Source organism: Ammodytes marinus (assembly GCF_949987685.1).
Source record: "Ammodytes marinus genome assembly, chromosome: 18".
NCBI classification, from domain to species: Eukaryota; Metazoa; Chordata; class Actinopteri; order Uranoscopiformes; family Ammodytidae; genus Ammodytes; species Ammodytes marinus.
In genome coordinates this window covers 26,605,073-26,893,430 of record NC_137222.1, presented here as the reverse complement: position 1 = coordinate 26,893,430, position 288,358 = coordinate 26,605,073, and the positions used below count along the sequence as shown (strand labels likewise).

Sequence of the window (288,358 nt, the reverse complement as noted above, 5' to 3'; positions counted from 1 at the left end):
TTAAAGTGTTTACTCGTCTTTGTGTTGTGTTCTGCTTCTAATCGGTTGTAGCATGTGTGACTCTCCTGCGAATATGTTTCTAATAGGCCTTCAAAATAAAACTAGAAAACGAACTGCATCCGCAACAAGGACGCTACTTCCGACTCGGAGCTGTCCGGCTTCAGTCAGGCATTTTCGTCACTCCCCCGACTGCACTCGGCTACTCTCGTCTACTTTCCAGACGAGCTGAAAGTTAGGTCGAACGAGCCTAATGTCTTCTTACGAGGAAACGAAAAGAAAGCGTTCATTTTTACCGTCCTGGAAGACTGCTTTTCCTTGGCTTGCAAATGGCGACCACGGCATGTTTTGCCAAATTTGCAGACAGTTTCCTGCGAAAGCGGATCGGGGGGGTGTGTTTTTTAAAGGGAATGAGAACTACAGAAAGCAGACCATAGAAGCGCACGATAAAAGCAGGAGCCACATAAACTGTCTAATCGCTAAGCGGGTTGCTGACAACCCTTCTTCCGGCCCGCTAAATATGTGGGCGAGACGAGCGACAAGTGAAAACAACGGCAGGTTAGAGAAGCTCATAAACACGGCTTACCAGATAGCCAAAACGGAGGCGCTCATGAAGAAGAACGGGATGGCTTTGTTGGCAGTGTGTGGGTTTGTGTGTGTGTGTGTGTGTGTGTTTGTGTGAGTGTGTGTGAGTGAGTGAGTGAGTGAGAGAGAGAGAGAGAGATTCGTGTTATTTCTATTGAACCAACTGCAAGTAGTATTAGTAATAGCGAGGGTAGTGCCAGTAGGCTACTAGTACCAGCAGAATAGAGCAATTAAATAATGCTTGTTATGGTATTATATTTATTGACAGTTATTATTCATTTTCTGTACTGCGTTGGTTAGATTGATTAGCTGTGTGTGTGTGTGTGTGTGTGTGTGTGTGTGTGTGTGTGTGTGTGTGTGTGTGTGTGTGTGTGTGTGTGTGTGTGTGTGTGTGTGTGTGTGTGTGTGTGAAAATCACACACTAAAAAAGTTAATACATTTTTTACTGCCAGGACCAGTGAAAAAATACAAGGGGCCAGTAAAACTTTGATCCACTGGCCCGCCGGGCCAGTAGGAAAAAAAAGTTATGTTGAACCCTGAAAGACATGGCTTCGTATTAAGGTTAAACATAATCTTTGGTAAAGGTAAGTGTGCAGTCAGCTCTTTGAGCCAAAAGGATACACCTAGGGGCTCCTCACTCCAGCGAATGGCTATACATTTGTAGCCGCAATTAACAAAGCCAATATTGATAGGTAAAACTGAGCAATACTAGCAGTGTCAGCCTCTGGTTGGTTGGGATCTCCATCCCAACAATGTTTTTAATTATGTCCAGAACATGTAGCCAGTATTTCTCCAGGGACCTACATGTCGAAAAACATGTGCATCAGAGATCTTTTTTCGACTTTACACCAAGACAGTGTTCTAGGTACTACCACTTATCTTATCTCAGGTGTCTAATAACCCCTGTTTACAAGATTAAACTGCAATAGCTTGTTTTGACTATTATAAGAGTGAACGACTGAAAGATATCACACATCTGCTTACAACAAGGGTCCTCAAAAGCCTCACCAATGTCTGTTTCCCATTTAACCCTTGCACTGAGAACTTTATTTTCTTGAAGGGACATGAATCTCCTATAGGCAAAAGACAGAAAACCTTCAGAATAGTTTTTTTCTTGGATCATGATGTCTATTTGAAAATCCTCCGAAGGGATAAGTTTCCCTCCCTGCTGCACTTTAATATAGTCCCTAGCCCCTTTTACACAGCCAGTGAAAGCCGGGAATATGCCGGAATTTCGGCCCTCCGCCCTGCTGTATAAATGCGACCGTTGCGGAACTGGGGAAGAAAGTATTGTATTTGATGTATTTGCATTGAATATTTTGTATGTATTGTTGTTTTGAATTTGTTTTGAACTCGACGTCATTGAAAATGAGGGTCACCCCTCAATTGGTCTCTCGAGGATAAATAAAAGTTAAATGAAAAATGAAATGAAATGAAAGGTGCGAGAGATTGTTCCGGGAATTTTACTACCTCGGGGGGTAGTAAGATTGCCGACACAATCAGTTCCGCCTCTCTGTATAAATGCGGCCAGCTTGTTGTTGCGGAACAGGGGGGCGTTTGACGTTCCATAGCCTACGTTCTAAACATGTGACCATGTTAGCAGTTGAAGGACATGTGTTTAACATTAACCACGGCGGCCTGATGTCCCGTAAAAATCACAAAATAAAAGGAACGGCGTATAATCTAGCTGGTCATAAAGTCCGCTGCTCAATCCAAACCCCCACGCTTTATTTTGCAGAGTTTATGAGTCTATTTCTGCCCGGGGGAAGTTGTACAATGGGAAAGCTAGGCTAGGCTAAGCTAGGCTGCGACCGGATCGCCGCCGCTATTATTATCCTAAGTCTGAGCCACACACTTTATTTCTGTCTACAGTAACGTGACTTCACACACTGTGTGTATGTGTATGTGTATGTCTGATTGGCAGACCGCTGCCCTCACAGTCTCAAAGAGACTCGCTCACAGCCAACCTGTCACACAAACACACACAGACAGCAGAGTGATTTTGTCAGTTTGGTTAACAGTCCCAGTGATGTTGGACTCAGCGCGTAGAGAGATCAACCGGCACATCGTGGGGACAGTAAAATACGGCCCTCTTACTGCAAGCTCCAGCACTTCTGCTCTCAATTCACCGGCCAGTGTTGTTGTTGTAAAGCAGCTGACCGGCGCGGCGCTAAATGTTTACGTCACACCTGACGCTGTTTACAAGCACCTCTTTCATTCCAGAACACTGTGTCAAAGGGGCTACTGATGCGCCAGCAGGCCGGCGTTGCTTGGTTCTGTGTAAATGTAGCGATTATAGGTGGTTCAGATTAATCCTGCAATTAGAAATTAATTAACTGAAGATTAATAATACATTTAATAATTTATTAAAGTTCAAAGGGGCACCACCATTCATTTAAGAAATGGAAAAATAATAGCAAATTGTCTCGTTTAATCAATGATTTATTCTCAAATGTTGATTAGTTTAATGTTCAGTTAAATAAATCAATATTAATAAATCCTAGTCTCAATGATCATTTCCATAAAATAATGTATTCAAATAATTACTATTATAAATTTGGTAATATGATCTTAACACTGAAGGCTACAGAATCCTTGTACTTGTTGGTTGCGGACTTCCCAATCATATTCACACAAATGAATGACAGAAACTTCTAGTTACAAAAGAAAATGCATCTAATTTATTAACATAAAGTAAATAAAATCCAACACATTTAAAAACCACTAAACTAAAGCACACAGTGTGTGTGTGTGTGTGTGTGTGTGTGTGAGTGTGGGGGTGCAGGTCTGTGGATGCAAATTGAGTGTGTGGGTGTGTGTGTGTGAGTGTGGGGGTGTGAAAAACCTTTGTCGGTGGGGGAGAGCTTGAGGCTTCAGTGTGTCCCCCTAAGGTTAAGATCTCAAAGTATGTAAACCCGATTACCAAAACGACAATGAATAGTTCAAATCAGTACACATACATTTCCAAGTTAATAGTCTTTTAAGCCATGTGTTCTTGCTAAGCTAAGCTAACTGCCCAGTAGTTCATACGATACCCAATAGCCCCTTTTACACAGAGATTGCTGCATATTGATGGAACAACATCACTCCAATATGCCGGCTTTGCTTGCTTCTGTGTTATTTACACAGAACCAAGCAACGCCGGCCTGCTGGCGCATCAGTAGTCCCTTTTACACAGCGCTCCGGAATGAAAGAGGTGCTTGTAAACAGCGTCAGGTGTGACGTAAACATTTAGCGCCGCGCCGGTCAGCTGCTTTACAACAACAACAATGGCCGGTGAATTGAGAGCAGAAGTGCTGGAGCTTGCAGTAAGAGGGCCGTATTTTACTGTCCCCACGATGTGCCAGTTGATCTCGCTACGCGCTGAGTCCAACATCACTGGGACTGTCCCAGGTTAACCAAACTGACTAAATCAATCCGACCGCTTCACCTCTGTGTGTGTGTGTGTGTGTGACAGGTTGGTTGTGAGCGAGTCTCTTTGTGAGGGCAGCGATCTGCCAATCAGACATACACATACACACAGTGTGTGAAGTCACGTTACTGTAGACAGAAATAAAGTGTGGATATACGCTCAGACTTAGGATATAATAGCGGCGGCGGAATGTGTTAGCAAAACAGTAGCTCTGTGGCTAACAGCTGAGCCGGAGCCTTCAGTCAGCTGAAGCAGACAGTCTAGCGGGGCGAGCAGACTATTCCCCCGTTACTAGGTCGACCTTCAAGCTGAACAAGAGCACTCCGCTGCGCGTCGGGCTCCTGCTTCAGCTTGTCGGTCTTTATTTCTAGCAAGTGACCCGTTCGCTATACTTTATCCCTTACTTAGCCTAGCCTAGCTTTCCATTGTACAACTTCTCCTGGGCAGAAATAGACTCATACACTCTGCAAAATGAAGCGCGGGGGTTTGGATTGAGCAACGGACCTTATGATCAGCTAGATTATACACCGTTCCTTTTATTTGGTGATTTTTACGGGACATCAGGCCGCCGTGGTTAATGTTAAACACACGTCCTTCAACTGCTAACATGGTCGCATGTTTAGAACGTAGACTATGGAACGTCAAACGCCCCCCTGTTCCGCAACAACAAGCTGGAGCATTTAAACAGAGAGGCGGAACTGATCGTGTCGGGAATCTTACTACCCCCCGAGGTAGTAAAATTCCCGGAACGATCACTCGCACCTTTCTTCCCTCGTTCCGCAACTGTCGCATTTACACAGCTGGGGGGAGGGCCGAAAGGCCGGCATATTCCCGGCTTTCACTGGCTGTGTAAAAGGGGCTATAGTTGGTACACAGCGTTCGTTGCAGTGTTGGAGACTGATCGTTATGGCCTGGGACAGGGCTTTTGCTTTGTCCAGTCCTGTTGCAGTTCGGATGAACTGGTCCTTTGGTTCTTCAGTAGCGGCGTGCTACCTGGCGTTGTTGCCTCTGGGCTACGGTTGTAGCTCTTAGCTTGATTCTTAGCATCTTCATCTTAAGGGTCTGGCCTTGGTGGGAGCTTGGTTCGTTCCCTGGTTCTTCCGGTTCCTCTTTAGTTGCTTGGAGCAACAGGGTGGATCCTTGTTCCTCTTTGGTTGAGAGGGGCTTCACGGCTGTTTGGACAGGCCATGCTGTAGAGCCTGGATCAGGGAGACCAGAGCTTGTCTGGGTCCAGAAGGTTGAGCTACTCCCGGTCTGGGATGGTTAGCAAGGCAGGAGAGAGCACCGAGCACCTCGGATGGTGCTTGAAGAAGAGGCTGAGCTGTATCAGCTCACTAGCTGTTATAAGAAACAGCATAAAACTACTTGACCAATGGCAGAAGAGACAGGGGGGGACATACTGGCTTGGGCTGGCTAGGACAGAGGAACTGATAGGTGTGAATTTACAAACAAAAGCCTGCCTTCAAGCAGAGGAATGTTGGGGGTTTTGACACCAACATTTTGCTGTAGAGTCAGAAACAAAGTAATTCACTTTAGAGTCAAAAGTCTTAATGAATGAATGAACCCATGTACATATTCACTACATAAATAACACAGAAGCAAGCAAGGCCGGCATATTGGAGTGATGCTGTTCCGTCAATATGCCGCAATCTCTGTGTAAAAGGGGCTCCTGACTTGCAGGAACTTAGTTAGTTAGTAAAAATTATTTGACGGAAGCCCAAAAGAGAATTTAAGTTGTTTAAAGGACTTCAGATGATGTTGTTCAAATAAGTGTCAAATGGTAAATATTTCTTTGTTAAACCACTCCTTTGTAATTCCATCTCATGACCCAGGTAGAGCAGGATTCTAATGGAATGAAGTGGATCAATATACAGTCCCCTCTAAAAGTATTGGAACATTGAGGCCAATTCCTTTATTTTTGCTGTAGACTAAAAACATTTTGGTTTGACACCAAAAGATGAATATGAGACAAGAGATCAACATTTCAGCTTTAATTTCCAGGTATTTACATCTGGATTTGATACACAGCTTAGAAGTCAATATTTGTAAAGGAACACCACATTTTTAGGTGAGCAAAAGTATTTGAACATATGTACTTCAAATAAAGTGATGGAGGATCTTCCAATCAGTTTGGTTGCATATTTCTATAAATTGTCAGACAAAATGTTACTGTAGACTTCTGAGTTCATTTTGCTGTTGTCCTCTTGTGTTACATCATCAATGAAGATTAATGAGCCTGTCCCAGAAGAAGCCATGCAAGCCCAAGCCATGACATTGCCTCCACCGTGTTTCACAGATGAGCTTGTAGGTTTGGGATCATGAGCAGATCCTTTCTTTTTTTTTTTCTCTTTTTTTATGAATTTTTTTGGGCATTTTTATGCTTTTTATTGATAGTGTAGAGACAGAGTTGAAATGGGGCAGAGAGGGGAGTGACATGCAGAGAATGACCGCGGGCAGGAATCGAACCCGGGTCCGCTGCTGGCCGAGGCCCATTGGGGGGGACGCCCTACCAACTGAGCTAAGGGCGCCCCCTGCAGATCCTTTCTTTCTCCAAACGTTAGCCTTTCCATCACTTTGGTAAAGGTTCATCTTGACAAAAACACAGTAACACATGATGGCAACAGAAATATTAATTTAGAAGTCTACAGAAACATTTTGTCTGCCGATTTAAAGAAAGATGCAACCAAACTGATTGGAAGATAATGACCCAAATAAACTGCAAAAACAACAAAGGACTTCATCAGGGGCAAGAAGTGGAAGGTTTCAGACTGGCCATGTCAATATCCAGACTTAAACCCTATAGAGCATGCATTTCACCTGCTGAGGAGAGGAGACTGAAGAGAGTATCCCCCAAAAACTGTCTTCTCAGTTGTGTATCAGATCCAGAAGTAAATACCTGGAAATGAAAGCTGAAACGTTGATCTTTTGTCTCATATTAATCATTTGGTGTCAAACCCAAATATTTCCAGTCTACAGCACAAATAAAGGAATTGGCCACACCGTTCCAATACTTTTGGAGGGGACTGCATTTTCCAGAAACGTTGAAACTTTATTCTATTATCATGCCATATTTTGGTTGTATTTTTTAAAATTGGATCTCTTGAAATAAATGGTCAACTTGACAGCAAATGAGTTGTCTAAGATTCAATGTAATTGGTTGGGTATTTGCACACCAAGGTAGCATATCAGTGATTCTTGAGAAGTGGGACAAGACAGGGTACAATGTTGAAAAAATACAAACCCTATGTTTAGGTAAATTAAATTACATGTATGTATCCAACACATACTAAGCTACTGAGCTAAGCTTTGACACAACCTCCAAGCTTTTGTTTTTTTACCGTCATTGGCCTATCACCACCGTCAGATGTCAACTCCGTCAGATTTCCTGTCTGACGGTGTTGACATATTTAACGTTTCTTAAACAGAACAAATGTATCTAGTAGCCATTTGGTTTTTCTGTTGATGTTAGGTGCTAATATGAACTACTTAAGAAAAATAAAATTATCAAAAAAATTTAAATAACTTCTTCAAAAATTATAAGTCGGTGTTGACATATTATGGTTGTGACGCAGGACTTTCAAGATTTGGAATGTAAAATATTCTAAAACTACAACACTTATCAGAGCCTGTCTGACTCTAATGTACTCTGCAGAGGTAGAATGTGACAAGAGGTCCTTCAAAGTGACAGCTGCCCCTTATTTCGCCTGATTTTATTACATTGTAATGGATTGTCTGACGGTGTTGACAAAAAGTGTCCCACCACTTAGAAACCTTATAAAACATGAATGTGTTGTAGAAAAACAGTTTTCATTGATTATTTAGTGTTGCTTCTGATGGAAAAAGCACTTTTTAATCATTAAAGTACATTTTTAATAGGTTTTATTGCATATGAAGGATTGAAACCTTCTCTGTGGACACACTGTTTTGGACGTCGTGAGAAGATAACAAGTGTCATATATTTGACATACTATTGATAAAATTAAATTTAAGGGGATAATTGTGCTCCAGACATTATATTCTTAATCCCTAATAACATTTACAATTTTAAATATTTTTATTTTTAAAGATAACAGCAGTTACATATGGAAGACGGCCTTTTGTCCCACTTCTCAAGAATCACTGATATACAATGAGGTTCCCACCAAAATGAGACGGTACCTCTTGGTAGTTGTAGTAACATGATTTTGTGTAATGTGAATAACAACTTCTTACTTTGTGGTCACATGATCACTTAAAAAAAAATCTTACGTAGATACAGGAGGTGGCTCATCTTACCCACTGACTCCATCCTCCACGTTCCCCCCTACCAGCAAATATTCCTTTAGGTTTAACGTTGGGTCTCGTATGTGTTACGGTAAAGTTCTGGACCCAAGAGCAGACAGAGGCAGTTGTGGATATAATAAAAAAAGGTTTATTTCAACGAGGTGGGGAAGCAGGTGGTGAGTGGGGAAGCCGGGGCGGAGAAGCAGGTAGGTAAGCTGGAGGTTGTGGTCCGGGTAACACTGTAGTGCATGGTACGAACTGGCAACGACAGCAGGGAAGCCAGAGGTGATATAGTCGCGATGATTGCTGATGCAGACCAGGTGTGCCACAGAACAGAGGGAGTGGGAGTGGCAAAAGGAGGAGGAGCGCACAGCAGCCAGCTGTGATCACCACAGTACCTCCCCCTCAACGGACGCCTCCAGGCGGCCTAAGCTTCTCCGGATGAGCCTGATGAAACTCACGGACGAGAGAAGGGTCGAGGATGAGGCCCCGCGAGATCCAGGTTCTCTCCTCCGGCCCGTAACCTTCCCAGTCGGCGAGGTACTGAAAACCCCTGCCCCGCCGCCGTATGTCCAGCAGCCGCCGGACAGTAAAGGCCGGATGATCGTCAATCAACCGGGGAGGAGGGGGGGGGGGGCATCCGGGGGAGAGAGAGGACTGGTGGAGACTGGCTTCAACTTGGACACATGGAAGGTGGGGTGAACGCGCATAGACGGGGGAAGCTTGAGCTTCACAGCAGAGGGATTAATAATGTCAACAATCGGGAAGGGACCAACAAAACGAGGGGTACGTTTTTTAGAGCCCGTCTGCAGCGGAAGATCCTTCGAGGAAAGCCACACCAGTTGCCCCACCCGATAGGCAGGAGCGGGAGCCCGGTGGCGATCCGCGATGCGGCGGTTCTGTTCCGCAGAGCGTAACAGAGCGGAGCGAGTCCCCTTCCAAACCCTGCGGCAACGGCGGAGATGGTGCTGGACGGAGGGGACGGAGATGTCGTCCTCTTGAGCGGGGAACAAAGGTGGCTGGTAACCAAGGGAACACTCAAATGGGGACATGCCGGTGGCTGCGCAGGACATCGAGTTGTGGGCATATTCGATCCATGAGAGGTGGTCACTCCACGCCGTGGGGTTGCGTGCTGCCACACAGCGCAGAGCGGTTCCCAGGTCCTGATTAGCCCTTTCAGCCTGCCCATTGGTCTGAGGGTGGTATCCAGACGACAGGCTGACAGAGGCCCCCAGCGCACGGCAGAAGGACTTCCACACCTGGGAGATGAATTGGGGGCCCCGGTCGGAGACGAGGTCCGCGGGAATCCCATGGAGGCGGAACACATGCTGCACCAGCAGCTGGGCAGTCTCGGTGGCAGAGGGGAGTTTAGGGAGGGCAATGAAATGAACAGCCTTAGAGAATCTGTCCACGACTGTGAGAATGACTGTGTGGCCATTAGAGGGGGGAAGACCAGTCACAAAATCCAGGCCAATGTGAGACCAGGGCCGGCCAGGAACAGGAAGGGGGCGTAGCAGACCAGCAGGGGGTTGGTGGGAGGACTTGGCCCGAGCACAGACCGTGCAGGCCAGCACAAATGCCCGGGTGTCAGCGTCCATTGCTGGCCACCAAAAATGCCTCTTCAGTAGGGAAAGGGTGCGACCCACGCCAGGGTGACAGGCGAAGCGCGATGTGTGGCCCCACACCAGAACTTGAGACCGCACCGAACTGGGGACAAAAAGGCGGTTAGGAGGGCCGTTGCCCGGTTCTGGTTCGGTGACCTGGGCCTCCCGGATGAAGGACTCTATCTCCCAGGTAACAGCAGCCACGTTGAGACAGGAAGGAGAGAGGATAGTGTCGGGGGGGGGGCCGGTGTGTTCACAGTGCCAAACTGACGAGATAGGGCGTCAGGCTTGACGTTACGGGACCCGGGCCCGTAGGTGAGGGTGAAATTGAACCGCCCAAAGAAAAGGGACCACCGGGCTTGGCGGGAATTTAATCGCTTAGCTGTCTGGATGTAAGACAAATTCTTGTGGTCGGTCCAAACCACGAACGGCTGTTCTGACCCCTCAAGCCAGTGCCGCCATTCCTCCAACGCCAGTTTCACAGCCAGCAGCTCTCTGTTACCCACATCATAGTTCCGCTCAGCAGGAACCAGCCGGCGAGAGAAAAAGGCGCAGGGGTGAATCTTCTCATCAGTGGCAGAGCGCTGGGACAGGACCGCCCCCACCCCAGTGTCAGATGCATCAACCTCCACAACGAACTGCCTGGAGGGGTCCGGTTGGATGAGAATGGGGGCAGATGAGAAAAGCCTTTTAAGCCCAGAGAAGGCAGCGTCCGCCTCCGGCGTCCAGGCAAACGGGAGGGCAGGAGAGGTGAGACGGGTGAGAGGGGCTGCAACCCTGCTGTAATCCCGGATAAATCTCCGGTAAAAATTGGCAAACCCCAGAAACTGCTGCAGTTTCTTGCGGGAATCGGGGATGGGCCAGTCTGTCACGGCAATGACCTTCTCGGGGCAGGTCCTCACTTGCTCGCTCTCAATGATGAACCCCAGGAAGGATACAGAGGTGACACTGAACTCACACTTCTCGGCCTTCACATATAGTTTGTTCTCCAACAGCCGTTGAAGAACTTGACGGACATGCTGAATGTGTTCCTCCTGGTTGCGGGAAAAAATCAGGATGTCGTCCAAATAGACAAAAACTGAGCGGTTGAGAAAGTCCCGGAGGACGTCGTTAACCAGGTTCTGGAACACAGCAGGGGCATTAGTTAGGCCGAAAGGCATGACGAGATACTCAAAATGGCCGAGGGGGGTGTTAAAGGCCGTCTTCCACTCATCGCCTTCACGGATGCGCACCAGATGATAGGCATTACGTAGGTCCAATTTGGAGAAGACTGTGGCGCCCTGCAGTGGCTCGAATGCGGAACTGATGAGGGGCAACGCATACTTGTTCTTCACTGTAATGTTATTAAGACCCCTGAAATCAATGCACGGGCGAAGTGACTTGTCCTTTTTGGCCACAAAAAAGAAACCTGCACCAACAGGAGAAGAGGAGGGTCTCATGAGGCCAGCCGAAAGAGAATCCTTAATGTACTTCTCCATGGCCTCCCTCTCAGGACGGGACAAGTTATAAAGGCGACTACTGGGCAAAGGGGCGCCGGGGAGGAGATCAATGGCACAGTCGTAGGGGCGATGAGGAGGCAGGGTGAGCGCACGACACTTACTAAATACCTCTCCCAGGTCATGATAGATTTGGGGAACCAAGGAGAGGTCGGGAGGTTCCTTGGGCAAGGGAACATCTCCCACTGCCGGAGACAGGGCAGATTGTAAGCAGGTGGAATGACAAAAAGTGCTCCAACTCACCACCTTGCCAGAAGACCAGTCAAATTGGGGATTGTGCCGTTTGAGCCAGGGGTGCCCCAGCACCAGGGGAGTGAGGGGAGACAGGATGACATGAAACTGCAGTATCTCGTGGTGATTACCGGAAACAATTAACTCAAGGGGCTTAGTACGGTGAGTAATAAGGGCCAGGTGACGGCCGTCTAAGGCGTTAGCATTTAAGGGAGTGGGTAATTGTTCCAATTTAATGCCAACCTGAGACGCGAAGCCGGCGTCAATGAAGTTCTCATCCGCTCCAGAATCCACCAGGGCTGACACAGGAAAGGAATGCCCGAGGGACAGGAGAGTGGCATCCAGCAGTGAGCGAGAACAGTGAGAATCGGGGACGGAGGGGGCGTGGCTCAGCAGGGCCCCGAGCCTCACTGCCGAGCCCTGTCTTTTGGCAGTGACGGACAGGTGGAGATGAGATGCCCGGGCAGCGCACAGTACAGACACACTCCGGTCTTAATCCGATGAAGCCGCTCTGCCTGGGTGAGACGTGTGCGGCCCAGCTGCATGGGCTCCTCTTCAGTGACACCATGCGTCACGGGGGCAGAGAGGGTAGTCTTAGGGAAGAGTGGGGAACAGGAAGCAGCGAAAACCGGAGGCACGGAGCTGCCCGCCTTCTCCCTACGCCGCTCGCGTAGACGATTATCCAGCCGGATAGAGAGGGAAATCAATTCATCGAGAGTGTCAGCTTCCTCCCTAGTAGCCAGCTCATCTTTGATCGATTCACCGAGACCGGAAAGAAAAAGCCCACGTAGTGACTTGTCGTTCCAGCCCGACCTGGCGGCATAGGTCCTGAACTCAACAGAGAACTCAGCTACACTGCGGGAGCCCTGACGTAAAGAAATAAGCCGCTTGGCGGCGTCCCCTCCCTCTACTGGGTGATCAAAAACTTTCCTCATCTCCGCTACAAAAAGGTCAAAATTGTCATTAACTGGAGAACTACTGTCCCATAATGCTGAAGCCCACGCTAGTGCATTACCCTTAAGTGACCCCATAATGTAAGCGATCTTAGATCTTTCAGTGGGGTAAGTGAGGGGCTGCTGACTGAAAACTAGGGAACATTGGATCAGAAAGGCTCTACACGTACCCATGTCCCCAGCATAGCGCTCAGGCGCAGGAATGAAGGGCTCACGGGCTCGTGGCAGGTGTAACGGAGGAGCCGCTTGCAGTAGAGGCACTGTGGTGAGGGGAACCAGTAAGTCCAATTGCTGCCCCATTTGAGTGACACGGGTAGCGAGATTCTCAAAAGCCTCCATAGCGTCCCGGAGGGCTTGGCTGTGCTCAGCCACCTGAGTGCCTTGGGCGGCGAGAGCTCCACGGATCTTGCCAAATTCCGCTGGGTCCATTTTGGCCAGTTCGTTCTGTTACGGTAAAGTTCTGGACCCAAGAGCAGACAGAGGCAGTTGTGGATATAATAAAAAAAGGTTTATTTCAACGAGGTGGGGAAGCAGGTGGTGAGTGGGGAAGCCGGGGCGGAGAAGCAGGTAGGTAAGCTGGAGGTTGTGGTCCGGGTAACACTGTAGTGCATGGTACGAACTGGCAACGACAGCAGGGAAGCCAGAGGTGATATAGTCGCGATGATTGCTGATGCAGACCAGGTGTGCCACAGAACAGAGGGAGTGGGAGTGGCAAAAGGAGGAGGAGCGCACAGCAGCCAGCTGTGATCACCACAGTATGACTTTTGAATGGTTGAATGTTTGGAATATTAGGGGTTGCTTGTGCTTTGACGTAGAGATATAACATATAAAATATAATGTTTTGGTTATTAGGTTGACTTTGTTGACTCTACTGTTAAGTAATCCCTTCACCACTTCAATATCTCCATCATGAGCCGCTTTTGTTGTTTGGCCATGTAAGAGCCCGGAATGTAACAAGTTCAACAACCCGAAATGTAGTTAAAAAGAAAAGTAACAAAACCCAAAATGAAATAACTTGTCAATAATGTAAAAATAAATGCTGAGCCCAAAATGTAATAACCTTTTGCCCATAATGTCACAACTTATTACATTTTTGGTCAGTTTATTACTTTATGAAGCAAGCAAAATATTTTTCTCCTAATAGGTTTAATAATTGTATTACATTATATAGTGAGTCAATCATAAATGGACTACAGTTTTTGCCTAATGCTTAAACACTAAAAATGTTTGCTATGCCCAAAGCATCACAGCCTCTAACTTTGGTGACCATGCCCTAAACACAAGCACCAACCCTACAAACACAATATTTGCTTTGCACTGTTTTAAATTCTCCAACACACTTCACATAAGACATTATTCAAAAAGGAAATCTGCTATCATTAGGAAAACACATCTATTTAAAATACAAAACACAACTAAAATTGGAAAAACACACAGACTCACACACATGAAAAATAAAAAATAATACTAATTGAATACCAATCAGTGTGAGCCTTAGCATTACGAATAGACCTCATGTGAGCACAGCTCCTTGGTGAGACAATAAAGCTGGGAACACACTGCATTGGCCGCCTGCGGCGGTTGGCCGCGTGAATGCAGGAGGCTCGCCGCTTGATCATATTGGGCCATATATTCCTGACGCCGACGCCGAGATCAGACCCGTCACACTTACGGTGCAACAACAACAATAACATGGTCCAGCTGTGCCAAAAAATACAGATGTAGGTTCACTGTGTAACCAGCGGCAGTCTTGTCACAAATATCATTAAAACAGCCTGAACACGCACCCCGATCGCAAATACACACACATTAACAGCAATTCAGCAACATACTAAACACATTAACAACAGCAGTGTGTGCTCAGCAGCACAAATAAAGGCAGACATCAGCCTACCTGAAAGTGAAAGTGTGCCGGCTGACGGAGGACAACACCGGTTCTTCGCTGCACTATATTGGAATTCCACACGGACACCGCCGTCAAGTTTGGGTATATTATCCTCAGGAACAGCACACAGCTGGGTGAGTTTCACTATGCTAACCGGCGCTACCTTGGCTAAAGTACAACCAACAGCTAAACAGATGCAAAATACACATATTTGCAGAATGTATTGGAAGCCCGATGTCCTCACTCCACACGCCCACCTCGTCTTGCAGACCACCGCCACCGGGCAATCTCAACGCTGATTGGCTGTGGAGGCGCGGTGCCCGGCGGCGCTGCAGAAAAAGATGAAAAATTTCATCTTTTTCTGCGGCGCCGTGCTCGCCGCACAAGCCTTCGATTCACGCTCCTTCGATGACACAATTTCTATGCGCCGCTAATGGCCGCGCTCCCGGGCGCGGCCACGCGCCGCGCAAGCCCCCGCCGCCGGCCGCTGGACGCCGATTATTGGGTGGACGCGCGGCCACGCGCTAGTACATTGACTTTGTATGTAATCTCGCCGCGCGGCCAGTGCGGTGTGTTCCCAGCTTAAGAGTCAGGGAAAGAGGACAAGAGAGAGAGGCAGGAGGACTAGGACAAAGAAGGCAACAGACGGAGACACATAGATCAGGGCCACTGTGGAGCATGTTATAGATCATGGCCTAACAATATGGGAGCCTGGTCTGAGAGTCCAGCCCAAATACACAGTAGCTCCATAATGAAGACATTTAGACTGGATATCAGGATAATTTTCGCTGTTGCTTCTTATAGGATGACATTGCATGTGATGTCGATAAGACGATGTGGCCTGACACAAACAGATTGGCGGTAACTATAAAAGGATTCATAATCCAACCACCCCATTCCTAACAAAACTTTTTTTTCTTTCTGTAATTGTTTCAGAGATTATAGTGACACACTGAATAGCTTGTTGAACTGCGATATTACCTATTCGTTGTGTTTTTTTTGGGCCAAAACCATGAAATTGCATTATAAACTTTTTTTTTTCAGAAGCTTTTCTATTTTTGTTTTCATGTGTCTAGATGAAATTTAGTGGATCAATCTTTCAAAAAATTCTGCAAGAGATTTTTAAAGTCAAAAACCATTTCAAAAACCATTTCTAAAAAAACTAGCGTGTTTTGCATAAAGCACATCCGTGTGCTGTTGCTGTTTACATTAATGCACTGCGGTCTTCAAGCAGCGAGTTATCTAGCATCATCTCAGATCCAAAAGTGTGATAAAACATGATAAAAACCATCAAAACAGACATTGGGAAGGATTTTTACTTGCTCCGCCATTGTAGGCGCATAAACATTCACCCATCTGTTGCTCTGGCGTGCACCGGCAGTGAGACCATGAGTGAGACAGGTGTCGGTTTGTAGCGTTCTCTCTTGTGATTGGATAAAAATTTCGGGATCCTCCAATAAGTTTATTTGCCGATTACATGCAGAGCAGCTGACTGAGAGATCGGCTTTATGAAACGTGCACATTATGTAAGTGATCACTGTATGAATAAAGAGCAATTTAACACTTATATTAACATAAATAAACCGCTTACTTCACCTTTAAGTAGTTTTAATGTAACTCAAGACTCAAAAATGTATCTAAAACCAAATCAAGTGTAACCTACAGTCAGGTTGGTCAACTGAACATGCAAACGTGAACATTCAGTTCAGTTTAGGAAAAAGAAGTTTCCAATAATAAATGCACACTGCATGCATATTGGCTTGAATTTAAATAAAGCAGTTATTTAAAGGGAATTTGTCTTAAAATCCACAATTACTGTTAGTCAACAAAACTCAAATCATTATTTCCAAATTTGTCTGGATTTCAATGCTGGAACGAGCAAAAAGAAAACCTTTTAAGAATAAAAAATACATTTAAAAAAAGACTGGAATTAGACAACCTCTGGATTTTCTATAAACAGTATCTAGTTCTAATGTATTTGGAAACTGACCTGTGACTTTTTTGTCCTCCACCAGAGAAACTGGCCCAAGCCAAAGAAGAGAACCTGGACATGCACCAGACGTTAGACCAAACCCTTGTGGAGCTCAACAATCTATAGACATCTTCTGAGCTGGCTGATGCACAGACCCAAGGATAAAGCAAGACCAAAAAAATGTTTCATCTTCCTCCAAAAGCTTCTGGCATACACACTCAGATGTCACATCCACAGATACTGTAAAAATAAGAAAGAACAAAATGACTGTCAATGTACGGAGCCCCTGAAGTTACATAAGTTAAGTCTTTATTTGTCAATTTATAAGCAAGGAAGTGTCTTTTTTAAACTGAATTCTATTTAGTGTGCTGTTGTGGGTTATCATTCAGAAATGAACTTAACAATAAAAAAATTCCCTGTGTGCACTACAAAGTCACTGCTGTGCATAGTTATCTTCATATTTTCTCATAAAGAGTATTTTTTCTGTAAGAAAATGTTCTATTGGTTTGGTTAGTGGTGGAAATGTATTTTCTGATGGGTTTCTTAAACATAACTTTGTACCAATTATACAGTTTGGGGCCCTGAACATTCCCAGATAATGAGCCATTGCACAATTTAATCATGGCGGCCGTGGTGACCATTTTACTTTCGCCCATAGCCTAATTATGAATTTTTCATCATAACTCCTGAACCAAAAAAGATATCAGTGATTCTTGAGAAGCGGGACAAAGGGCCGTCTTCCATATGTAACTGGTGTTGTCTTTAAAAATTAAAATATTTAAAATTGTAGATGTTATTAGGGATTAAGAATAGAATGTCTGGAGCACAATTATCCCCTTAAATTTAATTTGATCATTATTATGTCAAATATATGACACTGGTTATCTTCTCACGACGTCCAAAACAGTGTGTCCACAGAGAGGGTTTCAATCTTTCATTATGCAATAAAACCTATTAAAAATTTACTTTATTGATGAAAAAGTGCTTTATTCATCAAAAGCAACACTAAAAAAATCTCTCATATCAATAAAAACTGCTTTTTCTTCAACACATTCATGTTTTATAAGGTTTCAAAGTGGTGGGACACTTTTTGTCACCACCGTCAGACAATCCATTAAAATGCAAGAAAATCAGCCGAAATAAGGCGCATTCTACCTCTGCAGAGTACATTAGAGTCAGACAGGCTCTGATAAATGTGTAGAACTAAAGTGTTTCTATAAGTCTGTTATGGAATGGTGGGACGACTCAAAAAATAGATTTAAAGTGTTTATAGTGGATTTCTGTAAGAAGAAATCCAAGGATCAATTCAAATCCTTTTATGGATTACAAAAAGAAATCCAAACCATATTTATACTAAACTATACTTTCGGAACTAAAATAGACAGAGATAATTTGATAACTTTACAAAAAAAGCAACAGGAAATTTTTGAGCAGAGGGCCCAGGTTTATGCTTTCAAATTGCAGAGGGAAAAGCATGAGGAGGATGAGAAATGCTCTGCTTATTTCTTTTAAAAGGTGCGGGCACGTGCCAAAAAAAGGTCGATACAGGCGCTAAAAAGGAAAATGGGGAAGTATGCGAAGAGCAAGAAAAATTGTGTAGAGAGCAATATAGTGGACTTTTTCAGGCTGAAGAAATAAATTTAGACTTAGGTAATAAATTTTTAGATAACTTAGATAGAAGGGTACCTTTAGATATTAACCAGGAACTAGACAAAAAACTAAATTTAGAAGAATTGCGCACAGCTTTAAAATCAATGAAGGACAATAAAGTACCAGGGAAAGATGGACTCACAAAAGAGTTCTATCTCACATTTTGGCATTTATTTGGACCCCACTTATTGGAAATTTGTAACGAAATATATAAAACTGGGATAATGTGTAAAAGTATGCGGGAGGGGGTAATATCTTTACTTTTTAAAAAGAACGACCCATTAGTTTTAGATAATTATAGGCCTTTGACCTTGCTGTGTGTAGACTATAAGATAATTAGCAAAGTAATAATTGGAGGGCTTAGCCTCTGCCAAGGGCCGATGGATGTTTTGGGAGTTTCTTTCGGTCATCTTGAAGGTGACAGTTTATTTAATTGGTCACACAAATGAAACTTAGTTAGAAGGAAGATTGGTCTTTGGAAAATTAGAAATTTGACTTATATAGGGAAAGTTATGGTGCTCAATGCAGATATCTTACCTACTGTAGGGGCCAAAATTGTTTATTTTGAAAAGTTATACACTTCCGTTTTGATTGACACGTGTGGGTGTGGTTTATATACCGGGGCACTTGTGGCGGGCGAGGGTTAGGATACAAAGGGGGTTAGTGGCGCACCTGTTTTATTTTCTGTTTACCGTCAACTTATCGTCAACAACGTCAAATAACCTTCAATTACAGCAGTATATATTTTATTTGTTTATTTTCAACACCATCTACATGTTCTCATTCATCCGTTGTAATTCTGCCTTTCATTTATTAAACTCTTTAAACTATACCCATCACCGGAGTTGGAGATTTGTTTGGACGCGTAACTGCCTGGAGCCCATTAAGCCTCTTAGCGGCCTTTATTGGAGAGCAGTCGCTACAATTAGTAAACAGAAAATACAATCCAAAAACACCACGGCATGGACGGGATTCAACGTTGCTCTTACCGCTTGGATCTCGATGTTTTGGAGTGAACGAACTAAGCAACATTGGACTCTTTTCCACGGACGCCTTGGATCAGAGACACAATTGACAGTTGCAGCAGCGGTGTAACGCGCGAGTGACAGCAGTGCATCACAGCCATCAGAAACGGTATGTTTGTTGATCCTTCTGTGTATTTGTTTGAAGTTGAACACAGTTTGGAAGGCTGCCGTTTTGTCCATTGGGGACTGTTTGTTTTGGCTTGTGTTGCGCGTGCTTGGTTGTCGCGATCGGCAATTGTTTGGGCTGATTTGACCGCGTGGTGAGCTGAGGCCGCCGCTGTGCTGTGCTGTGCTGTTGTGTGGAAATCGCATATTGGCTGAATCAATGTCATTGCGGATTGCATTGTGTCTGTTGCTCTGTGCTTTGATGAATTGTGAAAATTGAAAGTTCGCATAATGAGTGACGCAAATGAAATGGAAAATACGGAGAAGAGAACGGTCAAGCTTACAGCCAAAGCGCTGGCTTGCAAAATGGAAACTCTTCAAAAGCAACGTCAATCTAATGTGACAAAAATGAAAGAGCTCTCACTTGAAATGAAAGGGCTCATGAAATGTGATGAAAATGCAAAGAAAGTGCAATTCAAACTGGAGGAACTCAAACAACTGCATGAAAATGCAAATGCAACACATGAGTCAGTGATGGTTTTACTTCCCAAAGAGGAAAAGGTAACACAAAATGAATGGTTTGGACGCATAATAAAACACAACACAGACTTCACTGATGATGTCCAAACATGGCTCTCTGAGATTGAAGGACCCTGTCAGCAAGCAAGAAATGTGACTACAGATGTGTTAACTGCACAATCAGTCATCTTTCCCATTCCAACTGAAGAGGAGGCACCTGTTGAATTAAAGGGAAATATACCACACTCTGATGTTCAACCTGCCATTCCTTCCCAACAGAATAAAGCGATATCTGACATGCAGGATGAAATAAATCCAAGTGACAGTGTGTCAAATATTACAAACCGGAGTCACAAATCACATTCTTCATGCTCAAGATTGTCCACCACCTCATCTGCATGCATCAAGGCTAAGGCTGAAATGGCTGCTCTTATTGTGCAACAACAAATGCTTAAAGATAAACATGCCATAGAAGCACAGGAAGAGCAGCTTAGGAAGCAGGAAGAGCAGCTAAGGAGGAAAAAAGAGCAACTGGAACTGGATGGAAACCTTGCTGCTACAATGGCAAAAATGAAAATTCTCAGAGCCTCAAGTAGATCTGGTGTGCGTAGCCACAGATCAAGAGCGTCAGATGGTATGAACTCATATATGGTGAAGAAACAACATGAAAATAGAACACAAATGATTGCCACTGCTGACGGAGACATTACGCAAACCCAATCTCTCCCCACAGTGCCAGTGACAGTACAGTCAAATACATTGACTATGGATGCACATGTTACAGTACCTACAACATTGCCTGCTCCAAGCAATGGTGAACAGAGTAATATGATTCATATCATGGAAAAGCAAAATGACATCACTGCATTAATGGTCCAGCAACAGTGTCTCTCTTTAATGCCCAAGAAAGAGATTCGTCGTTTTGATGGTGACCCACTTCAATTTCAAACATTCATAAAATCCTTTGAACACAATATTGAAAGCAAGAACCCAAACCCCACAGATTGTCTTTATTATCTCGAACAGTATACAGAAGCACAACCTAGAGAAATGGTGAGGAGCTGCCTTCATATGACAGCAGAAAGAGGATTCAGGAAGGCAAAGTCCTTACTGCAGGAGCACTTTGGCAACGAGCATAAAATCGCTACAGCCTACATGGAGAAGGCTCTTTCATGGTCGTCAATAAAACCAGATGACACAAAAACATTACAAGCATACACTCTGTTTCTAAGAGGATGTTGCAATGCCATGGAAGATGTCAACAACATGCAGGAGCTCAACATGTCTGCTAATCTGCTAATTATCATAAAGAAGCTGCCATATCGACTGAGGGATAAATGGAGATCTGTGGCATGTGATTTTCAGGAAAGGTACAAACAAAGAGCTACCTTCAGGGATCTGGTTAATTACCTGGAAAAACAAGTGAGGATTGCAACTGATCCAGTGTTTGGAGACATCAGAGACACTCCAACACCAAGCAAGGATGGAAGGAGTTTTATGTCAAAACCACAGCATCCAAGAATCAAAGGAAGTGCATTTGCTACCACTGTGACAGTTGCACATGAGAAACATGGAAATGGACCTAGGAAAATGGAGAGTTGGCCGGCTGTAAAAAGGTGTATGTTCTGTGGAGGTGGACATGCTTTGGAGGTGTGTTTCCTATTGGAAAAGAAAGCACATCATGAGAAAATCACTTTCTTAAAAGAAAATGGAGCCTGCTTTGGTTGTCTGCAGAAGGGACACATGAGTAAGGACTGCAGGAAGCGACTCAGCTGCAACATATGCAATTTGAAGCATCCTCGGATGCTGCATATCCACCAAAGAAGGAACGAAATGGACAAACATCAATCTCCAACAAAAGAAGAAGCCGACATCGGAGCCATAGCCTCGGTACAGACAAGTGGTCTTACTGGGGCCGGTGAAGACAACTGCAAACTCTCAATAGTGCCTGTGAAAGTAAAGGCAAAGAAGGGGAACACAACAGTGCATACATATGCATTTCTTGACCCGGGAAGCACTGCGTCATTTTGCACATTGGGGCTAATGACTAAACTCAATCTCCAGGGAAGAAAATCAAATATTCTTCTGAGAACAATGGGTCAAAGGAAGGTCGTGGAAACCAGCATTGTTTCAGGCCTAGAGGTAACAGGACTGAATGGCACTGAGTTCTGTGATCTCCCATGTGTGTACACACAGAAGACAATGCCTGTGCACAAAGGAAACATCCCACATCAAAATGACATCAAACAGTGGTCTCATTTGAAGAATATTCACTTACCTGAACTGGACTGTGAGATTGAGTTGCTGATTGGTTCTGATGTACCAAAGGCTCTTGAACCACTTCAAGTCATTAGAAGTGTGGGAGATGGACCGTATGCCGTTAAAACATTGCTCGGCTGGACAGTTAATGGACCTCTGGGAGGAAAAGATGATTATGCTCAGGAGCAGTCAGACATCAGTGTTAACAGGATATCAGTTGTTACACTTGATGAGCAGTGGGAGCAGCAGTACAAGATTGACTTTCCTGAGTGTGTCAAAGATGACCAAGAACCTTCAAAAGAAGATCAGCAGTTCTTGGAGTTGGTTTCAGCATCTGCAAAGCTGGTAAATGGACATTACTGCTTTGGCTTACCATTGAAGGACAGGAAAATCTGCTTGCCTGACAATAAGAACTGCGCTGAACAGAGGACACTAAACTTAAAAAGGCGTTTCCAGAGAGATCCATGCTATCACTTGGAGTACACCAACTTCATGTCTGACATGATATCCAAGGGTTATGCAGAGAAAGTACCAGAAGGGATCTTGGAACGTAGTGATGGCAGAAAATGGTATCTACCACACCATGGAGTTTTGCATCCACAAAAGAAAAAACTTCGAGTAGTCTTCGACTGTGGAGCTACATATCGGGGAGTTTCACTGAACTCTCAGCTCTTACAGGGGCCAGACCTCACCAGCACCTTGATTGGAGTCATAGCTAGATTCCGTAAAGAACCTGTTGTCATTGCTGCGGATATCGAAGCGATGTTCCTCCAAGTGCAAGTACCAAAGGAAGATCGGGACCTGCTACGGTTCGTCTGGTGGCCTGATGGAGATTACAGTCAGAACATGGTGGAATACAGAATGACGGTGCATTTATTTGGAGCAACATCATCTCCAAGTTGTGCAAATTTTGCCCTGAGGAAATGTGCTGAAGACAACACTGGCCAGTTCAGCCCACAAACTATCAACACCATCTTGAACAACTTTTTTGTGGATGACTGCCTCGCTTCAGCAGTTTCAGAAGAGGACGCAATAGCTCTTTATCACGAGTTAAGAGCCATTTGCTCCAAGGGAGGCTTTGTACTCACCAAGTGGATAAGCAATAGTCGTCATGTATTGGCTGCCATACCTGAAACGGAAAGAGCAAAAGAAATGAAGGATCTGGATTTGGACCATGACAAATTACCTGTGGAGAGGATGTTAGGTGTACAATGGTGTGTTCAGTCTGACGTCTTCAAGTTCAAAATCATCCTCAAAAACAGACCACTGACAAGACGAGGGATTTTGTCGACTGTCAGCTCTGTATATGATCCCCTTGGAATGTTGGCACCAGTAGTCCTGACTGCAAAAAGGATCCTACAGGAATTGTGTCGGGAAAAGACTGGTTGGGATGATGTGATACCAGACTCTTTTGTGCAGGAATGGATGAGCTGGATTCAGGAACTCCATAACTTGGAAGACTTTAAAGTCAATAGATGCTTCAAACCTACAAACTTCGGAACGGTAACATCTGCTCAGCTACACCATTTTGCTGATGCATGTCAGGATGGTTATGGAACTGTGAGTTATTTGTTACTGCATGACAACCATGGCCAAACACATTGTGCATTTGTGATGGGAAAGGCCAGAGTGGCTCCTTTGAAGCCAGTCACCATCCCTCGCATGGAGTTGACTGCTGCTACCATGGCAAGCAGAATGGACACAATATTGAGGAAAGAGCTGCAGATGGAACTAGCAGACTCTACATTTTGGACTGACAGCACCTCTGTGCTCAAGTACATAAAGAACAGGACCACACGATTTCGAACATTCGTGGCTAACAGAGTGACTGAAATTGCCAAAGCCTCAGATGAACATCAGGAGGTATGTCAACACAAATGACAATCCCGCAGACATGGCTTCCAGAGGTGTGAAAGTTAAAGCTTTCCTAAAGAAGGAAATGTGGGTGTACGGACCTCCGTTTCTTCTTGGTCCTCAGGAAGAGTGGCCTCAGAACCCTGATGGATTGGATGCAATTTCACCAAAGGACTCTGAAGTCAAGAGCATAACCGTAAATGCCGCTCAAATAACACTTGAAGTAGTGGATCCAACAACCAACTTCATCCATTACTTCTCATCCTGGAATCAGTTGAAAAGGGCAGTAGCATGGATGCTCAGAATTAAAGGACTGCTTCTGCACCGAATCAGGAAGAGGAAAACGGCAAGTGGGGTTCTCTCTTTGCAAGGAAATCTTGACACTCAGGTAATCCGTCTCACAATCAGTGAACTGGAGAATGCAGAGATTGAGGTAATCCGCTTCTGCCAAAAGAAGAGATTTGGAGATGAAATCTTGAATCTCAAGAAAGGAATGAATGTTAAAAAGACAAGCCACATTCATAAACTCAACCCCATTCTGGACAAAGATGTGTTAAGAGTTGGTGGTCGCCTAAGCAGAGCAGCAATGCCAGAAGAAATTAAACATCCTGTAATTCTGGCCAAAGACTTTCACATTGCTGACCTCATTCTACGACATATTCATGGAGAGGTGGGACATGGTGGTCGCAACCATATGCTATCCAGACTGCGTCAGAAATATTGGATTCCTGGTGCCACAGCATTAATCAGAAAAATCCTGTCTAAATGTGTTGTCTGTCGGCGTATAAATGCTACTCCTGGACAACAGCAGATGGCTGATCTACCCCTGGATAGAGTCTCTCCAGATGACCCACCATTCACAAACGTTGGAGTCGATTACTTTGGACCCTTTGGAGTGAAGCGTGGCAGAAGTGTTGTGAAGCGATACGGTGTTATTTTCACCTGTTTGGCTACAAGAGCAATTCACCTTGAAATGGCCTCATCGCTGGACACAGACTCTTTCATCCATGCCCTTCGGCGCTTCATAGCCAGACGAGGCCAAGTAAAAGAACTACGATCAGATAATGGAACCAATTTTGTGGGAGCACAGCGCGAGTTGAAGGAAGCTATTGAAGGATGGAATCAAGGTCAGATCCATAACACACTGCTTCAAAAGGGAATAAACTGGATATTCAATCCCCCTGCTGGCTCACACCATAGAGGTGTGTGGGAAAGACTAATCAGATCAGTGCGGAAGGTTCTCAACTCAACACTAAATGTGCAAAGTCTGGATGAGGAGGGACTTCATACAGTCTTATGTGAAGCCGAAGCTATCCTCAACAGTCGTCCAATCACGAAGGCTTCTACAGATCCCAACGACCTTGAAGCACTCACACCAAATCACCTTCTGCTTCTCAAAACTGTGCCATCACTGTCCCCAGGACAGTTTCAGAAGGAAGACCTATATGCTCGCCGCAGGTGGAGGCAAGTTCAATATATGGCTGATTTATTTTGGAAAAGGTGGATTAAGGAATATCTTCCCCAACTACAAGAACGACAGAAATGGTCCAACATAAGACGCAACTTCACCCCAGGGGACATCGTCGTCATTGTGGATGATTCAGCACCTCGCAACTCCTGGTTGACTGGAAGGATTGTGGAGACCATGATGGACAAAAAGGGACTTGTACGTCAGCTTCGGATCAAGTCTAAGACTGGATTTCTGACCAGGCCCATCAACAAAGTCTGCCTACTACTGGAGGCAGAGGATCATTGACTGACCCAAACAAACTTTTGACCTCTTGACTTTGTTCCTGGAGACATGACTTTGACTAATCACTCTTTCTTTGGATTACAAATAATGAAGAAAGAAGATCAAGAAAATATATTTACTGTGTTGATTGTCATGTCAAATGTGTAATTATTATTTGAATTTGAAACATAATAATTAGGGGCCGGAATTGTAGGGGCCAAAATTGTTTATTTTGAAAAGTTATACACTTCCGTTTTGATTGACACATGTGGGTGTGGGTGTGGTTTATATACCGGGGCACTTGTGGCGGGCGAGGGTTAGGATACAAAGGGGGTTAGTGGCGCACCTGTTTTATTTTCTGTTTACCGTCAACTTATCGTCAACAACGTCAAATAACCTTCAATTACAGCAGTATATATTTTATTTGTTTATTTTCAACACCATCTACATGTTCTCATTCATCCGTTGTAATTCTGCCTTTCATTTATTAAACTCTTTAAACTATACCCATCACCGGAGTTGGAGATTTGTTTGGACGCGTAACTGCCTGGAGCCCATTAAGCCTCTTAGCGGCCTTTATTGGAGAGCAGTCGCTACACCTACTTTACTGCACCTGGCGTACGTATTTCCAATGCATCCTTCTGTTAGGAAACCTATTGATAGAAGTGTTTTTAGTTTCTTTTGGGGGGGATATGAGTACATAAAAAGAGACACGCTTTATCAGAGTATTGAAGATGGTGGGAGACACCTCCCTAATATTCCCCTTAAATTAGATGTTCGGTAACACTTTACAATAAGGTACACAAAAAAAGAGTAGTTACCCTTTACTTGAAAAGGTTAGTTACTCTTTTGAAAAGGTTAGTTACCCTTTTCAAAAAGGTTAGTTACCCTTTTGAAAAAGGTTAGTTACCCTTTTGAAAAAGAGTAGTTACCCTTTTGAAAAAGAGTAGTTACCCTTTTCAAAAGGTTAGTTACCCTTTTCAAAAGGTTAGTTACCCTTTTCAAAAAGGTTAGTTACCCTTTTGAAAAAGGTTAGTTACCTTTTTCAAAAAGAGTAGTTACCCTTTTGAAAAAGAGTAGTTACCCTTTTGAAAAGGTTAGTTACCCTTTTGAAAAGGTTAGTTACCCTTTTCAAAAAGGTTAGTTACCCTTTTCAAAAAGAGTAGTTACCCTTTTGAAAAGGTTAGTTACCCTTTTCAAAAAGGTTAGTTACCCTTTTCAAAAAGAGTAGTTACCCTTTTGAAAAGGTTAGTTACCCTTTTGAAAAGGTTAGTTACCCTTTTCAAAAAGGTTAGTTACCCTTTTCAAAAAGAGTAGTTACCCTTTTCAAAAAGAGTAGTTACCCTTTTCAAAAGGTTAGTTACCCTTTTCAAAAGGTTAGTTACCCTTTTCAAAAGGTTAGTTACCCTTTTCAAAAAGGTTAGTTACCCTTTTCAAAAAGAGTAGTTACCCTTTTCAAAAAGAGTAGTTACCCTTTTGAAAAGGTTAGTTACCCTTTTGAAAAGGTTAGTTACCCTTTTCAAAAAGGTTAGTTACCCTTTTCAAAAAGGTTAGTTACCCTTTTGAAAAGGTTAGTTTCCCTTTTGAAAAGGTTAGTTTACCTTTTGAAAAGGTAAGTTTTTGAATTTTCTCCATCCACTTAGAATGGGGCTGTGGAGTCATTTTTGGAAAATAACATTTCAGATCCACATACATATTTTCATATATTTTCATATTTTTGGGGTCCTGGGGCCCATTCCAGAGGAGGTAATTTCAAACTCCTGAAAAAAGTTGAACATTTTGAAAGTTATTAGAGGAAAAGCAGGGTAACTAACCTTTTCAAAAGGGTAACTAACCTTTTCAAAAGGGTAACTACTCTTTTTGAAAAGGGTAACTACTCTTTTTGAAAAGGGTAACTAACCTTTTCAAAAGGGTAACTACTCTTTTTCAAAAGGGTAACTACTCTTTTTGAAAAGGGTAACTAACCTTTTCAAAAGGGTAACTACTCTTTTCGAAAAGGGTAAATACTCTTTTTGAAAAGGGTAACTAACCTTTTTGAAAAGGGTAACTAACCTTTTTGAAAAGGGTAACTAACCTTTTCAAAAGGGTAACTACTCTTTTTCAAAAGGGTAACTACTCTTTTTGAAAAGGGTAACTACTCTTTTTGAAAAGGGTAACTAACCTTTTCAAAAGGGTAACTAACCTTTTCAAAAGGGTAACTACTCTTTTCAAAAAGGGTAACTACTCTTTTCGAAAAGGGTAAATACTCTTTTTGAAAAGGGTAACTAACCTTTTTGAAAAGGGTAACTAACCTTTTTGAAAAGGGTAACTAACCTTTTCAAAAGGGTAACTACTCTTTTTGAAAAGGGTAACTAACCTTTTTGAAAAGGGTAACTAACCTTTTCAAAAGGGTAACTACTCTTTTTTTGTGTACCTTATTGTAAAGTGTTACCATTTCTGGCTCCGTCCCTCTCAGACTGTTTGTAATTTGGAGTAATAACACACCAAAATCAGAAACAATGCCTAAGCATTTTAAAGAAATTGTAGTATGGTCTAAAAAGCACCCTGAATGCCAAAACAAAGAGTTAGTTAGGAAACATAGAGATTTATATTGTAATTTAGTCGCAAATGTATGTAAAAATTAAATTCAGACAATTACCCCCACAGTTTGGAAAACGGCACAATTAAAATGACTGGGGAACCAAATGAAGGATTTTAATTGGCTAGTCTTACATAAAAAACTTCCGGTACGCTCAACATTATATAGGCACAAATTGACCATTAACAAATTTTGCCCCAGACTAAATTGTTTTGGGGAGGAGACTATTCTCCATGTTTTGTGGGAGTGTGGTTTTGCTGTTGGGGTGTGGAAAAAAATTTGAGAGCGTTTTGTTTTGTTGAAAAACATTGATTTTGAGTGTATTTTATATTGTAAAGTGGAGGGTTTGAATAGGAAACACCTTTTGCCAGCGGTCATATTGATTTCTCTGGTCAAATGTGGTTTGTGGAATGCCAGACAGTCTGCATGTGGTGCTTCGGATAGATGGACGGTTTCTGGATTAGTGAACTGGGTTATAATACAAATTAATAGGTGTAATGGGCAGGAAATGTAATGTAAATGTAAATTTTCGCAATATAAAAAACATCAACCCTGCCATCATGCACTCTGACCTCCAACTGCTGGCCTCAGTCAACCTTCCATCAGTTAACAAATTGGTCGAACACTACAACCATTCTCTTCACTGCCTCCTGGATATAAACAAAGAGGCCGGAGTTGGCGTCTCTTGCAGGAACTGTGGTGAGAGGAGAGTAGTCTTTATGAAGGAATAATAAACAATTAAAGCATTGTGCTACAAGTTGGTTAATACGGGTTTGTTAGGACATAACTAATAACCTTTTGATACTAGCTTTTCATTTAGATTAGACTTTTATAGTCGAAATCGTAATAGTCCTCCAGACCCAACCGTTACAAGGTCGTCACAGTTCAATGCAGCAGCATTAGTAGTAGTGTACTTCTTCTTCTTCTTCTTGTAATATTCCGGCACTGTTTAGCGTATTACTGCCCTCTACAGGTCAAATATTAGCCTAGTCCCACCTGTTTTTTTACATGTAGAAACGCCACTGCATATTTGCCATGTTTTTTTTGATTATTCAGTTTTAATTCAATCTAACATGATAACCAATTAATGTACATAGCTATATTGATATCTCTTTATTCTAGCCAAATCAATGCTTGTTATTGTACATATTAGGCATGTTGGCAACCAATAAATGTCAATAAGTTACATTCATCTTGGTAGCCGTCTCCTTCATTTTGCATTTTCATTAATGTTTGTTATCAAGTTTTGATCACTTTATAACTTTCACTTTTAGTTAGGTATTGCACCACAGGTGCATAATATCACAACAGTTAAGACTGACGTTTTATGAACATATCAGCATAATAAAATTGTAAGGATAATAAAACATAAAAAAGACGATTGGCTGAATAAAAACATGCCAACATGTATCCTAGAGATATTAAAACAGTAGACCTACATAAATCCATCTTTACTAATATCTCAATTTCATGTAGTTAATATTATACATGCACACAGACTTAAACCTTACTACCTTATGGAATCCCTTGCTGGCTTTCAAGGGCTCACAGCTTCCAGCAGGTGCATCTTTATGCCATTAGGTGGCACTGTTACCTCATTTAGCATAAATTAATTTTATTTTAACTATCTTAAAACTACATCTATGAGCTATATACACATACAATCATTTAATTATATTATATTTCAATATCATGTTATTACTGCCTCCCTTTATAATCCTTCAGATTTATCTGCAACAAAAGAGGAAACGGTTCAAATTTACTTTTATTTATTTATTATATTTTTTATTTTTTTTGTTATGGCCTCTAAAAGTGCCAGCAGCCTTTCCTCCCTTGCTATCCCTTCCCTGTCCCTCTGCTCTCTCTCTCTTCTTTCCTCCCTCTGCCTTGCGTCCATCCAATCTCTCCACTCTCTTTCTCTCCTTCGGTCTTCCTCTCTCTTTTCTCCCTCCTTCCTCTCTTCTCGCTCCAGTTCCTCTCTCTCTTTCAGTTCCTCTCTCTCTCTTCTGCTCTTTTTTCCTTTTCCTTGTCTTTCTCCTGCGTCTTTCTAACAAAGGAGAGCCACTCCGGCTCCCTCTTTCGTTTGGAGGAGCACGGAGTGGCCTCCTCTACCTCCTGAGGAGAGGCCACTGCAGCACAGTTTGTGCCCATGGCTGAGGAGATGGGGTTTGGTGGGGTGATGGCTGGGCGGTGCCCCATCACCTCATCCATAAGCACAAACCACTTCCAGCTTGCTGCAGTGGCCTCTCCTCCCTCGGTGCTAACACCCGTTCTTGGGGCTTTAAGTTCCTAAAAAAAAGAAACATCTGCTAACTATGATTTAATTTTCACCATTGGTATCATATTGTACTCTGATTAAATTACAGCAGGGACGAGATCCTCCCAGTGGCATCGGCAGGTCTGTTGCAAGTCCGTGGCATCTGCGGCATTTCCGGTGGGATCTGTGGCAGTTCTCCTTTAACTAGCTGCCAATAAGGGCGGGACACATTTCCTGGGAAAACCCCCTGTAAACGACAGCCTTGTTTGCGTCTTGCTGTATTTTTGCTGTGCGCTCAGCAAGACGCACGTCATAATTGCGCAGGTCTGAGCCAGACGGCTCCCACTCAAACGAGGCTACTGTGTGTGTGTGTGTGTGAGAAATGTGTCCCCGCCCTTATTGGCAACGAGTCAATGCCACAGATGCCGATGCCACTGGGAGGATCTCTCTGTCTCTCTTGAATTGTGGTACCTGGGAAAACAATACTCTATCACATAGTAAAAGCATTTGCCTTCATTGTTTTACGATATTGTAATTCCTACCGCTTAGCCTGTTTAAAAGGAAAGGAAACAATCATTATCATCACATTATCATTGTGCCTAGCGGAGAGCTGTTCTACAAGCGAGGTCTGTTGAGTCTAAAGCCAGGGTTTTCCATATCATGAAAGGTGTCTCTTTTTTATCTGGCTAGATCACCGTGTTAACAGAAGTTTAAAGGCAAACCTGCTCCAACCAGGTTTTGCTCCAGAGTTTGAGATTAAAATAGGTTCTTAAAAAAAAAGAGGACATTCTCTATGATACATGCCTAGATTCACAGGTTACAACGTTGGTTCGCTGTGGGCTTTTTTTTATTCATCAGTTGTGTATGTCGTTTACTATGATATAATGCACTATACAAGCCTCCAGATTTTCTTTTGAAGAGATATACGAATAAACAGTTTTGCTTTCAGGAGCATTTTTTTTAACTAAGCTAAAGTAAAAGAAAACAAGTCTCTGTTGAACAGTACAGCACTCTTCTTTGATACCTGGACTCACCTTATACTTCTGCTTAAGATTTTCCCATTTTTTTTTGGCCCAGAGGGCCTCGACCTTCCCCTCCAGGTCCATGTCACTGATGTAGGTCCTTCACAAATAACATTTGTCAAATTAGCATAAACGTATGACAGGGGCAACAAAACTAACTCGTCACATCCAATATGTGTACAAATACACTTCTTAGGAGAGCACAAAGGTAACTCAACCCTTTGATATATTTTCGTACCCATATATATGAAACATAAGATGAAATAACACAATTGAAAAGTGAGTTTCTTACTGAAATCCGGACAGGGAGGCATTGCGCCTCCCGGTGAAAAAAACATCATTGGCCCCTCTCCATTTGATCAGGGCCTCCGTGTCTTCATCAGTCCCTTGAACGATCAATGAACGATCAATAACACACACTTTTATCGATGGTAGCAGGGGGATAGAAACGCAGCTGGTGACGTTAATCAATTACAACTACGGTGATATCTTATATCTTATCTTTAGTGAGAGAAGTGCGTGCGCACGCGCATGCGTGTGTGTGTGTGTGCGCGCGTCCAGAGGCGAACTTTACCATTGAGCAAAGGGGTCTCATAATCATCTAATAAATGTTTGTTTTACTCTTCATTCATTAATCACCGATTACGTGCGGACGTCAGCATCGCACTGGGAACTGAGGGACACATCCTACATTATTGATAATGTTGTTGATACTCGTGATCAGCTGAGGCATGAGCCCCAGTGCAGACAGCTGCATAGTGTAGTGATCAGAGAGTGAGCCACAGGGTGGTTGTTAATTAGGATGATGCGATGCAGCTGAAGGAGTGGGTTTGGGATCAATCAAGGAGGTTAGAAAAAGGGCAGACAGATGACAATCAGGTTGTTGGGGAGCGGACTGAATGTTACCGGGCTTGTGCCCAACTAAGATCCATTCTAAAGCCGAATGCACTCGGGCCTGGGGGGTGGGGCCGTTCGCATGCCGCTAGGGGTGCCGGCGGTGAAGATAGCAATAGAGCAAAGGGACAGGTTCCAGTATTGAGGGCGAGTTACTGATAGGGTGGGGATCATTTAGGAGTGCTCAAGCCGCTCTCCAATTTGTGTAGAGGCTCTCCTGCTGTTTGTGGAGCTGCCTCGCTGCGTTGGACCGGAGCCGTGCACGTCAGCCAATCCGGGCCAGCGCCAAAGCCCAGACCCCGAGGGGGGGGTCTCAACTCCTGGGAGAGTTAAGTAGCTTTTAGATATAGATATATATTTTTGTATTGTGTGTTTTATAGCTTTGTTAATTAACTGTATTTTAATTAGACACGGCAGTACAGGGGACCGAGTGGGGAAAGTAGTAGGAGAAGACCGCTCGTCCAGTGTGCTACAGGGGGGCTCTGACGCCACGGGTTGCTGTGTAGTGGGTTGCAGTGCAAGGTTGAAGTGCAGTGCCCTAAGGGGTTGGTGTGGCTGCATAGCAGCATTTGTGTGCCGTGCCCTGTTGCTGGGGGTTGTGTGGGTGGCTAATTAATGCCCTTAATGCCCGAGAAGAAGTGTCACTAAAAGAGGGTCTAACCGAAAGATTCATTCACCTGTGTTCCTGTCCCGTTGTCTCCCAACTAATAATGTTGTCAAATAAAGATAATTGATTGTGATTCTGCAGTCCTCCTCGTTTTGTTTCCTTACACAATTGTTAAGGTGCTCTCTATCTCCTCTAACCCAGAGGCAAGGTTTATTACACTGGTGGCAGCGGTGGGATCTTGTATCTCTCATATTAAAATCTTGGTAGAGTTAGCCCTAAAAATGTCGGAGGAAGAATCCAATCAGTTGCTACAGGCGCAGAACAGTAATGATCATTCCCCATCTACTAGTAGTGGTCATCCAGCGGCTCACATGCATTCAGTTGGTCGTCCAGCCCGCCCTGTGTTTATGCCTGAGACATTTACAGGACTGGGTCGTGAGTGGTATGATTGGTCCGAGCAGTTTGATTTGGCCGCAGAAGTGAATCAGTGGGATGAGACCCTCAAGCTTAAATTCATGTCTCTGTTGTTAGCCGGCCGTGCCAGGGACATGTATAGTGGTTTGTCAAGGGAGGTTAAAAATAATTATGTCCTTTTAAAAACAGCTATGACGAGATGTTTCGAACCATGTGATAGCGATGACTGGAGTAGGGCTACTTTTACTGCCCGGCGGCGGCGGCCAAATGAGACGGCAAGGGAATTTGGTAATGCCTTGAGAAGGTTGGCCACTAGAGCATACCCCACAGCTGATGACCATACCAGAGATATGCTGGCAAGAGATCAGTTCATGTTACATTTTACTTCAGGCGATTTTCGGGTTAGCCTGCGTAGTGCCAATCCCAAAAGCTTAGAAGAATCTATCGATATTGCTGCTGAAATGGAACTAGTGAGAAACCTAGAGAAGACCAGCTTGTCACCAGATGCCAAAGTAATGGGCGTGACAGTTAAGTCAGACAGTGAGGAACAGATGGGAGTAATGCTGGGGGTGGTGGAGGAGTTAAGACAGGAAGTACGTTCCCTTCAATCCACAGTTAAAACTATGCAGACAACTCCACAAACACCATATATATCCAAATCTGTCCACAATGCAGAGGGGGGTCACCAAGAGAGGGTGGCACCAAACAGGCCCAGCCGTGGATCCAGAGAGGGTGATGGAGGATGTTGGGAATGTGGCTGTAACCGACACCTTAGACGCGATTGCCCCTATCTGCAGGGAAACTTAGAGGGGGCAGGTAAAGCAGGCCAACTGCCTGCCCCCAAGTACAATGGTACGACGGTGGCCTTTGCAAGTAAGCATGGGGGTTCAGGGTATATTGCAGCTAAAGTAGGGGGAGTAGATTCCCTTGTGTTGGTGGATAGCGGCGCAACAATATCAGTGATCCCTAAACAGGTCTGGTTAGAAATAACTAAGGGTGGGGTTGAGTTACTAGACCATCAAGGGGATGTGTCTGCTGCTAATGGGGGGAGGATGGGAATCCTGGGAAAGTGGCACACTGTGTGTCAGTTTGATTCGCTAGCATTGATGGCAGAGTTTTTAGTTGCTGATGTGCCATCCCAAGAAATTCTATTGGGCTTCGACTTTCTACAGAAATACGGGGTGATGGTAGACTTTGGGAAGAAAGAATGCAGAATAATGGGTAAACTATTCCCCCTTGTGGTCCCAGCAGATATAGATAAGCCACAGGCTGTTACACTTCCCTCAGACACAGTAATTCCCCCTCGCAGTGAAGCCATCGTCACTGGTAGAATAGAAAATTCTGTTGGTCCTGTCAGGGAGGGAATGTTGGAGCCGTCTGATTCAGTTTCTTCTCATTGTAATGTCATGGTTGCCCATGTAGTCTGTCAGGTAGATCACGGAGCTGTGCCCATCCGGGTCATTAATGTTACTGATGAGGCTCTCACACTCAAGGCAGGGATGAAAGTAGGCACGTTGCATACTGACATTGAAGTGGGCAGTAGGGCAGAACATATGGGGGCGGTAGAAAGCGGGAGTTTGTCACATGTACCTTGGACAACTGATGGGTTGATAGAAAAACTGGGTTTAAATCAGAGAGGTTTTGAGAGAACTCAAATGCCAGCCATCCGTGATTTGCTTTACCGTAATTTGTCAATTTTTAGCACAGGAGAAAATGATTTGGGGAGAACCCACCTCACTTTGCACCAGATTGACACAGGTGATTCTAGACCGGTAAAGTTGCCCCCCCGACGTGTACCCCTTCATTTGCAGCATGAGGTTGCGGATCATCTCAAAAAGATGCTAGAAAATGACATTGTCCAGCCCTCAAATAGCCCCTGGGCAGCGCCAGTTGTGCTGGTCCGTAAGCGAGATGGAAGTCTGCGTTTCTGTGTAGACTATCGAAAACTAAATGACCTTACCCGAAAAGACGCCTATCCGCTCCCACGCATTGATGATGCACTCGACAGTTTGAGTAATGCTTGTTGGTTTTCAACTCTTGACTTAGCCAGTGGCTACTGGCAGGTCGAGGTCGACGCTAAAGATAAATCCAAAACTGCTTTCATCACAAAACAAGGTCTCTTTGAGTTCAATGTTCTAAGTTTCGGCCTGTGCAATAGCCCAAGCACCTTCCAAAGGTTGATGGATCTGGTGTTGGCAGACCTACAGTGGACAACGTGCTTAGTGTACTTAGACGATATCATTGTGTTTGGGAGGACTTTCCAGGAACATTTATCACGACTGGATGAGGTGCTCACAAAGTTGCGTCAGGCTAATCTAAAAGTCAAGCCAGCCAAGTGCAATTTGTTTGCCACTCAGGTGCAGTATTTGGGCCACATCATTTCAGCAAGTGGGGTAGAAGCTGACCCGGCCAAGGTAGAGGCAGTACGACAGTGGCCAGTTCCGAAGAACCAGACTGAAGTCAGAAGTTTTGTTGGTCTGGCCTCCTACTATAGGAAGTTTGTTAAAGGCTTTGCAGATTTTGCACGCCCCTTGCACCAGCTCACAGAGAAGGGTAGGCGTTTCAAATGGACAGAGGAATGTCAGTCAGCCTTCGAAAAACTAAAGCTGGGCTTAATGTCGGCCCCCATTCTGGCGTACCCTGATCCCCACAAAACATTTATCTTAGACACAGATGCTAGTGATGTAGGAATTGGGGCAGTCTTGTCGCAGGAAGAGGGTGGGCAGGAGCAAGTCATAGCTTATGCTAGCAGGGCCTTGACTAAACAGGAGAGGAAATATGCTACAACCAAAAAGGAGTTACTTGGTATGGTGACATTTACAAAGTATTTCAAGCACTACTTGCTGGGGAAGGAGTTTGTGCTGAGAACAGACCATAATTCTCTAAGATGGCTGCACAATTTCCAGGGTGTAGAGGGTCAGCTAGCTAGGTGGTTGGAGCAGTTGGCCAGTTTCCAGTATAAAATTGTCCACCGCCCTGGACGTGTACACACTAATGCTGATGCCCTTTCCAGGTTACCTGCATTCCAGACAGATAGCCCACCCACCATGACTGAATACAGGGGAGACGAGTTACCTGTTTTTGAGGCTCCATGTGCTGTCAAACATGTTAGGGCCTCGGCTCCCGCAGAGCCAGAAGTAATAGATGAGCTGGTAAAAGCTCAGAGAGATGATGTGGAGCTGCAACAGGTGATATCTCTTCTGGGAGGAGAGAATGTAGGCCTTCAGCCCCCTAAGGAGTTGCAGAGATTTGCACCAGTGTGGGCTCAGCTACAGATTCAGGGGGATAGGCTAGTGAGGTTACCACCCATTAACTCAGATGCAGCTATGCAGGTTCAGGTTGTACTTCCAAAATCCCTTGTGCCAAAAGTTTTGGATCAGTTGCATAATTCTGTCACCGGGGGGCACTTGGGCATCCAGAAGTTGCAGGCCAAAGTAAAGGACCGTTTCTACTGGCTGGGTTGGTTTGGGGACGTCAAGCGTTGGTGTAGGGAGTGTATAGACTGTGGGTCCAGAAAGACAAGCGGACAGCAGCCGTGTGCCCCCCTTCAGTCTATTGTAGCCTCAAGGCCCTACGAGCGTGTTGCATTAGACATCTTGGGGCCTCTCCCAGAAACATCTGGTCGAAACAGGTACATCTTGGTAATTGGAGACTACTTTTCTAAATGGACTGAGGCGTTCCCCCTCCCCAACCAAGAGGCTCAGACAGTGGCAAAAGTTCTGGTAGAACAGTGGGTCTGTCGCTTAGGGGCCCCACGCACCATTCACTCAGATCAAGGACGAAATTTTGAGTCAAATTTGTTCAAAGAAGTGTGCCAGCTGCTAAACATTAATAAGACACGCACATCTCCTTATCACCCCCAGTCAGACGGGATGGTGGAAAGGTTTAATAGGACATTGCTGTCTATGCTGTCTTTGTTTGTGGAGGAGAACCAATCCAACTGGGATGCGCTGTTGCCTTATGTAATGTTGGCGTATAGAAGTAGTGTGCATTCGAGCACAGGATTCACACCCTTTAAAGTTTTGTTTGGACAAGAGATGGTTCTACCAGTGGATATCATGTTGGGTCTGGGGGAACGAGAGAAGTTCTCTGCAGTTACAGAGTATGTCTCAAGGTTGTGTGACACCTTGTCCACGGTAGTGGAGGCGGTAAAAGGGCACCAGGCTAGGGCCTCGGGTAGACAGAAAGAAGCTTTCGATGTAAGGGTCAAGTGGCAGTACTACTCAGAGGGAGAGTTGGTTTGGGTTCGAACACAGGCTAGAAAAAAAGGTGTCTGTCCCAAGTTGCAAAGAAAATTTAGGGGTCCCTACAAGGTCATAGAGAGGGTGACAGATGTACTATATAGGATAGTGCTAGTGGAGGGTGGCCCAGAGATGATTGTGCATTTCAACCGACTTAAACCTTTCCTCTCCCCTGTATCAGAGACAAGGAACCAGGGCGGCTCACCAAGGCGGCAGACCAGATCCCCAGAAACAAATGGCAGCACAGGCTGGGTCTGTTGGAAGGCAGGAGGTGCCGGGGGGAGGGCCGAAAATGAGAGGCCTGGTCGACCAGCACAGCAGGAGAGCGCGGCCCACTCGAGCGACCTTTTGGTGGGGGAAGAGAGGCAGACAGGAGGACCGATGCCAAGTATTCAGCCACCAGCCAATCGGGAGCCAAACATCAGTCAGACGGCTAGACTTATCCCGCAGGAGAGCGCGACAGCCAGTCTGACATTGAGTCGGGCATCACCAGAAGGAGAGACACAGAACAGACAAGAGACGTTACAAGAGACGCGCCAAACAAGGCAGAGGAGGCCGCCCGTGTGGTCCCGGGACTATGAGATGCCTTGACTCGGGGTCGAGTCACATTTAAAGGAGGGAGGAGTGTAGTGATCAGAGAGTGAGCCACAGGGTGGTTGTTAATTAGGATGATGCGATGCAGCTGAAGGAGTGGGTTTGGGATCAATCAAGGAGGTTAGAAAAAGGGCAGACAGATGACAATCAGGTTGTTGGGGAGCGGACTGAATGTTACCGGGCTTGTGCCCAACTAAGATCCATTCTAAAGCCGAATGCACTCGGGCCTGGGGGGTGGGGCCGTTCGCATGCCGCTAGGGGTGCCGGCGGTGAAGATAGCAATAGAGCAAAGGGACAGGTTCCAGTATTGAGGGCGAGTTACTGATAGGGTGGGGATCATTTAGGAGTGCTCAAGCCGCTCTCCAATTTGTGTAGAGGCTCTCCTGCTGTTTGTGGAGCTGCCTCGCTGCGTTGGACCGGAGCCGTGCACGTCAGCCAATCCGGGCCAGCGCCAAAGCCCAGACCCCGAGGGGGGGGTCTCAACTCCTGGGAGAGTTAAGTAGCTTTTAGATATAGATATATATTTTTGTATTGTGTGTTTTATAGCTTTGTTAATTAACTGTATTTTAATTAGACACGGCAGTACAGGGGACCGAGTGGGGAAAGTAGTAGGAGAAGACCGCTCGTCCAGTGTGCTACAGGGGGGCTCTGACGCCACGGGTTGCTGTGTAGTGGGTTGCAGTGCAAGGTTGAAGTGCAGTGCCCTAAGGGGTTGGTGTGGCTGCATAGCAGCATTTGTGTGCCGTGCCCTGTTGCTGGGGGTTGTGTGGGTGGCTAATTAATGCCCTTAATGCCCGAGAAGAAGTGTCACTAAAAGAGGGTCTAACCGAAAGATTCATTCACCTGTGTTCCTGTCCCGTTGTCTCCCAACTAATAATGTTGTCAAATAAAGATAATTGATTGTGATTCTGCAGTCCTCCTCGTTTTGTTTCCTTACACAATTGTTAAGGTGCTCTCTATCTCCTCTAACCCAGAGGCAAGGTTTATTACAATATGAAAACATTTTTATTGGTTGGGTCCACGAGTGAAAATTGCGTCTGAGACGATCGTCGTCTCTGTCTCTCTTTTCTCCCTGTCTTCACTTCACTTGGCGAGTCAAAGTGGGCAATCGCCCAGTTTAAGGGGGCGTGTGTGTGTGTGTGTCGAGCAAAGAAGAAACTTGTCTAGGCTATATTTTGTCCACGTTTAGGCTATAGGCTATCTGAATTGAGCTTTTTGTAAAATAAGGCTCTTGATGGTAGCCTATGACAGACAATGACATAGCAGCCTTTGGCAGCCAGACAAAATATGTTTCCCCTCTCAATAAAGATTAAACATTTGGTGGTTTGTCCCGTTTTGATCTGGATCAACAGCTGGATGTCTGTCGCTGTTTAGATCATGCCTCGTTTCCTCTGAGCAGCACAGTTCGGTTCGGCGCGGTTCGGCAGGGTTATCCTTCTAGATCTGCCATGCGTTTCCACTACCGACAAGAGGCTTTAGCCTAGGCCTACTTAAAAGACGGAGATAGCCACGGTCAGAAAACAGTCTATGGGTCAGAGCCATCACGGCGCTGGCCATGCATAGCTCGTGGCATTGTGGCAGCGGGACACAGTTTAACCCGCTGATTAATATAAATTATATGGAACTTCAAAAATGAAAATGCACATTTTTTACATTTTCTGTTTGTCTCCTTTCCAATTTTTGTATGTAAAGGGCGACATGGAAAATAAAAAATGGCAATCAATTCATGTTTTACAGGCAAATTATGAATAAAACAATCCGTTTTTTATTTATTTTTAAATGAAACAAATAATTAAAAAATGAAAAACAGTTTTTCGTTTTTCGCTTTCCAAACGGATATGGATTGAACGGAAGGTACACAGATTATGACGAATCCGTGTACCTTCCGTTCAATCCATATCCGTTTGGAAATCAAAACACGAAAAACTAAAAGTGACCTGTTTGTTACGGTGTGTGGCAGGCAGGCAGGCAAGCAGGACCCAAATGCAGACGTACAGCAAAAGAACATTTATTTCTGCTCAAAAACAGGCATCAATACAAAAACTCCGGAATGGCAAAACGGCCACAAGGCAAAAAAGGCAGAGACGTAGAGACACGGGCAACTCAGGCAACACAGGCAACACAGGCAACACAGGAGAACAAGACTCACCAGACACCACAGGACAAACCAAAAATGAACGGACAAGGAACACAAAGAGTATATATACAAGACATAACGAGACACAGGTGAAACACATCAGGGAAGGGAACAGCAATCAACAAGAGGGAAGCTAGACAGGACATGGGGAGGAAACAAGACAGACATACCAAAATAAAACAGGAAATCACAAAAAACAAGACAGACCATGACAGTACCCCCCCCCCCCTAAAGGTCGACTACCAGGCGACCAAAAAAACCGAAAAAAAAAAAAAAAAGGCCCGGGGTAGAGCACGGGGTGACCGGCTAGTCAGGGAACTGGAGTGGAGCAGAATGGAGGGGTGTCACGCGGGCGGCCAGAAACATGCCCCAGGGCATACACAGGAGCCTCAGGCGGACGGCCTGGGGGGCAAGCAGAGGCACGGCAGGGAGCCTCAGGCGGACGGCCTAGACAATGAGGGCTCCGTCCCTCTGGAGGCCTGCAGCGGCGAAGACGAGGAACCCTTTCTGGAGGCCGGCATTGGCGAAGGCCCACAGGTAACCGGCAATGGCGAGGACGGACCTCCGCAAGCGACCGGCGAAGGCAGAACCACTCAGGCGGCCAGCCACGGCGAAGGCCAGCCCCCGGAGGAAGGCAGGGCAGAGAGCGGTCCCCCTCAGGCAGGAGCGAAGGGCGGTCCCCCGACCCCTCAGGCAGGAGCGAAAGGCGGTCCCCCTCAGGCAGGAGCGAAGGGCGGTCCCCCTCAGGCAGGAGCGAAGGGCGGTCCCCCTCGTGCAGGGGGCGAGACCCCTCAAACAGGAACAGGAGGCTGGGCCCCTCGAGCAGGGTGCGAGACCCCTCGGGAGGCAACAGGGGACTCTCGGGAGGCAACAGGGGACTGGACCTCTCGGGAGGCAACAGGGAACTGAACCCCTCGGGAGGCAACGGAGGAGGAGATCCCTCGGGAGGAGGAGACCCCTCGGACAGGAACGGAGGACGGTCCTCCTCGGGCAGGAGCGGAGGGCGGTCCCCCTCAACGACAGTACCCTCCCCCCCTAAAGTTCGACTACCAGGCGACTCAAGGTAATAGGAAGGGAAAAAAAATTCAAACCCAAACGGGGTGGGTGGGGGGGAGCCAGGAGGACAGTGTTCTTGTGGTTGTTTAAGTTCCTTCAGGAGCTGGTTGCTAGCATGCTGGGGCAGGTGGCTAGCATGCTGGTTGCTGGAGCCCGGTACCTGAAGCTTGTTGCTGGAAGCCTGGGGCTGGAGCTTGCTACTGGAGGCCGGAGTCAACTCGGGAGCTGGAGTGCATTGTGGAAACTGCTGGTAATCCAAACTCACCACCCCCACTCTGATAGTCCTTAAAGCAGGTGGAGGCTGGTAGCTGGGACCCAGGGGCTGTGGCTGGAAGCAGGGAACCGGGGTCAGAGGCTTGAAGCTGGAGACCGAGGGCAGAGGCTTGGGATTGTGCTGGTAGCTGGGAGGCCTAACCTTGGATGGGTATAAAAAGTTCTTTGCCCACTCCGGTAGGAACTCCCAGAGCCGAGGCTGTAATACCACAACTCAACTCTGCCTTTTTTGCCTTTTTGCCTTGTGGCCGTTTTGCCATTCCGGAGTTTTTGTATTGATGCCTGTTTTTTTTTGGCATTTTTATGCTTTATTGACAGTGCAGAGAGACAGAGGTGAAATGGGGCAGAGAGGGGAGTGACATGCAGAGAACGACCGCGGGTGGGAATCGAACCCGGGTCTGCTGCTGGGCCCGGCCCAGGAGGGGGACGCCTTACCAACTGAGCTAAAGGCGCCCCCTTTTGATGCCTGTTTTTGAGCAGAAATAAATGTTCTTTTGCTGTACGTCTGCATTTGGGTCCTGCTTGTCTGCCTGCCTGCCACACACCGTAACAGAATGAACGTACCCGAAATGGACCCAGCAGATAGCTCTTTTGAGGTGGACCTTGAGGAGGGAATTTTTACTATTTCTTGCCTGGGAGAAGGGCCCCACACTCGATCACCGAGAGGCAGCCTTGACAACACGGGAGAACAAGACTCACCAGACACCACACGACAAACCAAAAATTAACGGACAAGGAACAAAGGAACACAAAGAGTATATATACAAGACATAACGAGACACAGGTGAAACACATCAGGGAAGGGAACAGCAATCAACAAGAAGGAAGCTAGACAGGACATGGGGAGGAAACAAGACAGACATACCAAAATAAAACAGGAAACCACAAAAAACAAGACAGGACAAGACAGACCATGACACTGTTTTTTTAATAATCATCCTCTCATCTACATTATATATTATACTAAAACACGTTTTTATCCATTTTTAATCACAATTCATGACCAGGAAATCAAACATGAGAATAATGGCCTAAATGTTGATTTTGAAAAATACATGTTTCAATTTAGCGCGCGCGCCCAGAGGCGAACTTAACCATTGCGCAAAGGTAGGCAATTGCCTTGGGTCTCATAGCCTAATCATCTAATAAATGTTTGTTTTACTCTTCATTCATTAATCACCGATTACATGCGGACGTCAGCATCGCACTGGGAACTGAGGGACACACCCTACATTATTGATAATGTTATTGATACTCGTGATCAGCTGAGGCATGAGCCCCAGTGCAGACAGCTGCATATGAAAGCATTTGTATTGGTTAGGTCCACGAGTGAAAATTGCGTCTGAGACGATCGTCGTCTCTGTCTCTCTTTTTTCCCTGTCTTCACTTCACTTGCCGAGTCAAAGTGTGTGTGTGTGTGTGTGTGTGTGTGTGTGTGTGTGTGTGTGTGTGTGTGTGTGTGTGTGTGTGTGTGTGTGTGTGTGTGTGTGTGTGTGTGTGTGTGTGTGTGTGTGTGTGTGTGTGTGTGTGTGTGTGTGTGTGTGTGTGTGTGTGTGTGTGTGTGTGTGTGTGTGTGTGTGTGTGTGTGTGTGTGTGTGTGTGTGTGTGTGTGTGTGTGTGTGTGTGTGTCGAGGCTCTTGATGGTAGCCTATGACAGACTTGGCTGCCAGCCAAAATATGTTTCCCCTCTCAATAAAGATTAAACATTTGGTGGTTTGTCTCGTTTTGATCTGGATCAACAGCTGTATGTCTGTCGCTGTTTAGATCATGCCTCGTTTCCTCGGAGCAGCACAGTTCGGTTCGGCACGGTTCGGCAGGGTTATCCTTCTAGATCTGCCATGCATTTCCACTACCGACAAGAGGCTACTTAAAAGACGGAGATAGCCACGGTCAGAAAACAGTCTATGGGTCAGAGCCATCACGGTTCTGGCCGCGCATAGCTCGTGGCATTGTGGCAGCGGGACACAGTTTAACCCGCTGATTAATATAAATTATTATTTGGAACTTCAAATATTAAAATGCACATTTTCTACATTTTCTGTTTGTCTCCTTTCCCATTTTCGTATGTAAAGGGCGACATGGAAAATAAAAAATAAGAAATGGCAATCAATTCATGTTTTACAGGCATATTTTGAATAAAACAGTCCGTTTTTTATTTTTTTTAAATGAAACAAATAATTAAAAAATTAAATCAAACAGTTTTTTTCGTTTTTCGTGTTTTGATTTCCAAACGGATATGGATTGAACGGAAGGTACACGGATTATGACGGTCACCCCTCAACTGATCTTTCGAGTATAAATAAAGGTTAAATTAAATACATATGTGCTGCTTCAAATAACAGTGATAGGGCCAGGTTAAACTAATGTTTAGTCACAAGAGAGTGATCATTATTTTGTTTTGTCTTTAGTCCATAACTACAAATTGAACTGTTATGTTCTTTGTGTATTTTATTTTTGTTTATGTTGCAACAATGATATACTCTTCAAGGAAGAGAGTAGAAAATACATATATTTTACATTTACCTGTTAAACCTAACTGCTGAGTCAGTGTGTTTCACCATTGCTGTTAGTGATCCATTTCCTCCTGTTTGTTCCTTTCAGAGAAAATCATTAAACTGGATATAATTTGTTGAAGACACTATTTTGCAGTTCTTTGATGGTATTCATGTCAAATGTGAGAGCCATGTTTCCAAATAAAACTAAAGATTCTAAATAAAATAAAATGTTCTTTCTTTTTTAAATTGTGACTGAATTGTGTTGATAACAGATTATTGTCATGAATTGATTTCCAGTTGGGAATATTTTAGTATGTTTAATATTGTTATCATAGAGAATTTACACAGGTCACAAAGAGCATTGTTGATTGATGGATTGTATTTAGGTAATCCTTATTTAGCACTATTTTGCATTTATTAAGTGTAACAAGTGATAAATGGTTCCCACTTTACAATAAGGGGCACAAATAACATTAGGAAATGGTTAATTATGCTTAAGTGATGCTTAATCAGCACTAGTATGCCTTTATAAAGTGTTAATTCATGAGAAATGGTTCCCACTTTACAATAAGGGTCACAAAGTCCATTACTAAATAGTTAATTACACTTAAGAAATGCCTATTATGGTTAATTATGCTTCAGTAATGCCTATTCAGCACTGGTGTGCATTTATTAAGTGTTACTTAATGGATAAATTGTTACCACTTTACAATAAGGGTCACAAAGAGCATTAATATATGGTTAATTATGCTTAAGTAATTTTACAAAAATTACATTTGTTAACAGTTAATTAATGCTTATTATTATATTAATCAACGTTTGGTTCATGCTTAATTAATGTAAGGTTAATATAGGATATTTATAAACATTAAATAATGTAGTAATTAATACCTTAGTTAACATGAACACCATTAGTAAATGCTTACTAGACACATTAGTTAACAGTTAACTAATGGTTAGTTAAGTCTTATTAAGCATTAACTAACCATTAATTAATGTACCCTTATTGTAAAGTGTTACCCTTTTGTCTTTAATAGTTTTTTTTGTGGCGTTTGCGGATGGGATTTAGCCATTTCTCTGACAGCCTCTGGACGTGAAGACGTTCCATCAAACTATTCCCCCCCCCCCCCCGGCACTATTTTGCACGGACACCGCTGCTGCTTCCCGGGCTCTGCCCCGCCCTACATGATTGTGAATGGTTTAAACCTGCAGTGTGTAGAATTTTGGGTTTTATTTCCTAGCAGATTTTGTAGAAAGTAATTATAATATCCATAAGTACATTTAATTTAGTGCATAATAGCTGAACATTTTTTTTTTAATTATTTATTTTTTCCCTTAGAAAGGATCTCATATACAGGTCCTTCTCATATAATTAGCATATTGTGATAAAGTTGATTATTTTCCATAATGTAATGATAATAACTGAACTTTCATATATTTTAGATTCATTGCACACCAACTGAAATATTTCAGGTCTTTTGTTGTTTTAATACTGATGATTTTGGCATACAGCTCATGAAAACCCCAAATTCCTATCTCAAAAAATTAGCATATCATGAAAAGGTACTCTAAAGGAGCTCTTAACCTAATCATCTGAATCAACTAATTAACTCTAAACACCTGCAAAAGATTCCTGAGGCTTTTAAAAACTCCCAGCCTGGTTCATTACTCAAAACCGCAATCATGGGTAAGACTGCCGACCTGACTGCTGTCCAGCAGGCCATCATTGACACCCTCAAGCAAGAGGGTAAGACACAGAAAGAAATTTCTGAGCGAATAGGCTGTTCCCAGAGTGCTGTATCAAGGCACCTCAGTGGGAAGTCTGTGGGAAGGAAAAAGTGTGGCAGAAAACGCTGCACAACCAGAAGAGGTGACCGGACCCTGAGGAGGATTGTGGAGAAGGGCCGATTCCAGACCTTGGGGGACCTGCGGAAGCAGTGGACTGAGTCTGGAGTAGAAACATCCAGAGCCACCGTGCACAGGCGTGTGCAGGAAATGGGCTACAGGTGCCGCATTCCCCAGGTCAAGCCACTTTTGAACCAGAAACAGCGGCAGAAGCGCCTGACCTGGGCTACAGAGAAGCAGCACTGGACTGTTGCTCAGTGGTCCAAAGTACTTTTTTCGGATGAAAGCAAATTTTGCATGTCATTCGGAAATCAAGGTGCCAGAGTCTGGAGGAAGACTGGGGAGAAGGAAATGACTAAATGCCTGAAGTCCAGTGTCAAGTACCCACAGTCAGTGATGGTCTGGGGTGCCATGTCAGCTGCTGGTGTTGGTCCACTGTGTTTTATCAAAGGCAGGGTCAATGCAGCTAGCTATCAGGAGATTTTGGAGCACTTCATGCTTCCATCTGCTGAAAAGCTTTATGGAGATGAAGATTTAATTTTTCAACAAGACCTGGCACCTGCTCACAGTGCCAAAACCACTGGTAAATGGTTTACTGACCATGGTATTACTGTGCTCAATTGGCCTGCCAACTCTCCTGACCTGAACCCCATAAGAATCTGTGGGATATTGTGAAGAGGAAGTTGAGAGACACCAGACCCAACACTGTGGATGAGCTTAAGGCCGCTATCGAAGCATCCTGGGCCTCCATAACACCTCAGCAGTGCCACAGGCTGATTGCCTCCATGCCACGCCGCATTGAAGCAGTCATTTCTGCGAAAGGATTCCCGACCAAGTATTGAGTGCATAACTGAACATAATTATTTGAAGGTTGACTTTTTTTGTATTAAAAACACTTTTCTTTTATTGGTCGGATGAAATATGCTAATTTTTTGAGATAGGGATTTTTGGTTTTTCTTTACTTTTTTGCCAAAATCATCAATATTAAAACAATAAAAGGCTTGAACTACTTCAGTTGTGTGTAATGAATCTAAAATATATGAAAGTCTAATGTTTATCAGTACATTACAGAAAATATTGAACTTTATCACAATATGCTAATTATATGAGAAGGACCTGTATGTCCATATTTCTGCATATCTTGGACCAAGGCCTAGTGCCGCCATCTTGAAAGTGTCATAGTTGGAATGTCATCAGGTGCATTGTTTAAAATTTAGAATTGTTCTTGTCCATGAAGGCCACTGTAGCTTCTGTTATTATTCAAAAGGGGTGGGGTTACCCAGGGAGTGTTGCATTCTAGAACTTTGTAGAACTTTCTTGATGATGTCATATTACACACTGCACCTTTAAAGAAATAAAAAAGGCCATCCCAGTTTCCCCCCAGATAGACGGCTCTAAATGGCGTGATTCCAGACCATACTAGGCCTACTTGTTGTAGTTTTGGTCTGGTTTTGCGAGACTAGAGACTAATAGACACAGTTTTTACTGTTACTGCAAAGAGCCACATCGTACACATGGGTATACATGAACATCCCCCTATCCCCTCCACTCTCACAACAAACAAACACACACACACACACACACACACACACACACACACACACACACACACACACACACACACACACACACACACACACACACACACACACACACACACACACACACACAGAGACCTCTGCTCAGCCAGATTTACTGTAAATGTCACACAACCACCATGATAATTACAGAAAGGGAATTTTTTTAATTTTTAAACAAACAAACGATCACAACCCCCACCCACCCCACACCTCACACAATCCTTGGAAAAAACATTTTAAAAAAAAGGTACAAGATAACAAATACACACATTATTAACAATCGGGGCGTGACTAAGCTCATTGAAATGGGAAATAAAGGGGCGCCACCTACAGTCAAATTTGTTCAAAGAACCTCTCAAAGAGTTTTTAATTTTTTCAAGTTTGACAAAGAACATAACATCACTCAACCAGGAAGATGATAGGGGAGGCTTGGGAGACTTCTACTCAAAAAGTATTCTTCTCCGGGCTAGGACAGATGAGAATGCGATAACATGTTGATGTGATAGACCTTTTATATTGGTAGCTTTTTAGTGGTTATCCCCTCCCTGAGTATAGGCTACTACTGTAATGGAGGCGAGACACTGCAGGTGAATAGGGTAAAACATTTAACTTATAGATATCATCATGAAACATTGCCAGTTGAGTACTTACAATTACAATATTTTCAGAAATGTTTGAATAAATAAGCAAATTTGGCAATATCTAACACATTATGTGTTCATTTAAACCCCCAAACTAGGTGGAAATAGCCAGAGTTAAAATCATTAACTAATTTTTACAAGTTGTATATGTCCACAGTTTTTACAAAACAAAATATGGATAGGCTACACCCTATTTTTCATTTTCTGTTTGTCTCATTTTCCCATTTCCCAAAATTAAAAATAAGAAATGCCAATCAATTAATGTCTTACAGGCATATTTTGAATACATTTTTTTTTTTTTTTTTACGAAAAAAACATTTTAAACATGAAATCAAACTTCTTTTTTTCGACGGACCTGTTTTGTTTAGGAAAGTATGCTAAGAAGTTCACGAACCTTTACAGCACAGGCACGGGGGTGGGTGGGATGGGGCGGATACATACTGGAAAACAACAGCGGAGGACGCACAAACTCGTGACGTCAACACCGAACACCTCCGATTGGTCACAAGTGTTTGAAAGACAGGCGCTCGGACAAACCACCAAGCAGTATTTCTCCAATGAGCATTTAATCAGATCTGCAAAGCATCAGCGGTAGGGGAAATGCTCAACTGGGGTCCATTAGTATGCTGTCAGATCGTGAACATATTGCGCAGCACCGCAAACTATTGTGACACAAGTGTTTCTTGACGGGAAGTGGGTGTTCCTACCACAGAATCTACGAAACAGACGTAACAAATGATAGCTCAACTTTATCTACCGTGTTTTGGGGATTGTAAGGTAGCCATAAAGGAAGATGCTATTGATTTAGCAAAAAATTATACAGCGACCACATAAGACGCCAGTAAAGTAAGTAACAACATCTTGCTGTTCATTGCGGAAACAATATTGCGTGAGTAGGTATAGCATTGTGAGCTAACCGAAATATTAAATTAGCTACTGTGCACATCCTTAGCTATACGCTACAATGAACCTTTCGTGCGCTGTTCGTGTTATGTTACTTACTATGACCTTACTTCATAATACATTCTCATCAGGTGTGCCTCAGCAACTTTTCAGTTAATGTTGACGTTATGCCATATAATGCGTAACGGAGACAATACAATTTAATAGTTGTAAATTATGTTAGGTGATTTTGACATAACTGATACACCTTTTCCAGTGTGATATTCTGTTGTTTTCTTGTGTTTGTAGCTAGACTTCATCATGCCGACTGCGACTGCGCTCCAGCTGTTGCTCGTAACTTGCTTCAGTGCCTTACCTGTTAGAGCTGGTAAGTTTCATTACATTCAACCGCTGGCCTGTTAACTGAAACACAAAACTTTCTCGTGATACCGCCACTTACATGAAAGAACTAAGAATCACAGATAGATAAGTGATCAATTGCTGAAAACAACTGTTCTTGCAAAAAATTACTTTTATTGTACAACAATTGGAAAATGCAGTTAAGCTTAGTAATATCCCGTTTTATTTATTCATTCAACTCTATTTAGTTTTGACTAATTATTCACTATTAAAACTCATCATTATCTCTGTGTTTCAAATGTAATGCATGTTCATGTTTAAATATATAAACAATAATGAATATGAGAGAAACAAATATTAAATAAGCAACTCAATCTCTCTCTAAATATGACATACACTTGAATATACAAACACAACTTGTAGTTTGTCAGCCTTTCATAACCACCACCAGGGATCCCAACAATATGTTATAGTTCCAGTGTCTGCATTTGGTTTGTATTACAGAATGTTCCTATAGATTATTTAATGTATGCCTCTGTCCAGCAAATCTGTTCAGAATGTATGCCTGGAGGAATATCAAGTAACAAAGGAAACAGATGAGTTTTTGCTCAAATAATCTATCCACTAGATTCTTTCTTGGGTAACCCATAGACTAGTTTATAAAAGATGGACGTAGCCACCATGATCCATGTTCGCACTGGATTATGGGTCAGAATCGCCAAAATAGAATGCTGTTTTCAACACTAAAAATCTTGGTAAGATGTAAACATCCGGGTCTTTCTAACCATCCTAAATCACAAGAGCCACAAGAATCGGGACATACTAAGTCTTTTTCTACCAAACTAAATAGTAGAAAGTATGCGATTCGGAACGCAGGGTAAAAATTAAGCCTACCCATTCAGGCCATCGCCAACCCTAACCCTACCCATGTCTGACTGCCTTTTTCCGGCAGAGAGGTGACGTTTGGGGGACGAAACACCCCAAACTAGCTGACTTATATGAAACTAGCACGTATGCTAAGGAGCTATGCTAAGGGCTATGCTAACAAACTAGCGAAGCTTCACCATCAATGGCTTCCGAGGAGCAGCGATAGTTTGAGCTGGCGTCTGGTCTTTTGGAGAAAAGAGATAGCAGACGTGTGCAGTGGGTTCACACTAGGGGTGCCATGGTACACAAAAGTCACGGTTCGGAACATACCTCGTTTTAAATTGACCGTGTGGTATGGTACAGTTCTCAGTTAAGAGGAAAAATGTGAGCAAAAGAAACTGCGTGCAGCATTAACTGCATTTCCAGCTTATAGGTCTTAAAAAGTAAACTATGCTGAAAACAAGGTCTCCAATAAATAAAATACTTCTCAAATAAAAGTGCAAGTTCCACACCACAATCAAAACAAGCCTGGTCATTTGGCATATTTATGTAATCTTAAAGACCAAGAAATGCAAGACAGTCTTTCTTCTCTGACATCATCACCAAAAACAGCAACAATGCACATGCCCTGTTTGCTGCTGTTGACAGGCTAACAAACCCTCCTGTGTCAGTAGCGTCTGAGCATCTTTCCACGAGGGCCTGCAATGAATTTGCCTCCTTCTTTACTGAGAAAATTCATAAAATAAGACAAGCTGTCACTGCATCAATACCAGGTTCAAGATCTGTTTTATCTCTGTACCCATTTAAAACAAATTCAGATGCCATGACAGAGTTTTTTCTGATAAACAAGAAAAACCTGGATGACATTATACAACACCTGAACTCCTCCTCCTGTTGCCTTGACATTCTGCCCACAGGCTTCTTTAAAACTGTTTTTAGCTGTATGGCCTCAGATGTCCTAGAAATTGTCAATATGTCCCTTCGCACTGGTGTATTCCCACAGGCCCTGAAAACAGCTGTCATCAAGCCACTCCTAAAAAAGAAAAATCTAGATACATCACTCATGAACAATTATAGGCCGATATCCAACCTACCATTTTTAAGCAAGATCATTGAAAAAGCTGTTCATCATCAGCTAAATAACTACTTAGCAATGAATAACTGCTTTGATGTCTTTCAGTCAGGTTTTCGACAACACCACAGCACTGAGACTGCTCTGGTTAAGGTCCTCAATGACATCCACTTAAACACAGACAGTGGCAAAAGCTCTGTATTAGTTTTATTGGATCTCAGTGCTGCGTTCGACACAGTTGACCACAGCATATTGCTAGATCGACTTGCAAACTGGGTTGGACTTTCTGGAACTGTGCTAAACTGGTTTGAATCATACTTAAAGGAAAGAGACTACTATGTGTCAATAGGCAATTTCACATCCGAGCGAACAAATATTACATGCGGGGTCCCCCAAGGTTCCATTCTTGGGCCTCTTCTGTTTAACATATACATGCTACCGCTAGCTCAGATTATGAACAAAAACAAATTATGCTACCATAATTATGCAGACGACACACAAATTTACATAACCATATCACCAGGAGACTATGGTCCGATTCAAGCACTAAGTAAATGCATTGAACAAATCAATGACTGGATGTGCCAAAACTTTCTTCAATTAAACAGCGACAAAACTGAAGTAATTGTCTTTGGTGCCAGGGATGAACAATCAAAAGTCAGCGCACAGCTTAAATCTGTTATGTTAGAAAGCACACACCAAGCTAGAAATCTTGGAGTAGTGATAGATTCCGACTTGAATTTCAAAAAACACATTAAATCAATTACTAAGTCAGCCTACTACCACCTTAAAAATATATCGAGAATTAAAGGGCTAATATCTCAGCAGGACTTAGAAAAACTTGTCCATGCATTTATTTTTAGTAGACTTGACTACTGTAATAGTGTCTTTGCAGGCCTTCCTAAAAAATCAATCAGACAGCTTCAGCTAATTCAGAACGCTGCTGCTCGAGTCCTCACTAGGACCAAAAAAGTAGATCACATTACCCCAGTTCTTAGGTCTTTACACTGGCTTCCTGTCACTCAAAGAATTGATTTTAAAATATCGATGATGGTCTACAAAGCCTTAAATGGTTTAGGGCCAAAATACATTACTGATCTGCTGATACGTTATGAGCCGCCCAGAGCCCTTAGGTCGTCTGGGACAGGTCTTTTAAAAGTCCCCAGAGCTAGGACTAAACAGGGAGAGGCGGCATTCAGCGTTTATGCGCCCAATGTCTGGAACGGACTGCCAGAGAGTCTGAGGTCCGCTGAGACTCTCAGCTCTTTTAAATCGGGTCTCAAAACGTTCTTGTTTCCCTTTTAACCTGTAATTTTTTTTTTTTTTTTTTTTTTTTTTGGTAAAATGTTTTAATTCTTTTATTTAAATGTTGTATTTTTATCCATGTTTTAAATTTGTTCCTTTTTTTTTTTTTTTTTTTTTTTGTATTTGTATTCTTTATTTGATTTTAACCCTGTGAAGCACCTTGAGTGGCCCTGTGCCTGAAATGTGCTCTATAAATAAAATTGCCTTGCCTTGCCTAAAGCTATTTACGCAATCAGTACGTATTGCTATACAGTACAGTTTGGTACGCTATGGCCTGTGTTGTGACGGTTCGGTACAAATACATTTATTATTACACCCCTAGTTCATACACATGAACAAGAAAAACAACCATTCTTCTCAAGTTCTGGTGGATTGGTCTTGTGTTCAACATATATGTATGTAAAGTGAAGGGTGTGACCCCAGAGCACATTTAGACCCTGGAGCTCCAGTTAGCTCTAACCGATGATAAACTTGAGCTACGCAGGCTAGGGCTGAGCGATTAATTGAATTGATTTTGGCTTCCCTCGATCATGAAAACAAGATAATCGTAATAAAACGATCATTGTGTCGCACGCCGTGTCTTGTGTGGTAAATGCAGCGAACCCTGTGTGCGCTCCGCTCTGCCCCGCCCCCGCCCGAACACTTTCGCTTTCAGCGATTGCAGTGCAATGGTTTATTCAGCATAAAGTTAAAGTACTCGCCCAAGACTGATCGAAACACAATAGCCTTGCGTGAGCGAAAAAGCGAGTTGCCAGTTGAAACTCCGTAACGTTGGGTAACGGTGTCATTCACAGTGACACCTCGCCAGTGTGAGCCGCCGCACAGAAAAGCCCTGTGGCTTTACGGCTAAAATGAACCGGGGATATCCTGCCCGTTACTGTTGTTGATGTGGAAGACTTCCGCGATCGGATTGCATTTCTTGAGCCTGGATACACAGAGCCTTGTCGCCAAACTGGCGCGAGAGAAAACAGTGGGCCGCCTCCGTCCGTTACTTTCAGTCTACAGCCGAACAAATTAAAATAACCACCATGGACATCGTTTAAATAAAGCCTCTTGTTTTTATGATCATTAGGGCTTTGATGCAAATTCTGAAGTCCGAATATTAAGTTGGCAGCTGCTGTGCAGTTTTTTTCCAGCAACTCAACCTGCACTGTAAAAAAAGAAAGGCAATAAGTTGATCTTTTTGTAAATTCATACCTCCTCAACGTGCAAATAAATGAGTTGTTCACAATCACATCCCTAGTAAAATATTAATTTTACTCTTAGATTGGAAGGTTTCACTGTTTTTTTTATTTATTTAGGCTTTTTAGTTGTATGTTTGAGGAGCACATTTGGGAGTTTAATTTATGCAATGTTTAAAGAATTTGCAGAATTTTCATTTTGGGGCATCCCTACAGTCAATAATCGTTTTTAATAATCGTGATTACAATATCAATCAAAATAATCGTGATTATCATTTTTGCCAATCGAGCAGCCCAATCGAGCAGCCCACACTGCGCTGTAGCGCAGTGTGAACAACCATACTCTGATAGGTGACATCCGATGCACTCTTACATTGGTCTAACCCTGGCCCAAAATGGACCCTTTCTCAATCCTGGGACAAGTACACATTTGCTCCGACGTCTTCTCGTCCTGCTCATGGGTTAAAGCTAACAGCCTGTGCCTATCATAGAAGGTTTAACGCCGCAAGATTACATACCTCTCTCTCTCTTCAACACTCGTGAGCTTAAAATGATATTGAATTGATATTGAGTCTTTATAAAAGGGGGAAATCTAGTGGGGTTGTGTACTAAGGATATCCAAAAAAAAAAAAAAAGTTATGATGGAGCAGGTTTATTTATCAAGGGCTGCTTTATTAAAAACAATGTCACCGTATAAACCTGTGATCTGTGTGTAACAGCCGACCTGTGTGAATGTGAAGCACAGTATAGAACATTCATCACCATCAAATCCTGGCAGATTGTCTTGGCCTCGTGCGTAAAACACTTGAGTGCTTGGAGTTTGATTGTGAACATTAAGACTTAAACTGTCGGACTTCCGGTAAGATGGCGGACGGGTGAGACGCTTATTTATGAGCTCGCCCAGGTCGGTTAAATAAACCCACTCAAATACAATAACTCCACATACAAATGTGTTAAAGCGGGTAATGGGTGGACGCCGAGGCCGTAGAAATACCAAAAACTCGAACAAAACTCAAGAAAACAGTACTTTGGAAGAGGTTGAACCTAACCAAATGGAACACGAGGGTGACGCAGCGGAAAAAATGGACCAAGCTGAAACACTGAGAGAAGGACTTGCTAGCATCGGTAAGGATATAAGAGAGCTCAAGCAACAATTCCACAACGAACTGAAAACTTTCAAAGACGAGCTTAAAAGTGAAATTAAAAACAAGATAAAACAAGAAATCGCCTATCTCAGACAAGACATTGACCGCAAGCTCATGGAGAACAATAAGGAAATACAGGAACAAAAAACAGATATAACCGAAGCACAGACCCGCATAGCGGAGCTGGAAGAATATAACACGGAGGCAAACGACATGCTCGCTAAGGTGGTGAAGCAGACACGCCAAATGCAGGACAAACTAACGGACCTAGAAGCGAGATCACGGAGGAACAATGTTAGGATTTTTGGCCTGCCCGAGGACACAGAAGGAGCCTCTGTCGCCGAATACCTGGGCAAGTTGCTAAAGAAGGAGCTGCAGCTACCCGACGGAACCAATCTGCAAATTCAGCGGGCACACAGAGCTCTCACACGAAAACCGAATCCAGGCGGCACGCCGAGATCAATAGTGGTTAATTTCCTTCAGTTTGAAACCAAGGAGATGGTCCTACAGAAAGTCTGGGAGAAAAAGGGGCTACAGGTGGGCGACAAAAAAATTAATTTTGACCACGACTATCCCACTGAGATTGTGCAAAAACTAAAAACATATCTAAGTATCAAGAAGACACTGAAGGAGAGGGCCATCCGTTTCCAAACTCCATTCACGAAAATAAGAATCCATTGGAACAACGGCGTGAGGACCTACGACAGCGCGCGAGAGGCAGCGGAAGATATGACAGCCAGGGGAATATCTGTGGACGTGCCGAGAGATGACGCGGAGCCTGCGAAGGAGTGGAGCCGAGGTGAGCGGGGATGGAAACAAGCAGGACGCCTGAGAACGGTGATGGATGCGGCGGCACAGCGAGCGAAGGAAAAGTTACAAGGCTACCAGCGGAGAGCCGACAATTAATGCCCCAGACAGAGTGAAAGATAACAGCGCTGTAAGGTAACAAGGACGGCTTAATTTAATTGAATTCATCAACATATGATAACGCCGACATGGCGAGGGAGAGCCATCAAAGTTGGACAGTTCTAGGCTGGGGGTATTGCTGTTTTACGGATATGGCTCCGTGTCTAGGGATGAGCCCTCACAGGAGAGGTTTTCTCATCCACCCACCAACAGGGACTTGGGGGAGAACATAACAACATAATCATGAACCATTGTCTGGATACAACAAGTTTGAAAGGGAGCAAAAAACAGATGTCAAAATTTGTAAAGCTATCCTTGGAAGAGATGGGAATGATGGATGTATGGAGGAACCTTAACCCTCTTAAAAAGGATTTCACACATTATTCGGCTACGCACAATGTCCATTCAAGAATTGATTACTTTTTTATAAATAAAGTTGATGGTTATAGAGTGACCGAGTGTAGGATTGGAGGGGCAGATGTATCAGATCATAATGCCCTATTTCTAAATATACATCTTAATGCCAGGAAAAGACAAACAATCTGGAGACTTAATGTGGGAATGCTGAATAATAAGAGTTTAGTGGAGGAATTAAAAAAATAAATTAGGCAATATATGGAAGACAATAGTAATGGAGAAGTTGACCCGCACATGGTTTGGGATGCCCTGAAGGCGGTTGTTCGAGGGAAAGTAATAGCTAAAACATCTAAAATAAAAAAACTTAAAGCAGAGGCGTACCAGAACCACTCATTAAGATTAAGAGAACTAGAGCAACAATACCAAAAGACAAACAACCCAAATATAAGTAAACAAATTAGGGATACCAAAACTAAGATTAACGATATATTAATGGACGAATATGGAAAAAAGTATATATTTATGAAACAAAATTATTATGAAATTGGCCCAAGAGCAACTAAGCTCCTAGCAAAACGTATACGAAAACAGCAAGCAATTAATACTATACATACAATTAAGGATCCATGCACCAATGAGACGATGCACAAGCCGGAAAATATAGAAAGAGTATTTAGGGGGTTCTATGAAAAATTATATACACAACCAACTGCTGCAAACGAGGAAGAAATAAGAACCTTCTTAAACGAATTGGATCTACCGTCGATCGGCACTTACCAAAACAAAAGATTAACAGCAGACATTACAAGGGAAGAGATTATTCATGCTATACAATCGTTGAAAAACAATAAATCTCCAGGGAGCGATGGTTATCCTGCAGAGTGGTACAAGATTTTCAAGGAAGAACTGCTACCAGCTCTCCAGACTTCCTTTAATTGGACTCTAAAAGAAAACAAAATGCCACCAACCTGGGCAGAAGCAATTATATCAGTCATTCCAAAACCAGGAAAGGATAAGGATAGATGTGAAAATTATAGACCGATTTCAATACTAAATTTAGATTATAAATTATATACGTCAATTATCTCTAAAAGAATAAACACATTCATTACAGAATTAATTGACGAAGATCAAACGGGATTCATATCGGGCCGACAAACCCAAGATAGTATTCGACGAACCCTACAAATAATTGGCAAAGCACGAAGAGAGAAACAAAGTACTGTACTGGTTAGCATTGATGCCGAGAAGGCATTCGACTGTGTGAATTGGAAATTCCTTTATCAGGTGTTGGAACGATTCGGATTTAATACTAAATCAATACAATTGATTAAAACACTTTATCATAAACCCTCTGCTAGAATTAAAATTAATGGAAGTTTGACCAAGGAAATATATTTACAGAGATCAACCAGACAAGGATGCTGTTTGTCACCGATCCTGTTTGCGATTTTTATTGAGCCCTTAGCTCAGGCAATCCGACAAAATAAAGAAATTAAAGGGGTCACAATTAAAGGTATAGAACATAAATTGGGACTTTTTGCTGATGATTTGATTGCTTTCCTCGAACAACCTAACACATCTATCCCTAATTTGATGAAGCTACTACAATTATATGGCCATCTGTCAGGATATAAAATTAACGTCTCCAAAACCCAGATTTTATCTTTTAATTATACTCCAACAAAAGCAATCCTGGAATTATATGACCTTAAATGGAATCTAAAGTCAATTCAATATTTAGGCGTTACGATCACTAAAAACTCCACAGACCTATATAAAGCAAATTATAACAATTTAGATCAAGAAATAAAAAAAGATATAACAAGATGGTCTACCCTCCCACTGGATTTAAACTCTAGAATTGAGATAGTTAAACTTAATATATTACCCAGATTTCTCTATCTATTCCAATCTTTACCAATAGAGGTACCCCAAGGTCAATTTACAAATTGGGACAGAATGATTTCCAGATTTGTCTGGGGGGGCAAAAGACCTAGAGTCAGATACAAAACTCTTCAGCTAACAAAAGAGAGAGGTGGTATGGGTCTTCCAAAATTAAGGGAATACTATTATGCTGCTCAATTGAGACCTGTGTACTGCTGGTGTAAGTCAGAATTTAGAGCTAAATGGAAGACATCGAAAGAGAAGTGAACCAAATTCCAATTCAACATTTGATTGGAGATAATAAACTATACAAGGAACTCAAAAATAAAATGGATCCAATAACAGTGCACACACTAGGTTTGTGGTTTAAAATATTGAAAATACACAAGATTCAGAATGACATACATATATTAAAATGGGTAGCATATGATAGAAATTTCAAACCTGCAATGTATGATCAAGGATTCAAACATTGGTTAACAAAGGGAATAACAACTTGGTGTGTTTTGGTAAAAGATGGGAGGCTGGAGAGTTTTGAAAATATGAGAAGAAAATACGAATTGGGAGCTCATGAATTTTATACCTTCAGCTACGGGACTATTTCAAAAAGGAAATCGAAGCAGATTCTTCCAAGGAGGTGAACAGTGTCATCCAAATTATAATAAAAGCATATCAAGAAAGTAACATAAGAATAATTTCGGCAATGTATAAAGGTTTGAATACTAACGACAAACATTCAACTAAATATGTTAAGATGAAATGGGAAAAAGAACTCAATGTACAAATTTCAGATGAAGACTGGCATGATATGTGGAGGACACATCACTCATCCACCAATTCACGAACTTGGAGGGAATTTTCATGGAAGAATGTGATTAGTTTCTTTATAACACCAAAAATGAAAGGTAAACGGCTACACAAACGCCAGAAATGTTGGCGGGAATGTGGGTCTTATGATGTTGATCATTCACATGTTTTTTGGAATTGTCAGAAAATAACTGTATTTTGGGAAATGGTTTATGAGGTATTAAAGCAAATACTAGGATATGAGGTCCCCAAAAGTAGTTTGGTGCTCTATCTATGTAAATTTCAAAAAGAGAATATTATTATGAGTGATGTATATTTAATCAAAATACTGCTAGTAGCGAGCAAGAAAGCTATCACCAGACATTGGCTGAAAGAAACACCACCAACAAAAAATCCGTGGCTTGCTATTGTTGAAGAGATAGCTTTAATGGAGAAACTGACTCACAAACTGAGACTTCAAGAAGCACAATTCGACTGTAAATGGGAGAAATGGACACTTTACAGGACTCAAAATTAAGACATTGGACTGGAACAGTAACTTATAACTAACTACAACCTCAGGATATAAGAAGGTACTTCCCAAGCAGTTTGTTCTTTTTCCTTGTTTTTTCCTTTTTTGTTTTTATTTTATTTTTTCTTGCCATCACCTAATTGCAGATGTCGATATAATGCTGTTATAACTGGCATGTTACTGTGAAAAAAGTCAATAAAGATCTAAGTGTAAAAAAAAAAAGACTTAAACCGTATTTTTGTCTGTTTATCTCCAGAAAATGACAACCATTTGGTGATAGCCCCACAGGATCCAGTGCTGGAGATTGGGACACATTTTATGGCTACATGCATGATCATCAACACAACTAAAGTTACAACAGATGACCTTTACTGGAATATGTCTAAGACTACTGTACCCAAAGAGCAGTACACCAAGATCAACAGTTCAGCTCTCAATGTCACTATCCCTGTCACCAGTGAAGAACTCCAATGGTTATTTTGCCTCTGCAAGAAAGTTCAAGAATGTGGTATCATGAACAGTGGCACATTTATTCACGGGACTTTACTTACAACAGGCTGTAAGTGTTTTTTTGTCGGAACTTTAAACTTATTACTGTTTTCTAACCATTACACTTTCATGTGTTTTATTGTTTCTTCTAGTTTTGATCACATTTTACAAAAGACCTCTTTTTAAAAGTGTAAATGATCACTATATTTATTTTTATTTTCTGTAAAATTACCTTTTGTAGTTGTGGATACACTTTTATATCCCTTTTATAGTGCTGGAGAGGAAGATGTAGAAAAGTATTTCCGGTGTGTTCAGTAAAAGAGTAAAAAAAATAGAGGAAAATCAAATTTGATGAAAACGTATTCCACTCTGTCCGCTCTCTCTGAGTTGTCTCAAGTACTTCAATACCCATGTGTGATAAAAGGGTAACTTTTTATTAGGTTTTTCCAACTAAATAATGTTAACAGGATGTCTGTATTGTTTGTCCCATTGTCAGATCGCCCAGGGAAGCCTGAGAATCTCTCCTGTGTGGCGCTTCAGAAGGATCGGCATATCTCTCGAAACATCAGCTGTGTATGGGAGCCAGTAGGACGGCAAACCACTTATGTCCCTACAACATACACACTGAATGTTCGTGTCATCAAGTGAGTACACTGCTAGATGTTTGTGCATTTAAGACACTTTTGTTTGGTGGTTTAGTCATTAAAGAATTCAAGCTGTTGAAGTTATGTTGTGTTAGCTGTCACTAAGCAGGCGGTCCTACACTGATCGCAGTGGTGGTTGGATCCCCTGCCTCCTGCTATATGACCAATGGCACTTTTCCATCGCACATGCAGCTCTACTCGACTCAGTACAACTCGGTTTTGGTAGCAACACCTGGTAGTCCGAGGCTTGTAACGTAATCGGTCGCTATCATTTCTGTCCTAGCTGGCTAAATAGGCTATATAAGGCGCTTTTCCACCGCACATGTAGCTCTACTCGACTCAACTCGACTCAACTCGACTCAGCTCAACTTGGTTTTGGTAGCAGCACGGGTCGTTTTCCACTGCAAATAGTACCTCCTGGACGTGGGGGGGAACGAGGGATCAGACGGAAATTGAATGTCAGCTAGATGGCACATTCACCGTTTGTCTCTTCTTTTTACTATTTGAGTAACTTTTGACTCTGAGCGTCTTCAATTTGCCATGGAGCATTATTAACACATGAATGTTTTAATAAAACATGGTTGTTTTTAATAAGGTGTTGGACAGTTCTTACACAATTTTAGTGGTTTCAACTTCTCCTGGGTAGTTTTCTTTCTTTTATGCAGGCCAATCATTTCGGCCCCCTGAAACAGAGTTACATATTTTCCAAAACCACAGCATATGTCTTCTGACATGGCTGTTTAAGGAAAAAGAAGCTATACACTGCATCAGTTAGGGTTAAATTACTTGTTGTTGCCAACTGAAGCATATTAATCGTTTTAATCGCATTTTTTGACCGATGGAGGGCTCTTGCCTATTTGCTGAGTAGAATCCAGGTGGCGACTTTTTTTTGGGCCGGGCAGTGTATGAAAAAAACAAAATTAAGTATCATGAAAAGTTGTTCTACATTTTGTAGGCCTTGCTATTGAATTCCTCTAAACATATTATTATCTTCTTTTCAACAGTGACGGATCCTATAATGTATCTACAGATAAAAACAGTGCCCTAGTCTGGCTGGAGCAATTCCCCAACCATATGCAACTAGAGATCTGGGTGGAGGCTCACAATAAACTGGGAAAAATCGAGTCGGACCACCTGAAAGGAGATGCCAACTGGTTTGGTAAATCAAGTGTTATAGTATTGTATGAGTGAAGTTTGTAAAGTACTGCTATCTTTATGCCTGCTTGTTCTGATCTATTCTGGTCTCAATCGTGTATTTACCTTATTCCCAATGGCTGCTCTGCTGAAATGTGATTCCAGTGTTAATGCACAATAATTTATAGTCATGTTCTTAGGAGCCTGTTGTGTCTCTTGTTGCAGTGAAAACAAACCCTCCATCCGATGTCAATGTCAATGCAGAGAAGACTTTTCCCTCGTCCCTTCTCATAAACTGGAGACGTCCAATTGTTAAAGAATATTTGGAATTATTAACGTATCAAATCAGATACAGTGAAAATGGATCTCAACATTGGACATATGTAAGTATGTTTATATTGTTTAGCACAAATGGCCATGCTATTTTAGAATACTCTACTTATTAATATTCATGATAACTTATTGAATTTTTTCAATATCTTATTTCTAGAGCTGGCAAACGACTAAAGATTAATCACAGGGTAGCTGTGGATTAATCATTATTAATCACGATTAATCGCCATTCGAAATATGCCTGAAAAAATTGTCTCTGTATTGTTGTAGGAACGGAGATATGAATGAGCATGGCAAATACAAATGATGGTGTTAATAATTAAATAAAATGAAACAAAAACATAGTACCACACCATAATTCAATTTGGCTGTCTTTTTGCTATGCCTCCGAGCAAATATATAGAATGGCAAAAGGAGCCCCAACCAAGTGTTGAGTGGATGAATTAACATACTTTTCAGAAGGTCAACATTTCTGTATTAATACTTTTTTGATTGGTCTTATCTTAATTATTTTTTTTTAACCTATATTTATACAGGTAAATCCCATTGAGACCGAAGACTCTTTTACAAGGGAGACCTGTTTTCCTTTCCCACGTTACCATTCACACACAGATTCATACACCGATAGCAGGCTAACTATCGACATTCACATTAATATTCTAATATTTTGAGATGCTGGGTTTTTGATTTTCATAAGCTGCAAACTGTAATCAGCTAAATGAAGCAAAGATAGGCCTTACATATGCAACATATTCACTTTATGTGTAGTACAATTTCACTTTTTGAATTAAATTATCGAACAAAATAAATATTCCAATTTCTGGAGATGCATCTGGGCTTCTCTATAAGATACACAGTATGTCGAGCCATAATTGTTGACCATTTGGACATATCTGCAATAAGTGAGCACCGAATTGATTTTTTTTGCCCAAATCGAAAATAATGAAACGGTTGGCCAAAGGCCAAGTACCGAATGTAGCTTTTGCAGTTTTTAAACTTTCAACATTGCATAAATTAAACTCCAACATGTGCTCCTCAAACATAGTCTTCTAAAAGCAACCCTAAATACATAAAGAAAAAGTAAAACCTTCAAATCTAGGAGTTAAACTTATATTTTACTAGGGATGTAATTGTGAACCACTCCTTATTTTGCCAGTCGACGTATTCCTATATGTCGAAGTCCTCCTGGACTGGAGGCATGAATCCACAAATTGATCTAGTTATTGCCTTTTTTTTTTGCAGTGAAGGTTGAGGAGCTGAAAAAAAAGTGCACCACAATTTGATTGATTGATTGATTAAACTTTATTTCAGACATATCAACAAAAAAAAAGAAAAACTAAAAGCATGAAAACACAACACAAAGAATATGTTCAAATGATTTCACAAATAAAAATAAACAAAATAAACAAAAAATAAACATAACATTGAATTGATATGCCTGAAAAGGAGTAGGAAGAAGTATAAACTTATTTAATCCTACCCCTTTTCCACAGCTCAATAACTTTATAATAATTTTTTATATATATATATATTTTTTTATATTTATACAATCCATATATCCATATATACTCGACGCCATTGCAAATGAGGGACACCCCTGAATTGGTCTCCCGAGGATAAACAAAAGTCAAACGAAAAATGAAATGAAATATCCACTACATACATCCATACAAAAATACATCCACCGTATGCATCAACACAATTCATACGTCCATATCTCCATATTTGTACAACTCACATATCCATATCCACACATACATATACTTTCCGTCTTAAATCTCTCCCTCATCCCTGTACCTGTTAAAAATCATTGCTTTGAATTTTTTTTTGAACTGAATCATGTTTGGACATTGCTTTAACTCCGTGCTCATACCATTCCACAGTTTCACACCACCAATTGAAATGCAATGACATTTTAAAGTCATGCGTGCAGCCAGTGTCTTAAAGTTTAACTGTTCCCTCAAATTATAACCACCCTCTCTGTCAAAAAAAAGTTTTTGAATGTTACCTGGTAGCAGTTTGTTTCTAGCTTTGAACATGATTTGTGCAACTTGATATTCAACCAGGTCATTGAACTTTATGATACGGGAATGTAAAAAGAGGAGGTTGGTGTGATCATAATATCCAGCTTTATTGATTATTCTTATGGCTCGTTTTTGAAGTGTGACTAGTGGTAGCAGTGAGCTTTTGTAAGTGGTCCCCCAGACCTCCACACAGTAAATTAAATAAGGTAAGATCATTGAGCAGTAAAGAATATGCAATGATTTGTGATCCAATATATGCTTTGCTTTACCCAGGACTGAGATGCTTCGTGACAGTTTAGATTTAACATGATTTATGTGAGGTTTCCAGCATAGCTTGTGGTCTATTGTCACACCCAAGAATTTATTTACATACACTCTTTCAATATTAACACCATCTATCTTGACATTTATATCACTATTTAAATTACAATTTCCAAACAACATGATTTTTGTTTTGCTTAAATTCAATGATAATTTATTATTGTCAAACCACCTTTTTAATTTGCTCATTTCAGAAGTAATTGACTCCAGAAGCTGCTGCAAGTCCTCTCCCGTACAAAAAATATTTGTGTCATCTGCAAATAACACAAATTGTAAAATATTTGATGTTTTACATATGTCATTTATGTAGAGAATAAAAAGAATTGGCCCTAACACTGACCCCTGGGGGACCCCACAAGCAATGTCCAAACAAGCTGACACGTATTCACCCATCTTCACAAACTGTTGCCTGTTCTGTAGATAGCTCCTCAGCCAGTTTAATACAACCCCCCTGATACCATACCGTTCTAATTTATTAATTAATAAATAATGACAATTGCCGGCGTAATGTTTGAACTTCATCATTTGCATCAAATCCCTTTATTTAAACGATGTCCATGCTTAGTTGGTGATTGTAACTTTCTTGGCTGTAACGGAGGGAGGCGGCTCACTGTACAATTTCTCTATTCGCGCTGTCAGTTTAGCGACATGGCTCTGTGTAGGCCTATTTGAGAAATGCAGAGAGTCTTGCTGGAGTTGTGGCACACGGCCGTAATCTAATGCCTCGTTTCCACCGAGTAGAGCGGGTCGGGTTGGAGCGGCTCAGAGCGGGACATCTCACTTTTAAGAATATCGGTGGTGTTTCCACCGCCGACCCTACCCTTACTGGTAGGGCGGGGTTTCGGCGATAGCCGCCGCCAGAATATGGGTCAAACTATCGGGCTGTGGAACAACTGTGGTCAAGCCAGCAGTCTCTCGTTTTTGCTTGGCCAAACCGGCTGCTTCTTTATTTATTCCCCCCGTTTTGTGAGCGTATTACGCCGGTAAATGCACAGAGACGGCTCAGTGCAAACCGACAGAGACAGTGAGCGAACAGCGCTGGCTGCGGCAGCTACTTGACATCGTAGCAGTGGGTCACAATGTATCCCACTGATTAATTTAATTACGAGGAAAAACACCACAAATTAAACAGTGCCGCGCCAGTGCCGTCACTAGGCTGTTTTATTCGGGGCTAAAGCCCCGGATCTAATTTGATTAGCCCCGAATCTTTTTTTGTTAAAAAAATCAAATCAAATCATAATATTTTTTTATTTTAAATGTTTTATATTTTGCTGCATGCAGAGCCTGTGCAATATCCGCACGTCGCACATGCTCCCATTTGTTAGGACTCTTGCGTAGCTTACTGCTAGGAATTTCTGTTCTACTGCTCAAGATTTTTAGCCATGAATTGATGAACTTGCATTGAAGAAAATATGTCAGTTTTCTGTGGGCTGTAAATAGGCCAATCTATGAGGCTAAATAGTATGCTAATATTGATGATTGATTGTGTCTAAGGATGAATGCTAACATGATTTGTTTCCAACTTTTGCCTTAAGTTACAATTTAGCTAACTAGCTAGCTGCCCACCCTTTTCATTTCCAATGGTGGCTGTCATTTAATTACCAATGTTAAGTGTCATAAATAGTTAACACTGGTGCTGAGTCATGATTCCTAAAAAAGAAATACCCAAAACATGTGATATGTTTTCAATTTGCAGAAAGTTTTGAAAAATCCAGGATGCCTGAGAGCCTTACTGCATTATATTCCATTGTAGTTGTTTCTTTAGGAACCTGAACGTTGTCTTTTCCTTCACAGAAAAAAAAAATATTTTCACTGTAAAATTATGCAGAAAAGGCACAGATAGATGAATAAAAATCCACCAGATTGCAGGAAATTAAGTGTTTGATGCTCAAAAATCTCTGGGGGAGCACCCCCATACCCCCCACCTATAGGTTGTCCCCCAAAATGTTGAAATGAAACCTAGCCTTTGACCCTGTACACAGGTTGTATACAATATATTCATAGATATGTTGTTTTTACTTTTTGGATTAAAAAGAAGGCATGTCAGTAAACTCCACTTCGGCCCTTAGTGTGATTATCATTTCATCATAGAGTGGCCCTTTGTGAAAATGAGTTTGACACCCCTGATATAGGTAATGTGAGGTCTGTCTCACTTGTATTAATTTCACTCTGAAATAACTTGAATGGAACTTTAGATGTCTGGGGATAAGCAGCAGTCAGGTAGCTATTCAAAGCTATAATTACCTGCCTATTTTGTTTATTTAGGTAAAGCATTATGAAAAAAAAATGTGCATGCGCAATTAAGTATACAACAAAATTTGCCGCGCGCACGCACTGTCCTATTCCCTCTTGGACTAAGCCCCGGATGTTTCAGAAACCTAGAAACGCCCCTGTGCTGCGCTCACATTTTTCGCCAAAACACAAGACTCTTCACTCTTGCCGAGGTGACTACAGACGGCGAAATGATTCTTTCGACCAATCAACAGACGGCAGTGTGTAGCTCCGCCTTTTCGGCACCCTTTCAGGCGGCTGGTACCCCAACAGAGGAGTACCGAAAATAGGAGCGGCTTAGAGCAGTTAGGCGCGCTTATATCCGTACCCTACCCAACTTTTGGCAAATGGAAAGCCAAAATAACCAGACCGAACCAGGGTTGTGGAACTATTTTCTTAGGGGAATAGGTTCAGTAATGTCCAACACAGAAGTAGGCCTACTGGTTATTATGAGCAATTGATAAGCACAACCTAAGACTTTTAATTTAAAATAATGTGATTTAGAATGACAAAGTATCCTATACAGAGGCCTATAGATAAAAATAAAACCAAATAATTCATGAATTTCAATGGTTTAGGTTGTGATTAAACCTTGGTTTTGGACACATTTTAAGTGGGGGGTCTGGGGGTCCCCCAAATAATTTTGAGCATTCAACACTTCATTTTCTGCATTCTGGTGAATTTGTATGCACTAAATGTATGTAAAGTAATTGACAACATTTAGCTTCCTGGTGACAAAAATACAATATAATACAATGCAGTAATATAAGGCATTCTTTATTGCTTTCAAATATTTATTCTCCTGTATTTTTAGAGTGCAATGGAGAGAGAAATATATGCAGAGGAAGAGACTGCTTTATTTTATAATTTAGCTTTTTGGTTTGTGATCATCGCTGACTTTAGACTGACTCGCGCCGTCTGCTCCGTGAGGCTTGAGCGAACAGCTGTCCGACACAGATGAAAAACGAAACTGAAACTTAACTATCCAGACCTGCCTGGACTGACTTAAACTGGAGCAACCAAATATAAATGCATAAATATTGTACTAAACTGTAGCACAAGTAATGAGTTGAATTTGCATCAGTAGCCTACAGTAGTCCACATTCTTCACTCAGCCACTAACTGTTTCGTATTACACATGCACCGATCACGTGCACACAGCCGAGTTCTTTTTTATTTATTTTTTATTCACCCAATCTGCGGTTCATGTGCATGCGGAACCTTGAGGGTTGCTCCGTATGCACCACGGATCAACAGTGATCGGTTGAACCACTACCATTAACTGACAATAGACATTTGTATTTGTTATGACCCACTTTACTGATGTCAATATAGTCAGAAACTGAAGTGAGACCGATCAAAACAATTATTTCCTTAAAATTAAAAATAAATAAATATTAAAATGAAAAAAATCACCCCCTGCACCCACACTTCCAACGCCCATGTACCGAACCGCTCCGACCCGACCTGCTCTAGTCGGTGGAAACGAGGCATAAGTCATTTGTGAGGTACTCATCCGACCCGATCTCAGTCAGTCTTCTTCCCGTCTTGACGTATCGTGAGTCTTTAGGGTTAGTTCATGTAAATACTAGCAAAGTTGAATGACGTGAACACTGTCAACAACCAATGGCTGCGCTTTCTCCAGCACCAAACACAACGCAGATGGAGCGGCATTAGTCGTGAACTGTGCCTGCCTGTGAGGCACTTTTTTTGGACATTATTACCTGGCATAATGGGCTGAAGAACCAGGCTGAGAACTGTACAACCTTTACACTTTACCGTCACATTTAGGGTTAGGAGTTAGAGTTATTGGGGGACGAGATCAGCAATTAACCCGGACAAATAACAACAGAATGTCCCCCGCTCGGCTCTACAATATTGAATTAACTTTTTTTATTCAATAGGCCTTATCACAATCGCGTTTGCAGTTTGATCGGGCATGACATTAACGTGATGAGGGCATATAGTTGTTTATATTTACGTGGTTAAGATTGAGTCCACCCAGTCCATTTGACCTTACCTTAAACAATTACTTTTTATTTGACTGAAATCACTTTGTATCCCCGGTAGGAGGATTGGAAAATAATCATAATCTCAAAAGGAATCTAGTTGTAGTCTTGCAATATGAGACCCCCTTTCTTTGCAAAATCTCAGTCCAAGACTAAGAACAAATGTCTAATTTTCTTCAGGTGTGAGTTGATAGTCTTTAGATGTGAGTCTTTTAAGTCCTCTAGTGTGTGGTAGGCGTTACAGAACTGCTCCAGCAGTGCGCTCACGACCAGACTTGAACTTGCGTACACGGTTATGTCTCTCTTTACTCATTTTTAGAAGCGTGCAGCCCTTTTTTTAAAAATCTTTCCTCATTGTCATGTAGTCTGTAAATAATCGGTAACTTTTTTCTTCCTTTTCACGTATTAGTCCGAAACCGAAAATTATTTATTTTGCCATTTTCTGACTAATAATTTCGGTGGCCAAACCTTCACTGTATCCCGATCTGCAATCCATTAGTCATCTGGAATATTGTAATTTCTCAGCCTTACTAAGAACTAATTCATTTAGGTAGGTGTAGTCCAAGCTAAGCTTTTAATGTAATCAGTCCAAACCATTTCTGCCCCAGACCTAACTAACTTGCTATCTTTATAGTAACATTGGAGGTCATTTATTTTTCCTTCCAAATGTATGTGGTAGGCCGTGAAGTAGTCTCTTTGTACACATTTATACATTTGTAGCTTTCTGACATCAATTTTACGAACAACCAACTGCTAACTACAGTCACTGACTGGAAGTTAGCTAAAAGGACCATATCACTAACTTCTCCTTTAAAAGTTTTTATCATCTTTTCTGCTTCAGTCAGGTATAAATTGTTTTTGAAAATTTGTATGTGTGCATCTAATCATTAGTTGACCAAATTAATCGAATAGATGTGTTTAATTTCCCTAAGGTACCTCTTGAGGACACTGACAAGGACATCCAGTCCTTCAGACTACAGAACCTTCAGCCAGACACAGTGTATGTCATTCAGGTGTGCTGCAAACATCCAATAGGCCATGGTTACTGGAGCAACTGGAGTACCAACGCTACCAAGAGAACACCAGAGCACCGTGAGTTTTATGGCTGCCAGTTCACAACACTTTCACCAAGTAATAGTTTTTGGTCAAAGACAATTGAAGGACTTCAGATTCAGATTAATTATTGTGTACTTATTTATCTGTGTTAACCTGATATGTATGGAGTATACCTCCCTTGGCATTTTAACTTAAACATAAAATTAAGATAATGTTTATGTTTTGATGTTGAGTTAGGATTATTTAAATTTTTTTGGCATTCTAAAATATTTAGTTTCTTTTGTTTTTCTTGGCCTAGAACCAACAAGTAAACCGGATTTATGGAAAATAATTTCTGACGATGAAAAGCTAAATGAACGACAAGTGAAGTTCGTCTGCAAGGTAAATCTTTCCTCATGAAACTATTCAAATGCAATAGATTCTAAGTGTTTTTTACTTTTTCGACCACCATTTTATACTATTTATGAAAGAAGGCTGGCAACACTTATTGTACTTGTAGTAAAAAGTCTATTCATTGTTGTACACTGTTATGCCCCTGTCTAGGGGAAAACAGAGACACAACACAAATGCGAAAATACCCACTCCCCGATACCCAAACCACCACGCACAGACTTTTCCAAAGTAAAATAAATATTCATTTAGTTTAACTAAGCAATGCCTGGTGCCTGCAGCCATAGCAGCCCTCAACAAAAGGCCAAGATAAATCACCCCAGTCCCACCCTGTTTATATATCCTGTATGTATGTTTACTTTGTGTCTGTCTATTGTCTGTCGGCGTGCAGCCCATAAATGTACATGTGATGTGGAAAAGAATTTCCCCTTGGGGACAATAAAGTCTAAAGTCTAAAAGTCTAAAAAAAAAAGTCAATAAGGAAAAAATGCAACATAAAGCTTCAGGGTGAGTTGATGCCAAAAACCTATTCTGGAACAAAAAAACAAGCAATCCCTAACCTTAACAGTGACCAAAAAATAAGAGACAAACTCTGCAAAATAAATGGCAACTCACCCCTACCGGACATAATTAAATACAATAATTAACACATGATAATAATAATATAAGTTGTTCGGGAATCCGCGAGCGAGTGCTGCTGCTGTCAATCAAGCCACCGGCTGAGTGAATCCAGTGGAGCGTTGAATGCCGTGACGCTGAGAGCGAGCCAATCAGCTTCCGCCACTTACGGAGTCAATCACCAGCACCTGCACCTGTACAGAAAAGCTCATTCGCAAGCAGAGGTCTCACTCCCACACCATACTCAGAATAAAAGTTTAAACAAAAGTAGGGATGCACCGATCCACTATTTTTAGTTCCGATCCGATTCCGATATCTGGGTTTTGGATATCTGCCGATACCGATACTGTCCGATACGATATCATAATTATTCTACATTTCTTTGTTTGTGGTGACTTTATGTGTAAGGCTAGGAAGGCTTAAGCAATTCTGAGCAAGAAATATACACGAATGCATTAGGGCCGGGCCAAATAATTCGAATATCGAAAAACTTGTTTGTTAAGTTTGTATTCGAAGCTCAATTCAGTATTCCAAATATATATATATTTATATATATATATTTTATGTTTTTTTTTTGCACAAGTAGCTTAAACTGCAATATATGTTGTCAGCAAATATTACTACTCAGATATACACGTTATATATACAACAATTGTTAAAATATAAATGTAATGCTCATTTAAAGTAAATTATCAAATTATTTGAACTTTGACCTAGTTGGCCACCGTCCTTTCAAAGAGCAATCGGTGATACATCGGTTGTCATCTTGGAGGATAGAGTTCGGTCCCAGACTGTGGAGGTATGGGATTGCCACTGGTTGCAGAATCTCATCTCGATATCTCTCTGCATTGCCTCCAATGATGACGAGCCTTGTTTTTCCAGTGAGGGAGATGCCCCCCCACACCATCACACTGCCTCCAGCATAAGCTCTTACCCTATCAGTGCAGCAATCAGCATAGCGTTCTTCACGTCTTCTCCACACTTTGACTCATTGTTGAACATAACGTGACCTCAACCCAATTGAACACTTGTGGGTTCTGCTTGGGCGTGCTGGTCGTTCCAGAGTGACCAACACAATCACATTGGCTGACTTGAGACAAATCCTGGTTGAAGAATGGGATGCCATCCCACTCTTGGTGTGTGACCAAGGTGGTGCCGGACTGTATGGTTCTTCCAAATGCTACTGAGAACCCTGTTTGTTAAATGAATAAATTGTTGAATTGAAAATATGCCTTGTTTTCTTCAGACTTCAATCATCCAATCCGATAAATGACACCAAGCAAGAGTCAATAGCAGAATAAGCTGTTTGGCATTGGCAGAGAAGATTTGGAACGTTTATCATTGGCGCAACCCACATACTCAACTCTGCTGCTCATTCCACGAATGCATCTACCTTTCAAATGTGGCATCATTTAAAGGGGAAATAAACAGGCTTTCCATCAGTATAAGATGTATTGCCAAGAAGCATTGTTGCAAGAAATACTCAACCAAACACAAATGTCCTTACTTTTTTTGAAAAGTTAATTTATCCTAAAAGATTATACCATAGCATATGCCTGTAGCCACAGCCTTTATTATCAATTAGCCATTATCATTTAGCCATTTGTGGAATTAACCTTTTAGTTAACACCGTGAGAGAAGTTTCTCTCAGCTTGATAAACTATAAACACTTAAACACTTGCCTGAGCGACTCTGTCCCAACATAGAGCTACTGACAGAGATCAGAAATGGATTTGCGTAGTTGTATTAGCATTGATTGAATGTGATTTTCATTTGGAGGGCAATCAATTTCTGTAGAACAAAGAAATTAGAAATTTCCGATTGGGGTCTTTTTTAGAAGTACTAAGCCTTTTGACTTTGTCCTCTCAGGACCCTGCGTCTTCCAATGGGAGGATAATAAGATTCGACATAAAGTTTCAAGACCAAAAGGATACAGTCAGGAATGGAAGTTGGGAGTGAAAGTATCCCAGTCAACGGGTCAGAGACAGACAGTTCCCCTAGCCGGCAGAAGATCACTGTCCTCAAACAGATTCACCTGGATGACAAGAAATCCATTAAAGTTTACGTCACCGCCATCAATTCTGTGGGAAAATCTCCTGAGGCAACTTTAGTCATCCCTAATAAAGCACAAGGTAAGTGTTCATTGTGACTCAGAGCTATAGGCCACTATAAAGAAACACTTGCAATGTATCATCTATACCGCTGCATGTGTTATTTTAGTGTAAAACCACAGCAGTAGAAGATATGCATCAAAAGTACACCTCAATTTCATGTCATATCTCGACCTAAAGTCAGTGATTGCTAGCTAATCCCACCTACCTACTGTGACTTCTTATAGTAATAGCATGCCCTTTTCTGTGTGGTCTAATTCTTATATTATCAAGATGCCTTACATTATCAAGTGGACAGTAGAGAGATAGGTAATGCCTTGCAACAATGGTTCCCAGCATCCCAGCAGGATGGGAATCATCCCAATTGAATGCGTGTGATATGTTGCTGTAGCCCATGATCGCTGTTTTTCCTTTTGCACTGTGTGTGTGTGTGTGTGTGTGTGTGTGTGTGTGTGTGTGTGTGTGTGTGTGTGTGTGTGTGTGTGTGTGTGTGTGTGTGTGTGTGTGTGTGTGTGTGTGTGTGTGTGTGTGTGTGTGTGTGTGTGTGTGTGTGTGTGTGTGTGTGTGTGTGTGTGTGTGTGTGTGTGTGTGTGTGTGTGTGTGTGTGTGTGTGTGTCCTCAGAGCTGGCCCCAGTTGAAGAGCTAGAGGTGTGGCCCTGTGGGGGCCAGCTGTGTCTGAGGTGGAAAGCCCCCAACAGTACAGCTGTGTTAGAGTATGTGGTAGAGTGGGTCAGTGGTGATCAGACAGACTGGCAGAGGGAAAACGGAAGTACCACAAATGCTACTATAAAAGGTAATCTCCTTCGTCTAATGACTACCGTATTTTCCGCACTACTATAAGCCGCACTGGACTATAAGCCGCAGGTGTTTTAATGTTTAATTACCATATGTAAGAGTTTGTGCACAGAGGGGATTGTTGGGAAAGAGATGGCTGCTTGAGGAAGCTCCCATTTATTAACATTTCAACAAGTTGCATATTTGCATAACGTATTCAAGTGTCACCATTTAGTGCAATAGTAGCTACTAGGGATGGGCACGAGTAGTGTTTTCGCTACTCGAGTGATGCTTGCATTCCTCGAGGATCAATCGATTCCTCCTTAAACTTTTTTCTATTTTTAGAACGCAACGCATCTTCTGCAGAATAACAGTTCACTGCAATAAAGCGCTCAATGCTTATTGTCAAACAGTCACAGTTGCCATTTGATATTAAGGATTTTTTTCCCACAAGTTTAAAACACCTTTTCCTCACTGAAAGTAATTAAATAGACGGGCCACAATTTAAACCGATCAAGTAGGTCTGCGGTGGGGAGAAAAAAAGCATGGGCTGTAGTTGTAACAAAAAAACATAGCCTAAGTCACCATTTAAAATAAGAAGGGCAGCAAATAATATAAAATTATTGTCCTACAATTTAAATACATATAAATAACTCACCAAAGCAGTATACTTAGTAGTTGTATATCCAACCGCGTAATGCTCACTCCGTGTCCGTGAATAATTACCGCGACTAATTCCTCATTAACGGAACGTTACACCGGTCGGTTTTTGAATCTCATCCTCATATATTATGGCTTCTTAACTGTTGTTGGCTCGGAGCGAATGTGCCTGAAGTAAGCCTTGCTTCTTCTTTACTTTTCTTTCCAAGCGGAGAGCACCTTGCATGCTCACCTGGGGCCTCATTTATCAACAGTGCGTAGAAAAGGTTCTAAATTCACTCTTACGAATGAAATTTAGTATGTGCTTAAGTACAAAAAAATCGGTATTTATCAAACGTGCGCTGGCCTATCGTACGCACACCAGTAAGTCATCAATCTTGATAAATCCCACATGTTCTTAAGTGTCATGCTCGTTCACGCTCAGCCCATTTGCATTCAGAAACGCCTCCAATTAACCATATATGGTCACAACACATCCCTTTATCAACCATCTGAATGTGTTTTACCCCTCTCCGCCACAATGGTAAAGAGCCGAGGGTAACGAAAAGAAACTTCTCCAACACAGAAATGGAAACCCTTGTAAACGAGGTTGAATCGAAGCAAAACATATTTTGTTGGCGCACTTAGTGCAGGCATTAAAACAAAAGAAAGCTTGCTGCATGGGAAAATGTGATATTTTCGAGCAAGTTGTAAGGCAACGGCATTGTTTGCCGCGATCTGACAACTTTACGTGCAGTCATTCATAAACTCTTTCAATAAAAAAGAGATGAAGATAAGCTCCTAACAACAATAGAGTTAGCCTACTAAGTGAAATGAGTGATTGGCGAGTCTGGCGAGTCACCGCGGCTCGTCCAGCTCACAGCTGAGTGCTGAGACGCACAGAGAGCATCGGAGGGATCCTCCGCTTCAAAACATGTAAACGTGACACATTTAATGAATAATCAATTAGAGCTTACCTAAAAATAAGTGTGCCATATAACTATTTATTGCATTTAGGATGTTAGCTCATTTGGACGCTGTTTTGACCATCTGTTTTCATTGATGTATTGGCGATATTATATCTACTTCAGTTTCATTACTGAGTCGTGATCAGTGTTCTTAAAGAAACTTAGATTATAATACAAGAGGTCCAAAACACAGATGATGATTAAACAAACAAATGTATGACTTTATATTACCCTAGAAATGCACGGGTGGATTTGACGCGTGGCGATTATAGATATAAAGAGAACGCTGGCGGTTCTAGTGTTAATGCAGACGTTGAAACTCTTAAATGCTTTGCTTTGTGCTTGTAATATCGCTATTCTACCACTAGATTCTGTTCGTAAGCATGGTCAGAGTTGTGCTTACATTTACACACATTCATAAGTCTAAGTACATTTTGGTAAATGCCATACTTTGCGTGGCAATGTTCTTACGCCCTACTTACGCACAGATTTGTGCGTAAGTACGGTTGATAAATGAGGCCCCTGGAGTCTAGGCTACTCATTAGGCTACTAACTGAGAGTAACAGGTGTCATCTCCCCTTTTTATAAACGTAATTTTATCATCTGCTTTGAAATAATTGGACAGTTATATTCCTGAAAATGTTCTGGAGAAAGGAGAGACCGTGTTCAGCTCCGCGGTGCCGTGGAGAACACAGGCTGCGCTGCGGTGGCACGGAGGTAGGGCTGGGCGATATGGACCAAATCTTATATCACGATCAGGGGCGGCCTTAACGATCTGGGGGCCCCATTCAAGACCTAGTGTGGGGCCCCCACTTTTTTTTGTATTTTCTCGAAAAAAAAAATCTTTTTTTTTTTTTTTTTTTTTTTAATACATATTTCTTGTGCATGCTTCCCGCAAAAAGAAAACAGATTGTAGAGTTTTATGAGATGATGGGCCACTGGGTGCAGACTCTTAAAGGGCCCCCCCACTCCTACCTATCCAGTCAGGTACACTGACTTTTCAGCACATATACAATTAATGGTAAAAACATATTAATGAAGTCAGTTTTTCTCACAGGATTTAGGGATACTGTGGGAGGGACCCTGGTCCTTGTTGGGGGGTCCGGGGGCATCCCCCGCGGAAGAAAATGTGTGCCTTTTGAATTAAAATGCATCAATCTGGTGCACTTTGAGCGGAACATTTAGAGGCTATATCAAATCCTGAGATGCAGCAGGAACATTATTTTTCAGATTTTTCTTAATCAGGCAGCACTCTTTACTCTGCTACTGTAAAAACAGTACAGTAGATTGGTCTGCAGACTCATGTTCTATGATGGAGAGACTCATTTCAACAGATACAGGGTGGATATACTTTTTATGAACAGTATAGAATTTACACATAGAAATCGTATTCCTGTATGTGTGTGGGGGCCCTAAAGGCTCATCATGAAGCCCCTTAGATAGAGCTACTAATGCTGTTTTCTTATGCTTTTGTATTTCTCCCCTACTAGTTGAGGGGCCCATGATGATTTATTTCCTTATATTTAGGCTTATTCCTTTTTGGACCCTGTTATTGACATGAGTGACTGAGCTCTTTGACAATGCAACATGAAAAGTTACTATGAGGCCTAGGGCCCGGTAGCCTGCTCAAGAATTATTTATCAAAAAAAAAAAATTTTTTTTTTTTTTTTTTTTTTAATTTTTTTTAGGGGGGACTTGGGGGCCCCCCAGAGGGCGGGGCCCCATTCAATTGGATGGGTTGAAACATAGCTAAGGCCGCTACTGATCACGATATAGGTAATTTTATATCACGATATGGATATATATCACGATATAGTATTTTTCCTTAAAATTCAATGGATTACAATAACCGTACTGAACTTTAATCACATTAGATTATTTTCATCTTTTGCTTGGAACTTAAATTTCCATACAAAAGAAAAACTGGTGCAAAATACCACACCAGTCTGGCTTTAGTCAGTCAGTGCAAAATAAAAATGACAGCATCAACCAAAGAGCCTACATTTTCCAATTGATAGTAGCCTATATCAAAATAATGAAAGACTTGATTTTCCTGCAGTATTTGCTCATCTTCATTTAAAAAAGCTGTCAAAATTAACTAATGAGCTAATGTCTGGTAATACTTTAACTCCAACTTCAACACAAATAGTATTTTCAAGTTTGACATGTTTTAAAGTTACATAAAACCAGCCTTGCTGGCTGTCTCCAACAATAACAGCACGGGGGTGAAGCCCCGAGTAAGCTAAGCTATGTCATTATTAGCCAGAAGCTGGACACGGAGTTGGTTTGTTAACTGTCATGGCGCACCAGAGCTAGAGCTAGAGCAACAGATGAGGCTTCTTCTGTTGAGGGTAGAGAAGCTGTATTGCAGCCCAGAACTCTGCTGCAGAGCCCCCGTGTGGCGCGGCGGTGTAACTGCAGTGTAACTGTAGGGACTCGGAGGGACAGCTGCCTCCCGCTCCATCTATGCTCCCGCCACATTAACTTTTTTTCTCTGCGATATAAACGGTATGGCCAAATCTCTCCCGGTAGACACTTTCATATCGTCCACGATATGATATCGTCATATCGCCCAGCCCTACACGGAGGTGGCAGTTATTTGCAATTGCTGTTTGACACAACGCTCAGTTTATTGCACTTGCAGTGGCGTTTCTAGGTGTAAAAAACAGATGGGGCTCACAAAAAAATTTGAGCTTCAAAGACACTGTTTCTCGCATTCTGGTGATTTTATAAACACAAAATGAGTTGTTCACATCATTGTGCACTTTCACATTTTAGCCAAAGAAGGAAAGGATTGCTCCCTTCATCTTTACTAACAGTTAAGTAAAAAATAGACAGGAGAAAATTCAATGTGCCGCTACAGTCTTTGGCCTCTGACAGCCAGATACAGAAATTTCAAGGTGGAATTTTCCTTCATGTTGAGGTGATAGCTGACTATTATCGTTTCTCTTGCGTGACATAACACACACAGTAAACTTGAATGAGGACTGGATCTTGAACGATCAAAAAATGTATATCAATTTCAAATAGATTATGCAAACTGCAAATATTACATTTTTGTCACGTGGAACAAAAGCTCCCGGTGGCTCCAGCAGCAGCTGTGTGCAGCGTGAACCTCAAACTGCATCTTAACTAACTGAGTCAAGTGACAACACAGCATCGGACTAAGCTAGTAAAGCCTCATTCACGCAGCCTTTGTGACGTTATGGTCACCGAGTGGACTCAATGTGGCTACACATCACAGACAATCTGCTGAAGTACTTCTTAATTTTCTGACGACAAAACAGCTCAATAATTCCTAATAAAAATAAGAGGCTTTATTAAACGCTTTCCATGCGCAGGTGGTGGTTATATTAGCATTGCAGGCTGTAGACTGAAACTAACGAGAGAGGCGGCTGTTTCACTGTACAGACTATCGCGCAGTCAGTTCGGGGATATGTCTCTGTGTATCCAAGGTTAGGGACAAGCAATCGGATCGCGATTTTAAGAGAGAAGCTTTCGTGTCAGCACTGCTATATGATTAACTATGAGCATAAAATAAATGCTGCATCTCAAATGACTTAGACAGCAGCGAGGATGAGCCACTCGTGATCGCTCACTTTCTGACTAAACAACTTCATGGAAATAATATTCTAAAATTCTTCACGTTATATTTGTAACGAAATTCGTTAAAGCAAGTCATTTGGTGCTTTTAATGCCGTGATTTTAAACAGACAGATTCCGTTCAGTAGGTAGGTTGCACGCTGCAGGCTGCTGCGGTGTCAGATAAAGGCAGGCTAATAAAATCACAGATAACTCTTTAGTTTTTAAAGTAATAATATATGTTACATATATAAAAAAGCTCTCACTCTTCACAACATACACTCCGATGGCATCGGCAACAACAACAACAACAACAACTATTGCTGATGATCGCCCATAACATAAGCACAACCAGCAGCACACACACCTTCAAATGCAATGCTACTGACACATGAAAACACTGACTACTCAACGCCATATTCATATTCAATATGAATTTCAATCGATAGCAAAACAGAATAGCATTATTTCACTCACCAAAGCACTTAATAGGCTATTTGAAGAGAAAGGCGGCCCCGTCAATACAGCGACGTTCACTCGTCCAGCATAGACAGCATCCAGCTGCTCTCATCTCATCCTCTCAGAAAAGTTTTTAAAATCCTTGTATCCCGTCCTCCACAAAATACCTTCTCCACCGAACAGCAAACGAAGGAAGAGTGCCTCCACATTATAGGCTATTGTCCGGTGGATCATGCGTACCAAGCGGTTTTACTAGCCTACCAATTTCTCTTCCAGACTAAGGGTCTCAAACATGTGCTCCAAAAATGATCTACTTCATTCATGTTGTCGACTCGTTCTCGTTTGTGTGCCTCTGACATCTTTGTGTTAGCAAAGTTATCCTTCTCCGTCCTTCTCTTCTTCCGGCTACATGACTTTTCGCGGCACTACTGTCACAGTAGTGGAACGAACCCAATGACCATATATGTCCTTTCCAGTGCCGGAGGGGCAGCGCCCGTTGGGGTAAAAACTGTCCACTATAACAGAGAAATACTACGAGCACGCGCATTCGCAGTTGTTCACGTGCAATACACATTGCATTGCGTTTAGGGGCAAAAGGCGAACGAGCCCCTTAGCCCTTCGGCCCAAATCTGACTGGCTCACACGGCTGCCGTAGTCTTACTGCAGAGACCATGGACATGGCACATGACATGGCAGAGACACAAATCAGACAAACGCAATCTGAAGAAGCAAGCTAGGGTCGGCTAAAAATTAACTAAAAGCGCCGAACTTTTTAATATATATATATATATATATATTAGTGCCTACAGCGTAATTTCACATTAAAATCATGTAACTGGCAAAACGTCAAGTCAATTCTGACTTTTATTTTGAAGCAGAAACCGGAACCTAGCACTTCCTAGCTCAGCTGCGCAACTTTCACTAGTCTTCCGTGTTTTGACTCTGGGACTTTGCGGAAAAGAACAGAAAAGAAAGCCTGTCATTTGCAAAAGTCCTACTTATAACCCTGCCCGCACACCAAGCCGTGGATGAAAGACTCCCAAAACATTTAGGCCTACAACAACCAGTTTAATTTAGCCTTAATACTAATTTGTTTTATATACCCTATGTTGTTTTATGGTTTGGTTTTTAAATAAAAAAAGAAGTTCCAATTATGTTTGTGAATGCTGTTCTAGGGGTGGGGGGGGTGGGGGGGCGGCGGGGGTCTATATTGTTATTTGCACTGAATTGCAAATTGTGATATTTTAGAAGAAATACACTGAATTGCAATGGTGTAGACACCATTGTAATTCAGTGTATTTCTTCTAAAATATCATAATTAGAATGGGTGTGATAAGAGCATTAAAATTAGAAAAAATAATGGGACAAAAAGAAATCAAGGGACATTCAGGCTAGAATAAATAAAAATGTGATTAATCGCGAGTTAACTATGACATTAATGCGATTAATCGCAATTAAATATTTTAATCGTTTGACAGCACTAATATATTTTTTTTTCATTTATTTATTTATTTTTTTGTGAGAGTAGGTGGGGCTTCGCCCCACGTGCCCCTAATGACCAGTCGCCACTGTGCACTTGCATCAAAATATTTAATTTTGTTAAACTTTATTTTATCCGTTTTGTACACGTAAATAACATTTTAAAATAGGGGCGGCCCGCCGGCCTAAAGGCTTTGAAACGAGGAGTACTCGATTACTAACGCCCATCCCTTGTAGCTACAGAACATATACTGTGCTGTGTAATTATTATATTATTAGCCGCACCGTTATATAAGCCGCAGGGTCGAAAAATGGGGAAAAAGGGGCGGCTTATAGGGATGGGAATTGATAAGAATTTAACGATTACGATTCCGGTTCCGATTCTGCTTATCGATCCGATTCCTTATCGATTCTCATTGGGTGAGAGAATAAGTACAAATGAGTTTGTTTTTATTATCTCTCTTTAATATCTGATCAGAGGTGTGTCTAGTCTGTGCATTGAAAGATTATCAAGAGTAGGCTACTTGAGGATTAGGAAATTGTCAATTTTCACTTTAATTGGTCCAAACAAAAAAATAAATGTTTGGCTTTTAAGCCCAAATGCCATTATGTGCCCTAAAAAATAACTTGACTTAAAGCAGTCAAGGAAGAGCTTGTGCCTTTTGGAATATTAACAGTGCTCATTTGCACTTGAAACAAAATTCAACTGACAAAAAAAATACAATTAAGTGTTTTGAAAAGATAAGACCAACTATCAACTTTGGCAAATTAACCATCTTTATGCAGAACAATTATCATGTTTGCCCTCTCAGGAAGGATACGAAATCTTTAATGTACGTTAAGAGTTATTAGATGATTGCGCTTTTACTCTGAAAGGGCAACGTGATGATGTCACTACGTTCAAGTGAATGAACCCTTTCTTTATAGGTCCATGGAAGGAACGCCTTAGGTCAAACTGTCACGTTGCATGTTGTTGTTGAACTGTCAGTCATGTAGGCTATTCAAGAAGAGAATAAATACGCCAGAAAGGCTAAAAGAGAATGTATCGCTGTGCTTATTCTTCACCACTCCAGCGACGAGGAGTCACCGCTCCATCTCAGCTTTACAGTGCTGTTCTTATGTGCGGCGCGCTGCTTTAGTAATATGATGGCCCGTCATCAGACACACGTAGCGGATGGTTTTCTAGGTTTCACATCGATCGCTCAATCAAGTAATCCAAGGCAGAGCTTTTTATATCAGACAGAGATCGTTATTTTAAGTGTGTCTTAGGCTACTGTCTTAATAAAGTGTCTTGTAAAACGTTTCCTTATCATCACCGGACCGCCGAGTCCCGCTGTGTGTTGTTTTGGGTTTGTCTAGAACAGCTGATGAACGAGAGTAAACAGCGGGCCTTTGGCAGCGGTCAAGAAATCCTTTTTGCTTTGCTTTATGCTGCTCTCGCCTTTTTATGTATCTCCCTCTTTCACTTGCCCACACCTAGGCCTACACACTCGTTAATTCTCATACATTTTATGTTCAAATCCAAGTGATGGGCAATTCTGGTGCCGACTAGTAAGGCAGTGGACGTTTAAACGTTTAACCGTCGGGATCGCAGTCTGCGCGCTTCTTTGTGCTTGTGCACGGGTCGTTTGACGAAATGGAAACTTTACAATTATTGGAAGTGGCCATATTGTCGCCTTTTCACATGAAATACAATCAAGCTTTAGAGCGCTTCTGCATCAATGCCATGTTTGCTGCGTTCTGAACCAAAACAAAGCAGCACGTGTCTGAGGTCATGACGCATTTGCAACGAGCGGAACCGATAAGCGGAATCGTTAAGCAGGCATGTTAACGATTCCAAGGAATTGGTTGACTCGGCACCGGTTCTGAACAAGGTTCTGAACAAGAACCGGTTCTCGATTCCCATCCCTAGCGGCTTATAGTCCGAAAATTGCGGTAATTGGGAGGAGTGTACAAGCTTTATTCTAATGTAAAATAAAAACAATATTGTTTTGTCTCAATGTCAAATCTAGGCAATCTTGAGCAGTTTGTTTGCTACAATGTGTCTGTGTATCCAATATACTCTGGATGGATTGGGAAGCCAGCAAGTAAAGAAGCCTTTTTGGAGCAAGAAGGTAGGCTAACATGACTCATAATAATACTTGCACCTGGCTTGTCATAGCATCCCGTTTACATCCTGGATTGGTGTACGTGTACCTGAATAAGCCAAGCTGCCCAGACTAGACTATGTCAAGGCTGGCTTTATCAATCATCCTGGGTATCTGAAGTCCCCTTTTGTGCAGTAGCCCCCAGCTCTTCTTTCTACTTTATATTTAGTATAGCAATGATATGCTGCTCTCTGCTGTAAAACAATGATATGCTGCTCTCTGCTGTAAAACACTGAAATAATACCCCCTGCACAGCTCGTTGTTAATAGTTGATGAAATCTGTATGCAACGTCAGTCATATATGCCAGAAGAAAGTGGTTAGAAATGAGAGTCCTGGAATAATAACCTCCTCATTTACACTATAATTGGCCCCGCAAAGATACAACCCTGATTCCCAAATGTTGGGACACTATGTATCATGTAAATAAAACAGAATGTGATCATTTGCTTTTGCTTTTTGACATGTATTCAATATAAAACAGTACAAAAATGTCATGATTAGTTTAAACTGATAAACTTTATTGTTTTTTATAAATACACACAAATTTTAAATTTGGTGCATGCAACACATTTCAAAAAAGTTGGGACAGGGGCATGTTTACCATTGTTTTACATTACCCTTTCTTTTAACAACAATGAGTAAGCATTTGGGAATCGAGAACATAAATTGTTGACAGTTTGAAAGTTTAATTAGTTCATCTCAGATGAACCCAACAATATGTTGCCTTTGTATTGTTTTCAACTTGAATGTAAGTCAAAAGGATTTACAAATGATAAAATTCTGTTTTATATACGCAGAATCGAGGTTGTATATGGGCCACAACCATCTTAATTTATATATTAACTTTTGATAGACCAATTGATTATATGATAAATTGTTAACTTCAATTTTGATATTCAAGTTGTTAATTTCAAATAGTTCTGCCAGATATCATTAACACAAATCTTTAATGGAAAGTAGGGGAACCGTCACAAATACAGACACATACCGTACCGTAAGAGGTAAACCGCAATACGTAATTATGGGCGTAAATAGCGTTAATATGACTTAAATATGCAGAATGTACAGAATGCTTGTTTTGATTGCGGTGCGGAGCCTATTTGAGAAGTATTTTATTTATTGGAGACCTTCTTTGTTTGCGGCAGTATTTTATTTTTTTACTGAAAAAAAACTCTAAACTGCAATGGTAGTTAATGCTGCACTTGCACATTATTCTTCTTATATATTCAACCGTACCATACATAACCAAACCGTGACTTCAAAACCGAGGTACACTTTTGTGTACCGTTACAAGTCAGTCTGTATTTAAATTCAGATAAACCTTGGCTGTGTGATGCATGACGTTGCTGTTGTGTTTGCAGCTCCATTGGAAGGCCCCACTGTTAGACTGAATGGTAAACCAGGACGTAATAATGCTCACCTGGTGTGGAAGGAGATTCCCCTACGCAGCCGCCGCGGCTTCATCACTAACTACACCATATTCTATACCAACGGGACTGAAATACATGGTATGTACCTGACACAGTGTATCCTGAACAGACTTCAGTGTGTGCAATACCAATAAGCAGTGTTGGGAACGTTACTTTAAAAAAGTAATTAGTTATAATTACTCACTACTTGTTCCAAAAAGTAACTGAGTTAGTAACTGAATTACTTTATAATAGAAGTAACTAGTTACCAGGGAAAGTAACTATTTGCGTAAGCCTACTGTAAAAAAAAAAGTTGCTATATGTCAAATTTTTTTGATTTTTCTGAGCAGTTTTCACAAGTCAGTTGAAATGAGTAGAACAGACAGGTAGGCCTACTTGTAGGCTACATAACCTTCAATATTTATTGCACATCAACAGACAGCAAGAGGTTTATCCTGCACTTCAAGTATTTTGTTCTCAACAAAAGTAGTAGAGGAAACTGAATGTAGGCCTACCGTGCTGATCTGCTAGGCTATATCACTGGATTCACTTCAGGGGTGTCGGCTAAAACACCACTTAAGGCCAAAAACGTCAGACTATGAAGCATGAGACGATGAGAGGAGGAGTAAGGATTTATCCTATGTTTATTTCCTTCTTTAACATGCACAGTAGGCTACAGATCCCAGGAAAAGAACAATAGCAATATTCGGCTCGTGATGACACGCTAAACAGCTGTTGCAACCGGCGCATCGCGGCCGTTTAATAATGTGCATGAATTATAATTTATAGAGATCGGGAAACTCCATGCACTTACTCACAAGGGCGATGCAAACAAACTCAGGGAGAGCGCGTTTCAACCGTGGATTGATAGGTGGTTACTGCGGCAACGTGCACGCTCACACAACAGAGAGAGAAAGAAAAAGAAACTTCACTAAACAGGCGCTCCGGCTGACTGTAGTGACGGCGCTAACTGACAGTTATAATGTCATCCACACTGAATAAAACATACCGGTCTCCTCACTAGCAGTTTGGGTAGTATGGAGCCAGGGGTGCGTTCGGATTACACAGTTTATTCAATGAATTCATAGTAACATACCGCATTTAACGTTCAGTAACGATAACAGCGTTGTAACGACGGAAAAAGTAATTAGTTAGATTACCCCGTTACTGAAAAAAGAACGGCGTTACCTAACGCCGTTATTTTAAATGGCGTTATTCCCAACACTGCCAATAAGTCATACCTGAAATCTGAGCAACTGCCAGTCTCTAATGCCTTGTCTTACCTTACTCATTTCTGTTTTGCAGACGTCACCGTGCCAGCTAACTCCACCTCATTCACTCTGAAGACATTGTCAGGCAACACCAAGTATGAAACTTGGATCAGGGCTTCAACTGTCCGAGGCTCAGCCAACGGCACTAAACACTCATTTACCACTCTGAAATATGGTGAGTGTAACTTTATCATACATGAAATGTCTTAGCTGTTTCAAAAAACTCCCAAGGCCAATTTCATCTTTTCCATCTGGATATTAGATTGTGATACAGTATAATTAAACCTACAAACAGACCCAAATCCACAGTTTGGTATGGGCTTTGAATATTGATGCTTTTTATTGTAACACATATAATAATGCAGGGCTCCAGACTAACTTTTTCACTGGTTGCACTGGTGCGCCTAACCTTTTCATCTAGGTGCACCAGCAGATATTTTGGGTGCACCCAATATGACATTTAAGCGTTAAGGTGCGAACACACTACACGCGTTACACGCGTACAGACGCGTATAAAATCGGCTATTTTTCCATAGGGAACCATTGGTTTACGCGCGTACATGGCGCGTAGATGCGTCACTCGCGCTAAAGCAACATTTTAGCCGCGTATGAGCCGCGTATATACGCAGCTACGCGTGGAGCCTGCGCGTGACGATCAGCCGCGTTGGCCAATCAGCGTTGGGCTTGACCCGACGTCACATACATTGGCACGGTCGGAGAACAGTGTACTGTACACAGAGGCTGATGAGAGACACCGAGGAGGAAAATGTATAGCAGGCAGCCGAGCCGGTGCTGTATGACAGCAGCTCGGGAATAGAAGACGTGGGAAGAGTAAACCAGGAGAATGGACTTCCTGGTTAATTCAGTGAATATGTGCGGCTGTGCTTTAGCCGATAAAACAAGTTAGCGCCGTATAGCATTAGTTAACTCACCCGGTTGTGTGCGGGCGGCTAGCGCCTCATATTATGAACCCAAACATGACGGCTATGTCCGGGGGACTTTCACAACAAGTACAGCGAAGCACCGGTGTTGATCTATGCCAGCCACGGTCCCCTGTCACAGCCAGTTAGGGTAATGTTGGCTACTTGGCTTTATGTTGTGCCGCCGCGCACCGATGCTGCTGTAACTGTGTTTGTTATGTAGCTGCCGTGAATATGCAATGCTGTTTTAATGCTAGGCTATTTGTGCTGTTCAGTTTGTCTTTTGGCACAGTTGTTGGCCGTGTTGTTGTTGTTTTTGTGCGGACATGCACGCTGTTGTGTCGGGTCTGATCGCAGCCATGGTTAATTAGGGGAAATACAATATCGGGATTGAGACTACGCACGTTACGCGCGTAGAACCATTTTTGACACAAAATGATCAAGCAACATTTTAGCTGTGTTACGCACGTAAATCTTACGCGGGTAACGCGTGTAGTGTGTTCGCACCTTTTACCATTTCGTCAGTCCACAAAGGTAATTCATTTTCAAATTGTATAAATTATTGTTAATAGGAGTCATATGACTAAAGGCTTAGACAAATGTTCACTCAACAGGTAACTCAACAAAAAAAAATTGATAAAACTAAAGTTTAAAGTTTTAAATGTTTGAAAAACTCAGAAAATAAGCAAATAAAACAAATATAACTATAAAAAGACTGTGCTGTTCCTTGGTTCTTATTGGGCATCAGCCCATATCCCTCAGATGACCAACATTCATAACATCATATTATTGATAATAGGAATAGCATAATGTGATGCATGTCATATTTTGTGCGCGTTGAGGAACTCTGTACACATTGCCTACATTGTTAATTGGCATGCTCCACCTCTGTGTGGCCAATTAATATGTTGTCAGCACAAGAGGCGGCAGTAGATGATCGTAAACTATTGTGTGGAAATGTCAGTGTCTCCATCAATCAATCAATGGAATGTAGCCTACTTGGAATCCGCGATATGGAAACAAGCCTCTATCTTTGTTGTTGTCTGCAATCACTCTGATAAGCTTCGCGTGGGCACTGTCGTTAGCGTATGACGGCTTCTAATTGAATCAGATTTTATTTTTGACGATGATCATTGGTTAGGATTTAGCTGCTTCCGTCACTGTTTGGTTGGGCGCTGAAGCGCTGCGGTGAGAGCAGTGCTGGATGAGCAGGAGCTGCCGGCCACGCACATTGCGCATGTGCTTACGTGAGCAAGTGGAACATAAATTCCTGAGATTTGTGGTTTTGCAAAGGCAGATGTCTTCACACGCAGTAGGTTCAAAAAACTAAAAGACGTGATAACTGGGGTCATATTAGTCTATAACAGTTGAGATATTCTCTGCTAAATGAAGCGCATACAAAACTTTCCCAGGACCTCCACTAAAAAGAACAAAATAGTGAATAAAGATTAAATACTTTAAGATTAAAATTAAAATCATACAGTCACATTCTACATACACTCACAGGCCACTTTATTAGGTAAACCTGTTCAATTGCTTATAAAAACAAATAGCTAATCTTCCAATCACATGGCAGCAACTCAATGCATTTAGTCATGTAGACGTGGTAAAGACAAAGTGCTGAAGTTAAAACTGAGCATCAGAATGGGGAAGTAAGGGGTTTTAAGTGACTTTGAACGTGGCATGGTTGATCGTGCAAGGCAGGATGGATCCATGCATTCATGTTGTTTGCGCCAAATTCGTTGTGCGTGAAAATCCCAGTAGATCAGCAGTTTCTGAAATACTCAGACCAGCCCGTCTGGCACCATCAACATTGCCATGTTCAAAGTCACTTAAACCCTCTTTATTCCCCATTCTGATGATCGGTTTTAACTTCAATTAAAACTGCGAGCAGTGATGACCGGGCCCTCGCACCTGGCCGGCGTCGGTGCTCCGGGCGACCGCGTGAGAGAACGCGCCGCAGTCTCCTCCTCTTCGCAGCACGCGGCACAGTAATACCTGTCACCAGAAGTGTGGAAGTTGCCGCGACGCGCTTGTGGTTTGTGGCCATAGGGGGCGCCGTCTTTGAGATCAAATCCTGAACCATTGATACATTGCAATTTTTTGCAGGTCTGATGGGTACGCAAAGTTTTTCAAGTTTTGCATGACAGGAAGGGGGTGAAAAGTGCCAAAAATGACTACAAATAATAAAGAAGAAGAATAAGAATCCTGGCGGTTTCAAAAGGGCTTCGCACCGGTCAGTGCTCGGGCTCTAATAAGAATCCTGGCGGTTTTAATAGGGCTTCGCACCGGTCGGTGCTCGGGCCCTAATAAGTTGTCCTGTCCAGGGGCCTCATTTATAAACGTGGCGTACGCCCAGAAGAGGGCGCACGCCAATTTCCACGCAAACATTGAGATTTATAAAAACCAAACTTGACGAGAAGATGTGCGGTCTTCCACGCAAACTCCGACCCATGCGTACGCACAGAAAGTGGAGAAAGGAGAAACGGCGACTCCGTCGGCACATGTATGAAGTGCGAGAACAAATGTGTTTGTGTAAAATGAATCCAGATAGGCCTATTATAAGCCATGTAGGTCTATCATACAGTGCTGCTTGAAAGTATGTGAACCCCTTGAGCCTTTTTGAATTTTATTTATTTTAACCATTATTAATACATTTTTATCCATACCAGTATTTTTTATATGAAATAACAGATGTTTGTTTATCAAGTCAATATTTTTCTTTTCCTTAAAGGCACTACGAGTAAGATGGCACGTTGGCGTCCCCTTTGGACAAAAGCGGTAGTATTTTTACGACGCCCGCTGTCGCAAATGCTCGTGCCAGGCGCGTGAGCGTGGACTGAGAAGGGCGCAATATAGTGCATATTCGTGTGTTGAAAGTGTGAGGACTCTTTTCGGCTCCGTGAGAGTGGTTTTGACACTGCATCAACTAATGCCAGTCAGTACACACACCTGCTTGCAATGAGTTGATTCAGCAGCGTCACCTACTCTCTCTCTCACGGAGCTGTGTCCTCACAGAAAGCGAATGAATGAGAGACGGCAGTTAGTAGACTATGGATCACGATGAGGTAATGTGTTTGTGTTGTTGATGTAAATAATGACTATTTCAGATAATGGTTATCTGATGATGGTGAAGCAAAGCAAACTTTGTGTTAGTACCAACCGCTCATTCATTTAGCAGTCTAGTTTCGCTCTCGTGAAATTGTATACACGTTGCTTGGCAACGTCCTCCCGCCCGCCTATCACTCACTCTCCCTTTTCGCTTTTCTTCATTGCATTCTCTTTTTTTTCTTTGATGGTTCAGCCCCGTTATCAGTCATTTATGACGACAAATAACTGTCTCAAACAAGGCTCCCGCTCCCCTTCCCTCACCTGGAGGGATAGGCTTCTCAAATCGCGTTGCAGCGCCACACTGAAATCTGCAACCAATACGGATATGTGACCATAGAGCCTGCACGAGCGAACCGAAAATCGGACTGGGTGTGCGACCAGACCAAAAGCAGTAATAAAAACTATATAAAAACGTCTTTCTTTGCACTGATGGTCTCGTTTGCTGTTAAAGGTAATTTATGATTATCAGAGGAAACATGAGGTTGTTTAAAAGATATTTAAATGTTACTCGTATCCGCTTTAAATCAAGCAGGTAAACACAATCAGGTGGGCCAAATTCAGTGATGGAATCGACCAATATAATGAGAGATCTTTAGGGAAGAAATTGAGCAGCACTAAATAAAACAGAGATAAAACCAGGTCAGTTTAGGCTCACCAAAGTGAACCCATACAGGTCAGACATTTATGACATTTTGCACTGTCCAAAGTGCTGTACATAGTGCATTCAGTAGGTAAACAATGAAGGTAAAATAACTAACAAAAATAAAAGACATAAAGCCCATACGTCCACATATAAACAAAGATAGTAGTGCAAAGGTAAGATAGTTAATGGGGAGGAAAAACCAGAATGTACAGATGGGTTTTGAGCCTTGATTTAAAGGCAAAAATGGAGGGGGAATCACATTTGTCAGGTGGCAGTTGGTTCCACAAGCATGGAGCAACTAGTGCAAAGTACATTTCTGAGAGTTGTGCCAGTGGCATGGCTGTATACGCTGGTCACCAAAAGAAAGTGATTGTCTACAGTAGCTCAGAAGAGACTGACATCTCCATTTCACTTAACGACACCACTGACAAGCGTTAAGATGGCCAGAAAGATGATGATGGTGACTTTGTCATTGTGAGCTTTGCAGGCAAAACCACCTAGATCTGCTAGGCCTTGTTTAAGAAAATTGACCTTCAATCTTTGTAAAAGATTTACTTTAGATATATATCAATGACACAATTTACCCCATGGTATTCTCTCTTGTGGCACAACTTACACCACATCGGGGGCAAGTTGTGCCACAAGACACATTTTTTTCCGAAAGCTATATTTCTTAAACAGTTTATTCCAGATCCAAAGTTTTTATTGCCAGGGATGCACAACATCCTGAAATATATGTACATATTTGAGTTGGAGACATAACTGTCAAGGCCTCACTTTAAAATCACTTTGAGTAAAAAGTGGCACATCTCACCCCACTCTCCCCTATATGCAATATTATTTGAAACTTATTTTTCTTTTTATGAACACAAAGAGCCTTGAATACATTACAACTATTGAAATAAAGCTTTTATAGATACTACGCTCTACGTTGAAGCAATAAGCCCTTTAATCCATAAATGATTTACTCATACTATAATTTAATAAAATGATTACACTTTCAGGAAAAAAAATATTTTGCTCGCTCCATAATGTCCACAATGACCGAAAATTTAAAAAGTTGTGACATTATGGGCAAACAGTTAATACATGTGGGCTCAGCATTTGGTTACATTATCGACCAGTCATTACATTTTGGCTATGATTAAAACATTCTTTATTCAATTTTGGGTCGTTGAGATGGAGATGACATCAACTCAACTTCCCTCTCACACCTTCCCAGTGATCAAGAACATGGACTTACACTGTACCTCTTTTCACCTATCAACCCCCGACCCTGGACCTCAAAGCAACCTCATCAACACCTCCACCTAAGTCAGTACCCTGAGAAGGGGCTCCCCCACAGTGAGTGTAGAGGCAGCTGGAGGGAATGCTCTAAACTAGGTCCAGAAAGTGTGAGTGAACCAGCTCTGTGGGATTCTACAGCCCCTCTTTAAACTTAGTCTGGGCCAGGAGAATGTTCCAGTACGGTGGAAGACCTTCTGCCTTGTTCAGGAAGTCCAAGCTCCAGGCACACATTGAGGGGTTCAGGCCCAGGTCATGCAGCTTAGAAACCAGCCTGGTGGGGACTGAAGGCTGAACTGTAGTCTATGACCGGAAGTCTGACTTAGCCCCGCCCCCCTACCATGCCAAAGTGAGAGAGGGTGAGTGCATGACCTGAGAGATGGCCTTGTGTGTTGTTCTGTTGGAGCGGTAGGTGAACTGGATCCAAAGGGCTGGGAAGAGAGGAGTAGATGTAGTCCTTCACCAACCTCTCAAAGCCCTTCATAAACACTGACCATGAAGTGGTCCTTCATGCAGGCTAGGGAGGCCTTCATGGGCACGGGGATGATGGTGGACATCTTGTAGCTTGTGGGGGACTGGGTAAGGGAGAGGTTGAATATGGAGGTGAACACTGGAGCCAGGAGATCAGTGCAGGTCCTGATGACTCGTCCAGAGATCCTATCCTGGTGTTCACCCTTTTCAGCTCCCTCCTCAGGTCATGCTCTGAGAAGACAGGGATGTGTGCCGCCTCAGTGGTAGAGCTCCTGTAATCCACGTTATCCAGGCTAGAGTTAGCATTGCTAGCTTCTTACCGTGCATAAAAAAAGTTCAGGTTGTCTGGCAGAGCAGCGTTAGCATTGACCATGTAGGGCCGTCTCACTTTATAGTCCGTGATAAAGGGAGGCGCCCGTTCATTCCAAAGCCGGAATATTTCCTGCTCTCACTGGCACTGTAAAAGGGGCTTATTTATCTATCTATCCATACATCCATCTATCTATCCATCCATCCATCTATCAAAATATGATACTGGAAATCGAGCACTGACATAATTGTATACACATATCTCATATGGTCTCTTTTAATAAGCCAAGAGATAGATAACTGTGCTTATATCATAAAGGATGACAGCAGCACAGGTGAACATTGCTCATACACATTGATTGGCTCTAATTGTTTACATGCATTGTAGTATCTAAACAACAGATGAGCTGATCTTATTTGGGATTGTCTTGTTATGTTGGTAGAATGTAATCCTTTCTGTGTTTCCTTCAGCACCAGGAGAGATCGAGGGCGTTGTGGTGGGAGTGAGCCTGGGCTTTCTGTTTGTGGTTCTTATGACCCTGCTGCTCTGTGTCTACAAAAAAGATTTGTAAGTTTTACTTCAACACCTAAACATTTTGATCTCAGAGTAGAGTTTAAATGTCTATAGGGGCAACCGTGGCTCAGGTGGTTAAGCGGGTTGGCCAATGATCCAAGGGTTGGCGGTTCGATCCCCGCTCTGCCACCAGTGTCATGGTTGTTGTGTCCTTGGGCAAGACACTTCACCCACCTTGCCTCGTGTGAATGTGTATGACTGCTGTATGTTTGAGGTGGTGGTCGGAGGGGCCGTAGGCGCTGAATGGCAGCCACGCTTCCGTCAGTCTGCCCCAGGGCAGCTGTGGCTACTATCGTAGTTTACCACCACCGGTATGACTGTGTGTGAATGAATGGAACCTGGAACCCTGTAAAGCGTCTTTGAGTGCCTTGAAAAGCGCTATATAAATCCAATCCATTATTATTATTATATAGAGGCATTTGTCCATTTGTACAGTTCAATGCATCTCCCCTGTTTATTTGACATTAGGCTTTTTATCTTGCTTTCGAGTATGGCCATGTAGAACAGCTGTTAACACTATAGCCTGAAATACTTATAATAAATAAAAAGCTATTGTAGTTCTATTTTTCCAATTGGATTCACAGTTTTTAAGCCGATATAACATTAAGTGTTCCTCCCTTGTAGGATCAAGGAGAATTGTTGGCCTCAGATTCCAAACCCTGGGGAGAGCACCATTGGAAATTGGTCTCCTGATTATCCTTTGAAAGTAAGTACTTATTTTACAATGACATGTTGGTGACAACATGTACAGTATGGAATATAGAGAGATTGTTCATTTTAAAGCCTTTTCATTAATGAAGCTGGTTCATTCACACTGGGACTGACCACTGAATGCTCACCCTCACCACTCAGTACATCAGTTGCAGAAATTAGGACTCACTGCATACTTCACGTTTTGAATAAGTTTGTCCTCTCAGGTGACTCCTGGACAGGGTTTGAACTCCTTGTGAACAGAGAGGATATATTTTACTGTATCATATGATACATACCATCCTTTTACAGCTATGATCATAGTCCCTATGATAGAAATATTACAGGCATATTATCCAGGACTTTAAATGTTAAAGTAAACTAGTGCTAGTGCCTGTAGATAGTGACTTCTTACATTTTTCTTGTCCACCTTAAAATTGACCGTATCTTCATGAGAGCAGTAATAAATTAAAATCCAAAACAAATTTACATTTTAGGATTATTATTTTTTATGCACATTGGTTCTAAGAGTTATTTGATTCTTATTATTGGCCTATAAAGTGTTGAAAAACATTAAGACATGAGATGTGTGTAAATGCAGCTGAAGGATTGATCCAGCCAGCAGTCCTCAGCAGTGAGACAGTGTGTGTGGCTACAGTAAGGTGACATTGTAACCACCTGACCATCACCTTGCCAGTTACAGGGCTGCTGGAAACTCCCAAGAGAATATATAGCTCATTGAAAGCATTCTTGGTATGCTTGAAAAATTGTGACTGTTGACAACACTCAAGTGTATGATTATCATATACAGTAACTTGACTTGCAGATGGTCAGGTGCTACGAGCAATGTTGAGCTCAGTGCTTCCATTTATTTTGGTCAATACACCAGATTACTGTGGCTGCACTGAAACAGAAACAACATAACCCAAAGGTAGTGTCAAGTAGCCCGCATTAAAAACAGGCACAAACCTTTCCACTGACAAGACTTTTCTCTTCCACTTGTCCTCTCCAGGCAGAGACACCAAAGGAGAACTGTCTCTCTGGCATCAGTGTGCTTGCTGTTGATGTGTATGATGGAAAGAGTGTGTTTGAGGAGGACAAGTCCTGTCTTCCTCTGAAGAAGGACAAGTATCTGTCCGAGGAGCACAGCAGTGGGATTGGGGGCTCCTCCTGCATGTCCTCACCCAGACAGAGTGTGTCTGACAGTGACGAGGGAGGAGACCTGGCCGACACCACGGCCAGCACCGTGCAGTACTCCTCTGTGGTGGCCTCCAATGGCTACAAGGGCCAGACCCCCAGCTCCCAACCACAGCAGGCTTTGTTCTCCCGCTCTGAGTCCACACAGCCTCTCTTGGACTGTGAGGAGAACCCAGAGGACGGCAGCAGACAGGCTCAGGCCGTCTTCACACACACTGCAGGGCACAGAGACATGAGGGACCCTGCTGACTCCATCCAGCAGGGGGAGCCTGAGCTGGACTTCTGTCCCCTGGAAGAGACACCTACAGACGGGCTGCCTGCACCAGCAGCCTCTAGCTACATGCCTCAGCTAGGGGGCTACAGGCACCAGTAAGAAAGCAGACGTGTGCCATCTAGTGACTAGTTCTGTACCTTTATTAATGTCAATTATTCATTTGAAATCTTCAAGAAGACTAGACATATTATTTCTGCTCTCAAGTAAGTACTAGAATAAGAGCTTGTAGCAGTAGTTTGCTAACCGTGCAAAATAAAAAAATATGCAAGTTGTATCTTTACAGTACAATAATGGCCTAAATATACTCAACACATGAATGTTTACACTGTGAACTGCACAGTTAATGTCACGTTACATTTGAAAATGCCTTCTGAAATGATATCCATCACAGTTTGGGTTTGTGTGATTTGTGTGAGGAGTAATGGCCTCTACAGCTTCTGTATGCAGCTATATTTCATTTGGTTTCTGTTTGAGCTGTTTCTTGTTGTAGATCCGTCTTGTAGAAGAGTTAACTGCAGGTTGGTATAATTAGTGACTTTGTCATTTAACTGACATAAAGTATGTTTGCAGCTTAAGTATATACACTGCACATTAATGGCATCATGTACATGTCAGTCGGAACTTTACTTGGTTACAAATTACAATGCATTTTTAAATAAGGAAAACTTCAACTGCATTATCAATTTAAAAAGAAAAGAACACAGAAAAGCTGATGCATATCTAAACAAGGTAGTGTGTAGCTTAAGGTATTACTTTGCTTAATTTGTGGCTATAAGGTCTTTAATGTTATTTTCATGTTTAGACACAAACGTGATTATTTTACAGCCAGCGGCAGCAAAGTAAAACAGTACACTTCAGACTGGTTTTCAGTGTTCCTACGATACCCAGAGTTCCCTGCTTTATTGGTGATGTCATTATAGTTTCTTTTTTAGTTTTTTTTTAGGGGGGGGGGCTTTTAATAATTATTTTTTTAATTGCGTCAAAATACTGACAAGTATAAGCAGTGAATTAAGTATTGTACTTATATTTGCTTCAAAATATACTGAAAGTCATACTTGCCGACATTGAGACCTAGAAAATGGGGAGGATTCCAAATCTAGTGTTACCATGTTACCAAATGTATTTTCATTTTTAAATGATGTCATGATAAATAGCAGTGGTCCTGTGCTCCTTTGATCCCTGTCACTAAGGATTCCATTGAACCAATGTGTTACTTCCTGCTAACAGCTGCTTCATGTTTGACAGGAAACACATCCAGCTGGTAAAACAAAACACAATAGATTTCCTTATTGCCCCGACATACAGCTTTGAGTAATAACTTGGAAGAAGCCTTATCTGATTATCTTTTATAAAGATGAAATAAATGTTACATTAAAAGGGAGCTCTTCTCAATATCTCTTTAAAAAGTGATCAGATCTTTGAAATGTACTTAAAACACATGCATTATGGGAAATCGAAAAATTAAATAAAAAACTAAACAAATGGTATGTGTGACTTTAATGTCACACATACAAGATGACCAATCACCAAAAAGTGTTGTTTTTATGTAGCAGAAAGCATCAGTCTGAGTAAAAGTAGAAGGAGTCATCTCCTCAAAGGGGCTGTGTGCTAAACTTCACTCATCCCATCCCAGATTTCTTTGATTATTATTTTTTAAATAAAAGTTGACTTTACAGATTTAATTTGCCTATTTACAGATATGAAAGTTTGGCATCATCACTTGCTGATCCAGTAAGAACCAAACACAGGGTATAAGTTGGAGTATTACCATCATACACAGTACTGCAGGTGAAAGTGCCATACACATAAAAAGTTCAGAAAACAATTACTTGAGTGGCAAGTTACTAAATGAAAAACTGTTGGTAGGACTTATCAAGGTGTCACTTCCAATGGACAAAGTAGTGGTGAGTTAAGATTAGCTTCTTCCCCTCAAAAGTGGGCATCATTACAGAAGCCCCAGGGCCACATTGACACAGGCTTCTAACCCCTCACTGCCCATTAATATAAAATGTACAGCCTCCATAATCAGTGTAACATTAATACACCCTGATAATTTCTACAAGTTTGAACTGTTCTGCTCAATCCACACAATTGTACATTTCGTCCTCTTAATGAACAAATAATTGCAGGTATTTCTTTGTATTATGTTATATGTTCATTGTGTGTACAATCAGACCATGGCATGGCTGATTCTTTTTTTTTAAATGTGACATGGATGACATTTAATGAGAATAAGACTTGAGGTTATTGTCCATAGTATTATGTTGTGTTATTTCCCTATTGGGGATCAATAATGTAATGTTGTGAGGTCAAAATACAATAAACCTCTAATTAAAAATGTTCAAGTGAATGTACATGTATTTAGTGTTGCAAAATAGATTTATTACTTAAATTGTACCATTAAAATATATTATCATGCATCCTTACCCAAGCATCAGTTTTAGGCACTTACAATTGATTTTTTCTAAATAATCCCATACACCACATCAGTATAGCAGCAGTTAAATTTATTTCTGCCAAAAAGTTATTTATTTTTATCTTTTTGTATCTCTTCGTGTACAGTGGAGGAAATGAGTATTTGATCCCTCACTGATTTAGTAAGTTTGCCCACTTACAATGAAATGAACGGTCTATAATTTTAATGCTAGGTTTATTTTAACAGTGATAGACAGAATATCAAAAGGAAAATCCAGAAAATCACATAAAAAAGATAGAAATTATTTTGCATTTCATTGAGTGAAATAAGTATTTGATCCCCTATCAAAACATTGCTTAGTACTTGGTGGAGAAACCCTTGTTGGCAAGTACAGAGGTCAGACGTGTCTTGTAGTTGATGACCAGGTTTGCACACATCTCAGGAGGATATTTGGACCACTCTTTGCAGATCCTCTCCTAATCGTTAAGGTTTCGAGGCTGTCACTTGAGCTTCAGTTCCCTCCGCAGATCTACTGGATTAAGGTCCGGAGACTGGCTAGGCCACTCCATGACCTTAATGTGCTTCTTCTTGAGCCACTCCTTTGTTGCCTTTGCTGTATTTTTAGGGTCATTGACGTGCTGGAAGACCCATCCACAACCCATTTTTACGGACCTGGCTGAGAGAAAGAGGTTGTCACCCAGTATTTCATGGTACATCCATAGTTCCCTCGATGCAGTGAAGTCCACCTGTCCCCTTAGAAGAGAAACAACCCCAAAGCATAATGCTTCAACCTCCATGCTTGACTGTGGGGATGGTGCTCTGTGTCATAGTCAGAATTCCTCTTCCTCCAAGCATGGCGAGTAACTATGATACCAAAGAACTTGATTTTGTTCTAATCTGACCACATCACCTTCTCCCAAGCATTCTCTGAGTCGTTCAGGTGTTCATTGGCAAACTTCAGACGGTTCTGTACATGTCCCTTCTTGAGCATGGGGACCTTACGGCCACTACAGGATTTCAATCCATTACGGCATAGTGTGTTACCAATGGTTTTCTTGGTGACTGTGGTCCCAGCTGCCTTGGGATCATAAACAAGCTCCTCCTGTGTAGATCTGGGCTGATCCCTCTCCTTTCTCATGATCATTGAGACCCCACAAGGTGAGATCTTGCATGGAGCCCCAGACCGAGGGAGATTGATGGTCATTTTGTGTTTCTTTCATTTTCGAATAATCGCACCAACAGATGTTTCCTTCTCACCCAGATTCTCGCCAATGGTCTTGTAGTCTATTCCGGCCTTTTGCAGGTTTACAATCTTGTCCCTGATGTCCTTAGACAGCTCTTTGGTCTTGCCCATGATGGAGATGTTGGAGTTTGATTTATTGACTCTGTGGACAGGTGTCTTTTATACAGGAAACTAGTTGATATTAGGAATACTTTTTTAAAGCACAAGGACTAATCTGTGGGAGCCAGAATTCTTTATGGTTGGTAGGGGATCAAATACTTATTTCACTCAATGAAATGCAAAATCATTTATATATTTTTTTAATGTGATTTTCTGGATTTTCTTTTTGAAATTCTGTCTATCGCTGTTAAAATAAACCTATCTTTAAAATTATAGACCGCTCATTTCTTTGCAAGTGGGCAAACTTACAAAATCGGTGAGGGATCAAATACTTATTTCACTGTTTTACTACACATGGTTGTGCTTTGTAAGACCTCGGATTTCGCTGTTTTTTGTATTTTCTGTTTCTAAAACTACAGCCGTTTAAGGGGAATTTGTTCCTTTACTATAACTGATTTAGAATGATGGAATACTATGAGATTTTCCTTTGTCGTAGCCCAATTGTCAGACATTAAACTTGTCAGAATGTTGACATTAATATTAAAATGAGCCTCCTAATTTCTCCCATACTGTCCAGAATGGGCCGTATGTAGCCTATGGTGTAGCCTACTCCTAAATGCATAGCCTATTTGTGTTTGGAAGAGCTGCTATAAACCTGATGCAGTGAAATGAGAAGCACAGCTCCGAGTCACAAGGCTACTGTGTACAGCGTGTCTCTTTAACGGAGGTATTCTCAGGACGGGAAGGGGGGTGGATGGGTTCAGCGGGTTCATGTAGTATTGGACGCCTCCTCCCATTTCAGGTTGGCTGCATCCCTGTCTCCCTCGGTGAATAGGGCAGCTGGGATGGAAGTTTGCTGTGGAAATAGGAGAAATAGTTGAGCTTGACATTCGGGACACAAAGTCAATCAGCTGGTGACTCCTAACAAGCTGCCATTTTCAGCCCATTCGAGGCAATCTGGGCGAACTTGTTTGTACCTTTGTGTGAATAAAGCCGTTTGATTCGTTAGTCGCCCACTGGGATGGGGGAATATCGCTCCGTTGTGTAGGCTCTTATAGTGGAATAGAAATCATGATGGCTGATGGATGTTGCAGAGGGATGGAGAGAGGCAGGGGTAAGATTGCATCAGATTCTTTATCACGGTCCACATATCCTCAGCAATATGTCCAGACCGGAGCACAGCAGCCGGGCACCGACATCCAAGAGTTAGCCTCCAAACGCGTCGACATCCAGAAAAAACGCTTTTATCTGGATGTCAAGCAGAGTGTCCGCGGACGCTTTCTTAAAATAGCCGAGGTTTGGATCGGAAGAGGCCGTCATGATAACATCAGGAAGAGCAAGCTGACACTATCTATGTCGATGGCTCCCGCACTCCGTTACTGCCTGGGAGACTTCATCGATTATTATGCCCGTATTGGGCTGCGGGGGGGCACGGAGGAGCACAGCAGCAACGGCCAGGGCCGAACGCACGACTCCCGCAGGAGAGCGTCACCCACCGGCTCTGCGCTCTCCGACGACCATGCCCACCGCGTTCTGAAGAGCGAGCTCATCGAGAGAGATAACAGAAAATACTTTCTGGACCTGAAAGAGAACCAGAGAGGTAGGTTCCTCCGCATACGGCAGACTGTCAGCAAAGGACACGGCACAATGGGTTACTACGGCCAGGGCATAGAGCAGACCATAGTGCTGCCGGCTCAGGGGCTCATCGAGTTCAGAGACGCACTGTCACAGCTGATAGAAGACTACGGAGACGAAGAGAGCGACGACCGCGGCCGGGCTGGATTCAGAGAGCAAGACGACAACCCCGAACTCCCGGAGGCTGCATCTTTTCGAGTCGACAACAAGCGCTTCTACTTTGACGTTGGTTCAAACCGATACGGGATCTTCTTAAAAATAAGCGAAGTGCGGCAGCCGTACAGAAACACCATCACAGTGCCCCTTAAAGCCTGGGCGAGATTTGGAGAAAATTTCATCAGGTACGAAGAGGAGATGCGACGGATTTCATCGTGCCACAAAGAGAAGAGGATAGAGGCTCGGCAGGACAGTGAGGAGCAGGACTGACCTTGGTAGTAGGCTGTGTCTGTGCTTTTGCATGCAGGCTATTCTAGTGCTTCTGTTCACGATGTGGCAGTCACCCCTAAATACCCCCTTAATGTAGGCCTTCTCTATGTGTCCCTACACAACCAAACCACATGTGTCCACGACGTCTTGGCTCGTGTGCCCTGGGCTGCTAATCTACTAATTTGAACCTGCCAATAAGTCATATATTCAGAGCCCGATGCCAGTTTCAGTCAATGTCAGCTATTCATTTTCCAACCCTTGCGTAATGGCTAGGGCCAGCCCAAAACTATTAGGGTCCTGAGCATAATTCCACAACCCCCAACCCTTCCCCTTATATTTAAGAGTGCACTGTCAATGAAATCATTTTATGAAGTGACTTTGAAAGGTGGCACCTGTGGAAAGCTAGGGAATGTTTTTAATATTTTTTCCCCAGAGCATATTGGTTAACAGTTTTAAGATGTTCAACTGTCAACCAACATGAATCACTAAAGGTAATACACTGTATGGCTGATCATATATGAATGAACTTGTTTGGAGTATAGCTTAGACTGTGTGGAATATGGAAATTAAGATTTTAGAAATTGTACTAAACATATATTTAAATTGCAGCTTTAAAGGAACATAATATCTCACACTGCAGACAGAGGGCAGGAGATGGGCAGTAACCATGTGAGGGGCAAATAGGATCATAATAAACATTACTGATAATACCACACACACACACACACACACACACACACACACACACACACACACACACACACACACACACACACACACACACACACACACACACACACACACACACACACACACACACACCTTGGGTTTCTCATTCATTTACATGACCAAACCTTAAACACAGTTTAGAAAGTTTGCAAAGAGGTATATGCTACATGAATCAAAAAATGTATTATTGTACTAGTGCAATACATAATAATAATAATAATAATAATAATAATAATAATAATAATAATAATAATAAGCTTTATTTGTATAGCACCTTTCAGAACAGAGTTACAGAGTGCTTACATCTCATTTATCATTCTATCTAACATAGGCACTTAGCCCACCAACACAGGATAGGTGTTTGTTACGTATATTTAGCTTTGAGTTTCATTTAGCGGAGACACATTCAGATACTTAGGTATGTTTGATGTGTGGCATACTTTGAAGCATAACACATTCGAAGTGTGTCTTTTTCTGCTGGAATAGGTCACTATATGAATATATCTTTGGAAAGCTGTGTCTTTTCACCACCCAAAAAACAATGGTTTAGACAGAGAAGAGAGAAGCGACAGTGACTGCTCTCTGAAAAAGCGTCATACTTTTTAGTGTGTTGCTGTAGCCTCAGTATTGATACTACATGGAAAATCCAATCTTTAACAGCTCAGATTTACACACTTTATCACTTTATTTACAGAAGGACATGTATTTTACGTATGTGTTCTGTTGAGCAAACAGGTGATGACATACATCATTGGTGCTATACACAATAATAAAAAAAAATTAAGTGAAGCATAAAAAGACGCTCCTGGTTGCAGTGATGCCAGTGTAGGTAGCTTTACTGTTAAATCAAAGTGTCTTTTTTTCTCAGTATGAATTTCATTATCAACGTGGTGCTTGAGCACACTAGGCATGGACACGTTTTTAGTTAGGGGCAGAAACTGTCTCTGCACTGAAAACATGGCACTTTTTTCCCATTTTGCGCAGCATTCTTAGCAACCTTCTAAACATTTATCATGTTTTATTCCTCAACTGTGAAGGAGATCTGTGGTTTCCAAATGTTGTGGCTTGTGACAACTTGTAAACTGTTTTCTCTCTGATTCCCTTTTTTGGTTGTTTTGTGGGATTAACCCTTTAACTCCCGCACCAAGAAAAAAGCAATGAAAATTTATTTTTTTGGCATTCTGTTAAATAATCTGGTAAATAATAAACACAATCAGATATTTTTTTTTGCTTGGACCCCATAGTTTTTTAAATATTAACCTCTACCAAACGGTTGAGGTTAAAGTACCAAAATTCCTAAAAATACCAAAAACAGTAGAAAAGTAAAATATAACGCTAAGGTATAATGAAATAAACAACAAAATATGTTTTGTGGGCATTGGATCAAGTTTTTTTCTTGTAGTATGCCACAAAAAATTGCTGTTTTTTATTTCAACAGACGAAAATGTTGAATCGAGCAAGAAAACTTTGCATTTCCAACTTTCATCGTGACCTCATCTGTGTTGAGGTGTAACAGCCCAATATACTCAACTTGAATTCACTTTTGATTGTATGCTAGCTGTCTTGTCGTGAAAATACTGCAGTATAGCGACTGCCATAGTGCCACGGCTACTCCGATTCTCCAGGCAGTCTCATGTTCCATTGCCCGCTCACTTGCAAACAAGGCCCAGAGGTTCTTGAATCAGGCAGGACCAAGACCCAGGACTAGATTGCGAGATTACATCTCTAAGCTTGCCTCTGAACACCTCAGGATCCCCCAGTTAGAACTGGTTAATGTGGCTAAGGAAAGGGAAATTTGAGGTCCGATGGAGCCGTTGGCCCAACGACCCAACCCTGGATAAGTGGATGGGCAACGTATAAATGGCTGAATTTTTAAAAAATCTCAGAAAGTGACAAAAACGACGTAAATAAGAAATTATTTTAGCATATTTATGATGAAATAGCATTACATGTTTCATATTTACAGCAATGAATGATCAGAAGTATTTATTTGTATTGCACATATTAAATTATAATGGCATTAGATGCACTTTGCTACATTAACCATAAAGTGCTAAATCAACCGTTTGGTTGAGGTAGTTTAAAAAAAATTATTACACGTTTATTTAAGTCTTTTTTGTGGTATCAATTTACATAATTCTGTTCATTAGGGCGTTGGACAATATGACTTGTTGAAAAAATATACTTACCTTTAAAAATTTCACCCAAAAACTGTCAACATGTTTGGAGTGATTTTCCTGTTTACGATTTTCAGGTTTTAGGGGACCTAAGAGGCATACCATTTAAAGACACAGTGACACTAGTGTTTTTTTTAGGATAAAAAACATACGTTAGCCGAATGGTAGAGATGGCCCAATCAGGTTTAGTTAAATTGAGCACCCCCCTCAATAAAATATAGTGACTCAAAATGTGCTCTACCAAACGGTTGAGCAGGCAGTTAAAGGGTTAAGACGTCAAATCTTCAGTAAAAAGCAAGAAGAGGTTTTGCACAGGTATTAATTCTGCTTTTTTAGCCTGTTAACCCCTGACACCCCTCGTGAACCACTTGTTTAGACAGTCCTAGTGCCAATTTTATTGAGATGCCTTTAAAAACTATTGTGGATACTTGAAACATTGAGAATGATATGTTATGTTATTTACTACATGCCCCTTATAGTTTTACTCATGGATAATAGCTGATATTAGACATCAAAATGAGCTCTTTCCTTATGTCTTAAATTTAGACAGATATGGATTTATGGATATCATCACCACGTTTAGTATAGCCTACAGACTGACATTCAGTTATAAAAAACTGAGCAAGATCTGTCAAGAAACACGGCCTTTCATTGAGGTAAACATCTTCTCAAGGGTGGGGCTCCTCATTTTTGCTATTAATCTTTGACCAACAAAACTTGGTACTTATCTTGAGAAAAAATGTTTGGCAATCATTTTGCTTAAGCATTTTCAACCTGGCCAATACCTGGAAGTTCATCGTAGCTACTTAAAATGCCAGCTTGTTTTCATGGAATTCAACTAATGTCCCTGCGTTCGACTTGGGGTGTGTTTGCTCTTCATATACACACAGATTTCACACGCATAGCCTACTTATGTTTGAAAACACACAAACACTACACTAAGCCATCCCTAAGAACAGAGAACATTTAAGTTGAAATCATGTATCCAAGTTACCTGCAGTAGCACAAGTGGCAACATTTAAAACTTTTTTAAACGTATAGAATGTTTCTATTCTATAACTGCATTTATAGATAAATTGCTTACAACCAACTGGAAAATGTAATATAAAAAATGTATTTAAAAAAGAAAGAAAGAGAGAAAGAAATATAGCTCCTTTGGCTTCCCTCAGAGGACCTACCCGGCGACGTCCCTCTATTCTGAACACACAGATACGAACACAAACACAATTGTTATTGTTTTTTAGTTTTTTTTGTCTTAATGTACTTTATTTTGCATGATTATAAAGTACTTCTACAAAACACTCTCTGTAAGAAGCATATAAAACCTGTGCCTGGCTAGCCTCTGCCTCAGTGTACCCAGCTGTGTCACTGTGCTCTGCAACACAGGCATGTATCTGAAATGTTCTAGTTCCATAATACTGAGCTGCAGCACTGAAGTTCCAGTTGGGACTTTATTTACTTGTTCATTTATGAAAAAGATCATTATAGCAACTATGATCTGCAGTGGCAGTGTAAAAAACTGAAAACTGAATACACAGCATCATAATCTTTACTCCACACATTGACCAACCCGTCTGAACAAAAAGAACACAAACGCGCATATTTCAAACAGCCCACAAGCCTCTGAAATGTCTGAGTCTGGCCCTTTGCCTCTATGTATCTCCTCAGAGGCACTGCCTGTTGTCAAGTCTACATTTAATGAATATGAGATGTGATGATTTTCTGGTCTTGGTGTTGGAAGAAAAATAGCAAAAAGTGCTATCAGTGTTAAAGTAGCCAATTGTTGTGATGCTTTCAGGTGCAGGAAGAGCATAGGATAGTTGGGTTTGCTGTGTTTGTTGACTAGTGTAGGGCATGCATTTCAATTATTTTATTTGCATATAAATAGCTGTAACGTCACACAGTTTCTACATGCATTTTAGTGTGTATAATTCAAAGCACAATTTATTTTTTAAATAATGTAAAATTAGAAAACATGCTCAATTCCTTACATTGACTCAACCCTCTCCCTCACCCTTGACGGCCAGGGAATTTTGCTCCAGAGGCAAATTTCTCAATGATTAAATCTTGCTTGGGCCAAGATATTTAGTTAGAGACTTGGTATTTATTCTCTTTAAAGTTTAATGGAAATTACTTAAAAGATACAATGTCATCTGTCTTTTTAGAATTCCAAATATAACTCCAAAAAGCACTTTAAATAAAAGCTGCACTTTTGTTCTGATACTTTGTAATCAGTTGATGATTTGGGAGTAATATTATCCATAGCTTTGGTATTAAGTGACAATCATGGATCCCTGTTCATACAATCTGGTGATCTGCAGTTTCCATCAGGATCTCTCTTTGTTTTTGACACTTCTCATTGAGATGACAAATAGAACATCTTGTTTTACACCACATTACATCATCATTGTCAGATGGACTGATCCACTCAGAGAATTGTATCTAATGAGCACAACATTTGAAATGCAGATTTCATCTTTGAACAATGTAAAGCTTACTCTTGGCTAACTGTGGTCAAAGCATATTTTGACCACAAACCTTCTGTGATATAATGTGAGGACTCTTTTTGAATGACCATGGATGGCCATGTAGCTGAGCAGACCAACATTAGAAAAATTGACAATATTATTCACATCAATTTGAATGAACTCTGGGTTTTGATCAGTTTTAACTTTTTCTTTTATTTATTTATTTAAGTTTTTATTGACCACGTGATCACAATCAGAACATCCCAACATTTTGCATGATACACTATCTAAGTATCTTAATCTGGCTGAATGCTATGCTCTTCTGTCAAACATTTGGTTTCCCCTTTGGAACTACTTTGTGTTGCTGAAGCATAGGCTTTCATGTCATTGTTTTTTGCTAGTTTCACAGCATTTCATGAGAACAACATTTTCGCTCTACAGCTCTTCTCTCACTTTTCCTGATTTGGTTGCTGGAGTGAATGTAAATGGTGTAAACGTCATTAGAAGTCTTGTTATAGTTGGAAAATAATGTTATACTGCAGTGCTCAAAGATTCTAAAGAAAGATCATTTAATATTAGTTACTGTGATTTAAAAAACAAAACAAATCAAAAATCTCAAATCTTCAAATATAAACAAATTAAGAAATAAATTATTGTACAAAAGCTTTGTATTTATAACAATGTTAGTCTCTTATTTGCCTAATAAAAAGTGGATGTTTAATGTATTTCTATTTCTTATGCTTTTTGTTCCCCGTAAAGAGGTACAACGGTGCTAATTTCCAACAATCACCTTCATAGTATTGCTGGCCTGTTTCTAAAGCATTCCAACCCATTGCAGATTGATTTCCAAGTCTGCTGTTAAGACAGCGTACATAGAGCTATATATTTAACCCTAAATCAGAATCATGAACAGTAAACTGAAAGGCTTTAATGGCAAAGGATCAAATGAGTAACATCAGCTGACACAACACATGTCACAGCAACAGCTGACGCTTCTGAAGAAGACCGCAGGAAGTAGTCCAAACATGTCAAGGTACAAACAAATGAATACTAGTCAGTTTAAATGAACATACAAGTTCATTTATCAAGTTAGACTAAATGAACCTTTTTGAGTTATGAGTTTGACTTGCATTAAAAAGCTTATGTTCCTCCAAAGTCAGCTGAGCGCTCCAGGATGTTGGACATTAATGAATAACCTGATGAAAGGACATCTGGACTGTTAACAAAGATCCTATGTTTCCAACCCTGACGCCTTAAAGCAACTTGTATCACTATATCTTTGCTTTATAAAAAAGAAATGTATTCATGTGCTTTGTTTCAGCAAACAGAAATGATGACAACATTTCTCATAGGATTGTTGCCATGACTGGGATTCAAAGTTAAGAGAAGGGACAGACCTTGACACATTGTATGTGTACATCTGTGGTTGTGCAGAGGCATTTGAATGTATTCCTACTGATGAAGACGTTCTGCTTTGCTTTCTGGTTTTTGTAACCTTCTGTTCACCATCAATGTTTTGGAGTGGGAAATGTAGTGATGTGGATATTTAGCTACCATTTAAAAATGAACTGAAGTGAATTATGAAAATGTGAAAAGGTGTTTATTTAGATAAATGTAATGTATGACCTTGATGTGTCCGATAGTCTTGTCACGTAAGACCTAAAAAACAAAGGATGTTTTGTAGCACTTTCCCTATGTGTACTGTATAAGTTCATCTTTTACATGTAAAGTACTGTATGAATACTCAATACTTGCCTTCAACACTACGTTTAAAAGTGGTAACAAAGAAAATAAAGTGAGTGTATGCATGCCAATGGTTGGGTCCCAGTATAATAAGAATATATGAAAAAATGGTGCTATGTAACATTATCTAAAGGTGCTTCTATGGACCCCAGCTGAATGCATGCAAAGAGGAATGATCAAAAGAAAAAACAAGGGAAAATTGATTTCCTACAGCTGTTCTCAATAGTTCTGCATCCCAAAGATGTCAGACATTTAGAAATGCCAACTCTCTTTTGTTGAAATGCAACAGTCCATCAAGTTAGTATTCCAAATGCGCTGCACAATATGGAGATCTGACCAAATGCCCTCAATCTCTGCAAAATTCTGCACACATTGTTACTGTCACCCTGTTGATTTATATTTAGTGTACAGTTTGTGAGGGAGGAGACGCTGGACAATGAAAGCTTAAGCATGGTTCATCTTCTTCCCTGCTTTTCTGAGCTACACTACTGGAACACATGGAGATTGTTATTATGATGTGAATTTCCAATTGAAGACTAGTAATATGATGAATAGAAGGTGTCATATATCCTACCTAAACACACACAGTGTCCAACTGTGACTATCATCATTAGCAGCCTCCACAGCTGTCAGACACACTAGAAGCAGGACCTGGCTGAGGCCCTGAATGATTAAGTATGAACATTGGCATTATAATGAAGATAACATTAACTGAGAGTATTCTGCACTTTGAGAGCAGTCAGCTGTGAGGTGGTTTCTACTTTAGAGGAAATAAAGTTATCATTGTCTATCTACAGTTACACTGCCTTTGTGACAAAGGTCTTAACGATCTATAGACAATCTAATGAAATCATTGTGTTATCTTAATTCTTCAGGTGTTTATGGTTAAAATCATGTTTCATGTAGCAGAGTTATAGGACAGAAAACATAAATATAGCCTTGAAAGGTCAAAGATTTTTGAGTTTGGATATGTTTTGCTGATTGTTGGTGGAAAATAATTGTACATGTTATTGGTTGTGTTGATTGCCTTCTTTTTATGTTGTTCATTAAATGGTTTACAGATTGATCAGTGCTTTCATTTGTTTTCCATTTGAAGGAATGAATTAATGAAATCTTTATTTCGAACGATGAAAAAAAGACGATTGAAATAAAATAAAAAGCATAAAAATCTAAATCAAAGCTATTTTCAACATAAAAAATGGATATGTAGAAGACTGGGCTTTTCAAGTCCTACCCCCATTCTTCACTAGCCTGGTTCTACCAGACCATCGTACTTCATTTCATTTGTACAGAAGGTCTGGAATCGCTCAATTGACAAACGTTAACTCACTTGAAGGCGGGTGTCTGTTGAAGTTTAAAACTATTGGATCTGCCCATTGCCACTCTGGATCTGCCAACCAACCATGTCATGCGCCGGCTTCTGAGCCACTCCTTCTGTTCGCTGATTGGACCGGCAGAAATCTGTCCAGAGAAAACCTAAGAATATACCGCACACCCAGACTGACTACTGAAGGGAAATGAAAATTGAGCGGAAGTAGTAGGCGGGCGGTGCCAGGCTAATTCTTCACCATAAATAAGTGCAAACTCCACAAGCTAAACAGACAATTTTAACTAATACAAAAATATTCTAGACAGTGACTAAACTTGCATCAGTGGGATGTTTGCTGAGGTGTGCAGTGTGCAGTAGTTGTAAAAAATGACTTTGGATGGAATAAGGTAGCCTGGTCCTACCAGATCATCTTACTTCATTTCATTAGAAGGTCTGGAATCGCTCAATTGACAAACATTAGCCTCGTTTGAGTAGGAGCCGTCTGGCTCAGACCTGCGCAATTATGACGCGCGTATGAGCCAGACGGCTCCTACTCAAATGAGGCTATTGACCTTAGCAACCTTAGACATTGAAGATAATCTCCCTGATAGGAAACATCTTCTGGGACCTTTAAGGATATATCTGGTCTGGTGCTATTTTATTCATGTCCGTCTTCTTGTCAACAAATCCCATTTGCGGTTCAATACCTAATGTACAGTATTCTACTAAAAATTATCGTGTGTGTATCACTAGATCTTCTTCCTCTGAGCCATAGAGCTACATAACATGTTGCTTCAACACCATCAACCCACATTGTAGTTTCATTTGATTAAATCCCTGTCTCCTGCATTCCCAAATACTCATTGAAGCGCTGTACTGCCATCAGTCGCCAGTGAAAAATTGTTCTAGACAAATGACAAAATAAAACTATACATTTTTGTGCAGTGATTTGAAGGATTTGTGTCTTATAGGAAACATTGTACTCAGAGCAGACACTGAAGGAAGTCATTTACATCAAATCCATGAGGAAGTTGGAGAGGAAAGTTTAGCGTGGCACAAGAGGAGATAACAGGGCCTACTTAGTAGAAGAAGACTGGGACATCATAAGTTAAACTCACCTCTACCTTTAGCCTCCCAGACCTAATCACAAAACATCTAGGCCTAACTGGAACATGTGAGGCCAGCAATCAAATGGAGACAGTGGATCATAAGCCTAATCTTTTCAACCTTAAATGTGCAATTTAAAGGCTGTTAGTAACAGCCTGTTACTAAGGAATGGGCTGAAACGTTAAGTAATTAACACATGGACATTAAAACAATTTGGGAAAATGACTCTGGAGAGACGGTGTTAAAAGACGTCTTCACAGTAGGTGGCGATACTGCTCCATTTGGATGCAAGTCGACATTAAAAAGGAGACGACGAAGAAGACCATTGCCAATAACAACAAAACCAGCACAGCTTGTGGGTCTAATCAGGGGGGAAATTCTCATTTTCTAACATTTCTTGCTCAACATTCGTTCTGCTGTCAGCAACAGTTGCATAGATTGCGTCTTCTCTAGGCTATTATCATTTTTGAAAAATTGTTTTACTATCTCTCGCTGTGTTGACGTCATTTTGTCACGTTACTCCGGCTTGTTGGTTGTAACATACGCTGACACAGCAATCCTGAGATGAGCTGATGCAGGAAGCAGCCCTTCACTGCAGACTGAGGTAGGCTACGGATTTCAACTTGTGCTATTTAATGTTATATCCTTAGCTTTGCTAAAATAACGGCAGGGGCCGCATTATTTAATGCCAAGGCATGTCATTTAACGCCATAGTCTGTGTGTGGGTTTGTGACTTGACGTTAAATCGTTCGGAAACCTAGTTCAGGTAAGACTGTTAAAGAAAGGAAACAGAAATTCTTTACTCTGTAAGAATACAATTGCTTAAGCATAGCCTACTACATAGAGTGCAGACACAACACATTATTCCACATAAATTCCGCTTCACTTTAAAGCTGTTATGTCTTTAAAATGTTGGGTATGTTATCACAACGGTAGGACGCATCCATAAATGTGTTTTCATAAATGATAATAAGATTGAAGTCATTAGGCCTACGTCAAAACGGTCTTAATTGTAACATGCTTAATGTGGTATTTCTTCCAGGGTTTACTACATTCTATGAGTAGGCTATTTAATTATGTTGTCACATGACACCGGGTTAGACGTCTGTGTGAACGAGGTTATCTAACGTCACTAGGAGAGCTGCAGCTATGTAGGCTACTGTCTGCTTGATGTGATGGAAGATGACAAACGTTAATCAAAAGCTAAATGCAACAATATCTCTACTTGTTCTTCTCTCACTCATTACACTTACCAAATGGTGTTGATTGACACATTGTGAAGTGAGCAGGTGTATTATAGACATAGAACTGTAGGAAATATTGAGAATTCTTATTCTAACCTTTACTTAGTTTCTGGGTCTGTCACTATACTGCTTTTCCTAAGCGTCACTGCAGAGGTAGCCTACTCTGCAAACTCCAACCACAACTTCTTGTTTAATAATCCCTATTGCTTTGTCATCAGAAGCTGAGGTCTAAACTTCCTCCTTGGTTTAAATAGTATTCTGCCCTGTAGACATCAATGCGCCACTAGATGTCATTGAATCTGGCTTTTATTGTAAACCTAAAAAAGTCATGATTTGTAGAAAAGTCTGAATCACTATGAGTTATGTCAGAATATGGTTTTACAGTAGCAGCAACAGTGTTTATCATACGAGAAGATACATCTAAAATGTTTAGAAGTCCTCAATGTGTGCTGCTCATTGTAGGTGAGGGAGCTATATGCTAGCCTGGTCCAACCAGACCATCGTCCTTCATTTCATTTGTACAGAAGGTCTGGAAGTGCTGTAATTGGCAAACATTCACTCACTTGGAGGCGGGTGTCTGTTGAAGTTTAAAACTATTGTATCTGCCCAGTGCCACTCTGGATTAGCCAACCAATCGCATAACGTTTGGTCGTCACGTGTGTCATGAGCCGGCTTCTGACGGTGCATTCCAGTTGTACAGGGAAACTCGGAAATTTCCGACTTCACTACATATTGTGGTCTATGGATCTACCGGTACCTGGCAACGGTAACTTGCTAGAGCCTAACGTTTAGTTATTTGGACGAGAAAGGTTGTCGGCGTCCATACTTTTGCGAGCAGATGCACTGGAACACAGACAGGTCGGAACTCGGAACTACCAAGTCGGAAATCTCCAAGTTCCGAGTATGAAGGAACGCAGCATTCAACTGAAACTGGAGCGCCACTTCGACGTCATCGTTCTCAGCCACTCGCTCTGTTCGCTGATTGGACGTCTGTAGATTTTCCTGAGAAAACTGAGAAATTCACCGCACTCCCAGACTGACTACCAAGGCTTTCCATAAAATGCAATATTGTGGATGTGCAGGACAAGAGACGGAGAGGTGAACTCCCTTGAGTTTATTTATTCCCTTCAAAACAGCAGCGTCCAGCCACAGTTTCAGAAAGTTTAAACTAAAAACCACTGGAAAAATCTTTAGCGTTAACAAACTGTTGCAGGTAAAAGAGTGACTTAGGTCCTGTTTACATTGGAAACGGTAATGGCACAAATGCAACGAAAATTTTAGGGTTGAGGCCATGATAACAAATGCAGTCTTGAAAACGTAAACCTTTGAAACTAGGTTACAGAGTGGAATCTTTTGAAAACACAACTCCAGCGTCACCATGTGAATATCAATGCTGTTCCCTGTGATAACGATGACATCACAGCTCCACTCTGCACATGCGTAGGTCTGTTACATTTTCTCTCAAAATAGTCATACGTGAGTTAGAAGACAACATGCACAGTGCCTCCTCGGCACCATCACTGTGATCAACAGAGAGTCTTGGGCAGGGCTTGAATATAACACTCGCCAAATGCGGGTACATTTAATCTAAGCGAGTAGTTAGACACATCTTTCACCAGTCTTTGACTGGTGAAAGATGTGTGCTCTGCCGGCTTTTCCAGCGACTTAATACATTTGCTTCACCACCGGACAGGTAATGCCAGGGACACAGCTTTCTACATTAAAACAGACTGTCTATAGATCAGCGCTCAGCAGTTAAGTTACTAACAAACAGAGCTTTAAGGCTGCGGCCTCACATTAAAAGCATTTCACTGGCTTCACATTATTAGCATTTCACTGGACAAATGTGAGTTGACTTTTATTTTGAAGTAACAGGAACATAACAGCTGACACAGCCCAGAAGTGCTCCAGTCACTAGCAGCATGTCTACACAGTGGAATAAGAGGACAGAAAGCTTGTCATTTGCAATACTTGTAACCCTAAGCTTTCACCAAAAGCTTAATGAACATTAGTGGCATTCATTTTCGGTTACAGTAAATGGATTGTTTAATCTTTACATGCACAAAATTGCACCGGAAGAGCTATCTATAGGCTACAAGTGTCACTGCCATCTATTGGCATGCGTAGTTTTCGTCCCGTTTTCCGAAACCATGTGCATGAAGTTTTTCCAAACTTTTGAGAACGTAAAGGGAAAACCTTTCTGTTTTCAGTGAGACTTACCGTGTAAACATGGCCTGAGTGAAGAATGAAAAAAGCAGAGGATTGTCATAGTAAAACACATCAGAAGGCAAATCGTTTAAATAACTGTTTTATTTTTCAGTGCCGAAACAATGTTTTTCGATACAATTATATCAATGACAATGTTTTGATTTTCAGTTCAGGTTTTGTTTTTGAATGCATCATTTATTTCTCCATGCTAAAGTTTACTTTTGGGGATATGGCTACGTTTAAGCCTAAATTATAAAATGACTCAACCTGGAACTTTTACCAGTATTGAATGACTAACTGGGGGTATTCATAACCAAACCATGACGGTCCTTTTTAAATGCAACTTGAAAGGTAAATACTACAAGCTCAAATGATGCTAGGCCCCTCCCTCCAAGCATATTTGATAAATGCAACAGAGGAGTGAGAGAGGAATGTCTGCAGGAGGAACTAAGCAGCCAGGAGAAGCTCGTATTAGATTCTGTGTCTCTGCTTGAGCGTTTACTATCCCTGGAAGATAGGCCTTTAAGACTCACAGTGTGGGTTTGAGATTATTATAATGATATTTTTACATTGATATTTTGTAAATATCGCAAGAATCTATGTTGAATTAGATATGTTTCCAGAATTATGTTTGCAAGCAGGGTTTTTTTATTTCCCTCATGGCAATATTAAAACTGACTGTTACACGAAACAAACATATAACTTGATATACAGTACAGTCCCCTCCAAAAGTATTGGGACAGTGAGGCCAATTCCTTTTATTTTTGCTGTATACTGGAAACATTTGTTTTTTTGGGGCAAAAGTCTGGTGATGTCAATGGGTCACAGGCTTGATGCAGTTATTGCAAGCGAAGGATTTGTAACAAAATATTAAGTCTTATTCACTTCCATTTATTTTAAGTCCATCTGTTCATCTGCTCACCTAAAAATGTGGTGTTCCTTTACAAATAATAATAATGATATTTTTTATTTATATAGCGCTTTTCTCACACTCAAAGCGCTTTACATAGGAGCACAACAGTAAACAAACAAAAGGAAAATGTAAAGTTGATGGGGCTTGGGTTGGTGGGTGATCTAGGGGTAGGCAGAGGAGAAGAGATGGGTCTTGAGGAGGGATTGGAAGATAGTGAGGGACTCAGAGTCACGGATATGTTGGGGGAGGTTGTTCCAGAGCCTGGGATAACAGTAAATAATGCTTTCTTCTCAGTTGTGTATCAGATCCAGATGTAAATACCTGGAAATGAAAGCTGAAATGTTGATCTATTGTCTCATATTCATCTTTTGGTGTCAAACCCAAATGTTTCCAGTCTACAGCAAAAATAAAGGAATTGGCCTCACTGTTCCAATACTTTTGGAGGGGACTGTATATTAATTGCCACTGAAAGATTTAGTCTGCTACTGAAACAGACACTGCACTGAGAGGGATAATAGGCTCATCTTCAGAAATGCCAAAAGTTCTTTTTTTACCATGATGGATGAAAGATAGATGTTTAGGCGCGGAAACTTTCTACTTTCTCCTACATATTGCATTTAGCATGTGTTGCATTTACTGTAGTGAAGTGTTAACTTCAATGCCAATTTCAATGCTAAAGGATAAGGTCATTGATACTGTATTGGTTTTTATTTATTTACATTTAATATCACACTAGACAGTTATGTATGAATTACTACTCAAAAACTAGCGTAGTGTTTTAAGATGTTCTGATCTATTTTTTCTCTTCAGCGGTTCCCCCAGAAAATCTTTTAGGTAGGGTATATACAGCTCCGGAAAAAATTAAGAGACCACTCCAAATGTTCAGTGTCTCTTGTTTTACTCTTTAGAGGCATATGTTTGAGTAGAATGAACATTTTGATTTTATTATATACACTACTGACAACATTTCTACCAAATTCACAATAAAAATAATGTAATTTAGAAAATTTTTAAATGAATTATGTAGAGATAAAGATTTAAGAAAAATCCAGACTGGTCTCTTCTTAATCTTTTCTGCAGCTGTACATAGTGCAGCACAATTTGGTGTAATTGTGTGATTATAGTCGACAATATTGCAATTTGCGATATAATAAAGAAATGGAATTATGAGTGTACTTGCTTGGTTTTTAAAGAAAATATTCCTGATAGCTTTGAAATATATATTTTTCTTTTTAAAACAAAAAATATTAAGTGTTGAAGATATAAAAAATAAAGCCTACTAGTCTTCTGTTTTTTCCCCTTGAACATGAATGCATTCCTCCAAAGCTCAAAGACAGTAGCAGTGTCGTAATTCTGTAAACGTATTTAAACATGCCTGGGCCTTATTTATAAGACTTTTCTCTGTGCTGTCTCAAGTGTTGATTCAAAATGGTTGTATTGCCACGCGTCATAGCAGCTTTAAAGGCCAATTCATACTCTCCGCGAGGGCTGGCTCTGGTTAAAAATCGTCATGCAGTTTTTAATTGCACATGCTCTAGTATACAGAAAAAGGAAAAAGGTTAGCTGTAATGTCAACAACACATGATAACAATAAACTGTATTGTACCACGGAAATATAGATTTATGGTTATTCTTTGACGGTGTCATATTTCCTCTGTCAGGTGATGAACGTTCAGAGGCTTTAGCTGAAAGTCCAAGGTATGATGGAGGACCACTGCAGACCTCTGCTGAGCTCAGAGCAGACAGAAGAGAGCCAGTCCATTAGAGGCTCCACAGACTCACTCGACTTCAAGACTAAAAGGTAGATATAACTGAAACACCCCACCAATATGCAGCTCCAGGTTTATGTTGTTAAAATGGAGAGGGTCTCCCTCCACTCTGAGTTGACCAACTCTGAGATGTGCTATGTGTTTATGGTTTCAGAACAGTTGATCTGGGTTGGGTCAGTCAACTTATAACATGATTCACTATGGCAACAGGGGAAAAACAAGGGCTTGATCCTCCCACCTCTCTCGTCCCCTCCCTGGATATAGATCAGTGATTCTTGAAAAGTGGGACAAAACAGGGTGCAATGTTGAAAAAATACAAACCCTTTGTTTAGGCAAATTTGAATTACATGTATGTATCCAACATAGCTACTGAGCTATGCTTTGATACAACCTCCTAGCTTTATCCTTTTTATCAAAATGGGCTTTTTACCTTGCCATTCCTTATTGTGTCAACACCGTCAGACACCAAAAACACAAATTAATTTTCCCTCAATGTATGCTAGACCCACGAGATGTATTGTGATCACAAATATTCACCAAGGCTGACAGAGGCCACAAAAAATATTTTCAAAATTTATATGAATATGCATTATGCGATTTTCCTCTATGTTCTTTAGTTGAACTGTGTAATGGAATTTGTTCTCAAGAGTGTTTCAAAAGTTGCCAAGCAGAACTCAGGATGCCAAACAAGTTGTACATAGTATTTGCATCGAAATATTAAAGGTGAAGTACCGTACTTTTCGGACTATAAGCCGCAACTTTTTCCCAATTTTTCGACCCTGTTATTACACAGCACAGTATATGTTCTGTAGCTACTAGGGATGGGCATTAGTAATCGAGTACTCGAGTACTCCTCGTTTCAAATGAACTCGATTGGTGGATGAGGAAAATCGTTTTTTTTTTTTTTTTAGTGTCTGTAGCCTTTAGGCCGGCGGGCCGCCCCTATTTTAAAATGTTATATACGTGTACAAAACGGCACAAAACGGATAAAATAAAGTTTAACAAAATTAAATATTTTGATGCAAGTGCAATAAACTGAGCGTTGTGTCAAAAAGCAACTGCAAATAACTGCCAACTCCGTGCCACAGCACCGCGGAGCTGAACACGGTCTCTCCTTTCTCCAGAACATTGTCAGGAATATAACTGTCCAATTATTTCAAAGCAGATGATAAAATTACGTTTATAAAAAGGGGAGATGACACCTGTTACTCTCAGTTAGTAATGAGTAGCCTAGACTCCAGGTGAGCATGCGAGGTGCTCTCCGCTTGGAAAGAAAAGTAAAGAAGAAGCAAGGCTTACTTCAGGCACATTTGCTCCGAGCCAACAACAGTTAAGAAGCCTTCAATAGGGAATATGGGGATAAGATTCAAAAACTGACCGGTGTAACGTTCCGTTAATGAGGAATTAGTCGCGGTAATTATTCACGGACACGGAGTGAGCATTACGCGGTTGGATATACAACTATCTGCTTTGGTGAGTTATTTATATGTATTTAAATTGTAGGACAATCATTTAATATTATTTGCTGCCCTTCTTATTTTAAATGGTGACTTAGGCTATTTTTTTGTTACAACTACAGCCCATGCTTTTTTTCTCTTTTTTTCTCCCCAACGCAGACCTACTCGATCGGATTAAATTGTGGCTGTCTATTTAATTACTTTCAGTGAGGAAAATGTGTTTTAAACTTGTGGGAATAAATCCTTAATATCATATGGCAACTGTGACTGTTTGACAATAAGCATTGAGCGCTTTATTGCGGTGAACCGTTGTTCTGCAGACAGATGCGTTGCGTTCTAAAAATAGAAAAAAGTTTAACGAGGAATCGATTGATCCTCGAGGAATGCAAGCGATCACGCGAGTAGTGAAAACACTCGAGCCCATCCCTAGTAGCAATTGCACTAAATGGTAACACTTGAATACGTTATGCAAATATGTAACTTGTTTGTTGAAATGTTAATAAATGGGAGATTCCTCAAGCAGCCATCTCTTTCCCGACAATCCCCTCTGTGCACAAATTCTTACATATGGTAATTAAACATTATAACACCTGCGGCTTATAGTCCAGTGCGGTTTATAGTGCGGAAAATACGGTAAGCGGTTTATTTATGTTAATATACATTGTAGTGTGAAAGTTTGTGAACCCCTTGAGCCTTTTGGAATTTTATTTATTTTAACCATTGTTAATTAATTTTTATCAATATCAGTATTTTTTATATGAAATAACAGATGCTTGTTTATCAATTCAACATTTTTCTTTTCCAGAAATCAACTGTTAAAACAGATAAAACAAATTATTTGACAAATGTTGTATGTGCAAAAGTTTGTGAACCCTGAGCTGCATTGCTTAAATCGAGCAAGGTAAACACAATCAGATGGGCCAAATCGAGTGATGAAATAGACCAATGTAATGAGAGATCTTCAGGGAAGAAATTGGGCGGCACTAGATAAAACAAAGATAAAACCAGGTCAGTTTAGGCCCACCAAACTGAACCCATACAGGTCAGACATGCTCAAAGGGGAAACAATCTCAGAGGATCTCAGGAATAGAGTGTTGATGTTGCACATTTGTCTGGGGACAGCTATAAATTCATATAAAAAAGTTTGCGCTCCATCGGTCCACTGTGAGGCAAATCATCTACAAATGGAGAGCTTTAAGAGTGACTTAACATCTGCCTAGAAGTGGACTTCCTTCAACAATATCCTCAAGCGCCACAAGAAAAGGGATTTTTCAGGTAAAAGCCAACCCAAACATTACATCTGGAGATTTGCAGACCATTTGCCACCACCGTTCTTCACTCGGGAGAAGGTTCTCTTGGTGGTAGGCAGAGTTGCGTTTTTTCCCAAACATGGCGGTTTTGGTTGTGACCAAACAGTTCAATTTTGGACAAATCTGTCCACAGAAAAGACTTCAGGTATCTCCAGGTGCTCTCTGGCAAAGTTGTGACAAGCACTTTTGTTCTTTTTTGAGAGTAGAGGCTTCTTCAGCAACCCTCCCTTGAAAGCCATGTTGACTTATTCTTATTCTTATTGTGGAACCATGCACATCTGTCCCAGATGCTGCAAGAGAGGTCTGCAAATCACTAGATGTAATGTTTGGGTTGGCTTTTAACTGAAAAATAACTTTTTTTGTGGTGCTTATGGATATTTTTGAAGGAAGTCTACTTCTAGGCAGATATTCACTCTTAAAGCTCTCCATTTGTAGATGATTTGCCTCACGGTGGACCGATGGAGCTCAAACTTTTTTTTAATTAATTTATAGCTGTCCCCAGACAAATGTGCAGCATCACAACTCTATTCCTGAGATCCTTTTTGAGCATGTCTGACCTGTATGGGTTCAGTTTGGTGGGCCTAAACTGACCTGGTTTTATCTAGTGCCGCCCAATTTCTTCCCTGAAGATCTCTCATTGCATTGGTCTATTTCATAACTCGATTTGGCCCATCTGATTGTGTTTATCTGCTCCATTTAAGCAATGCAGCTCAGGGTTCACAAACTTTTGCAGATACAACATTTGTCAAATAATTTGTTTTATCTGTTTTAACAGTTGATTTCTGGAAAATAAAAATGTTGACTTGATAAACAAACACCTGCTATTTCATATAAAAAATACTGGTATTGATAAAAATGAATTAATAATGGTTCAAATAAATAAAATTCCAAAAGGCTCAAGGGGTTCACAAACTTTCACACAGCACTGTAAGTGTTAAATCGCTCTTTATTCATACAGTGATCATTTACATAATGTGCGTATTTCATAAAGCCGATCTCTGTCAGCTGCTCTGCATGTAATCGGCAAATAAACTTATTGGAGGATCCCGAAATTTTTATCCAATCACGAGAGAGAACGCTACAAACCGAGACCCGTCTCACTCATGGTCTCACTGCCGGTGCACGCCAGAGCAACAGATGGGTGAATGTTTATGCGCCTACAATGGCGGAGCAGGTAAAAATCTTTCCCAATGTCTGTTTGGATGTTTTTTCATCGTGTTTTATCACACTTATGGATCTGAGATGATGCTAGATAATTCGCTGCTTGAAGACCGCAGTGCATTAATGTGGCGACGTAGGGACGAGCAAGGGGACTGCTAACTGCAGTAACTGACAGGAAGTTAGCTAAAAGAACCATTCCGCTTACAGCACCTTTTTTAAGCAAATTTCAGAAGCAGATTTTGGAAGCAGTTTTCATTTGCCTTTGGAAAAAAAAAGAAGGTAAAATGCCTGCTCTATAGGATTTATGTCTGGAGATTGACTTGGCCAGTCTAAAACCATCCATTTTTTGCCCCTGATTAACTCCTTTGTTGTTTTTACAGTGTGTTTTGGGTCATTATCTTGCTGCATCATGAAGGATCTTCCAATCAGTTTGGTTGCATATTTCTATTTCTTGGCAGACAAAATGTTGTGTAAACTTCTGAGTTAATTTTGCTGCTGCCCTCTTGTGTTATATCATCAATGAAGAATAATGAGCCCGTCCCAGAAGAAGCCATGCAAGCCCAAGCCATGACATTGCCTCCAACGTGTTTCACAGATGAGCCTGTATGTTTGGGATTATAGGAGCCACATCCAATATGTGTGCTCCGTGTGGATTGACTCCCGGGTGACTTGGTTGACGCGCTGTGATGTTTCCCTCGATGTTTGTAGCCTATCATGTAGTTGTGTAGCAATGAATGAACCAAGCGATCATCTCCGATTTGCAGCCCGTTTATTCTGCTCACCATGACACCAATTATTGTACTTGTGAATACGGAATACATTCGTTAGGTTCCTCAGTGATAACAACAATTTGGTTTCTAGCGGTCAAAAACCGTATGCCCTTCCGGGGTCAAACAACAGAGGTAACCCAAATGACGTACCCTTTATACCTGTGCCTGCAGTAGGGCACAGCAACACTCAGTGGTCAAAACAGACATTACAACACAAATGGCAAACAGGAAAATGGCTCTTACAGGGATCATGAGCAGATCCTTTTATTCTCTAAACTTTAGCCTTTCCATCACTTTAGTAAAGGTTCATCTTTACAACAACACAGTAACACATGATGGCAGCAGCAAAATTAACTTAGAAGTCTACAGAAACATTCGGTCTGCCAATTTAAAGAAATATGCAACCAAACTGATTGGAAGATCCTCCATCATGCAGCATTATAATGATCCAAAAAAACTGCAAAAACAACAAAGGAATTCATCAGGGGCAAGAAATGGAAGGTTTTAGACTGGACAAGTCAATCTCCAGACATAAACGCTATAGAGCATGCATTTTACCTGCTAAAGAGGAGACCGAAGAGAGTAACCCCCACAACAAACAGCAACTGAATGAGGCTGCAGTGAAAGCCTGGAAAAGCATCACAAAAGAAGATTGTAATTTGTGATGTCAATGGGTCACAGGCTTGATGCAGTTATTGCAAGCGAAGGATTTGTGACAAAATATTAAGTCTTAAAGGTCCAATATTATACAAAATGCACTGTTTCGAAGTTTTTGAACATAAACATGGGTCCATGGTGTGCCTAGAGACTGCCAAAGTATATAAAAAAAATAAAACTCTCTCCTTTTCTCACTCTCCCCCTTTCTGAAACCCCCACCCCTCCCCCCCAATACTCCGTTCAGAATTCTTCCCGATATGTCGTCACAGCGAGAAGAAGCCACTTCCCCATATTTTCTTTATATGTCCATGCTTCCCCCCCACATTAGTAACCAGAAACTTCCACCGTGCAGTAGTCTATGATAACCCCACCCCCTATTCCTTATTGGTCCACGGCCCCCGAGATCCTCTGGAAAAATATTCCTTCACCTCCATCTTGTTTTCCCCGCTAAGCGACAAGATGCCTGTAGTACAGCAAAGCATGCTGAATGTTTTATACACCAACACAGAATGCTTTTGCTCATAATCCACTAATTTATCTTAACCACAGCAGTCTATTAATGCCTCGTTTTTAATAACACAACAGATAGGAAGCTACTTGTGCTTTTTTTCAAACATTGAAACTAAAATTATTGTTTTTATTGGTATTTTTGCCTGACTGGTGTATAGCTATTAGCTTTGGGACAAGCATCCAGCTTTTGCTCATAATAAGTAAGTAAGTAAGTAAAGTTTATTTATATAGCGCCTCTCGCAGACCAGGGTCACAAAGCGCTTCACATTAAAAAACACAATAAAATACAATAAAACGACACATATACAGAGTCTGTTACAAAGAAGAGTTTCCTAAGAACATACAATATAATACTATACAATATAATACAGAGTACATAGACATGGATCTAGAAGGCCTGTCTGAACAAGTGCGTCTTAAGCTGACTCTTAAAAATATCCACAGAGTCCAGAATGCGCAGGGACTGGGGCAGGTCATTCCACAGACGAGGAGCAACAGCCTTGAAAGATCTGTCTCCTCTGGTTTTAAAACGAGTGCGAGGAACCATCAGGAGGTTCTGCGTGGAGGACCTCAGGCTCCTGTTGGAGGCATAAGGCTGGATCAGGCCCTTAATGTAATCAGGAGCCTGGCCGTGAAGAGCCCTGAACGTCAGCACCAGGATTTTAAAGTTTACTCTGTATGCGACAGGGAGCCAATGTAAAGCTTTCAAAATAGGAGAAATATGGGCTCTCCTGTGGGTACGGGTCAGGAGCCTCGCCGCCGAGTTTTGGACAACTTGTAAACGAGCCAAGCCTTTTTTACTAAGGCATGTTAGAAGGCTGTTACAGTAGTCCAATCGTGAGGACACAAAAGTGTGGACAATCATCTCAAGCTCGTGGCTCGAGACCATGTGTCTGAGCTTGGAGATGTTGCGCAAGTGAAAATTGCAGTAAGCATAAGCTATTTATATTCCCCACAGCAGTCTGGAAATGCCTCGTTTTTAGCAAGACAAAGCATAGGAAGGTAATAGAGTCGAAGTCTAACTTTGAAGCTAATTTTTTCACAGATTTTAGTGATATTTTTAGCCGTTAGCTTTCGAGCTAGCTTCGGGAAAAACATTGATCTTTTGCTCATAACAAGCTATTTATATTCCCCACAGCAGTCTGGAAATGCCTTGTTTTTAGCAAGACAAAGCATAGGAAGGTAATAGAGGCGAAGTCTAACTTTGAAGCTCAGTTTTTCACTGATTTTGTGATATTTTTAGCCGTTAGCTTCCGAGCTAGCTTCGGGAAAAGCATTGATCTTTTGCTCATAACAAGCTATTTATATTCCCCACAGCAGTCTGGAAATGCCTCGTTTTTAGCAAGACAAAGCATAGGAAGGTAATAGAGGCGAAGTCTAACTTTGAAGCTAATTTTTTCACTGATTTTAGTGTTATTTTTAACCGTTAGCCCCCGAGTAGCGTCGCAGTAGCCTCCATCTTTTGCTGCATTTTTATTGTGAACATGCCGTTTCCATTAGCTTGTGGCTGTCAGTGCATCTGCATGAACATAGTCTTTCATGTAGACAAGGATCGGTCATGTCAAACTGTTCAAAGTGCGGCTGAGCTCCTGCGTTACTAGCACTAGACATGGTTCTTCTCATGGGTAATCCTAACTGTGGTAACAGTAGGCACGGCAAGCTATGGACCTATGGGCAGACGCCAATGGCTTCGCTTCCGGACAGGGGCGGGGGGAGCTCATAGATTGTATATAAAACGAGGGGAGCTGCAGCTCGGTTTCAAAAATAGGCCATCGTGAGATTAGCTGAAAATCAGGGTATAGAGGCATACTACAATAAATGATCTGAACGTTTTCTTCAGTAAACAACTAAAGAAAAACGTATTAGGGACTTCTAAGACCATTTAATATTGACAGAAAAGTGTATAATATGAGACCTTTAATTTTTTCGGATAAGCGGTTGAAGATGATGACGATATCATCATCATCATCATCATCATCATCAACCGCTTATCCGAAATCGGGTCGCGGGGGCAGCAGCTTGAGCAGGGAACCCCAAACTTCTCATTCCCGGGCCACATCAATCAGCTCTGACTGGGGGATCCCGAGGCGTTCCCAGGCCAGCGTGGAGATATAATCTCTCCACCTAGTCCTGGGTCTTCCCCGAGGCCTCCTTCCAGCTGGACGCTCCTGGAACACCTCCCTAGGGAGGCGCCCTGGGGGCATGCTTACCAGATGCCCGAACCACCGCAACTGGCTCCTTTCAACGCAAAGGAGTAGCGGCTCTGCCCCAAGTTCCTCATGAATGACTGAGCTTCTCACCCTATCTCTAAGGGAGATGCCAGCCACTCTCCTGAGAAAGCACATTTTGGCCACTTGTACCTGCGACCTCGTTCTTTCGGTCATTACCCAGCCTTCATGACCATAGCTGAGGGTAGGAACAAAGATCGACTGGTTGATCGAAAGCTTTGCCTTACGACTCAGCTCTCTTTTCGTCACAACAGTGCGGTAAAGCGAGTGCAAAACCGCCCCTGCTGCTCCGATTCTCCGGCCAATCTCACGCTCCATTGTTCCCTCACTCGCAAACAAGACCCCGAGGTACTTGAACTCCTTCACTTGGGGTAAGGACTCATTCCCTACCTGTACAATCCATCGGTTTCCTGCTGAGCACCATGGCCTCAGATTTTAGAGTTGCTGATCCTCATCCCAACCGCTTCACACTCGGCTGCGAACCGATCCAATGAGAGCTGAAGGTCACAGACCGATGATGCCATCAGAACCACATCATCCGCAAACAGCAGAGATGAGATCCTCAGCCCACCAAACTGCAACCCCTCCCCACCACGACTACGCCTTGATATCCTGTCCATGAATATCACAAACAGGATTGGTGATAAAGAGAAGAATAGAGTCCAACCCCTGTCCAGAAGTACGGTTCCAGAGCCAAGACTGTGCGTGGAGGTAAGCCCCACCAGATCTAATTCGTAGCGCTCCACCTCCCGCACCAGTTCCGGCTCCTTCCCCCACAGCGAGGTGACGTTCCACGTCCCCAAAGCCAGCCTCTGCCGCCCGGGTCTGGTCCGTCGTGGTCCCCGCCCTTCACTGCCACCCATAAGGCAGCGCACCCGACCCCAGCGGTTCCTCTGATGAGTGGTGGGCCCATCAGTTATAGAGGAGTGGGTTGCCACGTAGCTTCTTTGGGCTGTGCCCGGCCTGGCCCCGTGGCAGACCCGGCCACCAGACGCTCGCAGGCGGGCCCCCTTTCTGGGCCTGGCTCCAGACGGGGGCCCCGGGCTTCCTCCGGGCAGGGTCACTCTTCCTCTACTTTGATTATCCATGAGGTCTCTGTGAACCATTCTTACGGCCCCCACACACATCCTACCTCTACTGCGCGTCTACCTCGCGTCTGCGTTTGACTTTTTGTCACAGACTGTGAAATCAACGTAGAGCGAGCACACATCCAACCTCAGATGCACTGCTGAGGCGCGTCGGAGGCACGTCTGCAGCGACGCTCCCCTTCACCTCAGGAGGCTCGCCTATTTTTTTCTGAGAGCAGCGCGTCTCTCTCGCGTCTCTGTGCTTTAACTGATAGAGAAATACTCTGCTGACAGTCATACCAGCAGCATTCACTCTAGTTACACGTTTACCCGGTGTGTTTATTTCAAAATAAAACATCCCTCAGTCGTATACGCGAATAATCCCTTTATTTCACGATTTAATTGTGCAATCAAAATCCGAGGGATTTAATACCTAATTTTCAATTAGTTCTGGCATTTCATTTTTGGATAAATTACACATATAGAGATCCAATATAGTGAAGAAATAAAAAAGATCATGATGAGCGCAACAGTTTTCCGTTGCTCTATCTGTGTCTACGGCCTTCTTCTTCCCCGACCACACCCCCCTCTCTCTCTCCCGTATAAATCAGTAAAGTGATTTTTGAAATACTCTGCTGAGAGTCATATTGACTTCATACTGGCAGCTTTCGCTGTAGTTTCACCATTTCCTGGTGTGTCCCCTTCAAAATAAAACTTCCAACATGCGAAAATATGGCAAAAAAAAATTAAAAAAATGGCAATGGGGCGCACGGATTACTGTCCAGACTCAATATAAATCATATGCATCATAGATGACATGAAAGAACTTCATTTTTAATGGGAATTATCTATGAAAACTCTATGTAGAAAGATAGGGCTTTTAGAAGCAGCGCTGCAGCAGCAGCAGCAGCTGGGACGTTGCATGTGTGTCCGAGAAAAGTCTGAGAGAGGCAGCAGTAAGGTAACGCGACGCGCTCCAGAGGTAGACGCAGGATGTGTGTGGAGGCCGTTAGTCGGGCCCCTCACCTGAGACCACTTTGCCTTGGGAGACCCTACCAGGAGCACTAGGCTCCAGACAACACAGCTCTCAGGTTCACAGGGGCACACAAACCTCTCCACCACGGTAAGGTGATGGTTCCCCGAGGAAGAAAAACAAAACAAAAAAGACATATATATATATACACTCAACAAAAATATAAACGCAACACTTTTGTTTTTTGCTCCCATTTTTCATGAGATGGACTTAAAGATCTAAAATTCATTCCAGATACACAATATTACCATTTCTCTCAAACATTGTTCACAAATGGTTTCTGGTTTCAGAGTGGCCTTTTATTGTGGACAGTCTAAGGCACACCTGTGCACTAATCATGATGTCAGATCAACATCTTGATGTGGCACACCTGTGAGGTGGGATGGATTATCTCAGCAAAGCAGAAGTGCTCACTATCACACATTTAGACAGATTTGTGAACAATGTTTGAGAGAAATGGTAATATTGTGTATCTGGAATGAATTTTAGATCTTTAAGTCCATCTCATGAAAAATGGGAGCAAAAACAAAAGTGTTGCGTTTATATTTTTGTTGAGTGTATATATATGTCAAGAAATCCTGAGCTACCAATTAAATCGTTCTTTCTGATATGGGCGGGCCAGAGCCCTGTGCATGGTGCTCAGGGATGACGACAGTGCGCCGTCGAAGCCGTGATAGTCAACATCAAAGATGGCTGCGGATATGTTGTTTGAGTTTAATCCTGCTGTTCGCTAAACGAACGGGGCTTGTAGTGCTATCCAATTGTGTGCAGTGGCATTTGAAATGCGGTGTAGGAGCAGCCCTTTGAGTTGGGAATTAGTATTGATCATGGCCAGACCCTCTATCGTTCTAGATATGAGTCTGGATTTCCAGGCTAGCGAATTGCATTAATCGGGTGCAATTTGAGAGGAAAATTAAGAGGCCAAGTCTGAGGAATTTAGTGTGAACAACTGTTTCCTGTGTAGTAGGCCTACTTATTTTTTAAATAATTTGGAGACACTGGGTCGGATGAATTAGAAGCTATTGAAGAAAGACACATGGATTTCCATAAAAATATTAATATAAAATAGAATATTATGCAAATAAACATCCACAAAGTTGTAATCTTTCTATATTATTTTCTTTTCTATAAAGGAACCACTTAACGTTACATGAATGATTTTATGATTCGTGGCAAACTAAGCTGAACGATTAGATGACAGACAACTTTATTTTTTTAGCTAGTTAACTGCTGAGCTAGCGTGCTGTGCTTTTCTGGACCGACAGAACAGATTAAAATATTGCGTGTTCACGTTTAATGCAGTTTGAACAGGTGTAGCCTACTGATTTGACAATTTTGGCCTATAACTTACAGTCCCCTCCAATAGTATTGGAACGGTGAGGCCAATTCCTTTATTTTTGCTGTAGACTGGAAACATTTGGGTTTGACACCAAAAGATGAATATGAGACAATAGGTCAACATTTCAGCTTTAATTTCCAGGTATTCACATCTGGATCTGATACACAACTGAGAAGATAGCATTTTTTGAAAAGGAACACCACATTTTTAGGCAAGCAAAAGTATTGGAACAGATAGACTTTAAATAAATTAAAGTGAATAAACCGTAATATTTTGTCGCAAATACTTTGCTTGCAATAACTGCATCAAGCCTGTGACCCATTGACATCACAAAACGTTTGCATTCTTCTTTTGTGATGCTTTTCCAGGCTTTCACCGCAGCCTCATTCAGTTGCTGTTTGTTTTGGGGGGTTACTCCCTTCGGTCTCCTCTTTAGCAGGTAAAATGCATGCTCTATAGCGTTTATGTCTGGAGATTGACTTGGCCAGTCTAAAACCTTCAATTGCATGCCCCTGATGAACTCCTTTGTTGTTTTTGCAGTTTTTTTAGATCATTATCTTGCTGCATGATGGAGCATCTTCCAATCAGTTTGGTTGCATCTTTCTTTAAATTGGCAGACCGAATGTTTCTGTAGACTTCGAAGTTCATTTTGCTGTTGCCATCATGTGTTACTGTGCTGTTGTCAAGATGAACCTTTACCAAAGTGATGGAAAGGCTAAAGTTTGGAGAAAGAAAGGATCTACTCATGATCCCAAACATACAGGCTCATCTGTGAAACACGGTGGAGGCAATGTCATGGCTTGGGCTTGCCTGGCTTCTTCTGGGACGGGCTCATTATTCTTCATTGATGATGTAACACATGATGGCAACAGCAAAATGAACTCAGAAGTTTACAGAAACATTTTGTCTGACAATTTAAGGAAAGATGCAACCAAACTGATTGGAAGATCCTCTATCATTCAGCAAGATAATGACCCAAAACACAACAAAGGAGTTAATCAGGGGCAAGAAGTGGAAGGTTTTAGACTGGCAAGTCTATCTCCAGACTTAAACGCTATAAACCATGCATTTTACCTGCTAAAGAGGAGACTTAAGAGAGTAACCCCCTAACACAAACAGCAACTGAATGAGGCTGCGGTGAAAGCCTGGAAAAGCATCACAAAAGAAGAATGCAAAAGTTTGGTGATGTCAATGGGTCACAGGCTTGATGCGATTATTGCAAGCAAAGGATTTGCGACAAAATATTACGTTTTATTCACTTTAATTTATTTAAAGTCTATCTGTTCCAATACTTCTGCTCGCCTAAAAATGTGGTGTTCCTTTACAAATAATGATATCTTCTCAGTTGTGTATCAGATCCAGATGTGAATACCTGGAAACGAAAGCTGAAATGTCGAGCTATTGTCTCATATTCATCTGTTGGTGTCAAACCCAAATGTTTCCAGTCTACAGCAAAAATAAATGAATTGGCCTCACCGTTCCAATACTATTGGAGGGGACTGTATGTTTTATTTTACTTACTTGCGGTAACAACGAGCGTGATGCAGGTCAACTCTGGTTCTTACATTATCAGCGTATTTAACCGAAACGCTTGTCCGCCGTGAGTGATGCGCGTGCATGCTTGTGTATTTGTGCGCCGGCGCTGAGACACACAGCGCAGCGTGGAGCATGCAGATTCTTCAGACGCGAGGGTGGTGGCTGGGCTCTACTAAGATCTTCAACTCCATAGGACAAACAAATTTGTGAAGTTTGGTCTTAATAGGATGAATCGTTTTGGATTAAGGAGCAGTTTTGTACAAGGTAGCTAATGAGCTAATCTGCAAAGCTCTACCGTTTGGTCTTCCGATGGTCATTGAAAACTTCTTTATACAACTTTTGCTCATTGGAGTCTGTAGAACATAATTTTTTTTGGTTTAGTCCGAATCCAGCAAAAACTGTAGGAGTACGAAACGGTGACTGGCACAGTTTTTACGACGTAGCAAAATGAAATAGCGAGGCCTATGTCAAAAGATGAAGCTGACTTGTGTGAATCTGTGGATATAAAGTTTTTGACTGTCGGATGTTCGGTGTGGGAGTTATAGCCCCAAACGCGTTTTCTTTGCTGTTGTTACAAGATATACATTTTGTGGTTTTGGTGCCCCCTATTGATACATTTCGGAAACCTGCCTAGGGTAAAAAGCTGCAGCTCAATTTACCGAACAAGTGGAGGTCAAGTTTTTGAATGAGCGATGTCTTTATGAATTTTGCCCACATGTTTGTTGAACTGCATTGTAGTTTCTCTTTAATTGTAAAATGATTAAACAGTGGCTTTTATCCAGGATGGACCCTGTTCAGCTAAGCTCACTTGGAAAAGAAAAACATGCATGGTCTGACAGTGGAGCTTAATACATGTAAGGCTTCCTGGAATTTGAGTGTGTGTGTGCACCTTCTCCTCTTTGGCACCACCCTAGCATGTGTGAACTTTAATCAAGTTAGGTATTTCACAATCACCAACTAGCTTTCTAGCACATAAAAAATTTCACACTCCCTTCCTTGTCTTTGTTTAGTGTTTGTGAATTGTTTTTGCAAAAAAGTGTTAATGTTCAGGTAAAAAATAGTGTTTGTCACATGTGGAAAACATCTGAGAATGTGGTTCATTGACTAATGTTCAATGTTGTGCCCTCCAAGCTCGTCAGAAGGCTCAGAAATCTTGGGCTCACACCGCCCTGTGTGAGTGAATCCTGGATTCCCAGACAGGCAGACCCCAGGCAATGTGGATAGGGACCACCACATCCTCAACCCTGACTCCACACACTAGAGCCCCTACGGGTTGCATGCTCAGCCCTCTCCTGTACTAGCTGTTCTCACATGACTGCATGGCTACCCACAGCCCCAACACCATCATCAAGTCAGCTGACGATGAGACGGCAAACAGAGAGGAGGTCAGAGCCCTGATATCCTGGTGCCATGGCAACACTCTCCTTATCAGCATCAACAAAACAAAGGAGCTACCTATCGACTACAGGAAGCAACAGGGAGAAGGACGCACCCCATAACCATCAATTGCACTATGGTGGAGAGTCAGAAGCGTCAGGTTCCTTTGGGTTTACGGTGAAGACCTAACCAAGGCTCATGACACCGCACCATCACCAAAACAGAAAATTATTTGTCAGGCCAAGGAGGCTTTACATGGTCTCCAGGATACACTGCTAGTTCTACAGGTGCACCACAGCGCTGGATCAACTATTCCAGCCTTCATTCATGGTCACGTTTGTCAGGCGCTCCAAGACTGAAAAAAAAACACACCATGATGTAGCCACAGCCAGTTTCCAGCTACCCTTTAGTATCCAGATGCAGCTAAAAGACACATGGCAACTGCTAGACGTCAACCGAACTTCCTCCTGCTTCTCTGAAATCAACAGTTCAGTGTTTCTTGAGAAGTGGGACAAAACAGGGTGCAATGTTAAAAAAATACAAACCCTATGTTTAGGCAAATTGAATTGCATGTATGTATCCAAAATATACTAAGCTAGTGAGCTAAGGTTTGACACAACCTCCCAGCTTTTGTCCTTTTTATCAAAATGGGCTTTTTACCTTGCCATTCCTTATCAAAATGGGCTTTTTAGCTTGCCATTCCTTATTTTGTGTCAACACTGTCAGACACCAAAAAACACAAATAAATGATCTCTCATTTTATGCTAGACCCATGAGATGTATAGTGATCACAAATATTGAAAAGGTATTCTCTTCCATAAATCCAAATAAAAGCCATGGATCTGACAATATATGTGGTAGACTGGTTAAGTTGTGTTCTAGAGAACTTAGTCCAATATTTCATTACATCTTCAATAAATCCCTTCAAAATCAGCATGTCCCAAAATGTTGGAAAGATGCGGTAGCCGTTCCAGTTCCCAAGACAAGCCGCCCCAAAATTCTGAATGATTTTAGGCCTATTGCTCTGACATTGCTCTGACATCTATTGTCATGAAAGCTTTTGAAATATTACTGAGAAATGAAATTTTAAAGAAAACAGAGTCTGATATTGACCCATTGCAGTTTGCCTATAGGCCATACAGAGGTGTCGAGGATGCCACAGTCACTCTGATGAACATGCTTTTTAAACACCTGGAAGGTAAAGGAACACACGCTCAGCTTTTATTTATAGATTTCTCCTCTGCTTTTAATACAATTCAACCCCACATCTTAACAGAAAGACTTTTAGAGCAATTTGATTTGAGTAAAAATCTTGTTGGCTGGGTTTTAGACTTTTTAACCAATAGGACACAAAGAGTGCGAGTCAATGGAGTACTGTCTGACCAGATCTGCTCCTCCACTGGCTCCCCTCAGGGGTGTGTTCTGTCCCCTCTCCTGTTCATCCTTTACACAAACATGTGCCGCAGCAACAGGGAAGACAGATTTATTTTAAAGTATGCCGATGATTCTGTCATTGTAAGCCTGCTTCAAGGGGATGAAACAGGCCATGGCCCAGTCTCTCAGGATTTTGTAGACTGATGTGATCGGTCCTTTCTACATATGAACATTTCAAAAACAAAAGACATGCACATAGATTTCCGGAAACTCCCCAGTGCTAAGGAACTCACCAGCATAAAGGGTCAGACTGTTGAGTGTGTAGACAACTATAAATACCTTGGGACCATCATCGACAATAAGCTAAACTTTGAGACAAACTGCGAAGCTGTGTACAAAAAGGGGAATCGGCGTTTATATTGTCTGAGGAAACTCTCCTCGTTTCACATTGACAGTAAAATGTTAACCATGTTCTACCGCTGCTTCGTTGAATCTGTCATATCCTTCAGCCTGGTGTCTTGGTTCAGTAACCTATCCCTAAAAATAAGAATTCCCTGAACCAAATTGTGAGGTGGGCCAGTAGGCTGATTGGAGAGCCACAGCTGAACCCAGACTCCCTGCATACAAGGCAGCTACAGAGACTAGCTGGGTCTATCTTAGAAGATGGATCCCACCCACTATATGGTGAATTTCAGCTTCTCCCATAGGTACAAAATGCCTGCCTGCAAAACAAAGAGATACAGAGGCAGTTTTGTTCCCTCAGCTGTCAAAGCATTAAATAGTAAGTAATTAATTAAGCTACACACTAACTTATTCCTATGGACTGTACGGCCTTCTTCATCTATTTATTTATTTATTCTGACCTTGTTTTTTGTATCTGCCATTATGGCTTGTATTCAGTATTTATTTATCTTTTGATAGTAATACCTTTTTGTATGCTTTTATTCCATGTTCCTATATGTCTGGAGCTGTTGTCACTTTTATGTTACTGTCTGTCGATGTTGTTAATGTTGTCTGCGTGTGTGTGTAAGCAGCCAATTCTTTTTAACTGCAACCAAATCTACCCTCGGTTACAAATAAAGTTACCTTAACCTTAACCTTAACCTTAACCTTAATATCCACCAAAACTGATAGAGGCTACAACATGTATATGAATATTCATGTTTTTGATATCTGACGGTGTTGACATATTTAACGTTTCTTAAACAGAACAAATAGAGTTTTTCTAGTAGCAGTTTGGTTTTTCTGTTGATGATAGGTGCTAGTATGAACTACTTCAGGAAAATAAAATGATCGAAACATTTCAAATAACAAAGGCAGGCGGCACGCTTTCTATGTGTCTCCGCACAATCACAACTTTTGGACTGCACACAGGCGTCCGCAGACGGGTCCCTTGCGGATATGGGCGCTTGACAATTGTGGGTCACGCAAACGTGTCTACCGGCAACATTAAGTTAAGTTAATTCATTTGTCAATTTACACAAGGTATTTGTTCAAGTTACCACACTTCGGAGGGGGTAAGAGCGCTGGGTCATTCATTACAGCGCCCCTGGAGCAATTCAGGTTTAAGTGTCTTGCTCAAGGACACAATGGTAGAGATGGTGGGCATGTACTGTATGTAATACATGTAATACCAGCCACCACTAGTTTTACAAATAACACCCTCCTGTCCGGTGCTGGGGATCAAACCAGCGACCTCATGTTTACTGGTCGGCCACCTGTCCTCTGTCTAGGCCACCCTACCAGCATAGTGTCATTGTACATGACAATTGTAGCAGGACATCTATGCAGGCAGCATGTGAAGAGTGCTCACTGCATTGTCTATTTGCTGAGATGAACAGCAGGCTCTTCAAGCTGTAGACGTTAATTCTATTTCTGCCATCTGTGAGAATGTGGTTCATGGCACTGAATCCTCTCTCACACTCAGCTGTTGACATTGGGAGCATGGTGACTGTGGTGAGCACTATGCAGATTCTCTCCAGTGACGCCAAACACTTGAGTTTGCAGAATTCTTGTATGAGTACTGGACTGGTTCAGCCTCAATAGCAAGACACTTGTGTGTTTGTTGTGTAAATATAGGATGCGCTCGTGTTCATCAGTCAAGCACTTTGATGGATCATTAGCTTCTGCAGCAGCACATATCCCGCTGTGATCCAGCCTGTGCTCAACGTTTTCAATTGTTCATGAAAGACCTATCAAATAGTGACTGCTGTGGCATCTCTCCTTTGTAGAAAAAGGGACAATACCTGCAGGGTTTCCAGTAGAGATTCACCGATTCACTATTTTTAGTTCCGATTCCGATATCTTGGTTTTGGATATCTACCGATACTGTCCGATACAATATCATAATTATTATACATTTCTTTGTTGGTGGTGATGTTATGTGTAAGGCTAGGAGGGCTGAAGAATTCCAATTTTAAAGAGCAAGAAATATACACAAATGCATATAGGTTTATCTTAAAGGCAGCTTTGGCATAAAAATTAACTGTTGATCAATCCAAAATTCTTTGTAAAATTCTGCTTGAAATCCGTCTGGTCCTGGGCTTTTATTTGTCTGCATTTAATTAACTGTAGCCCAAGCTTCTGTGAATGGCGAATTAAGGTGTTGTTGATCTAATTCAGATCATTTAGGTAAATTCATGCTTTGGAGATAGTTATCCAATTCTTCTTGAGAGTAGCTCTTATCGGATTCATACTGTAGAGTTTGTTATTAAAGTCATAAAAAGCTTTGTTTCTTTTGAGTCATGATTTATATTACTGTCTTCGGAGCGAATTGCAGATACAACCCTTTCTGATTGCTCCTTTTTTAGTTGATGGGTTTGATTTTAGTCTGATACAATACATTTGTTTGGTAAAACAAGTTCTAATTTTGATTCATAGTGAATTACACTCAGATTATCTTAAAACTGAAAGAATATTCAGTTTGGACTGATTAGAATCGACAAGAGCAGCGAATGTTTTGCATTTATGCATTACTCAAAGGCAGGCTATGCAACATTTTAATGAGAATATAAATGATAGTTACACAAAAATAATCCCTTTTAGCCCTCACCCACTGCGCCACGGGTGCCCCCTATAATTTCATTTTTAAAGCATTTAATATATTCTGAAAATGTTCTGTAGGAATTACATGATTTTGTCTGCTTTTTCTAGGCCTTTCCACATAGAGCCCAGGAACATCGTAGATGATGATCTGCAGGAGAGAGTCACTGATGAGGCTTCCATTCTCAACAGCAGAGTCCATTACTACGGCAGACTGACAGGTTCATCTGACAGACTGCTAGTAAGTCCCATTATTATCTCCGTAAGGCTCATTTATGCTCTACGTTACATACGCATTGACGGATATAACATTGTAAACGTACGTCTCTATTTATTTAATTGTTAGCCAAGAACAAATGATCATGAACATAGGCACAAATTATTTAACGTACCATCACACAACACCTGGATAAAATATTTAGTATTGCCTGATGGCTGGGGGTCTTTAAAAAGTTTATCTAATTTTCCAAGCATGGATCTGCTTTTCCTATGTCCCTGTCTGTCTTTGTGCTCTTTGCATAGTACCCCCGTATTGTCCGTGTTGTCTGCCTTATTCATTTTCAAAACAAAATTGTTATTGCATCTAACCTTTTGTTGAACAACCTGGAACCAACCTGGACGACGTCAACGCTTAACATCAATATTTTAGGTCGACGCATGAGCATACATAGTTTTTTCATCGTAGGAGTGCATGGTTAAGCTGTTTATCCTGCAACACATCACTGCATGCAGCTCTGTCTTGGTCTTTAAAATAGCAGAACTGTTAAACGGGTCCTGTTCTTTGTGTTTTATGTGTCTTTGATCGTATTTATATGAAGCATCTAGCGAATGCATGCCGGGAATAAAAAAAAGAGGAGATCTTGCGCTACGCTGCACGACTCCCTTTCTCTTCCTTTGCAGAAATCAATAAATCAATCAGTCTTACGTGCGCAAAATTCTCCTTTTTTAAAGTTTCGAGTCTTGGTGCTTAGCGTGTGTCAGTTTTGCGCAGAGAGCGCATGGATGGAACACAGCGACTTTAACTTACCAATTGCTAGATGCAGCCAATTACCAAAACACTGCAGGAACAGCCTTGACAATGTTTGCCCTGTTGTCAGTTGTGATGCACATCTGTCGGTCTTCACATAGCTGTGAGTTCTTCCTCCAGTCCCTGGCTGATCATTTCAGCAGTATGGTCCTCTGGAAATATGACGTCTGTAAGCATCTGCTTTGAAGAGCCCACTCCTCGTCGATACAATGGAGGGTGAGGCTCATATAAGGCTCAGATGTTCTGCTGGACAAGATCAGCAGTTGTGGCAAAGTATTTGACATCCCTTGAAACTGCATTTCCAGATTTAACCCTTCATGAAAGTGGGACACAGAAACAGATGTAGCCTACACATCGGTGTCACACAGTCATTGAAATGTCTGTCGCATCGCTCGTCAATGTCACTTTTGGTCTTTCTTTAATATTTTTTGCGCCATAATCCTCTATTCTTTATAGGCAAATCAGGTGACATTTCTTTTGCAGCTTGAAGGCAGCAGCATTTACTTTTGCCATCAAAATGAAGGCAATTTCTGCATCTTACATAGTCTTTAGGTCGTTTAGATGTTAGTTTCTAACGGATTCAAAACATTTTGTGGAAGCGGTCGTGTTTACATTCACCGGTAGCAGAGCTATGCAAGACCGTTCTAATTTAAATGGAAAAGGCTATTCACACGCTAACTGAAATTAGCCAGTGTAGTGTTTAACTATACATTAACTGCATAACAATGAAAATAGCATAACGATCTTTAACACTAAAGCAGACAGGTTTGAGAAGTTGGTGATGTCTGTGGAAAGGTTAAGAACGTTTTGTTTGGAAAGTTGGGTGCATTGAATGAGGAAGTAACAACAGGCTGTGTCTGCTGTGTGTGTCCCGCTTGTCAATGTCAGTTTTGCTTGCAGCGACCAATCAAATCAGAGGGAGGCGGGGTTTATTCGGGGATTACTTCATGCCCGTCGTCACTGTGGCCTTCAGTGTGCGCACGTATTCGCCGCCAGGATGATATACAGTCATATGAAAAAGTTTGGGAACCCCTCTCAGCCGGCATAATAATTGACTCTGCTTTCACAAAAAAAAAGATAAAAGTGGTATGTCTTTAATTTACCAGGAACAGCTAAGTACTGGGATGTTTTCCAAACAAAGATTTTTTGAAAAGCAGTATTTGGTTGTATGAAATAAAATAAAATGTGAAAAACTGGCTGTGCAAAAATATGGGTACCCTTGTGGTTTTGTTGATTTTAATGCCTGTAACAGCATGTAAAACTGATGACTTTAAACGCAAAGTTGGTTGGATTATGTTGTTAAGCCTTGAACCTCATAGAATTGTCTGTTTAATCATGAGAAAATGTATTTTAGGTGCCTAAATGCAAGTTGCACTTCTCTTTGACTCTCTGCTGAAGTGAAACAGAATGGGATCATCAAAACAGCTCCCAAAAGATCTGAAAAACAAAGATTGTTCATTGTCATGGTTTAGGGGAAGGCTACAAGAAGCTTTCCCAAAGGTTTCAATTGTCAATTTCGACTGTAGGGAACGTTGTCAGGAAATGGAAGGACACAAGCATAGTGGCAGTTAAACCCAGGCATAGCATACCAAGAAAAAAACAGGAGCGGCATAGGTGGAGGATTGTGAGAATGGTTGCACACAACCCACAGATCACCTCCAAAGACCTGCAAGAACATCTGGCTGCAGATTGTGTATCTGTACATCGTTCAACAATTCAGCGCAATTTGCACCAAAACATCTGCTTTTTATAAAGACCAAATAACTTAATTGTTGTCTCATCAGTCCAAAGCATTTTCTTCCAATATGAAGCTGGCTTGTCTAAATGAGCTTTTGCATACTCCATGCAACTGTATCTGTGGCGTGGGCGCAGAAAGGGCTTCCTTCTCATCACCCGGCCATACAGATGTTTTGGTGCAAATTGCACTGAATTGTAGAACCATGTACAGATACACAATCTGCAGCCAAATGTTCTTGCAGGTCTTTGGAGGTGATCTTTGGGTTGTGTGCAACCATTCTCACAATCCGCCGCATATGCCGCTCTTGTACTTTTCTTGGTCTGCTAGACCTGGGTTTAACTGCAACTGTGCCTGTGTCCTTCCATTCCCTGACAACGTTCCTTACAGTAGAAATTGACAATTGAAACCTTTGGGAAAGCTTCTTGTAGCCTTCCCCTAAACCATGACAATGAATAATCTTTGTTTTTCAGATCTTTTGGGAGCTGTTTTGATGATCCCATTCTGTCTCACTTCAGCAGAGAGTCAAAGAGAAGTGCAACTTGCATTTAGGCACCTAAAATACATTTTCTCATGATTAAACAGACAATTCTATGAGGTTCAAGGCTTAACAACATAATCCAACCAACTTTGCGTTTAAAGTCATCAGTTTTACATGCTGTTACAGGCATTAAAATCAACAAAACCACAAGGGTACCCATATTTTTGCACAGCCAGTTTTTCACCTTTTATTTTATTTCATACAACCAAATACTGCTTTTCAAAAAATCTTTGTTTGGAAAACATCCCAGTACTTAGCTGTTCCTGGTAAATTAAAGACATACCACTTTTATCTTTTTTTTGTGAAAGCAGAGTCAATTATAATGCCGGCTGAGAGGGGTTCCCAAACTTTTTCATATGACTGTAAATATGAAGCTCAGGCCGTTCTGACTAAAAGTCAGAGAGATATGTGAGCCACATACACTCAGACGTTTCTTGCTTTATTGATAGATAGATAGATAGATAGATAGATAGATAGATAGATAGATGTGTTTTGAGATGGGCCTTGAAAGTGGGAAGGGTGTCAGAATTACGGATGTCTGGTGGGAGGGTGTTCCAGAGGTGAGGGCCAGATCGTCTGAAGGCCCTGGACCTCATGGTAACCAGGCGTGGGGGGCGATGTGAGCTACTGTAGGCTACTAAAGCAGATAACACAACACATTATTGTGTTTGGTTACAATATTTATTTATTTATTTAACTATTTTACTGCTCCACCTTCAGTTTCACTTTTGTTTTCATCTTTGTCTCAAACAGCTGGTCCAATCAGCTGTTCGGTGAGTGACAATGGCCCGACAGCGGCAGTCAGGCTAAAAACAGATGATCACTAGGCTAGTTATGATAACTTCGAAGTCAAAAAGAAAAATTATGAAATAAAGGCCTCTCTCAAGCCGACAGAGACAAGCCGCGAGAGCTACATAACTATGGTGACATCGTAGCAGCGGGACACAGTTTAGCCTTTATAGGTCCGTGAGTGTAGTCCACTGATCAATTTAATGAAGAGGAAAAACACCACACAACAAACGGAGTGCTGCGCAGACATTTTTCGCTAAACACAAGACTCTCTTCACTATTGCCGAGGTGAATACACACGGCTCTCCTCTTTCCTTACCGCAGGAAGCTCAAACATGCACGTCGAACCTGTAAATGGGCGTGTAATTAGACAGGAAATGCAAAAACTGCAATCTGGCTGGCTGTTGAGTTTATTTCTGCTTTGTGATTGGCTGTTAGGTAAATCCATATCAGTTATGTGTTTTGTTTTTTTAATTTTCATATCGAGTATTTATGTCAAACGCATATCGACGTAATCGACGGGAGTTTTATCGCAATGAATAATCGTAATCTAATTATTGCCCAGCCCTACAATGTAGTGGGTTCTTTGGGACCGCGACCTGTGGTTATTTGAGCGAGTCCCCGGTAAAGTATGTTGTGAACGTAATACCTATATTTGAGAAATGGTCTCTTAATACTGTACTTGTAAGAGCTGCCTCTTTCATATCCGGGTGTTTTTTTTCCTCCAGTGTCCTCCAAACCATGTGATCCCAAGGCCAGGGGACATCTATGTCTACAGCCCACTGGGCACAGCTTTCAAGGTTACAGGCAGTGAGCACTCCTCTAAAAACCCGAGTATAATCACCATGTAAGCCTCATCTGCCTCAGTCAGTAAATAAACCTGAGCCAAGTCTTCTCTTAATACTTAAGTGAATGTGTTCAACATGCTTTTCTCTCCTCACAGATTTGCTATATGGAACACAATGATGGGCACATCTATACTTAGCATACCTTGGGGTATAAAGCAGGTGATTTACTTTATTCCTTGTGCTTCAAGTCATTTGCTCATTCAAAGCCACATAAAAGTGACTCTGATTCATCATTGCCTTCAATTATACTTTAAATGCAGAGTTGCAGTATGTATGCAAATTGAAATGTCCTTATGGTACAACAAGTGAATAGTCGTCTTTGCCCATTTAGGCTGGTTTCACTCTGGGGATCATCATTCTCATCTTCACAGGCCTACTGATGCTCTACTGTTGTTACATTGTCCTCAAATCACCAAAGGCAATACGTGAGTCCAGCAAAACCTCTGCATATGAAAAACTAAACACAATTTTTCGTGGTCTTCTTTCTGAAATGCGCTTTATAAATAGTTTTGTACACACTTGTGTTTTTAGGATAAGATAATCACTGCTCCATTCTGTTTTCTATGCAGCCTACGTGGACACGTCCGACTGGGAATTCCCTGATGTTTGTAGATACTACTTTGGCAAGTTTGGCCAGTGGTCCAGTTTAATCTTCTCAATGGTGTCACTTATTGGAGCCATGGTGGTATACTGGGTCCTCATGTCCAATTTCCTCTTCAACACCGGACAGTTTATCTACAGTAAGTCACAATTGGTTCATTGTTTATGGTGCACTCAGCTCTTTCAAGGCACCACTAAGGCTGTGCTATAGAGCTGTTAAGCGGAAGTGGCTTACTTCCGGGACATGGGACCTCTCGGCTCGAAAAATTACAACAGTAGTCAATGGAAAGAAATGTATTATTTTCTGGTCCCAGTCATGAAATGCCTTCGATTACACATGTTTTGTATGGATTTAGATGGTATTTTTTCGTGCAAAGAATGGAACAATTTAGCGAGTAGAAGCTGGATACGGTCAGGTTTTGTGCAGAGCGCTTTTGTGGACTACAGCTCTCCGCTGCTCTTGACACTTATGATATACGTCACCACCACTCGCACCCACTTAGCTCTGAAACATGGCTGTGTCTTTAATGCACTTTACCGCCTTCTTTCAATGACAAGACAGAAGTCTTCAGCGTGGCGAAAACCACTACACAAGTGGACATGTGGAGAGTTTCAATTTCTCGAGTGGGGAGATTGTTGGCGTTGTCCACGCCAGCCATTAGCATTAGCATTAGCACTGTCAGTCGAGAAGTGGAGGGAATGTGTTGAGGTGACGTCACAGAGGCGACAAGACTTGTAGTTGTTCTCGTAACATTTTTTCAAAAGCCGTTAGACGAATAATCATACAACATACCGTCAAACTCTTCACATGAAAAATGATCATTTAGACCCATACAAAACATATATGTAATCCAAGGCATTTAATGACTGGGACCAGAAAATAGTAGATTACTTTCCATAGACTCCCATTAATTTTTTTTCAGCCGAGAGGTCCCATGCCCCGTAATTCCGCCACTTCCTTGACTACCGTGACTAAGTGGCTTGACTACCGTTGTAATTTTTCGAGCCGAGAGGTCCCATGTCCCGGAAGTAAGGCACTTCCGCTTAACAGCTCTATGGCCATCTGAGTGTGGAGTTTGTCAAATGACCTGACAACATTTCTGATGTTTCTTGTCCTCATCGAGAAGCCTGATGAGCATATCATTCTAAATTCTAACTCACCGTTTGCTAACCAATGCGTCCATTCTCATGTTATATATTTTTTTCAAACATATATTTATTGGGTTTTTGTTTCTTTACAGTATAGACAAGCACAACAACAATAACATAACAGATAGTATGCACAGACAGCTCACACAAACAGATTAATTGCTCAAAGAGCATTCACCCCCCACCCCTCCTCCCCACAACACAAGGATCACAACTGGCATGTTAAATTAACACAAAACCAAGATGGAAATAGTATATAGGGGAGAGTGGCCTAAGTTGTGCATTTTGGAAGTTGTGCAACCCCTTGTTTCTAGAAAACCGTGGAAGAAATTGGAAATGTGACCACATATTTAAGAAGAGCCATCCACGTTTTAGTGCTTTGGTATGCTACATTTTGAGTCTATACAGTTAGCACGATGTCAGCCCTAAATTGCTGCATCATGCTTATTATCCAAATTTCTGGGATTGGGGTGATTTGTGCCAAAGGGCCTGGGTGAGTTATAAGTAAGTAAGTAAGTAAAATGTATTTATAAAAGCACATTTATGACAGTTTGCACTGTCCAAAGTGCTGTACATAGTGCATTCAGTAAGTAAACAATGAAGGTAAAATAACAATAACCAAAATAAAAGACGTAAAGCCCATACATCCACATAAACACAGCTAGTAGTGCAGAGGTAAGATAGTTAATGGGGAGGAAACACCAGGGTGTACATATGGGTTTTCAGCCTTGATTTAAAGGCAGAAATGTAGGGGAATCACATTTGTCAGGTGGCAGTTGGTTCCACAAGCACGGAGCAACTAGTGCAAAGTGCATTTCTGAGAGTTGTGCCAGTGGCATGGCTGTATACGCTGGTCACCAAAAGAAAGTGATTGTCTACAGTAGCTCAGAAGAGAGTGACATCTCAATTCCACTTAACGACACCACTGATGAGAGTTCAGATGGCCAGAACGATGATGAAGGTGACTTTGTCATTGTGAGCTTTGCAGGTAAAACCATTAGATCTGCTAGGCCTGGTTTAAGAAAATTGTCCTTCAATCTTTGTCAACTATTTACTTTATTTACTTTAAATACACCTTAAATAAGTGATTGTCTAATGGATTTGTCTTGCATTACAGTTTATGAGATATATATCAATGGCACAATTCACCCCATGGTATTCTCTCCAACCGCACAACTTACACCACACCGGGGGCAAGTTGTGCATCAAGACAACTTTTTTTCCGAAAGCTATATTTCTTCAACGGTTTATTCCAGATCCAAAGTTTTTATTGCCAGGGATGCACAACACCCTGAAATATATGTACATATTTGAGTTGGAGACTTTACTGTCAAGGCCTTACTTTAAAGTCACTTTGAGTGAAAAGTTGCACCACTTAGGCCACTATCCCCTAAGTATGTAAGTGTATGACACATTCTGCATCCATATACACCTATGATGCACTAGAATACTAAAATTATATATGTGCCACATGATCACCTTTACACAAAAATGAATAAACATAAAATATGAATGGATAAATTAGATATAAAAAAATATTGTTTTTTTGAGGCACAGCCACAATAACAATGAAATCAGTTCATCAATCCCTCCATTTCGTATACCTTCATTTTCCAGGACATTATAAAAAACTTTCCAAATCAATCCTGTTTTTTGTGGAATAACTTATCTTTTCCAGTGCCAGATAGGAACATGGACAGCTCCACATACAATGAAAACAGTGACCCCTTCTGCTGGCTACATTTAATGCACGTGTCGGGAATATTGGTGTTAAAATAGTCCAGCTTGACAGGAGTAATGTACTGTCTACTCAGCCATTTATATTGTAATAGTACAGTTGAAACTCGAAAAATTAGAATATCGTGCAAAAGTTCATTTATTTCAGTAATTCAACCTAAAAGGTGAAACTAATATATTATATAGACTCATTACATTCAAAGTGAGATATTTCAAGCCTTTATTTGTTATAATTGTGATTATTATGGCTTACAGCTTATGAAAACCCCAAATTCAAAATCTCAGAAAATTAGAATATTACATAAAATCAATAAAAAAAGGATTTTAAATACAGAAATGTCGGCCCTCTAGAAAGTATAATCATGCATATGTACTAAGTACTTGGTTTGGGCCCCTTTTGCATGAATTATTGCCTAAATGCGGCGTGGCATGGATGCTATCAGCCTGTGGCACTGCTGAGGTGTTATGGAAGCCCAGGTTGCTTTGATAGAGGCCTTCAGCTCGTCTGTATTGTTGGGTCTGGTGTGTCTCATCTGCCTCTTGACAGTACTCCATAGTTTCTCTATGGAGTTCAGGTCAGGAGAGTTGTCTGGCCAATCAACACAGTAATACCATGCAGGGCTGTACGCTTATTTTTTTTAGGTGGTAGCACTGGTGCTAGCAATCAAAAAAATTCAGTAGCACAAAAATAAATTTGGTAGCACACAAAGTAAAAACTTGCATAACCTTAACCCTTACATTTCGCTCTAATTACCTTTGAGCATGTCATCTTGGTCTCATTTGAGATTCTCAATTAATATTATATCCTAGTGTGTGCATTAATAATGATAGAAGAATGAATAGGGGTGCACTGATTGCAATTTAGACAAAACAATCTAACCTGCCAATTGCAATTTTTTGCTGATTCAGAATTATTTCTCCCCATAAAAATATCAAAATTATATCTATATATTTTTTGTATATACATGTAATTATTATATTAACAATAATCATTTTTTTTAGAAAATGTCCTTCTGTTAATTAAAACCAAACTTTAAAACATTAAACATTGCCTATTAAATAAAAAAGTATACATATTGGTACAATTTAGGATAAATTAAATGGGTTGTTGTGAATATGTTGGGAGTATTTTTTCAGTGGCTTATTGTGTAACTTACACACAGTTTGAAATAAATTATTTCAAACTTTGTTTAAATAGACTACTGTTGACTGCTCTCTGCAGCTGAATGAGTTGCCTTTCAAGCTAGAGCACTACAGTGCTGTAAAGCGCTAACATCCTGTTCTTACCGGCTTCAAAATAAAAGTCAACGTTTGGCTAGCAACAGACTTTTAATGTGAAGGCGCACAGGAAATGTTCTGTTTGCACATGCGCTAACTTAACTGTGGTAATGTAAAGAGAGCAGAGAGCAGTGTCCTTCCGGTTATTACCGTTGGTGAAGTTTATTAGACGCTAGAATCGCCGCACGAGCACAGATCCCGAGCACACATCTTTCACCAGCCAAAGTGGAGGGTGGACTCAATAACTTACTTTTTTTTTAACCTTTTATTTTGGTGATTTTTTGCAATTTTCTTTACATACAAACATAAAACAAACAAAAACAAAAGACAGAATAAATCAACACACACAATTAGAGCTGCAACTATTAGTGTTTTGGTCCACAAAATGTCAGAAAACGGTCAAAAATGCCGATCAGCCTTTCCAAGCCCATGTTGACGTCCTCAAATGTATTGCAATGTCCAACACACACGGACGTCTCAGTTCACTGTCATAACAGGGCCAAAGAAACCAGAAAAAGATCACATTTGAGAATTTGAAATCAGAGAACCTGGACATTTTCTACCGAAAAAAATCTCAAAATTATTAATCGTTTATCAAAATGGTTGGCGATCATTTCAACAATCAATCAATAATCGGTTTAATTGATTGCAACTAAAATAATCGTTAGTTGCAGTCTTACATACATTACATACACACCCCTCCATCACATAAACAAAAGTGAAATAAATAAATAAGATAAAATTAGTAAGAAAATAAGCTATAAAGAAACAGAAAACGAAACAAAGCTAAAACAAAGACAAAACTGGGGCAAACCTCACACAGCTATTTTCTTAAGTGCTGGAGCACTGGGCCCCATATAGTGGAGAATCTGTGGGGGTGTTCGGACATCTCGTACCTCAATTTCTCTACGTGCAAAATGCCAACCATTTCCTTCAGCCAATCCTCGAACCGAGGGGCCAGGTCGGATTTCCAAAGTTTTAATATGCATCTTTTGGCGATTACCATACCATAAATTATGATTATACGTGCTTCATGGTCCAATCTTTCCAGGGCTGTGGAATGGCAAAACAGGGCGGTTTCCGGGTCAGGAGCCAAGGGAACATCCAAAACATCAGAATACCATTTAAATAAAAGACACCAAAAATTGTAGAGATTTGGACATTCCCAAAAATGGTGAGCAAGTGTACCCTCTGCAATCTTACACCTATTACATAAAGGTGAAAGACTTGGGGAAAAAGCCATGCAGTTTAACCTTAGAGTAGTGCAATCTAAGTGTGACCTTGAATTGAATTGAATTAACTGAAGCCTCAAGTTTATAGAGCAGGATCTTATGCTTTTTAGCGCTCCCTCCCAGACATCGTCAGTTATTCCAATGTTTAAGTCTTTTTCCCAGGCTTGCTTTATTTTTAAAGTGGATTTGTCCTGCCGATCTAAAAATATTCCCACAAAAGATGAAATCAGGTTTTTAGCTTCTGGTGAGCCTAGCAAAGTTTTAGACAATGGATCCTCTGCGGGCAGGGACTCAAAGGATGGTATAATCTGTCTGACATAGTTCCTCACCTGTAGATACCTGAAAAATTGAGCTTTCGACAGTGAAAACTTTGATACTAACTGGTCAAATGAAGCAAATTGGCCATTTATATAAAGGTCCTCTACCGTTACTATTCCCTTCCGGCTCCAATCTCTAAATGCTGAATCTGTGAACGATGGGGGGAAGGCATGGTTATGCCAAAGTGGGGCATGTATGGTCGTGCTCTGTAGTTCACAGGCCTTCCTAATTTGGTTCCAAATTCTCTGACCATTGGATAGGATAAAGTGGTCTCCTCTAAAGGAGGCAGGTGGTCTGGGAGAAGAGAAAAGGAGGGCAGTAAGAGAAGTTTTTGGGGCCAGGCTTTTTTCAATGGCCAGCCAGGGAGGCAGTTCAGTTATAACATCTTTTTCATATGTAAATTGCCAATACACCATGACTCTAGCATTGGCACCCCAATAATAATGTAAAAAACACGGTAACCCCAGTCCGCCATGCTCCCTGGGTTTCTGAAGGTGGGCTTTTGAGATCCTATGTGCTTTATATCCCCAAATGAAAGGCATTATAATGGAATCAATTGACTTAAAGTAAGATTTAGGAATGTAAATTGGCACATTCTGAAATAGATATTTATTTATTAAGGACAAATGCATTAAAAACATTGTTTCATATTATAAAAACATAAAACAGATGCCACGCATACAGGTGTTAGTCGAAACTAATTTGCAACCCCTGTCCCTGATTAGGCATCTCCTAAAAAATTCACATGAATAAAAATACAGGGATCATACATAGTAGACATAAAATAATAATAATAATAATAATAAATAAAAATAAAAACAATAAAAACAAGGACAATGATTAATGTGTGTATGTGAGCGTGTGTCAATGTTCACAGGGTTTATTCAGTTTCAACCATTGTTTTACTTGTGAGTTAAAAACCTTGAGCTCTGTCAATGTTTTGATTTCTGTTGGTAGTGTATTCCACAGTTTAGTGCCTATTGCTACAAAGGATGATTGTCCGAATGTGGTTTTGCGTCTGGCTGTTCTACAATTTCCGCTGGTTGCACCCCTAGTTCTAATTCTGCTGTCCAGTTTGTTTATCATTTGGCAGAGTATTTCTGGAGCAAGGTTGTTCACACACTTGAACATTATCTTTAAAAATGAAAAGTTTACAAAGCTGTCAAAACTCAGCAAATTGTGTTTCTTTAAAATTTGGCAATGATGCCATCTAGTAGGTTTCTGATCCATTATTTTAAGTGCCTGTTTGTATAATGATTTTATTGGTGTCATTGTTGTTTGGTTGGCTTGACCCCAAACGGTTATACAATATGACAAATGGGTGAATATCATGGCATGCATAAATTGTTGTGCTGCCTTAAGAGGTATATATTGTCTTATAAGGCGAAAGCAATTTAAGTTGGTCTTGACAGTCTTGCATAGCTTCTTAACATGTCTGTTAAATTTAAGTTGAGAATCTAGAACAACACCTAAGAATTTGAACTCATCTACTTGATCTATCTCTATCTCATCAATTTTTACTCTGGAATTTTCGTTGGCTTTTCTTTTAATTGAAAAGCACATTGACACTGTCTTTTTATAATTTAAGGTCAAATGATCGTTTCTGAGCCACTGGGATACACCAGACATCTCCTCTGACAGAGTTTTAGCTGCCAACTGAGTCGTTTTTGCAGACACAAATACCACGGTGTCGTCTGCATACATTTGGCATCTGGCTTTTTTACAACTGTCCAGTAAATCATTAATATATAAGCTAAAAAGTAAAGCAGTGTTAATTTTGGCAGCAAATTCTGATTTAGTCTTAGTCTTAGTCTTTTGAATATCACACCATTTAGTCTTAGTCCTATTCTAGTCATCTAAAATATTTTAGTCTTAGTCTAGTTTTAGTCTACTAAATATAAGCAGATTTTAGTTTGACTAAATCTACAGCGGACTTCGTCGACTAAGTGTTTTTCTTCATTGAATGGTATTAAGGTTTGAATATGCAATACAGACACAGATTTAATGGTTGTAATACAAAACATGTATTCTATTTCATTAGTAATAATCTCACATAAAATCAGTGTACCTGACTGGATAGGGGGGAGGGGGGCTTTAAGAGCCTGTGCCCGGGGGTCCATTATCTCATGATCTGTCTATGAACCAACTGGATTCCACAATCTTTTTTCTTTTTGCGGGGAGCATGCACAAGCATTATTTATAAAAAATATAAAAATAAAGACAATATTTAAAAAAAGTGTGGGGCCCCACACTAGGTCTTGAAACGGGCCCCGAGATCGTTAAGGCCGCCCCTGGGCAGCAGCAGCAGCACGCAGGTGCTGATAAATTTGAGCAACTGCGCCTTCCTTTAAGCAACACTGCTGCCGCTGTGTGTGTTCGGACTTCTTTTGCATCAAAGCCTTTTAGATAATACAATTAGAGGTTTTAATTGAACGCTGTCCATGCGTCAGAGTTGATTGTAACTTAAAAACAGAAACTAACGGACGGAGGCGGCAGTTTCACATGGCTCTGTGTATTCAAACTCGAGACAGAGCCTACTACAAACAGATCGCGTAACTTAGCCGTTCCCCTAGACATCGTTAACGGGCAGGATATCCCTGACTATCATTTTGTCCATCAAACCGCAGAGTTTTTCAGCACAGCGGCTCACTCCACCCGCTCACACCTGCGCGGTCTCCCGTCGTTTTTCACCGACACAGGGTTGCATTCGCTGCTTTGCACTGATTGGATTTCTTCCCAACTTGTCCCACAAAAAGAGTAGTTCTGATTGGATCTCTTCTCCATTCGTCCCGCCCTAACAGTTTCGTCTAGTTCCTACTCGTAGACTATAGTGTCAGTTAAATTAGTCTCAGTCTTCGTCATCACATCTGCCTTTTTATTTAGTTTTTATTTAGTTTACGTCCGTGAAAAAGGTTCGTAGACGAATATTTTTCGTCATAGTCTTAGTCTACGAAATTAACACTGAAGTAAAGGGCCTAAAATAGAACCCTGTGGAATTCCCATTGAACAAGTCTGGACAGTTGACATGGTAGAATTAGATCTAACCCACTGCTCTCTATGTTTAAGATATGAACCGAACCAAGCAATTGCCTCATCTGAGAAATTAAATGTTTTGAGTTTATTAAGGAGAATTTCATGGTTAACGGTATCAAAGGCTTTTTTCAAATCCAAGAATACTGCCACCACTACATTCCCCTCATCTAACAACTGTTTTATAGTTTCAGTGAGGTAGCAGTTCGCCAACTCTGTTGAGTACCTTGCTCTGAATCCAAATTGTTTGGGGTGCAGTAGATACAGAAATCTCGGCAGGGAAACCATCTTTACTGCGTTTACACGGCCAATAAGGGAGATCGGTAGTGTTCTCCATTTCTCTATGTTCTCCTTAAGTTTGTTCAATCTTTCTGTAAAATTTAACTTAAAAAGTGTCTTTGGGTTTTTAGATAATTTAATGCCCAGATACTTTATACTGACCAGATTTGTTTTAAACTGCGTATTGGCTAGGAATGTTGAGTCAAGATCTGCTGTTAAAGACAAGAGTTCACTTTTTTGCCAATTTATGGTGTAGCCCGAGACGTCGCCAAAGGAATTAATTAGCTGGAGTAGGTGAGGGATGGAATTCTCAGGGTCGGCTACAAAAAGGGCGATGTCATCTGCGTACAGAGAAATCTTATGGTCCATCCCACCTAGTGATATTGGCTTTATAAGTGCGTGCCCTCTTATGCTAATAGCTAGGGGCTCGATGGCCAGCGCAAAGAGGAGCGGCGAGAGGGGGCAACCCTGACGCGTGCCCCTCTGAAGGGCAAAGGGTGTGGATCTTTCCTGGTTTGTTAGAATGGAGGCGGTGGGATGGGCATATATTAAGCGCACCCATGCAATGAAAGGGGCCCCCAGACCAAACTCCTCCAGCACCTTGAGCAAGTACCCCCACTCAACCTGGTCGAAAGCCTTTTCCGCGTCCAGACACAAAACAGCTTGTTTGGAAGCGCTGTCAAATTTGTTATACATAATATTTAGGACTCTCCTAACATTAAAAAATGAAAACCTGTTGGGGATAAACCCGGTCTGATCTGTGTGAATAATGGATTCTATACATTTATTTAGTCTATTTGCCAGAATTTGTTAGAATTTTGAAATCCAAGTTAAGCATAGAAATTGGTCGATATGAGGACGGGTTAGTTTCATCCCTGTCTTGTTTTAACAAGAGAGAGATGTTTGCGTTATATAGTGTTGGTGGGAGTCTGTTCGCTTCGGTTGAGTGGGAGAACATTCTATGCAGGATCGGGGTTACTTGGTCAGCAAATTTCTTATAAAATTCAACTACGAAGCCATCTGGCCCAGGGCTCTTGCTGTTATGCAGTGATTTGATAGCGTCTGTGATTTCTGCAGGGGACAGTTCAGAGTTTAAGGCCTCGCGGGAGGCGCTGTCTAGTTTTGGTATGTCTAGTTTTTTTAATCAACCTTAGCTTTGGATTTATAAAGCTCCTGATAGTACTCCTTAAAGCGTTTATTTATCTGTTTCGGGTCAGTTAAAGCCACACCTCTGCTGGTTTTTATTGTATGTATGGATCTGCTGGCTTGTTGCCCTCTGAGCTGGCGGGCCAGCAAAGTATGTGGTTTATCCCCTAATTCAAAATAATGTTGCTTAAGTCTGAGAAGCTGATCACTCACTTGACTCGTTAAAATAGTGTCATACTCGTATTTAAGACTAAGAATATTTTGCAGAGTTTGGGGATTATTTGTGTTTCTGTACAATGTCTCCAGTGAGGTGAGCTCCAAGTCAATATCATTTAAACGTCTTACTCTAGATTTCTTTAAAGACCCTTCATATGAAATGATATAACCTCTCATGACCACTTTAAAAGTTTCCCACAAGGTGGAGTCAGAGAAATCCGAGGTATCGTTGGTCTCTAAATATTCAGTGATTTTTCCCGACATGTATATACAAACATTTCTGTCGTTGAGCAGTGAAGGGCGTAGCCGCCAATTAGCTCGTTGTTTAAATCTCCCGAAGTCAAGAATAATGGCCGCTGGGGCATGATCCGAGATCAGGATGTTGTGATATTTGGTATCTATTACATTGGGTATGAGTTTTGAGTCTAATAGAAAATAATCAATACGAGAATACGAATTGTGCATTTTGGAAAAAAATTAGTAGTCTCTGTCTGTGGGGTGCTGTATTCTCCAGATGTCAACTAAATTAGTAGTTGAAATCAGGTTTTTTAGAACTGAAGATGAGTTAGAGGGGTAGCTTGTTTTCTTTGATGACCTGTCCATATGCCAATCAAGGATTACATTGTGGTCCCCTGCAGCAATCACATTTGTGCCCGTAAGATCAGGTAACATATCAAAGGTTTTACGGAAAAAGGCAGCGTTATCCATATTTGGGCCATAAATGTTAAGAAGTGTTACATGAACAGAGCAAAGGTACCCAGTTACTATAAGGAAACGACCATTCGGGTCATTTACAGTAGAAATGTGTTTAAAATCTATGTTTTTCTTAATAATAATTGCCACACCGCGGGCTTTACTTGAAAATGTGGATTGAAATATCTGGTCTGCCCATCTGCAGCGCAGCCGGTTCCGATCTGATGGCCCAATGTGAGTTTCTTGTAGGAACATAATATCGGCAGATAGAGATTTAAGATGTGAAAAAACTTTAGCCCGCTTAGCTGGATGGCCCATGCCTCGCACGTTCCAGCTCACCATGGTAACCCCCCTGCTTGTATCATCACCCCCGATTATCATACATAGTCATGCGCCATAATACACACGCTGTGACACAGTAGTTTGCCCAAAAAAAAAAAAAAAAAAAAACACTAATATAAAAACACATACAACCCTCGGGCAAGCCCTCCCCACTTTCCCAAACAAAGCGAGGGAAAATACCCTAACATACTGTAAACGGAGGTTACTCCAGCCATCTAGCCTATTCAGCCCAGGGGCCGGCTAAATGTTACGCTGGAAAAAAAAACGCTAGCTAACTGAAAGCTTAGCTGCCCCCCCCTCCCCCGATATACAAATAAGAAAAAATAAATAAGAGCTTCCTTCCTCAGTTCTCCTAAATAATTACAAGAGCCAATAATATTCTACATTTCCCCCCTAAACGTAAGGATAAGAGAGGGAACTACAGGTCCTTCTCATATAATTAGCATATTGTGATAAAGTTGATTATTTTCCATAATGTAATGATAATAATTGAACTTTCATATATTTTAGATTCATTGCACACCAACTGAAATATTTCAGGTCTTTTGTTGTTTTAATACTGATGATTTTGGCATACAGCTCATGAAAACCCCAAATTCCTATCTCAAAAAATTAGCATATCATGAAAAGGTACTCTAAACGAGCTCTTAACCTAATCATCTGAATCAACTAATTAACTCTAAACACCTGCAAAAGATTCCTGAGGCTTTTAAAAACTCCCAGCCTGGTTCATTACTCAAAACCGCAATCATGGGTAAGACTGCCGACCTGACTGCTGTCCAGAAGGCCATCATTGACACCCTCAAGCAAGAGGGTAAGACACAGAAAGAAATTTTTGAGCGAATAGGCTGTTCCCAGAGTGCTGTATCAAGGCACCTCAGTGGGAAGTCTGTGGGAAGGAAAAAGTGTGGCAGAAAACGCTGCACAACCAGAAGAGGTGACCGGACCCTGAGGAGGATTGTGGAGAAGGGCCGATTCCAGACCTTGGGGGACCTGCGGAAGCAGTGGACTGAGTCTGGAGTAGAAACATCCAGAGCCACCGTGCACAGGCGTGTGCAGGAAATGGGCTACAGGTGCCGCATTCCCCAGGTCAAGCCACTTTTGAACCAGAAACAGCGGCAGAAGCGCCTGACCTGGGCTACAGAGAAGCAGCACTGGACTGTTGCTCAGTGGTCCAAAGTACTTTTTTTCGGATGAAAGCAAATTTTGCATGTCATTCGGAAATCAAGGTGCTAGAGTCTGGAGGAAGACTGGGGAGAAGGAAATGCCAAAATGCCTGAAGTCCAGTGTCAAGTACAGTCAGTGATGGTCTGGGGTGCCATGTCAGCTGCTGGTGTTGGTCCACTGTGTTTTATCAAAGGCAGGGTCAATGCAGCTAGCTATCAGGAGATTTTGGAGCACCTCATGCTTCCATCTGCTGAAAAGCTTTATGGAGATGAAGATTTCATTTTTCAACAAGACCTGGCGCCTGCTCACAGTGCCAAAATCACTGGTAAATGGTTTACTGACCATGGTATTACTGTGCTCAATTGGCCTGCCAACTCTCCTGACCTGAACCCCATAGAGAATCTGTGGGATATTGTGAAGAGGAAGTTGAGACACCAGACCCAACACTGTGGATGAGCTATCAAAGCATCCTGGGCCTCCATAACACCTCAGCAGTGCCACAGGCTGATTGCCTCCATGCCACGCCGCATTGAAGCAGTCATTTCTGCGAAAGGATTCCCGACCAAGTATTTAGTGCATAACTGAACATAATTATTTGAAGGTTGACTTTTTTGTATTAAAAACACTTTTCTTTTATTGGTTGGATTAAATATGCTAATTTTTTGAGATAGGGATTTTTGGTTTTTCTTTACTTTTTTGCCAAAATCATCAATATTAAAACAATAAAAGGCTTGAACTACTTCAGTTGTGTGTAATGAATCTAAAATATATGAAAGTCTAATGTTTATCAGTACATTACAGAAAATATTGAACTTTATCACAATATGCTAATTATATGAGAAGGACCTGTATTTTGTAGACTGTTATTTAATATAAAAAGTAAGATTAGAATGAAACGAGAGAGAGAGAGAGAGAGAGAGAGAAAAGAAAAGAAAAGAAAAAGCGATCAAATGCAAAGCATTCTTGCTCTCTCCCCCTCCTGCAGTCTATCGTGGTATATTCCATTAATTCGTACACGTGTAGCACACTTGCACACTGTTGAATAGGCTGGCCTAGTCATTTACTGTGATGGGGGAATTCCCGCACTTCCAAAAAAAGAGAAAAAAAAATATGGGAAAAAAAAGGAAGGCAACGATCACCAATCATATAATCGTGATATTCGAAGGGACGGGAAGGGGAGAAAGAAAGAAAAGTTATACTAATTAAAGCCGGACTATCGTCACCAACTTGTAAAATCCCCCCTCCCTCTGCTCCTACATTCAACCATGGTATTGACCGTCTGTCGTCATTCATTGTTGCAGGAAGTAAACACAGGTAAAAGTAACACACGAGTGAGCCGGCTATCTAAACAGAAGTATCCACTTTAAATTAAAAAAAATAAAAATAAAATCCCTTGTCCCTATAAGTCTTAACAGTCATAACGAAGGGAGTAGAATAATAACGTTTTACCTCCACTGGTTTTCAGTGTTGTAGTCTAGACGAGACTTACTTCAGCTGCATAACGAAGGATTCTGCTTCTTTTGGATCGTCAAAAAAGACGATATTGGGGACTTCCGGGTTACAGAGCATGGGGTAGGTGCGATCGCTCTATAGCTCCCACTAACTATTTCAGACCTAACTGATTAAACCCTATTTTCATCGATTTTTTTTTGTGCTTGTGTTGCCGGTAACACTGATACTGTTTTGGAGAAATGCCTAGAAGCAAGAAAAACGCAAAAAGAGATTCGGCAGAGTCAGATATGTCCTCGGACAGCGTGTTTATCATGGACGTTGGTGCTAGCTCAATGGCTTCCATTCCGGATCTGCTTGAGCAGCATAGAGCAGCCATAGCCGCTGAGTTTAAATCCATAGCCGCTGAGTTTAAATCATCGTTTGCCAGCATGGACACTAAGCTGGACAACATCCAAGCCGTGGTCTCAGGCCAGGGGAAACGTATAACCGATCTCGAGGAGAATGCAGAAACTATTTGCGGACGCCTGGAGCAACTTGAGGCTACGTGCTCCTCACTGCAGGAAGATAACAAGTTGCTGAAACTAAACTATCGGATGTGGAAGGGAGAAGCAGGAGACAGAACGTTCGTATTGTGGGCTTACCAGAGTCACTCTGGTAAGCCCACGCCCCACCGCCTTTTTCTCCGAGCTCCTTGTCGAGGTTTTTGGTGATCAAGTTCTCCCTTCTCCCCCGGAGCTGGACAGAGCTCACCGCACTCTGGCACCCAAACCGGGCCCGCGTGGGAGGCCGCGACCCGTCGTCATCCGCTTTCACCGATACCAGACTAAAGACCAGGGGCCGTATTCACAAAACATTTTAAGGCTAAGAGTAGGTCCTAACGTGCTGATTTAGGAGTAACTCTCAAAAATAAGGGGCGTTTCACTCCTAGGACTTAGGAGTCCTCGAGAGGACTCCTAAGTCACTAAGAGTAAATCACAGACACTCATTTGATGGCATTTTGGAGAGATTTAATGCTAGTGAGCTTTACAAAAGGTACCTTAATAGCTGTAAGGGTTTAATGATCTTAGTAAAGCTATGTTTAGAAAGTATAGACACATTTATATTTATTATATTTATATAAAAAATTATGTATTAAGTTCCTTTTCCTGCAGTTGCTTTGGGTTTACGATGCACTGAAAGTTACTGTTGGTGTCACGTTTGGGTTTAATTTGTTACTAGAGTAGGCCCATATGTGGCGCTTCCAACTCCTCCATTCCACAGGTCCGCTACTGTATAGTTGCGTGTCTCGCCTTTTTCCTTCCGCATGCACTTTACGATTTCGCCAGTTGTTGTTTCTAAATTGCGAATTTCCTGGTTTGCCGCTGTCTGACTATTGCGGCATAGTCCGCCGTTGAGGGAAATACAGTGAGAGTGCATGGCGTGCAGCTGTTCAATGAGGATATTTTTTCCGATTCAAATCATTGTAACATTTTAAATTAATAGACCTATGTGGCGCTATTGTAGGTTAATTGTGAACGAATGTGTGGGAAACCCTGCAGTATCTTGGTTTCATGTTAAATCAGTGTCACTTGTCATTAATTGTATATAAAAACTCTTCACTTTAATACAGCGACACGATATGGATATCTCCACAGTGTTTCTATCATAAACTCACTCTTAGCTCTCATTCCCTCTCAGCCAATCACTGTGGGCATAGAAGGTATGAACATGACATCATCCATAGCAACAGGGTCAACACCGCCCTCTATTCTCAGCTTAGGAGTTCCTCCCATTCCTTAGTAAAAGTTGATCTTATCAGCTTTGTGAATAGGTTTTAAGAAATTACTCCTTACTAAGAACTTTTAGTGCTCCTTAGGATTACGCTAAGATAAAATGTTTTGTGAATACGGCCCCTGATCATGAGAGAGGCACGTACACAGGGCGAGCTGGAATACCACGGCCACAAGCTCCGGTTCTACGAAGATTACAGTGCGGAGGTTGTGAAGCAGCGGGCTGAATACAGGGGGGTCTTGGCTGAGCTTTATCAGCGCGGTCTCCGTCCTTCTCTTCTTCACCCTGCGAGGCTTCGCATTACTCTCCAGAGCGGCGAGAGAAAGTGGTTGCGGTCTGTCTCTGAAGCATCTAACTACATATCTACATTGGGTGTGAGTCCGTAGTAAATACGATTGCCTGCTGTGAGTATACAATTTGGACAAATGCTCTTTTCATATCCCCAGCCAAACTCTCAGACTGATGGTACTAAACGCATTTTTTCTCCCTTTTTTAAAATGAGTAAATTAGCTGGGTGAACGTGACATTTTTGTTGCTTGTCATTTTGACGTATTGTCTAGCTCATTCGCTTTTTTTTATTTGCATCTCTATTTTAAAACGGCTAGATAAGCGTGTCTGTTCTTAATTTTTTTTATTTTTATTTTTTTTGCCATTTGGACAGCTTGTTTAACTCACGCCTTGTTCTTTTTTTTGTATTTCGAATTTGTTGAGTGAGCACGGTATGTTTGTTTAGTGTGTTGTCATTTTGACAGTTTGCTGGATTGTTCATAGTGTTACTAGCTGTTATGGGGTGAATTGTACAAGACTTATGTGGGAAGCTAGCACAGGTAAGAAAGTTAAGGCTTGGAATGTTTGTTGTGAGACTAGTAAGGGTATTTTGGGGTTTGCTGTTTAGAGCAATATATGGGGTGGGTTCTGGGTGGGATGGGGTGGTGTTAACTGGGGGTTTAGCTGATAAGTTATCACCTGCTGTGTTTTCAGTTATTTGTGTTTTCCTTTTTTTTGTGTGTTTTTCTTTTCCTCTGTATTTTGCTACTCTTTTTCTTATCGGAGCAACTCTTTTTATTCTCACTATAACTGAGCTAGATGAAGGGCAATCTTAATTTAATTAGTTGGAATGTCAAGGGGCTAAATCACCAAGTGAAAAGGGGTAAGGTCTTAACCCACCTAAAACGGCTCAGGGCTGGAATAGTTTTCCTTCAAGAAACCCACTTACATGACTCTGACCATGGGCGATTAAGTAAATGCTGGCGTGGACAATTTTTTCATTCTAATTTCAGGGGTAAGGCTAGGGGCACAGCTATCCTTATTGATAGTAATATTCCTTTTGAGTCCTCAAACATTATATCAGATAACAATGGACGTTTTATTATTGTTTCAGGCAAACTTTACAATAAGTCAGTCATCTTGGCCAACGTCTACGTGCCTAACGTCGATGATGTAGAATTCTTTAAGAGATTTTTTTCTCAACTCCCCGATCTCAATTCCCATTCTCTTATTCTTGGTGGGGATTTTAATTGTTATCTAGATCCAGTCTTAGATCGCTCTTCCCCCAAACCTGCCACTCTTAGCAGATCTGCAGGTTATATCAAATCATTTCTTGCTGATTATAGCCTCTCTGATCCATACAGGTTTTTATACCCCACAGGAAGAGAATATTCATTCTTTTCACATGTCCACCACACTTACACCCGAATTAATTATTTTTTTGTTGATAATTCATTGATGTCAGACCTAAAGTCATGCAGTTATGAAAGTATTGTGATCTCAGATCACGCTCCTCTGCTCCTTCAACTGGCTTTCTCTGACGTTGAGTATACAAGAAGGCAGTGGAGACTGGATCCATTGTTGCTCACAGATGAGAGTTTTCTTTCACACATCTCTACACATATTAAAACTTTTTTGAGTATAAATAAAACACCAGATGTGTCCAATGCAACAATTTGGGAAGCCCTGAAAGCCTATTTGAGAGGTGAAATTATATCATTTGCAGCATACAAAAATAAGTGTACAAAACAGAAACAAATTGAAATAGCTGATCAGATTCTGAACATAGACAGACAATATGCTAATTCACCTTCATCTGAACTTTACAAAGAACGTTTAAAACTTCAGACAGAATTCAACCTTCTTTCCTCTCGTCAGGTTGCAGACCAGTTGCTTAGGAGCAGAAGTACTTTTTACGAGCATGGTGACAAGATTGGTAAACTCCTGGCCAATCAACTGCGCGGATTTAGAGCGAAGCAACACATCCCTGGAATACGGACAGACAGTGGGGGTACAACATCAGATCAGAAATTGATAAACGAAAAGTTCAAAACATTCTATTAAAATTTGTATAGTTCTGATTGTACAGTAGACGCAACGGTGATGGAAACCTTTTTCAGTAACCTAAACATGCCTTCCCTTTCTCAAGACCTGAGACATAATAATAATAATAATTAATAATTGATAGGTTTTATATAGCGCTTTTTTGTAGGTCACTCAAAGACGCTTTACATTGCATAGAATATACATAAAAGAAAAGAAAAAGAAAAACACGAAAACAAATTCAAAAATAGAGTCAGGTGTGGTATGGGTGGAGTCAGGGGTCGTATGCTTTCTTGAAGAGGTGAGTTTTGAGTTGGCTTTTGAATGAGTTTATGGAGTCTGAGTTTCGGATGTTTGGGGGGAGGGAGTTCCAGAGGGTTGGGGCAGAAATGGCAAAAGCTCTGTCTCCCAGGGTGCGGTGTTTTGATCTTGTGATGGGGGTCAGAAGGTTAGTGTTAGATGATCTGAGTTGGCGAGTGGGGGAGTGACGTTTGAGGAGGTCGGTGAGGTAGGGGGGGGCAAGGTTATTGAGGACTTTGTAGGTGATGAGAAGGATCTTGAAATTAATTTGTTGCTGTATTGGGAGCCAGTGAAGTTGTTTGAGGATGGGAGTGATGTGTTCTCTAGAGCGGGTGTGGGTGAGTAATCTGGCAGCAGAGTTTTGAACATATTGGAGTTTGTGGAGGTGGGTGGAGGGGAGGCCGTAGAGGATGCTGTTGCAATAGTCCAGTCTGGAGGTGACGAAGGCATGAATGAGTGTTTCTGCAGTGGAGGGGGAGAGAATGGGTCGGAGGCGTGCAATGTTACGGAGGTGGAAGAAAGATATTTTAGTGATGTTTTTGATGTGGGGTATGAAGGAGAGTGTAGGATCAAGGATGACTCCAAGGTTCCGGACCAGGGGGGAGGGAGTGACTGTGTGTCCATCAATGCAAAGTGAGATGTCTTGGGTGGAGGGGAGGCGGGATTTGGGGCCAATGATGATGATTTCCGATTTATTGCAGTTGAGTTTGCCTTGAGGCACCTATTACTCAGAAGGAAATTATTGCAGCAATAACATCTATGCAATCAGGCAAATCTCCTGGTCCAGACGGACTTCCATCTGACTTTTTTAAGAAATTTTCAGCCGAATTGTCGCCTTTTTTATGTTCAGTATTCTCAGACTCATTTGACTCAGGTAAACTCCCGCCTTCGTTCTATCAGGCCTGTATTTCCCTGTTGTTAAAAAAGGATAAAGATCCTCTAGATTGCGCATCATACCGACCAATTTCACTATTAAATACGGATGTGAAGATACTTGCTAAAATTCTCGCCCACAGATTGGAGGATGTTCTCCCCTCTATCATATCCCCCGACCAAACTGGGTTTATAAAGGGACGCCAATCATTTTATGATATCCGCCGGCTAATGAACATTTTATATTCCCCCAGAAATATTGAATCAGAATGCCTCGCTTCTATGGATGCTGAAAAAGCATTTGATAGAGTAGAATGGAATTATTTGTTTTTCACCCTTGAAAAATTCGGTTTGGGTCCTGTTTTCACTTCTTGGGTTAAATTATTATATGCATGCCCTTCTGCCTCAGTATTAACAAACAGCCGTTACTCAAGTAGTTTTGATCTGCACCGTGGGACCCGGCAGGGTTGCCCTTTGAGCCCGCTCCTTTTTGCTATTGCAATCGAACCACTTGCGATTGCCATTCGCGGTAACAAACAGATTCAGGGGATATGGAGAGGAGGAATTGAACATAAGGTATTATTATACGCCGATGATTTACTTTTGTTTGTCGCCAAGCCAGCCACCTCTTTACCGGAGGCACTTTCTGTGTTGGAGGTCTTTAGTCAGTTTTCTGGCTATAAACTTAACCTGAGTAAGAGCGAACTCTTTCCGATTAATAAAGAAGCTCTTAAACTTGATTATACAGCTCTCCCACTCAAAGTGGTGACAGATCAGCTGAGTTACCTTGGGGTATGTTTTACCAGAAATTTTAAAAACCTATTTAAATCGAACTTCCTCAAATTATTGGATCAGGCGAAGCAAATATTATCGAAGTGGTCTCCTCTGGCTTTCTCTCTCATAGGTAGAATAAATTCAATTAAAATGACATTACTCCCAAAGTTCCTATATCTATTCCAATGTCTCCCCATCTTTCTCCCCAAATCCTTTTTTCAGGCCCTTGACTCTTTAATGATAAATTATATTTGGAATGGTAAACACCCTCGGTTACGGAAAGCTTTTCTTCAAAGACCCAAACAAACAGGTGGAATGGCCCTCCCTAATTTCCAATATTATTACTGGGCTGCTAATATCCGTTCTTTAGTGTATTGGGTGCATTTTCACCTTGACGACTCAGCCCCAGTCTGGGTAACAATGGAGTCCAGCGCTATTAGCCCATTGTCTCTATCTGCCCTCTTAAGCGCCGCACTTCCACTCTCTTCGGCTATTCCCAACAGTAGTCCCGTGATTAAGCACTCCCTTCGAATTTGGACCCAATTTAGGAAGAATTTTGGAATGCAGAATTTTTCACTTTTCAGCCCAATTGCAGCTAATCATTTGTTTACTCCCTCGACGGTGGATGGTGCATTCAAGATCTGGCATAAAAAAGGCTTAAAATGCATCGGTGATTTATTTATTAATGATCTATTTGCTAGTTTTTGACAAAACATTTTGGTATCGAAAAGACAAATTTTTTCCGATTTCTGCAAATCAGGCATTTTACGCAGAAGTTAATTCCCCAATTCCCTTATAAACCGCCAGCCAATCATGTCGATTTGTTTCTTTCTGTAAACCCCACATTAAAAGGCTCAATTTCTGTGTTTTTCAACCTTATTTCGAAGTTGCATAGCCCCTCATTAGCAGCTATAAGAACCCTGTGGGAGCAGGACCTAGGTTCTGCCTTCACAGATCACATGTGGGATTCAGTCCTGGATCGGATACACTCTACCTCCATGTGTGCCCGACATGCTCTTGTGCAATTTAAAGTAGTACATCGTATCCACATATCTAAAACTAAATTAGCTCGTATGTTCCCCGATGTAGACCCGACCTGTGATAGCTGTAAGAGCGCACCGGCATCACTCTTTCACATGTACTGGTTGTGTCCCACCTTGACTGAGTTCTGGACATCAGTTTTTCAAACAATTTCTGAAGTACTTCAGCATCAACAGGGTTCGACATAACGTATAGCCCGATGGCCCGGGGCCAGTAAAATCATATGCAGGGCAAGTTGATTGGCCAGTCACTGTCCCGCCCGGGCCAGTGACTGGCCAATCACAGTTCAGTATCTTTTTGTAGACTACCTTTTTTGTAGACTATCATGGTTCATTGAAATGCGCGTTGAGAGTCGTAATGAAAGCAGTGTTTATTTAAGACTCAATATAATAAACCTAATATAAAATATATTTTTTAATGAAAGGCCAGTGGACAACCGATGCGTGGGCGTTTTGACAGGCGGAGCAAGAAGCGGGTGCACTCTCGCTCCGTTGGCAGAGCTGCCTACCGTCCGCCTGCGAGTCGACAAATCAATCGACTTGCTTTGCCCCCTTTCTTTCTTCCCACAGCAGAGGTTGAGGTGCAGAAAGTGATAACTGCGCTTTTCCTTTATCTGCCACCGTAATGTTACAGTATTTGCATACAAGCCCCAATGGTAATACAAATGAGAGGCGTTATTTAAACGCTGTGAATGCGTCTCCGGTGATTGTGTCGGTTGTAGACAGAAACGAACGGAGGGACTCCGCTCACTGTACAGTTCCTATAGTCGCGCAGTTTGGCACTGTGTTTTCAGGCTCGAGACATTCAATCAAATCGCGGAAGTCTTTCCCATTGAAATCGCTAACGGGGAGAATATCCCCGGTTATTATTTTAGCCACAAACCACAGTTCATCTGCGCGGCGGCTCACTCGCTGGCGAGATCAGACGGTGAAACGCTGCTGTGATCGGACGAAGGCATTGTGTGTTTCTAAGGTGATTTAACGTCATAGTCTTAGACGAGCGTTTAACTTGTGCTGCATATTTTGCACTGCATTGTTTTTTATCAATAGTTTGAAAAAATGGTCCCACACCGGACTCTTAATGTGAAGCTGACACTTCATGGAGAAGTGACACTCCTGCAGCGCGCTCACACGACCAGACGTGAACTCACATACACGGTGAAATATCCCATTAAAAAAACGGCATAACCCCCTGATTTTCGTATTTCTATTCTATTTTTAAAGTCAACTTGAGCGCAAGTGGAAAACCGGTCATTCGGTCGACACATTCACATCCCTAATGCATAGGCTATAGAGAAAGTAAAAAACAGCCTACCACACCACAAAGAATGATCAGAGCTTCATCTCTTATTTTTTTTTTATGTTTGAACATGACTTCTGCAGGTGAACTATTCATTAAACTGCCCAAATTCAAGAATAAAAACAATCAAAAATCATAAAATCAAACTACTGGACTTTAAAATACTGGCCGACTCTTTCAACACACTTTCAGTTGTAGGCTTCTAATTCAATATGTTTGCCTGGTTTTATATTATGTGTATGAGCAATATCAACATTTCATATAATTAACTAAAATAAAAATAACCAAATCTAAAGGGAATATCTATACTGTTACAGTATAGATATTCCCTTTAGATCTGGTTATCTTTCTTTCTTTTTCTAATACAGGTATTATAATTATTGACACTAAATTATGAAGAAAAAAAAAGTGTGTGCAGGGCCAGTGAAAATATACAAGTGGCCAGTAAAACTCAGATCCGGGCCAGTAGGAAAAAAAAGTTATGTTGAACCCTGATCAAATTGAGCCGAACCCTTTCACTGCAATTTTTGGCATCGCTCCCAATTCAGGCTTGCCTAAAGTGAAGCTAAAGGTACTGGCCTTCACCTCTTTACTTGCTCGTAGGGCTATCTTACTTAAATGGAAAGATCCTGCTCCTCCTTCCCACTCACATTGGATTAGAGACATTATGCCATGTATGAATCTGGAGAAAATACGTTCTACTACCCAGGGATCTGAGAATAAATTCTGTGTGTTCGGGGGGAAAAAAGGGGAAAAAGTTTGTAACCCATTGTGCTACAATTGCTTTGCAAATTTGAAATTCAATAAAAAAACCTTTAAGAAAAAAGACGATATTGTGTTGATGAAGAACACGAAGACGATGGGGGTATGCAAATCCTCGGAACATACTCTTTTCGATGAGCATTTTTATCACCCGATCGAAGTCCTTGCGCTTTCGGCGAACTTCTGCAGACAGATCCTGGCGGATGGTGAGTTTAGCATTCCCCTGAAGTATCAGCATTTTCTTAGCAGACTGTAGTATAATTTCTTTATCTCTGAATCGTAGAAAGCAGATGAAGACTGGCCTTGGAGGCTTGCCTGGTTCTGGTTGTGGTCGTAGTGAGCGGTGAGCTCGTTCCAGCTCGAGTGGTTGGTCTGTGGAGAGTTGCAGCCAGCTGGGCAATTTCTGTTGAATATATTCGAGTAGCACTTGGTTGCCTTCCGACTTTTCTGGGAGTCCCAGCAAAATCAAATGCTTCCTCCTCCCTCTATTTTCAAGATCATCGGTCTTAGATTCCAACGTTTTTATCAGTTTTTCGGCTCGGTCTAGTGTTCCCTGGGAAGTTGGTACGGTGTCCTCTAATCTTGAAATCCTTTGTTCGGCTTCGTCCATGCGCCGCTGCTGTTTCTCGAGTACTTGAGTACTTTCATTGTTGAAACTTGCCTTGTCACATTCTCCAGGCGATTATCAATGCCATCCAGTCGGCCCAATATTACATGGCGTTGTGATTTGAGCTCTGTCATTATCTCAACAATAGAGGGGATCACCTCTTTTTCCATATTTGCCACACTTTGTGCTTGTTCCTCTGTGTCTTGTCTGGTTTGTAAATTTTTTCTGTTTGCCATCCTTTTTTCACTCTATCTTTTTAAGCAGGAGTATTGTATGCTTAACTCAAAAGTTCAAGAGAAATGTAGGTGGTAATCCAATTCAGTGGAGGTAAAAACTCACTTTAAGCACTGAGGAAATGCGGAGCTCTCAGCTCAAGCTGCCATCTTGTCTCGGTCAGCCTCAATAACTTACTTGCCTAAGACTCATTTACCCGCAGTGTTAATGTAGAACCCTCTAAGCAGTGTTGTGCAGCGCTCCTCTGTGTTTCAAAGACAGCCTCTCCTCATTAGCACTAGTGCGAGTGGACTTGTATTCATCATCGCACTTGATCAATTTCAGTAGCAAATGCGATCAAAACTGTCACACTGTACAGCCCTGCCATGGTCAGTCAACCAGTTACTTGTGGTTTTAGCACTGTGGACAGGTGTCAAGTCTTGCTGGAAAAAGTAATTCAGCATCTCCAAGCTTGTCAACGGACAGGAGCATGAAGTGCTCTAAAATCTCCTGGTAGACAGCTGTGGACTTGATAACACAGTGGACCAACACCATCAGATGACATTGTGCCTCAAATCATCACTGACTGTTGAAACTTGACTGTGGTCTTCAAGCCCCTTGGATTTTGTGCTCCTCCACTCCACCTCTAGACTGTGGGACCTTGATTTCCAAATGAAACGCAACATTTAATTTGGATCAGTGATGATTTGAGGTATCATGTCATCTGCTGGTGTTGGTCCACTGTGTTATCAAGTTAAAAGTCACCACAGCCGTCTAACAGATGATTTTAGAGCACTTCATGCAAGACTCCATTTCCAGCTATACTTGGCACCTGCCCACAGTACCATAAACCACTGGTAACTGTGCATGAATGGCCAGACAACTCTCCTGACCTGAACTCCATAGAGAAACTATGGGCTATTGTCAAGAGGCAGATGATACACACCAGACCCAACAATACAGAGGAGCTGAAGGCCACTTTCAAAGCAACCTGGGCTTCCATAACACCTCAGCAGTGCCACAGGCTGATAGCATCCATGCCACGCCGCATTGAGGCAAGAATTCATGCAAAAGGGGCCCAAACCAAGTACTTAGTACATATGCATGATTATACTTTCTGGAGGGCTGACATTTCTGTATTTAAAATCCTTTTTTTATTGATTTTATGTAATATTCTAATTTTCTGAGATTTTGAATTTGGGTTTTTTATAAACTGTAAGCCTTAATAATTACAATTATAACAAATAAAGGCTTTACATATCTCACTTGGCATGCAATGAGTCTGTATAATATATTATTTTCACCTTTTAAAGTTGAATTACTGAAATAAATGAACTTTTGCACGATATTCAAATTTTTCGAGTTTCACCTGTATATTATGTGTGTTAACATATTGGGTTTTTACCAAAGAGCAGGCTTCTGACCATTCTTCCTGATACATTTTCATCTAAATCCATATTCCAGGCAATATTATTTGAAGAGTCATTAGATCTGCTAACAAACAGATTTTAAAGCACAGCCACCTGCCCCCTAGCTATTGCCCAAAAGTACATGGTGTAGGGACTATTTCTCTCATTTTCTGTCAAAAAACTTATCACTGATTTACGATTGTTTAATTTATAGCCAGAAAAGGGACCGAATTTTCTCATCAAAATTAGCAGGCTAGGTAGTGTTTTCTCCAATCTGGAACAAAATAAAATAACGTCATCCGTGTACAACAAGATACGATGTTCGCCGACTTTAATTCCTGTAAGGTCCGCATGCTTGCGAATTGCCATGGTAATGGCTCAATAGCAAGGACAAAAAGAGTAAGGGTTCCTCAGTTAGTATTTCAGCTTGTGGGTTGGAATACAAAAGCTGAACCCATCTGAGAAAAACACCCACGCCAAATCTTTGCAGGACATCAAATAAGTATTGCCTCTCTATCCTGTTGAAGGCCTTCTCTGTGTCCAATGACAGGATAGAGTGGTCAGGGAGGCCAGACTTTTTAAATAGAATATTAAGCAACCTCCTCATATTGTGGAAGCCCTGTCTACCCTGTACAAATCCACTCTGGTCCAAATGGACCATTTGAGGTAAGACTGGTTCCAGCCTCCTCGCCAGAACTTTGCATATAATCTTAAAGTCATTATTTAGAAGTGAGATCGGTCTATAAGACCCACACTAGGTTGGTGTCTTACCAGGCTTCAGTAACAATGAAATTATTGCTGTGTGTTTGGAGAAGGAGGGAGGAATCCCTCATCAAATGATTCCTTGTACAAGCAGGGGCAGTATTAATTTGGATTAAAATGGTTTATATATTTAAATTGGAATTGCATCTGGCCCTGGTGTTTTACCTCCCCCGAAGCCGGATATGGCCCAGTCTCAAGGCTGTGGTCTAATGGCTCTTAACATTCTTTATTTACTAGGTCAAAATTTAGTGTATCCAAAAAATCTTTTTGCACACTTGGGGTTGAACCTAAGTATCCAGAGCCATATAAGTTCTGGTAGAATCATTGAAAAGAGTCATTTATCTCTTTCGGGTCTGAAGTTGTCTCTCCTTTATCTGTCAAGATGGAGTTTATTGACCTCTCGGCTTGCCATTCTCATGTTATTTAGTTTATTACAGACCAAAGGTTTAGTAAGGTTTTGCTCATATTAACATTGAGTCACAACTCTACTGGCAACGCACTGCTCATGTCTTCCACAACACTGTAATCACAGTCACAGTCTCACAGTTTGAGCTCAGGATTAATATGATAAGAATGTTCACTGTATACCCATTATTTAATTGACTCACAATACCTATTGAATTAAAATGTCTCATATTCAGAGGTTAATCCTTGTATTCCTATTAATAATGACAACTACCGAGCAAGGAAAGTTGGGTAGTCTGTGGTACCATTACTACTGGATGTTGATTACATTTCATGCCCACCGTTAAAATAAACAAATTGTAAAGAGGTGGCACATGTCCGCCATGTCCCCAGTGGAAATTACGGCCCAAATATATCCATAGCTTTACTTAAAAGGTTCGGGGCTGAAGCCCCGGTAAAATGACCTGGCATTGCGTATACCTTTTTAAATGGCGCTTTTAGAAAGTAAAATAAAATAGTCAGGCTGAGACACGGCTTGCATTTGCAAACACGTATCCTGAAACAAGCACAATACAGTCAACTTTATGATGCCTGTGTTTATGTGCATAGGGATGTACGTGACGCATCCCTACAGCTGACTGTGTGGCAGAGTCACACATTGGTACACCAATCCTCCCTTTGCATGGCCCGTAGCAATATTCTTCTACTTCTTTAATCAAACAGATACAAGGGGGGTATTTCTTTTTTCATTCGTATTTTTGGCGGTTGGCTCAGTTAATAGTCAGTGGCGTGGCGTGGGGATTTGTTTTGAGGAAGCCAAGTGAGACAACACCTTTTAATCTACATGTTTATTGGAAGGTGGGGGACAGAAAAGGGTAGGCTACGTCGCAGCTTGTATTTAATGTAACTACAAGAGCTATTATAGCGCCTGGTCACTTTACCAGGACTTACACACGCCTGTAATCTGTCAGACACCGCTCGTTCGCTCCCACTCACTCACTCACTCACTCACTCACTCACTCACTCACTCACTCACTCACTCACTCACTCACTCACACACCTCCTAATCGTTTTATTAAATTATACATTTTATTATAAATGCACCACCCCACCCCGACCGGAATGCACAACTAGCCGCTTAATGCCCAATACAGATTCAAATTCATATATATATAATTAGGGGACGTTTTAGGCTATTTTAAGTTTCACGTTCACGTGAGACACGACACACAATCAGTTGTATGTGCTTGACATACACACATACTTTCTATACATCCTTTTCGTTTAAGAACTAGGCCAAATGTTCATTATACAACACTACTTAAGACAACCCAGAACTGCTTCAGTGGATACCAATGCAACTTAATCCAGGCAATCAAGGCACATTCAGCAATAAAATAACACAAAACATAACACATACATGGACAGTTAAGGGAACAGTTAACCCGCGCCGGGAGGAGAAGGTGTGTATTTTACTCACTATTTGTAGAGGAAGGCCATTAGCTGAAGATTGCCGCTACCAGCTAGCCACTCGGTGCAGACATACAGTGCCTTGCAAAATTATTCATACCCCTTGAACTTTTCCACATTTTGTCACATTAAAACAACACACGTACATTTATTTTACTGGGATTTCATGTGATAGACCAACACAAAGTGGTGCATCATTGTGGAGTGGAATCAAAATTAAATATAGTTTTAATTTATTTTTAGAAATAAAAAAACTGAAAAGCGTGGCGTGCATAAGTATTCAGCCCCCCTGAGTCAATACGTTGTAGAACCACCTATCGCTGCAAATCACCAGGTCAAAGGGCATTATAGAAGTGCGATTAATCTGTGTTAATTTTTCTGTGATTAATTAATCGAAATTAACGCGTTAATTTGACAGCCCTACTTATAATAGTTCTATACATCAGTTGACAAACCTCTTTTGACCTTTCAAATGCTGAGCTGATGGTTGCTCTGAAGAATTTCAGGAAGGCTGGTGGTAAGGGGTCTGTATGGATGTGTCTGTCACTCAAGAAAGTGAAATTAGAACTTCTGCTTATTATTTTTTTCTTCAGAGAAATGGTAAATGTGGTTGTACATCTAAAATGTGTTGGATGATATTTTGCTCTAAGCTAATGGTTTGCTCTCCTGTCTACAGACTATGCTCACAATATCAGCATGTCAGATTCAGAATTTGGAACCAACGGCTCAGATAAAGGTAAGTCACTTACACTATCAAACTTTTAACTTTTATTAATTGTAGACATACTGTAACTGACGGATCTGGAACCACCACTTCACCAATTTTCTGTCACAACTGTCAATTTTGGTCTGGGACATGTGGAAAAATACCATGTTCCCATGAACATTAAATGTGTGAGAAATTGCGAATGCACACTCCATTTTACAAGCTCATATTGAACTAATTACAGTAATGTTACCTCATTTTAACATACAGCACTTGAACTAATCACCTTGTAGCGCTGCGTTGGCCAAGAGGCTGTGTGAGACGCAGTTGGGGAAGTAGGTGCGGGTCTTAACAGCTTTGTCCTTTTTTGAGGTTACTTTTTGACAAATTAAGGGTACGTCTCTTACAGGACTTCTATCCGTCAGATTCTTGGCTAAACCCGTAGTTGGGAGCGGGCTGGTCTCTCTGAGCAAGTGTCATTGTTTTGGCCATGAATCTGGCTTGTAGCCGCTCGTAGCCCTTAGCTGCTATGCTAACTAGCTTTAGCTGTCAGATCAACTTTGCAGAGGAATGATGTCACGAGTGATTACGGTGGCGTTTATGGAAAGAAGCTTTACTTTAACCTGAATGTACACGTGAAGGCAATTTAAGCAGCTAACAACAAAAACACCTGTTGAATGGGCTGTACAATCATCCCACCAACACCAATATGTTTCATCTTGTAGCCTACCGATGAAATGCTTAATGACGTCATAATCATTTTAACCAACAGACCACCAGGGGGAGGCAGAGTCTGTAACACTTTTATAGCTTCTTCCAACACAGACAGTGGCGCTTACAGATGGCCACACACTGCTAAGGCATTTATTATTAAAGGTGAAGTAAGCAGTTTATTTATGTTAATATAAGTATTAAATCGCTCTTTATTCATACAGTGATCACTTACATAATGTGCGCGTTTCATAAAGCCGATCTCTCAGTCAGCTGCTCTGCATGTAATCGGCAAAAACTTTTCGGGGGATCCCGAAATTAATATCCAATCACAAGAGAGAACGCTACAAACCGAAACTCGTCTCACTCATGGTCTCACTGCCGGTGCACGCCAGAGCGACACATGTGTGAATGTTTATGCGCCTACAATGGCGGAGCAGGTAAAATCCCCAATGTCTGTTTTGATGGTTTTTATCATGTTTTATCACACTTATGGATCTAAGATGATGCTAGATAACTCGCCGCTTGAAGACCGCAGTGCATTAATGTGGTGACGTAGGGACGAGCGAGGTGACTGCTAACTGCAGTAACTGACAGGAAGTTAGCTAAAACAACCATTCCGCTTACAGCACCTTTTAACATACGCACATTACACACAATTTTTTTTTCATGACGGTATTGCCGATAATGAAAGGAATACCGGGTGACTGTGGCTCAGGTGGTAGAGCGCGTTGGCCAATGATCTAAGGGTTGGCAGTTCGATTCCCGCCCTGTCACTTGTGTCATGGTTGTTGTGTCCTTGGGCAAGACACTTCACCCACCTTGCCTCGTGTGGTAGGATGGCCTACAGGTGAGGGGGCCGGCCAGAGGTCGCTGGTTCGATCCCTGGCGCCGGACGGGAGGGTGAGATTTGTGGACCTAGGCCCACCTCTCTACCATGTGTCCTTGAGCGGGACACTTGACTGATTTACTTTTCTAGCTAGACTTGGCACCTGCCCAAGGTGTCAACCACTAGTAACTGGTTAGCTGACCATGGTTACTGTGCTTGATTGGCCAGACAACTCTCCTGACCTGAACACCATAAAGGATCTGTGTGCTTTTGTAAGGAGGTAGATGATCACACCAGACCCAACAATACAGACAAGCTGAAGGTCTCTTTCAAAGCAACCTGGGCTTCCATAACTCCTCAGCAGTGCCACAGACTGATCGTAACCATGCCTTGCCGCATTAATGCAATAATTCATGCAAAATAAGATCCCAGACCAAGTATTGAGTGGATCAATGAACATTCTTTTTAGAAGGTTGACATTTCTGCATTATAAATACTTTTTTTGATTGGCCTTATGGAATATTCTAATATTTTGAGATGGTGGATTTTTGAATCTAGAATATATGGAACTTTTACTTTTTTATTTAAATTACAGGAAAAAAGGAGCTACTCCATGATATTCTAATAATATGAGATGCACCTGTAGTTAGTAATCTGACGTGTGAATGCTAATGCTATGTTGATGTGTTGACCAGTCATCTGTCCATACCCCAACACGGACCCTGGAGGGAACTTCACCATCAGCACACTCTACCTGGGGACCAGTGGGAACGACACTTCTGATGGCAGCACGTTCTCACACTGGTGGAGCAAAACCAACAGCATTCCCCTGTACCTGATCATCCTACTGCTGCCTCTACTCTGCTTCCGCTCGGCCTCCTTCTTCGCCAGGTTCACCTTCTTTGGTAAGACGGAGCCATGCGTGATTTGAAGAGTTGTTAGCAGTGTTTGTGATGAGACAAAAAGCTTGGACATTGCTTTTGTCACGGCATCCAAGGCGAAGCGATGCCTCTGGGGCATTAACTGTGATGTTTAATATAGGCAGTTTTAAAGAAAATGTTATTTATTTATTTTCAAGCAAAAGGATTCCAGAGTAAAAAAGGTTTCAAAATAACAAATAAACTCTTAACTAAACGAAACGCTTAAAACCCATTGATGACTATGGCAATCTGGGATGCATGTCCTTAATGCCTGAGGGTTTTCTGAAAAAATATTATGAATTGTAAAGTCTACCAAAACCTTAATATCTAAGCCTGTGTAGCACATAGAAACATGAAATAAAATACATTTAAAAGTTAAGGTTCACAGGTGTTATTTAAACATGCTCCCTTAGCGCTTACAAACCAACACATTTTTCTAAAAATCGTCAAAATTAGATGGGGGAGAAAAAAAATTATAAATAATATAAAATATTTAAAAATAATGTGCTAAACGAGGTTATAATCCTGCTTCCTTTTAGCATGGATAGTAGTGACTGAGTGTGCAGTGGAGGGATAAAGATAGACAGATATAGGAAGGAGGCGATAGCTTTATTTTATAATTTAGTTCAGTTATCACTGGCACCATAAATCCAACTTCCCAGTACAACTGGAACGCAGACTGACTCCTGCTGTCAGGAGCCGATCAGCTGGTCCAAATGGCTGTATACCACAGAGATGAAAACGAAACTGAAACTTAACTATCGCCTGGCTGGGCTGAATTTGAGTTGGAGCAGAAAAATATGGCCTAAATTCATAAATATTGTTAATAAATAGATGCAATGTGTTGTGTGATTTTCGTCAGTAGCCTATAGTAGACCTTGATTCTGTGCTCCGAACGCCACTAACTGTTCTGTAATACACTATCGCCGACACAGCTGGCGTATTTTTTTAATTATTATTTATTTATTGATTTTGATTGGCGTGATTTTCGGCAAACCACACAACTTTTGGGTGGTCACGTGGTCTTAAAAAATCAACAAAACCCACCTCATGTGTATTTGAACCAGTGACGGTGCATTCTATGTTGTGCACGCCATGAAAATAAGATAAAGTAACAATGCTGCGTTACGCAGCATCAGGCAGGAGATACAATGTGGCATCGCGCAGCAGCCGTCATCAATGGGTTAAGGTGATGGAAAACAAACACTTAAATGATGGTCAAAATGATATGTTTCCACAGCATCTGCACCTACCTGATTGTGACCTTGACAGACTGACACCGGCTGCCATTCTCGGATGAATTGGCGTGCGGCCCAAAACATTCCCCTTGCCATCTAATAATTCAATTAATATAACCAATAATTAATACACACATAGTCAACGTTAAGAATAGGATGGCTGTAACAGTTTTTCTTTAAAAAACAACAAACACCTGATATGACAGCATAATTACTTTCCAACTTATTGTTGGTGTTTTTAAACTCAAGAACAGTTCACAAATGAGTTTTTAAATATCAGCTCTCGTCTTCTCTACACTATTCATTGTACTTTGATCACTTTTTATTGTTAAGCAGTTAACCTGCCCTGAAACATTTACTACACATTTATGAAGTAATCAGGAGTTTCTTCATTCCATATGGGCTTGGCCCTCTAAAGATATCACAAGTGGTATAAGGGCAAATCAGGACATGGTCCATGTTGAGCTCAGTCTGTCTGGTAGCCACTAGCCGCACACACAGTGAAGTGGTAGAGCGACGCAATAATCTGTCCATTCTCCGGCAATGTGTCAGAGCGAACCTTCCCATCACAGCAAATCATATGGGCACTGATGGCAAAAATATAACATCAAACCTACAACCATGGTTACACACTTTTGACAGTCCAGAGGCATGAGCTAGAGCACACAGGGAACCCAAATAGCAATCACTCTGACAAAACACTCCATATATAGAAGCAAAATAAATAGCAGGGGGACTTCATAGATGAACAAACATTGTTAGAATAAGAATTAAAGTATGTTTTCTGTCAAATCAAACATCTTAAGTAGCAGCATGCAACTGAAATTAACAACCATAATAATGATACTCTTCTTTAGGGCACTTTATAAACATATATTATTTGGACAGCTACAGATAATGGCAGATGAACATTTAATAACCAGTGATTCACATTAAAGAAAATACCATTGACTATCAATGTAGCAAATTGGCAATATATTGACATCATCATTGACCGCACACCATCCAGTCATATACTAGGCTTCCACCTGTCCTGTAGGCACACATTAACATTTCTACAGACAATGGATGAAAATAGACGTTTAGGTTTCATTTTAGCTGTCACCATGGTGAATCGTTATATTGGAACTACATTAATGATTGCATTTTAAATTTGCTATGCTGGCACCAAACTCTGAGTTGGCTAACCCTGAAACTCTTTGAGTTGAGAATTAGGTTGAGAGTTGTTGAAGTGTGCTTGTGGAACATGCCCCTGGTTGCAACTTTTCCTTCTTACATGCTGTGTGCTGTAACATAGATCTTCATCCTACCATCTTGTCCAGGCACCATCTCAGTGGTCTACCTCATCACACTGGTCACTATTAAAGCTGTCCGCCTCGGATTCCACCTGGACTTCCACTGGTTTGACTCAACTCAGTTCTATCTTCCAGGTAAAGCTCCTACATATTTAATTCTTCTTCATGTATCTTTTTACAGTGTCTCAGATGAACTGTATGAATGAACTGTAGTCCAATTATATATAAATGGATATTGACTCCCGCTGAGTTTTTGCTTCAATGTGATGACCTTGGTTAATTGCTGATTTTTATTTACTAGCCAAAAATAGACATTGCTTTCTAGGTATTTATTATAATTAATAGTATTGATGTTTTGGAATTCATACTATATGATAATATATATCATATCATGATTGTTGTATACATTTAGATATTGTATTTGGCAAATCATAATTTACATTGTTTTTAGTAAAGTAGCGGTGAGCTCCTTCCCACAAAGTAGCAGATAAACACACCACCACACATTGTAGTTGGGCAGAAGTGATCATTGATGGGGATTATTTTTGTGTGACTATAGGGGAGAGTGGCCTAAATTGTGCAACTTTTCACTCAGTGACTTTAAAGTAAGGCCTTGACAGTAAAGTCTCCAACTCAAATATGTACATATATTTCAGGGTGTTGTGCATTCCTGGCAATAAAAACTTTGGATCTGGAATAGGGATGGGCATAATCAATCGATTGCTCGATCATTGCTCGTTAAGAATATTGTCGATCACGTGAAATTGTTATCGATCATATAGCCGTTGTGTTGCGCAGTGTGAGTCCGGCAGCACAGCAATGAATTTCACTATGTGGCAGCACCAAAGACTGTATGGGCAGCAATTAAACATCCTACCAGCAGGGGGAGATACTTAACTAGTAGTAGGAGACAATAGAACAGGCTCGGGCAGCAGCCTGCAAGCTGCCGTAATGTCAAAACGTAAACAGAAGAAGAAGAAGTCAAGGGGAAGTTTGGCATCTGACAGGTCCATGGGACAGCTTTAGAACCGAAAATAACTAAGTGCATTAAGCATTGTGAAACCTTGTATAAGTAAAACACTTAAACAAACTGAATTATGTACCACTTGTACATTGAAGCCTACATCCGACCCTGTTTAACGTGTGACGTTAGCGCCGCTAGCATTAGCTGCTAACTTTAGCGTCTATGCTTTCCTACTTCGCCTTCATCAGGGAACTAATTTGCACATATTGTTTATTAGATGAAGTAACGTTAGGTCCTTTAACACTCAGAGAAACGTGCCGTGCCCTTATGCAGTCTTTGCCAGCATCTTAGGAGGCGCATATGTGTTTCAAGGTATCGTAGCATTGGCTCATAGCCTCGGGCTATCACCAGCGCCGCATTTTATTATTACCAGTTGCCTTGTCTTAATAGATTGTTGTTTGCCTAGAAGATCTTGGAATAAAGATGTAATTGAGTAAAAACCTCTTGTATACAGTCTATGGTAAAACGCTGTATTTTGGATGTTCTGTTGGCATTTTTTTAATATGTAAAAAGATAACGATTGCTCGATAATTGCTCGTTAATTTTCCCGATGATCGATCAATGAAATTTCTTAAAATGCCCATCCCTAATCTGGAATAAACTGTTGAAGAAATATAGCTTTCTGAAAAAAAGTTGTCTTGTTGCACAAGGTGCACGTGGTGTAAGTTGTGCGGTTGGAGAGAATACCATGGGGTAAATTGTGCCATTGCTATATATCTCATAAACTGTAATGCAAGACAAATCCATTAGACAATCACTTATTTAAGGTGTATTTAAAGTAAATAGTTGACAAAGATTGAAGGACAATTTTCTTAAACAAGGCCTAGCAGATCTAATGGTTTTACCTGCAAAGCTCACAATGACAAAGTCACCATCATCATCTTTCTGGCCATCTGAACTCTCATCAGTGGTGTCGTTAAGTGGAATTGAGATGTCACTCTCTTCTGAGCTACTGTAGACAATCACTTTCTTTTGGTGACCAGCGTATACAGCCATGCCACTGGCACAACTCTCAGAAATGTACTTTGCACTAGTTGCTCCGTGCTTGTGGAACCAACTGCCACCTGACAAATGTGATTCCCTCTACATTTCTGCCTTTAAATCAAGGCTCAAAACCCATATCTACACCCTGGTGTTTCCTCCCCATTAACTATCTTACCTCTGCACTACTATCTGTGTTTATGTGGATGTATGGGCTTTACGTCTTTTATTTTGGTTATTGTTATTTTACCTTCATTGTTTACCTACTGAATGCACTATGTACAGCACTTTGGACAGTGCAAAATGTCATAAATGTGCTTTTATAAATACATTTTACTTACTTATAACTCACCTAGGCCCTTTGGCACAATCACCCCAATTCCAGAAATTTGGATAATAAGCATGATGCAGCAATTTAGGGCTGACATCGTGCTAACTGTATAGACTCAAAATGTAGCATACCAAAGCACTAAAACATGTGTCAAATGTTTTCAAACTTGTCTATAAGTGTTCAGACACAATAATCAAAAAACCTTGATCATGGAAATTTTACTTTGAAAGGCGCAAAACAGTTTTTTGAGCTTAAATGTGCTTATATCTTATTCCTTGTGTCTCCCTTCTTTACAGGATGAGTCAAATGGATGGCTCTTCTTAAATATGTGGTCACATTTCCAATTTCTTCCACGGTTTTCTAGAAACAAGGGGTGGCACAACTTCCAAAATGCACAACTTAGGCCACTCTCCCCTACTGTGTTTTTTAAAGAAATATACTGTAAAGTATGCCTTTAACTATTAATAGTTTGCCATATCTTTTAATAATATCAATTTAAGTTTATAGTTTAATCCCCCTGACCTTTTCCCTCAGTCCATCATCTTGCCAACATTCCTCCTCCTATTGTTCACACAATCACTGGCTGAATAACGTATCTGTGATTCTTGAGAACCGGGACAAAAGGCTGTCTTCCATATGTAACTGCTGTTATGTTTAAAACAAAAAATATTTAAAATGATAGATGTTATTAGGGATTAAGAATAGAATGTCTGGAGCACAATTATCCCCTTAAATTAAATTAAATTTTATCATTATTGTGTCAAATATATGATACTTGGTATCTTCTCGCGACGTCCAAAACAGTGTGTCCTCAGAGAAGGTTTCAATCTTTCATATGCAATAAAACCTATTAAAAATGTACTTTAATGATTAAAAAGAGCTTTTTTCATCAAAAGCAACATCGATTAATCTCTCATATCAATAAAAACAGTTTTTCTACAACACATTCATGTTTCATAAGGATTCTAAGTGGTGGGACCACTTTACTGTTAATGAATATGCCGGTATTCCCTTCACCAGATTAAACACCCCTAAATTAATATCAGTATGTTTTCATGTAAATATAGCCTGCCAAGTTTATTTGTTCCTTGTTTAAACCTGTTCCACTATAAAGTTTATGTGTTCATCGACCCCTGCACTTTTATATGGCAAAAAAAGACCAAAAGCCGATTTACACAATTCCCAAAAGGTTTTACTTTTCACCAAAAACCTTCACACCATATATTACCTTAAAGGCTCTGGTTTTAAAGCATGTTACCCTTTGACCCCTGCCTATCTCCAGATCTCCCCCTGTGTTGATCCCCTAATGACCCTTACAATTGTCACTTCTATTTTTATCCTAGGTTAAGTCCAGATTTCAGACCTTTATCCTTGATAAATTTTTAGAAAGGAGGAGATTAGATAATAGGTTTTTAATTATTCTGGTGGCTGAATACCTCACATTTACCCCTAGCTTCAAAAGACTACCGTTAAGTCCTCACTAAGTTCATACACCTGGATGAGCTTAGGCCAATAGATAAATGCAATTCCCTCCTAATTCAAGGAGTGTGTTTATGGGATGTGTATTCTTTGTTATCAGTAGTGTAGGTTTGGATTGCTTACCTCAGAGGCGCCGCGATCTCTTTAATGAAAAAACCCTACTTAGGTCCTTGTTCCCAACTCTAAACTAAAAATTCAGGCCAAAGATTTATAACGTTTTCAAGAAATTTTATTCAACCAATATAAAAAGATTATACGTTCACAATATAGAAAGAAAAGATATATAAAATGAAAGGAAGGAAAATAAGTACCTACACTCCCATTTATGTGGTTAATATATGTAGAGAAATATAAGACTTAACTTATGTGTTGTATGTCTTTTGTTCACATTGAATTTAGTTCATGAGTTCTCCAATTTTCAAAGCTTGTCCACTGTTTACACAACTTTACACAGTCTGGGTGTTGGCCGAGCTTTCAACAATGTCATATATATTTGAATATCTTCAAATGCTATGACAATGTTGATTTTGCAACGCAACAGTCAGGAAAAGTTGGTTCAACAGTTTACTTTGTTGATCCACAAGAGATCAGGAGTATTCTCATCTTCAGGTTTTTCAAAGCTCCACTCTCTACACAACTTTACACAGTCTGGGTGTTGGCCGAGCTTTCAACAATGTCATATATATTTGAATATCTTCAAATGCTATGACAATGTTGATTTTGCAACGCAACAATCAGGAAAAGTTGGTTCAACAGTTTATTTGGTTGATCCACAAGAGATCCTATTTGGAGTGCTATCAAGTATAAAAGTTTGTCCACTGTCTACACAACTTTACACAGTCTGGGTGTTGGTCGAGCTTTCAACAATGTCATATATATTTGAATATCTTCAAATGCTATGACAATGTTGATTTTGCAACGCAACAGTCAGGAAAAGTTGGTTCAACAGTTTTAAAACCTCAACTCAATGCTTTTTTACAACCTGGTTCATCAATTAGTTCCTATCAATAACCCAAATGGTCCCTTACCAAACTTCTCAGAATAGAAAAGGAAGAAATGGTTCCGAGCCTCTTCCCCTTCTTGAAAAGAAAAAATAACTGACTTTCCTCTGCCAAAACCCCTGCTTATATAGGGAGAACAGGGTGCATGTGGGCTGGCCAACTGAGGGGGGGTCAGGGTTACAGGCCCCCTCTTCCCTCCCTCCACATGCTCATAAAATTCGGACATGTTCGGACATGTCCTTGCACTACAAGGAAGACCACATATATGTATGTCCTTTAAGACAATCTTAAAACAAGTAAGAGAGAGGAAAAATTAAAATTGAAAATAATAATACATCCCCCAACCCCCTCTAGACAGCAAAAGTACACAACCCAAAGTTACACAAAGTTCACCTATCTCAACACTGTAAGTCAACACCGTCAGACATTTCATTATGTAAAATGTAATAAAATCAGGCGAAATAAGGGTCAGTTGTCACTATGAAGGACCTCTTGTCAAATTCTACCTCTGCAGAGTACATTAGAGTCAGACAGACTTGTGTTGTAGTTTTAGAATATTTTACATTCCGAATCTTGAAAGTCCTGTGTCACAACCATAATATGTCAACACCGACTTACAATTTCTGTAGAAGTTATTTGAAATTTTTTGATCATTTTATTTTCCTGAAGTAGTTCATACTAGCACTTAACATCAACAGAAAAACCAAATGGCTACTAGATAAATTCCATTTGTTATGTTTAAGAAACGTTAAATATGTCAACACCGTCAGACAGGAAATCTGACGGAGTTGACATCTGACGGTGGTGATAGGCCAATGACGGTAAAACAAACAAAAGCTGGGAGGTTGTCAAAGCTTAGCTTAGTATATGTTGGATACATACATGTAATTTAATTTGCCGAAATATAGGGTTTGTATTTTTTCAACATTGCACCCTGTTTTGTCCCACTTCTCAAGAATCAGTGGTATACATTTTTAATTTACTGTGCCCCTAAAAAAAATTACTATTTTCAATTAACAAACTCATGTCTGAATTCTATCAAATTTGAACCCATTCATGCTCCCAAAGGAGCATGGAGGCAAACAGACTTTGCCTGTGAAAAGGTTTGATCATTTAAACCACTAGGGCAGCACTAGTGCAGATTTAGATTGAGTTAAGGCTCATTTATGCTCTGTTACATACGTATAAGGATACGGACGGAGCCTTCTGTCCATACTCTGCGTATATTACGTCCGTATTTCTGCACGTATCCTGCTAGCTTGCGGATGCCAAACGGACAGAACGGAGCATTACTACCGAAGATCACGAGGGGCGCATAGCCAACAGTTCACTTTCACTTACTGTACATTTGTTTACAAACACAAACGAAAGACATAATACTTTAGAAACTGTCTTAACTTTTGAGGAGAGGTTTTTGTGAGTTGGTACAAAATTACATACACATTTATTTATCTATGAAGTTACACGGCCGGGGCACAGGGACTTACAACTGCAACAGAGCAGCATGAGCGGGGATCGCACGGGGAAGAATGTCAGTTAGACGGTAGGCTGACGGCAGCAATAGAGAAGTGCTGGAGGTCCGTGCGAGACTAGTTGGTTTGACATGTTGTGATTAATGTCCTCACAGACCCCCGCTGTCTATAATACAGCCTCTAGTTTAGCCTCTTCCATCGCTACGGTAGTAGACCTATATCGCTAAAGATGTTTCTTCCATGGACCTATTATAAAATATTTATTCCAGTTAAAGGTTCAGTAAGCGGAATGGTCAGTTTAGCTAACTTCCTGCAGTTTGTAGTCCTCTCCCTCGTCCCTACGTCACCACATTAATGCTCTTCAAGCAGCGAGTTATCTAGCATCATCTCAGAGATGATAAAAGTGTGATAAAACATGATTTAAAAACCATCAAAACAGACATTGGGAAGGATTTTTACCTGCTCCGCCATTGTAGGCACATAAACATTCACCCATCTGTCGCTCTGCGCGTGCACCGGCAGTGAGACGGGTGCCGGTGTGTAGCGTTCTGTCTTGTGGTTGGATATCAGTTTCGGGATCCCTGAAAAGTTTATTTGCCGATTACATGCAGAGCAGATGACTGAGAGATCGGCTTTATGAAACGCGCACATTATGTAAGTGATCACTGTATGAATAAAGAGCAATTTAGCACTTATATTAACATAAATAAATCGCTTACTTCACCTTTAATTCATTGCTTGACTCTTCTTCTTCCTATTTGAGTAACGTTTTACTCTGAGCGGAGCTGCTGCACACTAATGGTTGATTTGCCAAATGTCGATTCCAACATAAAGGACGCATGGAAGTATGAGGGCAGTTACGGGTATAACGTTGTAAACATACGTCTCTATTTACGCACGGAATTAGAGCATAAATGAGCCTTTTGTTGTTGGTTCAGTAGCATTTCTCATTTCTTACTGTGTGTTGTTTCAGAATTCAGACTGCTCTTCCCTCAGCTGACTGGTGTCCTCACTCTGGCCTTCTTCATTCACAACTGCATAATCACCTTAATGAAGAGCAACAGGCACCAGGAGAACAACGTAGGCATTCTTCAGCCATGCACTGCTTCACACACTGGACACTAACATACAGGTGAAACTCGAAAAATTAGAATATCGTGCAAAAGTTCATTTATTTCAGTAATTCAACCTAAATGGTGAAACTAATATATTATATAGACTCATTACATTCAAAGTGAGATATTTCAAGCCTTTATTTGTTATAATTGTGATTATTATGGCTTACAGCTTAAGAAAACCCCAAATTCAAAATCTCAGAAAATTAGAATATTACATAAAATCAATAAAAAAAGGATTTTAAATACAGAAATGTCGGCCCTCTAGAAAGTATAATCATGCATATGTACTAAGTACTTGGTTTGGGCCCCTTTTGCACAAATTATTGCCTAAATGCGGTGTGGCATGGATGCTATCAGTCTGTGGCACTGCTGAGGTGTTATGGAAGCCCAGGTTGCTTTGATAGTGGCCTTCAGCTCGTCTGTATTGTTGGGTCTGGTGTGTATCATCTTCATCTTCCATAGTTTCTCTATTGGGTTCAGGTCAGGAGAGTTGTCTGGCCAATCAACACAGTAATACCATGGTCAGTCAACCAGTTACTTGTGGTTTTGGCACTGTGGACAGGTGTCAGGTCTTGCTGGAAAAAGTAATTCAGCATCTCCATAAAGCTTGTCAACAGACAGGAAATATGAAGTGCTCTAAAATATCCTGGTAGACAGCTGTGGTGACTTTGGACTTGATAACACAGTGGACCAACACCATCAGATGACATGGTGCCTCAAATCATCACTTGAAAACTTGACAGTGGTCTTCAAGCCCCTTGGATTTTGTGCCCCTCCACTCTTCCTCTAGACCAGGGGTCCCCAAACTACGGCCCGCGGGCCAAATGCGGCCCGCTTTTTATTGGCCCGCGGCCGATTTTAAATATATAATGTAATATGGCCCTTTGAATTTTTTTTTTTTTTTTTTTTTGCATTTCTTAGTTAACCCACTAGTGCAGGGGTGTCAAACACTGATTGATTGGCCCGTGGCACATTTTGAAAATATAATGTAATATGGCGCTTTTAATTTTTAAATAATTTAAATGCACTCATTATATTACAGAGAAATATGTCCCATAAAAGAAAATGAGCAACAAGCCCATCCCAGAGGACCCTGCATAATATTTTATTTTAAATTAATATTATTATGGAAAATCTATGCGTCCTTCTCCAATAGCTTCTAATTCATCTGACACAGTGTCTCCATTTTTTTTTCATACAAAATTCTTCAGATTTAGCCTCTTAATTTCCCTCTCAAAGTGCACCAGATTCATGCATTTCGCTTTAAAAACTTTAAAAAATCTCCCGGGGGGGCATACCCCCGGACCCCCCTAGGAGGGTCGGGACCTCGGCTGGATACTATTTTCACCATGCTGGACATTAGACGCAAAGGCAGAAAACACTGGGTGTATCATTGGCATATAAACAAGAGGGGAAATGTGTCTGTTTAATGTGCAAGGAAAGTGTTGCCGTGAAGAAGGATTACAATTTACGAAGACACTATGAAACTAAACATCAGAGCAGCTACATGTCCTGATAAATGTGTGATTTTTGCAAAGTGGCCCGGCCCTTCGTAGATTTTTCTGTATGTGGCCCTCAGTGAAAAAAGTTTGGAGACCCCTGCTCTAGACTGTGGAACCTTGATTTCCAAATGAAACGCAACATTTAATTTGGATCAGTGATGATTTGAGGTATCATGTCATCTGCTGCTGTTGGTCCACTGTGTTATCAAGTCCAAAGTCACCACAGCCATCTACCAGAAGATTTTAGAGCACTTAATGCTTCTGTCTGTTGACAAGCTTTATGGAGATGACAATTTCCATTTCCAGCTAGACTTGGCACCTGCCCACGGTACCGTAAACCACTGGTAACTGGTTGACTGACCATGGTATTACTGTGCATGAATGGCCAGACAACTCTCCTGACCTGAACTCCATAGAGAAACTATGGACTATTGTCAAGAGGAAGATGATACACACCAGACCCAACAATACAGACGAGCTGAAGGCCACTATCAAAGCAACCTGGGCTTCCATAACACCTCAGCAGTGCCACAGGCTGATAGCATCCATGCCACGCCGCATTTAGGCAATAATTCATGCAAAAGGGGTCCAAACCAAGTACTTAGTACATATGCATGATTATACTTTCTAGAGGGCCAACATTTCTGTATTTAAAATCCTTTTTTTATTGATTTTATGTAATATTCTAATTTTCTGAGATTTTGAATTTGGGGTTTTTATAAACTGTAAGCCATAATAATCACAATTATAAAAAATAAAGGCTTCACATATCTCACTTTGCATTTAATGAGTCTGTATAAGATATTATTTTCACCTATAAAGTTGAATTACTGAAATAAATGAACTTTTGCACGATATTCTAATTTTTCGAGTTTCACCTGTATTCATTACATTGTCCCAATCGCATCTCTGCTTGCTTATACAGATAACACAATCCACCATCACAAGTTGCTTCTTGTTGTTTTTCTGAGTGAATTATGTGAGACTCCAACAGTGATGATAATTTTCATGTCTAGTTTATGAAGGAAGGAAAGGCTCTTCAAATATTACATCAGCAAACCTTAAAGTCCCAACAGGGAACTTTTCAGTATTTTTAAAACAAATTCAGTAAATTTTTTCCTCTGATGATCATAAATGAGAAATGACCTGTAACAGTGAACGAGACCATCAGTGCAAAGAATGCTATTTTTATATAGTTTTTATTAATGCATTTGTCCGGGTCGGACACCTGCATCGACGCGTGGCAACCTTGCCGGAGGACTCCACCGTTGAGCCCGAAATTTTTCAAAGCGGCTGCTTGACAACCACACTTATTTATCTATATATACCTGAATATGAAATATTTTTAAAATTTCAGACACTTTAACATTGAACTAATAAATGGTAGAGCTGAGTTGTTTATGTCCGGATACTCAGTTTGCAACGATGCCTTGTATGTCACCCATGCTGCCGAAAGTTTCAACACGGGGAAAGCTGAGCAGTTGGGCAAAATCTGTGCGCGTTTACATGGGCGGCAATCGCTTCCTGGTCCAACCGAGTTGCAATGCGGCAGTTGGAAAGGGCCTTTGATCGTGATCCATCCTGCCATCTCTCGTTTATTCGCTTTCAACATGGACATGGACCTAATTGCGAGACACTGGCACCCTGGCACCTGCCGGCAGGCGCTCCTAAGGAGCTTTATGACAGCTGGCGTCTAAAAATACTACCGCTTTTGTCCAAAGGGGCCGCTAGTTGACAAAGTTCCTTGTAGCACCTTTAATCAAACTCACCAGACTTAATTTCCAGTATCCAGGTGTATTGACCTCAGAAAGCAAACTAAGTGATGATTTAGTGATTGAGTGTAAGGAGAAATTGTTTCTGTGTTTTCAGGTTCGGGACCTGTCTGTAGCCTATCTCCTAGTAGGACTGACCTATCTGTATGTGGGAGTGTTGATCTTTGCTGCCTTCCCCTCACCTCCACTCTCCAAGGACTGCATTGAACCAGTGAGATTGACACACCAATAATTTTTATCATTTTGGTTGTTGTTGTTCAGCTTATGTGTTTGACATTTAAACTTGAACTTGGAATGTTAGGTCAATAATAATAATATTTCTGATGCAGACCCAGATCTAGTAGTACCACCATTTCACCAATATAATTCAATGAAACCAAAATGATCTGTTGTCGTGAATGTAATCTTTAGAGGACCTGTTTATCAGTTCTAAAAGCATCCTTGAGCCAAATCGCAGTTGCTAGGTCTCTACAAATGTTGTAAAGATACCCCAGATTTGTCCACTGTCCAACTCTTGTCTCTTCCAGAACTTCTTGGATAACTTCCCCAGCAGTGATGTCATGGTGTTTGTGGCGCGGACCCTCCTCTTGTTCCAGATGATCACAGTCTACCCACTGCTGGGATACTTGGTGCGGGTTCAGATGATGGGACAGATATTTGGCAGTCATTATCCCAGGTAGCACTCAAGTTATTATCATAAAAGTGCTTGTCTTTATATTTCTTTTAAAGCAGTCCCGCACAAAATACATTTTAACAAAAAGTCTTTAAGTATGTCAAAATATTCTTAGCCTAAAAATAATATTAGAAGAAGCAATCGTGCTACTTCTAAATGTAAAGGTGGAGTCAGGGATTCTGAGAAATGCTTGTTAAAATATCTCTTCACGATTCCGCTGCCTGTCCGTACTTTGTGTGCGCTGAAGAAAACATATCCAGCATGAATACACAGTTTAGGCTTAGAAATGATTCAGTGCTTTGGAAATGTTTTTGTTTTCATTCTCTCAATATGTACTTTTCAGTCAAATTAATTTGAAAAGATTTGTCTGTATTTACCCTTTTACTTGTACATATTGTACCAGCAATCAAGCCAATTAAAAAAATATCACAAAGTACAATTTCCCTCAGGAGGCGTGGAATTTATTATTCTAATATTTTCAAGGTGATCATTTTATTTTGCACATTATGTTGTCAACTGTTATTGTGATGTGATAATATACTGTATTTGTTTCATTGTATTTTATTTAGTTGTTTACATGACAAAGCGACTTGTAAATAAACCAAGTAAGAAAATAAAGACTTATTTGTATAGCACAAAACAAAACCTAGGGATTGCTTCACATTTGAAGCATTAGGTTTTGCCAAAGTTTGAAAGGAATTAGAGTGAGGATTTCAAATGATTCCAGAAGAACTCTTTCATAGCTTCTCACATTCACATCTTTCTCTTCAGTTTCTTTCATGTTCTGGCACTGAACATCGTAATTGTTGGATCTGGTGTCCTGATGGCCAAGTATTATCCAAATATTGGATCCATCATAAGGTAGGTTTAAATGTATAAATGTTGTATTTAGCTAATAATAATAATAATAATAGAATCAAATAATTTTTTCAGTCGAATCGGATCTGCCTGTTTAATCCAGAGAATGGACTATTCAGGATACTATTTGTCAATCAGAAAAGTGCATTGCAGTTAGATATTTTGCCTTCCCTCTACACAAAAACAGTGGAAAAAAGAGTTCAATATTACTGACAACGGAGCTTTTAAAGTGTAACTAAACTCCAAAACCAGGTCCAATTCTCCAGATAATGTACACAGTATGTTTATTCAACATTGTATGGTATGAATCTGAAGAGTGACTGTCCTCTACAGGTTGAAACCTGGCTACTGCATCTGAATGTTTCTTTTGGCTGATCTAGTTCATGCTGACGTATTTGCTTTACGTAAACGTCACCAACGACACCATGTGATTGAGCGAGGACGTTCATTGAAGCAAACAAACAATCGACACAACAATCTAAACCCTAGTGGTTTTAAGTGTTTTGCCATGGTTGTTAATATGTTCATTCTTTCATAAGGGCTTTGCATTCCACCTTTATTGGGTTGCATTTAGAACCTCAGTGTAACTAGAAGTGCAGTTCTACTGTTGTGAATGTTCTGTATTGATGTGAACTCTGTCTCCTCTTTCAGGTTCTCTGGAGCAACCTGTGGCCTAGCATTAGTCTTTTTCTTCCCGTCCTTGGTTCACATGATCTCTCTGAAGAGACAGGGGGCGCTGCGCTGGCCCTCAGCCCTCTTCCACAGCTTCCTCATACTGCTGGGGGTGGCCAATCTGCTGGCTCAGTTCTTCATGTAGACAGACAGACAGACAGACAGACAGACAGACAGACAGACAGACAGACAGACAGACACAGACGCACTCTTAACCATTAATAAACAAGAAGATAACAAGATAAAATTATTTGTTGGAGATTTCAGATGAGGTTTGCTGAAATTACATGTAGAATAATGTGCATAACTGCACAGTCATGGCTGCAACATAATAAGATAAACCAAAGCATCCACAAGCCAGTCAGATGTAGTGTCTGTGTCTGTGGTATAACATAAATATTACACTTCCTGTAGTAAGCAATTATTGTGATTTGTAAATGTTTGTAACATTGAATCACAGGAATCCAATCTAAGCAGTGGTACTTCTATGATAAACTCTTCCCGCCAGTCAAGTTTATAGACACACTGTGAACTGTGCTGAGACTTGGTGTCTTTGTGAAGATCAGCAGCAAGCTAGCAGAATATGAGGTCATTATCAAGAGCTATACCACAACTAGGAGAGCATGCATCTTCTTAGGCTGCTTTAAACAGACCTTTTACATAATAGTGTTACACGTCTGTTTTAATGATCATTAAAAAAATGATCTAGATGACACATTAACGCTACAATTTTGAGTAAAATTCTAAGCAACTCAATATATCATAAGATAATGTGTTAAACAAGAGCTGGTCCTGCTAGTGATTAACCTTTTATCAGCTAAATCTGCAGCGTCCTTCTTTTTCTTATTGTATAGTGAGTTTAAAATCCTTCTTTAACTGTCTTGCCCACAACTTTTACTGTCTGGGTTCATTCCCACAGCTCTTATTGCATAATATTGGGCTGCAGGTGTGTCCCAATGTACAACTCCTGCTAAGCAACAAACCACAGACGGATACAGTTAAACGCTAGCTGGCAAACTTAATGGCTAAAGAGCCAGATATTTCCTTCAAAATGTAGACACTAAAAACAGCTATTCAAGAGAATATTGGACTTAACATCATCAGGTGGATATAAACACCACTCCAGATTAATTATGATATGAGAATTATGTTTTTCTGTCAATTCTGGATGTGTATATATGCAATCATTTGCAAACAAGTTGACCATTTGAACTTAAAAGGTGGCGTTATGGCAATGTTGTGTTCATAGAACATTGCTGACCCCAAGTGGACAAAATAAGTCAGTTAGCGCAGGTTTTTTAATGTATGTGAGTGAGACTATATGGCTGGATTTTATTATTGTACAGAGTTGTGTCTTGCTGACACCAGGGAATCATGTGACTAACTGTGATTAAGTAAACTGTTCATATTTTTGAGAGCAGTGTGCATATTTTTTGAAAAAGATTTTTGCACAATCTTTTAATTTTTTGACAGTGTTGATAGACATGTTTGATGTTGATTACATGCTTTCCATTTCCTAGTTACTGTGCCTAATATGGTTATTTACAAATGATTGGTTAGACAAAGGGAATATGTGTGCTTGAAATAAACAATATTAGTCTATAAGAACTGTAGTATTCCGTTTTGTACTTTGGTCTTTTCCATTAGTCTGATAAATAACATTATGCTCACCAAGGTTATATGTTGGAACTCTGTGACTTACCTAAAGAGAAAGCTTTATTCTCTTCAATTTCTTTTTTTTAAGGATAATTCTTTTGCCGTTTTTTGCTTTTATCAGATAGATTTTGGAGAGACAGAGTTTAAATGGGGCAAAGAGGCGAATGACATGTAGAGAAGCAGTGGCGTGCACAGACATTTTGGGGGGCAGGTGCTCAGTGCAAAGTAAGGGCACTTTGTGCAGCATAACAACAAGGCATGAGGCTACTTTTTCTGCAGGCAATTGGGAATCTCTAAGCCAAATAACACAATATTTATTTTGATGGATGACCAAATTATTTTAAGGTGTACATGGACAAAACCCCTGGGGCCTCATTTATCAACCGTACTTACGCACAAATCTGCGTAAGTAGGGCGTAAGAACATTGCCACGCAAAGTATGGAATTTACCAAAATGTACTTAGACTTATGAATGTGTGTAAATGTAAGCACAACTCTGACCATGCTTACGAACAGAATCTAGTGGTAGAATAGCGATATTACAAGCACAAAGCAAAGCATTTAAGAGTTTCAACGTCTGCATTAACACTAGAACCGCCAGCGTTCTCTTTATATCTATAATCGCCACGCGTCAAATCCACCCGTGCATTTCTAGGGTAATATAAAGTCATACATTTGTTTGTTTAATCATCATCTGTGTTTTGGACCTCTTGTTTTATAATCTAAGTTTCTTTAAGAACACTGATCACGACTCAGTAATGAAACTGAAGTAGATATGAAATCGCCAATACATCAATGAAAACAGACGGTCAAAACAGCGTCCAAATGAGCTAACATCCTAAATGCAATAAATAGTTATATGGCTCACTTATTTTTAGGTAAGCTCTAATTGATTATTCATTAAATGTGTCACACGTTTACATATTTTGAAGCGGAGGATCCCTCCGATGCTCTCTGTGCGTCTCATCTGACAGCACTCAGCTGTGAGCTGGACGAGCCGCGGTGACTCGCCAGACTCGCCAATCACTCATTTCACTTAGTAACTCTAATGTTGTTAGGAACTTATCTTCATCTCTTATTTATTGAAAGAGTTTATGAATGACTGCACGTAAAGTTGTCAGATCGCGGACCCAAAACAATGCCGTTGCCTTACAACTTGCTTGAAAATATCACATTTTCCCATGCAGCAAGCTTTCTTTTGTTTTAATGCCTGCACTAAGTGAGCCAACAAAATATGTTTTGCTTTGATTCAACCTCGTTTACAAGGGTTTCCATTTATGTGTTGGAGAAGTTTCTTTTCGTTGCCCTCTTTGCCATTGTAGCAGAGAGGGATAAAACACATTCACATGGTTGATAAAGGGATGTGTTGTGACCATATATGGTTAATTGGAGGCGTTTCTGAATGCAAATGGTCTGAGCGTGAACGAGCATGGTACTTAAGAACATGTGGGATTTATCAAGATTGATGACTTACTGGTGTACGATAGGCCAGCGCACGTTTGATAAATACCGATTTTTTTGTACTTAAGCACATACTAAATTTCATTCGTAAGAGTGAATTTAGAACCTTTTCTATGCACTGTTGATAAATGAGGCCCCTGGTCTAATGACTTCTAATAACCAGACACACATAACAGTTTTTCTCACAGGAATTTGGGAAACTGGGGTGGGGACCCTGGACCTACTAGGCGGGTCCGGGGGAATGCTCCCCCGTAAGAAAAATGTAAACCTTTTCAAGTAAAATTCATCAATCTGGTAATAATAATAATAATAATAATAATAATAATAATAATAATAATAATAATAATAATAATAATAATAATAATAATAATAATAATATTGGATTGGATTTATACAGGTGAAACTCGAAAAATTAGAATATCGTGCAAAAGTTCATTTATTTCAGTAATTCAACCTAAATGGTGAAACTAATATATTATATAGACTCATTACATTCAAAGTGAGATATTTCAAGCCTTTATTTGTTATAATTGTGATTATTATGGCTTACAGTTTATGAAAACCCCAAATTCAAAATCTCAGAAAATTAGAATATTACATAAAATCAATAAAAAAAGGATTTTAAATACAGAAATGTCGGCCCTCTAGAAAGTATAATCATGCATATGTACTAAGTACTTGGTTTGGGCCCCTTTTGCACAAATTATTGCCTAAATGCGGCGTGGCATGGATGCTATCAGCCTGTGGCACTGCTGAGGTGTTATGGAAGCCCAGGTTGCTTTGATAGTGGCCTTCAGCTCGTCTGTATTGTTGGGTCTGGTGTGTATCATCTTCCTCTTGACAATAGTCCGTAGTTTCTCTATTGGGTTCAGGTCAGGAGAGTTGTCTGGCCAATCAACACAGTAATACCATGGTCAGTCAACCAGTTACTTGTGGTTTTGGCACTGTGGACAGGTGTCAAGTCTTGCTGGAAAAAGTAATTCAGCATCTCCATAAAGCTTGTCAACAGACAGGAGCATTAAGCATTGATTTCCAAATGAAACGCAACATTTAATTTGGATCAGTGATGATTTGAGGTATCATGTCATCTGCTGCTGTTGGTCCACTGTGTTATCAAGTCCAAAGTCACCACAGCCATCTACCAGAAGATTTTAGAGCACTTCATGCTTCTGTCTATCGACAAGCTTTATGGAGATGACAATTTCAATTTCCAGCTAGACTTGGCACCTGCCTACAGTACCATAAACCACTGGTAACTGGTTGACTGACCATGGTATTACTGTGCATGAATGGCCAGACAACTCTCCTGACCTGAACTCCATAGAGAAACTATGGACTATTGTCAAGAGGAAGATGATACACACCAGACCCAACAATACAGATGAGCTGAAGGCCACATCAAAGCAACATGGGCTTCCATAACACGTCAGCAGTGCCACAGGCTGATAGCATCCATGACATGCCGCATTTAGGCAAGAATTCATGCAAAAGAGGCCCAAACCAAGTACTTAGTACATATGCATGATTATAATTTCTAGAGGGCCGACATTTCTGTATTTAAAATCCTTTTTTTATTGATTTTATGTAATATTCTAATTTTCTGAGATTTTGAATTTGGGGTTTTTATAAACTGTAAGCCATAATAATCACAATTATAAAAGTTAAAGGCTTCACATATCTCACTTTGCATGTAATGAGTCTGTATAAGATATTATTTTCACCTATAAAGTTGAATTACTGAAATAAATGAACTTTTGCACGATATTCTAATTTTTCGAGTTTCACCTGTATGTATGTATGTATGTATATGTATATATATATATATATATATATATATATATATATATATATATATATATATATATATATATATATATATATATATATATATATATACAGGTCCTTCTCATATAATTAGCATATTGTGATAAAGTTCAATATTTTCTGTAATGTACTGGTAAACATTAGACTTTCATATATTTTAGATTCATTACACACAACTGAAGTAGTTCACGCCTTTTATTGTTTTAATATTGATGATTTTGGCAAAAAAGTTAAGAAAAACCAAAAATCTCTATCTCAAAAAATTAGCATATTTCATCCGACCAATAAAAGAAAAGTGTTTTTAATACAAAAAAAGTCAATCTTCAAATAATTATGTTCAGTTATGCACTCAATACTTGGTCGGGAATCCTTTCGCAGAAATGACTGCTTCAATGCGGCGTGGCATGGAGGCAATCAGCCTGTGGCACTGCTGAGGTGTTATGGAAGCCCAGGATGCTTCGTTAGCGGCCTTAAGCTCATCCACAGTGTTGGGTCTGGTGTCTCTCAACTTCCTCTTCCCAATATCCCACAGATTCTCTATGGGGTTCAGGTCAGGAGAGTTGGCAGGCCAATTGAGCACAGTAATACCATGGTCAGTAAACCATTTACCAGTGGTGTTGGCACTGTGAGCAGGTGCCAGGTCTTGAAAAAGGAAATCTTCATCTCCATAAAGCTTTTCAGCAGATGGAAGCATGAAGTGCTCCAAAATCTCCTGATAGCTAGCTGCATTGACCCTGCCTTTGATAAAACACAGTGGACCAACACCAGCAGCTGACATGGCACCCCAAACCATCACTGACTGTGGGTACTTGACACTGGACTTCAGGCATTTTGGCATTTCCTTCTCCCCAGTCTTCCTCCAGACTCTGGCACCTTGATTTCCGAATGACATGCACAATTTGCTTTCATCCGAAAAAAGTACTTTGGACCACTGAGCAACAGTCCAATGCTGCTTCTCTGTAGCCCAGGTCAGGCGCTTCTGCCACTGTTTCTGGTTCAAAAGTGGCTTGACCTGGGGAATGCGGCACCTGTAGCCCATTTCCTGCACACGCCTGTGCACGGTGGCTCTGGATGTTGCTACTCCAGACTCAGTCCACTGCTTCCGCAGGTCCCCCAAGGTCTGGAATCGGCCCTTCTCCACAATCCTCCTCATGGTCCGGTCACCTCTTCTGGTTGTGCAGCGTTTTCTGCCACACTTTTTCCTTCCCACAGACTTCCCACTGAGGTGCCTTGATACAGCACTCTGGGAACAGCCTATTCGCTCAGAAATTTCTTTCTGTGTCTTACCCTCTTGCTTGAGGGTGTGAGCAGTCAGGTCGGCAGTCTTACCCATGATTGCGGTTTTGAGTAATGAACCAGGCTGGGAGTTTTTAAAAGCCTCAGGAATCTTTTGCAGGTGTTTAGAGTTAATTAGTTGATTCAGATGATTAGGTTAAGAGCTTGTTTAGAGTACCTTTTCATGATATGCTAATTTTTTGAGATAGGAATTTGGGGTTTTCATGAGCTGTTTGCCAACATCATCAGTATTAAAACAACAAAATACCTGAAATATTTCAGTTGGTGTGCAATGAATCTAAAATATATGAAAGTTCAATTATTATCATTACATTATGGAAAATAATCAACTTTATCACAATATGCTAATTATATGAGAAGGACCTGTATATGGTGCACTTTGAGAAGAAAAATGAGGCTAAATCAATTGTGTCTTATGTAAGCCATTTAGTTCTATTTTATGGAATAATTTTGGAGACCAAAAAGCAGAAAGAAAAATCCTTCTTTCTTTGAAGTCTTTGTTTTTTTTTTACTGGCTCAATATAGGCCCCTGATCTTCGTAGCCCTGAACAATGTTATTTAAAAAATAACAAAAATGTACTGCCATACTGCTGATATCCGTACGCGCAATTTCTAAAGTTTGGTTTCATCAAAAAGTTTTGAGATGATTCTCCTGTCTTTCAGGAAATACCCTCTGGGAAGAGGTTCAGACAGCTGTTTTTATTATGAACATTTCCCAAGTCTATTTGACTTGTTGGCCTCTCTCCTCATACATCGAGAATGATCCACACAACAGTAGCCTACTCTCTGCATGGTCATAAAATACATTGTACTGTTAAGCACATTAAGTTCCTATCACCCCTAAAATGAATTTAAGTGAATGTCATATCAAATAATCAAATACATCCCTAATAAAAATCCATGCTGTTGAAGTTAATAGTCCTTCTTTTGTAAATGCAATTTTAAATATACATGTTTTTTTAATAGCAAATGTTAAATTATTCTGTGTTCATACATTTATTTAATTCTATCTATTATCAAAATCTTTAGCTTTTTCCTCAGAAGACATTTTTGGGCTGCCTTTATATCTTTGAACTATCAAAATGATTAGTTCTTTAAGGAAAGCTTTAGCTCTAGCCTTTTTCTATCTTTTCTACTTTTTAAAATATTCAGCTTAAAAAAAGTGTTTTATCATTAAAACTCCACGACATTCAGCTACTCTTCTATACTGTTTGAAATGTTCTTCATGATGGAATGAGTCTCTACAAATGAAAGATTCTGGTCTTGACCTGCTCTATCAACTTCTGCAACCTGTCTACAGTTTATCTATTTAAATTACAACTGTACACCAGTCCACCAGGGGATTCTGTAGTACATGTTATATATACTATATATATATTTTTTTTACAGAATGCTTAGACGTGTTGTAGAATTTGACTCACTGTGTCAAAAACTTTTCACACAGGCCCAATAAGACCCTGCACTTGGAGATGAACTTCTCACAACTACTCACCGGCCACTTGATTAGGCACACCGGTTCAATTTCTTGTTAACACATACAGTGGCTTGCAAAGGTATTCATACCCCTTGAACTTTTCCACATTTTGTCACATTACAACCACACAAAGTGGTGCATATTGTGAAGTGGAATGAAAATTAAATATGATTTACAATTTTTTTTATAAATAAAAAACTGAAAAGTGTGGCGTGCAAAAGTATTCAGCCCCCTGAGTCAATACGATGCAGAACCACCTATCGCTGCAATTACAGCTCCAAGTCTATTGGGGTATGTCTCTACCAGCTTTGTACATCTACAGACTGACATTTTTGCCCATTCTTCTTTGCAACATAGCTCCAAAATCAGATTCAGCGTCAGATTGGATGGAAACTGAACATCAATTTTCAAGTCTTTCCAGATATTCTCAATTGTATTTAGGTCTGGACTTTGACTAGGCCATTCTAACACATGAATATGCTTTGGTCTAAAGTCTAAACCATTCCATTGTAGATCTGGCTGTATGTTTAGGGTAGTAGTCCTCCTTGAAGGTGAACCTCCACCCCAGGCTCACGTCTCTTGCAGACTCTAGCATGAACAGGTGTTCTGCCCTGTATTTGGCTCCATCCATCTTCCTATCAACTCTGACTAGCTTCCCTGTCCCTGCTAAAGAAAAGCATCACCACAGCATGATGCTGCCACCACCATGTTTCACGGTAGGGATGGTGTGTTCAGGGTGATGTGCAGTGTTAGTTTTCCGCTATACATTGCATTTAGCATGAAAGCCAAAAACTTCAAGTTTGGTCTCATCTGAATATGCTGTGTCCCCCGAATGGCTTGTGGCAAGGGTTGGAGGAAGGTGCTCTGGTCAGATGAGAACAAAATTGAAGTTTTTGGTCTGAATGCAAAATGCAATGTGTCGTGGAAAACTAACACTGCACATCACCCTGATTCATTTGTGTTTTTGGTGTCTGACGGTGTTGACAAAAAAAGGAATGGCAAGGTAAAAAGCCCATTTTGATAAAAAGGACAAAAGATGGGAGGTTGTTGGATACATACATGTAATTTAATTTGCCTAAACATAGGGTTTGTATTTTTTCAACATTGTACCTGTTTTGTCCCACTTCTCAAGAATCACTGATATAACTAATCAGCCAATCACATGGCAGTAACTCAATGCATTTAGGCATGTAGACCTGGACAGGACAACTTGTTGAAGTTCAAACCAAGCAAAAGAATGGGGGAAAAAGGGGGTTTAAGTGACTTTGAACGTGGCATGGTTGATGGTGCCAGACGGGCTGGTCCGAGTATTTCAGAAACTGCTGATCTACTGGGATTTTCACACACAACAATCTCTAGGGTTTACAGCGAATGGTCCGAAAAAGAAAAAGCGCATGCACAGCCTACCTGAGTATTATTGCTGACCATGTCCATCCCTTTATGATCACAGTGTACCCATCTTCTTAGCTACTTCCAGCAGGATTATGCATCATGTCACAAAGCTCAAATCATCTCAAACTGGTTTCTTGAACATGACAATGAGTCCACTGTACTCCAATGGCCTGCACAGTCACCAGATCTCAACCCAATAGAGCCCCTTTGGGATGTGGTGGAACCAGAGATTTGCGTCATGGATGTGCAGCTGCCAGATCTGCAGCAACTGTGTGATGCTATCATGTCAATATGGACAAAAACCTCTGATTAAAGCTACTACGAGTAAGTCGGCACGTTGGCGACACCTTTGAACAAAAGCGGTAGTATTTTTACGACGCCAGCTGTTTTCTAGCTCGTGCGGGGAGAGCAAGATTCAAATAATCAGGAAGCAATATGGTGCGTGTCCGTGTGTTGAAAGTGTGAGGGCACCGGACTCTTTTCGGCTTCCAGAGAGTGGTTAGTGACACGGCATCAACTAATGCCAGTAAGTGCTAAACACACCTGATTGCAATGAGTTGATGCATTGTCACCTCTCACGTAGTTGAACGAGTCCGTGTCCGTGAGATGGCAGTTAGTTAGTAGTCTATGGATCACGATGAGGTAATGTGTTTATGTTGTTGTAAATAATGACTATTTCAGATGAATAATGGTCATCTGATGATGCTGGTGAGGCAAAGTAAACTTTGTTTTAGTAGGCTACCGCCCATTCATTTAGGAGTAAACACTGCAGTCTAGGTTCGCTCCGTGAAATTGTGTATACGTTGCTTGGCAACGCCCTCCCGCCCGCCTATCACTCTCCCATTTAGCTTTTCTTCATTGCATTTTCTTTTTTTTCTTTGATGGTTCAGCCCCGTTATCAGTCATTATGACTACAAACAACTGTCTCAAACAAGGCTCCCGCTCCCCTTCCCTCACCTGGAGGGATAGGCTTCTCAATTCACGTTGCTGCGCCACACTGAAATCTGCGACCAATGCGGATATGTGACCATAGAGCATGCACGCGTGAACCGAAAATCGGACTGGGTGTACGACCAGATCAAATGCAGTAATAAAAACTATATAAAAACGTCTTTCTTTGCACTGATGGTCTCGTTTGCTGTTAAAGGTAATTTATGATTATGAGAGGAAACATGAGGCTGTTTAAAAGATATTTAAATGTTACTCGTTGCCGCTTTAATGTTTCCAACACCTTGTTGATAGTATGCCACAAAGAATTAAAGCAGTTCTGAAGGCCAAAGGAGGTCCAACCTGGTACTAGCAAGGTGTACCTGATAAAGTGGCCAGTGAGTGTATATCAAAATGAAACTCTAATCAAAAACAATCCCTTGTTTTTCATCCAAATGATAGAATCATGCACCATTTGAATTACTCTTTCAAAGCAGCAACATCACATTTAGTACTTTAGATGGTTTTTTGACTTTAAAAGTTTCATACGGATTTTTTTCTAAAGATACAGATCAGCTAGACACATGACTACTAACAAAAAAAGATATAGAAAAACAGTTAATCTTGCCATTTCAGGTTATTGCAAAATCTAGAAAAAAACATACACACAAAGAATGGTAGAATTTCAATGGTAAACAAAACATATCCTTGTAAGGGAAGTGTAGCCTGGCTCCGCCCGCCTACCTACTTCCGCCCAAATTTCATTTTCCCTTCAGTAGTCAGTCTGGTGATGGGGCGTATTAGTGAGATTTTTCCGAACAAATTTCTGAGTATCCAATCAGCGAACAGAGGAAGTGGCTGAGAACGATGACGTCGAAGTCGCGCTCCAGTTTCAGTTGAATGCTGCGTTCCTTTACGCTCGGAACTCGGAAATTTCCGACTTGGTAGTTCCGAGTTCCGACCTGTCTGTGTTCCAGTGCATCTGCTCGGGAAAGTATGGACGCCTACAACCTTTCTTGTCCAAATAACTAAACGTTAGGCTCTAGCAAGTTACCGTTGTCAGGTACCGGTAGATCCATAGACTACAATATGTAGTGAAGTCGAAAATTTCCGAGTTCCCTGAACGCACCGTCAAAAGCCGGCTCACGACCAAACGTTATGCGATTGGTTGGCTAATCCAGAGTGGCACTGAGCAGATCCAATAGTTTTAAACATCAACAGACACCCACCTCCAAGTGAGTGAACGTTTGCCAATTACAGCACTTCCAGACCTTCTGTACAAATGAAATGAAGTACGATGGTCTGGTAGCGCCAGGCTAAGGGAAGTGGTGGTTGGATTAGGAATTAATGTATGTGTAGCAGTGTAAAAGCCATCATTAACATTTTCAAACATAGTGCTCTTGAATGCAACCTGTGAGTAACATTTGAAAAGATATACAAAACGTAATTTTATACGTGCTTCCCATTCATTGGATCTGTTTATTTTAGCTTTAGGATGTGGTCGAGTGACTTTCGACTCTTACCTCAAACCCTTGGTGGTTCACCTGCTGCTGTTTTGACGTAGCCTAAGTGCTTGTTTTGCGTAGCCTGGTTTTGCCATAATTAATTTTTTCTTTACTGTTTTGCTTTGAAATATTGCTGTTATCAAACCAACTGTGTTAATTGTTTGTTTCCGATTGATACTGTAGGAATTTGCAACATTTATGTTATCAATTTAAAAGAAGTTAGTACAAAGTTTTGAGACAAGCAGAAAAGCCACACAGGCCAGAATGACCTTAGCACACAAACTGCAACAACAACAGCTGTTGTAGACACAGCAGAAAGATAGGAACACTATTGCAACATCTTGCTACAAATAGCCCGGATCTGACACTAGATCTGTTACACACACACATACACACATGCACTCACATGCACACTCTCACTCACACACTGGTAGACACACGCACACAGACACACACACACAACTGCCTGATAAAAGGCATAGAGCCTGGCCCCAAGGCGCGCTCTTTCGCCCGAGGAAGATGACATGGTTGTGGGTCGGGGTTCCCCTTTCAAAGTTCGGTTGAGAGTAGGTTAATTCTAGTAAGATCTGAACAGGAGGTTATGATTGCAATGTATAGGTAACATCTGTATTGTTGGAGCTGTCTCCTAGCTTGTAACTTTGAGTCAACCATAGACGTCGATTACGGGGGGGATGGGGGGTACATGTACCCCCCACTTTTCGTCAAGACTCATTTTGTCCCCCCCACTTTTTAAGCCGGACATGGAGTGTGTCCAGCCGTATTAAAACACAGCGTCAAGGTCTCTCTCTCTCTCTCTCTGTGCGCGCGCGATACCAACGACAAAACAGTGAACATGCTCCGAAGTCTCCGCTAGTTTGCACACCAGAGAAGACTGATGCATTTCAATCAGCAGCAGAGAGACAACGGCGAGTGGCTTTAAGTGTCCCGATGTGAAGTGTAAACTGTAGGGATTACCATCCTCTATGCCCACTAATGACTGTAAATGTAGCGGACACTAACAGCAGCTTGTGTCGCGGCACATAGATACTGACGATGTTCAGTGACGTGCGGTCAGACTGCCTACCCTGGCGCCTTGTGCAAAAAAATAAAATAAAAATAAAATATTTTTTTTATTTAATAAACTTATATTTGTATTATTACTGTTAATTATTTCGATCTTTACATGTAATCCGCGATTACTTTAAAAAAGTGTAGACGTTTTGATTCGAAACGTGGCAGTTAGTAAATTACGCCAAAAAATACTGTGCCTTTGCTGTTTCCCATTCATTGTGTACGGCAAAGAATCAGTGCCTTTGCGCCTATTCATTGTGGACGGCAAGAAAAAAAAAGTTTTCGCGCAAGCGCACTTGATTCTGTATTATGTACAGCAGCAACAGGGACAAACAATGTTCGAGCATTTCAAACGGACAGGTAGCCTACATGAACGGAAGGATGCTAGCTAGCTGTGCTGTCAGTCAGACTGTCACTGGATTACTCTCGTCTTGCTTATTTCTACAGCCAGGGAGTCAGATTGGTGAGTCAGAAACTTTTTGGGGTTTATTTAATAATAAAGTTGGATGAATTGATACCGAGTGCAATCCATTCTGCATTTTATATTCAATTGAGCAGTTGTGTTTTCATTGTTACTGACGGACAAACCTAAGCTCTGCAATGTGGATAAATGGTTACATTCTGATGCTGGACAGGTCCATGGGACATATGTTACTGGTACTTTATCTATTAAGATAAAGTTTATGGAGTGGAGTTGCCATCAGTTATGCTGTAGTCCTACATAATGATGAATGCTGTCTTTTATTTTTAAGTTGAATAGAAGTAGTACCGGTAGTTTGAATCGGCGAAGGTTTGACTTGTTGCCTTACGTTTTTTCGGCCCTCGGTGTGAGGGACGGGTCCGTTAAGTCGATGGATGCGATGTTTAATCATTTAGACCAAACTACAGTAGGCTACGGGCAAACCTGAAGTCACCGTCGTGACATTTCATATACGTCCCGTGTGTGTGTGTGTGTGTGTGTGTGTGTGTGTGTGTGTGTGTGTGTGTGTGTGTGTGTGTGTGTGTGTGTGTGTGTGTGTGTGTGTGTGTGTGTGTGTGTGTGTGTGTGTGTGTGTGTGTGTGTGTGTGTGTGTGTGTGTGTGTGTGTGTGTGTGTGTGTGTGTGTGTGTGTGTGTGTGTGTGTGTGTGAGAGTGAGTGTGTGAAAGAAAGGGAGGAACTTATTTGAAATCGGCCGTGCGTGCCTGTTTGTTGTTTATTGTTTTTGATTTAACAATATGTAGGTTTAGAGAAATCTGGCTTTCAGAACTCAGTGCCTACCCACTCACTGACCTCACCGCACGTCGATCATGGCTATGCTACTAGCTAGGTTGCCATGGAGACCGAGGCGGAGTAATATTGTTGTGCGACAGTCCAGCCGTGCTTCGGCTCGATCAGATTGCTCAGTCGGAACTACCTTCCCAAGCTCCTTTTGTTTACGTCATGTTTGGTTGGGCTACGGGGAGCAGCTAGTGGCTCACATGTCCGCTGCTTTTTGAAAATGCTTTTTTCATCAAATGTGTCAGACATCAGTGTTTTGTATACATTTTATTCATTAGTGAGCGGGTATGCCGTCTTTCAGAACCGTTCATTACCTGCACTAAAGAGAAAAAAAGATGTATCCTCATTGTCCCCCCCACTTTTGAAAATGCACTCCAGAATGCCTGTTTGTCCCCCCCACTTGTTTAGCCAAATCGACGTCCATGGAGTCAACCTTTAATAAAGTAAACCTGTTGAACCCTGATCCTACTTCTCCGCGTCTCCCTTTGCCTGCTGAGGTCTCTCCTTCCTAGTATCAAATGTCGTGGAATCAATGGCCCACTCAGCCACGGTAATATTTCATTATTCCACCTCATAAATGGCGTTGTCGAAACGGAAGATTTCAAGCAGAGGGCAGCTGCAGACAGACGGCGGCCTGGGTAATGTATTTCTTTGCCCTGAATCACTGAACCTGTCTCTGTATTGTTTTCCTTGAAATCTATTAAACCTTGCGTGCTTTGTTCTAAGTAAATCCTGAATGGTGTCGCGTGAACGAACAGTTCACGAAGGAAAGCAGAATCAGCAGACTGGTATGTATAACATTTCTGTCAGTCGTTATTAAAGGGGACATATTATGCTAAATCTCGGTTTTAAAGCTGTATTTCCAAGGTCTACTAGAAAAGGTTTTCATGGTTTATTGTTCAAAAAACCCATTAGTTTTCTACCATTGCCCATTTCTTCATCGCCTTTTCCAGCCTTCTTTTGCCTCTATCTCAAAAGGTTGGTTTTGACATCTACCCCCCTTCGCAAAAATACTAGTCTGCTCTGACTGGTCAGATCTACATTTACTGCTCATTTACTCTATACCTACCTACATGGGCATGGCACACGCCCAGCTGTCAGTTTTGTTTACTTTTGGCCAATGCAGCATGGAGACCAATGTAAACATGTTTAGCTTCATTTCTACCACAAATATCGGCACACTAACCAGTTCTAAACTAAAAGATGTACAACTGAACCTGTACAGACAGGAGTCTGAGCTGAAAACTGTGAAAATGGCATCAAGATTTCTGATTTCCCTGACATTATCCTCAGGTAAATACTGTTTAATTATGTCACAGTCAATAACATAATTTGAGCTAAGTATTTATGCATAAACTCTCTAAACTGGTAACATACACCCTGTTTTACGTTTGTCTTTACAGGTCTGTGGAATGATCTACAGCCCAGTGGAGTGAAAAAGCTTTGGTTGTGAACCGATACTGAGTTGACATGTAAAAATGTACAGTATGAATGTATCCTGAATCATGTCAAGATTCACTGGAAAGGCATTATCTTTTGTAAAATGTATGGTTGAAATAATTATGCTTTAGGTTTGTCAGAGCTGCAAATTATCTGACAACATTTCAATATCTAGTAGATAATGTATCATTTGTATTGTGATCACTCATTCATAATAAAGTTTTACCGTTAAAAAATGTATTGTGTTGCTTACTGTCACTGTTTGCTACCTGTAGTAAAGGATTACTTGAAACCCACATTTTCATCTCGCTGAAGATTTTCTCTGATAACAGTATCATTACATTTTAAAAAGACCAAAAACATCCTTAAAAATAAAGCAGTTTATTCATAGCCAGTGGAATGAAAATATGAAGTGTACATATCAAACAGAAGCAACGCCATGACTTTTATGTAACTGTCCAGTTGTTGTTGGGCCCTGAAGAAGACCACCTGTCCCACCCAGTGAACACATCCTCCTCTGAAGGAACGGATAGTGTGACGGTCTTGGTGGCTCCGTCCGGCTCCATCAGGTCACTCAGATACCTGTAAAACATGGCACATTCAATGTTACATCATGTAGCCTAGCTGACATGTATAGGCCTACATCATACATCTGTTATGGCAAAGCTACAACAAATTCAGTATAGCCCTGGCTCAATAAGCAACAAGTTCTGGGTGATACTGTGTACTTTTTGAAATATAATGGACAGGAAACAAACACCAGCAGAGACGACTTACAGTATTCCTGTCTATGTGTTCATTACACTGGAGATCATGTAATAGGCCCACTGCTGCTTGTACTACACACTGTCCGCAGACTTATTGCGGTGTGTACTTGAGCTATACAATCAAGCAGGTAGCAGGATGAAGCTATTGAAAAAAATACTCTTCAGTTTCCAACACACCCTACAGTTTCACCGTCTGTTTTTCACACAGGGGCTGTCACGGCAGGACTAACGTGAGCTCACAAAAGAGCCAAATAACAGTCACTGCAAAAGACTCACAGCTCTAACCGTTAGCATAAAGCTAACGGTAAAGCTAGCGGGCGCTAATGCTAACGACTAAACCCAGCATTCTCTCATTTCAGTCGGTGTTGGTTATTATAGGAGGGATTAAATAAAGCACATTACAGACATTGAACTAACAAACGGACAGAATTATTTTTAAAACAGGACTACTTACATTTCGGACGGATGGTGTCTCTCAGTCTTCCTGGCACAGTCTCCTCCACACTCCAGTAAAAAGGCTTTGATCACACTAACAGATTGCAAACCTTTGCTGAAGATAGCCTAACAAAAAATTAAGTAAATCCATTCAGCCCTAGTGTGCTTCGAGGCTGGGGTGTGATGGTAGCTTGAGGTTGAGCTCACACTGCAGCTTGTTGTTGCATGAACAAGTGGAGGCTCAGCCAGGTGTGTGTGGTTACCAACGGGGCGTCTTGATTTGCCAATCAACTGCCGAGTTTCTGGTGAGCTTTCCCGTGGGAGTATTTATGATAATGAAAACCGACCGATTTCGTCATCAGTCGGTGTATTTTGGAACAAACCTTCAAATCCCCCCTTTTTCGAAATAAGTGTCCCAGAAGAAACTGACATATTTGTCTTTTTGAAGCTTGTGTGTGCTGGTAGGGACGCCAATAACCTAAACAGTGTGCCCAAACACCGGCAATGTTTGGTTTTTCATAATATGTCCCCTTTAACTGAACTTGGCTTTCTGTGAATTGTTAAGGAATTAGTTTTGTTGAAGGAGATGTTAAGTTGTTTTAGTTGGTTTGGCCACTCTTGCTGTTTTTTTTCCTGTTTTGACATTCCATATTTGTAAAGAAAAAACACTGCAGTGTGGTATAAGGAATTCCCTGTCGATGTGTGGGCCCGGGTTCTTAAAAGCACGCGCACACATTGTTTGTCTGGAAACAAAGAAATGTTCCCACGGTGCACCCTGCGTCATAAGGTTATAACAGCGGGACTGTGTCATTTAAAAAAAATTAGGGAAGACATACATTTGCTCAAAAATGACGGTTGATATACGAAAAGAAGCTCCAACTCTGTGGAAGATTTTTGCAGTGTAAACCTGGTCTGTCTGAAAAAAGCATTCTACCTGATCAATTTAATGTTTAAATAAAGTACGACAGAGTCCAGGGTCTAGGTTGACGCCGATTTCCGACAGGATGAGGGTTTTGTCTAAATAAAAAGTAAGAATAAAAGATGACAAAACGTGAAATATAAGGTATGATAAATGCTTTGGCTTTGATTTTTGTATAATAGTACAGCTGTTTGTGTTGCTATCGTTGAGCAAAGAGTGGCACCGGTTTGTGTGGTGGCCTGTTCATTTCTGTGGCTGGTCGCCAGGTTAAAGGAAGGAGCAGTGAAAAGAGTTGTTTACATCTTGTTGTTATGGGGACCAAGCCCGCCTTGCCAGTTCATCTTCCTCGTTAAAAAAATCCCCCCTCCCTCTTGCTCTCGCCTGCCAAACTGAAATTTGTGAAGTGTCACAGTTGCAGGCAGCGCTATTAATAGGCGGTGCCTGCAGCTGAGGGGGAGAGTTAACAGTTGCTCTGATTTTTATCTTAAGGTCAGTAATATAGCATTTTGGGTAAATAAATATATTAGGGAATAAAATCTAATGGTACATTCTGTTGATCTGCTAGTTATACCTTTTTACATCCAGGGGTATAAGTAAAAGAATTGGGTTTTACTGAAAATAACATCTAAGTTAAATTGCCTGTGCCCTTAAGACACTGAAGATATGATAAAATAAAAAGGAGAAGGTGACATGTGTATTAGTAAGAATTAAACTAAGTAAAGATATAGGTTTATTAAACTGTGAGTACATGTATTAATTAAACTAAGTAAGCATAAGTATCATTTAAACTGTGTAAAAATACCTTGCAGGGGTTTCAGTTTTTATACAGGAGAAGCAACAGTGAAGTTTCTTTCCACTGATCTGTAACCATTTGTTTCTCAAATGTGATTGGAAGCTGTACAGAAGCGTTAAATTGCATTGTCACCTGAAATTTGAAACATAGTCCTCTTAGGAGTGTGTGAAGGACGTGAGTTGTACGTTGTTCATGTGGTTTTGAAAGAGGATGAAAACGTCTGTTTTGTTTGTAAAATTGTTCAGTGTTTAATTAAGAATCATCTCTTAATTCTAGTAAGAGTCATTGAAGTGTGATTTGCCACATTATTTCCAAAAGGAACCAAAACAGAATCATTGATTTTGAAGTGCTAGGTTGAATTGTTAGGAAAGGGTGAAACCTTTTGAAATTAACTAAAGAAAATAAGTTAATAAGTGATTTTAATTGAGTTTTACATCTGAGTAGGCTGAAAAGAATGCTCTCGCATTACATAAAGAACAGTAAATCCTGTGGTTTTGGGTAAGTGAAAAAATCTTTTGAATAACATTGTGATTAATTTAAAAGTAAGTGATTTTTGTGAACAACATTTTTGAAGGTTTGAGAATTCTTGGTTATATTGTAGATGTGTGACATTTTCTTTTTTCTCTTCCAGAAGCTGTTCACTGAAAACAGTGCACTGAAAGAAAAGGTTTAGCATCTGGTTTGTAGGATTTAGAGGAACAAATAAAACCCCTTTCATGATAATAAGAGTTACTATTGAGTGAAGACTATCTAAAGACTATTCTAAATGAATGATTATGCTTGCAATTGGGTTGGGGCACTTAAAGTTGAATGTTGTCACAGGTTTGAAAGTACTTTTTCTCTGCCCAAAGAAGAAAATAAAATAAAAATGTATATAATATCAAGAAAAAAGAAAAAAAAGTATAAAGAAGAAGAAAACAAGTTGCCTGGCATTACCAGATGCCGCCAAAAAGACAATTTACAAAAAGATATATAAAACCAAATGGACAGAGATGCAAGAAGACGCTTAGCCTGCTCTGCTCAGAGCAGTATCCAGTTTCAGTATGGTCTGGAGCCAACGAGTCTGATGGAGCCAACGAGTCTGATGGAGACAACGCATACCGGCAGAGAACGCCCTGCCAATGCCCAGTGAACTACAAAGTTGGAGGCTTATATGCACGTGGCTAAGTAACACCGTGCCAAAAGTGACATTCAATGCCCTGTGTGGACTACAGGATGGAAGAACTACAAAGATGGCAAGTAACATGTGCCATAATGACATTTCCTGACATCTGACTTGTGTTTTAGGAAGAAAAGACACAGAATGAGCGGATGTGATGGTTTCCTTTGCATTCTGAACTGAAAAAGTGGACATTCCATCTGTAAAAGGAGGGTGGAATCAGCTGCTCCACTTAAAAAAAGTGCAAGTAATAATTGTGACAATGTTCTGATTATGGTGTTTTCCCCTAAATTTAGGAATTGTGTGCAAGCAAGCAATTGGAATAGGTCTGTTTTGGACATAAACTAATCTAGTTATGCCTTTAAGACGACATAATGTTTTGAAAAAAGAAAGTACGTAGAAAATAAAAGTATGTAGGACCATTTAAAAAAACTAATAGGTTTCCCTTTTATGCATTTAAGGAAAGCATGGTTAGGGTTATCTTCAAAAAAGGAAAGTACTACTAGTGTTATACCTTTTTCAAATCAATAAAAGATTGTGTTGTTTTCTTTCTCAGTCAAAAAGAAAGCATGACTTGAGGGTTATAATTTTAAGTTAAAAAAAAGAGATTAGTGTTTAAATATAAGTAAAAACATTTTAAGGCTAAGAGTAGGTCCTAACTTGCTGATTTAGGAGTAACTCTCAAAAATAAGGGGCGTTTCACTCCTAATTTTAGGACTTTTACTCTCTAATTTTTTAAGATAAATGTTATTCACAAAGCATTTTAGCACTAAAACTAGCTCCTAAATCTATGAAAAGCTAGGAGTCCTCGAGTAAAGTCACTAAGAGTAAATCACAGACAACCATTTGATGGCATTTTGGAGATATTTAATGATAATGAGCTTTACAAAGGTTACCTTTAATAACTGAGGGTTTAATGATCTTACTAAAGCTATATTTAGAAATATAGAGATTTATATTTATAAAAGAAAAATGTATTTATTAAGCTCCTTTTCCTGCAGTTGCTGTCGGTTTACAATGTACTGAAAGTTACTGTTGGGGTGTATTCACACTGGGAAAGTCCGCTAGTGCACTTGCTTTGGTCCAGACCAAATAGAGTTTTGATTTTTTTTGTTTGGTGTGGTCCACTTTCATATTGCCCCTTTTGCAAGTGAACCAGCATTACGAAGCAAAACCACACGTGATCTGAGGTCATTCATTCATTGGACAGACATTCTGGGGTGGAGAGAAACAGGAAGCACGAAGTTTAAACTGCGAAATATATATCATTGATATAATATGGGGCTAAAAATAATAAAAGGGCCTACATCTAACCTATAAATAAAGAGGAAAAACATCAAATTATTGTTGTTTCATATGGTCATAATGTGTAGCCTTATGTCAATGCCACGTTATGTGGCTTGTAGCCTACGATGTGAAACATCATTTTTACTGTATTTTTGGTGCTGGATGCGCGTCACGCGAGAAGAATAGGCTCAAGCTGACACTCAGCTGATTAAGCTGTGTATCAGCTGGGTCGGCGCAGTTCAGCTCCAAACTGACACGGGGATAGTATTGACGGTCCCGTACATGGGAAGCAAAATAAAAACACACACTTCTTGCGCAGCGTGAACCTGTTGGCACTGTGCGAGAGACGCTCCCCTCTCCTTCATCTGATCGCTGAACACATTCAGCATTTATATTGTTCTGGGCTCCCGGTCAAACCACAACTAATCTTCCTAATAATGGTGACAACAACACTTTCCCATAATGTGAAGCTGACGGCTATTTATTAAAAAAGAAAAGAAAGAAAAGGCACAGTGCCTCCTGCATTTGGGTCGGATCGAGTCCGAACAAATTCACACCACAAACGAACTGCAGCAGAGTGCGTTTGGAAACGCATCGAGACTACCTCTTCAGCTGGGTCTCGGAGCGTTTGTTTGGTCCGCACCCGAGTGCGATTGCTGTATTCACACCTGCCTGAAAGATGCGCACCGAAGGCAGAAGTGCATCTGAGTTCGTTTCAACCGAACTAAACACGGCATGTGTGAATACACCCTTGGTGTAATGTTTGGGTTTAATTTCCTACCTAAAGGTCCGCTACTGTATGCGTGTCACAGCGGTTTCCTTCCGCATGCACTCTATGATTTTCGCCGGGTGTTGTTTCTAAATGGTGAATTTCCCAGTTAAGTATTAGGCTAATTGTGAATGAATGTGTGGGAAACCCTGCAGTATATTATTGGATTCATGTTCAATCAGTTTCACTTATCATTAGTTGTATGTAAAAACTCTTTATTTTGATAAAGCAACACAATATGGATATCTCCCACAGTGTTTCTATCATAAAATCACTCTTAGGGACTCATTCCCTCTCAGGCATAGAATGTATGAACATGACGTCATCCATAGCAACAGGGTCAACCCCGCCCTCTTATCTTACAGTCCCCTCCAATAGTATTGGAACAGTGAGGCCAATTCCTTTATTTTTGCTGTAGACTGGAAACATTTGGGTTTGACACCAAAATATGAATATGAGACCACAGATCAACATGTCAGCTTTCATTTCCAGGTATTTACATCTGGATCAGATACACAACTGTGAAGATATCATTATTTGTAAAGGAACACCACATTTTTAGGCGAGCAAAGGTATTGGAACAGATGGACTTAAAATAAATTTAAGTGAATAAGATTTAATATTTTGTTACAACTCCTTCGCTTGCAATAACTGCATCAAGCCTGTGACCCATTGACATCACCAAACTTTTGCATTCTTCTTTTGTGATGCTTTTCCAGGCTTTCACCGCAGCCTCATTCAGTTGCTGTTTGTTTTGGGGGGTTAATCTCTTCACTCTCCTCTTTAGCAGGTAAAATGCATGCTCTATAGGGTTTAAGTCTGGAGATTTACTTGGCCAGTCTAAAACCTTCCATTTCTTGCCCCTGATGAACTCCCTTGTTGTTTTTGCAGTTTTTTTGGATCATTATCTTGCTGCATGATGAAGGATCTTCCAATCAGTTTGGTTGCATCTTTCTTTAAATTGGCAGACAAAATGTTTCTGTAGACTTCTGAGTTCATTTTGCTGTTGCCATCATGTGTTACTGTGTTGTTACTGTGTTGTTGTCAACCTTTACCAAAGTGATGGAAAGGCTAAAGTTTGGTGAAAGAAAGGATCTGCTCATGATCCCAAACATACAAGCTCATATGTGAAACACGGTGGAGGCAATGTCATAGCTTGGTCTTGCATGGCTTCTTTTCGGATGGGCTCATTAATCTTCGTTGATGATGTAACACATGATGGCAACAGCAAAATGAACTCAGAAGTCTACAGAAACATTTTGTCTGACAATTTATAGAAAGATGCAACCAAACTGATTGGAAGATCCTTCATCATGCACCAAGATAATGACCCAAAACACACTGCAAAAACAAAAAAAGGAATTCATCAGGGGCAAGAAATGGAAGGTTTCAGACTGGCCAAGTCTATCTCTAGAGTTAAACCCTAGAGACCCCTTATCAGTCTACATCACACAGCGTCACTCCCCGCTCTACTGCGCATGTCAGCCGCAGAAAGAGACAAGAGCGACACGAGCCAATAGTAAATGCCCAAATGCACCGCTGTATAATTACATAAATGTGTTGTGAAATGTTTACAATAAGGACAGTGACTGGAGACGAGGCTATAGCAATGGAAAGCAATGGAGGCTTATTTACAATGACCCAGACGTTATACATCTCCGTCCTCTTCCCTGGTGTTTGACTCTATGGTTTGACTAGGCAGTAGGGGTTTGCACGTGTACACGTGTAGCCGGTAAGTAGGCTAAATCATACCATTTAGGAAAAATCAATTAACGAAAACCGAGTGGGGTCGACATGTGCTAGCCTACTGTAGTCTACTAAAGCAGATAACACAACACATTATTGTGTTTGGTTACAATATTTATTCATTTAACTATTTAACTGCTCCACCATAAGTTTCACTTTCCTTTTCATCTCCGTCTCAAACAGCTGGTCTGATAAGCTGGTCGGCTCGTGAGCCCAACGGCCCCGAAAGCATTAGTCAGTCTAAAAACAGATGATCACTATAGGCTAGTTATGATCACTTGTAAATCAAAAAGCAAAATTATGAAATAAAGGCATCTCTGCCTCTCTGTGTATCTGTCTGCCGGTCTTTACTGTCACTCTCCAACAGCAGTCCGGCCACTGAAGTCGTCGGGGCCATTTCTTCTCATCATTTATCCACTCAACTGCCCGCAACACGTATGGGTCATTAAGACGTTTCCTGTTCAATAGTGTTAATGTTTCCGCATAACCAATGTTATCATTAGCTGATAAACTGTTTTAGTAAGCTGACAACATCGCTATTTAACACCATGGACCTATAAAGAAACACCGCAACTACAATACAACCAAACGGGTAACCATGGCAACCAGCCAAACAATTTTTCTTTCTGCAGCTATGCAGCGCGCACATCCGCCATGTTGATAAACAAATAAGCCCCTTGAAGAGACTAAACAAACAACAACTGAAAGAGGCTGCAGTGAAAGCCTGGAAAAGCATCACAAAAGAAGAATGCAAAAGTTTTGTGATGTCAATGGGTCACAGGCTTGATGCAGTTATTGCAAGCGAAGGATTTGCAACAATATTAAATCTTATTCACTTGAATTTATTTTAAGTCCATCTGTTCCAATACTTTTGCTCACCTAAAAATGTGGTGTTCCTTTACAAATAATGCTTTCTTCACAGCTGTGTATCAGATCCAGATGTAAATACCTGGAAATGAAAGCTGACATGTTGATCTCTTGTCTCATATTCATATTTTGGTGTCAAACCCAAATGTTTCCAGTCTACAGCAAAAATAAAGGAATTGGCCTCACTGTTCCAATACTATTGGAGGGGACTGTAGTTTAGGAGTTCCTCCCACTCCTCAGTAAAAGTTAGCCTGATCCAACCAGACCATCTTACTTCATTTCATTTGTACAGAAGGTCTGGAACTGCTCTATTGGCATACGTTCACCCACTTGGAGGTGGGTGTCTGTTAAGGTTTTAAACTATTGGATCTGCCCAGTACCACTCTGGATCAGCCAACCAATCGCATAACGTTTGGTCGTGACGTACTGTATGTCATGAGCTGGCTTCTGACGGTGCGTTCCAGTTGTTCTGGGAGCTCGGAAATGTCACTACATATTGTAGTCTATGGATCTACCGGTACCTGGCAACGGTAACTTGCTAGAGCCTAATGTTTAGTTATTTGGATGAGGAAGGTTGTAGGCGTCTATACTTTCCCGAGCAGATGCACTGGAACACAGACAGGTCGGAACTCGGAACTACCAAGTCGGAAATCTCCGAGTTCCGAGTATAATGGAACGCAGCATTCAACTGAAACTGGAGTGCGACTTCGACGTCATCGTTCTCAGCCACTCGCTCAGTTCGCTGATTGGACCGCCAAAAGTCTGGCTGGAGAAGGAATCCATGAATATACCGCAGCCCCAGACTTACTACTGAAGTGAAATGAAAATTGAGCGGAAGTGGTAGGCGGGCGGTGCCAGGCTAAGTAAAAGTTGCCCTGCGTTCCGAATCGCATACTTTCTACTATATAGTAGAAAAAAGATTTAGGATGTCCCGATTCTTGTGGCCAGATTTAGGATGGTTAGAAGTACCCGGATGTCCTACTTCATCCGGCCAAGATTGTTAGTGTTGAAAACTGCATCATATTTCGCATACTTTCTACTATATAGTATGTAGAAAAAAGATTTAGGATGTCCCAATTCTTGTGGCCAGATTTAGGATGGTTAGAAGTACCCGGATGTCCTACTTCTTCCGGCCAAGATTGTTAGTGTTGAAAACTGCATCCTATTTGGGCGATTCTGACCCACAATCCGGTGCGCACATGAAGTGACGTCACATTGACGAAGCCTCCATATGAAAACAATCGGGGATGCGCCGGATATAAACGCAAGAGCCAAGATCAAGGCGCAATGTTATGATTAAATAAAAGAGTAAAAGTATGTCCCAATAGTATGACTACTGCATCATAACTAGATTATTTTTATCGTGGGATGTAGTATGTAGAATAAAAAACGGAAAGAATATGCGATTCGGAACGCAGGGCTTGTCTTAGCAGCTTTGTGAATAGGTTTTAGGAAATTACTCTTAACTAAGAACTTTTAGTGCTCCTTAGGAGAACTCTCAGCGCTAAGATAAAATGTTTTTTGAATATGGCCCCAGACTGATTGGTATTCAATTTGTTTTTAAATGTTTTCATGTATGAGTGTCTTTTTTAAATGTGTTTTGTTTATTAAGTATGTGTTTTCCCACTGATTGAAGGAGATTTCCTTTTTGAACAATGTGTCTTGTGTGTGAAACAGTGTGTAGTGGTTTGCAAGAAGTGTGTTGCAGAAACACGGTGCAAAGCAGAAATTGCAAGCACAACGATTGCACAATTGTATTGTCTACATATACATTTTTACAGGCATACTTTTCTTATCTATTTGTTAACACATTATATTAATGTTATATGAATCATCATGAATCCATGTCTGAATGCATGAATTCACAAATCTAGTACTTCATGAACTATCAGTAATTCAGTAGGATTGATGGTTTCTCATTCATGATTGAACACAGGAACAATACATTAATTAATGCATCAGTTAATCATCATGATCTTTGAGTTATTACTGATGATCATGTCTGACTAGTCACACAAATACACATGTGTTATGTTAAATACCAAGTGTTGAAATCATGATGAACTAAGCATTCATTTAGCACAACTTCATCATGTGTGTGGCCCCTCAAATAAAGTGATGACCTAGTATGTCAAGGTCACAACCTAGCTCAGGGTCAGCCATTACGGCGCCCCAGTTCGGGGTTAAGTGCCTTGCTCAAGGACATATTTGTAGAGTTATCAAGGACCTTGAGATAGCGGTGACCTTGAATTAAATGGGTTTTAATAAGACAAATCAGGTCACACAAACATGAAGTCATGAAATGTTAGTTCATCATGATTTCAACAATTGGTATTTAACAAAACACGTGTATTTGTGTGACGAGTCAGACATGATCATCAGTAATAACTCAAAGATCAAGATGATTGCAATACCTTAGCTGATGCCATAATGAATGTGTTGTTCCTGTGTTAAATCATGCATGAGATAGTATTTGAATTACTGATAGTTCATGAAGTACTACATGGATGAATTCACCCATTTTCATGCATTATTTCAGACATGAATTCATAATTCCTGTACCAAAGATAGAAAGTGTTATCATATTTTGTATCAGCATTGTTGGAGGGAGCCTGCAAACAAAGAATGCCATTGCCTACAACTGCTTTACTGTCATCTTTGTATTATGACAAATAAAGACCTTGATTAGCCGACACAAGCCAGAAAAGACGTAAAGTTGGAAAATGTGTGGATACATAAATTAATACAATATATTTTTTTATTAAATGCCAGTTGATCTATTTTTTGTTAACATTTTCTATTTCTTAATTCTTTTTATCTCACACGCTCATTTCTTAATTTATTCATTGTGTTCCTTTTTGGTCCCTCTATAAAAGAGGTTGACTGTTTAAGTGAATCAATATGAAGGTCTCTTATTCAGTGGGCTGACAGGAAGTCCTCTCCCACAGATACCATTAGTGGTATTAACTCAGTCTCAGGATTGGAAAGGGTCACAGCAGTGTCAATGTGACCTGACCTCTGGTCGTCTTCATCTGATTGAAGCCCCGACTCCTCAAGAAGACTTTGATTTTTTTTGTTAGCCTATTAGCCTGCATGGTTGGGGGTTGGGGAGTTTATATGTGTACTTGCTTTGTTGCACTTGCACACTTCTGCAGGAGGTGCATGTTTTGTGATCTACATCCCTAGTTTACCATTCATTATATCTAATAAAGTGGATATGCCAAAATAAATATTGGAATTGTGACCGAGCAATCTGTAAATGATTTGTGTGCATGTATATCAGTTCAGCTGAATTCTTACCCTTTTTATTTTCATACTTTAGTCATGTCTTTATAATAAGATCATTTTACAATTAGGAACCCTAACAGTTTTGCGTTTTGCACTCCCAACCCAACAGTGTTATTCCACAATGGGATTTTGAACAAATCAGGCTACATTTAACACTAAAGATCTAAAGAAAGTTCAAGTGTCCAGTAGGAAAAATACAGGTTGAAACCATCATGATCAGGAGTGTAAAAATGAAAATGCCTAATTTAATTCTGTTATAATTTGTTGTATTATTCACACCTTTTACTGCCTTTCCTACAGTGACATGTCCAAAGCTCTGTGGTTATTATCTTGATTGAGGTTCTAAAATTAAGTTTTCTTAAACATTCATATAAATATTTCATTTTGATTTAACCTTTATTTATACTCTAGATCAATTATGGTGTGTGTGAGAGAGTGACCCTTATTTGCAATGTCGAATCAAACAAATGCAAACCAAAAACAACAATACATATACAATGTACAGGTGCTGCTCAATAAATTAGAATATCATGGAAAAGCTTTTTTTAAATCCAATTTAATTCAAAAAGTGAAAGTTCCATATATTCAAGATATATTAGACATAAAGTGATATATTTCAGGCATTTTTTGTTTAACTTTTCAGGATTCCGGCTTCTGACACTAAACAGAGTGATACAAGGTACTCCTCTGGGTTGTGGAAACATTGGAATCGTTGCTTGTATGTATTTTAATCTGTGTTGACTTGTATTTGTATTATCTTTTATATGGAACTTTGAGTCCGGAATAAAGTATTCATTATAGCTCATGAAAATCCAAAATCCAGCATTTCAAAATATTAGAATATTCCATAAGGCCAATAAATAAAAAAGATTTATAATACAGATTTATAATACAGAAATGAAGCACTTTTGATTATTTTCATTCATTTACTATATACTTGGTCTTGTATCTTATTTTGCATGAATTGTTGCATTAATGCGGCATGGCATGGTGACGATCCGTCTGTGGCACTGCTGAGGTGTTATGGAAGCCCAGGTTGCTTTGGGTCCTTCAGCTAGTCTGTATTGTTGGGTCTGGTTTGTCTCATCTGCCTCTTGACAATAATCCATAGATTATCTATGGAGTTATGGTCAGGAGAGTTGTAATGCCAATCCAGCACAGTAATACCATGGTGAGTCAACCAGTTACTTGTGGTTTCTGGCACTGTGGACAGGTGTCAAGTCTTGCTGGAAAAGGAAATCAGCTTCTCCATAAAGATTGTCAGCAGACGGAAGCATGAAGTGCACTATATATATATATGTATATATGTGTATATATATATATATATATATATATATATATATATATATATATATATATATATATATATATATATATGTATATGTATATATATCAATCAGTTTGTTTATCAATTCAACAAAGATAAGTGATTTTTCAGTTAAAAGCCAACCCAAACATTACATCTAGTGATTTGCAGACCTCTCGTGCAGCATCTGGGACAGATGTGCATGGTTCCACAATAAGAAGAAAACTCAGTCAACATGGCTTTCATGGGATGGTTGCTGAAGAAGCCTCTGCTCTCAAAAAAGAACAAAACTGCTTGTCACAACTTTGCCAGAGAGCACCTGGAGATACCTGAAGTCTTATTCTGTGGACAGATTAGTCCAAAATTGAACTGTTTGGTCATAACCAAAACCGCCATGTTTGGGCAAAAACGCAATTTTGCCTACCACCTAGAGAACCTTCTCCCAAGTGAATAATGGTGGTTTCAAATTGTCTGCAAATCTCCAGATGTAATGTTTGGGTTGGCTTTTACCTGAAAAATCACTTTTCTTGTGGCGCTTGAGGATATTTTTGAAGGAAGTCCACTTCTAGGCAGATGTTAAGTCACTCTTAAAGCTCTCCATTTGTAGATGATTTGCCTCACGGTGGACCGATTGAGCTCAATTTTTTTTTTATGAATTTATAACTGTCCTCAGACAAATGTGCAACATCACAACTCTATTCCTGAGATCCTCTGAGATTTGTTTCCCTTTTAGCATGTCTGACCTGTATGGGTTCACTTTGGTGAGCCTAAACTGACCTGGTTTTATCTCTGTTTTATCTAGTGCCACCCAATTTCTTTCCTAAAGATCTCTCATTACATTGGTCTATTTCATCAACCAATTTGGCCCACCTGATTGTGTCAACCTGCTCGATTTAAGCAATGCAGCTCAGGGTTCACAAACTTTTGCACATACAACATTCGTCAAATAATTTGTTTTATCTGTTTTAACAATTGATTTCTGGAAAAGAAAAATGTTGAATTGATAAACAAACATGTGTTATTTCATATAAAAAATACTGGTATTGATAAAAATGAATTAATAATGGTTAAAATAAATAAAATTCCAAAAGGCTCAAGGGGTTCACAAACTTTCGCACTTGACTGTATATACATATACATATATATATATATACATATACATATATATATATATACATATATATATATAGTGCACTTCATGCTTCCGTCTAAGAATTCAGCTGAACTGATATACATATACATATATATATATACATATATATATATATATATATATATATATATATATATATATATATATATATATATATATATATATATATATATATATGTATATATATATATATATATATATATATATATGTATATACATATATGTATATATATATATATATATATATATATATATATGTATATATATATATATATATGTATATATATATATGTATATATATATATGTATATATATATATATATATGTATATATATATATATGTATATATATATATGTATATATATATATGTATATATATATATATATATATATATATATATATATATATATATATATATATATATATATATATATATATATATGTATATATACACAAACACTTATACTATGCCAGCCTAATTGACCTTTTTCATTATAATTATCATCAATGTTATTCTATTACACTAATGAATGCAGATACTTGAGAAGAGTAGAACACTATGGCTGGAGTGGATCATATGTCTGCTTCCCTGGTTCCTTCCCCTTGACAAAAACACACCCTTTAGTATCAGCATAATCAATGGGGAGTGGTGCTTGGAGGGGTGGCTACAGCATTGTGCCTGCCTGTGATTCGATGACATGCACTCTAATTGGATCAAGTAGGAACTTGCTTAGCCCGATGCTTTGTGCCGGGATAGGGAGCAGCATGCAGAGAGAGAGCCAGACAGGAAGAGAGGGAGGCTGCCCTACTCACCACTTAGAAAGGAAAAGGGGAGTGTCCCTGTGTGCTGCTGCAGCCCCCTCCCTCCCTCTCCCTCTCTCTTTCTCTCTCTCTCTCTCTCATTCTCTTTCTCTGTCTTTTCCCTTACTCATCTGTTTGTGTGGAGCTGCACTGAGAGAACGACACCTGGCGCTCCCTGATGATTCAGCCTTTAGGAGCTCCTCTACAGAGAGCATGTCACTGCAGTGCCTGCTGTCCTCCAAAGCCTCTCAACCTTGCCTCCAGCCCTATCTCCGGCCCCTCTGCCCAGGTGAGTGAGCGCTACGCATTCACCATTGCATATAAGTGGAACCTGTTCAACAATTAAGGAATCTAAATGTTCAGCAATCTTTTTTTTGTTCTAGCCTGCAGCAAATTTGACAATTCTATTTATAGACTCCTGATTTAATTTCCTGTGAGAAAGCAAATATAAGGAACTCCTTTCCCTCCTGCACAGGAGCTGTCTCCACACTCCCAGACTGTTAACAAGGTTTGACTCTCTGAAAACCCACCCGGGACTCTGCGACTTCACAATGGAAAACATACTGAAGAAGACTGGTGGCACACAGCCACTGTGTGAGGCTTTAAGTTGGTAGTGGAGGAGTTCAGAAAGCCTTCATTCAGCACTTTGAGAGGATGACTGAGGGCATGGAGGACTTGTCTGCAGGGCCGGCCCCCCCTTCTGAAGCGGCCTCCCCCACCAGCTCCACTGGAGCAGTCCCCAAGGAGAAACCAGAGGAGAGAGAGGCAGATGGCCAGAGTGGGGAGGAAGATGCAGCGGGAACTGCAGAGGGAGGTGGCAGCGCTGATGGGGAGCATTTGGGGGCTTTGGGAATTGTGGCCTTGCCAGGGACCTGCTGTGTGTGCATAGAGATGGAACAGATTCACAATTGCCTGCACTCCGAAAAAATCTGTATCCTGCCCATCCTGGCCTGTCTGCTTAGCTTAGCCCTCTGCACAGCTGGCCTCAAATGGGTTTTTGTGGATAAGATCTTTGAGTATGAACCCCCCACACACTTAGATGCTAAACGCATCGGACAGGACCCGATTATCATATCAGTTGACCCCACATTGGGACTGACTGTGTCGCTTCCTCATTTCTCTCCGTCTACTGTCTCCCTGCCCACCGCCAGCGCCATTACCACAGGACGTCCTGACATTTTAGAGGGAGAGAGATCTACACGAGAACCGTACGTGCCCCAGTCTCCAGCAGTGACTCAGGCCGATCCGTCTGTTACACTCAAGTACAATGCTGAACGCCCCACCAGCCCAAAGCAGACTCCCTTTCCTCACACAACACAGGAGATAAACGACATCATCATCCCAACCAGCTGTAAGTACCCAACACTTGTTTAGTGAAGGCACTGGGATTGGGTTTTCTTTTCAGACACAATGTCCTTTGTTCCAAAACCAGCCTTTAACATCATAATATAAAATGTAATTATAGGCAGGGCATATGAGCTTGGAGTCCTGCTCAACCTTGGAGTGTGATCATTTATCATTGTAAAGACAAGCAAAGTGTTTTAAATAAATCTCTGTCCTTCCTGTTTTTTCATTGGTTTTGTACGTAATCATCTGTGCCAGGAAGTGTGCTTTCAGGACTTGGCCTGAGCGCAGACACGTTGTGACTTGCAGATTGTAGCATAGAGGCCTATGACTAAGGCTGTGTGCAGAAAACAAGAGTTTTATTCAAACCTCCTTTACACCTATACAAATCCTTTACTGCTATTAATGATGCTCTATACAGCGATGATTTGGATGTCTTCATGTGTTTCTTATGAATGTCTTACAATACAACACTATATGAAAGATCCCTTAACTGCACATTTCCAGTTATATGAAAAAGTCTAAATCAATAATTGATGCAGGACACAAACTGAAACTCTAGGCTGTGGTAGACGCAGACTTCCTGTTTTCTGCCAGTGTTCCATTTCAAGGTCAGAGCATGCTGGAGGCTAAGTGATGCCCCCTCCACCCCTCTGCTGCAGGGGAAAACAAGCCACTCTGTCTACCAGAGCCCCACCACCACCATCCCTCTGTTTGAGTCACATCACTGTCATTTGTTACAATGTATCGGGCAAGCTAATCTAAGATGATGGTGGGTCACTTTCAAACTAATGCCTCAGTATAAAAGTATACACTGTTTCTTAATCAGCCAGGCTGAAAAATGCTCTCTTGGTTAACTGCCTGTATGTAACTGCTACTTCTGCACGTGTGCAAATGCTTGGTACCACTTACTTGCTAACTTAAGTACTGAAACTTTTGGCATAACTGCCACTGCACACAGTCAGTGTTGTATTGTACAGAATGTCTAAAGACCCCAAGGCAGCGCCAAACTAAGAATTTTTGTAACATCTTCTTCAGAACCTCTCTGAGGATGATGATGATAATTGGGTGTACAGATATCAATTTTGCATTAAACATTTTTCAAAAATGTTTTACTTAAGTTAATATCACATTCCACAAATTAATTAGACCTCAAGCATAGACATAATGCATTTTGCGAGAACATGTGAATATAAAGAACAATTTTGATTGTTTTTTTTACAAGAAAACTTCACACGACACCTTTTTAAGATTAGGGAAAGAATGTGATTATGATTGAAATAGGACAATATCAACTTTTGTGATAGGATGGGAACTACATTCTCCTGCATGAATCAGATGCGCTACAAGCCTTTAAACTTCCACACCCATCATTTGACCTGTGAAACATAACAAATCTTCCTTAATTCAAAGGAATAAAGGCACTGAATATAAGTCGCTTTATTGTCACTTGAAACACATACAATGTAAGTTACACACACACACGCCAATCGAAATCACATTTCACTCCCCCGTTCCTATATCTCTCTAACACACAAATGCATTTGGAAGGGGATCATTGCTCAGGGGTCTGCCGCAGCAGTCAGCCGCACCACTGGAGCAGTTTTTGGGGTCAAGTGTCCCGCTCAAGGACACATGGTAGAGATGGTGGGCCCTAGGTCCACAAATCACACCCTCCTGTCCGGCGCCGGGGATCGAACCAGCAGCCTCTGGTCGGCACCAGCTGTGGGGTAAACTGAGACAGACCAGAGAGATCAAGGGGTTAAACTGATCCACTTACTTTTTCCACTAGAATCCTGACAGCTAGCTTGACAAACCCATATTCTACAGTAGAACTAATGTCGGACTAGTAACAGAATCATGGGGTTTGGTCAATTAAGCAAAAAAATAATAATCTAAACACTTGAAAGTAACTCTGGTCAAATGCATCATATAATTCATAATGTTTTAATCAACATTCAAATGACAGAAAGAACCAGTTAGATAAAAACACAGTCTGGGGGTCAGAACACAGGAGCTTTAGAGCCAGCTAGTGTCTGGGGATCAGAGCAAAAGACAATCAGAACCAGCTAGAACAGCCTGGGACTCAGAAGACTAGACACACCTGTCATTTTCCATATTTTGAGTCTTTGATTAATATTTTTCTGCATTCGTTTTATTGGGATCATTCATTGAATAAAGACATACCACTTAGAGTCCATTGATGTTAAAGGTCACTGCCAAACCATGCCGTTGCTGACACCCTTCAACAATCAACCCCCATCTCCGGCCCGCATTGTCTCTATTCAAACTAGTCTCCTTGCTACCTCAGATATAATGCATTCATTAAAAGAGGGCACGGACACTGTTTCACTTTACCCCACAGCATTTGTGTCACTTTACCCCACCCCGCCACAATTTGAGAAACAACTAACCTCTCTTGACAATTCAGGCTAATCTTCAGTTTGCATCATCACATGGTTTCATATGTTGGTAGTTCATTAACATTTATAATAGAAGTTTTTCTACCTGAAATAATTTGCTTTAGCACAATAGTTGATTAAGTTGACAGCAAGAACATTTACTTTTACATGCAAAATATTATTGTGAAAAAACATGCTTACAACAGCACCATGAGGTCCTCTCCTTCATAGCCAAGGGGAAATGGGAGGAGCTTGAAAATATAATGATGCCTAGACACAGGGGGTGTCTCACATTACCTCGTTCCATTTGCGCATTTGATCAGTGTCATCCTGTTGACAGTTTTTCACAAAAATACATATGGTAAAATAACAGTGAACACTGCATCAGAGATCCTTGTGTCGGCTCTGGATGCAGGCTGACTTTAGTGGTGATAAGCTCATGAAGTATTTCAAAGGCAAAGACTCATCCCTCTGGATGTATCAAGTCTCATTCTTTCTTTAATGGTCGCCAAGGCAAACATTGTCATCAGCTGTGCAACCCAATGTCCACCAGAGCATAGTAACAATATAGATGATTGAAATATGTTCAAATGTGAAATCATTTGAACATACTTTTTTATTGTATTTTCATGCTTTTAATTTTTCTTTTTTTGATGTCTGAAATAAAATTGAATCAATCAATCAATCAATCAATCAATCAATCAATCAATCTATCTCACAAAGCAACCTCTTATGAAATGATTTCATCTAAATATAAGCTAGAACAAAAACACAAACGTATTTGCAGGTTAGAATGTTCAATAACTCCCCAAGAAATTAGAGGAAGATAAATCAGAGATAACAGCTTAATACAATATCTTACTCGTAACAGAAATAAAGGCAAAGAAAAGTCTCAATTATACTGTATATAAAATACTGCAGTAGCTCACCATTTAAGAAAATAAAGTGAGAGAAAAATGGGGAAAATATCAGAAAGGAGCACATCAATGGAACACTCGCGAAGGTAGAATCTTTAATATATCATGATTCAAATACTGGATGGACATTGCATGGAAAGTGAGTTTGAAATATTTTCTTACATCTTGAGTTTGGGAGATTTCACCCCTGAATAGGGACGTGTTGTTGAAGGTTTGGTGAAGAAGTGGCCAACTACACTCATACATTCTTTATCAGTCTAGTATTACTGTGGAAAGTATTCACAGCGCTTCACTTTTTACACAATTCGTTATGGTAAAGTCTGGAATAACGCTGGATTAAATGTATTTATTTTCCTCAAAATTCTACACACAATACCCCATAATGTTAACTTTAAAAAGTTTATTTGCGATTTTTGCAAATGTATTAAAAAGCATTTGGTCAATACTTTGTTGTGGCGCCTTTGGCAGCAATTACAGCCTCAATTCTCTGGCTGGACATTCACAGAGTTGTCCTGAAGCCACTCCCTCCATATCTTGGCTGTGTGCTTAGGGTCGTTGTCCTGTTGAAAGATGAACCGTCGCCCCAGTCTGAGGTCAAGAGCGCTCTGGAGCAGGTTTTGATGATGATGCTGCCTCCACCATGCTTCACTGTAGGGATGGTATTGGCCAGGTGATGAGCGATGCCTGGTTTCCTCCAAAAATAATCTTGTCATTCACGGCAAAGAGTTCGATATTTGTCTCATCAGACCAGAACATTTTGTTTCTCATGGTCTGAGAGTCTTTCAGGTGCCTTTTGGCAAACTCCAGGCGAACTGTGGCTTCGGTCTGGCCACTCTACCATACAGGCCTGATTGGTGGAGTGATGTAGCGATGGTCATCCTTCTGGAAGGTTCTCCTCTCTCCACAGAGGAACCCTGGAGCTCTGTCAGAGTGACCATCAGGTTATTAGCTACCTTCCTAACTAAAGCCGTTCTCCCCGATCACTCAGTTTAGAGGGACGGCCAGCTCTAGGAAGAATCCTGGTGGTTCCAAACTTCTTTAATTTACAGATTTACAGATGATAAAGGCCACTGCGCTCATTGGGATCTTTAAAGCAGCAGAAATGTTTCTGTACCCTTCCCCAGATCTGTGCCTCAAGACAATCCTGTGTCGTACAGTCAAAACTGAAATTTTTCAAACCCCTGGCAAATTTTTACTTAAAGTTACTTTTATGAAACCAGCACGCTTTTTCTTGATTGGAAATGACACAGGCGTCTCCCAAAGATAATAAGACGATGTACAAGAGGCATCATTGTGGAAAAAATATATTTTTCAGCTTTTATTTACATTTGAACAAAAAGTGGCATGTCCAAAAGTATTCATAACTAATATTCAAAAGAAAAAGCCTTTATTTGCTATTACAGCTATCAATCACTTTCTATAATTGCTGACTAGCTTTTTGTATGTCTCCACTAGTATTTTTGACCATTCATCTTTAGCAATGAGCTCCAACTCTTTCAGTTTTGAGGGTCTCACTGCCATCACCCTGATCTTTAGCTCCCTCCACATTCTCAATTAAATTCAAGTCAGGACTCTGGCTGGGCCACTGTAAAACATTAATGTGTTTGTCCGCTAACCATTTCTTCACCACTTTTGCTCTGTGTTTTTGGTCGTTGTCGTATTATTAAAAAAATACAAGACGTTCCGCATGGTGGGAAACCTATGAGGACGTGGTCGGAAGCCAAAAGTTACACCTGTACTGGCCAGGTGGATAATGAGAGAGGTGAAAAATAATCCTAGGATCACCACCAAGGCCATCCTGGTTAATCTTGGCTTTGCTGGAGGCAACGTTTCATGGCAGACAATCCAACAGACACTGCACACTGCTGGGTTCCTTGGACGCAGAACAAGGAGGATGCCACTTCTCCAGATAAGGCACACAAAAGCCCACTTGGACTTTGCAAATGCTCATCTGGACAAAGAAGAAGACTTCTGGTCTTCTGTTTTATGGTCAGATGAAACTAAATTGAATTATTTGGCCACAATGATGTATCCTTCATTTGGCATAAAAAAGGAGAAGCCTTCAACCCTAAGAACACCATACACACTGTCAAACATGGTGGTGGGAACCTAATGCTTTGTGGGGTGATTTTCAGCCAATGGACCAGGGAACATAATCACAGTAAACGGCATCATGCAGTCTGCAGAGAAACTTGGCCTTGGGCACCATTGGACATTTCAGCAGGACAACGACCCAAAACACACAGCAAAAATGGTGAAGGAATGGTTAGCGGACAACCACATTAACGTTTTACAGTGGCCAAGCCAGAGTCCTGACTTTAATCGATGGCAAGAAGACCCTCCAACCTGAATGAGTTGGAGCTCATTGCCAAAGATGAATGGCCAAAAATACCAGTGGAGACATGCAAAAAGCTGGCCAGCAATTATAGGAAGCGTTTGATTGCTGTAATAGCCAATAAAGGCTTTTCTATTGACTATTGAAAGGGAATGAATAATTTTGTACATGCCAATTTTTGTTCAAATGTTAATAAAAGCTGAATTTTTTTTTTGTACATCGTCTTATTATCTTTTGGGAGAAGCCTGTGTCATTTCCAATGAAGAAAAAGCTTGCTGTTTTCATAAAAGTATTAAGTATTAATTAGTAGTAATTTCGGTTTTGACTCTAGGTCTACAGATAATTTCTTCGTCTTCATGCTTTTTTTGTGGTCTGATCTGCTCTGTCAACTGTAGGACCTTATATAGACAGGTGTGTGTGTGTGCCTTTCCAAATCATGTCCAAACAACTGAATTGATTTGGACTCTAATTAAGCTATAGAAACAGCTCAAGGGTGATCAATGGAAACAGAATGGACCTGTGCTCAATTTCGAGCTTGATCGCAAAGGCTGTGAATCCTTGTACAAGTTATTTCTTATTGTTTTTAGTTTTTTTTAATACATTTGCAAAAATCTCAAACTAATTTTTTTTTTATTGTCATAATGAGGTATTATGTGTAGAATTTTGAGGAAACAAATACATTTAAAGGCCTACTTCACCAGTGGGAATATGAAGGTGTATTGAATTCTGAGATCCTATGTAGTATAAATGTGCAAAAAAAATTGAAATTGGTTCATCCTAGCCTGAGAAAAGGCAGAAAGAGTGTTTTATGGTCTCACTGTCTAACCCTACATTTCTCTTACTGTGATGTCTCTTACTTTCTGCCTTTTCTCAGGCTAGGATGAACCAATTTCAATTTTTTTTGCACATTTATACTACATAGGATCTCAGAATTCAATACACCTTTATATTCCCACCGGTGAAGTAGGCGTTTAATCCAGCATTATACCAGGCTGTCACATAACGTGGACAAAGTGAAGCGCTGTTAATACTTTCCGTATGTACTCTATCGTCTGCAAATTTAAAAATTAAAATTTTGTTGCAGGGAAAATTGTTTGTGTAAATAGAACTCCAGCGTTTAAAATCATGTTTTTGGATTTAAAACTATTCCACACTCAGTGTTACCTATGTGGCTGTGTTCTCTTGGTGTCCCCTACAGCTGCCACCAGCACCACCTCTACAGCTAAGACCTCCAGCCACGTGACCCGCTGCACTGACAGCCAGAGGAACTACTGTGTGAATGGAGGGGAGTGCTTCACCCTCCAAATCATGCCAGGCAGCACAAAGTTTCTCTGCAGGTATGACATATACCCTCTGACATTGTGTCAACAGATTAACAATGGATTTACTGTTATGATTTACATATAACATGTAACAAAGTATCAACAAAGTATCAAATACTTTACTGTGAGTGTACTACTATAGCAGAAGTGCTGTTGAAAGAAACATGGTTAATTACACTTAATTTATATGAGAAAATAAGGTAAAGGATGAAGAACAATTTTTTTCTTCATTCTGCTGATTTATAATTGAAATGATTTTTTTAACTACATCAAAGAAGGGAAGACAACATCTAGAGTTACACATGTGACATCATTCCAAGGCTTTTACTGTGTATGAAGAGCCATTGGGCTGAATAGGCCCAGACAATATCCAGGATGGATGGTTCGTTAAACCTTAAACCCCAGCCACTTTGCTCCCTCACTGTGAGGGACACCGAACCACTTAACTAAATCAGGGCTGTTTAAGGACAATTACTTAACTGAATCTTGATCCCTGTTCTGAGTTTAAGTTTGAGTGCACTTTTTCAAAGTCATTTAAAAAAAAAATGTCAGCCATATGATATACAGTATACAGGGTTTTTCCTGGCTCAGAATGGGCCTTTGAGGGGTCAGTACGCGACCAACTTTTTTGGGGGTCGCGACTGTGCAACAGTAAAGGCAAACGGTTTGTGTATTTTAAGAGGGTTTGGGGTTGGGAGAGGGCAGTTTCTGTCCAGCCAAAGAGCATTTCAGTCAGCCTGTCAATCACTGCGTTACCATGACGCTTAATACGCTCACTGACGCTTATGAAATCATAATAAACAACCTGTAGATAGGAAGTCAAAATACTAATAATGACTAGGCCTACCTATTTAATAGTTTAATTGTTTCTAATTGATCTAAACCATGGAAATTGCAAGAAGGTAGGGCTACTCGATTATGAAAAAATCATAATCATGATTATTTTGAGTAATCACATTGTGTTATCACGATTATTAAAGACAGTTAATCATTGATTTAAGAACATTATGCATTTATTTTACTTTTAACAAGGTTTTTTTCTAATAACACCATTACTTTGGACTTTAAACAGAGGCCTAATTGAACTGAAAACAGGGAGAATAGAAATAGGCTAAATAAGTTAAACATATTTTTAATAATTGAATAAAATAAATGTCAAAATAAAAATAACCAGTTGTAAATGGTGTTGATAGGGCACGTCTTTTGATAGCATTAAATGTAAGGGCATGATTTATTTATGTCAAGGAGCAGGGTGGATATAGTGTTGACAGTTGTGGTGGCAGGAGTCAAGGAGCTTTAAACCTCCTGTGTTTTTTATTCATTGATTGATTGGTCATAGACTACTATGATTCGACTTAAAGTGAATAAACAAATTGGTCGGGTTGTTTAGAGGTGCAGATCAGGTCGTATATTCCTTTTTTCTCTCTCTCTGTCTCTCTCTCTCTCGGTCGCGTATGTCACGTGACTCGCGTGTCCGCGCGTGACATATCTTTCACATTATTTTAGTTTGTTGTGAGTCTGAAGTGTTTTCAGACAACACAATTAGTTTGATCTTTATTCTCGTCATCTAGAAGTTTTTCAAAACACCCGGCAATGCGCAACATCTCCCTCGTACTCTCTGGACCAGCCGATAGCTAAACTTTCAGGTGAGGGAGGGGCCGAGCGGAGCGCATAGCAGAAGAGGTCGCTGCATTTACAAGCCTGCATGCCCCGGCGTGCGGAACAACGATAGTTTAATAACGATTATTTTGTTTTCATGATTGAGGGAAGCCGTAATAGTAATCGAAAATGAAATTCAAGTTATTGCCCAGCCCCTCAAGAAGGATGACTTAAATTGGGCTGAATTTGGAGAGGTTTTAAATGGCTATATTTATTCTCAATCTTTATCATTTTGGCGCTCCTGATTTTCCTTTGGCGCTGGATAAATCCTCTTTGGCGCGCGCCAAAACTTTCTCTATGCAGGAAAAACCCCGAGTATATAATGTAATTAAATGAGAATGTTAACTGAGCACTTAATATATGTACCTTGTAACTTCCTTAAAGAGAAGGACTATCCACATTTTGAATAAACATTTGATTATTATTTACATCAAACAATCTTTCTTCGGTGATGAATAAAGTAATAATCTCTGGATGTTATGCCTGCTGATCAGACCTCAGTCTAGATGAGATAAAAGCATTACTGACCTTTTCTAAATTTAAAGGGGAAAGTGCCTTAGTTAAGGCACTCAGACTAGGAGAGAAAGTTAATGCTGCTACAGCAAAATGAACTCAGAAGTTTACAGAAACATTTTGTCTGCCAATTTAAAGAAAGATGCAACCAAACTGATTGGAAGATCCTTCATCATGCAGCAAGATAATGACCTAAAACACACTGCAAAAACAAAAAGGGAGTTAATCAGGGGCAAGAAATGGAAGGTTTCAGACTGGCCAAGTCTATCTCCAGAGTTAAACCCTATAGAGAATGCATTTTACCTGCTAAAGAGGAGACTGAAGAGAGTAAACAAACAACAACTGAAAGAGGCTGCAGTGAAAGCCTGGAAAAGCATCACAAAAGAAGAATGCAAAAGTTTTGTGATGTCAATGGGTCACAGGCTTGATGCAGTTATTGCACGGGAAGGATTTGCAACAAAACATTAAGTCTTATTTACTTAAATTTATTTTAAGTGTATCTGTTCCAATACTTTTGCTCACCTAAAAATGTGGTGTTCCTTTACAAATAATGATATCTTCTCAGTTGTGTATCAGATCCAGATGTAAATACCTGGAAATTAAAGCTGAAATGTTGATCTATTGTCTCATATTCATATTTTGGTATCAAACCCAAATGTTTCCAGTCTACAGCAAAAATACAGGAATTGGCCTCAATGTTCCAATACTTTTGTAAATCAAATCAAATCAGTTTTATTTGTATAGCCCAAAATCACATATAACATTTGTCTCAGTGGGCTTTACATTTCATACAATATGATACAATATGACACCCTGCCCTTACACCCTTAGCTCGGCTGAGAAAAAACTCCCAGTAAAAAACCCTTTACCGGTATTAAAAAATTTGAAGAGATCTCAGGGAGAGTCAACAAAGTAAGGGATCCCTCTCCCAGGACGGACATACTGCAATAGATGTCATAAGTAAAGAAAATCACGAAGGAATTTGACCATTGACCAGATGTTTACATGGTAATACTAAAGTAAAGTGCGAATAGTGTGGATGCAGGAAGACTTCAGATGCTGCCAGAGGATCCACACCGTCTGGTCTCCACCAGGGAAAACTAAGGTTTCCAGCGCCGGGATTATGTCCCACGTCTCCAGGTGGCGTCCTTAACCACTGCAACATCTTCCGCGTTGATGATCCATTCTCAGATGTTGCCAGAGGGGGGGACCAGATCCACACCGTCTCCTCACCACCAGGGAAACTGGAAGAGGACAAACAGGCAACCAATGAGCAAAGCAAAAATTAATTTAAAGATTGAACCAGCAAGCGAGTAGAAAGAGTACTATCCTGATGGACAGTGAATCAGTGCTGATGGGAGGCAATAGCAGGCGGGCAGTATCCGTTCCTAGGACGGCTGATTCCGCACAGAACTCGGAGTCAGTCGAGTAGCATGAAGAGTGCTTGATAGACAGAGGGAGAGAACCCCCGGAGCATCGCTCAGCCAATCATGGAAGATAGACAGAGGAGAACAAATGTTAGAGAAATGGTATCAGTTATGCGTTTTCCGTCGGCAGGACAATTTTTCAGTGGGAGGACAACCGGTACTCAGGCCCAGACAAACCGAGACTGAGGCAGCTCCTCAGGCTGTTATTAATAACGCTATAACAATGTTAAACAAAATGAACACAATTAACATTAATTTACACTGTTGGGAATTCATAAGGGGTAGATTTGGTCAAAGTCAAGAATATTATTAATTTCATGGAAATTATAATATTAAGAAAAATTGTTAATTAATGATCAATTAAATTAGTCCAGCTAATCAAATTACTTATTAATACCTACGGAGCACCACCCTTTGTAAAAGGGAACTTTGTATCAAATCAGAAAACAGTCTCATAATGTTAAAGGGATTTATCTTGAAAATGTCAAAGTTGGTTACAATGTACATTTAAGATAATGAAGGAGTGAATATTCGAGCATAAACCTTATTTACCAGCCATTAGTGAAATACAAGACACAAATATCACAGACACTGCTTCTTAAAATCAAAATGTAAGGGTTTATTTACTTAGGCAAGTTGATTAAAACGATACACATAAGTCAATAACCATGAACTAATCTAATTTAAGAAAGCAGACATAGCACAAGCAATAATAAGAACAGTTTAAAATCAAACCCATGTATTTCTATTTATGTGCGGGTGTGTGCACATGTGTAGTGTGTGTGTGTGTGTGTGTGTGTGTGTGTGTGTGTGTGTGTGTGTGTGTGTGTGTGTGTGTGTGTGTGTGTGTGTGTGTGTGTGTGTGTGTGTGTGTGTGTGTGACAGAGGAACAGAGGAACGTCATGAATTTAGATGTCAAACGCGAGAGTTTGACGTCACGTGAGAGTTTGACGTCACGCGAGAGTTTGAGGTGGCTTTTAATCCACGGGTAGATCAATTGCTAAAAGCAATGTGGTGGACAACTTCTGAAAGTTGAATATTCTACCTTTCATCAGTAGGGGAAGTAGCATGCAAAGCATGTATGTAACCTACTGCTTCAATCAAACACATAAGAATTATAAAGGATGATGCGGGGAGACTTTGGGTTTGTCTTCACGCGATCTTAACTTTAAAATTACAGAAACTCAACACTCATGTATTCATGAAGAATACTTGAGGGGGAAATCACGAGTGTCAGTGTGTGTGTGTGTGTGTGATGTAGGGATGTAACGATATGAAATTTTGGGTACGATACGATATTGCGATTGATATCACGATATCATGATACGATATTAAGCGCCGAATTCATTTCTACCCCCTTAAATTAAATGGTGTAACTCTGATTTAAATAAAACATAAACGCAAGAATAATCCAAACTTTTTATATCTTAATATGAAGAAGAGATTTCTGAGAGATTTAAACAACTTATCACCAAAACAAAGACACTGCTTCTCTACTGCTGTTTTTAAAGAAGCATTACACCTATATTTTTCAAACTGAAATAGGAATTTTAAATCTAAACTTAATTTAGTCACTTGTCTGTAACTGTAAAAGTATGTATAAAATAAAAATTATTTAAATAGAGTGATAATTTTCCCATTTATTTATGTTTTATTTGCTTATCAACTCTATTTTTACAAGCCATGTTTTACCTTAATAGGCCTACATTATGACAGACACAATGAACTCTGTAAAATATTTATTTATGATTTTTATTTGTTATTAACTTAAATTGCAGTCTCAAAATCAATGTTTTTGCAGTGCACTCCTCTCCCCCTCCCTTCCTCACACTTTCGCAACGTCACCTTCATTTGACCAAAGTAGTGTCACCTAAATTTGACATAGTAGGGATTCCATAGGATTGCGCAACATGCTGGTAGCTTTTATATACTGTCTATGCTGAGTTCACGTGAAGTTGTGATGAATATATCAAGGATCTTTGGACTTATTTCCTTCATCTGCCTTTCACGGAAGTTCGCCGACTTTACCGGGGATTTAACGCGCGGTCGCGGTGGATTCTATTCTATTCTGTTCTAATTTTTTTTTTTTTTTATAATCTCATTTCCTCACGTTCGCCTGGATTCATAATGATATAATTGACCCGCGAGCAACTTTCTCTTCAGTCTGGTAAGCTACTCTGTCAATCTTTTTCTCTATCTAGCTCCCTTTTCTCTTTCTCTCTCTTCTTTGCTGCTACGTGACTCAATGTGGCGAAGCTGCACGCGCTAGTGTAAACAACGGCCCACGTGAGACGTGACTGTTCAGTTTAAAGTTAGAAGTCATGTTTCAGTGATAAGATGTTGTGTCAATGTGTTATTGTTTGGTTTCCAATGTTGGTGTGACCAATACAGTGTTAGATTGAGTGCTACGTTTATGACAACATTGCTCACCAGACTCTCCACAATGACGGAGCGCATTTACCATGCACGCTCGCCTGTAATACCGTGACGCGGTATAACAAGAAAAAACTTACGGTTGACATTCGTGGCCTTTTCATATCACGACCGTTTTGCGGTATATTGTTACATCCCTAGTGTGATGTACGTAGTTAGAAATGAGAAGGAGAGGAAACAAAAGACAGTAGCTGCAGCTCCAGTGCGTAGTGAACTGTTTCCTCCAATCACACAGTGACTGCAAATGCGCATTTACGTACACTGAGTTGAATTGATAAAGAGGAAAGAATTCACCGGCTATAAGAGTGACAGCAACTACACATCAATACATTCCCGGTTAACGGGAGAAAAACACTGTGAGCGAAAAACACTTATGTAAAACATAAGTGAGTCAGAATTACTTTAAATCAGGAAATAGTGAGCTCGTCAGCTCTTACGTTTACTTTCAGTTAATGAACAACATAAAATAACTATCTTAGCCCAGACAATAGCCTCACGTGAATCTCTTGGTCCAGCGATGATTGGTTGAAGGCAGCTGGAGTAGATAGGAGGAGAAAAAGGCCGCTTGCCGGGCCTTGTGCGCTGATGGAGCGCGTCTTGTGGAAGACAGTGGTGTGGAACCAGCTCAGCTGATAAGGGCAGCGTGCCACACCATGCCAAGGGAAGGAAAGCAGGGGATCAGCAGCTCTTCTTGGCAATAGCGGGCTGTCTGCGGTCCGATGGGCAGCGTTGGCAAGGAGGAGAGGAGGAAGCGGAGAACTCCCTCTGCGTCGGGCCTTGCTCTCTGCTGGCGCTGCATCTGGGGCAGCGTAGGAACGGCCCAGATGATAAGTGATTTCACTTCTCGGCGGGTCCGCTGGCTGGCTCCGGTCCGTGAAACGGGCAGTGCAGGCGTCTTGATGAAGGGATCCTGCGTCTTTGCTCACGCTTTGCGCGTGTGGGGGTCCTGTTTTGAGGAGAGGCTGAGGTGTGCTTCAGCTCTGGTGAAGCGGTTTTCTGTAGGAAAACTCTCTCGAATCCGGGAAAACAGAGGAGATGTTTCAAGCAGTCCATGAACTCGTCCAGCGAGTATAAAGACTGGGACTTGGAGTTGCTTAATCCTAGGCCTCAGGTGTAAGCATGTCGTACCTTCTATCACGGCTGGAAGCCGGAGGCGAATGGCAAAGATGAGAGGATTGCATCCTGTATTAAAACAGTCCAAATGCATTCTCATCCAATCAGAAGTTAGTTGTCTAATCAGCAAGCAGTGTTTACATTCAAACCAGCCAATAAGATGCTTTTCCTTCCTTAGGAAAAGAGAGCTTTGAAGCTTGTGTCTCACAGTTGAGATAAGGTAGACACAGCAGGGTGCCTGGGCCCTGCCATGTCTGGTTTGAACTTTATGGTAGCTTCCAATAAGAGTTTCATCCTGTGTAACTTGTAGAGAATCAGTCCCCAAAGGTCTGGTAGGATTAACCAACCTTTTAAAAGGGACTATCACATCTTAAATGAGTTTATGACCTCCGCAGGGGTCTGGGATGGTTGCATCTACAGAGAAACTTATGTAAACATGCGTTAGACTTTAGTCTCTTGGAATGCACTTTGGCATCAGTCTTAACCCATTACAACATTTCAAATGAGACACTCTGTGTAGGCACAACAACACTCTACCGTTCCCCGCCGACACACAATCGGCGCCAGCCCCCCAGACCTAGAGCCAGTACCCCGCCCCCAGAGAGCAAGCCCCAGTGCGGCACTAGTCCCGAGGAGGTCCGGGGCCATAAATAGAGAATAGACAGTATAGAATAGGGAATAGCCAAATGCACCGCTGCCACGAGGAGCAACCACAGCAGAAACTCCCAGTGGGGCGGCCCGTACAGCCCATCCAGGCCCTCCGGACCGGCCATGCCCAGCCCATGAGGCAAGGCCAGAGGCACCGAGCACAAAGGACACGACGCATCCGCCGCCGCCATCGGCACACCCAGAGCCAGGACTGGTCGGAGGAGCACCGACGCCGGGCAGAGAAACACAGACGCCAACAGCGACGCCACAGAGCAGACCTGGGATAAATGATTAAAACAGTTTAAAAACAATTAAAACACAAATTGCAGGCCGCCGCGACCGCACATCCACAGGCAAGGCATGATCACACCCCGCAGCAGCGGCGCCCACGGTCAAACGCCAATTTGCCCCAGCCCGAGCGACCAGGGCAACCCACCGGAACAGGGGACATTATATTGATTTTTACTAGACCAGGTTTACATAGGCTTAAACAATGATTATAAATATAGTTGCGGAAAATATATTTTAGCATAATCTTGACTAAAACAACCAGAATTCATGCAAGTACACTTGGCAAGTTGCACATAGCACACATCTTACTGCAGGGGTACTGAGGCCACGCCCCCTACATGCACTGTGCATTCCTCCATCACATGGGGGGCAATTTTGTTGTTCAGTGAAATTATTGATTGTTCATAAAATAATCTAAACTTGATAAAGTTCTATTTACAAATAAATCTGTTCAAATGTAAGGTTTTTTTATTGAATTATTTTGCATGGATGTCTGTCTGCCTATGACCAAACATAGTGTTTATACGTTTAGATTTATGTTTGGATATGAAAAAAAATAAGTAAATTACGGCCATTTAGTTAATTCCAGTAATTCCCTATTTTGAATATTCCCAAAAGTCCAGAGCGAAGGTAACTTTCCACTCCTTTGATTCAGGATACATACCTGTGTCCCTTTCAATGTGGACAGTTGCATGTCATCAGTAGCCATGACAATCGATATCACTACATATGATTGACCCTGGGGGCCAATAAATCCCACAACATTGACAATGTTAACACAAGAGGTTAAAACCATGGTTGATGACAATAAATATTCAAGATATTTATTTTCTAGTAGGGGAGAGTGGGGTGAGATGTGCCACTCTAAGTGACTTTAAATCGAGGCATTAACAGTAAAGTCTCCAACTCAAATATGTACATACACTCAACAAAAATATAAACGCAACACTTTTGTTTTTGCTCCCATTTTTCATGAGATGGACTTAAAGATCTAAAATTCATTCCAGATACACAATATTACCATTTCTCTCAAACATTGTTCACAAATCTGTCTAAATGTGTGATAGTGAGCACTTCTGCTTTGCTGAGATAATCCATCCCACCTCACAGGTGTGCCACATCAAGATGCTGATCTGACATCATGATTAGTGCACAGGTGTACCTTAGACTGTCCACAATAAAAGGCCACCCTGAAATGTGCAGTTTTGTCTCACAGCAAAATGCCACAGATGCCACAAGCATTGAGGGAGCGTGCAATTGGCATGCTGACAGCAGGAATGTCAACCAGATCTGTTGCTCGTGCATTGAATGTTCATTTCTCCACCATAAGCCGTCTCCAAAGGCGTTTCAGAGAATATGGCAGTACATCCAACCGGCCTCACAACCGCAGACCACGTGTAACCACACCAGCCCAGGACCTCCACATCCAGCAGGTTCACCTCCAAGATCGTCTGAGACCAGCCACTGAGACAGCTGCTGAAACAATTGGTTTGCATAACCAAACAATTTCTGCACAAACTGTCAGAAACCGTCTCAGGGAAGCTCAACTGCATGCTCGTCGTCCTCATCGAGGTCTTGACCTGACTCCAGCTCGTCGCCGTAACAGACTTGAGTGGGCAAATGCTCACATTCGATGGCGTCTGGCACGTTGGAGAGGTGTTCTCTTCACGGATGAATCTCGGTTTACATTGTTCAGGGCAGATGGCAGACAGCGTGTGTGGCGTCGTGTGGGTGAGCGCTTTGCTGATGTCAATGTTGTGGATCGAGTGGCCCATGGTGGTGGTGGGGGGGTTATGGTATGGGCAGGCATCTGTTATGGACGAAGAACACAGGTGCATTTTATTGATGGCATTTTGAATGCACAGAGATACCGTGATGAGATCCTGAGGCCCATTGTTGTGCCATACATCCATGAACATCACCTCACGTTTCAGCAAGATAATGCACGGCCCCATGTTGCAAGGATCTGTACACAATTCTTGGAAGCTGAAAATGTCCCAGTTCTTGCATGGCCAGCATACTCACCGGACATGTCACCCATTGAGCATGTTTGGGATGTGCTTGACCGGCATACAACAGCGTGCACCACTTTCCCACTAATATCCAGAAACTTCGCACAGCCATTGAAGAGGAGTGGACCAACATTCCACAGGCCACAATTGACAATCTGATAAACTCTATGCGAAGAAGATGTGTTGCACTGCATGAGGCAAATGGTGGTCACACCAGATACTGACTGGTTCTGAGTCCCCAGACCCCCAATAAAGCAAAAAAATGCACATTTCAGAGTGGCCTTTTATTGTGGACAGTCTAAGGCACACCTGTTAATGAATATGCCGGTATTCCCTTCACCAGATTAAACACCCCTGAATTAATAACAGGACGTTTCCGTGTATATATAGCCCGCCAAGTCTATTTGTTCCTTGAATAAACCTGTTCCACTATAAAGTTTATGTGTTCATTGACCATCACCCTTCAACGTGGAAAGAAGGACCTAAGCCGATTCACACAATTCCCAAAAGGTTTTACTTTTCACCAAAAACCTTCACACCTTTTAATACCTTAAAGGCTCTGGTTTAAAGCATGTGACCCTTTGACTCCTGCCTATCTCCAGATCTCCCCCTGTTTTGATCCCCTAATGACCCGTACAATTGTCACTTCTAATTTTATCCTAGGTTAAGTCCAGATTTCAGACCTTTATCCTAGATAAGTTTTTAGAAAGGAGGAGATTAGATAATAGGTTTTTAATTATTCTGGTGGATGAATACCTCACATTTACCCCTGGCTTCAAAAGACTACCGTTAAGTCCTCACTAAGTTCATACACCTGGATGAGCTTGGCCAATAGATAAATGCAATTCCCTCCTTTATTCAAGGAGTGTGTTTATGGGATGTGTATTCTTTGTTATCAGTAGTGTAGCCGTAGTGTAGGTTTGAATTGCTTACCTCAGAAGCGCCGCGATCTCTTTAAAGAAAAACCCTAATTAGGTCCTTGTTCCCAACTCTAAACTAAAAACTCAGGCCAAAGATTTATAACGTTTTCAAGAAATTTTATTCAACCAATATAAAAAGATTATACGTTCACAATATAGAAAGAAAAGATAAAATAAAATGAAAGGAAGGAAAATAAGTACCTACACTCCCATTAATGTGGTTAAATATATGTAGATAAGTATAAGACTTAGCTTATTTGTTTTATGTAATTTGTTCACATTGAATTTAGTTCATGAGTTCTCTTCAATAAGGTTTGTCCACTGTTTACACAACTTTAAATATCCTTTATTGGTTATGGCCGAGCTTTCACCAAAGTCATATTAATTTGAATTTCTTCAAACTCTTATAACAATGGTGATTTTGCGACCCATAAACTCAGGAAAAGTTGGTCATAACAGCTCAAAACTTCAACTTGATGCCATTCCACAACCTGGTTCATCAATTAATTCCTATTAGTAACCCAAATGTTTCCTTACCAATCTTCATAGAAAAAAGAAGAATTGGTTCAGAGCTTCTTCCCCTTCTTAAAAAGAAAAAATAACTCCCCTCAATTTTTCTAAGTATTTTGCACTCAAAAAGATTCAGAGTGTTTCTTTCGAGTTTTTCTTCTAAGTTTTTCGTCCATGCTAAAAGAACAAAAAATTGGAACAGTCAAAACTTCCCCAAAAACCAGCAGACCTTCTTGCTCAAAACCCTGGCCTTAAATAGTCTGAAGACAGAGACAGTGGGTGTGTGTATTAGGAGGAGAGAGGGTGGGGGTAAAGATGAGGGTGTGTGTGTCCAGCTCAAGGACCCACTGCCCCCCTTGTCTCTCTCACCCCTGACCTGTCCCAGGACAAGCCCAGGCATGCCTTTTCAGAGAGGTCTTATGAATTCACAATTATGTATATGTTTCAGGATAAAAACTTGAATACAACACTTTTAGTGATTCTACCTTAATATTAAAGGTCACTTGTTACCTTGCCTGTCTTGTTAAAAATATCATACTTTTCCCTACGAAAACAAGAAATATACATTTCACATTCTCCTAAGAACAAGAGATGTACAATGAAAAGTTGCAATATTCTTGCCTATCTCAACACTGTGCACTAATCATGATGTCAGATCAGCATCTTGATGTGGCACACCTGTGAGGTGGGATGGATTATCTCAGCAAAGCAGAAGTGCTCACTATCACACATTTAGACAGATTTGTGAACAATGTTTGAGGGAAATGGTAATATTGTGTATCTGGAATGAATTTTAGATCTTTAAGTCCATCTCATGAAAAATGGGAGCAAAAACAAAAGTGTTGCGTTTATATTTTTGTTGAGTGTATATTTCAGAGTGTTGTGCATCCCCGGCAACAATAACTTTGGATCTGAAATAAACTGTTTAAGAAATATAGCTTTCGGAAAAAAAGTTGACTTGTGGCACAACTTGCCCCCGGTGTGGTGTAAGTTGTAAGTGCCTTTGGAGAGAATACCATGGGGTAAATTGTGCCATTGATATATATCTCATAAACTGAAATGCAAGACAAATCCATTAGACAATTACTTATTTAAGGTTTATTTTAAGTAAATAAAGTAAATATTTTACAAAGATTGAAGGACAATTTTCTTAAACAAGGCCTAGTAGATCTAGGTGGTTTTACCTGCAAAGCTCACAATGACAAATTCACCATCATCCTCTTTCTGGCCATCTGAACTCTCATCAGTGGAGTTGGCAGAGACACTTGGCCTTGGGCACCAGTGGACATTTCAGCATGACAACCACCCAAAACACAAAGCAAGAGTGGTGAAGAAATGGTTAGCTGACAAACACATTAACGTTTTACAGTGGTACAGCAAGAGTCCTGACTTGAATCCAATTGAAAATCTGTGGAGGGAGCTAAAGATCAGGGTGATGGCGGAGACCCTCCAACCTGAAAGAGTTAGAGCTTATCGCTAAAGATGACTGGGCAAAAATACCAGTGGAGACATGCAAAAAGCTGGTCAGCAATTATAGGAAGCGTTTGATTGCTGTAATAGCCAATACAGGCTTTTTTATTGACTATTGAGAGGGGTATGAATAATTTTGGACATGCCACTTTTTGTTCAAATGTAAATGTAAAAAATATTTTTTTCCCATAATGATGCCTCTTGTACATCGTCTTATTATCTTCTGGGAGACGCCAGAGGCCTGTTTCAGGTAGCAGGGTTGACAAACTCTGGGAGATGAGCAACTCTGGGTTTTCGGTTTCAGAAAAGTGGATCAGCGTTGCTGCGTTGGGTTAATCAACTCTGAGCGTGTTCACTCTGGGTTGAGCGTGTGCATAAAAGCCATCGTCAATGGATCGCTGATAACATGATTCACCATGGAAACAGGAGAAACAAATGCTTGATCCTCCCACTTATCCACTTCTAAAAAACTAAAAAAATTAAAACTTCTCTGCTCCTCCCACTAGATTAAGAAATATTAACGAATGAGTTTATGGTATGGGTAACAGGGATATTATCCCATAACTCTGATAGAATCACCTTGGCAATTCAGAAAAAAACAAGGCAAAACCTTTTTGTCAAGAGCATCATTACGCTTCCGGATGAGAAGCAATAGTCTATTTTAAGAATTAAGTTACGCATATCAGCAGCAGCAAAAGTATTAAGCTGGCGCTGCACAGCATTGCTGAGTGTTTTATATTTGCTGTATTATGTAGGCAAGCTATAATACTGTGCAGTAAACAGACTGTCCCTTCTTTTAAATGGGGAATGAAAGACATTAACGTCAGACACATTAGGTGACAGTTTCCATTTCAGAGCCTGATTTATTACCAGATATTGTGGGAGGTGCTTCAGGAAGCGTGGGGTGAAACTTCTTCAGAATACCTCAACAAATTGTCAGCTAGAATACCAAAGGTCTGCAAAGGCTGTAATTGCTGCAAAAGGAGGATTCTATGACAAGAGCAAAGTTTGAAGGATAAAATTATCATTTCAAATATAAATCATTATTTCTAACCAGATCAATGTCTTGACTATTTTCTATTCATTTTGCAACTCATTTGATGATTAAAACTGTGAAATTTCATGGAAAACATAAAATTATCTGGGTGACCCCAAACTTTTGAACGGTAGTGTATATATACATACTATGTGCATGCAAAGATCCCTGTTTTGTGTGTTAAAATATATATAGCCTAGGGGAGAGTGGCCTAAGTTGTGCCACTTTTTACTCAAAGTGACTTTAAAGTGAGGCCTTGACAGTAAAGTCTCCATCTCAAATATATACATATATTTCAGGGTGTTGTGCATCCCTGGCAATAAAAACTTTGGATCTGGAATAAACTGTTGAAGAAATATAGCTTTGCGGAAAAAAAGTTGTCTTGTGGCACAACTTGCCCCCGGTGTGGTGTAAGTTGTGCCATTGAAGAAAATACCATGGGGTAAATTGTGCCATTGATATATATCGTTGTGCCATTGGAGAAAATACCATGGGGTAAATTGTGCCATTGATATATATCTCATAAACTGTAATGCAAGACAAATCCATTAGACAATCACTTATTTAAGGTTTATTTAAAGTAAATATTTTACAAAGATTAAAGGTCAATTTTCTTAAACAAGGCCTAGCAGATCTAGGTGGTTTTGCCTGCAAAGCTGACAATGACAAAGTCACCATCATGATCTTTCTGGCCATCTGAACTCTTGTCAGTGGTGTCGTTAAGTGGAATTGAGATGTCAGTCTCTTCTGAGCTACTGTAGACAATCACTTTCTTTTGGTGACCAGCGTATACAGCCATGCCAATGGCACAACTCTCAGAAATGTACTTTGCAATAGCTGCTCCGCCCTTGTAGAACCAACTGCCACCTGGCATATGAGATTCCCTCTCCATTTCTACCTTTAAATCATGGCTCAAAACCCATCTGTACACCCTGGTTTTTCCTCCCCATTAACTATCTTACCTCTGTACTACTATATTTGTTCATATGTGGATGTCTGGGCTTTATGTCTTTTATTTTGGTTATTGTTATTTTACCTTCATTTTTTACCTACAGAATGCAAACTGTTATAAATGTGCTTTTATAAATACATTTTACTTACTTACTTATAACTCACCTAAGCCCTCTGGCACAAATCACCCCATCCCCAGAATTTTGGATAATAAGCATGATGCAGCAGTTTAGGGCTGACATCGCGCTAACTATATAGACACAAAGTGTAGCATACTAAAGCACTAAAACATGTGTCAAATGTTTTCAAACGTGTCTATAATTGTTCAGACACAGTAATCAAAAAACCTTGATCATGGAAATTCCAATTTCTTCTATGGTTTTCTAGAAACAAGGGGTGGCACTACTTGCCCATCGGCACAACTTAGGCCACTCTCCCCTATATATAAAAAAATAAATAAAAAACAAACAAACTTCTGGACGTTCACCTGGACAACAGATTACGACAAATGTACTGTGTAGACTGTAATCATTATAACTGCTGTTGGGACACTGAAATTTCCCTTTCGGGATAAAGTATCTATATAAATTAGGGATGTCAAACTATTACATTTTTTAATCGGATTAATCACAAATAATTCTACCATTCGAAATATGCCCCAAAAAATTCAAATTTCTCTGTATATTGTTGCAGGAACGGAAAGATAAATGACAAAGCGGATATATAGGGGATATATATATATCCCCTATATATATATAACGGGGTAATCTGAGCCACTTTTTACATTTGCTCCCCTCTAAGGGAGCTAAAATGATTTATCACTCAAATTTACACATTTCCCATTAATTCAGGATGTTTCCTAGAAATGGGCATTAGCAGAATTTTTTCAAGACAAAGGGCAGTGAAAATATGATTGTTTTTAAAAAAGTTGTCATGTGGCTCACTTTACCCCAGCTGTGGGGTAAACTGATCCACTTACCTTTTCCACTCTGAAACTACCATAACAACACATATTGTAACAGTAAGAATCCTGAAAGCTAGCCACACATTCCAGAACTAATGTCGGACTAGTAAAAGAATGATGGGATTTGGTCAATTAAGCAAAGAAAATGTTCTAAACACTTGAAAGTAACTCTGAACAAAATCAAATACAACATATTATAATTCAAAAGGTTTTAATAAGATTCAAATGAAATATAGAACCAGTTAGATTAGAACACAGTCTGGGGGTCAGAACACAGGACCCTTAGAGCCATCTAGTGTCTTGGGGTCAAACCATAGGAAAATCAGAACCAGCGAGAACAGCCTGGGACTCAGAACACAGGAGAAGACCCAACTGGATTATAACATCAGCCTGTCATACTCTACAACTAGGCCTACTCTACATTCCAGCCCTGAAGGTTACAGGGAAAGATGAGAAGGTGCTCTTTCCGTGTGGTTGCCCAAGGTCGTCTTCCTGGTGTATTTCCTTGGCATGATGGCTTTTCTACAATGTGTATGACATTAAAATAAAACGTATGCTATGTAATATTACATTAAACTATGTTTAAGACTAAACTTAACTTGTGCCTCATGGTGGGGGAAAGCAGCATTTGGCTCACTTTCCCCCACCACCACAATTTGAGAAAAAACTACCTCTCTTAGCATTTCAGGCTAATCTTCAGTTATCAGCATCACATGGTTTCATATGTTGTTCATCAACACGTTTGATAGAAGTTTTTCTATGTGAATACATTTGCTTTGGCACAACAGTTGATTAAGTTGTCAGCAAGAACATTTACTTTTACATGCAAAATACCTATTTTGGTGAAAAAAACCTGCTTACCACAGCACCATGAGGTCCTCTCTATCAGGGCCATGGGGAAATGAGAGGGGCTTGAAAACATATATCTCACATGACCACAAATGTTTTCCGTTGCTTAGATACAGGGGGTGGCTCACATTACCCGATGCCTCAGATTCCCCCGTTCTCCCCTACACTTAAAATTTGTTTTTTTTTAATAAATTAAAATCAAACTAAAACATAGGCCTAACACACCATAGTTCAATTTGGCTGTCTCTTTTCTATGTCTTTGAGCAAATATAGGCTATAGAATGGCATTTATTTGGTGTTCTACACGGCCCAAGCCTTCATGGGGCAGACAATGTTTCTCCTCCTGTTTCTTCCAAAAGCAACTTTACGCCGCGAAACAGACGTGGCGTAAACCGTTCAAAACGTAGGCTAGCGTGCGGCTATGTTTGGCCGCGCACAGCTGATCCTGGGTCAGCCACAACGTTAGAGTGAGTGTAGTGCAGAGCTGGTGGGATGCACAGGGTGGGTCATTCTGCGCATGCATAAAAAAAAAGAGTGCAATAATTCCAGAAAGTAATCACCGTGCGTTAACGCGTTAATTTTGACAGTCCTAATATAAATCAATCCATCGATTCATGTATATTCAATTCATCTGGATTTTAGTTTGTCGATTGCATTATGTTTTAAAATCTCTAAAGTTGGCCCATTTTTGGTTCTTCTTGTATGCAAAGTCTAGGTCATAAAAACATAGCATAGACCTATTTGTTAAATATATAAAATAGACGAGTTAGGAACCTAGGAACTTTATATGAAGAAAAGTAGACAAATTCTTGTATTTCAAATATTTTAGCCAAAGAGTTGTTTTCAACTGCCATTTGTCAACCCAGCCCTAAGGATGATGGGTAATGTAGGATTCCGCTTTTGAAATCTACCAAAACAAACTTTATTTCTCAGAATCAATAGTCCAAATGTTAACCCATTTTATTGTTGAGTTATCAAGGCAACGTCAATGTTGTCTGTTAAAACTATGAAACGCTTTTCGTTTGTCTTTCTCTTCAATTTACTGGCGAGATGGCTTTTGGAAAAAAGATCGGAGTGAGTGCTCTGTCAACTGCGCTGTACGTGTGTGTTTGTGAGATCTTTGAGTTACGTGAGCAGGTGACGTCTTTGTGTCACAAAAGAAATCCATAGATCTTCGTGACAACTAACAGACTTCAGACAGATCATGTGAATTTACTGTATCAAGATTATGAAAATAATGTACAAAGTTCTCACTATAAATCTTATAAAAACATTGTCACACAACATCTATGCTCTTTTTAGCTCATAATTCCCACAAAAAAAGGCAATTTTTGGCGGCCATTAAAAGCTTTGAAGGGCTGCGGCTATAGGCTCGTCTCTGGTCACATGACACGGGCACAATGTCCACTATTTACTAAAGCACGTTGATATGTTACATTTTGCGCTGTGCAGACTTGTTGACATTGACTTGAAATATTGCCCCCTGCTGGTAGTCCTCCGCCAAACAGGTGTGTAATGTCCACGCCTTGGCAAGGCAAACGTGACACTGACACGCTTTGTCTCGTGAACCGGTGGTTCTATGACACGCTTTGGCGTGATACTGGTTTGAGATTTTTTGATATCTGGATTATTTTTGTTTAAAAAAAAATATATATATATATATATATATATATAGGCTATATATATATATGATTCCAGTGATTCTTGAGAACCGGGACAAAAGGCTGGGACAAAATGTAACTGCTGTTATCTTTAAAAATAAAAATATTTAAAATTGTAGATGTTATTAGGGATTAAGAATAGAATGTCTGGAGCATAATTATCCCCTTAAATTAAAATGTATTATTATTATGTCAAATTTATGACACTTGTTATCTTCTCATGACGTCAAAAACAGTGTGTCCACAGAGAAGGTTTCAATCTTTCATATGCAATAAAACCTATTATAAATTTACTTTAATGATTAAAAAGAGCTTTTTTCATCAAAGGCAACACTAAATAATCTCTCATATCAATATTTTTTTTTCTACAACACATTCATGTTTTATAAGGTTTCTAAGTGGGGGGACACTTTTTGTCACCACCGTCAGATATTTCATTAAAATGTAATAAAATCAGGCAATATGAGGGGCAGCTGTCTCCGTGAAGGACCTGTAGGCTGTATCTCGATTCAGGGGTTGCGGTCTACGAAGGCTGCATTTGAAGACCGATTGCGTCATAGCGGCGCGCAAAGGTTGTTCCATTTGCAAGGCTCCTTGCAAGGCTCCTCATATGCAGCCGTGAAATGCAGCCTTCATTTCACGGTTTTGAAGGCTGCATCAGATGTATCCTTCACAGCCCAACATATCCCATGATTCATTGCGTTTTTTTCAGAGATGGCATACAATAAAATAAAAAATAACAAAACAGCAACGTGTTGCTCCATCTTCTTAACTTTTATCTTCCTTTCTTTTTTTCTTGTACTTTTTTTTCTTTTCGTCTGGTAGGCAACTTCTTTTTCTTTTTTCCTCTGTTGACAAGGCTGTTTCCGTTGGCAGCTATCAGGGTTGCTAGGCAGCACAGGAGCGGCGAGTCCTCACGCAAGGTAACGGCTTGTTACGCAAACCGGAAATGCTAGTAAACGGAGACCTGCGGAGACCGTGCCGTTTAACAACGCTCGTTCGGCCTTCGAATCGGCCTTCATAGGCTATAGCCTTCATAGACCGCGAGACTGTAACGGGATACAGCCATTGTCACAAGCTATCTGTGCAGAGTACATTAGAGTCAGACAGGCTCTGATTAGTGTTGTAGTTTTAGAATATTTTACATTACAAATCTTGAAAGTCCTGCGTCACAACCATGATACGTCAACACCGACTTACAATTTCTGAAGAAGTTATATGAAATGTTTCGATAATTTTATTTTCCTGAAGTAGTTCATACTAGCACCTATCATCAACAGAAAAACCAAACTGCCACTAGAAAAACTCTATTTGTTCAGTTTAAGAAACATTAAATATGTCAACACCGTCAGATATCAAAAACATGTATATTCATATACATTTTGAAAATATTTTTTTGTGGCTCTATCAGTTTTGGTGAATATTTGTGATCACCATACATCTCATGGGTCTAGCATAAAATGAGGGAACATTTATTTGTGTTTTGGTGTCTGACGGAGTTGACACAAAATAAGGAATGGCAAGCTAAAAAGCCCATGTGAAAAAGGAGAAGCATGATAAAAAGTCCATTTTGATAAAAAGGACAAAAGCTGGGAGGTTGTGTCAAACCTTAGCTCAGTAGCTTAGTATATGTTGGATACATACATGTAATTTAATTTTCCTAAACATAGGGTTTGTATTTTTTCAACATTGCACCCTGTTTTGTCCCACTTCTCAAGAATCACTGATTCTTAAAATGTGTAGTTTAGATTATGAATATTATGAGTACCACATATTCTCCTTATTAATGGCTTAGGTTATTTAACCTGAAAGAGTCAAACAACCCTCTTTCTCTATGGTATCGGATTCTTCAAAATGTACGCCCAAGCAACAGGAATGCACTCACACAGCCCTCTGCATCAATGCAGGAGAAGATGTCAGTGTTTTGTGAGTGAACACTGTCTTATGTCCATGTGTACTCATGTCTAGTGTGTAACAGTCAGAGCTGTCCATTTATTTTATTTTCTACCCATCAAACAGGTGCTTGGCGGGATTCACTGGGCACCGATGTGAACAAGCTGTGCTTAAGAAAGTCTCAGACTCAAAACGTATGTGACACAACTGTATTCAATCCCACACGTCATTGCTGGTGTTTCACCCCTATCATGTTCAGAAATAGTGAATGAATCCATGTTTCCCTTATCTGCAGTGATACAAATCTGGCGATAAGCTTGGAATTGTTCCTGACTATCTATAACTCAATTGCTATGAGCTGAAGAGAACCCCACTTAATGGGTCTAAAGGCTTAAGCACACTCTCCTCTGCAGATTAGTGCACTGGAATGAGCATGAACCCATCTCATCACAACTCATCCATGCTGTTCAGAGCAATCTCCATCTCAGGTTGAAGTTGTGTGTCTTGTCTGGAGGTAAGACTGCTCATTCCATTCAACCTCAACCCCATCCCCTCAGCAACCAAAACATAGAACACTATTGAAATAGGTATTCCCTGCAACACACATTATGGCTCTTTATGGTCCAGGCATAATGAGGATTTTTAAGTCCAAATGTAAAACATATTACATTGGTTGCTGCAAAATCAGGATTAACATAAACAGAACTGGGAGTCATCAATGCTCACTCTGGTTGCCACACCATGCATCTGGTCCTATATTGCTTGTCTGGGCAATGAATCCCCTTATATAATACAAAAAAAGTTAGGTTTGTCCTGAGTGACTTATGTACACCAAAATGTCAGTAATCCAACCTAAAGAGCTTGAGGAGGACCAGTGCTAGACAGAACTGTATATCATATAATCCCTCTAAATACAAGATACTGTATCATTGTACCTACTGTATATATATTAAGGTCTGATTTGATTAATAATACTCTGGCTCACATTTGGCTAGACATATTGGTCTAGCTTGCCTTTAATGCCAACACCAGTAATGACTGTTGTGGGTTTTGCACAGCTCTTGCATAACTAATACATGCTTTTTCTTCTTTTGTTTCCTACTCAGGTGTCCAAATGAATTTACTGGTGATCGCTGCCAAAACTATGTAATGGCCAGCTTTTACAGTATGTCTTTTCCTTCTTCTATTTTTACTTAGATTGAAGCATGACCAATTTACAGTTATTGTGCTGCATGCTTGATATGTAATTTTTTTCCTTAGATCTGTGATTTATGCAACCCAAAACGTTTGCATGTTTGTTTGCCAGTTTTATTTTGTGTCGTAATGCTGCATAATGGTACTATACTATATAATTATAGATTTCTTAATGACTTATTATATAAGTACAAATTACATAAAATGAAATCAGCCACATGTCAGAATGAATATATATGTATATATGTATATGTATGTACATGTATGTGTATGTATGTATATGTATATATATATATATATATATATATATATATATGTATATGTATTTGTATATGTATATATGTATGTATATGTATATGTATTTGTATATGTATATATATATGTATTTGTATATGTATATATATGTATATATACACTCAACAAAAACATAAACGCAACACTTTTGCTCCCATTTTTCATGAGATGGACTTAAAGATCTAAAATTCATTCCAGATACACAATTGTACCATTTCTCTCAAACATTGTTCACAAATCTGTCTAAATATGTGATAGTGAGCACTTCTGCTTTGCTGAGATAATCCATCCCACCTCACAGGTGTGCCACATCAAGATGCTGATCTGACATCATGATTAGTGCACAGGTTTGCCTTAGACTGTCCACAATAAAAGGCCACTCTGAAATGTGCATTTTATTGCTTTATTGGGGGTCTGGGGACTCAGAACCAGTCAGTATCTGGTGTGACCACCATTTGCCTAAATGCAGTGCAACACATCTTCTTCGCATAGAGTTTATCAGATTGTCAATTGTGGCCTGTGGAATGTTGGTCCACTCCTCTTCAATGGCTGTGCGAAGTTGCTGGAGACGGCTTATGGTGGAGAAATGAACATTCAATGCACGAGCAACAGATCTGGTTGACATTCCTGCTGTCAGCATGCCAATTGCACGCTCCCTCAATGCTTGTGGCATCTGTGGCATTTTGCTGTGAGACAAAACTGCACATTTCAGAGTGGCCTTTTATTGTGGACAGTCTAAGGCACACCTGTGCACTAATCATGATGTCAGATCAGCATCTTGATGTGGCACACCTGTGAGGTGGGATGGATTATCTCAGCAAAGCAGAAGTGCTCACTATCACACATTTAGACAGATTTGTGAACAATGTTTGAGAGAAATGGTACAATTGTGTATCTGGAATGAATTTTAGATCTTTAAGTCCATCTCATGAAAAATGGGAGCAAAAACAAAAGTGTTGCGTTTATATTTTTGTTGAGTGTATATGGCCACTTTATTAGGTACACCTGTTCAATTGCTTATAAAGACAAAAAGCTAATCAGTCAATCACATGGCAGCAACTCAATGCATTTAGACATGGGCAAGACAACATGCTGAAGTTAAAACCGAGCATCAGAATGGGGAAGAAAGGAGATTCAAGCGACTTTTAACATGGCATGGTTGATTGTGCAAGGCAGGATGGATCCATGCTTTCATGTTGTTTACGCCAAATTCTGATCCTACCATCTGACTTTCGCAACTGAAATCGAGACTCATCAGTCCAGGCAAAACTTTTCCAATCTTTTATTGTCCAATTTTGGTGAGCCTGTACGAATTGTAGCCTCAGTTTCCTGTTCTTAGCTGACAGGAGTGGCACCCGGTGGGGTCTTCTGCTACTGTAGCCCAACTGCTTCAATGTGGGTCGTGTTTGCGTTCAGAGATGGTATTTTGCATACGCTGGTTGTAACGAGTGGTTATTTGAGTTACAGTTGCCTTTCTATCGCCTCGAACCATCCTCCACTGACCTCTGACTTCAACAAGGCATTTTCGCCTACACAAATACCGCTCACTGGATATTTTTTCTTTTCGGACCATTCTCTGTAAACCCTAGAGATGGCTGTGCGTGAAAATCCCAGTAGATTAGCAGTTTCTGAAATACTCAGACCAGCCCTTCTGGCACCATCAACATTGCCATGTTCAAAGTCACTTAAACCCCCTTTCCTCCCCATTCTGATGCTCGGTTTTAACTTCAATAAGTTGTCCTGACCACTGCTATATTCCAAAGAGGCTTACCGTGCCTTTGTGGGAGCACGGCTGGTCAAGTCCGATCATCAGCCCAGCTGTGCTGCACCACAGTGCTGCAGAGCTATTCCCTGTTGTTACCAACATTTTCAAATCCTCCCTCTGCCAACCAAACTCAAACTTTATTTGTAAAGCACTATTCAAAAACAGTGAAGGCAACACAATTTTTACAGAATAAAAACAAAAAGAACAATTCCACCCCATCCCCTACATTCCCCCAATTCACAAAAAAACAAAGCAACACAGAATTAAAATACACTTAAAATAGATAGGTTACTGTATAAATGATGAATGAGTAATTAAAACATATATTATATAACATAACATATATAATAATAATTAATAATAAATAGGCAGGATGCGCCAGTCTCAGGTGGAGTACAGAGGAGATGGCTCTGTGGAGTGGTTGGGGCGGTAAGCAAACTAGAACGGGTATGACAGAGAAAGGCAAGATAGTGGAAAGACACTAGGCCAGCCTGACCCATGGAAGAGTAGTAGTACCCAAGGCCATAAGTTTTACAATAATAACTATGTCAAATGTGAGAGAAAAGCGCTATATAAATAAAATGTATTATTAAATGTGAGAGAGTATAACAAAATGTCCCTATTGTTTTGTGTGTGCAGTGCTGTCCATGGTGCTAATACAACTGTCATGATGTTGCTTTTTTATGAGTGACTTTGTTTAGCACTAACTGACTCAGGCACCTGAAATTTTTATCTACTGTTACGGCCCTTTACTATAGGCTATGGCTCATTCATTGGCCAGCAACGAGAAAGGAAGAAGACCAAAAATGGAATTAAAGCTTCAACAATAATGCCAATTTATTAAATCAATCCAAAACTTAAACAACTGTCAAACAAAGCAAAAGTGGAGGAAGCCTGGAACAGCCGCAATTGGACCGTTGGATCCAGGACTTCCTCCTCCTAACCTAAAATTCCAAAACCCTCTAATAACAAAGCACAGAAAATCCTATATTTGATTTATTTATTTACATTTCTGTAAATATGCCAGATTTAGCCAGAAGGCTAGTTTACATCTGCAGTCCTTGGCCAGATGTAACAATAGGCTCCCTAAAAAGCAAATAACAGGAAGAGTTGAAAAAGAGGAACATATAAAAGTAACAGATAAAACATTAATTATAACCACATACAAGCATTAAAATACATAAAGCATGCAGGACAAACAAGAGTCAGCATCAGACAAATACAAAATTAAAAAATGTAGACTAGGACTTATAGCAACATCAGATGTGTTAGACATCGAGGCAGTAGCCCACAAAAGCAGACAGTACATGCACAACAAACAAACAAAAAGTCCTTCATCATGCAGCAAGATAATGAGCCAAAACACACTGCAAAAACAACAAAGGAGTTCATCAGGGTCAAGAAATGGAAGGTTTTAGACTGGCCAAGTCAATCTCCAGACTTAAACCTATAGAGCATGCATTTTACCTGCTACAGAGGAGACTGAAGAGAGTAAACAAACAACAACTGAATGAGGCTGTGGTGAAAGCCTGGAAAAGCGTCACAAAAGAAGAATGCAAAAGTTTTGTGATGTCAATGGGTCACAGGCTTGATGCTGTTATTGCAAGCGAAGGATTTGTCACAAAATATTAAGTCTTATTCACTTTCATTTATTTTAAGTCTATCGGTTCCAATACTTTTGCTCACCTAAAGATGTGGTGTTCCTTTACAAATAATGCTTTCTTCTCAGTTGTGTATCAGATCCAGATGTGAATAACTGGAAATGAAAGCTCAAATGTTGATCTATTGTCTCCTATTCATATTTTGGTGTCAAACCCAAATGTTTCCAGTCTACAGCAAAAATAAGGGAATTGGCCTCACTGTTCCAATACTTTTGCAGGGCACTGTAAATGGTAAATGGTAAATGGACTTGACTTATATAGCGCTTTTCTAGCCGATTTTCTCAGCCCCAAAGCGCTTTACATATCTTACCACATTCACCCATTCATACACACACTCATACACCGATGGCTGTACATCATGGCTGCATGGGTGGACTTGGAGTTTCTTATAAGTTTGAAATTGGCAAGATTGAATTTTATCCGTTTACAGACTGTTCTTACATTTGCCCTGAAATTAAAGTTGGAGTCTAGAATAATGCCAATTTATTAATTTTTTTTAACAATTTCAAATTTTTCTCCTAACACAAGAACATCTGGGTTTTCACTAGAGTCATTTGTTTTGGAGAAGAACATACCAACAGGCTTAGACACATTTAGTTGGAGACAGCACTGATTGAGCCATGCTGTAATTTTCACCATAGCATTTGTGAGTTTGGCAGCAATTTCGGTTTTTGTCAATCCATGCACACACAGCACAGTATCATCAGCATACATTTGAATGTGGGCCTCTGGACACACAGACGGCAAGTCATTGATATACAAACAAAATAAAAGTGGACCCAGTATGGATCCCTGCGGGACACCATTGGACAAGGAGAGGGTGTCAGATTGCTGGTTATTTATTCGAACAGTTTGAGTTTGGTTAAAAAGGTATGATTCAACCCATTGACGTGTCTCAGCAGAAACATTTAAAGTGGATAACTTGGATAGAAGAACCCTGTGATTCACAATGTCAAATGCTTTACGGAGATCAAGAAAAGACAGCACTGACATGCCACGCTTATCCAACAGTGATTTAATTTTCTCAATGAAGAAACAATTAGCCATCTCGGTTGAGTGGTTGGATCTGAAGCCAAATTGCATTGGATGGAGGGGGAATGAGCTGTTGTTCAGGTGTTGTATGATTTGCTCAGCTACACACTTCTCTGCTACTTCAGACATTATAGGGAGGATGCTGATCGGCCTATAGTTACAGGCGGAATGATGATCACCAGATTTGAAAATTGGCGTGACAATTGCAGATTTCCAAATACCTGGAAACTGCCCTTGTGACAGATTAACAATTTTTGGGATTGGCTAATGATGAACCGATATCTTTAAGCATGGTTGAGTCCATACCAAATAAATCTTTTGCTTTTGAGGGTTTGATAGATCTAATAATACCTGGGATATTTATTTCTGAGTCAGTGTTAATACTGAAACTACAGAATCAACAAAGTGTCGATTAAGAGCTACTGCTATTTCAGCTGGGTCCTTAGTCAGCTTTCCATTCAAGTTAAGTTCAATTGACCTTCCTGCATTATGATGTCTCATGAGTCCATATTATTTTCGGATTACCCTGTGCCTCACTAATTATAGCAATAATGAAATCAGCCCTAGCTTTCCTCAGACCTGTTATCACTTTATTTCTTAACATGGCAAAGTAATATTTGTCATGATACAATGTTGTTCTAATGGCCATTTTTAATGCAAGATCACGTTCTTTCATTAGTTTCAAAACTTCTGCATTTATCCAGGGAAGACTGTTCTCTCTATTTCTACACCTATGGGAACATTCTGCAATAATACTATAAATTGAATATGAATCACCAGTCAGGTAGTCAGTAATCCAGGACACAAGGGGGGCATCCACCACCATGACGATCAATGTGGTAATCTTGAAAGGAAGGAAGCTGCCTTTAGATACATCACCATATACGGCATCGCTGTTTCAGAGATTTTGAAGATGGATGGCAGCGAGGCAGCACCTGCATGACCATACGCCCTGTCTGCTGCTGTCTTTCAAAACCCAGTCGCTAGTGTCCACCATTTGGACTGCCGCTACTGCAATATAAAGCAAAAAACAACAGAAAAAGCACTCAGAGCGGATGTGACATAGGCTAATGTGTAGTTTTGCTCACAGAGTCTGCTGATGCAAAAAGCCCTGTCTCCTGAGCCGCCAGCTGATATTGAGTTCAGTAGTGTGATAGAAAAGAGAGATCCTTCCTTGAAGTTGTGAAAGCTAAACTTAAAGAAACTGTTTATTGACACGAGCTGGCTTGTCAAGCACAGATCCTCCTCATGTGAAGTCTGCAGGTGTCTGTGTCAAATATTTGGCTCTCGAACTGCGCGACAGCTGTCCAATTTCAAATTTCCAGGCACTAAGGTGCTGGGAAATGTAGTCACTAACATAACACTCATAAACATAGCTACAGCATGTCAACAATCAGCTCTAGTAAACAAAAGAATACAAACAGGGAAGGACCCTAAACATGCCCATAACTGTCCGACTAATGACACATCTGATTTGATCTTGTGATGAGCTGAAGTTTCAGGAAGCAGGGTTGACAAACTCTGAGATGAGCAACTCTGGGTTATCGATTTCAGAACAGCGGATCAGCGTTGGGTCAATCAACTCTGAGCGTGTTCACTCTGGGTTGAGCGCGTGCGTAAAAGCCATCGTCATTTCATTTGTACAGAAGGTCTGGAACTGCTCTATTTGGCAAACGTTCACTCACTTGGAGGCGGGTGTCTGTTGAAGTTTAAAACTATTGGATCTGCCCAGTGCCACTCTGGATCAGCCAACCAATCGCATTACGTTTGGTCGTGACGTATGTCATGAGCCGGCTTCTGAGGGTGCATTCCAGTTGTACTGGGAACTCGGAAATGTCCGACTTCACTACATATTGTAGTCTATGGATCTACCGGTACCTGGCAACGGTAACTTGCTAGAGCCTAATGTTTAGTTATTTGGATGAGAAGGTTGTAGGCGTCCATACTTTCCCGAGCAGATGCACTGGAACACAAACAGGACGGAACTCGGAACTACCAAGTCGGACTTTTCCGAGTTCCGAGTATAAAGGAACGCAGCATTTAACTGAAACTGGAGCGCGACTTCGACGTCATCGTTCTCAGCCGCTCGCTCTGTTCGCTGATTGGACGGCCGGAAATTTTCCTGAGCTCAAACCATGGACATATAAAGAAATGGACACCGTATTGAAACATGGCGCCCATTCATTCCTATGAAAGCTGCTCATAGGCGCAGAGAAGCAACAAGGAAGTATAATCCGGAAATTCCATGCGGCCCAAAGCATTACGTAGCATGGACGTAGCGGCATTATGGACCTATCAAGAAAGAGGGCGGCAAGCGTAGCGGACTGGAGGCGGGTGTCTCGTTCTGTAGCATCTAGCCTGGCGAAAACAAACTGAAAGCCGTTAAAAGCCGTTGGGCTAATAAAACGCTTGAGGTGGCGTTTTGAAATGAGAAAACTTACATTTTAATAGTATATGGTCTAAAGATAAGTATGAGCCTATGATTGATATCCAGAAAAAATGTGCAGAGACACAATCTTGTTCGCTGCTTGTACTGTGTGGACAGGGACATCTGCCTACGGGCCGTATGAAAATAAGCTCCACCCCTTACCATGCAATACCAATGGGTTGGCCACATGTCCATAATGGCTGCTCGGAGAAGGCAGCATCCTGGGGGCCTGGCTCAAACACATGAATTCACCACAGCCCCAGACTGACTACTGAAGGGAAAATTAAATTTGGGCGGAAGTAAGTAGGCGGGCGGAGCCAGGCTATCACGGGGTGTGCTATTATTCAGTTTTTTGATTTTCCACAAGGGGGCGCTGTTATGAAGTCCCAACTGAAAAAACTTTGAGAGGCTACGCCCCGCACACCGTAAGTCCAATTGACTTGACATTTCTCACACATGTGAACGTTAGGGTGCTCTACAAAAAAGCCTCTGGGACCATGTAAGTCCGCCTGGAAATAACAAGGTTTTAACCACAACTTCCTTAAATTTCACTGTATTGACCAAATTTCTCACGAGACCTCGGGGGACTATGACGCACGTTTCCGGAAAATATTAGTAGGATAGCTTGAAAAACATGACATTGACCAAAACGTTTACGCAGGGGTGGGCTTTTCAGCAAATTGGCCATAACTCATTGACCATAGGTCCTATCATCATAAAACTTGCTGGATATGTGCAGAAGACATGTGGTAGCATGTTCCTCAAAGCTCGTCGAGATTAACCCATAGGGGGTGCCACAAATGCAAAAACAATAATTCAAAAATGTGATGTTTGACAGGCCACGCCCCTCGCCCCCTGACTCTGATTGACTTGAAATTTCTTACACATGTACAGCTCATGGTGCTCTACAATAAAGCCTTTTGGACCATAGGGGTCAGCCATGATTATTCTTTTTTTTCTTCCGTAATTTGCATGACCTGAAATACAGTCAAGTGCTATCTACTTTATGGATTTTCAATCTATCATCACCAAATTGTGTAAACAGCATTAGGGGACCAACTACACGTGTATAAAGTTTTAGCGAGATAGCTCAAAAAACATGGCCGCCGTTGACCAAAACGTCTTCACAAGAGGGGCCATTTTTCTGCAAATTTACTACGATTGCAACGTTCAATTGGCCACAACTTGGGACTCCAGTTTGGAAAGCTCGCAGCGGCGGTTCGTAGAAGCGTTTGAGCCGGGCCGACGGGTGGGGCGCCGCCGATGTGGGGCTGGCGGTCGGCGATTTAAAATCTCAGCGGGATTTTCTAGTTATATTTGATATTCCTGTCTGATTAACTTTTTTTTTTTCATAATTGATTGCTCAGACTACCTGGTTTCATTTAGAAGTTGTTTGATTTGATGATAGATCGGTGAAAAGTCTTACTGTTAGTAAAAATGTGCACTGACATTTTCAGTCCTGGGTTCCTACAATCTTCAATTGTAGCTGACTGCAAATAAGCCCGCCACCACACATACTAAGTGATCATTTAGAGGGATTATTTGTGTATGACTCTAGTCTATACTTTGTATTCTTAGGGAGAATGGTACACATTTAATGCAAAATTGCATTGATTCTAAATTTCTAGTCCCTGGAACTCTAGTGGAGGGATGGACCACCATTCTACCAAAAGATAGTCCCTTATTTGGTGGTGGAGAGCTCTGTCCAACAAATTGGTCCAAAATCTCCCATAGGTGTGGGTTGGGTTGAGATCTGGTGAATGCGAAGCGATAGCTCATCAGACAATTCAGTGACCCCTCATGCCCTGTGGATGGGGGCACTGTTGTCTTGGAAAAGGCCACTTCTATCAGGACCATCATCTGTGTAAACTAGGGCTGTCAAGCGATTAAAAAAAGTAATCTAATTAATTACAGGCTCTGTGATTAATTAATCTAAATTAATCGCATACTTATATGACACTTGTATGCCTGTTTATAAACAACTGTATAGGCTACTGTTTGTTTCTCTCTCTCTCTCTCCGTCTCTCGTAACTTCTGTCTCCTCCCCTCAGCCAGGTTTCTATATGAAATAAATTTAGGAACTACTAGCGCCGGAAAAAAACACAAAAAAACAAGCAGGCTAAATGGCGACTGTCTATCTCCCACAACAGACAGCGCTGCACTGCCACACAGATGCGCATAGCCTATGCCGACTCATTCAACATCGTCCAACTCATAGCCAAAAATATTAACACACACACACACACAGGAGGAAAAAAGACAGGCATATGCTAGGAAGAGTGAGAGGGGGCGGGTGTCCGTTTGCTGGAGACGATCGCAGCTAGCATACAAAATTGAGACACGGAGGAATATTGAGAGATACTGTTTTAAACCTACATTGTTAATTAGGCACCCACTAAATCAATGCACAGACACTGCGGAGAATAACATAAGACATATTCTTACCTTCATGCTTATTTGCCCGGAGCAGCCCATAACACATCCATAGAGCCCTTGGCCCCTTTCCCCTGCTTCTTTCTTTACTCTTTAATCCCGTGCGGGCCGTGTCTGCAACCTACAAGTGCAGCTCCGCTATCGTCTCACCTCTTTTGCACCGGGTCAAAGGGCAATATAGAAGTGTGATTAATCTGCATACATTTTTTTAATCGCGTACATTTTTCTGTGATTAATTAATCGAAATTAACGCGTTAATTGACAGCCCTAGTGTAAACATAAAAAAAACAAGATTCAATCATTGAAATAATCTGTTTATCAAAGTTTAACTGGGAATCAAAAATTAGATTTCCAGAAACCAAGTTGAAGTTAGTAACCTGGTCGCCTGATGTTTTTTTAGTGATGAAAAAGACGATACATAAGTTGGGTTTTGTTGAGATCTAGTGACTGCTAGGCCATAGATCATCAGACAATTTTACGACCCCTCATGCCCTGTTGATGGGGGCACTGCTGTCCTGGAAAAGGCCACTTCAAAAGGTTTTATCATAGGAGAAAGGTGATCACTCAGAACAACTTTGGATTGATTTTCATTGACCCTTTCATCTAAGGGTAAATGGACTGCACTTATAAAGCTCAGCTACCATGCAGGGTGCCAGTTAACCATCAGGAGCAATAAAGGGTTCAGTGTCTTTCTAAGGGACACTTGGACATGGTAGCATAATGCCCCCCAAAGCACAACAGGGCTAACAGATCCCATGACTATAGCTGTAGGCCTGTACCTTTGTAATGTGGGCTTTATGCACTGCAGCCATAATAAATCTCTCTATGTAACTGGAGATGCACTGTTCTTGCTGACATAGTCTGATCATGTCCTGCATGGACATCATCAGTCACCTGAGGAATATATGCCCTTATTTTTTCCCCACATTACGCAGTAATGCACCAGCTTCACACTCATCAAATATGCGCTTTTGACCACGAATTCCAACCCTATTTGCTGATGTTTTTCCAATGGATCTGAATGCAGATGTCACTTTAATGAATAATAATAATAATGGATTGGATTTACAGTCATATGAAAAAGTTTGGGAACCCCTCTCAGCCGGCATTATAATTGACTCTGCTTTCACAAAAAAAATATAAAAGTGGTATGTTTTTAATTTACCAGGAACAGCTAAGTACTGGGATGTTTTCCAAACAAAGATTTTTTGAAAAGCAGTATTTGGTTGTATGAAATAAAATAAAATGTGAAAAACTGGCTGTGCAAAAATATAGGAACCCTTGTGGTTTTGTTGATTTTAATGCCTGTAACAGCATGTAAAACTGATGACTTTAAACACAAAGTTGGTTGGATTATGTTGTTAAGCGTTGAACCTCATAGAAATGTCTGTTTAATCATGAGAAAATGTATTTTAGGTGCCTAAATGCAAGTTGCACTTCTCTTTAACTCTCTGCTGAAGTGAGACAGAATGGGATCATCAAAACAGCTCCCAAAAGATCTGAAAAACAAAGATTGTTCATTGTCATGGTTTAGGGGAAGGCTACAAGAAGCTTTCCCAAATGTTTCAATTGTCAATTTCGACTGTAGGGAACGTTGTCAGGAAATGGAAGGACACAGGCATAGTGGCAGTTAAACCCAGGCATGGCAGACCAAGAAAAAAACAGGAGCGGCATAGATGGAGGATTGTGAGAATGGTTGCACACAACCCACAGATCACCTCCAAAGACCTGCAAGAACATCTGGCTGCAGATTGTGTATCTGTACATCGTTCAACAATTCAGCGCAATTTGCACCAAAACATCTGCTTTTTATAAAGACCAAATAACTTAATTTTTGTCTCATCAGTCCAAAGCATTTTCTTCCAATATGAAGCTGGCTTGTCTAAATGAGCTTTTGCATACTCCATGCAACTGTATCTGTGGCGTGGGCGCAGAAAGGGCTTCCTTCTCATCACCCGGCCATACAGATGTTTTGGTGCAAATTGCACTGAATTGTAGAACCATGTACAGATACACCATCTGCAGCCAGATGTTCTTGCAGGTCTTTGGAGGTGATCTTTGGGTTGTGTGCAACCATTCTCACAATCCGCCGCATATGCCGCTCTTGTACTTTTCTTGGTCTGCTAGACCTGGGTTTAACTGCAACTGTGCCTGTGTCCTTCCATTCCCTGACAACGTTCCTTACAGTAGAAATTGACAATTGAAACCTTTGGGAAAGCTTCTTGTAGCCTTCCCCTAAACCATGACAATGAATAATCTTTGTTTTTAAGATCTTTTGGGAGCTGTTTTGATGATCGCATTCGGTCTCACTTCTGCAGAGAGTCAAAGAGAAGTCGAACTTGCATTTAGGCACCTAAAATACCTTTTATCATGATTAAACAGACCTTTATATGAGGTTCAAGGCTTAACAACATAATCCAACCAATTTTGTGTTTAAAGTCCTCAGTTTTACATGCTGTTACATGCATTAAAATCAGCAAGACCACAAGGGTTCCCATATTTTTGCACAGCCAGTTTTTCACATTTTATTCAATTTCATAAAACTAAATACTGCTTTTCAAAAAATCTTTGTTTGGAAAACATCCCAGTACTTAGCTGTTCCTGGTAAATGAAAGACATACCACTTTTATCTTTTTTGTGTGAAAGCAGAGTCAATTATAATGCCGGCTGAGAGGGGTTCCCAAACTTTTTCATATGACTGTATATAGTGCTTTTCAAGGCACTTAAAGCGCTTTACAGTGATCCAGGTTCCATTCATTCACACACAGTCATACTGGTGGTGGTAAACTACGATAGTAGCCACAGCTGCCCTGGGGCAGACTGACGGAAGCGTGACTGCCATTCAGAACCTACGGCCCCTCCGACCACCACCTCAAACATACAGCAGCCATACACATTCACTGTTCTTAGCATTGTTTTACATGCCACTCAGCATGATTGGTTGTTAATTGCTCGATTGTACCGTAGAGTGCATCTGTGTGGAAGTATTTGCATTGTTTATGTTCCTCCACTCATTTGTTCAGGGTTTTCCTTTAATTTGTCACCTCTATGGACAAAGTGAGTATTGTTTACATCATAGTAATGTAAAAATACTATATCAAGATGCATTATGGGATGGAAAGGATCCGGTGATTTTGGACGTTGACCCATACCAAGGACTTAAAGCCTGGATATTTCAAGCTTATAATTATGAAATTAAAAGTATTTCATTAATTCATGTTTTTAAAACGTGCCTTGTAACCACATTAATAGTATTGTATAAATAAAATCACCTCTAATAACTGCAATAAATTCAAAAAGCCCTATAGAATGCTCTTTCTTATGGCTTCGACTTAAAGTTAGAATAGTCTTTATGTATGAGTATGTGTCTGTATGTGTCTGTTGTAAACCAGATTTTTTTAAGAATGGACTTTCCTCTTTTTCAGAAGCTGAGGAGCTGTATCAGAAACGTATTTTAACAATAACAGGAATCTGCATTGCACTCCTAGTCGTTGGAATCATGTGTGTGGTTGCCTACTGCAAAACAAAGTAATTAATTTCACTTTTTTATGTTTATTATTTATAACTTATCCTGATTTTATTATGCACCCAATAGTGCCCCAAACTCCCAAAATTTCACACAACACAGTTCAGTGTTGTGTTTAACAAAATACCAACAGTAAATTAGTAAAGTAACTATTTTATAAAGCACTGTTCAACAACTGGGTTAAGTCAAACTTCTAAATTAAATATTAAGTTCAGCATCATACGTCGTCTGCTCCACAACCTCCATGGCCTAATAGTGCTGTTACAACAATTCTTAAACTTTGATTAAGAGATCCATTTTTTGGAATCACTCGAGAGGCCTTAAAGGAAGCAGGTGTAATTGTTCCTGAGATTTTTGTCATCAACATTAATAAAAGATCTTACTATAGTCTAGACAAGTGTAGCTACTGGGAGGATTCTGAGGGCCGTAAATTGGTCATCTGTGTAATCACAAACAAACAAGATTCAATAATTTAGATAATCTATTTATCAAACTTTAACTGGGAATCAACAATTTGATTTTCTAGAAACCAAGTTGAAGTTATTAACCTGGTGGCCTGATGGAGCTGTATAGTGATTTAAAAAAAAATTTAAGGCAGTGAGAAGTCCATATGTTGTATTGAGAAGTATTCATAGATACATAAAGTTAAACATCACCAGCATTGATGCATTGATCAGACATATCGATATACAACAAATGTGCTATGAGAACCTTCGGGATTTTGTGGTGCTATTGGATGCTATAACAATATGTTTTGTATGTTTATTTTCTTCTGACCTCAATTCCTATTAAATGTTCATTACAATTACTACAGCATACTACTGTATATATATATACTGTATATATATATATACAACATAATAGATGAAAAATGGATAAATGTGTTAATTTTGGTACATTTGGAACGGTCCCCTCAGATAAGCTGCCTAGTTATGTTCTGGGATACTTCACAATCTAGTTTGCTTCTTCACAAACAGGAAGCAGAGGAGGAAGCTCCATGATCGCCTGAGGCAGAGCTTGAGGAATAAGAGGAAGAACAAAGCCAATAATGCTATTGGCCCTAACCTGGCAAGCTCCACCAGAGAACGTCAGATTTCTAATTTGCCTCTTCAAGATTTGCAGCTTACTAATGTATGCTATTACTCAGTGGTTCCAAATAAAAGGCCTCCAAACCTGTTGAATCCATACACTCACATTAATAGACAATCTGTTTCCTTATCCTCTTTTTATAGCAATGTAATGGGACAACTATACAACATGCAGCTGTGAAGGACACGGAACCAACCTTCTCCACCACCAAATATGACTCATCTGTGCATAAACCCACCACATTAACCCACATCTCAAGCCAAAGGTATGAAATAACTTATAGTATATTTTTTCAGTTTGGTCAATTTTATTTTGCTCTTATGTTAGTAGTTGGCCTCAAGAATTTAATTTAAGAATCATGTCAATCCATCTAGGGGAATAAAATTGTGTGAGTGATGTAGGGGTAACATGTTTCACTTGGAGAGGGAACTTTAATCAAGAGTTAAAGGTCCCATATTATACACCTTTCTGTCAATTTGATATGGTCTAAGCAGTCCCCAAAGCTTTTATTTTTTTAGCTGTTTTTAACGTTCAGATCATTTATTATAGCATGCCTCTGTACCCTGATTTTCAGCACATCTCAATTCAAATTCAATTCAAAGTTTTATTTGTCACATGATTGCAAAAATAACATTTTACATACAGTGAAATTAAAAAGGGTTATCACTCTGTCATTTGTTGTGCAAATTACTGTAACCTGAATAAATAATAGGCAATAGTAATTAGTAATTTAAAAACATCCCATATAGGTTATGCTATAAAAACAGTAAGTAAGTAAGTAAGTAAAAATATATATATATAAAAATGTATAAATATAAAAGTGCCTAGAAAGTGGTGCAGAAAGTGCAAGAGTGCCAGCTATAGTCCATCGGAGTTAAGCAGTCTAACTGCCTGCAGAAAGAAGCTCCTCCTCAGTCTCTCAGTGCGAGCTTTGAGGCAGCGTAGGCGTCTGCCTGACGGCAGCAGGGTGAAGAGGCCAGCATCCGGGTGAGAGGCGTCTTGTCTGATTTTACTGGCTCTTGCCCTCACCCTCTTGCTGTATGTACATACCAAGGTGGGGAGGGGTGACCTGATGGTTCGCTCTGCTGAGCGCACCACCCTCTGCAGGGCAGCCTGGTCGCGTGCAGCTTCCATACCAGGCTGATATGCAACCTGTGAGGATGCTCTCCACAGCCGCAGAGTAGAAGGTCTTCAGGATGGAGGGGGAGACCTTGAACTTCCTCAGCCGCCGAAGGAAGTACAGCCGCTGCCTTGACTTGGAGACCAAGTGTTGTGTGTGGAGAGACCAAGAGAGGTCCTGAGTGAGGTGAACCCTCAGGTACATGAAACTGGGGACCCTCTCCACAGGCTCTCCCCTGATGATAAGTGGGGTGAGCCCACTGCCCTGCTTCTTCCTGAAATCCACCACCATTTCCTTGGTTTTTTTGATATTTAGGGCCAGGTTGTTGGTCTGACACCACAGTGCCAGGTCTGCCACTTGGTCCAGGTAGCCCTGCTCGTTGTTTCCCTTGATAAGACCCAGCACCACGGTGTCATCGGCGAACTTGATGATGGAGGTTGAGCTGCTGGAGGCTATGCAGTCATGTGTGTAAATGTTGTAGAGCAGTGGACTCAGAACGCACCCCTGGGGGGTACCCGTGTTGAGGATCAGGGGTCCTGACACTACACCTCCTCCGACTCTGACCACCTGGGGGCGGTCAGTGAGGAAGCTGAGCACCCAGTTACACATTTGGGTGTTGATTCCCAGCGACCTCATCTTCTGGATCAGGCGAGAGGGAACTATGGTATTGAATGCCGAGCTGTAATCTATAAACAGCATTCTCACATAATTCCCTCTCCCCTCATCAAGGTGGGTCAGAGAGGTGTGTAAAAGATTGCAGATGGCATCATCCCTCTCAGAATGAGCTATTTTGGGATGTGTCTCTTTAAAAGAATGAGTTGCTTCTCCCCCCCCCCCCCCTCCCCTGTCAGGAAGCAACCCCGCCCTCTGGTCGTGATCCCCATCCCCGCAGTCAATGCAGTGCTTGTTGTTTACTTAATGAGAAAAAATGACATGTCTAGTAACGCAGAAGCTCAGCCATACTTTGAACAGTTTGACATAAACGACCCTTGTCTTCATGAAAGACAATCTTCATACCGATGCACTGACAGCCACAAGCTAATCGAAATGACATGTTTACAATCAAAATGCAACTAAAGATGGATGCTATTGCAAAGCTACTCTTGAGCTAAAGGCTACAAATCACAGTCAGACAATTTAAAACCATTGAAAACAGTAGCTTCACCGTTTGATTTCTACCCATTAGACTGCAATGGGTAGGCAGCGTTAGTGGATCATGAGCAAAAGGCTTCTGTGTTGGTTTATGCAACACTCAGCATGCCTTGCTTAACTATGGGCATCTTGAAAAACAATATGGCGGTCGTTGGAAACATTTTCCAGAAGAGTTGGGGGCCGTGGACCGATAATAAATAGTGGTGGGTTTATCATAGACTATTGCACAGTGGAAGTTCCTGGTTGTTAATGTGGGGGGAGGTGGCTTCTCTCGCTATGACGACATAGCAAGAGAAATTATGAACGGAGTATATTGGGGAGGTTTTCAGAAAGGGGGAGGGTGAGAGGGTGAGAAAAGGAGAGATTTTTGTTGTTGTTGATACTTCGGCAGTCTCTAGACACACCGTGAACCCATATTCATGTTAAAAAACATTGGAAAAAGTACATTTTGCATAATATGGGACCTTTAATAACTGATACCCTGAGGTGCTCTTGGTTAAATGTGAGGAACTGAAAAACAAATACCTGCCATCTACATGGAGGAGAAATAAACATCTGTGGAATGTGGTTATATTTTAAAATAGTATTACATTACCATCTTAACCTGATTTGAAATGGATGTGTTAATTTCAATCATTATATAAACTGTATATATATATATACTGTATAGTATATATATATATATATATTAGTTGTCTACTTGATTGCAGGGTCCGTGGTTTGATCCCCAGCCCTGCCACATGTCCAAGTGTCCCTGGGCAAGACACTGAACCCTAAGTTGCTCCCGATAAATAGTTTACACCCTGTGTGCTGCTGTCCGTGTATGGATGGAAACGGACTGTGTGAACAGGTCTCCTTTGTAAATGAGACCCCCGTCTCTAGAGATTACTTGTATAAATTAAGATTAATGTTTTTTTAAATAGCAAAATACAGCTCAAATAAAAAAAAAACAGCATAAGATTGCATTGACTGTGTGTGTGCTGTGTACACATAAGTGTGATGTAGTTGTATTAAGGAAGCAGAGATGGGCAGTAATCACACACGGCCCACCTAGTGCTTTTTTCGTGTGGAAAACTCTGGCGGTGTGCCGCTGTATGAACTATGATCAACACTGCTTACCCCTGCGGGCTGTAGAACAGAAGAATGGTTTTGCAGGGCCAAGCTCAGGAGAATTTGATCATCTCCTACGGCTTTACACCCAGGAGACGCCACCGATCTTTGGGTTTGGCTGACACACTGCTTGTATCGGATGTGGAAATAACCTCGTTCTCGAGCCATTCCTGAGCACAATCGCAATGTTGACCGATCATGGAAGTATAAGTCACCACCCCCCTATTGATTCTCTATATGTGATCTTTAAAACACACTTCATTGTTCTTAAATTAACATGTTCAAAACAAAGATTCCTCCTGCCATCTGTTTCACTACTTCTCCTTTCAGCTGCCCACCCTCCTTCTGCTAATAAAGCGCTTGAGGTGGCGTTTAAAAGACATATACTTTTCATTTTAGTACATGGTCTAAAGAAAATTGATATCCAGAAAAAAAAATCTGATGCAGACTTCTAAATCAAATCAAATCAGTTTTATTTGTATAGCCCAATATCACAAATAGACATTTGCCTCAGTGGGCTTTACATTCCATACAGTATGACACCCTGCCCTTAGCTTAGCTGAGAAAAAACTCAGGGAGAGTTGACAGAGTAAGGTATCCCGCTCCCAGGACGGACATCCTGCAATAGATGTCATGAGTAGAGAAAATCACAAAGGGGTCGAATCATTGACTAGATGTTTAGATGGTAGTACTTAAGTAAAATATGAATAGTGAACAGTGTGGATGCAGGAGGACTTCAGATGCTGCCAGAGGGGAGACCTGATCAACACCGTCTCATCTCCACCAGGGAAAACAGGAAGAGGACAGACAGACAACCAATTAGCGAAGCAAAATGAACAAAAAATGTACAGGCATGCAAGTACAAAGAGTACTATCCTGCTGGACGGTGAATCAATTCTGATGTGAGGCAGTATAGCAGCAGGGGAGCGTCCGTTCCTAGGAAGGCCGATTCCGCACAGGACTCCGAGTCAGTCGAGGAGCATGGAGAGTGCTCGGTAGACAGAGGGAGAGGACCCCCAAGGCACCGCTTGGCCAATCGTGGAAGATAGACATTGAATCATATAATGTTAGGGAAATGCATGATAGATATTCTAGCAGAAAGTTGCACAAGCTCTAATTAAAGGTTAGGTCGAAGAGATAAGTCTTAAGTTTAGACCTGAACACCTCGATAGACTCAGATTTTCTGATCTGTATTGGGAGTGTGTTCAATAACGAAGGAGCTCGATAGGAGAAGGCCCTGCTGCCGGCAGTCTTCTTAACTCTGGGGACAGACAGGAGCTCTGCATTCATAGACCGTAGTGCCCATGACGGGGCATAGTGTGTAACCAGGTCAGACATACAGTATATGAAGGTGCAAGCCCATTTAATGCCTTATAGGTCAGTAGCAGCACCTTAAAGTCAGATCTGACATGGACAGGGAGCCAGTGGAGCGGGGCTAGAATGGGGGTGATGTGGTCATACTTTCTAGTTATAGTCAAAAGCCTCGCTGCAGCATTTTGTACCTTTTGTAAGCTTCGAGTACTTGTCCTGGGCAACCCAGACAGTCAGACGTTACAGTTGTCCAGCCTAGAAGATACGAAGGCGTGTACTAATATTTCTGCATCAGCCATGGACAGACTGGATCATATTTTTGATATGTTCCGTAAGTGAAAAAACGCAATTTTGGGTATTTCTTTGGAGTCGAACTTAACACCAACAATTCTTGACGTTAAGCTTTGAGAGATAACGCAATTGTCGGAATGAATTGTCAGTTGCTCAAGCTGATTTCCAACGTGTTCTTCCGAGCTGGTATTGGAGTCAATGGTGATATCTGCTTCTTGGCCAACAACCTGCCAAAACTGCAATACCAGGCTTGGCAGTTGTGACAACAACAAAACTAACCTAAAATTAAAAGAGTCGATAAAACCATTTGGTGCTGGAACCCAACCATAACGATCTGTTGTGACATCCAGATGACATCCAGATGACATCCAGTCTATTTATCCCTCCCTATGAGCCTCTTATCCATAAGATATATATCAGTGTTTCCCCCAGGAAAGGTCTTAGTCAAGGTGGTCACTGGACAGGGGGACAGGGGGCGCGGAAAATTTGGGGGGTATTTTGCTCAAAGACGCCAATGTGCACTAAAGAAATAGACAACTGTTTATTTGAATACAAAAATACAACAGACAGGTACAAATTTGGTGCAAACATGAAGACAGTACAAAATACAATTAAAATTAAACTTCTACTGTTTTGGTGCAATATTATGCAGACACAATAAATACAAATAATGGACCATACACTTAACATGTATCTCCCAATTACATAAAAATGAAGCAGTATTGAAAATTCTGAAAATAAATCTTGTTGGCCTACACTAGCATGCTGTTTTACAAATAACTCAATAGTTGAAACAAATACAATGTGTTTTCCCCTTAAAATGACTAAATGCATTTCAAAGACAGTAACAGTGTGGCACTTCTATAAACTTACTGAAACTTGCCTGGGCCATCACTCTCATGCATTCATCAGGCTTGCTGTGCTGTCTAAGCTGATAGATACATAGGTTGTGTTGCCACGGTGATGTGGAGTCTTAAACTGTTCTAGCTTTACACAGCACTTCTTTCTGTTCACAGCTAAATATCCCCATAAAACAGCGCTGAGTTTATTTTCGCCACTAGTTCAATGTGGGCTTGCTTCTGCTCGTTGACTCTCCCGCGTACATGCCGTAGTCACGCGCGGCACGGTCGTGCGCGCAGAGCCGCTGACACACACTAGTACATTAATTGTGCAGCACTAAAAATAAAAAATAATAATGTATAGGGGAGACCGGGGTAAGTAGGCACACTTTTTACTCTAGTGAGAATTGCTCATCACCTAAACATCTTTCAATAGTCATTCCTACATTAAATTGAAGCTTAAGGTGTTGGCTTGAAATGTGAACCCCTCACTTTTTCTAACTTATTGTAATAAAGAAGACATTTACCATCAAAGACACTCTAACACATTGTGACAACCGACCCCATCAAGGGGTCGGTTGTCACACACTATGCGGTTGTTTGTCACAATGTCATCTTTATGGGAAAAATCTTAAAAAGAAGGCAAGAAAGCAGAACTACATTTGAAAGTTTAATTTCATTGTCAAGTTGAAAAATAGGCCTACATAACTTTATGCATCTTGTAGAGCGGGTCGGCCAAAGTCATTGGGCAAGACACTTCACCCGAATTGCCTATTGTGAATGTGTATGACTGCTGTATGTTTGTGTGGTCAGAGGGGCCCTAGCCGCTGAATGGCAGCCACACTTCCGCCACCGGCATGACTGTGTGTGAATGAATGGAACCTGGAACCCTGTAAAGCGCTTTGAGTGCCTAGAAAAGCGCTATATAAATTCAATCCATTGTTATTATTTGTATTATTATTAAAGCCGCCTCGCAGCTTTCTTGCGGAGAAAGCTGCAAGGCCAAATATGGTCAAGGTGTACAGGGCTACTTTCCTTAGACCTGGGAAAGCTGTCTCAGAGACCATCATCATCATCATCATCTTCAACCGCTTATCCGAAATCGGGTCGCGGGGGCAGCAGCTTGAGCAGGGAGCCCCAAACTTCTCTTTCCCGGGCCAATCTCACGCTCCATTGTTCCCTCACTCGCAAACAAGACCCCGAGGTACTTGAACTCCTTCACTTGGGGTAAGGACTCATTCCCTACCTGTAGTAGACAATCCATCGGTTTCCTGCTGAGCACCATGGCCTCAGATTTAGAGGTGCTGATCGTCATCCCAACCGCTTCACACTCGGCTGCGAACCGATCCAATGAGAGCTGAAGGTCACAGGCCGATGATGCCATCAGAACCACATCATCCACAAACAGCAGAGATGAGATCCTCAGCCCACCAAACTGCAACCCCTCCCCACCACGACTACGCCTTGATATCCTGTCCATGAATATTACAAACAGGATTGTTGATAAAGCGCAGCCCTGGCGGAGGCCAACCCCCACCGGAAACGGGTCCGACTTACTACCGAGAACCCGGACACAGCTCTTGCTTTGAGTGTACAGAGATTGGATGGCCCTGAGAAGGGACCCCCTCACCCCATACTCCCGCAGCACCCCCCACAGTATCTCCCGGGGAACCCGGTCATAAGCCTTCTCCAGATCTACAAAACACATGTAGACTGGATGAGCAAACTCCCAAGCTCCCTCTAGGATCCTTGCGAGAGTGAAGAGCTGGTCCGTTGTTCCACGGCCAGGACGGAATCCGCATTGTTCCTCTTCAATCTGAGGTTCGACTATCGGCCGAACCCTCCTTTCCAGCACCTTGGAGTAGACTTTGCCGGGGAGGCTGAGAAGTGTGATACCCCGGTAGTTGGCACACACTCTCTGGTCCCCCTTTTTGAAAATAGGAACCACCACCCCGGTCTGCCACTCCTTCGGCACTGTACCCGACTTCCACGCAATGTTGAAGAGGCGTGTCATCCAAGACAGCCCCTCCACACCCATTGCTTTCAGCATTTCTGGACGGATCTCATCACCCCCGGGGCTTTGCCACTGTGGAGTCGTTTGACTACCTCAGTGACTTCCACCAGGGAAATTGACGATGATCCCCCATGAGCCTCCAGCTCTGCCTCCAACATAGAGGGCGTGTTAGTCCGATTCAGGAGTTCCTCAAAGTGCTCCTTCCACCGACCGACTACCTCCTCAGTTGAGGTCAACAGCGTCCCATCCTTACTGTACACAGCTTGGATGGTTCCCCGCTTCCCCCTCCTGAGGTGCTGGACGGTCTTCCAGAAACACTTTGGTACCGACCGAAAGTCCTTCTCCATGGTTTCTCCGAACTTCTCCCACACCCGCTGCTTTGCCTCTGACACGGCAGAGGCTGCAGCCCTTCGGGCCTGTCGGTACCTTGCAACTGCCTCAGGAGTCCCCCGAGATAACATATCCCGGAAGCACTCCTTCTTCAGTCGGACGGCTTCCCTGACCACCGAGGTCCACCACGGCGTTCGAGGGTTACCGCCCCTTGAGGCACCTAAGACCTTTAGACCACAGCTGCCTGCCGCAGCTTCAGCAATGGAAGTTTTGAACATCGACCACTCGGGTTCAATGCCCCCAACCTCCACAGGGATGCTAGAAAAGCTCTGCCGGAGGTGCAAATTAAAGATCTCTTGAACAGGGGCCTCCGTTCCTCTCTTCACCCGAGTGTCCACAACATGCGGCCTCAGATCAGATGATACGATCACGAAATCGATAATTGACCTTCGGCCTAGGGTGCTTTGGTACCATGTACACTTATGAGCATCCTTATGTTCGAACATGGTGTTTGTTGTAGACAAACCATGACCAGCACAGAAGTCTAACAACAAACGACCACTCGGGTTCAGATCGGGGAGGCCGTTCCTCCCAATCACGCCTCCCCAGGTGTCTCCATCATTGCCCACGTGCGCGTTAAAGTCTCCCAGCAGAACTATGGAGTCCCCTACCGGAGCCCCATGCAGGACTCCGTTCAGGGTCTCCAAGAAGGCCGAATACTCCAAACTGCTGTTCAGTGTGTACGCACAGACAACAGTCAGAGTCTTCCCCCCCCCCCCACAACCCGGAGGCGTAGGGAGGCGACCCTCTTGTCCACCGGGGTAAACTCTAACGTAGTAGCGCCCAGCCGGGGGCTCGTGAGTATCCCCACACCGGCCCCACGCCTCACACCTTGGGCAACTCAAGAGAAGAATAGACTCCAACCCCTGTCCAGAAGTACGGTTCCAGAGCCAAGACTGTGCGTGGAGGTAAGCCCCACCAGATCTAATTCGTAGCGCTCCACCTCCCGCACCAGTTCCGGCTCCTTCCCCCACAGCGAAGTGGCGTTCCACGTCCCCAAAGCCAGCCTCTGCCGCCCGGGTCTGGTCCGTCGTGGTCCCCGCCCTTCACTGCCACCCTTAAGGCAGCGCACCCGACCCCAGCGGTTCCTCTGATGAGTGGTGGGCCCATCAGTTGCAGAGGAGTGTGTTGCCACGTAGCTTATTCGGGCTGTGCCCGGCCGGGCCCCGTGGCAGACCCGGCCACCAGACGCTCGCAGGCGGGCCCCCTTTCTGGGCCTGGCTCCAGACGGGGGCCCCGGGCTTCCTCCGGGCAGGGTCACTCTTCCTCTATTGTGTTCTTCCATGAGGTCTTTGTGAACCATTCTTAGTCGGGCCCCTCACCTGAGACCACTTTGCTTTGGGAGACCCTACCAGGAGCACTAGGCTCCGGACAACACAGCTCTCAGGTTCACAGGGGCACACAAACCTCTCCACCACGGTAAGGTGATGGTTCCCAGAGAGGTCTCAGAGACCATTTGGAGCCAAAACGTGGTGGTGTCAGTTCTTCCAAACTGCTCTTTTAGTGCCGCATCTGCTTGGAGATCAAGCAGTTGCATCTGGAGAGGCCCAGCATTTGCCCACTTGAAGTGCTGTGCGACTTCCTTTGAGAAACCACTGACATCTGTGATGAGAAATGGGTTCTGAATGAACAAGGTGAGCTGCTGTCCAAAGTGGAAGCTGTCAAAACGTTTGCGGAACTTTACAATCAGCTTATCAACAGAGTCACCAAAAGAAGACACATCTCTCTGTCCCTGAACCTGTTCCTGCACTGCTGGGAAGTGTGCACAGTCTCCCTGCAGGTATTCCTTGAACACCTCAAGTTTCCTCTGAAAGGAGCGGACAGCTGTCATCAGTTCACAAATTGTATTGTCCTTGCCCTGTAGCTTCAAATTAAGGTCATTAAGGTGTGCAGTGATATCAACCAAAAAGGCCACGTTATCCATCCTTTTCTCATCTTTCAAAAAGAGACTGACTTCTCAGGTCTTCCAAGAAAGCTGCGACTTCCCTTCTGATGGACCAAAGTGCTCTAACATCTAACACTGCCATTTCACATTGTTGTGCAAAAGATCATAAGCGTTTGCATTCAATTCTCTCATGAATTCCCTGAGCAGGCGATGCTGATAGGAAGAGGATGCCCTGAGAAAATCATCTTCATCATTGTATTCATCACTTCAGCATGCTCATCTGACAGGGTGGAGCACAGGACATATTGATGTATGATACAGTGGAAGGAAATGAGCTCAGGATTGTCCTCTTACATTCCTGCCACAGCTCCTTTTCTCTTTCCATTTCCATGGGGCTGAGCATTGTCACACATCTCAGTGGACTCAGCTAAGCCTACACATGTGCATTATGAAAGGCTTCATCCAGCTGGGCTAGCACATCCTGGGTTAACATTTAACTTTTCTTTGTGGCTGATGATGCTGACACAGCACTATTACTCATGTACATACAAGAACATTGGCCGAGGTTGCTACACCAACTCAGGTGGTGGAGCGATATTTTCTTCACATCCACACACTACACCACTAATGTGCACTACACTACACTACACACTAAACACAAGGAAACGCCAAATAGTGGCAAAACTCTCAATAAACTCCGGCTGTGACACCATCACCGGCTGAAATACGTCACACTTATTATTTTTCTGACAAGTCCATCAGGAGGAGGCAGAACTCTGACACATTATAGGCATTGGTGCTGACACTCTCATACCTTCTTAAGGAATTATTTATAAACATGCACAAATTACACATGGGTGTGTGTGTGGGGGGGGATTTATACTGTCTCGACATCTCTGTTTTGGTTGCTGTGGTGACGCCTTATTCTGCAGTTATAGTGGCAGTTATTTAATAAAGAGGCCTGTCTGAAACCTTTCTGACCCTCCCTGTCTCTGCAGCTGGAGTAATGACTGGAGCAACAGTTTTCTGTCTGATACTGAGTCTGTCTCTGTGATGTCATTGCCGGAGAATAGCCAACGTGCCACACAGGGTAGCCGGGGTCGTCTAAATGCCACTGGTGGCACGAGAGACTCGATCATTCAAAGAAGTGACACACGCAACTCTGACAGGCACTTGCCTTAAAGTATAGGTAGGTGATTGATTGATTAATTTTAACTTTGCAGCACAAAGAGAAAACCAAGAAACATATGAAACTGAGCACAAGATAACATTTCAGGAGACACACATACAGCAATTAGAAGAAAAATATCCCAGAAACAAACATATCTTAATCAACCTTAAACAGCTAAAACACCTAAAACAGTTACAAGTATTCTAAATAAATTAAAATCAGTCAAATATAAAATTGTGTATGATGACACTGTTTTCCGGCTCACCAAAATGCTAAACTATTGGGGCCCAAACATTATGAGGAATGAATGCATTATAATTAGATAAAGTGTTAATACATGATTTGTATAGCAAATTCAAATTAAATTAATACCCTTAGAGAAATTTGCCCACAAGTTAGATACATCTTATCAGTTCTTTATACCTCAGGACTAATAGTTAGTCGCCCTTTCTCCATTGTTCACAACCGACTAAATTCAAATAATTTAATTTCTACCTTAGTATGTTAGTGTGCAAAATCGCACTGCCCTTATAATTCAGTGAATTTTTCTAAAATATCCTCTTTTCTAATTCAGTGCAAATAAGTGTTGCTTCACAAATCACAATGGCAATTATTCTCATTTAGAATTATAGGCCTGGACTTCCGGGTTACAGAGCATGGAGTAGGTACGATCGCTTTCTAGCTCCCACTAACTATTTCAGACTTAACTGACTAAACCCTATTTTCATCGATTTTTTTTGTGCTTGTATTGCCGGTAACACTAACACTGATTCGGATAAATGCCTAGAGGAAAGAAAAACGCAAAAAGAGATTCGGCAGAGTCAGATATGTCCTCGGACAGCGTGGTTAGCATTGACGTTAATGCTAGCTCAATGGCTTCCATTCCGGACTTGCTTGAGCATCATAGAGCAGCCATAGCCGCTGAGTTCAAGTCATCGTTCGCCAGAATGGACACTAAGCTAGACAACATCCAGGCCGTGGTCTCAGGCCAGGGGAAACGTATAACCGATCTCGAGGAGAATGCAGAAACTGTTTGCCGACGCCTGGAGCAACTTGAGGCTACGTGCTCCGCACTGCCGGAAGATAACAAGTCGCTGAAATCTAAACTATCGGATTTGGAAGGGAGAAGTAGGAGACAGAACGTTCGTATTGTGGGCTTACCAGAGTCACTTGAGGGCGCATGCCCCACCGCCTTTTTCTCCGAGCTTCTCGTCGAGGTTTTTGGTAATCAAGCTCTCCCTTCTTCCCCGGAGCTGGACAGAGCTCACCGCACTTTGGCACCCAAACCTGGCCCAGGCGAGAGATCGCAGCCCGTCATCATCCGCTTCCACCGATACCAGATTAAAGACTTGATCATGAGAGAGGCACGTAAACAAGGCGAGCTGGAATACCACGGCCACAAGCTCCGGTTCTACGAGGAAAGAATTATAGGCCTAATAAACAGCTTAGGCTATACAAACTTACTGTACAAGAGTGTGGGGACTACATTTATCTGGTTGAGGCAGCAGATATGGACTTGACGCCGGCCAGAGAATCAGGCTCCAAAGAAGATATATTATCAGAAGAACATATTTATTGTCCTCCAGAAAAATATCAGGGTTGGTCATGCAGAAGAGGCTGAATAGGTGAATTTTGTCATATGTGTATGGGTTACCACCCCACACGGAGTAATGTGGCATATGGTAAATATAGTGCATATTTACAGATGTTAAAGTGCTGTATTTATTAAAACGTTGGGGTAGATTTTATTTCAAATGAAGACTGAAATTCTTCCTCTCCAGTTGTAAATATGGACGTTCATATTATTTAATCGTTAGACAGCATATGCAAATATAACCTACTTTGAGTGGAAATTTTGACATCATATACTCTAATGTGATATGTTAATTTGTGCAGCTCATAGTTTTCTGTTTATGTTTCATCCATATTCCTTTAAATTGTTTAAAGCAATATGCGGGGTTATGGCGGGGGGGGGGGGCGCGGATGAATATGTGATTTTTTTTTTTTGAGTTTGTGTTTTTTATATTAAGATCACAGCATAGCTGGACAAGAGTTATTCTGCTTCGTTCCTCTCACTACATTTAAATGCATTCATTATATTACAGAGAAATAGGTCTCGTTAAAGAAAAAGAGCACCAAGCCCAACCCAGAGGACCCTGCGTACATTTTTTTTATTTTAAATTAATATTTTTATGGAAAATCCATGTGTCTTACTTCAATAGCTTCTAATTCATCAGACCCAGTGTCTCCAAATTATTTGTTCACACAAATTTCCTCATATTTAGCCTCTTAATTTTCCTCTCAAAGTGCACCAGATTCATGCATTTCACTTTAAAAAGGTGAAAAAAAATCTCCCGGAGCGTCTGGTTCTCCACTGGCTGCAGTTTTCCTCCAACAGGACAATGGAGGCACTAGCAAAAAAACACTGGGTGTGTGAATGCCATTTAACTAGTCAATAATTTGGGCAAGTCTGTCTGCCTATCTTTCTCACTCCGCTGCACACTCAGTCACTACTATCCATGCTTAAAGGAAGCAGGATTAAAACACTGGATTAAGATGTCAAAGTGTATTAAAAAATGTGTTTAAAAACGCACAATTTTTTTTAGAATGTTTCCAAAATATGTTTAAATTTGTAAAATAATTAAAAGATATTTCAAAACACACAGGGATTTAGAAAAAAAAAATTGGGGGGGGGGGCTCCACTGAAATTTGGTCTCTGAGGGGGGGCTCACTCTCTCACACTTTGAAAACCCCTGGTTTAAAGCAACCATATTAAGAGGCAGAAAAAGATAACCTATTATTTGCAACTAGTGTGTGCTACAGAGTACAATTAATAATCTAAGTGAAAACCTGAGCAAGAGAACATTTACAATTTTAGTTTCATAAGAAATCCGGCATATTTAAAGGGTCTTTAAATGACTAATAGTCAGGGATAATGCGTAGATCAAGTTAGTTCTATTTCCGTTGCTCCATTTTGCAGGATCAACAAAAGCCAAATAAGTTGGTATACTAATTTAGTTTAGACTGTAGAACGCCTGCCTATCTAGGCAGTCGCTAGGTTGTTGACACAGTTGTTAACTGTGGTTGTTTTGCACGTCTTGCAAACTGTTGTGGTTGCTTTATTGTGTTTTTCTTTTGTGTGTCTTTTTGTCTGTCATTCAACTTGTCTTTTAGTTATTTTGACCTGTTTTTGAACCTCTCTTGTAAAAATAGAATGCAAACGGTGATACAGCCACCCAGATACAGGATGGTCCCTTTTGACAGATTGCTTTATAAACCGTGACATGGCTAGTAATCAGCTATCTAAAATATCATGTCAGAGGCCTGGGTAGATTGGTCAAGCTAAAACAAGTTATGACGAGGCTTTAACACTTCGGTTCTAAAATTGTACTCCTACAGGCAGAGGTGGGTCGTAACGCGCTACATTTACTCCGTTACAAATACTTGAGTAACTTTTTGAATAAATTGTAATTTTAGGAGTAGTTTTATTGCAACATACTTTTACTTTTACTTGAGTAAATATTTGAAGAAAGAACGGTACTTTTACGCCGTTCCATTTGGCTACGTGACGGTCATTACCTTATTTTTTTATATATTTTATTTATTACATGCGAGAGCTATTTCTCATGATTTTTCTCCCCGGGGATGTCTTCAGCCAACATCTCTATCACGTGACTATTTCAACCAATAAAAACCACATTACAAAAGCTTGCCAATCAAATGCAGCCACTTCAGTCACATGACAAGTGTTGTCATGTTGTCATAGGGCTCAACCGTGGGCTCAACAATGTCCGCGGACTTTTTTAAAGGCTGCGGTTCTCCCTGTAGCCTACTCACTTCGCATGCCCCAGTTTGGCTGTGTGAGAGTCTGAGAGTGGTCTCTTTGTTCAGCCACTCTGTAGTTTCATACGTTAAGTGAGTGTGCCAGCAGGTTTTGATGTGTAACGAAGTTTAATTTTGTGTTTTATATTTTTTGGGCTAAACACAACCTAGATAATTTTCTCAGGGCCAGTGACATATTGTAGGACTTTGTTTTAAAATGTGTATGTGCAAAACAATTGCAACAGTGTTATAAGTGTATTGGTTTTAATTAATATAATTTTGGACAAGCCTAATTTATTATCATTTTATTTGAAGGGTGATGTATTTAATTTGGCAGATAATTAATTTATTATTGTTTGAGTTCAAGGGTTATTCATTTGATTTTTAAATACCTTATTTATTGTTTTATTTAAAATTATGTTATTTAACATATCTTTATTTGAACATTGCTGTTTTATATTATGTTCGTGTCTATTCTGTACCGTTTGTGCTGCTCTGTATATTTCAAAAATAAATCCGGAGTAATTCAGTAGGCCTACTTGTACTCTTGAGTACTTGAGTAGTCTTTTCACTGCATACTTTTTTACTCTTACTCGAGTAATAATTTTTATGAGTACTTTTACTTCTACTTGAGTAATTATAATCTTAAAGTAACTTACTTTTACTTGAGTACATTTTTTGGCTACTCTGCCCACCTCTGCCTACAGGAGACACATTTAAAGCGACTCTTACCTTTGGTGCATTTTTACACTTTTTTTGGATTAGGTTAAAATGGTATTAATAAGGTAATTACACTCTAAAATATAAGACAGACCAACCAGGAGTAAAAACAAACAATGATTTCAATCTCATAATATTATGAAAAATATATATAAAATTCAACCAATCAAATCGTTCTGACCGAACGATTTGATTGGCCGACAGACCTGTCTGTTTGCGGTCTGCTTCTGTATTGCGCATTCTCAACTAGAGGGTTTGTTTTGATTCCACGGCAGACAGTAGCGAGTAGCGACCATTGTAGAAAAGGCCCCAACGTTCATAAGTTACAGTGTTGTTAGTTCTTACAGTGTGTTAAAATGTGTTTTGTTCAGTGTGGATAGCAGTCAGTTAGGGCCGTGACGTCAGTCGGACAGAGAGCCTGTTTAGTTTCCCTTCTCTTCTCCCTCGGTCAGATGTGTGAGCGTTGCCGCAGTAAGCGATCATTCCACATGGAAACGTGTTTATCTGAGTTTAAATGTGAATAACCCGTGTGTGAGTATGTACATGCAGTCCCGATCGCTGTTATAATATAGTTTGCATGCGATTCGCGGGTCGCAACAGCTGTTGTAACGTCTCCTCACGAGCGGAGTTTAAACCTTTGTTCTTTTCCCGCGATCTACAGTCATATGAAAAAGTTTGGGAACCCCTCTCAGCCGGCATTATAATTGACTCTGCTTTCACAAAAAAAAGATAAAAGTGGTATGTCTTTAATTTACCAGGAACAGCTAAGTACTGGGATGTTTTCCAAACAAAGATTTTTTGAAAAGCAGTATTTGGTTGTATGAAATAAAATAAAAGGTGAAAAACTGGCTGTGCAAAAATATGGGTACCCTTGTGGTTTTGTTGATTTTAATGCCTGTAACAGCATGTAAAACTGATGACTTTAAACACAAAGTTGGTTGGATTATGTTGTTAAGCCTTGAACCTCATAGAAATGTCTGTTTAATCATGAGAAAATGTATTTTAGGTGCCTAAATGCAAGTTGCACTTCTCTTTGACTCTCTGCTGAAGTGAGACAGAATGGGATCATCAAAACAGCTCCCAAAAGATCTGGAAAACAAAGATTGTTCATTGTCATGGTTTAGGGGAAGGCTACAAGAAGCTTTCCCAAAGGTTTCAATTGTCAATTTCGACTGTAGGGAACGTTGTCAGGAAATGGAAGGACACAGGCATAGTGGCAGTTAAACCCAGGCATGGCAGACCAAGAAAAAAACAGGAGCGGCATAGGTGGAGGATTGTGAGAATGGTTGCACACAACCCACAGATCGCCTCCAAAGGCCTGCAAGAACATCTGGCTGCAGATTGTGTATCTGTACATTGTTCAACAATTCAGCGCAATTTGCACCAAAACATCTGCTTTTTATAAAGACCAAATAACTTAATTTTTGTCTCATCAGTCCAAAGCATTTTCTTCCAATATGAAGCTGGCTTGTCTAAATGAGCTTTTGCATACTCCATGCAACTGTATCTGTGGCGTGGGCGCAGAAAGGGCTTCCTCCTCATCACCCGGCCATACAGATGTTTTGGTGCAAATTGCACTGAATTGTTGAACCATGTACAGATACACAATCTGCAGCCAGATGTTCTTGCAGGTCTTTGGAGGTGATCTTTGGGTTGTGTGCAACCATTCTCACAATCCGCCGCATATGCCGCTCTTGTACTTTTCTTGGTCTGCTAGACCTGGGTTTAACTGCAACTGTGCCTGTGTCCTTCCATTCCCTGACAACGTTCCTTACAGTAGAAATTGACAATTGAAACCTTTGGGAAAGCTTCTTGTAGCCTTCCCCTAAACCATGACAATGAACAATCTTTGTTTTTAAGATCTTTTGGGAGCTGTTTTGATGATCCCATTCTGTCTCACTTCAGCAGAGAGTCAAAGAGAAGTGCAACTTGCATTTAGGCACCTAAAATACATTTTCTCATGATTAAACAGACATTTCTATGAGGTTCAAGGCTTAACAACATAATCCAACCAACTTTGTGTTTAAAGTCATCAGTTGTACATGCTGTTACAGGCATTAAAATCAACAAAACCACAAGGGTACCCATATTTTTGCACAGCCAGTTTTTCACATTTTATTTTATTTCATACAACCAAATACTGCTTTTCAAAAAATCTTTGTTTGGAAAACATCCCAGTACTTAGCTGTTCCTGGTAAATTAAAGACATACCACTTTTATATTTTTTTTGTGAAAGCAGAGTCAATTATAATGCCGGCTGAGAGGGGTTCCCAAACTTTTTCATATGATTGTATATGCGACTGTGCCTGTGAAAGAAGGAAAATAAAGAGCGGATAAAACCCTACTCCTCCTCTCCTAGTCTCATGCTTATAGTCTGACGCCTTTGGCCATAAGTGGTATTCTGGCCGACACCTCTGAAGTGAAACCAGTGATACAAGCATGGAACGAGGGTGTGGGGGCATTGGAGGGAGGCGGGATGGTATGATAGTGCTGTAATTCTCAATAGCACGATGGGTGTGAGTCCCTTTAACTTCAGGTGAAGTTGTCAGGTTAAGGAAAGGGCGGCAAGGTCAGGTCTTCGTGGCTAATTTCTCATCCCATGTATTCAAAACAAATTCCTTGCCATATTCTCTTTCTGAAGCCTGGTAAACCACCATCTAAATATGAATCGTATCGACCCATATCACTTTTAAATGCTGATGCAAAGCTTATAGCCAAAATCATAGCAAAGCGGCTGGACAATCTCCTTCCAAGTCTAGTTCATGGGGTGTCAAACTCATTTTGGTTCAAGGGCCACATACAGCCTCTCTGATCTCAAGTGGACCGGACCAGTAAAATAATGGCAAAATAACGTACATATGTCAACTCCAAATCTCTAGCTTTGTTTTTCAGTAATATGCTTTATCACTCAGCCTACATTTGTAACCTACATTATCACGGATCACAAAGGATCTCTGTACCCCCCAGGAAATGTCTTAGTAAAGGTTGCTGCTGGCCATGGGAATAGGAGGGGTATTTTGCTCAAAGATGCCAATACGCACTAATGAAATAAACAACTGTTTATTTGAATACACAAATACAACAGGCACTGACCACAGTTGTCCAATTTTTTACAGGGACACATTTTGTGCAAACATACAGACAGTACAAAATAAAATTAAATAAAAGTGCAACTTCTACTGTTTTGATTTATTTTTAAATACAGAGGTTATTGGTTGTTTTGGAATTCGTTTTTCCCAATTTAAAACATAAAAATAAAGCAGCATGGAAAATTAGGAAATAAATCTTGTAGGCCTACACTAGCATGCTCCTGCTCGTTTCGCGCGCGCAGAGCCGCAGACACACCGCGCTTGCTAGTAAATTAATTGTTCAGCACTAAAAATAATAATATTTATTTAATTTTTAATTTTTTTTTGGTTTTTACTTTGCCATAAAGCACTGGAGGAAACATTAATAGCGGTGAAGCAAGATTGCCATTTACCATTTCCCACGTTGCTAAAAAAGTTTTTATTTTTTATTTTGGCTGCCCCCTAGCGGCTGGAGTGAGCATTTTGGTTATTTCTTTAAAAATTCATATCTCCTCACTGGAATGGGCTAGAGACTTACTTTTTTTTTTAAATGCTCAGAAATGTGTGCTCTACAAGCGGGCCGGATTAAATCATCTCGGGCCCTATGTTTGACACCACTGATGTAGACCAATATGGATTCATCAGAGGCAGACAGGCGTTTAAAAATGTAAGAAGGGTGCTCAACTTTGTACATAATGAAAAGGAAAGACCAGATGCGGCCATTCTATCCCTGGACGCAGAAAAAGCCTTCGACAGAGTTGAATGGTCGTACTTATTTGAAATATTACCCAGATTTGGTTTTGGAGAAACAATTATTAAATGGATAAAATTGCTCTACAACAATCCCACTGCTGAAGTTCTGACAAACACAATAAGGGGATTACAATTGCCCATTGTCACCCCTCTTATTTGTCCTGTCGATCGGACCCCTAGCAATGACAATCAGATTTCACCCCTTAACCCATTGATGCGGCTGCTGCGCAATGCAACATTGTAGCTCCTGCCGGCTGCTGAGTAGCGCAGCATTGTTGTTTTATCTAATTTTCATGGCGCATGCAGTATGGAATGCACTGTCTTTGGTTCAAATACACATGAGGTGGATTTTGTAGATGTTTTAAAACCATGTGACCACCCACATGTTGTGTGGTTTGCCAAAATCACGTCAATAAAAATAAATAAATAAATAAATAAATAAGCCGGCTGTGTGTTCACTTGATTGGCCTTTGCAGTATATTTTCGGCCTTTACTCAGAAAAACGGCGTTGGTGGTGGGTTGATGAAAGAAGACGCAGTTTGAGGCAGATGAGGAGGTCTCAGGAACAATTCTTTTATTTAAGCAACAAAACTCATCCTGCAGTCAAAACGAAGCCAATAAAAAGTTAAAGTGTTTGTAGCCAAAAAACTAATATAGGTACATGCACAAAACAAAAAGCTATTAAGAATTCCTGTAAGCTAAAAACCTGTCTCTTCCTGAATTGTGGTGGCCTATTACCTGAAATCTAAGTGAGTTGATTGGTCCTTAGGTCAGTAAGCTCCACCTCGCCTAACTCCTGATTGGTGGACCCTAACTAACTCCGACCTACAATGTCCAGAGGACATCTGTGTTAATCAATCCCTGGAGGTGCTATGCCATTTGGGACCGGGAAGTCTGATTCAGTAACTTTAGGACAATCCCTTTAGCCAGGGGCCAATAAATTAGCTGTTAAATCTTAACCAAACTGTCCTAAATTGCCCCTACAAGACAGTCACCCCGGAGCCTCCCTTTGTGTGCATGCTGAGTAACCTACAGAAATCTCACCTATGGCTTCCCCCACTAAGCAATACACATTCCTATCCTGCACACACATATACCCACGAGAGCTACTCCTGGCTCCCCTTATAGTTAACTCTGTATGTAATTAAACAATCTCCTGATTTATCATTAATCTTAGAATGTGTCATAACGAAATACACTACACGTTAGTGTATAACAGAACAGTTAGTGGCGTTCGGAACGCAGAAATTAGGTCTACTGTAGGCTGCTGACGAAAATCACACAACACATTACTTCTATTTATTAACAACATTTATTAATTTAGGCTATATTTGGCTGCTCCAACTCAAATTCAGCCCAGCCAGGCGATGGTTAAATTTCAGTTTCGTTTTCATCTCCGTCTTATACAGCCGTTTGGACCAGCCGATTGGCACCCGACAGCGGGAGTCAGTCTGCATTGTAGCTGTTAAAAGTCGGATTTATGGTGCCAGTGATAACTGAACTAAATGATAAAATAAAGCTATCTCTTCCTCCCTCTATCTGTCTATCTTTCTCCCTCCACTGCACACTCAGTCACTACTATCCATGCTTAAAGGAAGCAGGATTATAACCTCTTTTAGCACATTATTTTTAAATATTTTATATAATTTATTCTTGTTTTTTTCCCCAATCTAATTTTGACGATTTGTAGAAAAATGTGTTGGTAAGTAAGTGCTAAGGGAGCATGTTTTAATAAAACCTGTGAACCTTACATTTTAAATGTCTTTTATATCATGTTTCTATGTGCTACACAGGCTTAGATATTAAGATTTTGGTAGACGTTGACAATTTGTAGTATTTTTTCAGAAAACCCTCAGGAGATAAGGACATGTATCCTAGATTGCCATAGTTATCAATGGGTTAAAGGTTCAGTAAGTGGAATGGTCAGTTCAGCTAACTTCCTGTCTGTGACTGCATTAAGCAGTCCCCTCCCTCGTCCCCAAGTCACCACATTAATGCACAGTGGTCTTCAAGCAGCGAGTTATCTAGCATCATCTCAGATCCATAAGTGCGATTCACATTCACCCATCTGTCGCTCTGCACGTGCACCGGCAGTGAGACGGGTGCCGGTTTGTAGGGTTCTCTCTTCTGATTGGTTATTGGGATCCCCAAAAAGTTTATTTGCCGATTACATGCAGAGCGAGTGACTGAGAGATCGGCTTTACCAAACGCGCAGGAGGGTCTTACTTGTAAAACTAGCAGAGGCTGGTATTACGTCTACGGGGCCCACCATCTCTACCATTGTGTCCTTGAGCAAGACACTTAACCCCAAACTGCTCCAGGGGCGCTGTACTGCGGCTGACCCTGCGCTCTGACCCCCTCCGAAGTGTGGTAACTTGAGAGGGGGTATGCGAAAAGACAAATTTCAATGTAACCAACCATTGACTAATAAAGTAACTTAACTTAATCACTGTATGAATAAAGAGCAATTTAACACTTATATTAACATAAATAAATCGCTTACTTCACCTTTTAATAAGAGGAGTTACAATTGGAAATTACGAACACCGTCTGGGCCTTTTTGCTGATGATATTGTTAATTTCTTGAGACAGTTAGCACAATCCTTAGCGTCACTTACAAAACTGTTGGAGACTTTTGGGAGTATCTCTGGTTACAAGGTGAATTGCACACAATCTAATATTATGTTTTTTTAGAAAGACTGAGAGGGACAATCCCCCAATAGGGAAAACATTTGATAACTCCCCACATGGCTTTACCTATCTAGGAATAAAAATAACTCCATATCAACACATACATAGTTCCTACGAACTATAATCCAATTTTAAAATCTGAATCAGAATCCCTTATTAGACGGTCAGATCTTCCCATTTCTATGATTGGCTGTCAACATCATTAAGATGAATATCTTACCAAAACTACATCTCCGCTCCCACTAAAGCTCTATCTGTATTCTGATACATTAAAAAACCAGCTTGTAGACACTCATAACCCATTTGTCCAGAACAGAATAAGAGTCCGGTATAAAATTCAATCTTACTTTAAAACAGAACCAGATATGGAGAAACCGCAGACTTTCTCCAGGCAAAAGTGACCTTGGCTTTAAATTTCAAAACATGCAGTTTTTAATCGATTTACCTATTTTTCTCTATGTGAATTTTAGTGTCTATATTTGGATACACACACTGACAACTGCCAACTGCTTCCCGAATGTGCTCCAACGAGCCACTCTTCTAGCAGAGCCCGGCCCGCCCAGTTGCCACAGAGCCCAACAGGATATTATCCTGTAACCTTGCCCCTGCTTTATTAACTGCCTCCTCTGCGCGCCACTTCCTACCTATTCCGACCACTGAAGAGACCTTGGCGCCATGCTGATATATCCAGGCCTTGGCTTTTGTGAGAAGACCTGACCTGTCCGCAGTGGACAGCCCAGAGATGAGTTCATTGCTGTTGTGTCCTTCAGGTGAAGAGCTTACCTAAACTCTTGACTGAGCCCTACCAACTGAGCTAAGGGCACCCCCTCACTTCTGCAGATTTCACAAGCATATTCATGACTATCGCAAACAGGGAAAAAGAGATTGTAGAGCCTGTGATGATTCCCTTGTTGAGACAATGTCTTGTTGATGTTGACGTCCCTTATGACACACTCAGACTATTTGTTGAAATAGTCAAGGATGAGACTTCGGATCTTCTCTGAGACATGGTACTTGGTCAGAGCCAATTCCACTAGCTTGTCCTCCATAAGCCTTTGGCATGCAAGACCTTGTATGGTACTCCTCTTGGACCCGGTGCTGAAGATGCTCTGGCTGACTTGATGACCTCCTCCACCTCTTTGAGTGTGGGTTATTTGATGACAAATGGATTTGAAATGAACGCACTGCGTTTACGAGCAGTGCGTTCCTTTCCTTTCCATTCTTCCTGTGCCACTCAGGGTGTTTAGCCTCTCCCTAACCACGCCTCTAAGCTCTACAAGGGCAGCCTTGTCTTCCTCACTCATTTTTCTATACCGGCTAAAAGTGCAATACTTTTGTGTTCAATTGGCTTCCAGGATATGCGCTGCTAGACGCGCCCAAATTAACCACAACTTTTCTTTGGGTTTAAGGTTGTTTAGTCCTCTGGCTCAACAGACAATTTAGCATTCTTTTCTTACCAGCTTGGAGTAGAAATAGGCCGGTGCGTTACCTGCCGATCGATATTTGAGCAGGTTTTGTGGCCGATTTGCTGCGGTCTAAAAACAGTGCGACTGCATGCCTGGGAACCCAGTTCCCCGACTGGGCACAGCTGATATAGATTAGAAGCCGCCCTCGCCATGCCAATTGTGGGGCGGCGTTTGTTTTACGCACCGTCCTATCCTCCAACCAAATGTCATTAATTCATAAATCATTTAAATAATCAACAAACAACTCAAAATTCATAAACAAATGCAAAATATACAATAAATCCTGAAATCAATCATTTGGCTTCAACACCGTGTGTCCTCAGTTTTCGTCTGAGTTAGGCGGGATTCTATTCCTGACAACTTGGTATGTTGCAAAAGATACAACACACGCACAGCACAGTTAAAGGGATGGTTTCTGTTGCCTTTTTCTTGAGCCTGAGAACAAGCTAAAAGCTGAAATATGCCTTTAACATGCTGTGAAGTGATTTCAAGTTAGCAGGTTGTGCGTTGCCTCTCACCCATTTATGCTTTGAGTTTCCAAGCCCCTGTGACATTCAACAGCGTAAGTGGGTTTAGAAAAATAATAAGATGCATAGATTGATTTATTGCTCACAGCCTTGCAATTGAGGTGCACAGTTTAATATATACTTTCTTAATTCAAATGTGGTAGTTTGCAGAAGAACACCTATGTAACAAACAAATTTGTAAAATGTGTTTCTTTCGTAGGTTTGTATCTGCAATGACTCAACAGTGTCTGGTGTCCCAGACCTCTCTTCCAACTCCTGGTTCTCCTTCATCAGAGATGTCAGCCCCACTGTCTAGCCTGGCCATCTCTGTCCCCTCAGTGGCTTTAAGCCCTTCTGGTGAGGAAGAGCGCCCCCTGCTGTTATTGAATGCATGTCAGCCACACAAGTCCTCGAGCCGAGATGAACAGAAGAGGAACTCTGCCCATTACAACCATGGCCAGGTGGCAGATAGCTTACCACCTAGCCCACTGTTTCCTGTGGTAAATGGTGACTACCAAATCATGAGGACCATGACACCACAGCTGCCAGTCATATGTTCTTAGCATCACCTGAGAAGCTACATAAAGCAAACAACATTAATGTCTGCAGCACCAAAAGAGCAGGAGTCACCAATGGCCATATATGGCATAATGCGGAGTACAGTGGTGAAAGCATGCTAGTGAAAGAGGAGCCTCAGAGGAAACACACACCTTTTCTTACAAAACATCGCAACGCAGCCCTGTTGCTCAGGGCTATGGAGAGCAGCAGGACTAAGCCAACATCAGCAAATGATGTCCTTCAAGGTCCACCACAAAACAAGATCCAGTTGTTGTGTGAAGTAAAAAATAAATAGCTGAGAATCCTTTATGTTTAGGAAAAGAAGGAAGTCACTATCAAACATTTATTTTCTATAAATGATTTGCTGTGTAGATGAAAAATAAAACTTATTTTAGTGATTTTTAGTGAATAAAGAGTTTTATATATAAAAAAGTGTACAGATGAGTTCATGACTTGTGGGTAAAGTGCCATACGCTAGTATGTAGCAACAGTTCAGAACATATTTCAGTGCATAAATCAATGGTGCCTTTCTGCTTTGTGGTATGCTTAAGGGAACTGCAACATTGCATACTGGGCCATATATTCACAATCTTAATCCTCCAGTTAACAATCAAACATAACTTGCTGGCTGCTTAACATCCACTTTCTGAAGTGCCCACTGAAATGACAGTTTGATGTTAAATTATATTTATGCATTCAAGGTGCATGCTACATCCTTAAATGCTGCGATTGGATAATGAGATGTTTATGTGATTTCCTCTCCAGCCATTGGTGGATTATCTTTTGTCTTTCATATGGATCATTGGCTGTCACAGATTTCTCAAATACACTACTGATGTTAAGTTATTCTTCAGCTCATCACTTGCATTTCATGAGAGGTTAAGAGGATATTAAAAACCATAATGATTTGAGTTTTTATCGTCTAATCTGGTATCCTGCTGTTGAGCAAATATAACTGTTAGATGAAGGTGCAATCAGTAATTTCTGGTTCCTAAGAATTACTAATTATGACTTATTACAAATCACAGAACATGTTTAACAAAACCCAGTAGATTATTTGGGGAGATAAATTCTATTTTGGGATTTGATCTAACTCAAGTTTATAATTTCCATTTTAAAGGGGTTCTTGTCTATTCTGATTGGTGACAACGCCGGTCAAAGAATGATGGCTTTAAGAACATACAATTGTTCAAGCTCAATATTTGATCCTACATTTTCAATAATGATTGAAAGTATCTTTTTA

The 288,358-nt window shown here is 41.0% G+C and overlaps 4 protein-coding genes across 6 annotated transcripts; all 4 read left to right on the top strand.

Moving 5' to 3' along the window:
• Positions 1-48,884: 48,884 nt before the first annotated feature.
• Positions 48,885-97,398, top strand: il6st (interleukin 6 cytokine family signal transduce). The gene is given in 17 exon segments (XM_080046776.1): positions 48,885-49,022; positions 49,368-49,446; positions 59,713-60,015; positions 60,442-60,589; positions 61,594-61,748; positions 61,949-62,106; positions 69,614-69,773; positions 70,036-70,118; positions 72,615-72,701; positions 72,703-72,877; positions 73,479-73,649; positions 82,770-82,871; positions 84,267-84,413; positions 85,620-85,760; positions 92,795-92,891; positions 93,522-93,603; positions 94,600-97,398. Coding segments are annotated over 16 exon segments (2,634 nt in total). The 5' UTR covers positions 48,885-49,022; positions 49,368-49,379; the 3' UTR covers positions 95,158-97,398.
• Positions 97,399-99,887: 2,489 nt separating this feature from the next.
• On the top strand, positions 99,888-100,877 carry purg (purine-rich element binding protein G; the record flags this gene model as incomplete). Its single annotated transcript, XM_080046683.1, has 1 exon — positions 99,888-100,877. One exon carries the CDS (start codon positions 99,888-99,890, stop codon positions 100,875-100,877), a length of 990 nt encoding a protein of 329 aa, XP_079902809.1.
• Positions 100,878-110,747: 9,870 nt separating this feature from the next.
• Positions 110,748-189,160, top strand: slc38a9 (solute carrier family 38 member 9). Of its 2 annotated transcripts, none has more exons than XM_080046839.1 (15): positions 110,748-111,014; positions 116,437-116,576; positions 135,517-135,646; positions 140,226-140,344; positions 140,441-140,504; positions 140,677-140,770; positions 140,915-141,085; positions 169,656-169,715; positions 171,921-172,130; positions 174,706-174,813; positions 181,940-182,046; positions 185,456-185,569; positions 185,886-186,034; positions 186,803-186,892; positions 187,541-189,160. In XM_080046839.1, exons 2-15 carry the CDS (start codon positions 116,476-116,478, stop codon positions 187,704-187,706), a joined length of 1,683 nt encoding a protein of 560 aa, XP_079902965.1. In that variant the 5' UTR covers positions 110,748-111,014; positions 116,437-116,475; the 3' UTR covers positions 187,707-189,160. The 2 variants fall into 2 exon arrangements, with proteins under 2 accessions (XP_079902965.1, XP_079902966.1); XM_080046840.1 differs by lacking the exon at positions 110,748-111,014 and adding an exon at positions 111,084-111,176.
• Positions 189,161-218,295: 29,135 nt separating this feature from the next.
• Positions 218,296-287,260, top strand: nrg1 (neuregulin 1). Of its 2 annotated transcripts, XM_080046842.1 has the most exons (9): positions 218,296-218,445; positions 218,632-219,507; positions 226,353-226,491; positions 247,933-247,991; positions 261,059-261,161; positions 262,137-262,290; positions 262,392-262,513; positions 273,359-273,549; positions 286,778-286,899. In XM_080046842.1, the coding sequence occupies exons 2-8, from the start codon at positions 218,811-218,813 to the stop codon at positions 273,540-273,542; spliced, it is 1,458 nt and encodes a 485-aa protein (XP_079902968.1). In that variant the 5' UTR covers positions 218,296-218,445; positions 218,632-218,810; the 3' UTR covers positions 273,543-273,549; positions 286,778-286,899. The 2 variants fall into 2 exon arrangements, with proteins under 2 accessions (XP_079902968.1, XP_079902967.1); XM_080046841.1 differs by lacking the exon at positions 273,359-273,549 and having other exon boundaries at positions 286,778-287,260.
• Positions 287,261-288,358: the final 1,098 nt, after the last annotated feature.

Bases quoted from the DNA above. Each gene is read 5' to 3' on its own strand.
- slc38a9 (XM_080046839.1), top strand. From the start codon at position 116,476: ATGATGGAGGACCACTGCAGACCTCTGCTGAGCTCAGAGCAGACAGAA. The intron at 116,577-135,516 runs GTAGATATAACT...TGCTTTTTCTAG, and splicing joins CTCGACTTCAAGACTAAAAG to GCCTTTCCACATAGAGCCCA. The intron at 172,131-174,705 runs GTAAGACGGAGC...CATCTTGTCCAG, and splicing joins CGCCAGGTTCACCTTCTTTG to GCACCATCTCAGTGGTCTAC.
- nrg1 (XM_080046841.1), top strand. From the start codon at position 218,811: ATGACTGAGGGCATGGAGGACTTGTCTGCAGGGCCGGCCCCCCCTTCT. The intron at 261,162-262,136 runs GTAATTAATTTC...CTTCACAAACAG, and splicing joins GTTGCCTACTGCAAAACAAA to GAAGCAGAGGAGGAAGCTCC. The intron at 262,291-262,391 runs GTATGCTATTAC...CTCTTTTTATAG, and splicing joins AAGATTTGCAGCTTACTAAT to CAATGTAATGGGACAACTAT.